At 39.7% G+C, this 247,111-nt stretch overlaps 11 protein-coding genes across 20 annotated transcripts in view; 6 read left to right on the top strand and 5 right to left on the bottom strand.

The window, feature by feature from the left end:
- Window positions 1-1,898: 1,898 nt before the first annotated feature.
- On the bottom strand, window positions 1,899-6,644 carry alg9 (ALG9 alpha-1,2-mannosyltransferase). Its single transcript, XM_033978659.2, has 15 exons — window positions 6,466-6,644; window positions 5,622-5,757; window positions 5,413-5,547; window positions 5,254-5,324; window positions 5,080-5,168; window positions 4,757-4,892; window positions 4,595-4,682; window positions 4,324-4,429; window positions 4,121-4,243; window positions 3,826-3,980; window positions 3,617-3,746; window positions 3,393-3,540; window positions 3,098-3,227; window positions 2,541-2,668; window positions 1,899-2,452 (listed from the first exon to the last, which is right to left on the bottom strand). Exons 1-15 carry the CDS (start codon window positions 6,603-6,605, stop codon window positions 2,329-2,331), a joined length of 1,839 nt encoding a protein of 612 aa, XP_033834550.1. The 5' UTR covers window positions 6,606-6,644; the 3' UTR covers window positions 1,899-2,328.
- Window positions 6,645-7,358: 714 nt separating this feature from the next.
- Window positions 7,359-10,802, bottom strand: fdxacb1 (ferredoxin-fold anticodon binding domain containing 1). Its single transcript, XM_033979009.2, has 5 exons — window positions 10,311-10,802; window positions 9,891-10,047; window positions 9,590-9,793; window positions 9,337-9,495; window positions 7,359-9,071 (listed from the first exon to the last, which is right to left on the bottom strand). The coding sequence occupies exons 1-5, from the start codon at window positions 10,486-10,488 to the stop codon at window positions 7,841-7,843; spliced, it is 1,929 nt and encodes a 642-aa protein (XP_033834900.1). The 5' UTR covers window positions 10,489-10,802; the 3' UTR covers window positions 7,359-7,840.
- A 159-nt stretch (window positions 10,803-10,961) lies between these two features.
- Window positions 10,962-13,215, top strand: si:dkey-71l1.1 (uncharacterized protein LOC569883 homolog). The gene is made up of 10 exons (XM_033978469.2): window positions 10,962-11,133; window positions 11,400-11,596; window positions 11,671-11,738; window positions 11,831-11,923; window positions 12,016-12,117; window positions 12,194-12,299; window positions 12,404-12,526; window positions 12,628-12,704; window positions 12,804-12,906; window positions 12,993-13,215. Exons 2-10 carry the CDS (start codon window positions 11,416-11,418, stop codon window positions 13,130-13,132), a joined length of 993 nt encoding a protein of 330 aa, XP_033834360.1. The 5' UTR covers window positions 10,962-11,133; window positions 11,400-11,415; the 3' UTR covers window positions 13,133-13,215.
- Window positions 13,216-13,750: 535 nt separating this feature from the next.
- bicdl2 (BICD family like cargo adaptor 2) lies at window positions 13,751-17,633 on the bottom strand. 3 transcript variants are annotated; one of them, XM_033979054.2, is made up of 10 exons: window positions 17,551-17,633; window positions 16,731-17,103; window positions 16,038-16,253; window positions 15,665-15,781; window positions 15,276-15,422; window positions 14,984-15,130; window positions 14,399-14,473; window positions 14,210-14,292; window positions 14,008-14,122; window positions 13,751-13,926 (listed from the first exon to the last, which is right to left on the bottom strand). In XM_033979054.2, exons 2-10 carry the CDS (start codon window positions 16,974-16,976, stop codon window positions 13,753-13,755), a joined length of 1,320 nt encoding a protein of 439 aa, XP_033834945.1. In that variant the 5' UTR covers window positions 16,977-17,103; window positions 17,551-17,633; the 3' UTR covers window positions 13,751-13,752. The 3 variants fall into 3 exon arrangements, with proteins under 3 accessions (XP_033834945.1, XP_055082700.1, XP_033834946.1); XM_055226725.1 differs by having other exon boundaries at window positions 17,560-17,633; XM_033979055.2 differs by lacking the exon at window positions 14,984-15,130.
- Window positions 17,634-17,898: 265 nt separating this feature from the next.
- Window positions 17,899-18,908, top strand: mia (MIA SH3 domain containing). Its single transcript, XM_033979056.2, has 4 exons — window positions 17,899-18,172; window positions 18,416-18,549; window positions 18,628-18,738; window positions 18,817-18,908. Exons 1-4 carry the CDS (start codon window positions 18,052-18,054, stop codon window positions 18,838-18,840), a joined length of 390 nt encoding a protein of 129 aa, XP_033834947.1. The 5' UTR covers window positions 17,899-18,051; the 3' UTR covers window positions 18,841-18,908.
- A 31,599-nt stretch (window positions 18,909-50,507) lies between these two features.
- On the top strand, window positions 50,508-58,571 carry LOC117381183 (dixin-like). Of its 3 annotated transcripts, none has more exons than XM_055226733.1 (21): window positions 50,508-50,755; window positions 51,475-51,604; window positions 51,731-51,856; window positions 51,934-52,165; window positions 52,377-52,475; window positions 53,418-53,506; window positions 53,576-53,676; window positions 54,073-54,156; window positions 54,370-54,423; window positions 54,807-54,857; window positions 54,938-55,042; window positions 55,118-55,171; window positions 55,379-55,450; window positions 55,515-55,586; window positions 55,671-55,730; window positions 56,047-56,196; window positions 57,147-57,174; window positions 57,247-57,343; window positions 57,408-57,516; window positions 57,600-57,676; window positions 57,758-58,571. In XM_055226733.1, exons 1-21 carry the CDS (start codon window positions 50,693-50,695, stop codon window positions 57,765-57,767), a joined length of 1,863 nt encoding a protein of 620 aa, XP_055082708.1. In that variant the 5' UTR covers window positions 50,508-50,692; the 3' UTR covers window positions 57,768-58,571. The 3 variants fall into 3 exon arrangements, with proteins under 3 accessions (XP_055082708.1, XP_055082710.1, XP_055082709.1); XM_055226735.1 differs by having other exon boundaries at window positions 51,478-51,604; window positions 57,758-58,567; XM_055226734.1 differs by having other exon boundaries at window positions 50,517-50,755; window positions 52,380-52,475.
- A 94-nt stretch (window positions 58,572-58,665) lies between these two features.
- On the top strand, window positions 58,666-65,252 carry dlat (dihydrolipoamide S-acetyltransferase (E2 component of pyruvate dehydrogenase complex)). Its single transcript, XM_033978081.2, has 14 exons — window positions 58,666-59,099; window positions 59,538-59,639; window positions 59,724-59,848; window positions 59,970-60,120; window positions 60,235-60,361; window positions 60,441-60,628; window positions 60,698-60,845; window positions 60,927-60,994; window positions 61,084-61,179; window positions 61,428-61,535; window positions 61,654-61,772; window positions 62,140-62,302; window positions 62,398-62,534; window positions 64,160-65,252. The coding sequence occupies exons 1-14, from the start codon at window positions 58,851-58,853 to the stop codon at window positions 64,287-64,289; spliced, it is 1,911 nt and encodes a 636-aa protein (XP_033833972.1). The 5' UTR covers window positions 58,666-58,850; the 3' UTR covers window positions 64,290-65,252.
- A 1,552-nt stretch (window positions 65,253-66,804) lies between these two features.
- On the top strand, window positions 66,805-71,824 carry zgc:165604 (uncharacterized protein LOC792578 homolog). The gene is made up of 7 exons (XM_033978868.2): window positions 66,805-66,863; window positions 67,598-67,752; window positions 68,034-68,100; window positions 68,279-68,410; window positions 68,827-68,982; window positions 69,538-69,660; window positions 70,729-71,824. Exons 1-7 carry the CDS (start codon window positions 66,821-66,823, stop codon window positions 70,926-70,928), a joined length of 876 nt encoding a protein of 291 aa, XP_033834759.2. The 5' UTR covers window positions 66,805-66,820; the 3' UTR covers window positions 70,929-71,824.
- On the bottom strand, window positions 71,381-92,883 carry LOC117381931 (pecanex-like protein 3). 2 transcript variants are annotated; one of them, XM_055226729.1, is made up of 36 exons: window positions 92,741-92,883; window positions 91,450-91,914; window positions 91,100-91,302; window positions 90,904-91,009; window positions 90,763-90,802; window positions 90,554-90,649; window positions 88,769-90,478; window positions 88,411-88,540; window positions 88,070-88,239; window positions 87,937-87,994; window positions 87,716-87,857; window positions 87,485-87,642; window positions 87,254-87,407; window positions 87,148-87,180; window positions 86,880-87,051; window positions 86,627-86,737; window positions 86,451-86,542; window positions 86,258-86,367; window positions 86,040-86,145; window positions 85,856-85,948; window positions 85,613-85,763; window positions 85,386-85,530; window positions 85,020-85,197; window positions 84,099-84,207; window positions 83,862-83,991; window positions 83,723-83,781; window positions 83,394-83,609; window positions 76,358-76,611; window positions 76,055-76,285; window positions 75,859-75,962; window positions 75,640-75,787; window positions 75,348-75,578; window positions 74,879-75,153; window positions 74,526-74,695; window positions 73,923-74,293; window positions 71,381-73,849 (listed from the first exon to the last, which is right to left on the bottom strand). In XM_055226729.1, the coding sequence occupies exons 2-36, from the start codon at window positions 91,600-91,602 to the stop codon at window positions 73,697-73,699; spliced, it is 6,762 nt and encodes a 2,253-aa protein (XP_055082704.1). In that variant the 5' UTR covers window positions 91,603-91,914; window positions 92,741-92,883; the 3' UTR covers window positions 71,381-73,696. The 2 variants fall into 2 exon arrangements, with proteins under 2 accessions (XP_055082704.1, XP_033834876.1); XM_033978985.2 differs by lacking the exon at window positions 92,741-92,883 and adding an exon at window positions 92,456-92,605.
- A 2,479-nt stretch (window positions 92,884-95,362) lies between these two features.
- On the bottom strand, window positions 95,363-199,854 carry nrxn2a (neurexin 2a). 5 transcript variants are annotated; one of them, XM_055226730.1, is made up of 21 exons: window positions 198,831-199,854; window positions 196,803-196,823; window positions 187,672-187,701; window positions 182,647-182,948; window positions 172,201-172,362; window positions 165,729-165,984; window positions 165,084-165,248; window positions 164,113-164,496; window positions 162,187-162,390; window positions 158,788-158,814; window positions 153,785-153,904; window positions 153,328-153,709; window positions 152,105-152,295; window positions 151,431-151,604; window positions 151,152-151,271; window positions 113,961-114,142; window positions 103,979-104,150; window positions 101,925-102,014; window positions 100,382-100,710; window positions 99,211-99,295; window positions 95,363-97,675 (listed from the first exon to the last, which is right to left on the bottom strand). In XM_055226730.1, the coding sequence occupies exons 1-21, from the start codon at window positions 199,513-199,515 to the stop codon at window positions 96,858-96,860; spliced, it is 4,899 nt and encodes a 1,632-aa protein (XP_055082705.1). In that variant the 5' UTR covers window positions 199,516-199,854; the 3' UTR covers window positions 95,363-96,857. The 5 variants fall into 5 exon arrangements, with proteins under 5 accessions (XP_055082705.1, XP_055082706.1, XP_033833900.1 ...); XM_055226731.1 differs by lacking the exon at window positions 101,925-102,014; XM_033978009.2 differs by lacking the exon at window positions 187,672-187,701.
- Window positions 199,855-244,651: 44,797 nt separating this feature from the next.
- pygma (phosphorylase, glycogen, muscle A) overlaps window positions 244,652-247,111 on the top strand; it is a 15,703-nt gene continuing 13,243 nt past the window's right edge. Inside the window, exon 1 of the mRNA XM_033978295.2 lies at window positions 244,652-246,471. Within this exon, the coding sequence (XP_033834186.1) occupies window positions 246,229-246,471 (243 nt within the window). The 5' untranslated portion in view covers window positions 244,652-246,228. The remainder of the gene's footprint in view (window positions 246,472-247,111) is intronic.

Below are 247,111 nucleotides of genomic sequence, written 5' to 3'. Positions count from 1 at the left end.
AATGTCTGACTTTCATTGGTTAAATTTCATAGATTTTTTATTTATTATTACTTTTGTCAGATTCAAGTTATTTCTGTGACCATTGTGAGTTTTTCTTTCAACAATTTTGTCCATGTGTGTAATGTTCTTTCCTCATGATGCCATCTATTTTGTGAAGTGCACTAGTTGTGCCTGAAGCAAAACAACTCCACAACATGATGCTGGCACCCATGTATTTCACATTTTGGATGGTGTTCCTCAGGCTTTCAAGCTTCCCCCTTTTTCCTCCAAACATAACAATGCTCATTATGGCCAGTTTAATTTTGTTTTTGTCAGACCACAGGACATGTCTCTAAAAATGAAGGTCTTTGTCCCTGAGCATTTGCAAACTGTAATGTGACTTTTTTGTTTCTTTTGGAGTAATGTCTTCTTCCTGCACTGTTCTTTCAGTCCATGTTGGTACAGTCCTCGTTTCACTGTGGATAATGACACACTCCTACCAGCTTCAGCAGCATCTTAAAAGGTCTTTTGTTTTTGTTCTTGGGTTGATGGGCACATTTCAGACCAAAGCACGTTCACCTCTGGGACACAGAACCCGTCTCCTTCCTGAGTGGTGTGATGGCTGAACATTTCTATGGTGTTTATACTTGTGTATAATTGTTTGAACAGATGAATGTGGCACCTTCAGGCGTCTGGAAATTGCACCAAAGGAGAAGCCAGACTTGTGCAAGTCCATCTTGGGTGATTTGTTGTTTTTTTTAACTTTTCTATGATGTAACACAAAGACGCTGTGTTTCAGGTGTGTCTTCAAATACATCCATGGGTGTGTCCCTTATTAACTCAACTGTTGCCAATAATGGTAATCAGAAGCTTCCAAAGACATGACATCATCAGCTGGGTTTTCTAAATTCTTTATAATACTCATCTTACTGTATGTATGTATATACTGTATGTAAACTTCAGACTTTGAAGAAAGTAATGAAAAAAATCCAAAAAAAAAAAAAAAAAATCCTCTCATTATTCTGGCATTTAGCAAATAGAAATAATGTTGGTAATCCTAATTGACCTAAAACAAAACATGTCAGTGAGGGGAAAAAAGCACTTTTATATACTTTTATATACTATATAAAAAGATGCATAGGTATCCCAATGTGAAATACAGTGCCTGCATCATGTGTTTTTGTTTTTTGCAGGAGGGACTGGTGCACTTCACAAAATAGATGGCATCATGAGGAAAGAACATTAGATGGAAATACTTAAGAAACATCTCAAGACATCAGACAGGAAGTTAAAGCTTGGGCACAAATGGGTCTTTCAAATGGACAATGACCCGAAGCCTTCTGCCAAACTGGTTACAAAGTGGCTTAAGGATAAAAAAGTAAATGTTTTGGATTGGCCATCACAAAGCCCTGATCTCAGTCCTATTGAAAATGTATGTGGAGACCTGAAAAGGCCTGTGTGAGCAAGATGGCCACAAACTTGCCTCAGTTACACCAGTTCTGTCAGTAGTTGGCAGGAATTTTGGCCCCGTGAGAAACTTGGGTCAAATGTTTTGGATGGCCTTCTACAAGTCATACAGTTTAAAGGCAATGGCACCAAATACTAATGAAATGTATGTAAAATTTTGACTTTGAAGAAAGTCATGAAAATTTATCTAAAAAAAAAAAGAAAAATAATTCTCTCATTATTGTGGCATTAAACAAATAGAAAGGTCATTGGTCATTCTATTTGACCTAAAACAGGAAAAGTTTAGTGTAATTTTATGTGTGACAGTGAGTAAAAAGCATGTGTCTTTTTATATAGTGTATCCAAACTTCTGGTTTCAGCTGTATGTATATATTGTCACTTTTTAGATTTTGTTCCCCTCACCTTTTCTATCATTGTAGGTTATTGCCTTTGTTGACTATAACAAAAAAAAGTTTCAGGTAAAACCAGAGTCAAGTCAGTTTTATTAACTTAAATTATTAACTTAATTATGATCTCATAGATTTGGTCACTTGCCCACTCGCGTGTAGCGTAAAGACACAATTATTTTCAGATGAGTGAAGCAACAAAAATGTTCAGAAGGTTAGAAATAAATGTACAACATCCAAGTTTGATTTCATAGTAAATTGGGTATTTGGATCAATGGTGTTTTGTTCTCTGCCTCGATAACATTCATTCACAAACTTTCAGACTGAATGAGACCACATACAATACATACAGGCAAAAGTAGACTGTACTGTATGTTCTTAAAGGGTAAACATTTATAGACATGTAGATGCCCATTCACACATACAGACATCACAGACAAATACCAGCTTTTTAAAGAGGAAGTCAATGATTTTGTTTGTCTTTTTTTTTTCAGTTTTAGCCATGGCTCCGCTTACGACTCTGCTTTTGCCGCCGCGGTTTCAAAATGACATAGCGTCTGTAGGTGGTGTGATGATCTGATATGAAAGGAATGTAAAAGGCTCTAAAGATAGGTGATGACCTAAGGGAGAAAAATGCATTGATGACAACTTTTATAGTGACATATCCCATTGACGTGTGTTGTGGTAGTCATTGTTCAGAATAAATACCTTGATGCTTGTAGGAATGGTTTATACGCAATAATATTCCACTCTTCTTTAGACGAGTAGCGTGGCTCAAGCAGTGTTTCTTCTTTTAAGTCCAAGTCAACCAAGTAGTGACACTGCTTTAAATCTACCTGCATAAACAGAAGGTAGGTGATGATGGGTGTGAACAAGCCAATACATATTTTTTTAATAGGCATACAACTAAGCAGGTGCCATATGAGGATTAAAAAGGTGGAAGATATAATGAAATTGAAAATAATATGGCAATTGTTTTTGAAATATGCAACATTTGAAGATTATATTGTCTATAATTTAAACTGTTAAAAATGACCTAGGCAGGACTAAAGATTTGAGTGAGGCTGATAAGGTTTCAGATATGACAAGAGTTTAGACTAAACATGAAGCTCTGTCTATCAAATGTTCAAAGAATCTTCAGCTAAGAACTAATAACTGGTCTAGTCCAAAAGATGTGTTTTGAGAGTACTGCTAAATATTAGGTTGTCATAACAGGATGATAAATATTGAGTTGTATCATGTAACAAATTAAAAGAAACACATACATATCTGGATGGCTCTTCCAGATTCTGGTCATTCATATTTGCAGGAATCATTTGCGTTGCTAAAGGACCAGGTGAGTATGGCTGAGGTAACTGCCCCTTAAACTCTGACTGAATGAAGTGTAGCTGCCAACTGAAAATAAGGGAAAAAAGTTAATCATAGCAAAGTATCATTTTGAAGCAAGTAACTCCACAAAATCAGCGAAATGTTATGGTTATTAGTTATTTTCAAGTGAGAAATTGAAAATGTCTCAAAAAACTCATTAGTTAGCTGATAGTTGCAACACTGGATACTCACTTGTGCGGTAGAAGGAAGCTACTGGGAAAGCGGTACCACTCTTTGCCCACACACACGCTAACAGGCCGGCCTTCAGGTACTGAGTGCAGAGTGGGGTCTTTGGCGATGCGATGAAACTCTGGATACAAGTCTAGAGGAGCATGGTAAGCTGTAAACCAAAAAAAAACCCAGCTTGGTCATGATCAATAGTTACTAAAAGGAAATAAATTAAATGGGATGCACACCTCTAAAGAGAGCCACAGATCTAGACAGAGAGAGCACCGCAAAGACCATAACTGCACTTAAGGCCAGCCAGTTTGAAGAGACAGTGTAATGCTCTAATCGATATCTCTGAAACAGGAAGTGGTAGCATTTCTGTGGCAAAAACATATTGTTATTGACATCTACATTCAAACACAGAAAACATATTATTTTAATCTGAAAAGAAAAACACTTGGAGAGATGACAGGGCAACAGCTCCACAGAGGCAGATCAGTGGGTAGATGGGGAAGAGAAAGCGCTCTTCTTTGTGAGGTCTGGTGAAGAAAACCAACATCCACAAATACATTGGAGACAGAGTCAGCCAATATGGACGGCCCAGGTTTTGTACTGCATGTCAAACAAATTTATTTAAAACATTTGGAATTATATCTTTGCATTTTCAAATATCTCTTTAAACATAACTCAAACAATTCAGGTGCCAGGAAGTGCACAGCTGTGATATGCCTTACTAAACAGAGGGTCCTCACCATTAAATCTGTGCAACAGCGTCTCCATGAGGGCGGTGAGTGGCAGGGAAAATAGAGCCAGAGCAAAGACCAGATTAAAGTTCAGAAATCCATTTATGAAGTAGAAAGGCCAGGGTTCTGTTCCTAAAAACAAACATACCTAACATTTGTGAAAAAATATGAAACTGTAATAACCGTTATAATAATTATGATGACCATTTTACCATACAGATCAGGCCCATGTGGTGTGAAGACATTGTACAGCAAAATATTGAGGGGTGCAACCACCAGCTTCCCATAAAAGAATGAGTCTACAGCCACCAAAGGTACCTACAAACAACATAAAACACTGTAAAAAGTAGAGTATTTTATACTCAAATTACTTCAAGTTAACAATAGTTTTGTTATCATATTGGCCCATTATGTCACAGATGTGTGATATTACACTGCTGTATTCTATTTGATAAAACATTGTTTCAAAATGGACATTCTTACCAAAAACAGCAATAAAGCAATAGCTGTCCAGGTAATAAAACTCTTCCACTGTCTCCTCAACACCAGTAAGTCAAATGCAATTGGTATACTATTGAGGAAAAAAAAATATCTCTTTTTAAAATGCCCTTTAAACATTTCATAAAAATAAGACTAAAGACTTACCCAATCAGAGCAGAGAATGGCCATCCAACAATGGCACCAGCAGCCACACCCAAAACAGCCAGAGGAGTTGAATCCTGAAACCATCCAGTCATGGCCACCAGTGTAGTGTACATGCAAAAGGAGGACGGCAGGAAGGCTGAAATAATTTCAGGAAAAAAAAAAAGATAATGCAATAATGCATACTGATGCGACAACTTCTTGTTGAACCCAATTTTAAAATGTATTTAGTTGAGAAGAATCTAAAACTAATAGTCAGTAGTTAATTTAAGTAAGAAAGTAAGAAATACATGCATTTTACCTGATGTATTAAGTAGGCTACCAACCTGCAGATGAGCAGAACATGCCAGTACTCAAGACGAGGAAAGCCAACATCAGACGACCAACATGCAAACCAAATTTCTTACAAACTGCCCTGAAAAAAGTCATATATGCATTTTGCTGCATGGTTTATATTTGTTTTGATTTAGTCTGCATTTCAAAACAAACAAGTAACTCACTTGTAAAAATAGAGCTCACAGACACAGCATGAGAAAGCTAAGACACATCGTACGAAGTAGAAGACCAATACCTGGAAAAAGGAGCAATAGACTATTTTACACACACAATATTGCAGTTTGTAGTCAATACACTGAAAATTATTCAACAGTACAACTCACCTTATTTGTCTGTAGTACATGAGCATGCAAACAAGCCGGAAGAGCATGTAACCATAAATAAGCATATGATCTGATGGCATACAATGGAGAATACTCCCAAGTCTGCATCCCAGTGCCATAGAGCAAGAAGTGCATCTGTCAAAGACACAGGTTAAAGATTAACAATTGTAGTGCACAATAAATATAGTATTTGTCTAATAGTAACTCACAGGCTCCCAATAATTAAATGTTTCATCACAGTCAGAGATGTTGCTTAGCAAAGCTGCACAGAATCGTGCAGAGAGCAGACATTTAAATGCTGTAGAGCCTTCTGGAGCCCAAACTTGTCCTCCCCGACTCACTGAACTACAAAAGGAAACAAAATTCCTGTGTCAATCAACATTCTTTGTTTAAATGTATTGATTTGTTTCTGAACATTTTATATGTTGAATAATTGTATGACATAGTTACACAGATGAACACAAATTAATATCCAATTCAAACCACCTACTGATAAAACCTATAAAAGTTCAATGTTGCCTATCTATCTATCTATCTATCTATCTATCTATCTATCTATCTATCTATCTATCTATCTATCTATCTATATATATATATATATATATATATATATATATATATATATATATATCATCTCCTCTAGGGAGCATGTATGCATACAGGTCCATCTTCAGATTAGTTAGATTAGTGTCGGATCAGCAACAGCTCAGCAGTGATCCACATACTACAGTTTCTTTTCACATTTTCTCATTAAAGGAAGTATTAAAGGGACTATACCCCTTATTGCACCAAGTCATAGACAGGTAATATATGATGAATGAATGGGCTCAACCTCTCGTAAGTGCACGCCGAAACGCTGATCAAATTGATAGAGTTGATTCATATTTATATGCTAAGAGTAGTGCACAACATGAAAGCACAATATAAATTATTTGTAGCTTTTACTGAGTATGGTGCTTTTATGTTGACATGTCAAAACAAACGTGCACACTAGCTAGCGTTAGCTTTGCCCATCAGGGGTTTGCATTCAGTCTACTGGCCTTTTATACTTACTCTTGCCGGGTCGCCTCTGTGATTTTACTCTCCTCGCCTCCTTTTTCCTCTTTATGTTGCCGATCAGCTTGGGTATTGACATTGTTTGCATCTTGCCTGCTTCCTCTCCTGGTGCGCTGCCGAAGCCCCTTGGCCGCCATGTTTCTCGGCGCAGCGCCGAGTCACACTTCGGCAGTTTCCGTCTTCTCCGATGATTGACAGAACCAGCACGTCTGTGATTATTATGATGCAGGTAGATTTACATCTACAGGTATATATCGAGGAATATATGGTCTCTCTCTCTTTTTATTTATTTATTTATATATATATATACGTGTGTATATACATACATATATACACACACACACATATATATATAAATATATACATATATACACATACATACATACATACACCCCCCCCACACACACACATATATATATAGTATATATATATATATAGTATATATATATATATATATATATATATATATATATAGAGTGTATATATATATTATATATATATATATATATATTATATTATATATATATATATATATATATATTATATAATATATATTATATAATATATATAATATATATATTATATAATATATATAATATATATATATAATATATATATATATATAATATATATTATATAATATATATTATATATATATATATATATATATATATATATATATATATATGCATTTTAGGCAAAATTGAAGTTGGACAGGCTGCCATTGGGGTTTATTTTTTAAGTTGCCGTGGTGGACACTTAAATGCGTAAAAAGAGGTGGTGGCTGCTGCATTGCACTCTATAGTCTGTCGATTGTAGTACTCTACTTGTACTTCCCATCACCATTTCAAAGGCTCAGGAGAACTGTAAAACGTACAAAAGTGCAATATGGCGAGAGAATTAAAAGCTGTTTTATTGCAAAGTTAAACCGTGTGTATTACAATGGAATGCATAAAACTTCAACAAATCAGGGTCCAAAACTTGCACCTGAGAGCTACTGTTCCATTTCAAGTTTCCAAGACAAAGGGTTTAAAACTCTACAGAGGAAAGGCTAAATTTTTGAGCTTTACTTCATCAAATGCCCATACCATTATTAGATCAAATAATTTACATTCCTTTCTTAAGTTTAACCCATTTTCAATCATTTAATCAAAAATAAAAGCTACAGTCACTTACTGCCGCTAACAGAAGTAACCTATTGTTTCATACAAGTAGCTCTCAGAAGGAAAGTTTAGAAACCCCATCATGCCGGATGATTCAATTGTAATGGACGGCAAGAAAACAAATTTGGTTACACCATTAATATAGATGTATTTTCTATTAGTTAAATATTTATGGGTATTGACATTTTGTCTAACTAGATATAACAACTCTACCTAACAGTAACTTGTAGCCATGTTGAGAGCATAGTTTCCAGTTGTTTGTGAAAAAGGAGGGCCTGTGTATGTGAAAGTGCATGTGTGTGTGAATGATAGACCAATCTGTAGCAGTAACTGGTCTGGCTGAGGTCTGGGTGTGAAAATGTATCAATAAGTTTGACTTGTTGAACAGTACCACAGCTTGCCTCTCTGACCACAGAGTAAAACTTCCTTTCATCCCAACAGGGCCCTGTCCAGAAGCTAATATCAAACCTGAAGTGCTCTGGGAACAAAGAGAAAGGACAGAAAGGCGCTCCTGGTGAAGGCTGTACAAAGAACTGCTTATAAAAACGTGGATCATGTGACCACAAAAGTCTCCAGTCTGGAAGTGCAAATAGGAGCACAGCAAGTAAATCCAGATTTAAGCTAATGCATAAATTAATAAAACTGTGGCATTCGCCCTCTTTAACTGGAAAAATTTTACCAACTAAACCCATTGGTTGAGCCATTATACAGAAGTCACCTTGTTCTGTCGACACCGAGACTCCATATGGACCAAGCAACTTTTCAAGATGTTCACAAAACATTTTGAGTGGATCAGGCTCTGATGGGAAAACAGCCTTAAGGAGGAGTTCATGAAACACAGGGAGGGCCCAAGTGTTTATAGGCACGTTCCTAAACACCAAATCACTAATGCCCCACAGTGAACACATCTTGCCATTAATAACAGAATGAGCAACCAAAGTTTCTGAACTTTCACTTTTTGCCTCTTCATCACAATCTGCAGTTAAAGCTTTATGTTTAGCAATCCAATCTTCCAGTGCAGGCATCAGTGATGGCCGCAGAACATAATATTCAGCTTCTATTTCAGGATCAACATCAAGCGATCGCACAGGTTTCAGCACCTCTGTTCCCTTATTCCTGGGTTTGTCCACCTTTTCTGAACTGACAGCAGAAGACAGGCTATCTTCATCATTTTTTTTTGTCCAACTGTTGGATCGCAAAATTGTGCACTTGTTTTTGTCACCCGAGGAATGACTTTCAGAATCGTTGTCCCTTTGAAGCAACTGGATCAAGTAGCACTGTGTCCTGTCTATTTTATGGCATTTCTGCACATGCTTCCCACTGAGAAAAAAAGGGATGGTCTCATTTATCATGGAGACACACCAACTCTCTGCCAGTCCCTCGAGAACGAAGTCTTGCACAAGCTTAACAGGGTGAACTGAGCCTGATTTGAGGAACTCTCTAGAAGAAAGTAAAGAGAATATAAAGGTAGAGGAATAAATGTAGTAACACAAGTGGTTTAAGTTGTCCTTTCAATTCACTTCAGATTTAACCTCTTAATACAGACACTTATTTTACTTTATTGAATGCTATTCTGAAAATAATAGAATATGCTAACATATAGAAACTGGTTAATCAAATATTAAATTGATATTTTTTATATAGGTATAGATAATTGTATATTAATTCATAGCCTAAACATCTATAATGGTTTTACAACATGTACCTGAACATGTAATCACTGAGCTCTGCTGGTATTTGGTATTGGACCTTCTCCTCCTCAACAGTCTCCTCCACTGTCAGCCTCTGAGGAGGAATGTATGGCAGGCTGCGGGTGAACACATGTAGCAGAGCCTTTTCTACATGGAAGCCCTTATCTTGACTCCTGCAGAACAATAAAGTCACCAGGACTGTAAATGCAAATTCATGGAACCAAATAACTCCTCTCTCACACTGGCACACTCACCTTCACTTCTTACCTGTATCCAGTGCACTTGTAGCTCTGATATTTCTCAGTTTCAAATGGCCGGACATCACTGAGAATGAGGTGAGCTTCTGCGGCCATGGCTGCTACTTGCCAACTGTTGTGCCACTCGCGCTTGGGCTGGTCAGCCGGAGTACCTCCCTGCCCATTACACAAGGAGACATGAATCTCCCCATCTTCAGACAACACCTGAACACAACTGAAATGAGCGAATACAAAGATACATGAAGAGCTCATCAGTGATAACACAGAAAAATCCTTAAACAAATATTATTAAACCGATATAATTTTGATACCTGAGGAAAAAGTTTTTCAGAAGTTCTCTATTCTTTTTAACTCCACTCTTTTTGCCACAGTGAGGAAAGTTAAATATGACCAGGTGAAACAGAAGGCCTTTGAGAGGCATGCATTCTCCCAGCTTCGTACAGTCAATATCAAATAGCACTGTTCCACCTGAAAAAACAAACCCAAAAAAAAAAACCCATAATAGTCAATTCATTTAAAATACAAGTTATATATATATATATATATATATATATATATATATATATATATATATATATATATATATATATATATATATATATATATATATATATATATATATATATATATATATATATATATATATATATATATATATATATATAATACGTATGCCACCGTAGGATGGCTCATGTAACCCAAGTACATTAGTCTTGAGTGAATGAACCTACCTGCCTCCCGGATGATGTGGATGTTGTCGGCTGAGCCCTCGTGCCGCAGTGCCTCATTCTCCTGCTGCAGGCAAGTGGCTGTAACCACAGTGTCAGACCCACTCAAGGACTGGCACAGTGAAGCCGAGAAAGAGAAGTTACCTTCTCCTACCAACAGTATACACCGTAGAGGCGACATATTTAGATCTTGTGCAAACAGTCTTCAGGGTATAAAAATCGAAATATTCCAGTAAAAAACCGTAAAAACACCAAGAGCAAGGCTTCAATGGATGAAAGAGAGGAGGTGCGTGGGTGCATATGACCGCCACTATCTTCATTCATAATAATGCAGTCAAATTTGCTGCATATTCAACCGGAACACTTTGCCACACTGTGCGAGTGTGGCAAAATGAAAACCATAACGAAATGAAGGGTGACCTTTTCTTCCCTTTGAAGAGGCACCTGTAACAGCCGCCGCTTGCTAGACGTGGTGTCACTAGTACAGTATTCCGACTGGAAACATAGCGGAGCCCATGACTGGTAATTTAGGTTCCTATGTAAAGTGTCAAAAAAATTAACATGTGGATATTCCATCGTCGATGTGCATTATTTTAGACAGTATATTTATTTTGAAAAAAAAAATGTTTGCGAATGCTTCATTATTATGACGTGGGGATGAAGCAGCAGTGTAACACATCACTGATGAACGGCTAACCGCAACATCCCGGCATCCCATCATCCTAAAATGTCATGTTCTTCTATTTATTTCAAAGATAAACTGACAACCTATCTAATGTGCACTCCGTAATTCCGTGTGGGATTTTAAGTGTTTTGCTCAAGGAGGGTATGTCATTCAAATACAGCCTGTCTATTTTGTTGATGCTAAGGTCAAGTTAGCTCACATAACCTGCACCTGCTGCTACTGAGATTACAGCGTCAATATAGGCCTAAATGAATGCCATATTTTGCAGAAACATATGTTTTTTGTTTTTACCTATGCATTTGAATGTATGTATATGTTTGTATATATGTATGTTTGTATGTATGATAATTTGCACCTGAAACAGAGAAATTACATTCTTGTCATCAGTCATGTCTTGTGTTTCCCAGGAAAGACTTGGCCCACATGGGCAGTGTTCTAGCTCTGTCCTCCAACCCAGGTCAGAACTGGCCGTTCTCCACAGAGCCTGCTCCTTCTCGCTGGGATGCACATCCTGCACACTGGGACAACCCTCCGCGCTGGGAGAGAAGAGATGGGCGCTTACCTAACCCTGGCAGCTTTCACTCTTTGCACAGAAGCTGCAAAGGTACACCATTGTTAATTATCATGTAACTTCATGTTTACTGTCAATAACCATTTTTTGAAATCTTTTCCTTTTAGAGGTATTTCCTCAACAGATTGAGGGAGTTAAGATGATTCTTGATAAAACCTTGAGTAGTTTCTTTAAGGTATGAATCATGTCTTATATATTCCAATGATAATTATTATGGGTAACAGTTGTTGCATGTAGTAGCATATGTAAGTGTATAATGTGTTGTAGGTAAGTCACACTCTTCATCTTAGTGCTGTTAGTCCTTCTTATTACCGATTCCATGTTGAGCATTTGCAAACAGATGATAACAGCAAAGACAAGGTGAGACTTAATTTGAATATTTAGATAATTTTATTGTAAGTATTTTTGTAATTTGACATTTAAATTATCCTGAACTGGTCTCATGCATGCAGGATGCCCCAGCATTAATTGGTGAGATGGATTCTTCTGGGAGTCTCAATGCTCATGCTTTGTTGCATCTAACTGAACGTGTGAGAGCAAGGACAGTCTTTCAGGTGGGGAGAAACTCAAACTAATAATTCTCCAAAGTACCCGTTATGGGTTATTTATATTTTTGTTGTTGCATTGTAGACTCAACAATCCCAGTTTGTAACATGGCAATTTGAAACAGAGTACAGGGGAAATGACTTTACAGCTGCAGTGACTGTAGCTAATCCAGACATCCTTCATGAGTCAGGTAAGGAAATTATAATTTAATTGCAATGATTTGTATCCTCAAGTCTACCACATGACAAAATAATTACAAATCAAACCTAAGTATTTTTATAACTTTGTTCACAGTCATCCTTGTAGCACACTTTTTGCAGAGTGTTTCGTCAGGTCTTGTTTTAGGAGGTGAGCTTGTCTACCATCGTGGCCGAGCAGAGGAAGGAGGAATTGTGACTTTGGCTGGACAATATTCGAGTGGGTTTTTTCTTTGTGATCTCTCTGTCTTTGCGGCAGATCTTGTCCTGATCTTATAATTGGTCTCAGTTTGTCACATTCATGCAGTATTAACTTCTCAGGGCCGAACTGGGTGGTGACACTTAATGCTGGCAAAGGAGGAGCCCATGCAAGCTACTATCACAGAGCAAACAAACAAGTACAATGAGGATTTACTCAAGTTGAACATTGTTTTTATATATTTAGTTTACTTCTTCTGCCGTAAAGTACAGTATTGACTTGCTAATGTTGGCTGTAGATTCAAGTCGGGGTGGAGTTTGAAGCGAGCACAAGGACTCAAGAGACAACAACCTCATTTGGATACAAGATGGAGCTCCCAGAGGCCAACATGGTCTTTCGTGGTGAATACTGCTGTTAAAGCCTTAAAATCTTTAAGTAAAAATAAAGCATTAGCTGAGCATTATAATTATTATGTTTCTCGTTCCAGGAATGGTGAACAGTCGGTGCATCATAGGAGGAGTGTTGGAGAAGCGTCTGACCCCACTTCCTGCCACACTCATTATGGGTGCCTTTGTGAATCATAGGGGAGACAAGCTTCAAGTGGGCCTTGGTGTCAATGTAGGATGATTTCACAATTTGCAGGAACACTTTTATAAATTAATTTACTGGAGAACTATGTGACTTTTCTGTGGACATCAGGGATGGTTAATCTCCCAAATGTATTTCGGGTTCAGATTTGCATCAAGTTTACTTCTGAAACTGAGTATATATTTGTGGAAAATTTGACTTTTTTTTCATTGCAGGTGGTATTATAATGATTTAATTTGAATTAAACTGCAGTTATAATCCAGTAATAACTGTTAACATTTTCTGACACAGCTGATTATTTTAAAGAGTTATTTATTTTTCTTTTAAAAAAAAAATGGGATTATCTTACATGCAGAAACCAGTTTAGTGTTGCAGAATTTGTACATATGTACAGAATATATAATTTCCATCAAAGGTGCTAAAATGTAAAAACATCTAAAATAGTTAATAAAACTATATGTGCAATTAAAATATATATTCTAAATATCTTTATCAATACTGATGGCTCTGTACATTCATATACAAAAATACATTAAATAGTATTCAAAATGAGGTCTGTTAGCATTAATTTAGTAGTATATGTAGTATGTGAAGCTTAATATGTGGATCATCTGGCATTCAGGGCTCACAGCGTTTACTGGCAGGGACTATGTCAAGTGTCATTTGTCTCTGAATAATGATGAGAAAAATCCTTTCCCACCTTCTCCTCTGAGTCTTAGAGATTTACTTCTTTGCAGTCCAGCTGCAGCAGGTGACGCAAGTTTCTCCTGCTCTTTTTGCCTTTCCTCTTCTCTCTGCTGCACTTGTTGATTGATCACTAACCGCATGTCCTCCTGTAAAAATACAAAGTACAAAGCTACAATTATGTTATGTTTATTTTATATGTTCAAGTCAAGCCAATATTATCTAAGCACCTGCCATGCTTCAAGCTCTTGCGACAGCACCACCTTGTGTTTAATGGTGTCAAGAAGCTGGTTGGTGAGTGATTCCTTCTCCTGCCGCACTGTTGCCAGTTCACTCTCTAAGGAGCTACACAGATATGACAAAACATACATGGATACATGGTTCAGACAGAGAACACTGGAAAACTATTAGATCAATGTTTTCTAGAAATACCTATAGCTTGGCTTTCCAGGACTGCTTCTAAATTGCTCGATTTCTTGTTGTAATGAATCGAGCTCTTCTTGTTTAGCTTTAAGCTGTAAAATACACAATAGCATTACATCAGTTCATAGATTTGTACCCACAATAACCATCAACACTATTAATTAGTATTTGTTTACTTGTTTTTATAGACCAACATACCTCTTCTTTTAGTGTTTGTATTTCTTGATCTCTTGTTTGTAAAACTTCTGAGTGAGCTAAAAGGACTTCTTTAGCCTAGACAAAAAGCACATTAGAATTTAAAATAAATATTGATTTATTTGTTTTTACTGTTTGTTGACATAGATATAAATAGTCACATGACATTCTAAAGCATAGAGGCCATTTGAAACCTAACAAATTGTTAGTACGTATAAGCTGTAGTTAGTTTGTTAAGAAGACCAGAACATGCTGCACTGTCCCCTTAATAACCTTTATTTGATGCTACTTTTCTGTTATATCCATTTTAGCATAGTGCAAAAGCTGTAAATCATATCTAATATAATTCCGCATAAGGACTCAATATGGAAATTATTGATGCACTGTTACTGTACATTAATAGACAATTTATAGGTAATTGCAATACTTTCTACTGTCAGACTCAGACATCAGATATGAGGACAAAAATATCCCATCCAACTGATGCCAGTGGGATCTGAGGGGATAACTCAGCTGTTATAGATTTTTTTTTTTTTTTTAATGAAAACATTGGACTTTTAGTGTATGTGTATGTGTCTTTGTGAATACCTGTGACTGCTGAATCTCACTAAGCAAAGACAAAGGTTGTAAGTGTGTGCTGTCCAGGACACTCTCTTCTCCCATGCCCAGAGTCTTTTGCTGCAGTGAACGATTCATGGTACGCAACTCAAAGATCATTCCCTGTTCCTGCTCTATCTACGCACACACAACAAGCACACACAGATAGAAGCAGAGGTGAGTTTGGTTAGAAGGCTGTGTTAATCTATAGATGAGCGGCCATTTTTGATTTAAACTTCAACCCATTAAGGCTTTGCTTTATCTCCTGTTCACTCGGGCTCACCTCGGCCTCTCGCTCTCTCAGTTTCACCTGCAGGTCTGACACTTGCTCCCTCAGTGCCTCTCTTTCTACCCGAAGTCTCTCTGTGTCCTCCTCTGATGCTTTGAGCTGCATCTCCATGTGTGACAGGCGCTCTGACAAAACCCTGTTCTGTAAAAGATAAGCATTAACAATTTGAGGATTACATAGCAAACCTTCTAAAACACTTATGTACTGTAAGTGCTCAAATATTTGATATTTCTAATTAAGTTTCCCCAATGTGTTAATATAAACTTAGTTATAGAAATATGAATTGCTTTAGGACAATTATTCTACTACATGAAGAGATGTATGTTTGCTGAATTTCCCAAATTATTTCCTTTAAAAGTAAAACCGTACAGTGTGTTGCATACCTCTGCTTGGATGTTTTCTAACTGTGAGAAACTTATATTTCGACTAAAGGAGGATTCTTCCATCTCCTCTCTCAGAGATCGCAGTTCAGTCCTCAAGGAGTGCTCCAGTGTCACAGCCTAAGGGTGGGAGAGGCAAGATGAGAAGAGCTATTGTTTGATTTGTGACTAAAACATAACTATAACAGGACACCCCAAACCTGCTGGTCCACATTGCTGGTGTCTGTGTGAGAGTGTGACATCATCCATGACAGTAACAAGCACACAAACAAATCCCATGTACCAACACATACACGCAATGTTTTCCCAACATGCTTGGGATGTAAGTATCTTCGTCATTATGTTTGTATCTGCTTGTAAGAAAACAAAAGCTTACCTCTGCTAATTGCTCCACCAGGCGCTGGTTGTGATTGGCCAATTGAGTTAGCTGTTCGCTTTCATCTCGACGTCGGTCACGCCCACTGCTCTGATAACGCTCCAGTTCGGCTTTTAAAGAAGCCAAATCTGCTGTCAGTTCTGCCTCTTTCTGGCTCGAGGTTAGTTCATTCATCTCCAGTTTTCTTTGGAGGATGTGCTTTTCTTGCTGCAAAGCCTAAAAGAAACGAAGAAAAGTTTTGCACACATTTGCTTTTGTGTATTGCTCTCTGTTCAGATAACAAAGACTTTGATTCAATTTTCCAAAAATATTACGAATATATATTTTTTTATTGTCTTAAAGCCAAATTCAACATAATTTATTATCTCTATTAATTTTAATTAAACCTACTCTATTAATTGGGAATTAGTGAAGGTAACATACTGTTTACTGTTAATAAAGCATAACTCAATATAAACATATATTTTTAAATTAAATAATTTATTATTATTCCAATCAGTATGTTACCATTTTAAAATATACTTTATTACTTATTTTTTTAAATTATTTTTTAGCGATTCATATTCATGACAATGTCATTAAAAAGTTTTCTCTGTTTTGTGTTTGTTATAGTGTTATAGATTAGCAGGTCACAGTTCTAGCAAAGTAGTAACTATATTGTTCTTTTTGCTTTATTTGAAAGGTCACACTCACCTCAAATTCTTTCTCCCTCTGCTCCAGAGCAGCTGACAACTCTTCGTTCTTCTCCAGAAGGGCCTGTCCCAACTCTGCCGCCAGTATCAGGTCAGTCTCTATCCCTGCCCCACTGTCCACACTGCCATTGGGGGATGAGGAAGAAGGGAGAGCAAAGGATAGAGAGATGGAAGAGGACGCAGATAGAGGGAAGAAGGAGTCCTCCAAACTGGGAGAGGGAAGGCTGTTTTTTCTGGATGTAAACATCTTGTGGATTTAGGTTGGTACGATGAGTCACTTTAAACAGAAATCATCCTTCAAAATCCTTTGATTCAATAGTGGTTGAGTTTGTTAGCATCTGTCTGGTTCATCCAAATCTCATTCGTAGGTGATCCTGTTTGGAACAAAAACATTCATAGTTTTACATAGGAAATGCCAGTGCGTCATAGTACTTGTTTGCTAGTAATCTAATCCACATGAACCCTTTAAGAAGTGCTTTTGTTAGATAGCAGCTTTTGTTGCTCTGACCGAAATACCAACTCCACTGTTCACTGCGTCCTACCCCCTCCTAAAAAATTCCAACAGCCATTGTGCTCTCCAGCTTTCTCTATTAATACCATCAAAACCCCCTAATTGCCACATTGTACGTAATTAAAAAGACAAAACAACAATCTATCCAGTCGGTCCAAGTTTTTGCTCTGTATTTCCTAAAGTTCACAACAACTTTACATAAACAAATATATGGACATCTATTGGCAACTAATAGAATGTATTGTAATCAGTATTTGACTTGTCACACCAAAGATTTAACAAATTTTCAGAATGAAAAATATAGCCCTACCTTACACACCAGTCAAGTGATTCGTAACAGGTCGTTGCTTCCTGTTTGGTCACCTCATGCGTATATGTGTGTCTGTGGGTGTGTTTGCTCAAGGGAGGCTTAGCTAGTTTCCTTGACAGTGGAAATATACACAACCAATAACTCCACCCTCACAGACCAAAAGGTGTGGAATACAGGAGTTACAGTAACAAGGAAGATATTATGTGGTGCAATGATGTAGAGCTGGGACATCTAGTGACTGGATAAGCAAAATTAATTTGGAGAGAATGTTTTGGATGAGGCAATAGGCTGCATTAAGTAGCAAGTTAGTCCCTCCTCTTTATCCCATGTCACTGTTTACCTGCTTGGGTTGAAAGAGGGTCTGTATAAAGAGTAGGGGGTAGGGAGTCTAAAAACAGGGGCTACTCTCTCTAACTAGGCAAACAGACCAGGGGATACAAGAAGGACTTAACTACAAGATTACTATCATATTTAAATCTGGGGCTGCTTTTACATGCAAAAATGTACCACCATCTCCTGTTTGGGCTATCGCTTTGGCTCCTGCTGATACTCCCATCTGAAGCTGGAAAAGAAATGCCCAAACTTTCAGACAAAAAACTATGTGCTGATGCAGAATGCAGTCGTGAGTAGCATGGCTTCAATTTTTCACTTCATGTGAATGACAAATTTATAATATCTAATTTGAATTTGAGTCCAGGTCTGGGTAAAACATGCAATGACCTGTACCTTGTCATTGCATCTCTCCATGTGCTGTTAGTCATCTTAGTATTATTATTATTTATGCACTGCCATATTGTAAAAGACTTTTGCGCAATGCGGTATATGGTAAAATTGTTATTACATTTTTATTTTAATGTTTCTGTAGATCCTATTCTGATAGCCCGTGCACTACAGGACTACTACCCTGGAGACTGCAGATTCATCCCAATCAGACAAGGCCAGCTTGTGTATGTCTATGCCATGCTAAAAGACAGAGGGAACCTTTTCTGGGCTGGCAGTGTGGGTGTTCTTTTTTATATCAATCTCATAGTTCAAGTCTCTTAAACAGCACTAAATATTTACTAATACTTTTTGTAGGTGCAAGATTCCTATTATGGCCAGCAGGAGGCACGTATTGGGCATTTTCCTAGCAGTGTGGTGGAGGAGACGCATGCCTTGATGCCCGCCAACACTGAGGTCAAGACTACAGTAAGTTATCATGCAGAACACTGTATGTTTGTGATGTTGCTGAAACATGTCTTGCATAACATTTCTTTATCCATCCAGAAATGGGACTTCTACTGTTACTGAACTGAATAAAGTGGACACAAGGAAGTGTACAACACATTATATTTGTAATAAAATATTTCAACCATTATAACAACCATTATAACTTCACCCTTTAGTGCACTATATTATTTTGTATCTACAAAATTACAGTCATAAGTAGGAATATGTGTAAGATTGTCATTTCTACTTTATGGTAAATTTATTGTGGATACATATATAGCCTACTGTAGGTTTTAATAAAATAAACTGCTTGCAATTATCATTGTAATGCCTTCTGCCTCTCTTTATTCTCATCACATGAATAATAACATCATAAACGGACATTCTTTTGTCCAGCATTTCCTATACATCATCATTGTTCTCATGCCTCTTTTTCTGATGGAAACTAATTCAATCTCGTCTTTTGAAATACACATAAAAACAATTTAGGTTCATCAACATATTCTCTTTTGACAGTATTCTATTAAATAAGCCATGCTGTTGAAACTGGCTTTAGTTTAATGCTTGTGGTTTCAGACAAATGTCTGTACAGATCAAGTATATTTCTTGTTGAATTTTAATAAACATTACAACTTAGGGTTATTTAAAAGCAACAGAACAGTCTCATATTATATCCAAACAAGCAGCTTTTCATATGTAGTTGTAGTATAATTAAGTTTTAGACTAGTTTTTGAGTTTTTCTGTCTTCTCATCAAAGGAAACAGGAATGGAGGACAAACTGGAGATGATCTTAGCTCTACCCATTCCTGCGGGTTGCCTGTACTTTCTGAGATATTCCTTGGCCATAAAACTATGGTCGTTCTAGAGACATAAATTACACCATCAGTACTTTGTCATCATATCAAATATATTACAAATGTTTTAGTAACACTTTTTAGACATATCTGTTTAGAAAGACACAAGAGGTTCACTGTTTTCTCATTGTCTTAATATATAAGATCTTTAAAATCTGTATTTTAATTTGTAAGTCATCAATGAGAAAATTATTAATCACCAAAGATTGACTGAAAGGAGTAGATGCAATGTGCAATATTCTGAATATGCGGTGTGTCTGTGCAGATGTGCATGTGTCTATGAGTCTGCTGGAGCTTTAGCCTGCCAGCCTGTCACCAGTGCCAGGAGCTTTAGACAGAGAGGGCTGTGTACATGAACCTGAATGGGAACTGATGAGTCTGTGTGGAGCAGAATTAGACACGTTTTGTGAGCTCATACAGGAAAGGGTTGTTTTGACAGAGAAATATTTAAAACAGCGCTTCTTAACCTGGGTTCGATCGAACCCTAGGGGTTCGGTGAGTCAGTCCCAGGGGTTCGGCGGAGGTCAAGACACGCACCAGACTCATATGATTCGCGGACTGCGAGCGTCTCCAGACTCTGGCCGTGTCCTAATTCGACTAATGCACCTTTGCTGTGCCTATCGAACACTGCTCCCTCTAAGCTGCGCGCGTGCGCAGTTGCGCACTGCTGACACGGTCTCCGCGCACAGAAAATCTGTGCTGCGCACAAAAAAATCAAACCGGAGTTGAAAAGAAAATAAACACACAACAATTCATTCTGCGCTATTTTTCAGTGTGAGTCAGTGAGTGTGACCGGTGACGAGCTGCTCCAGCCAATTATGTGATTCACGTTCGTATTTGCGCAGCTTATCAACGCCATTGACAGGCTCCTCATGTCCCGCTATCAGTGTTTTAGCCGATGTGGCCGATGTGGAGTGAAAACTCGCTGAAGATTCTAAGTGCTGTTTAACCCCTTAATGTTCCGACGGCCCGCCCTCGGGTAAAGATCTGCGCGTAAAATTACACGCGCGTAATTGCGTTTTACGCACTGTTTTGCAGCAGTTTTGCGTTTTAAACATGACGAAACGGACAAAACAAAGGAAGTACGCGACCGAGGACACTGTGGATGTTTGTACAAGTTAAACTAGAGGCATCTCGGACCCGGAGCGGTTCGTGGAACCGAGTGAAGATCTCATGATGGACTGAGGAACAGAGGACCTTATGATTTGATGGACTGGATGCTGTTCCTGATCGGTAAGCGTGGTTTATTCTGCTATTGACTTAATTGTGGGTCAAATGTGTATTATGTGTAATCATTAGCATTAGCTAATGCCAATCTGCAGTAATAGAGCAGCTGGGTGTGCAGATACAGATTCCTCTCAGTGTGTATTGGTCATTGAATACTGTCACTTTGAACGGCATAAAAACGAAGAAAAGGAACAGACTTTGCTGTGAAAATGACATGAGAGTGGCCAAGGTGAAGCCGTGCATTTCTGACCTGGTCTCTCAAAGGCAACAAAAGTCACACTGATTTGCAGTAAATATTCATTATTGTAGCCTGATGGAAATTAGATGATGGGTGTGTGTTAAAATGTTAAAAATAATAAAAAGCATAAATACAGTAAGTTCATTATTGGAATACATAATACAATACAAAATTTAAATAATTTCAGTGTGGTAGTATTAAAAAAGGTCATGTCTTTGTTAAAAGGTATGTATGTAATTTGTTGTGAGTTCATGCATTGTATTGGTTTTATTCTTTGAACACAGTGATGTTAATGCACAGTTCATTTTGTGCACCAGTAAAACACACATATGTCTTGAATTTGAAAAATAAAATATATATATTTTTCAATAAAGAAGGGTTCGGTGAATGTGCATATGGAACCGGTGGGGTTCAGTACCTCCAACAAGGTTAAGAACCACTGCTTTATATATTGCTGTTTTTAAAACATCATATTTCACTCGCTAATAGTGAACCTGGTTGGAGACTAAAAAGCTCAAATTCTTGCTTAATGTACTTTCATTAAATCAGTTCTGTTGATATCTTGATAATCGAATTTGCACACGCCAGATTTGGGCAACCAATTTTGAAAATTTTGCATAGTGCCAGCTGCTTTAAAAGTACTATGCATGGGTTTCAGAATGTGTGCATGTAATTTTTATTTTTTTAATCAAATACAATTCAATTTCACCTTTTTAAAATCGGAAATTATAAAAATGTGTCAAAGCAATTTGATTAAAAAGTCATTCATGAGACTTTTTACTGTAGTTTGTTTTTTCTTCCAAGTTGGTTCTTGCCAGGAGCTGGGGAAAAAAACAATACATAATTTTAGCCAAAATATCCTTGACTTTTATAAGCGATTTTAAATATGAATATGAACATATTTTAAATATGTTGAGAATAACCAGCAGGGGGACTCCCACCTCCTAGATCTGCCTGCTGCTGCTTCTTCAGGGCAGGCTGGCTCTTCTGCTGCACCCACAGGTGTTTAAAGGCATTAAGTTGTAGTCAGGCTTTCATAACACTGTATGAGATTGTTGTGAATTTGAATGTGCAACTTCAGTCTTCAATTTTCCATTAAGTGCACATATGTATTGTTTGTTTTTCAACTTATATCCATTAACTTGTGTTTAATTTGTCATTCTCATAACACTTTCTGTTTTGTAGACCCACCGAAGAGGAGAGTGAAGAAGAGGTCCCTGGTGTTGTCACCCTCCAGCTTCAAGAGGGAGCTGCTGGTGGCACTCCAGAACCGACCTCCTCCTCCTCCTCACGCTCAGTCTGAGGATGAGCACTTTTTGTTGTCTCTGCTTCCTCTCCTGCAAAAGGCGCCCCCTCAAGGATTTTGTAAAATTTACCATTCACTAATTATTATATAAAAACACAATTTCCTTTAAATTTGGAACCTTTGGAGCCTACTGTGTAGGCTGCAGGGGGGAAAACAGACCCTCCTTTCTCCTCTACTTCATATGTTCCCTCACTTTCCACACCCCTCCTCCAGGCAAGGTCTTTTCTAAATATTGGTAAATACTTCATAAAATTACCTTTTTTTGTTAATATTTGTTGTTACAAAATTTTGATGCTGTTGAAAAATAAAATGTGTAAATTTTATTATGAAACGTTTACTACTTCATACATCATACACCATTTTTCTACTACTGTGTAGTTTGTAAGGGGTAATATCAATTGTTAATACAATGTATACCATATTTACATATCTAAAAGCTTACTTAATTTACCAATTCAAGACCATACATAAAACATCAAAAAAGCATAGACATGAGTTAAATTAATCTGTATTTTTAATAATTTCCCTGTGTAACCTGGTAGTTAGGGCCAGTCTTGAATGTACATTTCATGATGAACCTGAAGCTACAGTCAGCAGCCCAGTCCTGACAGACGTTACCTGCAAACAAGAAACAACGAACAGCACAAAAATATACAGTCTTAAAATTTAGGTAGTATACTATTTCCTAAGTAAATAAACATAATGAATCATAACCATAGATTCTAAAATGTTAAGCTCTTTATAGTTCACTTCGTGGCTCTTAAAAGAACCGTTGTGGGTCTGTCCTGTGGTGGACATGAGTACTCCGCGGGCTGCCATGGTACTGTAAACTCTCCTCAGTGTTCCCTCTGGAGTGTTTGTTGGCTCTAGTCAGGTTCTGAATGGAGAAGGTGAAATGGTGGAGTGACGCATAGAGATTCTTCCTGTCTATCTGCCACTCCACAACAATCAGACCCTTCTCCATGTTTTTGGAGGAGGGTCTGGTTGTTGCTTCTCATCCAACTGGCTGGAACCTTTAAAAGTCGAACACATCCTCTGCCATCATGATGAATATCTGGAAAAGAGAATAACAAAACTCAGTTGATGCATACTCTGCGTTCATTCAGACGGTACTACTTCTGCCCAGGCTACAGCTACTGTTAGTGAAATTACCAGGCATCCTCTGCTGGTGATACCGAGAATTGCTTTTAAAACGCACCATCAACAATATGATCCAAATAGATGTAAACAATAGTTATATTTTATGTTTTCATGCCTAGCTAGAATAGATAAAATTTATGGGAGGGTAACCATTTTAGAGTTCATCAGAAATCGCATAGTGCCCCACTTGCATCAACTTGATTTGAAATATTGCTATAACATATAATATTGTAAATAATAATATTGTAACAACTTACAGTAACTTGTAAATGGTCATAGTTGTATTCATTTCTGCTCTTCATCCCAGAACATTATCTGTTAAAGGAAAAAAAGAAAAACAGTATAAATCGTTACCCTACATTAGACAATACAGATAACGTGGTGATGTATTACTTTGACACGTTTTCATAGTAACTTCAGACAGTCTTCGGGTGGTGTGATGCGACTTAACAACTGTTCTTCCTAGACGTGGTCAGCAAGACACATCTGTTATCTATATTGGTTGATATATATCAACAACCGAATTATATGTTAATACTGAGAAAACACGATGAATATTCCTCATCTTAAAACAGCATCTATTCAATTACACATTACTGCATAAATGTAAAAGAAAATGTAGCTTTGATTATTTTTTTAAAAGCTACTAAACCAAAAGGACATTTTTGGGCACAGTCACTAAACTTACCAGACATCTGACAGTTCCAGCATTTGCATGATGATGACAACAGTTAGGATCCATCCAGGATCTTCATCTTCATTCAAGGGCATCTCCAGCAGGTAGGAGTACAGTCCACTTGTATACTGCATTAAACAATTAAGGATCAAATTAAATCACTGTAGGAGGCATATATGGTGAATAGTTAAACTGTTGTTTTTTTTTCCTGTGGGACTTGCTTATACCTGAGGCACAGAGGAGGAAAGAGGCAGGGTTGTGACATCTCTATGTTGTCAATAAATACATCCTAGAGCTTCACCAATCCATGAGACAGGACCCAGTGTAGTCCCAAAAGGTCATTGGATCCAGTGTACCAGAAACAGGTATTTGGACCATCACACTGAGTGTTGCACAATTCAAGAATGTTCTCTTCCTGCTGTGTTACAAACCTTAAACTCAAAATGGCATTATCAAGTAAAAAGACAGTACTACTCACATGAGAACTTGTGACAATACCTACCTGTACCTGTCACTATAAAACAACAAGTAAATGGTTAAACCCCTCAGCACAGGGACTCACAGTTCGTTGCCGTGGGGCCAGGGGCTGAAGTCCCGGGACTCCAGGGTCTCCTCAACCTCACGGATAGTGGAGGCAGGCGTCCAGGGGGTAGTCACCAGCACGGAGTCTGAGCCAGAGACGTAGATCCAAACCTCCTGGTCCATGAGGTGCAGGTTGGGAAGCAGAGTCCCCAAGAGCTGAAAGAGAGCACAGTCACTTTAGAGTATTGTGTCCGTTTTACCTGTGACCAACAGTATTCTCGTATAGGATTCTGTATACCTCAAGGAACAGGGACTCGTCCCACACATGGACCCAGAGAGGGAACAGCTGCAGAACTCCAGGCTGCTCAAACAACATACAGACATATGTCAAACACAATGCAACAAGGGCACAATGTCTCATTCAGAGAAACATTAGACTTACCTGAGCACCAGGGTCAGGGGGCACAGAGGAGTCCGAGGGGGAGGAGCCGGAGGGGGAGAGCCCAGGGCTGCGGCTCTCAACAGGCTGGGAATCAAGAAAAAGAGCATGAGCCATTTGATATTTCATGCAGTTAAGTGTCACTGAATATTTAAGGCAGGTCAAACTCACCTGCACACGAGCAGAACGGCCAGTCTGCCGAGGCAGAGGGCTTCTGCTGCTGGCAGCCTGCAAAAGTTTAAGTTTGGTTTAAAAGAGGTAAAAATGGAAAAGGGATAAAAACATGTTAAAGTTCCCACAAACAATCTAAACCACCAAGAGACAGATTTTAGTTGAGTTAAGTGTGTGAGGTTTACCTGCTGAGGAGCTGCGGGCATCCCACTGGTGGAGGGCCCTGGGCTGTCCGGTCTCTGGAGCTGGAACATCAGAACACACAGGTGAATATTAATGTCTTTATAACGACATTATAAAAAGAGCAAAGGGCAAATGTGACCAGGCCTACCGGAGCAGAAGAGGAGGGTCGAGAGCTGCCCCTTGCTGAAGAATCACCGCGGCGGGCACGAGTGGTCCGAGGGGCAGGCGCCGGAGACCTCTTCCTCTTCCTGCCGCCCTGTTGGACAGAAGATAATCAACATTAAATGTATGCTAAAAGACAGTATCTAAATGACAAACTAATTAAGGTCTTCTTTCAAAACCTCACTACAGGAGTTTGCGGCTGGAAGGTGGACACACAGCAATCAAACAAATAATATAGCGCATCTCCAAGTTTTCAAAGACATGGGCAATCGGGGTTAGTTTTCAAAAAACAAATGTAGTGCAACAGGATGCTTATTTTAATATCTGTGTGCATTGCCTATGTTTTATTTGGTTAGTGTTGTAAATGTATTGTAGTTTATAAAGTTGATTAATGTTACTACAATCAATACTCAAATCAAACATTTTTGTTCAACAAGCATAAATGTGAGCCATTTGGCCACTTTGTGTTGATCCACTCCAAATTCAATAAAATTCAGTAAAACATAACACTTATTTTCAGTAAGCAACATTAAATAAAATACTCTGGGTTGTTGTAAGTTCACCAATTACTGAGCAGGTTTAGTAGAAGAAACTCGCAACTGTACCTTCGGAGATTTTGCCTTCTAATGATATATTTACAAAGCAAATCCTTATATTTATTAAAAACATACATATACATTGAGGATTCATTCTTTTTGTACAAATATAGTACTTAAAGTAACTTTAGTACAAAATCTGTGTTTTGGCCAAATACGGCCATATAGAACAATATATTTAAATGTGAACATGTTGCTAAACTATATTAAACCCTGTTCAAAGTTTGGCCTTTTAATATTTAACCATGGAGCCTATAGAACCTATAGAAGTATACATTTATATTTTCCATTTCTATTTCTATTTTCAGTGTGTTAGCTAGTTAATGCTACTTTCTCAATGTTACTGATGCCAAGTAGAAGTAGTAAATACTGAAAGTAGCCTTATAGCTAACGTTGTTATTTATACTAATAATCAACGCAAATGCTTATTAAAAAGACAAATTTGCTTTACCATGCTGCAGTTGAATGTGAAGGCTGGTGGCGTTCAAGTGCTGCTGAACTTGAAGGCTGATGAAGTTCAACTGCTGTAGGAACAAAAACAAAGCTGCGTGAGGCTGCGGTGGAGCTAGTTTAGCTGCTATTAGCCGTTAGCTTAGTCTGCGGAGAACGAGTGCGTGGCTTCTCTCTCAAGGACAAGAGCGAAATGGCGGATAATTCGAATGTTGTCCATAACAACAACATTATGTTGTTATTGTTTGAATGTTGTGTAGCCATTGGCAACCATGGAATGGGTGGTAAGATGTGCGTGTTACCTGTTGATGCTTTCATGGGAAGAGCCACAGACATCAATCTTTCCAAATCCAATGAGCTAGACCAGTACGGGCCAAAAACCTCTCTACTGTCCAAATGTTAGTTTTTGCTGCAGTCAGCAGTTAAAAGTATTGGAATTATCATAAACTCATAATGGCTCCATCAGCGTGTATGCACATACACCACTACATTCTATAACCTTACTGTCTAAACCAACCCAAAAAGTAAGATTTTATTCACTTTATATCAGTGCTTCTTAACCTGGGTTCGATCGAACCCTAGGGGTTCGGCGGAGGTCAAGACACGCACCAGACTCATATGATTCGCGGACTGCGAGCGTCTCCAGACTCTGGCCGTGTCCTAATTCGACTAATGCACCTTTGCTGTGCCTATCGAACACTGCTCCCTCTAAGCTGCGCGCGTGCGCAGTTGCGCACTGCTGACACGGTCTCCGCGCACAGAAAATCTGTGCTGCGCACAAAAAAATCAAACCGGAGTTGAAAAGAAAATAAACACACAACAATTCATTCTGCGCTATTTTTCAGTGTGAGTCAGTGAGTGTGACCGGTGACGAGCTGCTCCAGCCAATTATGTGATTCACGTTCGTATTTGCGCAGCTTATCAACGCCATTGACAGGCTCCTCATGTCCCGCTATCAGTGTTTTAGCCGATGTGGCCGATGTGGAGTGAAAACTCGCTGAAGATTCTAAGTGCTGTTTAACCCCTTAATGTTCCGACGGCCCGCCCTCGGGTAAAGATCTGCGCGTAAAATTACACGCGCGTAATTGCGTTTTACGCACTGTTTTGCAGCAGTTTTGCGTTTTAAACATGACGAAACGGACAAAACAAAGGAAGTACGCGACCGAGGACACTGTGGATGTTTGTACAAGTTAAACTAGAGGCATCTCGGACCCGGAGCGGTTCGTGGAACCGAGTGAAGATCTCATGATGGACTGAGGAACAGAGGACCTTATGATTTGATGGACTGGATGCTGTTCCTGATCGGTAAGCGTGGTTTATTCTGCTATTGACTTAATTGTGGGTCAAATGTGTATTATGTGTAATCATTAGCATTAGCTAATGCCAATCTGCAGTAATAGAGCAGCTGGGTGTGCAGATACAGATTCCTCTCAGTGTGTATTGGTCATTGAATACTGTCACTTTGAACGGCATAAAAACGAAGAAAAGGAACAGACTTTGCTGTGAAAATGACATGAGAGTGGCCAAGGTGAAGCCGTGCATTTCTGACCTGGTCTCTCAAAGGCAACAAAAGTCACACTGATTTGCAGTAAATATTCATTATTGTAGCCTGATGGAAATTAGATGATGGGTGTGTGTTAAAATGTTAAAAATAATAAAAAGCATAAATACAGTAAGTTCATTATTGGAATACATAATACAATACAAAATTTAAATAATTTCAGTGTGGTAGTATTAAAAAAGGTCATGTCTTTGTTAAAAGGTATGTATGTAATTTGTTGTGAGTTCATGCATTGTATTGGTTTTATTCTTTGAACACAGTGATGTTAATGCACAGTTCATTTTGTGCACCAGTAAAACACACATATGTCTTGAATTTGAAAAAAAAAATATATTTTATTTTTCAATAAAGAAGGGTTCGGTGAATGTGCATATGGAACCGGTGGGGTTCAGTACCTCCAACAAGGTTAAGAACCACTGCTTTATATATTGCTGTTTTTAAAACATCATATTTCACTCGCTAATAGTGAACCTGGTTGGAGACTAAAAAGCTCAAATTCTTGCTTAATGTACTTTCATTAAATCAGTTCTGTTGATATCTTGATAATCGAATTTGCACACGCCAGATTTGGGCAACCAATTTTGAAAATTTTGCATAGTGCCAGCTGCTTTAAAAGTACTATGCATGGGTTTCAGAATGTGTGCATGTAATTTTTATTTTTTTAATCAAATACAATTCAATTTCACCTTTTTAAAATCGGAAATTATAAAAATGTGTCAAAGCAATTTGATTAAAAAGTCATTCATGAGACTTTTTACTGTAGTTTGTTTTTTCTTCCAAGTTGGTTCTTGCCAGGAGCTGGGGAAAAAAACAATACATAATTTTAGCCAAAATATCCTTGACTTTTATAAGCGATTTTAAATATGAATATGAACATATTTTAAATATGTTGAGAATAACCAGCAGGGGGACTCCCACCTCCTAGATCTGCCTGCTGCTGCTTCTTCAGGGCAGGCTGGCTCTTCTGCTGCACCCACAGGTGTTTAAAGGCATTAAGTTGTAGTCAGGCTTTCATAACACTGTATGAGATTGTTGTGAATTTGAATGTGCAACTTCAGTCTTCAATTTTCCATTAAGTGCACATATGTATTGTTTGTTTTTCAACTTATATCCATTAACTTGTGTTTAATTTGTCATTCTCATAACACTTTCTGTTTTGTAGACCCACCGAAGAGGAGAGTGAAGAAGAGGTCCCTGGTGTTGTCACCCTCCAGCTTCAAGAGGGAGCTGCTGGTGGCACTCCAGAACCGACCTCCTCCTCCTCACGCTCAGTCTGAGGATGAGCACTTTTTGTTGTCTCTGCTTCCTCTCCTGCAAAAGGCGCCCCCTCAAGGATTTTGTAAAATTTACCATTCACTAATTATTATATAAAAACACAATTTCCTTTAAATTTGGAACCTTTGGAGCCTACTGTGTAGGCTGCAGGGGGGAAAACAGACCCTCCTTTCTCCTCTACTTCATATGTTCCCTCACTTTCCACACCCCTCCTCCAGGCAAGGTCTTTTCTAAATATTGGTAAATACTTCATAAAATTACCTTTTTTTGTTAATATTTGTTGTTACAAAATTTTGATGCTGTTGAAAAATAAAATGTGTAAATTTTATTATGAAACGTTTACTACTTCATACATCATACACCATTTTTCTACTACTGTGTAGTTTGTAAGGGGTAATATCAATTGTTAATACAATGTATACCATATTTACATATCTAAAAGCTTACTTAATTTACCAATTCAAGACCATACATAAAACATCAAAAAAGCATAGACATGAGTTAAATTAATCTGTATTTTTAATAATTTCCCTGTGTAACCTGGTAGTTAGGGCCAGTCTTGAATGTACATTTCATGATGAACCTGAAGCTACAGTCAGCAGCCCAGTCCTGACAGACGTTACCTGCAAACAAGAAACAACGAACAGCACAAAAATATACAGTCTTAAAATTTAGGTAGTATACTATTTCCTAAGTAAATAAACATAATGAATCATAACCATAGATTCTAAAATGTTAAGCTCTTTATAGTTCACTTCGTGGCTCTTAAAAGAACCGTTGTGGGTCTGTCCTGTGGTGGACATGAGTACTCCGCGGGCTGCCATGGTACTGTAAACTCTCCTCAGTGTTCCCTCTGGAGTGTTTGTTGGCTCTAGTCAGGTTCTGAATGGAGAAGGTGAAATGGTGGAGTGACGCATAGAGATTCTTCCTGTCTATCTGCCACTCCACAACAATCAGACCCTTCTCCATGTTTTTGGAGGAGGGTCTGGTTGTTGCTTCTCATCCAACTGGCTGGAACCTTTAAAAGTCGAACACATCCTCTGCCATCATGATGAATATCTGGAAAAGAGAATAACAAAACTCAGTTGATGCATACTCTGCGTTCATTCAGACGGTACTACTTCTGCCCAGGCTACAGCTACTGTTAGTGAAATTACCAGGCATCCTCTGCTGGTGATACCGAGAATTGCTTTTAAAACGCACCATCAACAATATGATCCAAATAGATGTAAACAATAGTTATATTTTATGTTTTCATGCCTAGCTAGAATAGATAAAATTTATGGGAGGGTAACCATTTTAGAGTTCATCAGAAATCGCATAGTGCCCCACTTGCATCAACTTGATTTGAAATATTGCTATAACATATAATATTGTAAATAATAATATTGTAACAACTTACAGTAACTTGTAAATGGTCATAGTTGTATTCATTTCTGCTCTTCATCCCAGAACATTATCTGTTAAAGGAAAAAAAGAAAAACAGTATAAATCGTTACCCTACATTAGACAATACAGATAACGTGGTGATGTATTACTTTGACACGTTTTCATAGTAACTTCAGACAGTCTTCGGGTGGTGTGATGCGACTTAACAACTGTTCTTCCTAGACGTGGTCAGCAAGACACATCTGTTATCTATATTGGTTGATATATATCAACAACCGAATTATATGTTAATACTGAGAAAACACGATGAATATTCCTCATCTTAAAACAGCATCTATTCAATTACACATTACTGCATAAATGTAAAAGAAAATGTAGCTTTGATTATTTTTTTAAAAGCTACTAAACCAAAAGGACATTTTTGGGCACAGTCACTAAACTTACCAGACATCTGACAGTTCCAGCATTTGCATGATGATGACAACAGTTAGGATCCATCCAGGATCTTCATCTTCATTCAAGGGCATCTCCAGCAGGTAGGAGTACAGTCCACTTGTATACTGCATTAAACAATTAAGGATCAAATTAAATCACTGTAGGAGGCATATATGGTGAATAGTTAAACTGTTGTTTTTTTTTCCTGTGGGACTTGCTTATACCTGAGGCACAGAGGAGGAAAGAGGCAGGGTTGTGACATCTCTATGTTGTCAATAAATACATCCTAGAGCTTCACCAATCCATGAGACAGGACCCAGTGTAGTCCCAAAAGGTCATTGGATCCAGTGTACCAGAAACAGGTATTTGGACCATCACACTGAGTGTTGCACAATTCAAGAATGTTCTCTTCCTGCTGTGTTACAAACCTTAAACTCAAAATGGCATTATCAAGTAAAAAGACAGTACTACTCACATGAGAACTTGTGACAATACCTACCTGTACCTGTCACTATAAAACAACAAGTAAATGGTTAAACCCCTCAGCACAGGGACTCACAGTTCGTTGCCGTGGGGCCAGGGGCTGAAGTCCCGGGACTCCAGGGTCTCCTCAACCTCACGGATAGTGGAGGCAGGCGTCCAGGGGGTAGTCACCAGCACGGAGTCTGAGCCAGAGACGTAGATCCAAACCTCCTGGTCCATGAGGTGCAGGTTGGGAAGCAGAGTCCCCAAGAGCTGAAAGAGAGCACAGTCACTTTAGAGTATTGTGTCCGTTTTACCTGTGACCAACAGTATTCTCGTATAGGATTCTGTATACCTCAAGGAACAGGGACTCGTCCCACACATGGACCCAGAGAGGGAACAGCTGCAGAACTCCAGGCTGCTCAAACAACATACAGACATATGTCAAACACAATGCAACAAGGGCACAATGTCTCATTCAGAGAAACATTAGACTTACCTGAGCACCAGGGTCAGGGGGCACAGAGGAGTCCGAGGGGGAGGAGCCGGAGGGGGAGAGCCCAGGGCTGCGGCTCTCAACAGGCTGGGAATCAAGAAAAAGAGCATGAGCCATTTGATATTTCATGCAGTTAAGTGTCACTGAATATTTAAGGCAGGTCAAACTCACCTGCACACGAGCAGAACGGCCAGTCTGCCGAGGCAGAGGGCTTCTGCTGCTGGCAGCCTGCAAAAGTTTAAGTTTGGTTTAAAAGAGGTAAAAATGGAAAAGGGATAAAAACATGTTAAAGTTCCCACAAACAATCTAAACCACCAAGAGACAGATTTTAGTTGAGTTAAGTGTGTGAGGTTTACCTGCTGAGGAGCTGCGGGCATCCCACTGGTGGAGGGCCCTGGGCTGTCCGGTCTCTGGAGCTGGAACATCAGAACACACAGGTGAATATTAATGTCTTTATAACGACATTATAAAAAGAGCAAAGGGCAAATGTGACCAGGCCTACCGGAGCAGAAGAGGAGGGTCGAGAGCTGCCCCTTGCTGAAGAATCACCGCGGCGGGCACGAGTGGTCCGAGGGGCAGGCGCCGGAGACCTCTTCCTCTTCCTGCCGCCCTGTTGGACAGAAGATAATCAACATTAAATGTATGCTAAAAGACAGTATCTAAATGACAAACTAATTAAGGTCTTCTTTCAAAACCTCACTACAGGAGTTTGCGGCTGGAAGGTGGACACACAGCAATCAAACAAATAATATAGCGCATCTCCAAGTTTTCAAAGACATGGGCAATCGGGGTTAGTTTTCAAAAAACAAATGTAGTGCAACAGGATGCTTATTTTAATATCTGTGTGCATTGCCTATGTTTTATTTGGTTAGTGTTGTAAATGTATTGTAGTTTATAAAGTTGATTAATGTTACTACAATCAATACTCAAATCAAACATTTTTGTTCAACAAGCATAAATGTGAGCCATTTGGCCACTTTGTGTTGATCCACTCCAAATTCAATAAAATTCAGTAAAACATAACACTTATTTTCAGTAAGCAACATTAAATAAAATACTCTGGGTTGTTGTAAGTTCACCAATTACTGAGCAGGTTTAGTAGAAGAAACTCGCAACTGTACCTTCGGAGATTTTGCCTTCTAATGATATATTTACAAAGCAAATCCTTATATTTATTAAAAACATACATATACATTGAGGATTCATTCTTTTTGTACAAATATAGTACTTAAAGTAACTTTAGTACAAAATCTGTGTTTTGGCCAAATACGGCCATATAGAACAATATATTTAAATGTGAACATGTTGCTAAACTATATTAAACCCTGTTCAAAGTTTGGCCTTTTAATATTTAACCATGGAGCCTATAGAACCTATAGAAGTATACATTTATATTTTCCATTTCTATTTCTATTTTCAGTGTGTTAGCTAGTTAATGCTACTTTCTCAATGTTACTGATGCCAAGTAGAAGTAGTAAATACTGAAAGTAGCCTTATAGCTAACGTTGTTATTTATACTAATAATCAACGCAAATGCTTATTAAAAAGACAAATTTGCTTTACCATGCTGCAGTTGAATGTGAAGGCTGGTGGCGTTCAAGTGCTGCTGAACTTGAAGGCTGATGAAGTTCAACTGCTGTAGGAACAAAAACAAAGCTGCGTGAGGCTGCGGTGGAGCTAGTTTAGCTGCTATTAGCCGTTAGCTTAGTCTGCGGAGAACGAGTGCGTGGCTTCTCTCTCAAGGACAAGAGCGAAATGGCGGATAATTCGAATGTTGTCCATAACAACAACATTATGTTGTTATTGTTTGAATGTTGTGTAGCCATTGGCAACCATGGAATGGGTGGTAAGATGTGCGTGTTACCTGTTGATGCTTTCATGGGAAGAGCCACAGACATCAATCTTTCCAAATCCAATGAGCTAGACCAGTATGGGCCAAAAACCTCTCTACTGTCCAAATGTTAGTTTTTGCTGCAGTCAGCAGTTAAAAGTATTGGAATTATCATAAACTCATAATGGCTCCATCAGCGTGTATGCACATACACCACTACATTCTATAACCTTACTGTCTAAACCAACCCAAAAAGTAAGATTTTATTCACTTTATATCAGTGCTTCTTAACCTGGGTTCGATCGAACCCTAGGGGTTCGGCGGAGGTCAAGACACGCACCAGACTCATATGATTCGCGGACTGCGAGCGTCTCCAGACTCTGGCCGTGTCCTAATTCGACTAATGCACCTTTGCTGTGCCTATCGAACACTGCTCCCTCTAAGCTGCGCGCGTGCGCAGTTGCGCACTGCTGACACGGTCTCCGCGCACAGAAAATCTGTGCTGCGCACAAAAAAATCAAACCGGAGTTGAAAATAAAATAAACACACAACAATTCATTCTGCGCTATTTTTCAGTGTGAGTCAGTGAGTGTGACCGGTGACGAGCTGCTCCAGCCAATTATGTGATTCACGTTCGTATTTGCGCAGCTTATCAACGCCATTGACAGGCTCCTCATGTCCCGCTATCAGTGTTTTAGCCGATGTGGCCGATGTGGAGTGAAAACTCGCTGAAGATTCTAAGTGCTGTTTAACCCCTTAATGTTCCGACGGCCCGCCCTCGGGTAAAGATCTGCGCGTAAAATTACACGCGCGTAATTGCGTTTTACGCACTGTTTTGCAGCAGTTTTGCGTTTTAAACATGACGAAACGGACAAAACAAAGGAAGTACGCGACCGAGGACACTGTGGATGTTTGTACAAGTTAAACTAGAGGCATCTCGGACCCGGAGCGGTTCGTGGAACCGAGTGAAGATCTCATGATGGACTGAGGAACAGAGGACCTTATGATTTGATGGACTGGATGCTGTTCCTGATCGGTAAGCGTGGTTTATTCTGCTATTGACTTAATTGTGGGTCAAATGTGTATTATGTGTAATCATTAGCATTAGCTAATGCCAATCTGCAGTAATAGAGCAGCTGGGTGTGCAGATACAGATTCCTCTCAGTGTGTATTGGTCATTGAATACTGTCACTTCGAATGGCATAAAAACGAAGAAAAGGAACAGACTTTGCTGTGAAAATGACATGAGAGTGGCCAAGGTGAAGCCGTGCATTTCTGACCTGGTCTCTCAAAGGCAACACAAGTCACACTGATTTGCAGTAAATATTCATTATTGTAGCCTAGTGGAAATTAGATGATGGGTGTGTGTTAAAATGTTAAAAATAATAAAAAGCATAAATACAGTAAGTTCATTATTGGAATACATAATACAATACAAAATTTAAATAATTTCACTGTGGTAGTATTAAAAAAGGTCATGTCTTTGTTAAAAGGTATGTATGTAATTTGTTGTGAGTTCATGCATTGTATTGGTTTTATTCTTTGAACACAGTGATGTTAATGCACAGTTCATTTTGTGCACCAGTAAAACACACATATGTCTTGAATTTGAAAAAAATATATATATTTTATTTTCAATAAAGAAGGGTTCGGTGAATGTGCATATGGAACCGGTGGGGTTCAGTACCTCCAACAAGGTTAAGAACCACTGATTTAAAACAACAACAACAACAACAATAATAATAACAATAATAATAATAATAATAATAATAATAATAATAATAATAATAATAATAATAAATAAATAAGTTACTTGGACCAGCATAGCAATCCAGAGTTAAGCTGCCTTGGGAGCAATAATGTTGAGGAACATTGAGCCGTGCTGTCAATTATGCATTTTTAAATATTCGTTGGATCATATTAGTGCTTCATCTTCATCAGTCCTCAATTTCACAAACCAAAGCCTATTCAGGCTAAAATTTACAACTGTTATGAAATCTATAAAATTCTTTAATAGGCTATTTTAAGTATAACTTAAAAACAACGTTGGTCCAAAATTAATTCCTTTAATGGCCCATGAGCTTGTCATGATGTCAGTTTCCCTGTCCTCCCGTGCTCTCTCCCCCTCCCCTACCTGTGTGTCTGGAGCTGGGTGGAGTGCCTGACTCCTCCCGTGCACACCTGGGGTGCATCAGCCTAATCACCACCACCTGCTGCTGAGTACAAGAAGGCTTGGCAGTCTACACTCGGTGCCAGACCGTCCGCGTGTAAAACGTGAATGTTTCTTGCTAAGCTTTGTTATATGGTACTTTCCGGCAAATGCTCATTTGGATTTATGCACCCTCCAGATTCCTGCCTCTACTCGCCCAGCTCCTGCCGCCACGTTCCAGTCCCGGTATCGCTTCCAGCTCGTCTTGTCTCCTGCTCGTCTCGTCTCCTGCTCGTCTCGTCTCCTGCTCGTCTCGTCTCCTGCTCGTCTCGTCTCCTGTCCGGTCCTGGTCTCTGGTTTGTCACCCGCTCCCCGCTCTGGTCTTCGTCTGATCCGCCTGCCCTGGTACCGCACCTGCTTCTATCCCCGTCCTGGTCCTGTCCTGCCCGCCTCTACCTGCACCGCACCCGCCTGACCCGTCTCCCGCTCCCCGGTTCCTGTACCTGCTCTTGTGACCTGTTTAAAGACTGCATTTTCACCGCTGTAAATAAACACTGTTAAAACTGCTCTGGTCTGCATCCTTTGGTCCTATCCGCACCGTTACGACAGAACGGTCTGGCCACTATGGACCAAGCAGGCTCAGATCCGGACCAGATGCGCCGCCTCACGCACTCTCACCCCGAGGCGGTGCTGGGTCAGCACGAACAATCCATTCGAACTCTATTGGAGCTAAATCAGACATTGTCCCAGCAGGTGGCACAGCTTAACCACCAGGTGGCCGCGCTCCTCGTCACCCCGCCTGCTGCAGCTGGAGCGCCACCATGCCTCCCGGAGCCGAGAGGCACGGATCCGGAGCCGTATGCTGGACAACCTCACCTCTGTCGCGGATTCCTGTTCCAGTGCGAGTTCATGTTCCAGCAATGCCCTTCTCGTTTCAGCTCGGGGGCCACCAAGATCCGATATATATGTGGATTACTCCGGGGCAGAGCTCTCCAGTGGGCAGAGGCGCGCCTAATGAAGACGTCTGTGGATAGCCTGGATTTTAATGAATTTGTGTCCACGTTTAAGCTGGTGTTTGACCACCCGCACTACCAGGACAATGCTGCCTCCCGGTTATTGACTCTCAGCCAGGGCTCCAGGACGGTAGCGGATTATTCCATTGAATTCTGGACACATGCGGCGGAGCTGGACTGGACGGACAGCGCGCTGCGGGCTGTGTTTGTGCGGGGCCTGAACGAGACTTTGAAAGATGAATTGGTTTCCCGGGACGAACCCCCCGACCTGCGGACCCTCATCTCCCTCACTCACCGTATAGACAACCGCCTACGGGCTCGTCGCCGAGAGAGACGCCGGTCACCGGTCCCGCCGGAGCCACGCGCTGCCCCGCCCCCGCCGGATGAGCCCATGCAACTCGACAGGACCCTTGTGTCGACCGAGGAGCGTCAACGGAGGCGTCGTCTGGCCGGGGCTTGCCTCTACTGCGGTGAGCGCGGACATTATGTGGTCACTTGCCCAGTTCGGCCAAAAGGGGGGGCCCACCAGTAGCACTGGGAGTACTGGTGGGCGAGCAACACATCCTGGACTCTTCTAATAGACTGCGGCTCAGCGCCACCCTGTGCGTTCGCACAGAGACCTTATGCGTTTCCGCCCTTATCGACTCCGGGGCTGAGAGGGACTTTATTGATGCCCAAGTCGCGGAGCAGCTCGGGGTCTACCTGGAGCCCCTCGAACGCCCCTTAAATGCCCAGGGGCTCAATGGACGTTTTCTGGGGCACATCACTCACATCACAGAACCTGTCACCGTGATTCTGTCCGGCAACCACCAAGAGAACCGTCAGTTTCATGTCCTGTCCTCCTCCGCTTCTCCTCTGGTCCTTGGTTACCCCTGGCTACGCGCCCACAACCCTGTTTTCGATTGGGCCAGGGGCGGAGTTTCGGGCTGGAGTCCCGATTGCCACGCCAAGTGCCTTCGGTCCGCCCTCCCTCCGGCCGGGAGGTCCGTTCCTGTCGCTGATCCGTCCCCAGACACCCCCAATCTGTCCTCGGTGCCTGCTGAATATCACGACCTGGGGGAGGTTTTTAGCAAGAGCAAGGCCCTCTCTTTACCGCCCCACCGTCCATATGACTGCGCCATTGACCTCCTGCCGGGTGCCCCACTACCATCTAGCAGGCTATATAACCTGTCTAAACCTGAACGCGAGTCAATGGAGGACTATATCCGTGGGTCCCTGGCTGCCGGAATCATCCGCCCGTCCACTTCACCCGTGGGAGCGGGGTTCTTCTTTGTGGCTAAGAAGGACAAATCCCTGCGGCCTTGCATTGATTACCGGGGTCTGAACAATATAACCGTAAAGAATAAATACCCGCTTCCCTTACTGGACTCGGCATTTACGCCCCTCCACGGTGCGACCATCTTCTCAAAGTTGGATTTGCGGAATGCGTACCACCTGGTGCGCATCAGGGAGGGAGACGAATGGAAGACGGCCTTCAAGACACCCCTGGGACATTTCGAATACTTGGTTATGCCCTTCGGTCTCACCAACGCCCCTGCCGTATTCCAAGCCCTCATCAACGATGTGCTCCGTGATTTCCTTAACCGATTCGTCTTTGTTTACTTGGATGACATCTTGATTTTCTCGCGGTCCCCCCAGGAGCATCATCAGCACGTTCGCCAGGTTCTCCAGCGCCTCCTCGAGAATAAACTGTTCGTGAAAGCTGAGAAATGCGAGTTTCACGCAGAGGAGGTCAGCTTTTTGGGCTTCATTGTGGGGCGGGGCCAAGTAAGAGCTGACCCTGAAAAGATCCAGGCTGTCACTGAGTGGCCCGTTCCTACCAGCCGGAGACAGCTCCAGAGATTTATCGGCTTTGCCAATTTTTATAGACGTTTCATCCGGGATTTTAGTAGGGTTATCTCGCCCTTAACTAAACTCACCTCTCCTGCTTTGCCGTTTGCCTGGTCTCCTGAGGCGCAGACAGCCTTCGAGAAGCTTAAGAGACTATTTACCTCCGCTCCCATCCTGCACCAGCCCGACCCTTCACGGCAATTCATCGTGGAGGTCGACGCCTCCGACTCGGGAGTGGGGGCCGTGCTTTCGCAGAGGTTCGACCCCCACAACCGCCTCTGTCCCTGCGCCTTCTTTTCCCGGCGATTGTCCTCGGCCGAGGTCAATTATGATGTGGGGGATCGGGAGCTCCTTGCCGTAAAGCTGGCCTTGGAGGAGTGGCGCCACTGGCTCGAAGGGGCGGAGCAACCATTCATCGTCTGGACCGACCATAAAAACTTGGAGTACATCCAGTCCGCCAGGCGCCTCAATCCCCGTCAAGCTCGTTGGTCCCTCTTCTTCAGCCGCTTCAACTTTCTCCTCACCTACCGCCCCGGATCTCGGAACGTCAAACCAGATGCCCTCTCCCGCCAGTTCGCCCTGGAGGATAGCCCGGTCACCGCAGAAACAATTATCCCCTCCTCGTGTGTGGTGGCCGCGGTCCATTGGGATATCGAGGACACCGTCCGAGAGGCCCAGACCAACGACCCCGACCCAGGTAACGGCCCTCCAGATAAACTGTTTGTTCCCGATTCTGTCCGGTCTCAGGTGCTCCAGTGGGTCCATGCCTCCCGTTTCGCCTGCCATCCTGGTGCCGGTCGCTCTCTCTCCCTCCTCAGGAGACGCTTCTGGTGGCCCACGATGGACACAGACACCCGGGCTTATGTCGCCGCCTGCCAGGTATGTGCTCGGGCCAAGGCCTCCCACTCACCCCCTTCTGGTCTCTTGCATCCTCTCCCAGTTCCTCGTCGCCCTTGGTCCCACATCGCCTTGGACTTCGTGACGGGCCTTCCCCCTTCCCAGGGGAACACGGTGGTTCTCACCATTGTGGACCGCTTCTCCAAGGCCGCCCATTTCGTTGCCCTGCCTAAGCTCCCCACAGCCAAAGAAACTGCCGACCAGCTGACCAGTCATGTCTTCCGACTCCACGGCATCCCGGTGGACATCGTGTCCGACAGAGGGACCCAATTCACCTCTCAGGTATGGCGGTCTTTCTGCGACAGTTTGGGGGCCACGGTTAGCCTCACGTCCGGGTTCCATCCACAATCTAATGGGCAGACGGAGCGGGCCAACCAAGACCTGGAGTCGGCCCTACGGTGCACAGCCTCCGCCAACCCCGCGACCTGGAGTACTCACCTACCCTGGATAGAGTACGCTCACAACTCCCTCGTGAGTTCCGCCACTGGTATGTCCCCCTTCGAGGCATCGCTGGGATATCAACCCCCTCTCTTTCCCACGGAGGAGAGGGACCTCGCCGTCCCGTCTGTTCAGCGCCATCTCCAGCGCTGTCGCCGGATCTGGAAGAAGGCCAGGGCGGCCCTTCTTCGGGCTGGAGCGCGCACTAAGGCGACGGCCGATCGCCACCGTGTCCCGGCGCCCGTATACCAACCTGGCCAGATGGTTTGGCTCTCCGCCAAGACGGTCCCGCTGAAGACGGACTCCCGTAAGCTGTCCCCCCGATTCCTGGGACCGTTTAAGATCATGAGGATCATAAATCCATCGGCGGTGCGCCTCCAGTTACCCCCGTCTCTCCGGATTCACCCGACCTTTCACGTCTCCCAGGTTAAACCAGTCCGGACCAGCGACCTGTGCCCTCCGGCCGATCCCCCACCGCCCGCCCGAGTCATTGACGGCCACCCGGCGTTCACCGTCCGCCGCCTGATTGACGTTCGTCGCCGTGGTAGGGGCCTCCAGTACCTCGTCGATTGGGAGGGTTACGGTCCGGAGGAGCGATCCTGGGTGCCCAGGGCACGCATTCTGGACCCCGACATGGTGAGAGACTTCCACCGCGCTCATCCTGACAAGCCTGGGGGTCCACCAGGAGGTGGACCTTAGGGGGGGGGTACTGTCATGATGTCAGTTTCCCTGTCCTCCCGTGCTCTCTCCCCCTCCCCTACCTGTGTGTCTGGAGCTGGGTGGAGTGCCTGACTCCTCCCGTGCACACCTGGGGTGCATCAGCCTAATCACCACCACCTGCTGCTGAGTACAAGAAGGCTTGGCAGTCTACACTCGGTGCCAGACCGTCCGCGTGTAAAACGTGAATGTTTCTTGCTAAGCTTTGTTATATGGTACTTTCCGGCAAATGCTCATTTGGATTTATGCACCCTCCAGATTCCTGCCTCTACTCGCCCAGCTCCTGCCGCCACGTTCCAGTCCCGGTATCGCTTCCAGCTCGTCTTGTCTCCTGCTCGTCTCGTCTCCTGCTCGTCTCGTCTCCTGCTCGTCTCGTCTCCTGCTCGTCTCGTCTCCTGTCCGGTCCTGGTCTCTGGTTTGTCACCCGCTCCCCGCTCTGGTCTTCGTCTGATCCGCCTGCCCTGGTACCGCACCTGCTTCTATCCCCGTCCTGGTCCTGTCCTGCCCGCCTCTACCTGCACCGCACCCGCCTGACCCGTCTCCCGCTCCCCGGTTCCTGTACCTGCTCTTGTGACCTGTTTAAAGACTGCATTTTCACCGCTGTAAATAAACACTGTTAAAACTGCTCTGGTCTGCATCCTTTGGTCCTATCCGCACCGTTACGACAGAGCTAAATCTTGGCACTATTCAATCAGTTTGTATTAAGAAGAATAAACATGTTACATAAAAATACAGCCAGGTGCTCATATTCATTATTATTCACATTATAGATCCATGTTTTACCTGCATGGAACTTTGCTTAAATTTGATCTTTACTTCCAGCATGGTGAGGATGACACGTTACCATGGTGATACACCTTAGCAATGACGCTTGTGCACAGTGAGCAGTCAGATTTCACTGGACTTCACTCGTTCATAGCGGTTATGAAGAAAATCGATTGTTCGTCCAGACAAGAGGACAATACTGCTTCTATTAATGGGAAACGGCACAAGACTGATCCCATGATAAGCTACCTTGAATCAAAGGTAACTAATTAAACATTATATTTATTATTGTATTTTATATAGGTCTGTCAGTGAATTAGCTAGAACTTGAACCATTTCTCACCACTTGTCCTTTGTGCAGTTTTATGCCATGGCCTTGTGGGATGACTACAAGCCACATTTGCAGCTATTCATATCAGTGGATATTCTTGACTGTGAAGACACAGGCCACTTTAAAGCTTCTCTTTGCCCTAAACTCAGACCAAGACCCACTTCTCATGAAGATAAAGTTGGCCTTGTGTTGAACTCTTATATAATAATACACGTTGAGATAACTTTGCTTGCCTGCACAGATACAGGTGCTGCATGGCTGTGCCGTGCATTTAAACTCTGCTCTGCACCGGATCTCATTTGAATCTTTTAGCAGGTTTTTCAGCATTATGACCCCCTGTATTGGCAAATGTATAATGGTATGAATTATTTTAAGTACATGGTGTATATGTTTATATGAGATCTCAGATCACCTGTTCTGCAGGTTCTCATCTGCCTGTACCCGCTGACAAACAACTACAGTGCACAGGTCTTAAGGCTTACCAAGTGGTAATAAAATCAAAATTGTATTTATTTCATTGTATGTTTCAGTCTTGCCCACACTTATCGCTACAATGTATATTAAAGACACCACTTAAAAGAAGAGCAGAAGGAAGAAAAATCTCTTCTCTGTTCAGGCACTACCTCTTGTGGGTGAGTGTCAGTATAGAGCTGTGTGTCCCAATGATGACAAGTAAAAATGTGCCACGGCTTGTCACACTGTACTGTGCTGTATGTGTTATTATGATAGATAATAACACTATATACACTATATATAACATATTATATATAGTGTTATTTAAACATTGAATGTATAATTGCACTAATATCTTGTAAATAGTTAAAACTTAAAGAGTTGTAATGTATTTTTGAAAGGAAACAAAAACAGTGCTTGCCAGTCACCAGCTCTGTGCAGTCACGTCATCATTTTCACTGCTAGATTTAGCTATTGCAGGCTTGTCCTACTCACTCTCATTTAAATTCTCCTAATTTATTATGACATGTGATATGTTCTGTTTGGGTTCAATTCTATGCATGTCACCAAGATATGTTTTGTTTGGGTTCAATTCTATGCATGTCACCAAGATGAATTAAGGTATGCTTTGAGGCTGCTGCGGAGTTCATTAAAATATTGTATTACAACAGGCAGTCAGAGGCGTTTTCTGAATACTCTAGAGAAATGGTTCAGCTTATGTGAATAAGCGATGTGTATTATAAATTTGCTTCTAATGTATTGACCACATTGTATATTTGATCAACTCTGTCTTGGTTTAGTGTTTGGAAGGCCTGTCATCACAACTAGCAGAGCTGGGGTTTGCTTTTCTTGATTATTACAGCTGTGTCCAAAAAGGTATGGTGCTTTACATTGGAAAAGTTCTATTACTTAAATACTTGTATCTCCAACAGAAGACAGCATTGGTTGCAAGTGAGGATTTCAATGAAAGGGTCAAAACAGTGCACAAGTATGTTGGTGGCTCTATAAGTAATATGCCATTACTGTAATCTAACATGTTAGATTATAAGAAGGAAACAGTGAAGATAACTGCCCAAATGTGGAGAGCTCTGAACACATTTAGAGCAGAGATGACTTCCTGCTGGTTGTAGATCTTCACACAGCATTTCTTGGTTTGATCCATGGTGATGCAGGTCAGGTAACACATTCTGAATTAAACAAGAGTTTTGTTTAAAAATCACATTGTAGATGAGAGTAACAGATTTTTTTTTCTTTTCCTTTTTTCTGCACAGTCCAAGATGCTTCTAGGTATCTAAAGCAGTTTTTCTAATGGAGAAGGCTTTTGATGCAGACGGCATTGATCCAGTGTGCATCAACATCAAGAATCAACTACAGGTTGTTCAAAAACCTAGTATGTTTATTTACTTCTATACTGTATATGCTGTGCTATGACTGTGTGGCTTCACTAAGAGTTTGCTGAACTGATAAGGAGAGCAGGATTAGAAAAGAGAAAGTTTTGTATCTACAATTACACCCAATCAATCTGCATAATCAGCCAAAAACAGAGGCATTGAGGATGCTCTCCACCTCCGCCTTGGTCCTGCTGCTGAGGATACAAATAACACCAAAGTCTTACTTGAAGGCTGCGGTTTGGCTTTAACAGGCAGTTTGGTATATTCTAATGCAAATGCGTGTGTTTGTGCATAGAATAATCTTTTTTTCAGATGTCTGCTCCTTCTGGCAGATGTGTACTGAAGATTGAGAGCTTAGACCCAAACCATTAATATGTCTTTGCTGTAGCAGCCTACAACAGCCAAGATGACCTAGTGAGTCACAAGAGGACTGTTTATCTGGGAACAGGTAACAATTGCAAATATTCTCTTGTCACTACCAGGTGGTGTACTATAATGCATTTCTGTGTGCAGCTAGCCAGACTAGAAGAGTATGAATGAATGCTGGTGGCTATAGACTTATCATGGTTAACTGACCACAGTAATGCCTCACAAGCTGTTGGAGTTTGTTTTGCTCTTGTGAAACATTCATCCACCATCAGATCCCATTTGACCCTGTGATACAGGTGGGGAATTATCTTTTCTATACTCTGAGAGTTTTAAGTAAGTGGTTTAATTGTGTCATATTGCTTATGGCTTAGGTTTTAATTAAATGCCTGAATGTGAGAAAAACCTTCCTCAGCTCAAACACAAATGGTCTGGGATTACCTCAGAAGCACTTGTGCGCGAGATTGCCTTTGTCACTTACTATCTCTACAAGGTTTGTATGACATGTGTGTGTTATTTCTTCTGTCTACTGCTAATACAACAATAGACTAAACAAATCTCACTAAATATTTTTTGATCAAGCAAATTAGGCAGTGTGAAAAAGCGAGGGTGATAATGGACTGTGGTGTTAATCTAATTCAGAAAATCTATGATGCATGAAATAATTGTATCAACAAACTAGTTGTGTCAGTAAATAAAGTTTATGAAATTATTTCGTGGCTTGAGTTAATAGTAAACATGATGTCTGTAGGTAAAACAAGACTCTGTACTGAAGAGTGAGATAAAAAAAAATAAGACCCCAGTTAAAGCTCTACTTGGAAAGAAAAAGATCATTAATGTATATTTTTATGGGCCCACTTATTCACAATTTTGTCCTTTAAAAGAATGTAACTACAATTACTTTCAGTGAAGAGCACTACAAAATATATGTTTTATCTCCCATAAGACATGCCTTTCAAGAAGGTAAGGTCTTATACACTGTAATAGTAAATGTGTGATATAAATGTGTGATTTAAATATAAATATGTAAGTGACACCTATAAGCATCACATATAATGTTTCTTTTTGACAAAAAATGGGCAACAACATGTCATAGTAAAACCAAAGGAACAGCTCATATAAATGAGCAACAGGTGAAAAGACATATTTGGTATTTTAATGTGTATGATGTTATTTTGTTCAGGATGATGCAAAAAGAAAAGAACTTCAAGGTATATTATGTTTTATGGTGAATTACAGTATATTACAGATGCATGTTAGCATTTATTATTGTGTGCAGTGAGAAGTGGATTGGGAAGAACATGAGTCGCTTTAAGGTGTGTGGAGGACCAATCTCTATGATGTAGCTCAGGTACATCTAGCTCTGTTTTTGCAGGCACTGGACCAGCTCCAGAAACAACATCTTCTACACAGGTTTTCCAACAATACTGTACCTGCTGTTATAGGCTAATTTGAACAAATCCATCCCTTCAGTTGTTACACACTCTTTATATTTTATGCAGATACAGTCAGTTAGATCCTTTGAATTTCTCCATGGCATACACTGGCATCTCTGAGGATGACGAGAAACCCACAGCAACAGCATCTAGATCTGACACTATTTTAGACAGAGACAGAACAACAGAGACATACACAAGGTATGTTATGTTTTATATTACTGGCCGTTCCGCATAGTATTTAATGTTATTTATTTGATTTTCCAGCACAGAAATTTGATGATTCCTACAGTTACACAGTGATCAATGAGAAAGAAAATGGATGCACTCTAAACATTGAAGAGCTTTCTGAAATGCAAAGGCAAACTGCTATTATCATGTTGGTTTAACTCACCAGTACTGCACTGCATCTTCATCAAGCCATAGTGCTTTAGACTTTACAGGTTGTTAATGTTGATTCTTCTCACATTTAAATAATATTTGAATACATTCCCTGTTCCAGGTGTTGGCACATTGTAACAGTCACTGGGCCATACTGCAAACTGTGGCTTAAACGAGGGACCAATACTGCAGAACTGCTTGTATTGTACAGAGGCCTTCATCTTGAACTGCCCCTGTTTATTACATGTGAACAACAATCCAACATTTTCAACCCATTGCCTGTATTGGCAACTCAACTGCTCATGGACATGTTAAACTACCTAGGTTCTCCTTATTGTGGCACATCTGCTTGTGTCTAGTACATTCTAATCCACAGTCTCCAGTGTTCTGGGTGATGTAGCTGTGGAGTGTTTATGAAAAGGACATGTCACAAGAAGAAACACATTCAGGTCTTAAATTCTCTGGATGAAACAACCAACCAAAATTAACATGTCTTGGGTTAATACACAAGTGGTTCACATGCTGGAGCAACTTCATGACACTGGTAAATGGGAAACATTAGCTCATTTATCTTTACAGTTCAATACATATACACATGCATATATTCAATACACAGCAAGAGAATAAAGTGAATTAGCCATCTTAAAATGGAAATGATTTGCTGATAAATTTTCTGTTTGTGCCTTTGAGAGATTGTCATGCATTAACAGTTTCACCTCCATGCAGACTGCACAATCCCAGAGTACAAGAAAAACAAAAAAAATAAATCAAGTAAAATATATACCACATATTGAACATTTTACTTTGGCATTTTCATCTGAAAACTTAGGAAACTGGAGATTTCCTCTGCCTTATCCAGTTGTAATTTACGGTGGCGTAAATAAATAAATACTTAAAAGTATTATCATGCGGCGCTCTGAGAATCAAGTCAGAACATTACAACATTACAGTCGTAATTTAATGAGAATAAAGTCGAAGCCAGAAAAAGTCATCATTTTACGAGAATAAAGTCATAATTTTACGAGAATAAAGTTGTAGCCAAAAAAGTTGACATTTAATGATCGTCCCCGAATCCAAATGAATACAGAGTGCAGAAGACAGGCGCTTGGATGAGTTAAAGCTTACATAAATGCCCCTTAAGGATATCAAACTTTGAAGTACTGACATATTAGACAGATCTGCACCGCAATTTAGCTGCCACTGCTCCACTTGTGCGCATCAATCACAAACTGTATGAAGTAGGCTACATTTTCTCCCCGTGGAGTGACCAGACTCCTCTTGGAAATAGCCCGCAGAGCGTGGCGCTCCTCGGTGCGCACTGGGCAGGACACAGGCTGAGCCCCAGAGCCACAAACTCGGAGGAGTATGGGTATGGGCTGGAGAAGGCTCAGCTCATACCCATACTTCTCTCTACTTAGCTTCTCTGCTGTTTTAAACATGGCTACTTTGCGCACCAGTCACCGTTCAATAACTTCAGCCTCTCATTATGGGCGTGTGGAGCCGTGTGCACTGGGCAGCCCTGGTTTTATGCACCGATTATAATGTAGCCTAATGTTAATGTTTAATGTTTAAAAGGCCAGCAATATAAACTTCTACTATCGTACATAGTTTTTAATATAATGTTTTAACTCAAATAAGGGCCATTCTCTTGCACTCTGGTCATGGTGGCGAATTGCTCTTGGCCCTGAATTTGGAAAAAAATTACATTTTTACATTGACTACGACTTTATTCTTGTAAAATTATAACTTTGTTCTCACAAAATTGTGAATTTATTCTCGTATAATAATGACTTTAATGTTAAAATATTACAATTTTATTCTCATTTATTTATTTATTTTAACTGACCCTTATACTCCGTCGTATTATACTCCGTCATAGTAATTCACCTACCTTAGAATAAACTTCTCCTCTAAAAACTGATAATACCCGTGTGAGATGCAACTATGTCACCATTTGAATTCTTAATTGCACTGATTTGGCGCAGCTTGGTGTGCTTTCAGTTGGCTGGTGAGGAATTTACTTTTTCACCAGATTTATACCACTTTTGTTTTAGTCAAACAAGAAAATATTCAACATTTTTGACAAAATTGTATTTGAATCATACTTAACTTTCAGCAAGCAGGTGCAGAAGAGTTATAGTTTCACCTCAGCTAATTAATGGTCAGAGAAAGCTCTTGGAGAGGATTGAGTCATTCAAGGGACCACCTCAGCCTCACCAAGTCAAGAGAAAAGAAGTGACTGTTTAATTAATGTCATATACTTTGGTTCAATTTTAACTTACCTAACCTAAAAAAGTTGGTGATCCTGCTGTAGAATATTGCACACATTACCTTATAATTGATATAAAATGTATATTAATTTCCATCCTTGTCCTAGATGGCATACTAATGCTATGTAAACATTCAGCTTCTCAGTATTTTGTTTGTTTAAAATATAATTTTGTGAGGCTTTGGAAGATGCTGAGGTTAAAAGGTCAATGGTGCTTGTGTGAGTTCTTCTCTCAAACAGAAAACACTCTGTTCCACCTTGTGATATAATGTGGTAATACAGGAAGTTCTCCACTGTGTTTTTATGCAGCACAGGTTGTCTGGAGCAGAGAGCCCAGTAGGTCAGCCAGCCAGGCTGAGTTAAATCCTGTGGTCACAACTGTTCCAAGTGTCATCTGATGAGAAGGACAGCACTATAGAATCTCTGTACAGTCTTCCCCTTAGGCCTAAGCAAGCATCTACCATTACTACAGCATACACCACAGCTGTCAGTAATGAATGGATTACTAAAATAAAAGCATCTGAGGGGTTTTACATGAATGCATACTTTGTTTAGACTATTTCCATGAAAACAAGTGCGACTCGCTAACTGTTGTGGCAATGCAACTGGGAACTCTCCATTGTTATAATGGCAACACAAAGTTATTAAGAATATAACTTCTCTGTTATGTCAAAAATATGAATATTGTACCCTTGCAGATACTGTACTTTCTTTTATTCCCAGGACACCACTTTCATGTTGGACAAACGCAGTCAATACGCTTTAAAGAGCCCTGATGCTTTAGAAAAAAGGAGTAGTGTGACTTATGGAGACTGTTCCCTACAACATAGACCTGAGCTGTGTGGCTCACTACTAAAATTGCCCAATAGGTTTTCCATAGAAATGCATGTTTTGTCTCTATGCTGTAAACTGAAATGGTGTGTTTGAGATGGTATTGAAGCCTGTAAAAGATGGGAAAATCATGAATGTCAAGCTTTGCTGATGCTAGATGATGCACAGTGAAATAAAAACATTACACAAAAACAACAAACAAAAAAAAACATACACAGTGCAGATAAATCAACTCAGATCAAAGTCCTGCATAACCACAGACTTGAGTGAAGATTTTGAGTGTTTTAGAAAATGATTTGTGCAGCTCTGTGTCCAGTCAATAGTAAGCTTGCTTTCAGGATGACTGAGCTTGCCACCTCATTCAGCCATTACTTCAGCTCACACAGCTGTTACTGGATGAGATGACAACACCAGAAAGTGTCCCTTTTTTAAAACTTTTACAGAAGCTGTTACAGAATCAGGCAATACACACATATCCACATACTACTGAGATAACAACATTATAATAGTATCACTGAACAATGGAATGTTTATGCAGCTGAATGGTTTCACCTGAATGGTATCGTTTTGGATGCTGGAGGCTCATGTTTACCATGTCCCAGTAACTCCTCCCTCTTCTCCACCTCTTACACCACTTCCTGCATAGGTAATATCCTAGGTTTACATTCAACCATATTCATGTATGTTGTATATGTTGTTGTATTGGCACAATTTCACCCTTGAACATCATTTGTAAATGTGGATGGTTAAATGTCACTTTATTACACAGTAATAAGCTGTTTGATAGACTATAACTATAATGATTTATTTTTGTTTCCAAAGGACAAATTATTGACTCCTAACACTATGTTGCACCTGAGAGGAATTCTGAAGAGAAAAATCATCTTTAATTCATCTTTTTTTTTAATGTAAAACAGCGTATCATTAAACAATGCATCGTCTCTTTTGTCAGATACATGGTTACAACAGCTTATATGCCTACATAATAGTGGTGTTTCCGGAGTAAAAGTGCAGTCATGGATGTATAATTCTTCATGCTTTTAATTCTTAGCAGTAAACAGGAAGTGTAGCGCTCCTGTGGAAGTGTGTGAAGTGTGTGCCACTGCGCTCTGCGGCCGGTCCTCTGCTCAACTGGATCTGATGGGACACGTTTATCACCTAATTCATAGACTGGAGATCTATAAGGCTGTGCCTCATCTGTGAATGGCTCTAGTCAGCTAGTTTTCTAGCCCAGCGGGGTTTCAGATGGAAAGATGATCGCCTCTCTTTCTAGAGGAAGTTTGCTGGATGATGTTCTTCATGGGGGCTTCAACGAGGTAACGTTCTCTTACTGATGTTTACAAAGTGTTAGCTTTTGGATGATCCCGACTCTATTTATTACACATAACTTGTTTAAATAATTTTAACAATGGGGTAATTCTTGCTCTAGACTCTCACAGAAACTAACTATTTGACATGTTGTGACTGTTATACGCGTTTGAAGCGCTGTGTTTGGCGCTGTTTCCTCTCGTGCTCCAAACTGCGCTGTGCAGTAATTATTACTGTGGACTTGACATGTATGCGGGGTTTGGACATGTCTGCAGTCCTTTGACATGTCTGCAGTCCTTGGACATGTTTGCAGTGTTTGTTTGAGCTCGGCTGCTTCTTTCTTTGTGGCGTTTCCCGGACGACGCGCCTGTCACGTGACCTGCCGGTGTTGGTAAATGCCTTGGCCCATCACATCCTGTGCCCCTGTGATATGTTCATGTTCTTATTCAGTTTATGTAACATTTTTGAATGCCAAATTTCAACTATTCAACTTGTCTTGATTAGTACTACACCGACAGCGCTGCTTGTCTCGACTAATACATAACATAAACAATTAGGTCTATGAAAATGAGTTTAGTTATGTAGACTTGTTGTTTGTTAAAAATGTATTAAGGAGAAGTATGTACCTATACATCAGCCTGTTTTCTAACAAACATAAGCTTTTCTTCTGTTTTAGTGTATTAGTAGCACATGATGAAATCTCATGTACTGTATATTTCCTGTATAGCAGCAGCTGGTGACATATGTGTCCTGGGTGAACACTCAGCTGAAGAGGAAACCAGGACTGAGCACCATTTCTGATCTGAGGCATGACCTGCAGGATGGAGTAGTGCTCACGCAACTTATCGAAATAGTTGGTAAATACACATCACTTCATCTACATATTTTTGCATTTTGCTATAATTATAAATAAACTGTTGAACTAGTTGTTCCTACAGACTTTGTAAAATGTCTGTCTTGTGTCCTGTCTTTCTTGTGAGCAGCTGGGGAAGTATTGGAGGGTGTGCATCCAGTGCCTCAAAACAAAGATGAAAGCAGAAAGAACGTTGAAAAAGTGTTGCAGTTCATTTCCTCTAGACACATACGGATGCCACACATCTCTGCAAAAGGTACATTAAATAAGCAATAAGTGTTTTTCAAATAATGACTTTGTTTTTTTGTTTTTAATGCCAAAATATCTTTACAGATATTGTTGAGGGCAATCTGAAATCTATCATGAGGATAATACTTGCGTTGGCTGCTCACTTCAAGCCTTCAGCCTATCACAGAGCAACTTCAATAAGTGGAAGAAGTGTAAACAGGGCCTCAACCAATCACAACCCTCTGTCGACTGTGGCTCTGGCCCAAAGAGCAGCTGCAGCTCTTGCTTCAGCACGCATCGATGCCTCCCAGCCACCGCGCACCACACGTCTCCACAGGTCCACCAGTGTAGATCTTATTCTCAATAAACATTTATTACTTGTTATGCACATAATGTTGGCAAGCACACACAAGTACATCCTTTCTGCCCTCTGCTGGATACATGAATAGGCTCCAGTAACAGCAAGCTCAAGTGGTGGATTAATAGATATAACAGGGGCAGCATGAATGTACACTTGAAAATATGTGATATGTTTGTTTTTTTTTCAGTAGTTGGGATTCTGAGGAAAAGAGTGTGTCTGTACGTGCATTGGTTAAACAATATGAGAGAAAAAACCCAAATGAGCCGGACGATGACACCTCCAACAGGTAAACACTTTTTACATAAATACTATATCATCATATTCACATAGTTATTGTACTTAATCAAATGTTAAAACTCCTCTGGTCATTATGAATACTCATTGTTCAGATAAACACAAATACTAAACATATTTTGAGTGTCTTTTGCCTGCAGTTGATTTCATTTTTGTCTTTGACATCTTCCCAACACTGAGCCTCTTTTTGTGTGTCAGTGTTGTGTTTGAGCACATGACTCTGGTTTGAATATGCAGGCAACCAAGTAGAAGCAATTAACAGACATCTCATTGTGTTCACATGTGACTCCCAAGCATATTAAATATATTATTTAAAAAACAAAACAAAAACAACTATATTTAATATTTACAATATTTACAATGTAAAAACAGCAATGACATGAGGTGCTCATTTGTACATATTTAAATGTAATTTTATTACATTTACACAGTACTGACTTTTTATCTACCCTAACTGTATTCTGGTACAGTTACTCTTTCATTTGGTGGTATTCAGAGTACAGTTACTTTCCTAAATTAAAATGAATATATATTATCAATGTAACATTTACTAATGATGCTGAAATAAACTTTGGTGATAATTGGTCTAAGCAGCACCATGTGCAGCACCAGTAGCTGGAGGCAGCGGGGTGGGAAGAGTTCTGATACTTCTAAAAGAAGTATCAGAACTTTGAGCTGATGTAAAATTTAGACCTTTTTGGGATTATGTTTATATCTCAGCCACTATGGGAGGGATGCAAATTAAATGGTAAGAACAGAATGTATTTCATGTATTTATGTAATATATTTTTGGTCATTAGCTTAAGTCTATAGAACCAGTATCCCTTGAATATCCCTTGACTGACAGCCAATCCAATGGAATAAGCATAGGATTGTTAAATTAGATTATTGACCATTTTTTCATTTATTTCCTGTTTGTTTAACCTTTTTAAAGCCTGGGCTCTACCAGTCCTCTTTCCTCTCCGAGAACTGGGCCAAGCATCCAGTTTGAGAGGATTCAAAATGAGCAGCAGCAGCAGACCAGTAAGTTTCAACACAAACTATATATGAACAGCTACACAATAAACCTTTAACAAACCTTCCTGTCTGTAGGTGAATCTACTGTTGCCATGGTAACATCATGGGAAGACTCTATCAGCGACGACTTGGAGAAGGAGGTGCTGGAGACTCGCAAGATGGTGTCCGCCTTACAGGTAACCTGAGCTCCATATGTGTCTCTGCACGGGGTTATTCTAATGGGGAATAAAAAACTCAAATGGTCTTTAAGTTTGCTCTCATTCATATCTATAATTGTGTGCAGCTTAGTTAAGATTTCAATATTCTTCACAGCTATGTTGTTTCTATTAAATTATCATCACAACAGTTTATGTACGTTTTTGTTCAAAAGTGCATAAGAGAGCTGCTTAACTATCCAATATATGTATGTACACATACATATATTGGAGATACATATATATATATATATATATATATATATATATATATATATATATATATGTGTGTGTGTGTGTGTATATATATATATATATATATATATATTTCCCCTTTCCAGAGTTCAGTCTTGTGTCACATGATGTCCTGTGTTGTAGAACTTGTTGCTTCACGGTTCACTGCCTGAGGACGACCAGGATATGTCTCTAAAACTGGATCAATGCAACGATGAACAACAACTGGTACTGATACTGTCTCTTGTATTTATTTTTTTTACCCTAAATTATCTTAGCTTTTATGTCCTCTGCTTTTTCATCCCCCTTTCTGTCTTTTGTGGGTTGGGGCAGATTGTGTTTCAGTCTCCTACCTATGCGTGTGTGTGTGCGTGTGTGTGTATAGGAGCCTATCACTTTACCTGAGTGGGACGAGGTTCTCACACTTTGTTTGTCTCTCAGACTGTACTTCGCAGTCGCTTGGACCAGAGTATGGAGGAGGCAAAGGAACTCAAGGTAGTGCTTTCATTAATATTCGAGCATGTTTATGCTACTATGCAAAAAGTTTAGGACTGTGTATCAAAATAGCTTCAACAAATACAAAATTATAGGGTGGTTTATTGATTGACTTTGGGTGTGTCTGTCTATCTAACTGTTTAATCCTGAAGTTGTTAATGATTGTTGCATCATTTTAAGAAAAAGGCCAAATAAACTAGGAGCTAGTTAAACTTGTTTCTATATTTTTTGTGTTTATCATTAAACATTTGACAATTTACATTTTGGCAATTGTGTGAATAGATTCAAATTAATACACCTTTTTCTTTTTATTGAGGCTCATGTCTAGTCACAGTAATAATGTTGATACATCCTTAGTTGAAGTGTATTGTCTTTTACAACAGAGGGAAGTGCTGCGCTGCAAGCAAGAAATTAGAAACTTACAAGGGGTAAAGGTAAGACCAAAACTAACCTCAAATGGCCTGTGTGTCTAAGGTCAAAGGTAGTAACCATTTTCTGTGTGCTAAATAATCAGGAGGCCCAGCAGCAGAGACTGTGCTCTCAAGAGACATCCATCCTGCAAATGAAACAGGAATTACTGAGGGCCAGCATGACACGGGATGAACTCAACAACCAAAACGTATGTGTCCTCAATATAATGTTTATTTTTATTTTATTAAATCGTATAGATTATAGTTTGTGTTCTGGACTTTAGAGAGAGCTGCAGTGGAAAGTAGAAGAATCAAACAGATTATGGGGAGAATGCAAGGTAAGGTAATGGTTATGTTTTAATAAATTCTTGTAAATAATTTGTTAAAAAGTCATTTTCTTTAACAATTTTTGATGAGACATGAGATATTATTTATTTATTTATGTTTAATTATGTATGTATTAATAACTTTAATTATTAGTAGTGCCACCTGCAAATGAAATGAAAATATCCTAAATGTATTTCCTTCTGATCAACTGGCTACAGAAAGAGATAGTACAGAAGGATCGACTCCTGCAACAACTGAAGCACAAACTAGAAGAAAGTCAAAAGCACCAGGTTTGTTTATTTGTTATAATCAGAACATTTTACAGATTTTATAATATTTGTAATTTCTTGTCAGTGTGAACTGCAAAGAGAGTTGGAGCATAAGAACGCAATGCTACAGGAGCTAAGGAATAGAGATTTGCAACAGGTAAAAACAGTATTTGTACATCTAACTGTGTAATTATTTCTTCTTTTTATTTTACGTTTTTCTTACTTTATTTTATTTTATTAGATTACCACAGATAACAATGGATTTTTCAACCCAGGAAGTCCAACATCGCCTGTGACATATGTGGGTTGAATTTTTCATATTAAGTTATTTTTTAGCTTTAACAGTGTTTGTATAATAATAATAATAAAAAAAATGTTATTATATATTACAGCCCTTTACATTGCTGGTTTATAAAATGTGCCATATAAGTTTGGATTTGAACTATTGTTAAAAACTAAGGATAAGGCTCAGATGGCTAAAGTACTCTAAAAATACTGAGGGAAAAGAGTAAAATAAATGTTACAATCAGCAACTAGACAGCATATTAACTTGTTGCCCCGCATGCTCTTGTTTTGTCTACCGGTAAATAATATTTGTTTGTTGGATGGTTTTTCAGCCAACGGAAGAGGTGCAACTGCTCAGAGACTCTCTGAGGAGTTTAAGAAACAACTTTCATGATCACGACCCACAGCAGCACACACTGGACACTCTGGAGCAGGGAATCGTGTCACTGATGGACAGACTGCATGTGCTGCACCCACACAGGGTTAGCTTTGTTACCTGTTCATTATAAAACTATATATCTGATTGGCAAGAATAACTTAAAGACAAATATACATCAAAATCAATTATAAGGCCAAAATGAAGACCAAACTTTTTTGCCAGGAAATAACAGCAGACTGTAACAAACAATGGAGTCTTGAGCTCAGTGCGGTGCTAGTGTACATGTTTTAGCCATAGATTTATAATAAGAACTTCCATAGTTTTAGCTCAGTCCAGGACTTGATCTAGGGATGGGACGAGATTTTGTGATCTCACGAGATCTAATTGTTATGAAACTGTGTGCACATGGGAAAAACAATCTTGCAAGATCCGTCTTTACATTTGGCACTGACATGAAAGGGTTATGCCTCGGTCAGACTCTAGAAAACTGCCTATCTTTGAGCTGAGCTTGAACTGTAGCTGAAAGACTCCTCCACACAGAGACTGTAGCTCACATATTCAGACAGAGAACACTTTACTTTTACTTCATAGTGATAGGACCAATATTGACTCAAATGATCAGTGCTAAATTTGGTTTAAAAAAAAAAAAGATCATTTAAATAATATGATCAAATATAACCACATCTATTTTACCTTCAGACAGCGCAGAACATGCCGTGTTTTCCACTCTTAAACATTCAAAAATATTCACAAAGATATTTAGGCCTTCTTTACCAATAACTTAGTTTAAAGTAAGAAAGGAGAGAGAAGCACTCCTTCTTTGTCTTTGTCCCTCTACACCAAGAGCAGTGGCAGTGGGGGAGAGGAGGGAGGTGCTGAAGTGACAGAGAGAACAGAGGAGCAGGTCCAGTTTTAGTCTAATCATGTAAATAATACAGATCTGTATTAGACATATTGTACAAATGTGTAAATCATGCACACTTTATTTTTTATTTTTTTCTATTAATACAAGTTTATTTAATCCTTAAGCTCAAACAATGTAATATTTTCCAGGGACGAGGGAAATCCCCAAGGCGAAAAGGTCAGTTTTATGAGTATTTATAAATATCTCATATATTCAATAATTTTCACTATTCACTATTGTTAATCACAGAGATCAATCAGCCCCAAGTCTCTTCATCTGCCTCAACAAAATTTCTGTATTTTGCTGGAAAATCTCCTACGCCTTCAATGATCCACATACCAAAGAGGTACTCCCATTTACATTTTATCTTAACATAAGCAGGCAAAATTCAATTGTTTTTTAAATCCCAGACTCGGTGAAGTGACTCTTAAAGACGTTAAGGCAGCTGTGGATCGGGAGGGGAACTACAGGTACCACTTCAAAGCACTGGACCCTGAGTTTGGCACTGTGAAAGAGGAGGTAAGGCCATCAGAAAACTCATACAGATATTATCATCTGACCTGAAATTACATCTGAAATTGGCTTATATTCACTTTGTTTAGGTTTTCCTGGATGGAGCAATTGTTCCGGGCTGGGAAGGGAAAATTGTGGCTTGGTTAGAAGAAGATGGCCAAGAAAGGTAATGTATTTTTTGTGTATTGTGTCTATATGTATTGTTTTCAAGATTGTATGATTGAACTTATGCCATTTCTTCTTGTAGGCCTGTGTAACCACAATGGGAACACTTGTATTGTATAATTGATCAACTGTCCCTAGAGGCACATAGACACAATCTTTTATTATTTATAGTTTACTAGAAACACTGTATATTTGAGTTGATGAGCATTTGCCATCTGGTAGTGTAAGATACCTTTGTGCCTTCACATATAACTGCATTTTTACAAAAGGACATATGTATGTAGAAATGTGGAATAATAATTGAATTACTTCTGCAGTGTTAGACAGTACTGTATCACATTTTTTATCATTCAGACTGTGGAGCAGCAAAGTATTTATTTTTCGTAAAACTATGAATTATTGTAAAGCAGTGTTTTTTGAATGGTATTTTACTATGTAGGCCCTGTGTTACTGTAATGATGTAATGACCATCCTTAACAGTATTTACAGTTATTTAATAGGCACCACATTCACAGGTAATACTGTAAATTTGACTGTAGTATAGTATAGTGTTTCCCTTTTGGATTTATGGTCTGTTGTCATTGTAGTCACTTACTTTCTCTTGGAGCAGTGATTCTGGTGAAGTGTTTGGGTGTTGGTAAAATAGGTAAAACAGTACCATCTGCAATACATGTAAGCCTACTAAACTACAGAATGAGTGTTTACTAAGCTTTATAAGCTTAGACGTGAATTTGCCAACAGTTTACCTTATTCTTTACCTGTTCATTCACAAACAAGCCAGAAAATGTAAGATTTGCCAACTATAGTTTGAAAAAGTATGTTAGAACAACTGGATTTAATTTATTTTTATGTAAAGAATTTCAATTTTAAAATAAACTGATTTTAGTAATATAACATCCTTTTGTTTTTGTGTGCATTCATCTTAAACTCAAAACCCTTTCTACTACATAATGATACGAATCATTACGACACTTTACGACAATTCTTACTGACTTACGTGTGAAAGAGAAGTAAGCCGTAAGTGGTGGTGTTTTGGGAAGGGGGAGGTCATTGGAAAGTGAGCTGCCGCTAAGGACCGGTGTTTTGGGCACTGAAACTAAAGATTAGGTTGTTTTATTCGATGTCGGTGTAGATCTATTGCAGCACCTCCGTGTAGTCTTTGAACAGCTTTGAAAATGCTCCGTCTCGTTCTGCGGCTGAGGCCGTCCGTCAGGCTGTCATGTCCCCGTGTCCTCCCCGGGCCTTCTGCTGCTTCGGGGTCTCGTCCCATGCCCCGAACCAGCTGCCTAAGACGGTTTCATGGCGGAGCGGCTGCCCGGACAGTGAGCTGGGGCCATAGTGTGAGTCACAGGGGGGTTCTGCGGAGTATAGGAGCTCCAGGCTGCGGGCAGAGCCGCTGCTACAGTCTGCCGCCTCATCAGAAGGTACGTCCCGGACCGGGCAGATCCATAGAGAGCTGGGCCATTAGCCTGACCAGGCTAAACTTCATGAGCATCACAGTACAGCACACACCAACATATTTTGTCCAACTAAATTAATGTCCTTATCCACGTCGTGTCATTGGTGTCACGTTGTCATTGAAGCTGCTTCAAAACACGTCCTTGTCCCGCATCAGCTCTTCTGTCCAGTATACTTGGGAAATATGGATTTATGTTTATTTTGCGTAAAATATGCAGGTGTGGCCCATGCTTTATTCGTTATCTATTTGTCAAATGTGCATGTTTTAATCAAATAATGACACAAGATCAGCCTTGGGACATGGCTTCAGTTAATAATGCTGTTCATAAAATACCATATGGTGAAACAAAACAAAGCAAGTCAATGTTAGTTTTTTATGGCATAATTTCTTCTCTTCTCCACAGGTAGAGCTCCCTGCACTGTCCCCCACCATGCAGACAGGAACCATTGCCCGTTGGGAGAAAAAGGAAGGAGATAAGATAAGTGAAGGTGACCTCATTGCTGAGGTAAGGGGGGGGGGGGACTCAGTGTGTCTAACGATGTTGTTGTAATTAAGATCTTGAGTGAGAAGGATGGGCTCCTGTTTGCAGGTAGAGACTGATAAAGCTACAGTTGGTTTTGAGATGCTCGAGGAGTGTTACTTGGCGAAAATTCTTATACCTGAAGGAACAAGAGATGTCACTGTTGGAGCAGTTATATGTATTACAGTTGACAAGTAAGTTAATAATTTTATCATTAATCTGGACTCAGCCGTGACATAAATTCAACACGCAATGCTTAACATAACTTCCCAAGAGTTAAAACGGGAAAAATGTGGAAATTGTGTACCTTCACAGACCTGAGCTTGTGGAAGCCTTTAAAGATGTAACACTGGACTCCATCACTGCAGCTGGTGCACCTCCTCCTCCTGCAGCGTCTGCTCCTCCTCCACCCCCTGCTGCAGCTCCACCCTCGGTTCCAGGCAGCTCCTATCCCTCTCACATGAAGGTACATAAATACCCGCGTTAGGTGTACAGCTGCAAATGTGGCTAGTTGTACTTAATTTATGTAAGAAATTGTTCATTTTGCCTTCACCCTATTAAAGATAATGTCTCGTTGCAGATTACACTTCCGGCTCTGTCTCCTACAATGACAATGGGAACTGTGCAGCGGTGGGAGAAAAAGGTTGGAGAGAAGCTGAGTGAGGGAGATCTGCTTGCTGAGATTGAGACTGACAAGGCGACCATTGGTAAATCCACACAGTCCACACAGGCCTGCAATGAAGCACAAATAAAATATAATTATTACACAGTTGTGTTTATATATAGGTTTTGAGGTTCAGGAAGAGGGCTATTTGGCAAAAATCATGGTCCAAGAAGGAACTAGGGATGTCCCACTGGGAACACCGCTCTGCATTATTGTGGAAAAAGAGAGTGACATTGCGGCCTTCAAAGACTATGTTGAGACTGGGGTAGCAGAGGTTTCCACCCCTCCTCCAGCCCCAGCACCTGCTCCTGTAAGTTGGACTTCCACAAAACCAAAATACACCTTATTTTAAACCTGTGAATTAATTCATTTCTTGTAGGCTGCAGCTCCAGTGGCCCCCGCATCAGCCCCCACACCAACAGCTGCAGCAGCAGCCCCGGTTGCTCCCAGGAAGGGTCGTGTATTTGTGAGCCCGCTTGCCAAAAAAATGGCTGCAGAGAAAGGAATTGACCTTGCACAGGTTTCAGGTGAATTCTTACACAATGAAAATGTTCACTAATGTACATATATGTTAAGAATATATTATAACTGAACTGTTGATTGTACAGGATCTGGACCAGATGGACGAATTACCCGGAAAGACATTGAGAGCTTTGTTCCTCCAAAAGCTGTACCTGTAAGTCAGAGTTTCTTGAATTGAGTGGTTGAAATAATTTTGTCTGTTTATTATTATTATTGATGGTGGTGATTGACTCTTGTAAACAGGCTGTAGCTGCTGCTCCTGCCCCAGCCCCTGCTGCTCCTGCTGCTGTACCTCCAACTGGAACCTTCACTGATATTCCCATCAGCAACATTCGCAAAGTAACTTACACCTAATCTTATATCCTCTTGCTTTCACTATATTCACTATGATCACTAATATAGCCCAGTGCCCTGTTTATTAGGAGGCAAACTTATTTCAAGAGTGTGTCTCTGGTGCTTTGACCTGAGCTCCATGTCTTAACCTTCAGACAGAACTATCGTTTATCAACACACTGACTGACACATCATGTTTCTATGTGATGAATTATGGATCAGAACTGAGGGGCATAAATCCATCTTTCCCACAGGTCATTGCTCAGAGGTTGATGCAGTCCAAGCAAACCATCCCTCACTATTATCTGTCAGTCGACGTCAACATGGACCAAGTACTGGAGCTTCGCAAAGAGCTCAATGCTGTGAGTGTTTACTTGGAGCTTGTAACAGAAATCAAAATGTTTGCTTTCATGTCACACCATTGCAAAGTAAATCTTAAGTTATTTATGTCCTGTGGATCTAAAATGCTTCTCACTGCAGGAGGTGAAAGCACAGAATATCAAGCTAAGTGTGAATGACTTCATCATCAAAGCCAGTGCTCTGGCCTGCCTCAAAGTCCCTGAGTGCAACTCCTCCTGGATGGAAACAGTAATTCGCCAGTGAGTATGCTAATACTCACATGTTATTTATTATTAATTATATAGGTAAACTCTCCTATACTATAATGTGAATGCTACTCTGTGCCCTGAAACATTAGACTCACTATAGTGGGGTGTTATTTCTTCTATAAATCTTTTACTAGCTCAAACTCCTTTTTTTGTTTTTATTGTTAAATGTTAATGCTATATGTAATGTAATGGCATATGCCTGCCAGTAAGGGGCGCTCAAAGCCCACTATGTTTTATCTGTTGCAATAATCATTTTCAGGCTTCTGCCAATATCAGAGCCAATATTATTATTTTTTATTTAATTTTTTTTTATGTGTTTTTGGCATTGTAACAACATTGATGATCTTCCTTTTTTCAGAAATCATGTGGTGGACGTGAGTGTAGCTGTAAGCACACCCAATGGTCTCATCACTCCCATAGTGTTTAATTCCCATGTCAAAGGACTGGCTGCTATTAGCTCTGATGTAGCTGCTTTAGCCGCTAAAGCCAGAGAAGGCAAACTGCAGCCTCATGAGTTTCAGGTAAAATACATGAGTGCTGTTTTCTGTGAGTTATTTTGCTATTATTATTTTTTGTAGAATAAAAACATGTCAATTTGGGGTTTTTTGTTCATCAGGGAGGCACCTTCACAATTTCTAATTTGGGAATGTTTGGCATCAAGAATTTCTCAGCGATAATCAACCCTCCTCAGGCCTGTATCCTTGCCGTCGGAGGTTCCGAAAAGAGACTTCTTCCTGCAGATAATGAAAAAGGGTTTGTGATAATTGTAATAACACATAGACACAACAATCAAGTGTTACACAAGTTAAATACACAAATGACCTTTTCATCATTGCACATGTGAGTGAGTGGGATTTTAAATGTGGGAGGCAGATGAAAGAGAGATATTTTAAACAGGATAATAAAGAGACTATAAGGCTATTATCTATACAATGGGGGCCTGTTATTGAAATCCTAAATTTTTTGTTAAGTCAATTTAATTATGTTTTCATCAGCCTACTTATTTATTTTGCTCTTGTATAACATAAACAATTAAAATATTTAATATTAGATTAAAAAGTAGGTGCAGAAAGAGGCAAAAAACCCAGAAGTTCTTATATAGCCGTATGAATACATAAAATTAAATATTATAGCTGTCCATTACTTAAATATTACATTTATGCACTATAAAAAATGTCATTAAATTCAAACATGGATTAAAATTCAATGAAACATTCAACAATTGAATGATTCTCAAACGTTACCCTGAAAAATCAAACATTTCCTTAAATTATGATATGCATCACAAGTCAGATGTGAAAATTGACTCCACACTTTACAGCTTCTGTATCTCAGGCAAAACTGAGCTCTTAATGTCACACAGCTTGGAACATGAAAATTGTGAATTTGATGAGTTTTGTATCTATGAATCTCTGCATTAGTTTTTAAAGTAAAATGTGAAATGTCCAGGGATGTTGGTTCTATTATAAAGAACTGTGTACAAAAAATACAAATTTGATAACACTCTTAAATATTAATATTAATTTAGGCGAGGCAAGGCAAGTTTGTGTACGTATTGTGATATACAAATAAAGTAAAGTGCCTTACAGAATAAGAAAGACATTAAAGTCACAATACAACAAATCAAAACATTAATAATTTTATGATTTTATATTACATTATAAGAGAAGAGTGCAGAATAAACCCCTTTCACACACATGCACAACTAAACAGAACCATTTGGAGCCTGGATTTAAACATTGTCAAAGTAGAGGCCTGTCTCATATTTTCAGGAAGACTGTTCCAGGTGTTATGTTAGATATATATATATATATATATATGCGTATATATATATATGCATATATATATATATATATATGCGTGTATATATATATATATATATGCGTGTATATATATATATATATATATATATATATATATATATATATATATATGCGTATATATATATATATGCGTATATATATGCGTATATATATATATATATATAACATAATTTGTTCATTTTGGAGTATTTGTAAAAATCATTTGTCATAAGCAGATAATCGTACTCGCTCCGATTCTATTGAGTAACGCCATCTCATTTTGCCTTGATTGTACAAAAAATAAACATGGATCATTTTGTGGGCAGAGGTTTTTATTTTGTGTTGATCCATGGGTTTCAGAATGATTAAAGTATTTATACCATCATATTGTTTTGAATGGGAAAAAGTCCTCAAAATGTTGATGAATAGGGCCAATAATGCAGTATTCAATATATATACATAAAAATATTATAAGGACAGTTCCTTCATAGAATGACATGACCTGGATCCAGGTGTTCATAGTGTTGTTTTAAAGGGTGTACAATGATTTAGGTTTAGTAATTGTCTTCTTTGCAGGTTTGATGTTGCCAGTATGATGTCGGTGACGCTGAGCTGTGACCATCGTGTGGTGGATGGGGCGGTTGGCGCTCAGTGGCTTGCAGAATTTAGGAAGTTCTTGGAGAAGCCTGTCACCATGTTGTTGTGATTGGACTGAAACCGCACTCCAAACTGCAGCAAAGGGCCACGCCTTTCACTGAAGCGATCTGATTGGTCTAAACCAGTCTGGACTCTCCTGTGATTGGTTGCTCTATAACAGGTCACTCCCACTCACCCTAAAGGAGGAGAGGCAGACTTCACTCCGATAAATGTCTGTCTCCTTGTATATCTCTGTCCTTTTTCTCCAACTCGTACCTATTTATTAAGGGCCCAACCCAAATCAGAACAGAAGTAAGTCATTTGAAGATTGTACGAACATGAAATAAAGGGACAGGTTACACTTTTAGGCAATGATCATATTTATTTCAAAGTAGATTGGATTTTTGTAAAGTTTTATCTTGTTCCTAGGGATGTTCATGTCCAAAGGTGCACCTGTGGAGACGTATGTGACGTACAAGATGGAGCAATAACAAAATTACAAGCACTTAAGTTATATTTATATATTCTGAGCTGTTCTGAGCAACTCCTCAATGAAATACATCACCAAAGTATTTTAAAATGATTGCCCCTTTCACACACAGTATACTGTATTTTTAGCTGAAACGCACAAACCTGGTTCTGGATCTTGTCTCTATTAAATAAAATGGGAGAAGTCAACTTGGTGCCAATTTTATCGTTTGGGAATAACTAAATATAAAGACCGAATAGCAGTTGGATGTGTAAAACTACATCTTACTTGTAAATGTTATATATACATTAAAGGGGAGAGTGTGTATGTCATCTGGACTCTGTTGTTCAGTGTAATTTAAACACATTCAGATAAAGGTTATATTGGCTTAATAGTGTTTCTGTCTTTACTATAGATTTAATCATTTAATGTTACTCATGACTTCCATGAACGTCTCAATGCTTGATTTTCCAATGGTCAGGGTTATTTGATTTTCTATTAACATGTCATTTCATTGCCACGCTGAGAAACTTAATGGAATAAATACAGTACCTCATAGCATACCATACCTGCAATCAATGTTTGTTCTTAGCCGTGATTACTGATTTGTACGTGCATGGGCCAATGCTTTTGAGCTGCAGCTGTTAAGATCATGATTGTATGATGCAGGAATAGAGACGTTACAGTATAATATTTTAGTGTTAAGATTATTGAAAGAAGAAAGTTCACAATTTGATGATTATTCACAATTATGATGCCATGACTATCTTCAAAACCACCTCTCTTTGCCACATTAGTTTGCTCATTTTTTCTGTTATCCTTGTCAAAACCTCCACAGCTGAATCAACTAAATCAGATTACTGACATCAAATCTAACTGTTAAGGTGTCATTTTAATAATCTGATGATCATTACTCCAGAAATCATATAGTGATCTGATTTTTGGTGTGCCTGTAAATATAGCCAGTAGAATATGAGACCAGCTTTATGAAATCAAACTTTCTGAATGGTCAAATAAAGTTAATGTTACATAAACAAGATAAAACGGCAGTTTATAGATTTAAATTACTAAAGCTTTTTCTGCTTCCAAAATTGTCTTAATTATCTTTTGGAAGGTAATTCCAATGATATTGTGACCTAAATTATTTTAATAAATGCAACAAATAATGTTGATATCTCTCTGCAGGAGTAAAGTGTAAGCCTGGACATAATTCACTGATGACTTTATCACGCTCACTGGACGGCTTACTGCACAAGTCAGATCCACTTTCTGGAGATGAACCTGCGAGCCATAACAATGAGCGAGGGAGATTTGGAGTGTGTAAAATCCCTGTGCAGTCATTCACAGTATTTTGACACTTGCCAAGAGCCTCACGAGGAAGCTAAATCTGACAGAATGTGATCTTCTGTGCAGTGGTTGGCGCTCTATAAACCATTTTAAAAACACAACTTAGAATAATAGGTAGTAACTTTTAAAATAAATATCAGGGATAAAATATATCAAAATAGTACATAAAAAGCCATGTTTCAAAGGCCAAAGCAGAAGAATTGATTGCCCGCTTAAAAGGGCTGTGCAATTAATCAAATTTGAATCAAGATCAAGGTTATGAAATGGCATTTCCAATTGTCAAAAATCAGGTTTTTAGTCAGGATTTCAACAGCCAAATCCTCAGACTTTGGATGAAGAAATTTAACTATTTTCTGTGTGAATCATTAAATGTTTGTAGTTTGTGTTCAAAAAAGTAACTGAAAGACAATTTTCTTTATTTATAATTAGACTAAATAAAATTGAAAGTCATCAGTGTGATTAATGATTTTTCTCATATCCGCCAGTCTGTTACTTAATCAAGGAGAGGATAAGGACAGCCCAGATCACTGGTTTCACTACTGCTATTACCTCTAACAGCCTGACATTAGGAAACTATTCCCTGAACTAGGCCAACCTTAATGAAATATACTTAGTGACCCTCTTGTGTTTTCCAGTGGCATCTGAGTGAATGGAGCAAAATGAGTGAGCAAATTGGGTGGGTAGGGTGTTGGATTAATCATGCATGCCTAGTTTTTGGGGGAGCAGTTTGCAGTCTGGGTGGAGGCGGTGTAGTTGGTGCCATGGGTGACACAGGAACAAGATGGATGCTGTGGACACTCGCTGTGCATCTTTACTCACTGCAGAGTGGTAAGCTGAACTTTTACATTTAGGTAAAAGATTTAGGTCAATGGATTTAAGGTGCAACTAACAACAACCATAACCTGGTACAGTGTAGTGACATAGAAAGAACCTATTTTATTCATTAGTTAAAAAAGGCTAGTTCAGCTGCTGATGTTCTTAATCAATTTCCCCATTGTGGGACAAAGTTCAAGTTCTCTCTTTAACCTTAGAGTTACAGGTCTTATAGAGAGGAACCCCTCTCTTTATTTGTAAATTTCCTCCCAAATGTAAAACATGCCATTCTTAAGCCATTGTCTATTTGCAGGTGGATGTGTGTTTTTGGTTTATTTAACTAATCTGATTTCTTTATCCTGGAAAATGTAATCCTTTTTTTCTTAACGATATAGTACCAGATTTGTGTTCAGTAAAGGCATTAGTGTAGCTGACCTAATCCCAACAGGACTTGATTGTTCTTGTGCGATTGGTTTGGCTTACCCCCAGAGCTGCCAGGAGTAATTATCACATAATATGCACAGTGCATTCCCACACACAACAAAAGCCTGTGGTGACAGGAGGAGGGGAGGGCTGTCTCTGTTTCAACTTCAAATGGAGACTGTATTATTCTTAGCAAGTGTTAAGTGTACACTATACAGAATCAAAAACCGATACTTATACTAAGTTATCTGAAGATTATAATGTACAAGTACAAGTCATTTTCCACACCAGTGGTTATAATTTTTTGGCTAACTGGTGCATTACAGGTGCTCTTACAGTGACCATGAGGGAGTCCAATTTGGAGGTCCTCAGAGGTGATGCAGTCACCCTCCCCTGTTCCTTTTTCACCTCCAGCCCTCTAACCAAACTTAATGTTATTTGGACCCTGGCTCCATTCTCCAGCCCAGAAAACCCGATACAGGTAAGAGACAGTCATATGAACATACTATGTGAAGTATGGTTCAGCAGTAAGTACTGTATGTATTGTACACAGAACAGACCCAACAGGGTCTGAACAATGATGAAAATGTCATGGCACAGATGTGTTGTTTTATAACTGTTTTTTTGGTAATATATGCACATAATATTTCTGTTATCATACTATATTCTTCAAATTGCACTTTGCACCAGTGTTAATACTGCAAATTGATTCTTTTATATGATATTTTTGTGATATTTGACCCATGGTATGTAAACTTGCAGGTCATTGTTTATGACCACGGACAGATGATGGAAGACCCCTCGTTCATTGGCAGAGTAGGCTTCACAGGTATTAAAGAAATGGAGTTAATATTATATAAACAAGATGTTTCATTTGAAACTAAACATTTGATTTTCTACATCCTTCTTTGTATTTAATATATTTGCTAAAATTGCCAAGAGCGAAGTTCATATGTAGGTAGGTGAAATGTTTGGTTTACTCGTGTTTAGTTCCCTGACCCTCGCAGGTGTTCCGTGGAGTGCAGACATCATCCTGAATGACACAAGGGAGGCTGATGCTGGAGTGTACCGCTGCATGGTCAACAATCCTCCAGAAACCGCAGACCTGGGTATCGGAGAGCTCACTCTCACTGTTCTGTGTGAGTGAGACAGACTATCACTCTCATTGTTCTGTGTGAGTGAGACAGAGTATCACTCACTGTTGTGTGTGAGTGAGACAGACAGTCACTCTCACTGTTCTGTGTGAGTGAGACAGTCACTCTCACTTCTCTGTGTGAGTGAGACAGTCACTCTCACTGTTCTGTGTGAGTGAGACAGTCACTCTCACTGTTCTGTGTGAGTGAGACAGTGACTCTCACTGTTCTGTGTGAGTGAGACAGACTATCACTCTCACTGTTCTGTGTGTGGGACAGACTCTCACTCTCACTGTTCTGTGTGAGTGAGACAGAGTATCACTCACTGTTGTGTGTGAGTGAGACAGACTATCATCATCATCTTCTTTTCTGTCCGTGGTTCAAAACATTATGTCAAATATTGTCTTCATGTCCCACTGCAGCTCGTCCCTCGCTGCCTGTGTGTCAGTGGGAGGGGGACATTGCAGAGGGTGGGAGTGTGACCCTGTCCTGCTCTGTGGAGGAGGGAATCCCAACCCCAGAGATTGAGTGGGACAAGCTCAGCCCAGAAGAAATACCACTACCAGTCAACATGGATGGTGAGCACCTCTGAACATGGCTGGGCTTAAGCAAGATCATGGGTTAGGGGCTGCAGTGGGAATGTGTTATGCAAAAAGAAGAAACTTAACAGACAAACAAATGTGTAAAGTGCAACGTATAGTGAAACATCGAAGTGTGAAGAATCAAAAGTAGAGTCTGAATGGGAGGTGTATTTTTTACTGCACACAAATTGGATAGCTCTACTTCCAGACTGACCTCACATTTTTAAACTATATATTTTTCGAAAAACACAATAACAACAACATAACATACAAATAAAAAAAACATTGAGGGGCAATTGTAGAAATACAAACTAAAAGTTCAGCCTCTGTTCCAGCCACACCATGTCTTCCCAACAACTTCTCACTCACACTTTGAACCATCCTCTCCTTCCACAATGTCTGATGAGCCAGGTACATGTCACCAGTCCAGTATTATCACTCTAAAAACTGTTTCGCTCAAATAAGGTTCTTCCTGTCTGACCTCTTGATCTGCTTATGAACTTTGTCTTTTGGGGGTTTGGATTGTTCATGTAAACTTCTTTCTGCTCACAGGGGACCCGTCGGGCTCTGTACAAATCGTCAATGTGTCGTCTGAGACCTCAGGCTTGTATCGCTGCTCTGCCTCCAATGCTTTAGGGACTGAACACTGCTATGTCAACCTGTCCATCTACAGCAGTAAGCACCACTGTTCAACTCAGTCTATTATGTATATGTTTTGGGTTTTTTTTTCTGAATATATACTTGCACTATAACTTAATGATATTGGTTTGCCACCGTATGCCCTCTATCTTGCATTTATTCAATTATCCTGCAGGTGCCAAATACAATGAAAAACATGCACTCATGAGGAGGCCCACATCTCCACAGACCTGACCTCACTGGCAACCCGGTGGTCACCTGCTTGTCTCATAGAGATGAATATGTTTAAAACCATATTGTGGGACATTCCAGGCAAGCAATAACATCTTTATGGAGGCAAGCACGCTTTTACAGAAAGGTTACATAGTGCACCTTTAAAATGTTCCATTGGCTTATATTATACACTGACTGGCCAAAAAAAGTCACCACCTGGATTTAACTAAAGTAAAGTAAATAGGTCTTCTCCTCCTGCAGTTGTTCAGGTCTAGGTTCAGCAACAGTCTGTGCTCAAAGAATGAGGTCAGCTGACACCTGAATATACTGAATGACCTGGTTATTCCATCAGTGGATTTTTTCTTCCCTGATGGCACAGCATATTCCAAGATGACAATGCCAGGATTCATCGGGCTCAAATTGTGACAGAGTGGATCAGGAGCATGAGACATCATTTTCACACATGGATTGTCCACCACAGAGTCCAGACCTTAACCCCATTGAGAATCTTTGGGATGTGCTGGAGAAGCTTTGTGCAGCGTCAGACTCCACCAGCATCAATGCAAGAGGTGAAAAATTAATGCAACACTGAATGGAAATCTTATGACATTGCAGAAGCAAAATCGAAACAATGCCACAGTGAATGTGTGCCATAATCAACGCTAAAGGTGGAACAACCAAATATGAGTGTGTGCCCTTTTTTTTTGGTGGTGACTTTTTTTTTGTCCAGACAGTGTGTTAATATGGTTAGTCTTTCTATTAAGGGGACATGTTCTGCAAGAAAACATGAAGACAAGAATTTGTTTAACTTCGTTTTTATTGGGCATGTGTGCTGCTTGGTTTTCTTAGTCTTAAGTTTTTTTAGTCACCCTGATGGTTGTGTCTGAACAGCTCCAGACTCCCCCTCAGGTATCCTGCAGGGGGTGATGTTGACGTTATCGATGAGCCTGGTCCTGCTGGCCATGATACTGCTAGTCACGTGGCTTCACCGCACGGGGCAGGACGGCCGCTGGAGGGAACGCAAAGAGGACGAGGAGAGTTACAACGAAATCCGGTACACGCCCTCGCTGATCAAGCGCTCCTTTGTGTGACGTCCATAAAGGCCAACATTTTAGTTATTCATGGACTTTAGCTTCCTGTTACAGGCAACATTTTGAGGAGTTTTCTTCATGGTTAATTGCTATGGCAACGTTCCCAATTTTGCATCATTTTCAAACTCAGGATGCAAAGTTGACAAATTGTCTTTCTTGTGAGTTACTTTTCCAAAAGCCCACTGTAGGCCCAAGTGTCTTTGTTCCTGTTCACTGTAGATTATTGAGAGTGTGAATTTGTGAGAAGGACCAAGAACTATGAAATTGCTGCATAAAAAAAAAAAAGAGGAAAATGGACCTAAATCAATTAAATCTGAAAAATAAATGGTGTCTAGACAATTTACTTATCCCCCTTAAATTACACCTGTCTAATTAGGTTAACCTCTTCAATTTAGGCTACTAGTTGACACATTTAATGATGTAGTCGAATGTCCAACATGATAAAGAATGAAAATAAAAAAAGACGCGCTTTATTTGCAAACAAAGACACAGAAACCTTTAATTTAAAACAGGAGGGGGAACCACATATAAAACTGTACATTAAACATTAACATCTTAAATAAAAGTCCCCTCCCAACAAAGTAAATAAAATGATAACGTGGGATGGTGTATGATACATTTGTGCAAAAGAAGTGTTCATCATTTCTTCCTAAACAGCACATTTAGATGAGTGCCTCTCCACACAGCTCTCCAGTTATGGGCCGATCCCCACATAGTGTCTTTAATGAAAAACAACCCCAAATCCAATAATAAAATAGATCTGTATTTTTTAAATATATATTTATATACCAAACATGCTGTACATCATTTAGGAGATTAAGAAATCCCTTTTTACTGACACCCATGTCTGTCCATTTTCTTGTGCTTTCCTCACAATCAGCAAATAAAAAACAAAACAAAATGCCTCCCTGTTGCTTTGGATACAAGAGAAAAATATAAAATAAAAAACAGCACTGATTTTCAATGTGTTTTCCTGAGTTTAAGGACTTGACACAGGATACTGATGCACCTTTTACCAGACTAGGGAAAAGACCAATTGTTCCTCAATCAAATGTAAAATCTAATGTTTGCGGTCAAATGGAGTTTTTAGGTAGCACAATGTCAGATTCAAAGACAAGACACTTCTATAGCAAGTAGCAGGATTCAACTTCTTGACTCATTTCACTGGTTTATAGCTTCAGCTTTTTGTTTTCTCCCTTTGGACAAAATCTCATCCCGCAGAAGACGACAAGTCAATTTCTTTCCCGCTACAGACCCTGAGAACGCTGGCCTCTTTTCAAGATTCCTACAGAGGGAACTTGACGTTTTAAAAGATTAGGTGGTGAAGAAAAAACAGTAACACAGTTCGCCTTGTGGCCAAAATGATTTACACTATGGCACCAAGTTATTTGAAAACTGTTCAGCCACCTCAGGCGAACTGCTGCGTGAATCTATGAAATTTAAAAGCCAGCTGCAGCACTAATTAGACACAGTTTGGCCAGCTTTTTAACACTACTTTGACCTAATAAAACTATGGATTTTCACAGTGGCAACAAGAGTGCAACAAGTGGGAAAGAAGCAAATTTTAAAGTAACTCCTCAGGATTACTTATTGTTACATTACATTAAAAAGGGCAGCCATTTTGTGAGATGTCAAAACTCAAAATAAGTCAACAAAGGTTAAGATGAGTTACAGTCGACAGGAGGCAAATTTTTTGATATAACAACAGAGACAAAAAACCTCCTTTGAAAATATTTGTAAGACCATGTCAAGCAAATAAATATTCCACCTTTATTTTCAGAAATTATTTAACTTCATCCAACTAAAACGCTGGATTGGACTGTTGACTAAAAACAGCAGTAGTGGGTAGTTTAGTAGGAGATGCAAAAGCAGTAGTATAGTATTAACAGGGGCCAGGCAAAGAAACAGCGCCCCCTACAGCAGCCTGGGCCCCAACAAGTCCCACTCTGATCACGAGTCGTCCATCACTTCTTTCAAGAGAAATCATTAGCTGTAGACACCGATTAGTGTTTCTTCAAGTAAAACCAAAATCAAAATGGCTTCCCAACACCCAGTCTGTTCGTGAGCATTATATTGAGCATTTAGTTGTCCATTAGGTCCTGATCACTGGGCTCCAGCTCTTAAGTCCAAGTCCTGATTCAGGTCTGTGTCCGGTCCAGCCCAAATCGACTGTAAACTGGTGATAACAGCACCACTTATTGACTGAGATTTGAAGGGATTTTTTTCCCTGAAAATTGCTTGAACACAAAATCTGCAGGCAAGAGGAGAGGACTCTTGAGCTTGTATATAGTGCGTCTAAAATGCAAAGTGAAGAGTGAACAGCTGAATGTGTTAAACGTCTGACCTCAGTGAAGACCCAACGAGATTTGTGAACGGGCTAAACAAGGCTTAATGCGGTTTCCATGGATCCTTCACCTCAAAAAAAAAACAAAAAAACACCAATAAACATCTGTTTAACTATGAAAATGCTGCAGAGAGGGAAGGCCTGAGGCTCAAAACTCCACTTAGAAAAATATCCCTTTAAATTGCACTGGCCTATGCGGCCTGTCACTAATGTTTCAACAGAAAAATTGCCTAAAGAGACAAAAAGGGACCTTATAAAAGAAAATTTAAAAGATGTTTTGGGTCTACATTTGAGCTAACTTTGGAATAATTGCCATTTAGCTCAGCAGTTGTTTTGGCTGAGACAGTAACAAGCCCAGTACAGAACTGGAAGTGCAGAGATCTGGACGCCGTGGGACTACAGTGTGCTTTATTCTGGGGCTGCCTCAGCGTAGGTGCTCCAGTAAAGGCAGCTCTGTGGATTCTTCTCGGGGCAGGGAAGGGGCTCCTACATTTAAGATGGAGGGGTCTAGGGTCTGAGTGGCTCCAAGAGGGTCTTGGATAGGACTAGACTCTTGCCGGGCTGCAGGAACGCTGGGCTATAAAAACAAAATGTAAATGAATTAAACCAATTGGAAAACAGTAGACCAGCAGCAGCAGAGGTGAACTTACCTGGGTGCGATTAGTCTGAACAGTGGTGGTGTCCCCCTCAACCGCAGCTGAGCCATTAAAGCCCTTTCGGCCTGAAAAACTCCATTTGCCAAAGTGGCTCTCAAAGTGCAGTGTGCTGCCAGCCCGCTGGCCTGCTCTGTGTCCAGAGTTCTCCAGGAAGCCCAGAGGGAGAGGGGGAGGGGCCACAGAGGTGCTGAAAGACAGCTGAGAGGTTGACAGCTGCTGTCCCAGTAGACCCTGTATCGACGAGGTCCGCTGTAGAGAGGACAGGAGCCCCGCCTCCATCCTGCCCTCTGATTGGCTGAGCAAAGCTAGCGGCAGCTGTTGGGCGTTATGTGGCCAGTTTTGGGGTCCAACAGGATTGTCTGTACCTGTAACAACATTCAGTTCATAATCATGTTTTAGTTCTCTCCCATACAATCACTCAAGCTAGTCAGAGAGCTGAAGTTACAAAGGTAACCTGACATTTTTGTAAACATATACTTCTTTTCAAGTTGTATAGGTAGATGTAATATTAATTACGTTTTTGAAGCAATTTAGCAATAGCTTTTGCTATTTATCAGAAAGATGTCCATCTACATTCAAAAGGAACTTTGTGCTCACCCAAAGATGGCTGCAGTGAGGTGATGTGTGTGTGGGGCAGGCCTGAGGCTGGAGTGCTCTGTGTGGTGTGAACAGCAGGGTTCGTGGAGATGGAGGCCGAGCCGCCTCCACAGTCTGAGTCCTCAATGTTTCCTCCACTGTTACAGCCAGCTCCACAGCCTTTCTGCAACCTGCATAAGGAGTAAGAGCATTTTATCCATGTCCAGTTGACAGAATTAGATTTTCTTTTGCCATGTCTCCTTCAACATTACCAAGAGTACTATGTAAATACTGTGTACTATGTAAATACTGTGTACTGTGTACTGCAGAGACTGTCACAAATCTTAGAAAAACAGGATTGTGTTGTTCAGTACCTGTCCCAGCTGCTGATGAGCCATGTGTAGATGTTATGTGGGCTGACAGGACCCCCCCACACAGTGCGCAGCTGAGCATGGCCTCCGGCATATGATGTAGTGAGTGGTGAGACGTAGATGGGATATCCAATGGGCTGATCACATGATGAATTGATCATGTTCCTCAAGGCTTGTTTGGCATTTTGAATGCTGCCTCGCTCAGGATTTCGATTTCGCAGGAAAACCAGCTCCTGCTGTTGTCCAGCCCATAACCCACGCACACACTCTCGATTCACCTGAATGGGCAAAAGAAATGGGGTAAAATAGATGTGCGAGACAACTGTATCCAAGAGTCAACAAATTATAATGTACTGTGTGTACATTCTAGAAAGGTTCAGTTTGATTTATTGAAAATGAAAAAGCAGGAATTTAGATTAAATTAAAGTAGGGTAATTTAAATACTATGAACTGAACAAGTAAAGAAGAGAACCTTGATGACTCTGAAGCTGAGGAACCTCTTGTTCAACATGATGATCTTATACTCGTCACTGCCGTCATCCATGATGTGCCTCAGTGCCAGCAGTGAGGGCATGTTGGCCAAGATTGCGCTTCGCCACACGGGGTCGCCCTCGTGTGATATAAGCATCTTCTCCTCATTGGCAGTAATGGCATCATACAAAATCATAGGGTCCTCATACTCATCAGGAGAGGTAAAATGGTCCTAAAGGAAACATTTAGTTCATAATAGGGCTATTATCACCAGAGATTTTTTTAAGCAGTACCTGATGCAGTTTCAGAGACATGCGTACTCCTGGGGCTACTACACGATTTAACAAGTCCATGTCAGCAAAGACCCACTCATCTCTGGGTGATGTGATGCGAAAGTCACCCTTAAAAAGTGCGTGAAGACCATAGAGAAATGGTTCCAAGCTGTCATCAAAACACAACATTAGACACCCAGAATAACGATAATAGACTTGAGAGTTTGCAGGTCGTAATACCTGGCAGACATGCTATGGGAGGCTGTGCCCAGTGCTCGCCGTCCCAAAATGCACAGTCCAAAACAGAGGTTGACAAGAGGAGAATCTCTTTCACTTGTTACTGGCTAAAACAATACACACAAATAGTTAATGACCACTCAATGGTTTTATTACTGAAACACATGCATTTTGACCATGACAGGTCAAAGTATGCTACCGTTTGGCGCCTGCTGTTGCAATACTGAATCCAGTCCAGATATACCATACAGAAAGAGGGCAGTGTGATGCCGGATGCTCTGTGGTCATAGTCCTCGTCAATATTCAGGTTGAAGGTGGGGTCACTGTCTACGTAGTTGGCCCCTAGACAAGGTCGCAGAGCCTCCTGAACTGTCTCATTACTCAACCACTCCTCCAGCTTAGCAGACCGACTGACATAATAGATAATACTCTGTAAAGTGAAGAATGAAAAAGTGAAGTTGTCCATGTAATAACTACAAACACATTATATGTAATGACATACCTTGACATAATATGTGATGAGAATCTTGCGGAGATCAAATACTTGTAACATGGAAGCAGCATTATTGTCACTGATGCTGTAGCCCTCAAGGACGTATTTAGTAGCAGCCACCTCCCAGGCGAGCCAGCGCTGGCCAAAGGCAGCATTGAATGACAACATGTGTGGCAGGTGGCCAGGTTCACAGCAGCAGCATCCCTCATCCTCCTCCACCCCCTCCGTGATGGCCTCCACCTCTCTCTGCTGGCAATAGGTGCCTACACACAACAGGATGTGCTGCTTCATGATAAAAGTTTAATGCATTCTTTTATGGGGTCACTACAGGATAAATCATTTGCCTCATACTGTGCAGTGTTCCAAATGTTGCCTTGTCTAAAAACAGGCTTGGTACTAGCAAGTGGATAATGCTTCACCAAAAAAATGCATATAATGTATCTCTTATATCTATAGTTATATCCACCTATTATATTATATATTTTTATATATATATATATATATATATATATATATATATATATATATATATATATATATATATATATATATATATATATATATATATATATATATATATATATATATATATATATATATCTCCAATACACTTTATTTCTATAGCACATTTCACAAACAAATGCAGTTTCCAAAGTGCTGCACATATAAATAAAAACAACAAATTAAGTAAATCAACATTTAGACTAGAATAAAATAGCAAAATTAAAATAATAAATATGTATATAAAAGCAATAAAACAATTACCAATAAAACAATAAAATCAAATAAAACAAGCAAATAAAATCTAAAGGAACAAATCCATAAAAGACAACAGAGGACCATACAACTCACACAGAGTTAAAAGCCAGAGAGTAAAAGTGGGTCTTAAGACGAGACTTAAAACACTCCACAGTGGGAGCTGTTTTGACGTGAGGAGGCAGAGCATTCCAGAGCTTTGGACCAGCCACAGAAAAGGCTCTGTCTCCTCTGGTTTTAAGTCTCGTTTTAGGCACCACGAGCTGGAGCTGGCCCTTGGACCTCAGTGCGCACGCCGGAGTATAAATTTGGATGAGGTCCGAGATGTAATCTGGGGCCAGTCCATTCAAAGCTTTAAAAACAAACAATAAAATCTTAATCAGTTCTAAAATGAACAGGGAGCCAATGCAAAGACGCAAGAATTGGAGTGATGTGTTCATGTTTTTTATTTCCTGTTAAAAGTCGGGCAGCAGCGTTTTGGACTAACTGCAAGCAATGAAGTGCATTTTGGTTAATTCCTACATAAAGTGCATTGCAGTAGTCCAAATGAGAGGAAATAAAAGCATGCATCACATGCTCAAAATCCGAAGAAGATAAAATAGACTTAATTTTAGCTAAAAGACGAAGATGATAAAAACTGGATTTCACAACGGCGTTGACCTGTTTATCAAGTTTAAATTCAGAGTCCATAATGACGCCAAGGTTGGTGGCTGTGGGCTTAGTGTACTGACTCAGGGGTCCCAGGTCTAAAGAGGAGCTCGCACCGACACTGGGCCCAAACACCATCACCTCAGTTTTATTTTCATTGAGATTTAAGAAATTTTGAGCCAACCAAACCTTGGCGTCATTAAGGCACTCTAGTAGAGGTGTCAGGGGGCTGCTGCTGTTCCTTTATATTGGCATGTAAACTTGGGTGTCATCTGCGTACAGGTGGTAAGACATGCCATGTTTTTTAAGCAGCTGCCCCAGAGGTAAAAGGTACAGCGTGAATAGAACTGGCCCAAGAATTAAACCCTGGGGAACTCCACAGTGCAGCGGGCCAAAAGAAGAGGTGGAGTCCCCCAGCCTGACACTGAAGGAACACCCAGACAAGTAGGATTTAAACCAGTCTAGGGCCATCCCCCTGACACCCACACAATTTTCCAATCGATCTAAAAGAGTTGCATGGTCAACTGTGTCAAAAGCAGCAGTCAAGTCTAAAAGCACTAAAATGGCTGAATCACCAGAATCATTCATTAAAAACATGTAATTAAAAATCTTTTCATAGCACAGAGTCTGCACTTTTAAAGATTTATATCCTGACTGCAAGCTGTCTAAAATGCTGTTTATATCCAGAAATGTTTGTAGCTGAGACAAGACCGTTTTCTCTAAGATTTTTGACATAAAAGGAAGCTTAGATATAGGCCTATAATTTGAGAGAACCGAACTATCAAGATGTGCCTTTTTAATAAGAGGCTCAACTACAGCCTGTTTGCAAAACATAGGAACCGTTCCTGAGACCAGACTACTATTCACAATCATAGTTACATCAGGACCGATTGATTGCCAGACCTCTTTAAAGAGCCGTGAGGGGACACTGTCACAGGGACAAAATGAAGGTTTTAAATTCTTCACTATAGTAGTGAAAAATGAAAGAGACACAGGTGTAAATTGGTCAAAAACAGCTATGCACTTATGTGCTATTGCTGGAATAAAGGATGTGACAGTGATACTGGCCCTAATGGTGGCAACTTTATCACAGAAGAACTTTAAGAAATTGTTACAAACAGCTGCTGTAGCCTGCAGAATGGAGGATTTGGTAGGATTTAAAATAGACCCAATTGTTTTAAAAAGAACTCATGGTTTGTCACAATGATTTGAAAAATATTTAGTTTTTCCCCTTCAGTAATTTTTTGATAATGACGCCACCTATTTTTAAAATTTGATGTGACGCCTCCAGTCCATCTTTCTTCCACCTGCGCTCTGCTCTTCTGCACTCACGCCTAGCCTCTCTAGTTATTTCATTAAGCCAGGGCTCTTGTTTAGCTTTAGGGTGCACAATTTTGAGTGGCGCAATAGTGTTCATAACGCTATTGCAAGTTGATAAAAAGGTAGATACAAGTTGCTCTGTGCCCTGTGCAACAGTCAGTGAATTGCAAGTGAAAGAATCACAAAAACTTGCCGCAGATATCGGCTTTAGCTGGCGCCGATAGAGCACAGAAGGGCTATGTTTGCATGGGTCACTCAACATAAAATCAAATAAAACAGGGCAGTGATCAGAAAACACAGCATCACCAATCTGAACATTATTAATATCCAGACCGCGCGAGAAAACCAAATCCAAAGTATGACCATGTTCATGAGTGGCGCCAGTAACATGTTGTGTGAAATTAAAAGCATCAATCAAATCTAAAAACTCCGTGGCCAAAGGATTGGAGGGACAACAAACATGTATATTCCAGTCACCCAAAATTAAAAGACGGTCATACTGTGTCACAACAGTAGATAAAGATTCAGAGAACTCTTTCAGAAAGTCTTTGTTGTGCTTAGGTGGCCGATAGATAAGAGCGTACAGCACCGGATCAGATTGCCCCAGTTCAAAGCAGCACAATTCGAATGATGCGTAAGACAGTGGCACGGTGCCTTTAAACTTTAAACTGTCTTTAAAAATCGCAGCTATGCCACCACCACAACCTGTCTTTCTTGACACATTAACAAAGCTGCAGTTCGGTGGTACCAGCTCTGAGAAAGTGGAAGACTCACCTATGCGTGTCCATGTTTCAGTCACAAACAATACATCAATACAAGAAGTCCCGCAAAATAAAAGTCTTGTTCATCACTGACCGTGCATTCACAAGCGCACAGTTAATAGGAATCTGGATGTTGTTCACCGTCGTATCTGCCCTGGTTAGCTGTCGGAGATTAGCACAGTTCACAGCGACTAATGCATCGGGTTGAGGGCGGCGACAGTAGCGCAGACCTGCCGGCTCCTCAGCGTGCGTCACAGGGACCAAAGCGCTGAAAGTGGTTCCGATATTCACCTGGAACATCAGCAGGGGAAGATCCAGAAGAATGAGCCAGCCAAAACTTAAGCTTGATGAGCAAGCCACCGCGAATCCCGCGGCGTCTTCTCCTTTTTCGGGAAGGTAAGTTGCCGGTGCGCACCAGGAACGCTGGAACAGTAGCCAGATGAGGAGGGCCAGTGCCAGGGCCATTGTAGCAGAATTCCTCTAGCAAGTCCACTATATGTTTTATGTGTATCAACTCCTGACGATTATAACTCAGCAAAGAGTCAATGGTCCTCGTCATCAATAGCATAATCAACACAAAATAAACAATAGTTGAGAGCGCAAGACGGCGTGCCAGGCACACCGGCACCATCTTGCCATCTTGTCACTCTTGTTTTTCTTCTTCTGTTAAATATTAAATAAATACATATACATAAATACACACACACACGGTTGAACCAGTCCAATGGATCATAAGCAGTACTTTTAACAGCAAATTAAACTATTTCTACCACTATAACCTCAAACATCACATTGCATTGTGATACAGACCTAAAATTAATTTGTTTCAAGTCTTTTTAATATACAGCAACTCTGTCAAAGCTGTGTAAAAAGCACTGCACTGCATTGATCACTGGTCTGTGGCCCTCTGCTTGAAATATGCTTTGCCATATGGCCCTCAATAAAAAAAGTTTGGGCACTCCTTTCCTAAGGAGTCAGCTCAACGGCAAGAACAAGACCCAGGCAATAAACACTACATCCTGCCAGTAATCTGATTCCCAGCAGGAATTATAAGATGGTCAAAGGAGGAGATACAGACCACAGATGTTAAGACCCAAAAGCTCCTGACCATGCATGAAGGGTTCCATCCCAAATCCAGCACCCTGAGACTGTATGTGAGCCGTAAGGAAGGAAGCCGAAGACTAGTGAGTGTGAGAGCCACAGTCCAGGATGAAACATCCAAGATCCATAAGTACATCAAGGACAAGGCTCCAACAGATGTGCTCAGCGAATGTCTCAGACAGTGGAGTTCAGAGGAAGAGGTGCTGGAGGAACCATCATGGAAGGACAAGCCCCTGCACAGGATGTACCACCGGAACATAACTGAAGTGGCTGGTATCAAGAAACCCTACCAGTGGTTTTAGAAAGCTGGTCTGAAGGACAGAGGCACTCATCCTGGAGCACAGGAGCAGGCCTTGGACACTAGAGCAATAGAGGCCCAGACAAGACCCAAGGTGTAGGCTGTGCAAAGAGGCCCCCCGAGACAATCCAGCACATAACTGCAGGGTGTAAGATGCTGCAGAGAAAGCACACATGGAGCAGCATAACCAAGTGGCAGGCATAGTGTACAGAAACATCTGTACAGAGTACGGACTGGAGACTCAAGGTCAAGGTGGAAAACACCTCCAAAGGTAGTGGAGAATGATCGAGTCAAGATCCTGTTCTGTCAGGAGGAAGGGAGCCAAAATTCCTGCCAAGTTTGTAGGCCGCCTTGCTCACACATGCCTTTTCAGGTCTGTTCATACATTTTCAATAGGATTGAGATCAGGACTTTGTGAAGGCCACTCCAAAACATTGAGAAGAAAAAGTTTTTGATTTCATGTCAGACAGTGATAAAAAAGTGTATATGTGGTTTTTTTTTCTGGCTTCAGCTGCACACACCCCCACACATACACACACAAACTTCCTTGTCTGGAAGATTACACATGTCTATGTCTTTCTGAAGTCATTTTTAGCATAAAAATGAATTGAAGCACTGCTCTATGACAGACAGGAAGTCGGCTATATTGAATCGAAAATTCGCCAAATTTTTCGCTGCGTGTTTTCAAAACGCTACTAGTCTCAGGTTTTTGGTCCAAATGAGCTCAGATTTCACATGCCACATCCAGACACATAGGTTTTCAGAAGTTATCCACGTTTTCTCCGAATTCCACACGGTTCGCCCGTACGTCGCCACCGAAATACACCTTCGTTTTCTGTTTTTTCGATGTCCTCTCACAACCACAGGCATTGCCCTACAGAGCTCACATTCACATCACATATGCGAGATTGGGGCATGAATGGAATGCAATATTAATTTTAATCAAAATGAACACTATAGCGCCCCCTACCATAGGGGTGAAATGCCAACATTATCCACTTCCTATGAAATTTGGGGAATCAATTGGTGGCATCAGGAGAACCAAAAAATTACATTATGGCCATGGGTTATTTTCCACTGTTGGCCACCAGGGGCGCAATGAATTGAAAAGACATTGCCACTTGGCACTTTGACTTGCATGTCTATGAATCATATCTACTCCTAGGTTTTTCATCCGAATTACAACAAACTCCACATACAGTATGCACACATGTCGATTGTCAATAATCATCCACGTTTTGGGGATATTCTTTATGGTTCATGAGTAGGATGCCCTCAAAATATGACTTCGTCATTGGATTTAAATTCCTACACGACTTTTCCTTAAGTGCAAATGAAACCTGTCTAGTCCTAGGTTTTTCATCCAAATTACCTCAAACTCCACATACAGCATGTACACATGATTATTGTCAATAATCATCCATGTTTTGGGGATATTCTTTCTGGTTTATGCACAGCACACTGTCAAAATATGACTGCTTTCCTGCATATTTGATTCCCTCTCACAGACACGTGGATCAGACTAAAAAGCTCAAATTCTAATCACTGATGCAGATTAAAACTGTGAATAGAGAACCATTATAAACATGTGGCCAGTGACCTCCATAGCGCCCCCTACTGTACAGGTAAAAAACTCAAGTTTGTCCGATTGGCATGAAAGTTGGTGATATCATTGTGGACCTCAAAAGAGGCAAAAAAGTCCATTACCCCATACCTGTATTGTGCACGAGGTTGCCGGTTCAACACCCTGGACCTCCATTATAATGTGTTGGTCACACATATTTATATAGAAACTGTGTGAAGGGGGGCAGATTGCGGCCGTGGGGTGGCCAGGCGGGGAAAATGGTGCGTGGGGGCGGTGGCCGGCCCCGGGCGGTCGCATGGGGGGGCGGTCGCGCGGGGGGCGAGGGCCATCATCACCGCTTGCGGCTTTAATTTTTATTAGTTACAGTTAAATGTCATTTATACTTAGCACTCTAAGACAACAATTGCCATTTTTTACACTTTACAACATACTTCCCACCTCTATGGCCAAATTGACTTTATGTTGATTCAAAACACCTTAGATATAGATAAGACTATCGACTGTACATCCTCTAACTATGAGAAAAAAGATGCATAATGTAGCTATCAGGGTATATAGTACATTAGCTTTACTCACCTCTGAACTCCAGTCCCCTGAGCTGAAAAGTAACTAGACCATTGCCAATCTCAATGATGTGCACCAAAGCGTTGAGGTAGTCGGAGGCCAGAATGAAACAGTCGCCTGTGCTGTAGTTGCCCCAACGACCAAGCAGCAGGTCTCCACACAGACTGTGCTGCAGGGAGCGGGTCAGGTGCTCATAGAAAATGGAGTTCAGATTATTGTCATCAGCACCTAGTATAAATGTACATAAACATATCTTCAGAGAGATACAAACCACTACAACTAGATTACATGGCAAGTTGAGTAACTGATATAGTTGGATATGAGGCAGTATGGTATTGTACCTGGGTTTCTGTCCAACTGTGTGGCAAGTCTAGTGTTGGAATGATCAACTCTTTTAGTGCTGCAAATAAAACAAACCATAAGTAATCAGCAAACATTTTAAGCACGTACGAGGAGTGATAAATAAGAAACCCAACTCACTTATAGTCTCTTTCCCAGAATTTGACGGGTCTCGTGTATGATGTCACAAAGACTGCACTTCCTAAAACAGGATTCAAAGGAGTGGAAAAGAAGGCAGAAAAAATGGCCTGAACAAAGAGCACTGCAGAGTCTGATAAATGCATTGTTAAGGACAACTATACTGCAAACCATCAATAATCATTTATAACATTTAACTTAAAAATTATTTGTTTCTCATCATCTTCAACAGAAGGATACGGGGCACAGCAAATGGCTGGGCAAAGGCATGAAAAGCTGAACCCCAGGTTATCTGCCATGGGGCGATGTAGGTCAAAACGAAACGCAGTTTGTATAGAAGATCCCACATCTAGAAATAAAAGAAAACAACATGCCACTGAACAATTAACCAATATTAGAGCAAGAAAGAGATAAGATGAAAGGTTTAACTAAAGAGACTTTGGGCCAACTTAAAGATGCCCCATGTAACACTGGGGTGCAGCACCTACTTGTCTCCATAAAAAAGAAATTGCACTGTAATTGCAATGTAATTGCACTGCCCGTCCATTAAAATGGACAGACAGTGTTTTCTCTGATTTTTCCTGTTGTTTGATTTTCCTGTTTGCTTTTGTGTGTAGGCAGCACGGTGGCTGAGTGGCAACACTCATGCCTCACAGCAAGAAGATTTGGTTTGATCCCCGGGTCGCCCAGGCCTTTCTGTGTGGAGTTTTGCATGTTTCTCCCCATGTCTGGATGGGTTTCCTCTGGGTACTCCGGTTTCCCCCATCAACCAAAACATGAACGCCCTTCGAGATAACTGTTGTTGTGATTTTGGGAGTTACAAAAATAAAATGAATTGAATTGAAAATTATCTCCATATAGACAAGCAGACGACTAGTCAGATCTGTAGTGAGGACACCCTGTTCACAGTAAGAATGTCTGCTGAAAGTTATTCAGTTTTTTTTTGTTTTGTTTTTTTGTAATGCCATATTGTGGAACGCTCCAGGTAAAGCAAGTCATATTCAGACACAAGTACATAGTGGACCTTTAAATGTGTATATACATTTTTAAACATACTCTAATTCTGATTTTGTACACAATATACAGTAATATAAAACATTATTAAATAGGATTTCACTTTATAGTTTACTACATTGTGTTAAAACGTGGCTCTAGTCTCACCTTGCTGAAGAGTATTGACATGAAGTAGTAGTCTATAAGAAATGTCTCAGAGAAGTGTGGATAGTCAAAGTGAAAGAACAGTGTGGTGAAGCAGAGGGTGACATATTGCTGGGAGGGGGTACAAAAGGACGAACGCAGGAGTTTCATTCCAGCCACAGAAATGAAGAGAGCTCGGCTACTGCAAAAAAAGAAGAAAAAAGGAGTTGAATGTATATTAGTATTACATTGCATTCCTAAATTGTGTACTTTTAAACATATACTAAGCCATATCACAATGAAGCCAAATTACTTGCTATGTTCATTTAAACTGTAGCCCTTAGTAATTAAATTTTGAACAACCCAAAGTGACTGCATGGAAGGACTTACTAAATGTCAAGTTCTTTGTGGTTTTGGCCGACACTCCGAGCCTCTGTCGTTAGTGAGTTCAGCACCACAGCTGGGTAAATTAAGTATTTCTCCACACATTGGAGCCATGCATAAAGTTTCTCAAACCACATTAGCTGGGCAGCATCTAAAAAAACAGACCATTATTGGCTCTCTTAAAAAAATCAAATCAAATTGTTGTTGATTTTTTTGTGGTTTTCAAAACTCACCTCGAACTTCAAACTGACTGTACTCCTTTGAGCGAAGCACAGGGTGAGCCAAGCAGAACCATGGGAGCTGTTTGCGGAGCTGAGGCAGGAGATAGTGTGTAATGAAGCCTACCACTCCTGCAAGGATGTACAGCACAAAGCTGAGAGCGGGCTGTGAAGAGAGAAAGGACGTTTATGACTCCATCAAGGACTTCTACACAAGAACTGCTTGTACAAACATCACTACAGGGTGTTTGGACTAACCTGAAGAGCAATGAACACTGTGCTGGCGCTAATGGCAAAGGTAATGACAGCCATCAGAGGACACATGACAAGATCCGAATGAAGAATTTCCCTCTACAAAAACAAGGCACATTGGTAATGTTTTGCAGAGTGTTTAATGATTAATAAAATGCATATTGTACAGGCAAGCAGAGTAAAAATTTACCACAGAGTTACGCAGCTTCTCAGGAAGAGGGTCCTTGATCTCCACAGGGGGCTCCTCTGGCGTCCGATTCTCAAGTTCTGGGAATAATTTTGACCGGACCAGAGACCTAAAAGTAAAAATACACATTTTCATGAAAAAAAATGAAAGAGTGACATGTATAACGCACTGTATCTATGACTACATCCATCTATATTAAAAAGAAAAAGTAAAACACTAACCATAGAATGCTGGGGTTACTGCTCTGGCGACTAAGATGGTAAGATAAAGCCAGAAGTAGTCCACAAAAAACTGAAAATAATACTGGCACATGAGCATCCCCCCAAGGTGCCTAAAATAAAACAAAAAAATTATTTAGTATAGTGCTGATATGGCCTTCATTTATAACAGCTGTAATTACTCTTTTCCACCTACATTGATGGCACCAAGGCAAAAGCCATACAGCAGTGCAGCCACCAACATACTGCGCATGAGGCTGAAAAGAGACGACAGGGGGCTTGTGGTGGCTGTGAGAAAGTCAGCAGAAAAAACATGTAAAAAATAATTTCCTTATATTTAGAATATGACTTGGAAGTTATTTATATTCTTACCAGACCCCCCAAAAATATGCATGTCGATTTGCTCAAGTAGACACATTACAAAAGTGTTGACCTGAGGCAGCAACCCAAACAGGAAAATGACAGGGAAACACAAGGCAAACACTGTGGAATGAAAACAAAGCATTTTAGACAGCAAAATCACATAGAGTAATGGGTTTATGCACAAAAGATGACGATCTGTACGGGTTGCACTACAATAATTATATCGTAGCATATACTAGGGTTACTGGGTTACTGAACTCACCGATGAGCACATCCCTGACACAGGCCAGAAATTGTGTGGAAAAAAAAGTGACCCCATAAAGTGAGAAGGGCTGCAGAGCGCCAGAGTGACAGGTTAAGTCAAAGATCCAGATGAGCACACAGCACAAGCAGAAGTACACTGGACGACTGTAAACGATTATCCAGTTATGACCCTGGTGAAGAGGCAAGTCACATCTCATATCAGTATATACTGCAACAAAGTATGGTATAGTTTTTTTTTCCAGTCAACATCCATAATCTTTACTTACATGCATGGGAGAAGCTGCATCTGGTTGCACACTCTGAAAAACAAAATATACATTATTTTTATATACAGAAGGCACACCAAGATCTAATTTAAAGTAAAAATGTTACCTTTAGTAAAGAATATTGACAACTAGCAATGACCAAGCAGAACTGGAAGACCCAGATGTCCCTGAAAAAGTTTTGTAAGAGAAGGAGAAATCCCAGAAAGGCCACCAGACTAGCCAGCACAACAGCAAAGACATTCTCTCCCACTTGTCGATTTCTGAACAGAAGAAAAAGGCATGTGAGAAACAAATAAATTATACTAAACCATACACTTTTCATAGACATTTTAAATACCTGTCCAGTAAAGCCAGAAGAGCCAACCGGTCATATCGAACCCTTAACCATTTTCCAGGTAGTACCCAGAAGCGATAGTATTGTTTGGGTTTCGCCTTCTCTTCAATCATTAGCGTATTTTCCTGGGATTCTTGTAAAGACTCGTGATCCAGATCAAACTGAAATCAAATCAAAATGTCACCTTAATAAAATGGTTTGTTTCTACCATTACTTTTTGTTAAGTATGCTGACCTCTGGCATTTCCAGGGGTACCCTGCGCACCTGCATGCCCTGTAAGACCACAGGTCTGGGCTGCAGGATAGACAGGACCGGGGCCCCCTCCTGCACCTCTGTAGATGTGAAACTGGATGATTGAGACTGTCTTTCTCTTTCCCTGTAACAGGAACAGGATAAAGCCATATGTATTACTATTGCCGCCCGTTTAATTAGTCTTGATAATGCTTTACACTTACTGTACTGGGTCTTCATATCCGCCACCAGCTGGTCCAAAAGTGTAAGATCTCTTAACGCCTATGGGCAATACAAAATACACTTTCATAGAGCCATAGCAGGTATTTGGATGACAGTCTGGGATTAGATGCTTACCACTCTCATCATAGAAGTAATGAACTGCTCCCTCTGATGTGTCATCAAATGTGGAGGCCTCATGGATCCCACTGCGGGGAAGCAGCAGCGAGGAGGCGAACTGTAAGGCCGAAGGAAGTGTCCGTGCACGTGAATGTGAGGAGGTCCGAGCCCTCTGGAGGTCCTGGAGGCTATGGACACCAACCAGTGTATTTAAGAAGGATTTATTAAGCAAGGGTACAATACCAATTTAGTTGAACACAGAGTGTGAGGATAACTGCGTTAGCCTTATGAGTGCAACTAAGCCAGCTTTAACCATCTGGCTTCCTGACATCGCTCTAACAATTGCGAAGACAACTTACCTGGGAGGTGATCCCATTGTTGATGGGGGAGGTGTAGGATTGCTTCCAGCATTGTGTCTTCTCCGAATGGCCTGGGTTCTCTTGACACTGCTAACTGAGTCATGTTTGCCCCCATCCTCTGAAGCCAACGCTGGAGAAGGGTTATCGGTTACATCATTGACAGGAGTTACATTACAGTGTCAAAATGCATGATAGCAGCTTCCTTCAGAAAGACTAGCACTGACACGTTTAACTGTTGAGATTACAACTGGCATGCAATAAAAATAGTTTAATAGATTTGGATTTTTTTTCTTATAGAATTCTACATTAGGATTTTAATTTACAGCAGATTAGAGTACCTACTCAGAAAACATCTCACCTCCCCCCACAGCTCCCTCCTCCACCAGCTCTCCAGCTCGCCAGCCCATTTGGTTACCAGTCCAGGATCCCCCAAGTGAATCCAGCCGATGATGGGGTCCAGAGAACACATCATTGTGGACAGTACGTGCCTCCAGGTCTGACTTAGAGATAGTGAGAGCGCGAGGTGCAGGAGTTGAGGTGGAGGGCATTGTCAGCAGAGCAGGGGGCATTGCTGCTGACGTGCTCTGAGCTCCACCAGCCCCATCCATACTTAGGACCCTGGCATGAGTCTTAGCACTTGCTGTACTCGCAGAGCGCTGAGCAGCACGAGAATGTGAGGGGCCAGCGGTCTCAGGTAAATCCCCTTCCAAGGGAGTGGGCAGCTGAGCAGCAGGGGCAACAGAGGATGTAATGCCAGTGTTAGTGAGATCTGGGGAATAGCAGGAGGTAGAGGAACTGGAGTCATCGTCGTCTGAGCTGTATCTGCGCTGAGAGCCCAGACTGGAGCCCGCGCTCATGTCACTGCCATCGTCCTCATCGCTCGAATCCTCAAAAAGGCTTTCACTGTAGGCTTTGGCCCCAAGTCTGCTGCGCACCGGGATGTAATCCCTGTGCTGTCTGTGATTGTGATGTCGCTTGTACGAGCCACAGTCAAAGCTGCTGCTCCCTGCTCCTGCTCGCCGTCGAGGAGCTTTCCGTCGGCCCGGTCTGTGGCCCACACCCCCAGCCCGCAGAAGCTTTAAGTCCTTTGGCCTCACCACCTGCTGGGCCTGTAGAGCAGGCTGATCTGACAATAAGAAAGGAGTAGATATGGGCAGTGCCGGCTCAGAACACACCAGGCCCAGGGCCAGCCCTGTGGGCACTGAGGTGGTCTGCCGTGGAGGGGGGAGAGGAGGGATGGGGATAGGTCTGTCTAACTCACAAAGCTCTGAGTGTCCACTACTAGAAGGAGAGGAGTTTTGCATGGGAGGGGGGTGTGCAATCTCCGCCAGAGAAGGCAAGTCCTCCCCTTCCACAAGTGTCCTGTCGAGCCCCTGGCTGGCAGAAAAATCTCTGCATGGTGAGCGAAGCAGCACACTGTCTGAAAGGTTATCCGTGTCACTGCCTCCCTGTCCTCCTGGGTCCTCTACAGGCTCGGGGTGGTTTGAACCCAGCACCGGTGCAGGTGCGGATGGTTGTCCATTTGTGGATCGTGGATGGCTAAAAGAAGGGCTTTCTAGCTGAGTTGAATCAGTCTTTTCACTGCGGTAACTACTTACAGTGCTTAGTGTCTCCTTGTCTGTGGTGGCCCCACCAGCACTAAAACAGCTGTCTGTAGATCCAGCAGCAAGTGCCACCCCACTACGGCTGCCAGGGTGCTCGGTACCAGGAGCAAAAGCAACTGGGTCAAGTCCCAAACCTAGAAGATTCTCACTTAGTTCCTCACTCAAGCTGCTCTTAATGAGGGGACTGAGAGGTGTGTCTCCCAGACTTTCAGATTCCGCAGATGGCCCCAATGGAGAGTATGCACCAAGTCCATTGCCAGGATTTGGTTTACGCAGCCGCTCCGGTAACTCCTCAACATCCTGCTCTTTCTCTCCACCGTCTTCCTGACTGGAGGGAGATGGAGGGGTCGACAAGCACTCTCCCTGCTCTCCAAACCGAGTTGTCATGCCCGATACTGCCATCAACCCGGGGAACTCACCGCTGAAGGGAGCAGCAATGCAAGACTGCACAACACTTGGAGCTCCTGAAGGGTGACAGAATACATAGAGTTTAGTACTTAGGGAGAGATGCAATAATTTAAAACAGGGGGAAGCCTTACTAATGGTATCTTGTGAACTCTGGCGTAGGACTTCACGATGTGCTGATGTAACAATAACATTATTGCTTCCCTGTTCTTTCATTAACTCCTTAATATCTAAAGTGAAATGCACAAGCAAAATTTCAGAAAATTGATCTTATAGATTGTTTAAATCTAATCAAAGAAATAATGTTAAAGGTCACTAGAGCACATAAATATCAGATGCTTACCCTTAGTTCCACAAGGATCCTCTAGTTGTGGCAAAAACTCCTGTAAAAAAGAGAACATAAAATGCAGTTGTAAAATAAAAATATTTTACATATGGTATGTAATTATTACAGTATTAATGGAATAATAAAATCAACACTCACTGACACCTGGTTTAGCCCAAACAGTGAGTGCTGAGAGCTACATCGCACTGGGGGAGTTGAGTTGACCTTTCTAAATACTGTCATCTCTACACCGACATGACTGTCTCTGTCAAAAAATGTAAATGCATGTCTCAGAACATGATATAATAATAATTATAATCAATATTATAATAATTCTAACAAGGTTGTGAATTACCTGTGTGGATTTCCATCATTTCCTCCTGAACCTTCTTCTTCTTCTTTTGGAGCTTCAGCAGTAAGTGAGGCCTGCTTCTTCTCTACAATCTCTCCAAGATCAAACATGGCATGGAGTCGGTAGTTCACCACCTTGATGGCTGTGAAAAAGACTGCTACCACAGCTGAATAGATACCTGCTATCAACAAGCTGGGTGGCAGGGCCTGTATGGGAGACACAACAGTGAGGAGATTTACCAGATCTTCATAGGAAAAAAAAAAAAGAAAAATCACACTGACTGAATCTAACTAAAAACTGTATATGCTATTTTTGAGATACTGATCGTTTTCTTCATGATCTACTTTACTCACCATGTACAATAAAAATGGGAAGGCCAGAAGAAATATCCAAAGGTACAGGTGGAAGCAGTTGGAGAAGGTGCTTTGGTGGGGGTCCACATACCAGCCTCCAGTGAGTGAAGCCCACACACCCTGCCTCAATATCTGAAGAGCTTGGGAACCCATCCTCTCGTCCTGGTTTGGACAACCAACGCTGTAGCTCAAATACTGTGCAGCAGTTTGAGCCACAGTATCAAATTTCTACAATGGCACTTCCATTTGGTAAAGCAGAGTGGCCAACATCATCTCATCAAGCGCAGTAGCCAAGCATCTTGGATATGTTAGCTTTAGTTGTGATCAAGAGTCCTTGCATATTTTTGTGCCATCATGTACTCCAGCTCTACTTCAACATTGCCACAGTCTTGACCACACTCTTCTTTGAGAGTACCGAAGAGAGTGGCTTTTTGGCACATTTACACCCCGCCAAATGCAAGTCATCTGTAAGTAGAATTGTTTGTTAGTATGTTGTTGGAAATATCTTGACAATTAGAACAGCAAAAACACAGACAGGAACACACGAGTGAATCTAGTCTCACGCCCAAGTTCATAAACATTTGACTGCAGTATAGAAACGTACTATTATACATTTAAATGACTTATACGGGACCGCACATTGACACACTAAATGTCTTAACGTATAGGCCACAGTGCTAAATTAAGTTTGCTGGCTGACATTAGCAAAAGATAATTTAGCTTAGCTGAAAAAGAGCATTATATATTGAGCTGCCTGTATGAATGGTTAAGAATTAAAATTCTATTGAGGTCTGCGGCATTAATCACTGCATCCAGTGTAATGACCAGCAAAACAAAGCCAAATCAAAACCAAAATCTGAACTGTCAGTCAACCACATCCTTAGCTAAACATCTCTCATGCTAAAGGCTAGTCACCGGGCAATGCTAGGCCCCACATATCAACATTAAAACTACATCATTGTCTTTGCCGCTCTGTATTTAGCGACGACACACGGCCGTACAGTACCATCCATTTGTGTTGTCAATGTTATTTAATCGGCCATCAGTGCTCGCCTCCATTAGTGTCGCTGTCCAAAGTAAAACCTTTCCATATTTGGAGCCTAGTGAAGTTAGCTCACAGTTAGCATTAGCTAGCTCCCAGCCTCAGATCCGCCTTCCTTCCGCATCCAGTACTGGTTAAATCTCAGCGCTGTGCTTCGGGATGCAGAGAAGTCAGTCTTTAAACTACACCTTCGCGTTCCTTCTAACGTTAGGCGTCTAACCATAACGTTATTTGAGTACAGTCCCTCACCCTCTTTGGCATGAAAGCTTGACAGACACGCATCGATAACACAGGAGCTCCTTGCCCATCACGACAGACAGCTGTTCCTTGACATAGATGGAGCTTGGGTGAAGGTTTCAGCAAGCTAGCTCAGCTAGCCTTGGCTAACGCTAACAACCAGTTGACAAACCAGGAACAGAGAGAGATTCCCAGAGCGCTCATTGGATAATCCTAATGACGTCACAAAACGGCTAGCTCTGAGCATTGTAGAGGTTTAAAAATAACGGACGAAATCTTCTAATAAATATTATAAATGATTATATTTCCTTAACAACAGACACATATCCATTATTTATTATGCCCTCTCAATTAAACGAGACTTGATTGTTAATCAGTACAGCCAGTTACCCTGTTTCTAACACTTTTCAAGTCATACATATTTTTATTGTCTTCTCTACCTTTGTAGCTGGCAACCTTTTCTGGAGATTTTTTTTTTTTTTTCATCCCTTGGTTAAAACTAAATATTTGGCATTGGGGTGGAAGATATGCAAAAAAACATTTTTCCATTTTTCTTGGGCATAATCTCGTATCATGATAGATAACACTATTGCCTTCGAGAGGTAAATAAATTCATCTTCTTCTGAATGTTCACACTTTGTGATTGGTTAAATACACCTGTCACTCACCACAGGAGCAAGACAGAAGGAAAAGAAGACAAATGTCTCTGTTTGAGCATTTGAGTGTTTGTTTGAGTTTTGAACCAATCACAATATTTCAATTTCACCAAAACAGCATATTATCACAGAGATATTTCCACATATGCACAAGTCCACATGATGAACATGATAAACTTGTGCATGTGTATGTACTTGGGCTTCAGACTGGTTCTCTCTATGTATAGTCTGAGATCAAGTGTTTGTTACCACTATCTTGAAATTCCAATGCTGTTAGTCTACTCACACACTATTTAGTACCTACCTTGTATTGAGGACAGATGGAGTAGAGCAAAGATGGGTTCTAGAGAATCTTAAAAAACTCTTTTCTGGCTGGACACTGGACAAACTAGTGAAAAAAGAATAATTTCCATTTGATCTCACCAGGGGGTAGTCAAACTGCACAAGGTTTGCCACACATGCAAGATACACTCATGACATTATGGGATTAAAGGTTAAACCATATGATCATGCTGATGCTTAATATGTTGCTGAAAAGACTTTTGTTTCATTAATGGGTTGTCTTTCCACTTGATGTATAAAGCTGAATGCATTGCTTACACCTTGACATGAGCTCAGCAGGAGTTGGACTAGTTTAATAAGCCTATTTGGTCTAAGGTTGTCAGTCTTTCTCTGTTCAAAGGGTTATTTAATGATAACCTGACAGCAGTTATAAAAGATGCAGAAATAATTTCATTTCATAATAAATAATGGACATACAGGCATTAGTTACTCCAGGCTGACTGAGAGAGTAAGACAGGAAGCAGAAGAGAGGCTGATGAAACTTAACTGAAAGAAACATAGCACACTGTGACTTCCCATTTGTTTAACTTTATATATATATATTAGTTATGATTGCTTATGCTATGCTTTTGTTGAAAGGAGCTACAGTACTCTGTATGTAATCAGTATGCTTGGAGACAGGTTTAGTCATTGATCCAATTTGTACGATTTTGCATTTGGGAGTATACCATAGATCGACTGTAAACCACAGCCTTTAAATAGAACCCATTCTCTTATTGAATAGTATTAATCTATGGCTGCAGTATAATCAGTCCTTGCATATATAGCCACTGGTTACAGGCTATGGACGAAAGCCATTTCTGTTGCTTTAATAATAGACCAATATTGTCCTTTGATTAAATTTACATCATACATTTTCTTATGATAAAAATTGTTTCCAAAAATGTTGCTTAGTTAAGAAATTATTCTTAGTTGTTAGATGTTTATTCTGATTGCATATGTCTGACAAAAATACCTTTGATAAAGTTCATAAGGAAAATTGTGCATCAGTGCATCTACACATCTGAAGACTCAATGAGAAAAGACCCAGACCCAGATTCTCTCAGCACAATTTCTTATGTGCATCTAGTTAATTTTATATATTCCCATGGTAGACGTGATCCTGCCTACCCCAGCTTTAGTGGTACAGTGAAAATATGTGGAAATTTACCATTAACCATTTACCATTTAAGCTTGCAGCAGTCTCACATTCACATAGAACAGCTCATGATCGAGGAGGAAGTACAACCCCAAAAGGCATCTCACTTCTCCTATATTATATGGAGTGAATGTTTACATTTGGTTTTATGCAAGTTAAAAAAATAAATAAAAAGGTATTTGAGTGTGACAAACCACAGGGGATGGCTGGATGGTTATGTCAAATATTCCCAAAAATACAGCTTTTGAGGAGTTCCTGGTCTGCATGGGTCATTATTTTCCAAAAGTGGTCCAAGTAAGGAAGAGTCACCATGTGGGTTACTGTTGGTCTGACAAGGAAGTTGTTATATTACTGATAGATCACAATTTCATGTATATTATTATAAAAGTAAGCAAGGATTGGTCAAAATACATTATACCTTAAATAGACAAGATTTTAAAAGAAGCAAGCCACAACGCATGGTTTTACAAAGTATATAATCAAGTGTATTTTCATCTTTATCCACGTTCTGTACACATATCCATTTCACATGAACACTATACAATAGCAATGAGTGAGGAATGAAATTTTTCTGAGCACAGAGCCGCTCATTTCGAATGGCACTTTCATAAAAATAAGAGGAAATCACTGAGCATGAATAAGTAAAATGGTGACAAAACAAAACAGAGAAGATGGCTTTAGATTATCTGATCCGATGGTTAACAAATTCAACACATATAAAATGCAACAACACAGACATTTGTTGTTTGCCACCCTTGTGTTTTCTTTTGTAATCGGATCTTTAAATAATGCAAAAGATGTCTGCAGCTGTCGGAGGGAAGTGTGCTTATTGTCTGGACTTAAGAAAAAAGGCAATTTTAAAATGTAACATGTTTTTAAGGAGTGATAATAAGATACATTGAAATATCAGAGAAATATCAATACAATTCACAAACTTTCAATTATTCATCTCATAGAATAGTCTTTATAGTAACTGATAGGAAAAAAAAAATCATTACGTCTGGCTCCTTTACATGAAATATCTACGGTATGTCTTCCAGATAGGTTTACATTATCAGTGTGCTTTTGCATTTATCCCATGACAGACAAAGGAAAACAGTACAGTGACCCCGCCTCACAATGCCCGAGGCAGTCCTTTTTGCACCAGAAAGGAAAATCCCTTCGAAAATGATTCTGTGTTCACAAAAACTCCTGAAGTAAAAGTTCGGGCTGCGGCGGTTTGGTATTGTAAAGATGGGGAGCATCTTGGATAATATCTCCTCTTCATAGCTCTTCTCCCTTGCATTCATTTTGCCTTCTGCTATACTCTATATGTACATACAAGCAATGTTTACAGACAATTTCTTTTCACCGGAAAAGCCCATCCGCGTACAGTTACTGGCTCAGGTATATATATTTTTTATTTTTATTGAATTCTCCTTTTTCATCAATGAGCTTAAAGTCATGCTTTGTTAGTACCAGCAATATTACACCATTTTGAGTAGTGAAAGTGATTGGAGAGTTATAGGCAGCAAATACTTCAACTTATCCTTGTAAAATCTTACTTTAGCAGAAATACCCTTAGCTCATCTAATAAAATCCAATAACTATTCGGTTCTGCCTCATATATCGTAATGAAGGACGCTGGAATTTGAACGTTACAAAGAAGTACAAAGAAAACATTTAGGCAGATCTGTCCGGATGTCCTCAGCACCTTGTTTACCGAGACGTATCCATGCTATATACAAAGCCAAGAGTGGTTATGCCTCCACTTCGGACCTCATTAAAAACATAAAAAATGACACACATACAAAGAGGTGGTGAATGCTGTCCTGTTGTGACACGAAGGATGAGTCAGATCTTTTTGAACACGAACAGGAAACCGCGCAACCTTGACTTTTTAAGGAATAATACCACAGTTCAAACATTTGCTTTGCTTCGATCAGCTGTTGTGAGACTTCTCTGATGGCCACAGAAACGGAAAAAGCGTCTTGTCCACACATAACACTTTTTTTTAGACGTAATACTCTTTGTCCTTGTTCTTTTTGCCCTTTGTGATTGCCTTTGCCACTGAGCCTGTTGGCGTGGTTTTGTCCTTTATCACTGCTCCGTTCCCCTCCATGGACGAGTTATTGGCAAAACCGTGGCTGTTGTCTGCCGGGTAGGAGCCCTCATCACGGTTGCGATACTTGTACATGGCATAGAGCAGTATGAGAATGCAGAGGGCAGCAGCAGCCACGATCCCTACTACCATGCCGGTTGTGCTACTCGACTCCCTTATGACCTCCACGGCACCTGGCAGGTTCTTTTCATCCAAGGCGGTGGGATTGGCTGTGGGCACATGGGGAAAATTGGGTGGGTAGGTTAGTCCTGGTGTGTTGCGGGAGGAGGGAGGAGCGGCAGGGGGCAGAAGCACCTGGTCGCGGGTGTTCATTTTGCCTGCGGGGATGTGGAGCTGGTCAGGGTTGGTGGTTGGGACATAAGGAGGTATAGGACGGGGTGGTTTTTGTTTGTGGACCCCGCCCTCACCAGCAGGGGGCGGCGGAGGTAGGACTGTCCTGTCAGTGACCATGGGGGAGTTCTTACGGTAAAAGTCCTCGTCGTCCGATTCGGTCATCTCTCCGGAGCCAAAGGCAGACACCTCCACAGGGTCACCGCAGTCCTCCTGGTCTGGGGGGCAGGACGAGGGGTGGGGGGGTAGGATGAGGGACTCTTTGGTGGTCTCGAGCGGGGACAAGAGGGTGGGGGGAGGCGGGATCACAGGGAAACGGGTAGCGATGGAGGGGGGCTCAAGGGAATCCACTGTTATAATAGGCAACACTAATTCACCTCCTAGAAGAGAAACAGAAAAGCAGGGGTCAGAACATAATAACATACTGACTATGCTCTGTGAAATAACTGCTTTTGCACTATGTGTATATAACAGATATATACAGTATATATGGAATGACGTACACTAATCTGTAGAATATGTTGCATTATATTTGAAAGTGAAAAGTTATATTGCTATATGAAATCTTATCATCATCTTTGGTGAGTGGGTGTACAAAGAAAATGTAAACTGTCTTGATCAATACCAACAATATTAGATAAACAGGAGCATAATGAGGCAGGAAAATGATATGACCTGAAGTTAAGTGGTTTGAGTGGCAGAGAAAATGTATTATGAAAAAAATACAGTAAAGACAAGACACACATAAACATACAGAATGGCCCATGTAAAGCGTCAGCTAAATGAGAGGCAAATAATAAACAGAGCAGAATGAATCAACTTTGTTAAAGTGCAATTTGCAATTTAAATGAGCTATTATTCAAGTAAGATCTCACAAACAGTGATTTCTGTCATTAAGTGAACATTTGGTCTCAAAGCTGATGGGTTAAAGAGTGGTTTAATATGTGTATGACGGCGTTTGCAGTGCTGGCTAGACAACTGGCTCAGAGCATCTCCCAAACTACAAAAAGCCTGTGTTCCTGAACCTTAGGGCTCAGTAAAATTACTCAAGGAAAAAAGACGTTATCTTTTATGCATTTAATTAGAACTTATTATGATTTTTAATTCAGTGCAAAATAATGTTATGTAATATAATTATACAGCTGTAGAGATCAACATCGAGTCTCCTGCAATGATGATATACCTTTACTTCCCAGCCTTATTTTAGTCTGCAGACTTTTCATTAGTATTGGAGTCACAGTTTGCTGGGCCAGTCAACAACAAACAGCCCTGATAAGGTCATATAAATAATTGAGGTGCTCATAATAAGGACGCACTCTTCTTACGAGCCCCTACTTGTTCTGCCACCAGCCTGATCCACTGTCGTCCAGCCCTAATGACTGCACTCCTCTCCACACTTTCACATTAATGAGTTTCAGATATGACTTAAAAGCCAGCCACGTATTGTAAATGGTTGTGTGTATACCAGCTTTTCCAAATGGGAACAGATGTTTAGAAGAGCCAATTAAAGCCTCCTAAAGTATATGCAGCAAGTACAAAGGGAAATGGCAGATAAAGTACTGTTTATAATGTTTAAACCTAGCTAATGTTACATATATTGTGCTAGTGCTAAATAAGGTTAAGAAAATAAGTGCACAATGTAGCTTTTCTGGTGCAGGGTCCACCGCCAGCTTGTCTCCATGGAGACAGATACTGTAAAAAGGTGGAGACAGGTAGTAAGTTGTGGACTTCAGAAAAGTTACATAGTGCACCTTTAAGTACTCAAAATGCATGATAGATAAAATAAATATTGCACAATGTCACATAACTATTACAGTCATGAAGCTTATTAGTTAATATATTTATATTTACATAGGAAGAGGTTAATAGTGCTGGAGTACAGTGTAATATTAAGATATAACTACAATTGACCCACCTGTTCCTGGTTCACACTCCTCCAAGTCTTCATCGTCACTGGGGCACTCAGCTGACGCCACTAAAATATCATCAGAGTTTTGTGGCTATAATAACAAAAAGAAAGGCAATATTGTTAGCTTTATGGTAAAAGACAACATTTATAAAACTTGGTGTTTTTTATGCAGCTGTCTCTAGTGAGAGGCTGTATTCTGCTTTGAGCAACATGAGCAACGATGCACATCAGACAAGGACCAAGACGCTGCTGCCTGTACCCCAGAGGCTAACTACATTTTCAAACAAAACACTTTTTCAGATGACTGGGTTAGATGCTTTACCAAATTCACATACAATTTGAATGGTAATAATGTTGTATATTTCATTATTTGCATTACAGACAAGGAACAAAATTATAAGATGAAATGTATTAGAGGTAACTGTAGGTGCATTTGAGAGCATTTATAATACAGAAAACTCGAGGCCATCAGGTGCAAATGCAAAAATCCATTCAGTCTGACAAGTTACATGATGTGGATTTAAATTGTAGGGTTTGGAACAGTTGAAACTGTCCGTCAGGGCACAAAGTGGGGTCTACTGAAAAATCTGTCAGAAAAAAATATTCACTATGCTCCTGTGCAGATATAAAGGTACAGTCACACACCTCACACACTGAATAACAAACAGCCAAGCAGTGGACATGATCAAATTTAGAAAAAATAAAAATGCATTTGTTTTTGCAACTGACAATTCTTATAATGCAATGTGATTTCAGCAGGCTTGTTCTCTTGTATACGTTTATCATCTTTGAAATGAAACAACACAGTATTTCTCACTTTATTTCAATTGAAACTTCAGATCAATCATAATTAAAATTCAAATGTTTTGTATTTGTATTTTAGAGAAAAACAGAATGACAGGGTTCCGTACTTTCAAGCATTTGCCCTAAAACCTTCTCACACTGCATCAGGAATTTAAATGTGGTGCAATAATTTTACTGCTTTGTATATATTTCTATGGCCATAATGATGTGCAAGAACCCTCCTTTATGTTAAAAAGTAGCTTTGTTGGATCTGCATTATTTCCACTTGTTTTAGCTGTGAGTAAAAGATGCAGTCCATTTTGGCTTTATAAATTCAGGAAACAAAATAAAAAAAAAAAGTAACACTGTCTTATCTTTTTCCACACATCTGTACCTTGGAGATGCTCTCTCTCAGACTTGGCGAGCGCTGCCTCCTTGTGGTTGTGGTGGCCATTGTGGTGGTCGTCTCCATGATGGTGGTCGACATGTCGGACACGGCTAACGGGGTCGCTGAGGTCGTATCCGTGGTGACAGCTGTGAGCGAATCTCCCACTAGACGCAGGTTCCCCTCCACCTCCACACTTGGGTCATTCTCGGCGGCAAGTTTTAACACCTGTAAGCCATTGTAGTACAGGCCCGATATCTGCCCCTGGAACGGACGGCCTTTGTCACTGCCGCCGATTTTGATGGCGGCTTGGCTATTGAAGATGGTCAATTGCCTCCCTGAAAGAAGAGAAGAAGAAAAACAGGAAGTGAGGGGGAAACGTCAAGATTTGATGTTGAGTGCAAAGATGTGCACAATACAACATGATGAATCATTTATGTTTAGATGCATTATTTATTGTGTTTAATAGGGAAAGGTTTGGCCTGAGGTTGGAGCATGCAGGTTTCAAGACCCGTTAAGACATTATTTAGATGCCTATTTAATTGCTTTTTGTTGGTCAAGTCTAATAATTGTCGTTACATAAGCTGTCTGCCGGGAAAGTAGGACAGATGTTTATTCTCGGATATTTAATTATCTTATAACTCTAGGATAGACAGAGCAAGGATGCGTGTCGTATGACTTTATGAAAAAATATGTCTGCAATTGTTCAAAGCTGGATGACTGATAAATTAATTAATTCTTATGTAAGGTGAGTTTCGTTCCCATGTTTAAACCCAAGTCACCTAACCCTCACAAAGGGCTGGAGATATCAAATAGCATTGTCTGCACTTGCTCTGATAAGCTTTGTCACTTCAAAAGGAGGAGCGCGTGGCAGTAATGGGCCCCTCTTAAGAGAATACTTATTAGCAAAGTTAATGACCGCAAACCGTGATGTGCTTGAACAGTCAGACAGCAAGCTTATGTTGTAACAGGGGGCTTGGGCAAAGAGTATAAGGTGGTCGAAGCAGGTTGAGGAAATAGTACACAGACATAAGGAGAAGAAGTAAAGGAATTATGGCTTTAGGGTTAGAGTTTAGTCAAGGTTAGGTTTGTTTTAGTTATTTTTAACGAAGTAATTACAGGCTTCATCTAATTAAAACAGCGGTTAAGAGGAATGTTAGAGAGAGTTAGGCAAGGGTTATGTGTTTTTAATTTGGTTTACAGGTGCAGCCTCTACACAAGGATGACTGTGAAATATCATTCAGATCTGTACAGAACTTTACAGTACAGAGGTGACAAATCAAGTAGTTTTGCCATTCCCAAGCCCAGATAAATGGAGACGAAAGGGCAATCAGTGAAGAATTTAAGCCAAATCACTGCACATATTATAAGATTTGAACATAAAAAATCTGCTCTAAACTTCCATCTGTTAATATTAGTGGTAAGGGAATTAAATGGACTTAAAAGGCTCAGTTTAATAGAGCTGAGTACTTGTCACCCTTGTTTTCTGACACTGCACCTAGCTGAGGAAAGGTTATTTAGTGTTTATTCATTTATTAATTGATTTTATTACCTTTATCGAGTAGCCACTCGTCAACTACCCGACCAAGTCTGTATGGGATTCTTTGTCTAGCAATAGCCAGTCGCTCATTATCATAGTGTCCTTCAAAACATTTAGAGAGACAGATTAAAGGTTAAACATCACATGGTTAGAAACAGGTTTAACAAGTTGTCATTTTTAACCCAAGGCTGAGTTAAACGAAACTTGTGCTTTAAAAACTAGTTATTATCTCTATTTAGAAAACTGTTTAGGCTAATTATATGTGCTACTCTAGTTAGTGGTGTTTAGGTCATTTTATGAAAAGCATTATATCACTTACACATCATTTAACATACTGTGCAGAGAGAGAAGTTAAACATGCATCAAAGAAAGCAAAGTCATTTAACATTACAATTGTCAGAAAGAGCAATAATACACTGAAATCAGCCGGGCGCCCGAGTCACACCCCACTCATCTCCGCAGTGCACTAGACATCTGAGGACAATGTGCTTTATACAGTAGCACCCATGGGACCATTATATTTACAGCCAACAGGGGTGGAAATGTGACATATTTATAGAAAATGATGCTCAGATGAAAACACAAATGAGTAGGATAAATATTTGTCTCATAATTAACTGGGAGGTACAACTAAAATGGACAATATTAATAACATCAGAATATTTGAAAGTGCATAAGGGTTGAGTGAGGTGGGACTTAAGCTCTCAACAAACTTAATACATGCACATAAACATTACTAAGAAGGTTATGATTTAATTTTGAAAGTGTTGATTTCTACATGATATTAACATATTATGGAATTGCAAATTTCAGCACTAATGGACATAACTACTACAACTACTACTTACAGAATTACTGATTTATTACTGATTTATTATTTTTATTTTTATTACTTTTATTACTATGTGTGATGCAGGAGGCTAGCTGTGTATAGAAAGCTGTGGTGCTTCAGCTGATGTTTTAGCAAGTCTGGGCTTGGCTATTGACCAATAAAGCTCCATGATATTTTGTGACAATGGGAGGAGACATGTGTGAATAGTGTTAGGATTCATGTGGGACGCTGACATGGGCGGACAGACTCCGGACAGCACAGATGGGCTGGTCCCGCTGTGCCAGATGGTGCACCTGTTCTGTTCCCAGATAACAAGATGACTGACTCACAACAGGTTAGAGTCTGTCAGGCTTTAAGCACCTTTTAAATGTGACCAATGCCATACTCTCCTCATCGTCATCAATTTCAACTCTACAAGACTTAAGTATGGACTCTACTTCACCTTCAATTTCCAAAATCTTGATAGAATCTTGTTTTTGAAGAGAAAATCTCTGTGTCCATTTGGTGCATTATGGTGTGTCATAATCATAAAGAGAAAGAGCTTTCATAATAAATACAATGTGAAAAGCTCTCATTGGTGTTTAAACAGGTCGTGATTCAGCAGTGTGGTGTAAAGGCCATTGGTCATGACCAGTTCATACTGATGAGAGGTGATAATCTGAGGAATGACTAATGAGTAAGCAGGACACAACAGTACTTTATAACTATCATTTGCTTCCTCTTAACTGAGGCGTGTGAGACATTTGTGGAAAGTTGGAATAAGTCAGAAGAACATTTTCACTGTTTCTGTGTTTGTATTCACAGAGAGACTCGTCTGAGAAAAGTGTGATAGATGAGGAGAGTGGAGTGACGCCAAAGTCTCATGACTTTGCATTAATATGACTCCACTTCAGTAATGGGCTGCACAGTAGAGCTCAGCTTTACAACATAAATATGTATTATAAAAAATTAGGGTGTTATTATTATCAGAATGCAGAAAAGATAAATGAAGAGCTGCGGCTGAAGCACTGATACTGATAAAGGTGTGCTTATGTATAATGTGTAAACAGCAGATGTCTCACAGTGATCACACCGCTCCATGTTAAGGTGAATTAAACAGGTCACTGGGCATCAAGCCAGCCATCAGTCCTCAACATAACGGCTGTATGAAGATTTATGTGTGTGTTTGACATGTAATCCTGTCCCCTGCATCAGTGTGTGATGTATGGCTGCAGCTCGCTCTCATTCATCTTACCTGGAGGGTAGCGTTCAATGACCGGATGGTTGTCCACTTGGAGAGTGGCATTGCCACCGCTGCGTGTGAAGCGCACAACGTGGTACTTGCCATCGTTTACCACTACAGCGGGCTCATCGATGATGATGTCATCGGTCCCCACGTTGAAGATCACACCGATCTTGCCTTGATCCTGAGGGTGAAAAGCGGAGATACATGTAATAATGCTGCATGCACACAGAAGTGCAGATGGAGCAGTGCTTTAGCTGACACCGAGGAGGCCTGGTAAAGCATAGAATCTCCAGTGACACACAGTATTTTCAGGCTCAGCTCTGAGCTCAGGTTTCCTGATGTGGATCTCTCTTGACACAATCCTTGTGTTTCTCTTTTGGTTGACCACCCTTCCTCTGTCAGCCTGGCTGACATCCCACAAACCTCCCAAAGAGGTTAGTGCTTCTTCTTGTGGTGTGCGTTAGGGGGCGCTAACACGAACACTGAAAGAAACTGCTCCTGTCTGAGCTGTGCGGATGAGCCGCAGTCACTCATCACAAGGTCATAGTGCTGATGTGGCTGTAAACCAGGGACAGGCATATCGCCTCTCAAATCCCAGGCTGTATAATGTACACAGTGTGCGCGCATCTATGAGTATTAGGATATCTTAAAATCTTGAACACCTAGATAAAAAGCAGAATTTGGCTAAGCTATTTTTCTACACTAAACTGGTGTACAGAGAAGTGACTGCTGGGTGGGAGTTAATGGAGGGTCCACACTCTCAGTGTTGCATAAATAGCACTTTTCTGTCTATTTATCTCTGCTCAGACACTGCTCTTACCCAAATGAAATTAACCTGCATTATCAAAGGTCATTACTGATTTATTCAGTCTTTGTAATCCTGCAGCTTCAACCGACAGCACAGACAAGCACACTCTGAACTCATCTTAAAGTGTATTTTAGAGGAGCCTGAACCTTGCTGACACCTTGCAAATATTTACAATAAAGTCTTGTCTAACAATCCCCATGGCACGCAGCTGAGCGGGAGCTGGAGCGCACGATTTAATAAAACTCAACCTCACCTTCCCATCTCACACAGTTCAAATGTACTTTACAAACTTAAATAGACTTTTTCTGTTTATACTGTTTACCTTGTTAGGTAATGGTGCTACATAATGCCAGTTTACAAGAAATATAGGGCCAAAGATCAAAGTTAACCAGTTCAAGTGATCACAAGACTGTCCAGATTACTAATAGGGGATTTTCTTGACTGATCTTGTCTCAATAATTACATCTTAAATGTGAAGTTTGATGTTTTAAGAAAAAAATGTGCCGTGGCTCATTTCAACCCCACACCGGGATTTCTCACTTTGTCCTAGAGCCCCAAACGAATGCCCCTACTCAGCCTAATGGTGCTTTTAACAGGTCTGGCAATTAACAAGTACTTAGTACTTGGCTAAAAGGTTTTGAAAAGGTTTTGTTAAACAGTGTGTGACCCTGCACTGACACAAACAACTAACCAACCTACTGCTTCTTGAAACTATAATCTTCCATATAAACATTGCAAACTTAAATTGTAGAATTACTTCAGTTTGATTTAATGGTGGTAGCCATAAGAAATTTAGTCAGGCTGCAAAGAAATACTCACTTTCAGCAGAATGAAATAAAACAGATGATACATTTTAGGACTGTTCTGAATAATCTGTAGTGTGTAAATCTTTCTGAATGACTCATCCTACTGGGGCACAAATAACTCCCCTAATATACACTTTAAAAGTCTGTAGATAATAAAATGTTTAAAAAAAAAGAAAAAAAAAGGCTGTTTTGGCAAATAATAACCACTCAGAGACATGTAAGTGACATCAGAGCACAGTTAGAAAACATTTATAAATGCATATTATTTGTATATTTTAGGTGATTAGTATACTTGAAAAATACTACATTTTTACCCCATAATAATATTCCCATACTTTACCACAGATGCTACTGTTTTGAGTCCTTTTTTTTTTTAGAGATGCAAACTAACTGGGCTTTCTTCCCTGGAAAAGATACATTTTATCTTATTTATGTTACAAAATATAAATAAATTACCATGAATTAGATCTGATGTCAGTTAATTATTGAAAATGTATTTTAGTCCACTTCACTTGGCTTCAGCTGCCTCTATTCTGGTATTTTGCACATTCTGATGACATAGCCTTGTAAAGGGTCTATAACTGCAGACATGTGTGTTTATTGGCCCGGTCAGCTCATCGTGCCCCAGGTCAAGCTACTATGTGTCCTCTGGTCCTCTGTGCTCCTCTCTGGGGCTCACTGTGTCCCCTGTCCCTCGTCTGTCTCCTCTCACACCCTGCTTAGTCAGTAAAACAAGTGCTTATTATAAAAGAAAACAGCCCTGAGCACCTCCTGGCAGCTGCAAAGCCACTACAGCTGCATTATTTAAGCATGCACACAGTATTTAGAGTTTAAGATGGGATTCAGTGGATTTGCTTTACTTAATGATGGCAACATTCATAAAGAGTGTGTGTGTTTATTTAGCTAATAATAATAATAAAAAAGCTTCTTCTCAGTAACTACAATAAAAAGTAAGTAGAGAAAAGGTTGAGTCACTGCTCTAAAATGCTCGATAGCACCAGAGGACCAACGAGGCCTCACTTGACACCAATAAAGTCCAATTATATTCTTGATTTTTTTAAATGATTGATTTTTTATAATTGTAGCAATTAAGTTAATCACTTCATTATGTGTTTTTCAGCTTAATTTCTGAAAATATAAACAACCAGGTGTTTCTCATCATCATGTCCAAAGAGGGTTTTTGTGACAGTGTTTTGCTGCTGGTCTATACATACCTCCATAATGCCTTGTAGCACTGGGCAATATTCTGTTGACAAACATTAACATAAGAAATGTGCTAACACTATATATCTTGTTTGAGGTTTAAATGTCACACAATGAACCACAAAAGTGCTTGCAACTACACAGCAATTCTGCTTTCTTTTTCAACTCTTTCTGTTCTTTTTTTTTTTACATTTTACTATAGATGATATACTTAATAATCTAATTTTGCAATCTCCAAAACAATATTATACAAACAAACAATATTATGAATGCTTTGATATGTCTGCAGCTCTAATACACAGATTTTGAGATTATTATTTGAGAAACTGCAATGGATTAAGATGAAGCAGGAATCTGTTCTTATTTCCTGTGTTGGTAGATGTAATATTGTATCGGATCACAGTATTGGTCTTCTAACGCTTCAGTTTGTTGACAAATACACTTTTTCACTGTGTCTAAAACTGAACGAGCTCACAGCACTAATTTCTGTTCATGACACTGCCAAATGACACATCATTTATAATAGACCCTGGACACAATGAGATCTGTATCATCTCACACAAGGAGCCAACTGTCTTTTGGAAACTTTGCCACGCACCAGGTGGGAGTCTGTGTTTGGAGACGTGGCACGCTTACAGCCAAAGTAATATATAGCATCTTTCCTCTGATGAAGATGATGATCCACACGATGAAGAGATAAAAGGGAAACTTGTGTCTAACTGGAGAACTCGGATGCAAAACATAGATGGAAAAAAACAGGTCCTTATCAATAATTGATCATAATTTATATTGCTCCTTGTTCTATAATGTAAGGCAATTTCCAATTCCTTTGAACATGTAAGGGACATTTAATATTAATAGTAGAGAATTGTTAAGTATTTGAAAACTGATTGTATTTTATTGTCTTTACCGCAGACAGTTCAAATTTGTACCAAACTTATGTATCATAAATTAGAAAAGAGGAAAACCGCAAAGAGGACATGGTTTTGCTGTTTATGTCGACCTATTTGTATGGAAAATAACAATAATGGGTTGGCTAAACTTTGCAGGTTCAGTTTATTCACTTGTGGCTACAACAATGCTACTACACATTTTAATAGCAGAGGTGAGCAGTACTCATATCCATTTACTTGAGTAACATTTTAATCAAGTTGTTGCTTTTTGACACCATATTTTTAATCATACTAGAGTAATAGATTCCACAGTGTAACACTATTACTTGGTATTACTTGGTGTTATTTGGTGTTACTTGGTATATCATAGTGTTACTTGGCATTACTTGGTGTTACTCGGTGTTACTTGGTATTACTTGGTGTTGCTTGGAATTACTTGGTGTTATTTGGTGTTATTTGGTATAACTTGGCGTTACTTGGTATTACTTGGTGTTACTTGGTATTACTTGGTGTTATTTGGTATTACTTGGTATTACTTAGTATTACTTGGTATTACTTGGTGTTATTTGGTATTACTTGATGTTACTTGGTATTACTTGGTGTTATTTGGTATTACTTGGTGTTACTTGGTATTACTTGGTATTACTTGGTGTTATTTGGTATTACTTGGTATTACTTGGTATTACTTGATGTTACTTGGTATTACTTGGTGTTATTTGGTATTACTTGGTTTTACTTGGTATTACTTGGTATTACTTGGTGTTACTTGGTATTACTTGGTGTTATTTGGTATTACTTGGTGTTATATGGTATTACTTGGTGTTATTTGGTATTACTTGATGTTACTTGGTGTTGCTTGGTGTTACTTTGTATTACTTGGCATTACTTGGCTTCCCACAGTGAGTAAGTAAGCAAGTGACCAGAGCTTTATGTTGACAATTATAATGTGAACATTTGTGTTTCTTGCATCATTCCTTCATATATGATTTTGTTTTTCTACTTTTTGTGATCTACCCTTAATAACAGATTTAAAATTATCTAATGTTTTGTCTGTCCAATTATAAGATGTCAAATGATAAATCATCTATTACATCCAGAAAGTTACTCTTACTTTATCTTTGTCTTACCATGTCTTGGACCACAACTTTGTGCTTCTACTTGAGTAATATCATTTCATTTTACTTATGTAAGTATTTTTTGTTTACTCTACCTCTTTTTAATTGCACATTTTAGAGCCTCATCACAACAGAGACATTTAAATGCCATTATTGTTCTTCAGTAAGAGGGCGATGTTTTGTTATTTGAATTTTATAGTAAATATCCCTTGTAGAGCTTTACTAGCTGTCCAGCCATTACAGTTCACTCACTACTATCACTTGCTTATTTATCCCACTTCAAATGAACCTGCTTGTTGTTGCTGCTTAATACAGCCCATTAACAGGTGCTATGAAGAAGAAATGGCCCATTCACATCCCCATTGGTGTCATAATGTTTTGTATAATCTGAAATTATTGAAGAAATTGTTAATTATAAGAGGTTAGATATCTTATCTCTCTGATCTTAAGGTTCACATTTTAATAATAGTCTTGTCAAAATTGCTTCCTTCTAGCACTCTTCACTTTTTTATTAAAATCTCACAGCACTTTTGTCATTACTGCTTTTTATTTCAGAGCATCCAGACCACATTCATCCCATATCAGTGGTTAAGATTTAGTGTCAAACATGGCATCAGCATGAAAGCCTGGTAAGATGTCGCCTGGGATCCAGAATACACACTTTCTGGTCACTGGTGAATCTCTCCGAGCTCAGACGGGTGTGACTGACAGATGCATTAGCCTCTCAATCAGGGACATGCATGGCCCGTCCGGATCAAAACAAATGTGGCTGCTTATGAGAAAAAAAATATCACAAGGACTGAAAAACATCACAGATTTCAGCAACGCAAAGAACCAAACTGTTTATTTGAGGTAAGAGAAAACAGATTTAGTTTGTAAATAATGGGCGACCAATGAGCTCCTCCGTTTCACATCCGGCACTGAAAAAAAAAAAAAAAAAAGTCTGATTGCACAAACATATCCCTCTCTATAAAAATGAGAAGGCATTCTGGATTTGCAAGACAAGGTAAGAGACAAAGACCATTTGCTGAATGTCTTCCCACACTCTTCACCTTCATTTCATGCTAAATTTGTGTCAATTTAAAAAACTGCTCTTCTGCTACTGAACTCTATTGACTGGAGTCCTGCTAAAATCTTTTTCCTTTACTACTGACACTATCAGCCAAGAAGCCACATGATAAAGCTGGCCATATTATATTTCATCCAGACATTTTAAACACGCAATAACCTTTACAATGTTTTTTTTTTTTTTTTTTACTTGAAAACAGCAGGCACTCAACAAGCCAAAAAATATAGCATGATTTGCCTGTGATGATCTATAATCATGCATGAGACGTAGACATGGTAAATATACAGTTTTTATAAATAGATTTAACACTTACTTCATGCCAATCAACGAATAGGTGATGTTATGAAGCCCTGAGACACTTTAAAAAACAGCTCCGACCTGCGGCTGTGTCTAAACTTGTTCTGAATCCTCTCAGCATACATTAATAAGGTGTCAAAGTGAGCAATCTGTCATGGTGCAAGGACCTGGCAGATGGAGTAAAAAACACTTAAAAGGGTGTTGCTCAGAGGCAGCAGTCTCTGCATTTACTATAGCCAGTTGGAGGCTGCCAGGGGATCTTTAGACACTTTTAACACAGGAAACACCATTTAAAAGCATTAGAGAAGCACACCAGGGTATCATGAATTTGACTTTGTTTATGCTCTGTTGGTATTGTAATAGTAAAAAGGAGAAGTGTATTTAAAAGTATTGCTGCGATAATAAAATTTCAATATGAATATGAAACTAAGGGGAATACGTAATGCTTGATACCTACATACCTTTTCATACTACGTTATAATAGCAGTTTCTTTAAATTTATCATGTGGTATTTTATTAGCTCAGACATAGAACAAGACCATTCTAACACTCAGTGTAATTGTTTCAGTAGTAATACCTGCTTGTGTCTCGTTTTGTTTCTAGTTATATTCAGGAAATATAAGGGTTTGTGCTTTTCTTATGCAGATAGAGATATCTGTATCATAAAACAAATATAACTAACCTAACACAGGGCTTTGTCTCTTTAGTAAAAATGAAACACGTTCCCAAACTGGCACAAACCAAGGACATTAACTGCAAGCATATATTTATCTAATACAAACTGACAACATAGCATGATAATTATACTAAATGAATATGTAAAACAATTCATTGACTGCAAAACAACTTCCTCTCACAGTGATATTTGTTTAAAGTTGGTTGAATCATTCTTTTTTATTAATATGAACCATGCCTCACACAGTAAATATAAAGTGATCGTTGGGTATAATTAGGCAATGCGTACAACCTGACTCATCATTTATACTTTTACACACGCAAAAGTAAAGTCACAAAGAGGAACCATCTCTCACAGATATTGGAGCTGATTATAGGAGTAATGACTCATAGAGATATTATTAGATTGTTGACTTAAAAAAAATAAATCTAAAAAGTCATTAAATGCTTTACGTACATTTGTCACATCTCGTTTCCTGAAATAAAGAGAGGCAAATCAGAGCTGCAAAAAAGCTATTTAATATTAAATTGAAGTTTTAGCTTGTCTGTGGTCGTACAGTAGCACACAGTTATGTGTCTTGTTTGTTGTTTATGAGTAAAGACAGGGGTATCCATTTAAAGCGACACATAAAATAAAATCCACATAAAGCAATTATAAAGGTGCTGCTTTTGTCTCTCAGTACAATGGCCAAACCCAGTGCCCACAAAATATACTTCCCCTTATAGCTCATGCTGGTACTGGTAAAGAATAACAAACAAATAAGTTTACTGTTCTATTTATCAAGATGGCAATAAATAGCTATGCCCTGCCAGTAATCTGATTCCCAGCAAGAATCATAAACTGGCCAAAGGAGGAGATACAGGCCACAGACATTAAGACCCGAAAGTTTCTGACCATGCATGAAGGGTTCTATCCCAAATCCAGCACCCTGAGACTGTACGCGAGCCGTAAAGAAGGATGGCGAGGACTAGTGAGTGTGAGAGCCACAGTCCAGGATGAAACATCCAAGATCCATAAGTACATCAAGGACAAGGCCCCAACAGATGACGCAATCAGCGAATGTCTCAGACAGTGGAGTTCAGAGGAAGAGGTGCTGGAGGAACCATCATGGAAGGACAAGCCCCTGCACGGGATGTACCACAGGAACATAACTGAAATGGCTGATATCAAGAGACCCTACCACTGGTTTGAGAAAGCCATACTGAACAGAGGCACTCGCCTCTGTCCTGGCTGCACAGGAGCAGGCCTTGACCACTAGAGTGATACAGGCCCAGATCTACCAAACCAGACAAGACCCAAGGTGTCGGCTGTGCAAAGAAGCCCCTGAGACAATCCTGCACATAACTGCAGAGAGTAAGATGCTGCAGGGAAAGCACACGTGGAGCAGCATAACCAAGTGGCAGGCATAGTGTACAGAAACATCTGTACAGAGTACGGACTGGAGACCCAAGGTCAAGGTGGGAAACACCTCCAAAGTTAGTTGAAAATGAGCGAGCCAAGATCCTGTGGGACCTCCAGATATAGAAAGAATGGTGATGGACCAACCCGACATTGTGGTGGTGTATAAACAACAGAGCAAAGCCTTTGTGGTGGACATCGCAGAACCAAGTGATAAGAGCATCAGGAAAAAGGAACATGAGAAACTAGAGAAATACCAGGGGCTCAAAGAAGAGCTGGAGAAGGACTGGAAGGTGAAGGCATCAGTGCAGTGGCACCCCAGGAAAAACATCAGACATCTCAGTCCAGAATATATATATATACATATATATGTGTGGACCCTGTGCATTTCCAATCCATAAAGTGATCCGTACCACCCCAAAACTTCCAAAGGGATTTGGAATGCTTGGAACCTGGGACCGGCTTGCAGGGGGTTGGGTCATTGGAGGACCAGCAGCAACTCCAGCCAAGATGCATTTCAATGCATCTTGGCTGCATCATTTTCAAGATGCAATGAAAGTAAAACTTATAAAACCTGTTATTATGTTGTTTTCAGTGAATATAGCATTTTCAAAACAATAAAGACTAACATGGTGATCTAAATATGTCATGTGGTTAATAGAAGCCCCCTCTTTAAGATTAATAAATAAATAAAGTAAAAATATCTAGCATTTTCTACACTAAAAACCTTTTCTTCAAACAGTATCACAAAATCTTAAGGTTCAGTTCTCTTCCTTTCAGCATTTTGACTCTGGCGTATTACTGTAGGACAGGCTCTCACCACGGCCTTATGCTTTGGCAACAGGTGCACTTTAATTATTACTTTGACAGATCCTTGCTCTGTTTTTCACATCTGTCTCAGAACTGGATCCTAAGAAGCCCTTCTCCCAAAAGACGAGATGCACAGATGTCGACACTCACACTCCTTCATCCACAAAGACATGTTTATCCTTAGCTTGATTGCATCGTCTCCCTTTTGTCTGGATTAATTTTAGCTCAGAACTGGCTAGAATAATGAATTATGTATTACATCTGGGTCTATGTGTGCGTATATGGACATGGGAGACATAGCTTGAATGCTTCTCAGACTTAGCTTTTGCATGGAATACAAAGCAGCTTATTTTTACTAGGTAAAGAATTTGATCACCTTCTTGGCTCACCTTGTTTAGTGCATATGACCCACAGCAGGAGTGGCCTGGTCATTTTCTACAAATGTTTTCTGGAGCGGGATGACTTTAAATCAACAAATTTCAAAAGGAACAATGTAATGCCTAAGAAGAATTGAGACAATTTTGTATTAAACTGCAGTAAGCATGATTTTCAGGAAATTGACTGAAAAAAGTATACACCCTGGTAATTGGAACATGTGAAACTATGTGTTTATTTTTGATCAGCAGTTAATATTGATAGCAGAAAGACTGTCTTTAGTCATGGGATTAGTCTTTACATGTCTAATACATCGTTTATTATCTACTACCCTGCCTTAATAATCATATTGGTGCGTGAACACCATAAACATTTGCAAGGTGTGTGGACAAACTGAGGAAGTCTATTGTAAACACATTTTCATTGCTCCATTTAACTGCCCATTGCACAGCACTCCTGTGCTGCAGCTATAGGTGAGTTATGCATTATGTCCTGCTCATTGACAGTATCTTGACTGGGTGCCATCTGTGCCTGTACTCACTATGTGCAGCTGAAGAAAGTCTCCGAGCCCGTGGGTGCTCTCCACTCGCACCAAGATGGCATCCTTCTGCTGCGTGCTGAAGCCCACGGCCAGGCGGTCCGCTCGGGTGCTGGGGCGCTCATTTGGGGCCCAGGTGTAAGTGATGAGAGCCCCTCCTTTACCAAAGATATACGTGGTCCCAGCTGGGGATAGGGAGAGAGAGTGTGTGAGGAGGGGAGAGAAAGCAACGGAATCAACACTTAACACATCAACACATACTAAACATACTAAATAAGGTGATGCTCATTAACAGCCCATGCTAAGGCATATGGAGCAGCAACTGTGTCAAAGGTATTATGTGGTTATACCAAAATCTGCATTATTCCACTGTAAAAGTAAAACACTCATTTGAAATGATACATTTTAATGCTATTTGACAAACATGTCAACTTGGTTTCTAACCAGGTTTTGACTTTACACTTGTCAACAAAATGATGTACTTACTGACACCAAAGAGTACAAAAGATGTTAAGACATGCAAACAAAATGGGCTGTGATTTTGCTTGCACATTCTTTGATTAAATCACTTTTACTTACTGCCTATTTTAACACACTTTCTTGTGAATTTTAAAACATCTTTCTAATGGATTCTAACACACTTTTTTATGGATTTAAATCTGTTAACTGACTGAACTTCTCACTTTCAAGCATTATCCCAAGTCTCATGTCTCCTGGTGGTGAATCCACCGGTGTTAATAAGATTTACATGTCTTTAGGATCTGTGCGAACACTAGACTCACCAGGATAGTCTGCAAATGAGACACCTCTTAATGATTAAAACTGTTCAGTCCTTCAAATACATGTCAAAATGAATCTACAAACTTTTACACCTGCCAAGACTAATAAAAAAAAACAAAAAAAAAAACATTTAAAAATAAAATAATGTAGGTGAGAGAAAATGTTAAAGGTAGGACAGTGTTAATGTTCATACATAGGCAATAGCAGGAAATACTGCTTAACAGCATTCTGTATGTTTTCTTAGCATTCAAAGACCCGGTGGTATAGACTTTGGGTGCATTTATAAAGCTGCTTCCCTTCTGTAGTGTCTCTTCAAAAGTCAGTGTTTAAGCATATAGCCATGATCCAGCAGATTGAATCTTGATTAATTATTGTCAGTTTGTGGTGATGGATTTTTTACTCATTATCTTTCTATGGTAAACTAGACGCTCTACAGTAGTGAGAAACCTATTAAAATGTCACAAATGAATTGGACTGCCGCAGTTCATTATATTCTTCTATAAGTATTGCGTTGTGCTGTGTTTCAGTGTAAGCAGAAATGAGGAGAAATTTTAATGAGCCATCATAGTGTTTACGAGTGATGCTGCCTTGGCGATATCAATAGTTGCCACATTGACCACGCAAGATTTACAAACTGATTCAGTCTGAAGAACTGCTTTTGTATGTGAGTATAGATATGCATAGGAGCAATAGAATCAACAGCAGCTATATATGTGTTATTATTGAGCAGATCTATTAAACTAAATACACAATTGAGGAGAATATGATTGACACAGACTGAATTTCTTAGATTCTACAGAAACATATGCAATTACAAAGAGTGTACAAAGAGCAGCAAGAATTTGCCCTAACACTGTATAATTGGATCGTGATGTCTTGTAGCTAGTAACCTGGTCATCACTTTCTTTCCTTTGGGCTTTTCCCTGATGGGAATCATCTGCCTCATACAGCATGTAGAGGTTTACTCACCTCTAAATTAAGCCATATATTAAGTAACGTTATAATGTCTTTTAATAGATATTCTGTAAGTTGGATAATGACCAACCTTCTCCTTTTAAGAAGTTACGTGATCATTATTTTAATAATCCTGTAATTGGGATGCAATAAAACATCTACACCTTAAGCAACCTTAATAAAGAAAGAAGAAAAACTTCATTCGTAATGAAAAAATACAATGACTCAGGCTTAGCACCTACTTAAAGGTTAGGGGTTAAGGTTAGGGTCCTAATGAAGGCTTAGTAACTACTAAATGAAGGAGTTAGGGTTAGGAGGTAGAGTATGAATGAAGTATATACTAAGCCTTAGGCCTGTCACAATAATACATTTTGAAGTGCAGTATATTGATGAAGAAAATATCGATAACTGATCATATTCAATGCTGTTATGTCACTGACATGATCACCCTAAAGCAGGATTTGCCCCCAAAATATCATTCTGTATGTACAGTAGTCTTTACTGCTCAAATCTTCAGAAAAGTACAAAAAATAAGAAAAACTTCTCTGCTAGTACCAAGAAAAGTCACCATGATAAATATTGATCCCCCAAAATAATTGTTCCATCTATCATGTATTGAAGTCAATATTATAATTATCATGACAGGCCTACTAAGCCTGGATCATTATTAATGAACTATTTGTTCATGATTAATTAAGTCTAATGAAAACAACAAGCTTAATGATTACAAGCTGTAAAAAAAACAAACTCAAAACATTTCTATAAATACCCCCTCAGTCCTGTACTATGGAGCAGAGATGGAAGTATGAGCTATAGCTGTGCTGTGGTCTTTATGTTGAATAAAACATGTCCACCTGGCACACCTGCGCTCGCACATACAGACGTGTTAGTGCCTGCATAAGTCATAGCACTCTTCATTATTCCTGCCCCTCTCTGTCGCCTTGTATCACCACTCATCTGCAGCATCAAATAAAGCACATTGTAAATCAGTCCGGTTGGGATTAGTGCTATAAAGCCCTCCTTTAAAAGCAGTTATCTCTCCACAGCTCTATCGCTTCCCCTTTTCTGCCGCGTGTCTCTTGGGAGCGCTCGTCTCTTATGGCCCGGCGATACATCTGTGCTGGAGTTAACATGGCTCCCTGGGAGATTGGCACAGAAGTGGGGACTGTAAACCACACGCTTGTTACTGGGGAAGCCTTGTAATTAAATGCACAATATATTGAAGAGGCGTTTTATCACCATCACAAGTGCCATCTACGAGTGTTACAAGCACTATACCAAGCAGTAGATTTCAAATGTGAGGGTTATGGGTCGACAGAATGCCTTCATACTGCAGCCTGCCCTATTCATGGGTCACTACAGCTAATCAATGGCTTCTTAGTGAGCCTAATATTCAAGCACATTCATTACCAATTGTGATGCTCACTGTGCATTATAGAAATCCAACATAAACTAGAGACCGAACAAGAGACCAAACAAAAGACTAAACAAGAGACCAAACAAGAGGCCAAACAAGAGCTGCAATATTCATTTGCTGCCTAATAAGTCTTATCTACTTGTAACAGGCTGTTTATGCTACACATCCTTCTAGAGGCAACCCTTTTACATTTTTTCAGGCCTGGCAGTATAACAGTGCTCTGCGACTCTTGGATTCATATATAAACTAAAATTGCAAAACTACTGACCAAAGAAATGTTCTACTTCTAATAAATAATAAAATAATAAATAAAATAAATAGCAATAGAAATTGCATCTCTAAACCATAAAATAATGAAAAAGGGCTATTTTAACATGCATAAAAACAAATATATATATATATATATATATATATATATATGCGCGCGTGGGTGTATATATGTATATATATATATATATATATATATATATATATATATATATATATATATACATACACACACGCGCACACACACACCCGCGTGCGCGCGCACGCACACGCACGCACACGCACGCACACACACACACACACACACACACACACACACACACACACACACACATATATATGCACAATACATGGAAATAAAATCAAATGGCATCTCTGCATCTCTAGGCTATACAACAACAGCAAAGTGGTTCTTTGAACATTTGAGGCTTTATTCCCTAAATCGTTTTCTATAAGAATATTGAACTTGACTGTCATCTCCCTCCAGCTCTTTGTTCAACAACTGCACCAATATGGATTATCTATCTGTGCCAAAACGCTTGCTACCCACTCACGACATGCAGTCCTTTTCATTTGCGGCCCGCTGAATACACAAGATACAATGTGGCACGGTGGCTCATAGGACTTGCAAAACACAACCGGAGACACTGCTGCTAATTTGCATAATGCACAACAGTTTTAAGAGCAGCAGCGATGGCCTGTGTTAGCCTGCTGTCACCGAGGAGTATAGTGAGGCTTAAGTGATGAAGTAGATGCACCATGGCTAATATTACAGGACGCTTCATTTTGGACTAAGAACGTAGACTCAATTGTGAATCACACAAATATTGGCAAAATCTATAAGTGGTGGCAGAAAAGAGACTTGGAGGGAAAGGCAATAGGTATTTTTTCAAAGGACTGTGGGAGATTGTGATGCCTCGTTGAATCATATGCAAATGGCAGAGGGTTAAGTTAAGTTTAAATTAGCAATAATTCCTTAAAAGTATGAGAAACATTTTCATTCATGCCCTTTAAAAGGTTGTTGGTAACTGAAGCCTTGACAACTACATGCAATGTGTTAAGTGCTCAACACAGACTAGTCAGCTCAATGTAATAAACACGAGTTTGATTATATCATAGTTTCAGATGGAGGGCAGGGGCCTGTACAACTCTATATAACTATGTACAAGATTTACCTTTTTTATATAAATTTCCAAACTTATGATTCACAAATGTTGAATCCTTTCATTATTTGTTAGGGGTTGGCCCAAGCTTGTCATATCAATCTAATGGCTTAATTTCAACAACCACAACAACAACAAATAAGTCCTTGGGGCTGAATAATCAACTACTTTTTGAAGCTATGGCAAAAATGAATTTCCCTTTTGCTTATTTATGCTGATGTTGAAGGTTAAGATTGTTTTGTTGCTCCATAGGCAGAGAACACAAGCGTAGTATCTATGAAATATGACCACAAGCTGTAAGACATAGCCACATAACTGTAAATTTTACATCAACTTGTCCATGAGATATTTTGTTTTAAATGGTTAAAGTTTTTTGTGCATCGTCACCAAGTAAATACATTCAAAAACTATTTTTAATCAGTTTATCATTGAACAATATTTTTGAAATCTAAGAAACACACTTGTTACTATGTCACTGTTCCACTTTCACTAGTAGCCGTAGTTGTAGTAGCAGGAGTAGTAGCTGTAGTAGTAGTAGCCGTAGTAGTAGTAGTAATAGCAGTAGTTTGATCATTGGCTTTGAGTGTTATAAGTGCAGTAGTGACAATCTTTGTAAAATACTTTTACTTGTGACTGTGAGTAATGTGGACATATCCGATCCCTGGAGTACTGAAGTCAATTACTTCCTCTGTGTGATCTACAGCTCACAATTTGCAATGAAGGCCATTGCTGAACATAAAAAAGACATTTAGGGCAAAACAAAACTGATCGATTACACAGATAAACACATGAATTTTTTAAGGAGATGTCATTTTGTGAAAATGCTGAGTTATGCCTAAACATAAACTGAATTTGCCGTTTGACTTAAGACATTTGAAGCCGATCTCTCCCACTGACATTAAATGCATCTCAGGGAAATGATTCAAATGAATAGTGCCGCCCAGTGCCTCGACAAGACAGATATGTGGCTGTCGAGTTAAAATATGTTTCTTAAGCTCCAATCTGGCGTCATCTCCTTAGAGCGGTAAATACGGCCATAAGACATCACATCAATCACGTCAATGTGGATCAATTAAAATCCACAGAGAAGATCTAGAGTGCATCTGGGACACTCTGAGGCAGCCAGAGCAGCTGAAATGTTATTGCGTTATAGTGTGTAGTCATTCTCTATTGAAACGATGGATCCGCTGTGTCAGGTCTAAAATTGTATGCCTGCAGCCCAGTGTGCCTCGGACGACCCCCCCTTTCTTTCAACAACGTGAAGCCTTTTCTTTCTTTTTGGCATTTCAGTATTTGAATTGTGGCAAAAGAGTTCAAGTCAAAGGCAAGACTATGAAAATACTGTATTCTCCCTGGCTGTGCGGCACAAGTGACAGAGACATTGGTGGTTATTGGAATAGAATACTTTTTGACAAAGGAGGAGCGCTCTGGGCTATGTGTGTGCTGGTCTCCAACTCTGCAATGTTTCTCATGTAGAGGAAAAAATATATGTGAAGTACAGTGGGCTTAGGATCCTTCCACTGAGTCACAAAATCTCACAAAGGCACAGAATCTACTAAAACTATACTTACCTCCTTGAAAAAGAGATGGATAATTTCAAAAGGCTATTCTTAAATAAATACATAAAAATAGTGAGAATAGGTATTGCATAATCCTGGATCTTAACAAGTGACAGTAAAATTCTATCTAATCATTTTCTTGGCACATTTTTGAGGCTTCTTGATCATTTCACAAAGAGGTAGTTAAATGAAAGATGGTGCTCAAGATATTTACCAAAAAATGTTAAGAAAAGGAACACAATGTTACTTTACTACTGTACCATAACTGAACTAGAGCCTCTTTAACATTGCATGAGAACCTAATGTCTGGGTTCTTTGAGCTGGTTCACCTATTACCATGAAACCACATCCTTGAATCGCAAGTACAAAGACAAATGAACTGTACTTATGTAACAACCTTCATCATGAGATCAGGAGGATATTTACCAAATGATCAGCGCTGTAGCTTTTATAACACTTCACATCATTTTGTTTTTCACCTTGACTCAAAGCATTAAAAATCAGATCAGGCATACTATTTAGGGACGTAAAGTGGATGGTTGTGTTACTTATTTAGTGTCCCAAACAGGATCTTATTTCTATTTAGTGCGTAAATATAGAGACGGTTTCAACGATGGTCATCTGGACACAGTTTTTGTGATCAAGATGTTTCGTGTTCCATCCAGAAGCTATTTTCAGTTTGATTTATTTAGGTTTTTATGTCAGATGGCCTTTCTAACCATTTGGAGTGTCTCAGTAGCAACAACATACAACACAATAGTGTCACGTCAATAATTAAATTTCTATTAGTTCTGAAATTGAGCCAGATCTTTCATACTAAAAGACAAACATCTGATTTGAAGATGTTTGTTTCTTTGTTTGGAAAAGGATCGTAAGCATTATTGTTCTCATACAGTATTTCATTATCAGTCCATTCTTCCGTATGAAGTGATGATTATTCTGCAGATAACAAAGCATAAAAAATGGTTAATGTATTCTATTCAGCTGCAACGTTTTTTTTATGAAACTTTCCATCTCGAGACCCACAAATCAAAATGCCAAGTGACTCACGACCTTACTTCAACCTGCACACTCCAGGCTTTTTATGGTTGATTTTTGAGAAAGCTCTTGGATTTCGATGGCTGTAATTTTGCTCCAATTTGGTTCTTTTGTTCCTGAACCATACCGGGACACTTTTATGGGAGATGCTGAAGAATGGTTGAGAAAAAAACATGGTGATATTTGTAAATAAACATGTCAAGTTTACTCGTAATTTCTCAACTCTCGTGTTTTCATTAGCGGACAGTGAAGGCCAAACCGTTTTAATTACAAGTTTATCTCTGGTGTTCAATGCTAACCTTCAGAGCGTAAACACAGCAGAGCAAAAGCTGCCGTGGATTCTACAAGACCCCGAGCTCAAAATTGACAGGCAACAAATCTGTGTTTTTCACATCAGAATCTGCTCAGAACCCTGTTTTATTCAGCGAGGATTGAAGCCTGGGAACAATGATGCCTTTTTCATTTCAAGTTTACGCGCAGTGAAAGTGCAGAAGAATTAATACATATAAAACAGAGAGGAAAGTATAGACCATTGTTATATTATACAATGATGGAAATAGATGTTATAGTTCAAGGGGAAATTCTTTTTTTTATCATCTTAAAATGGTAGATGTATGTTTTATATCCATGGTTGGATTTTCCCTCTTTTACTTTTAATGTAACTTATAAACGTAACTTTTAATAGGATTTTTTTTTAGCATTGTCAGATACAGAATACTGCACTAATAGAATGAGACATACTTTAGGCAGTTTCTCCCAGGGCGTATAAAGTGAGATAAAAGATAAAAATGCTATAACAGTGTATTATTATTGTGCTTTTAGGACAGAGCTCCAGACTGGTTTACATTTCTGTATTCAAAGCAGTTTTACATTGTGCCATAAATCAAAATGTGAAATATCAGGTTCACTTTAGTAAGTAAAACTATATTTGGTGGAATGTCTCTTGCTAGTCCCTACAACTTGTTCTTCCCAGTTTTGGTGGTGTTTGTGTGCACGCCTGCTCCGCTATCATCCCTCAGGGTAATGTAATATGTGACCTGGAGAAAATAGAGCGCTCGCTGATAGACCTCACGATGGCCCTGTCAGTTTGCTTTCTCTGGCTCTTGAAAAAAAACAAAAAGAAAACAACTAGACGCTGCATTGGATGATAGTGAGCCACTAAACAAGACTGCAACATTGATCTAAGGATAAAGTTTCCTCGGTTAAAGCAAGAATGAGTGTAGAAATATCGAATTGTCCCGGAAGATACGGTCAGTGAGAGCACCATTTCCTACAATGTGTCTCCAGAAGATTTGGCCTGAACTGACAGATAAACTGCAGAACATTTTTGAATGTGTGAGAGAATGAGAACAGGAAGTGGGGCCACAACAGTGCAGGGTCTGTGGGGACTCCGGGGTACGTGGTGGTCAGGGCTCTCACACACTGCAAACTAGAGATAGTTTGAATGAGTGGTGCATAAATCATGTTTTGTAAATGAAGTGGGTGAAGTGGAGGAGCAGCAGTAGCAGTACACCCACCACCAGAACAGGACAGTTTGAGAAATCACGACACGACCGGGTTACAATGCCAACTGTGTGAGAGTGTCGCTTGGATGAAGTACTCAAAGTTTCCAATGACGGGGAAGTATTGTAACTCGAGATGATATTACGCAGATAGAAGTAAAAAAACCCAAACATTTCTATCATTTTTGTATCAACTACTATTGAGCTCTAGGACGTATCAGAATGTTACGGTACAATCTGCTGTTAAACTGTCAGACTGCTGACCTGGTTTATGGTTAATCTCTGTAATTACCGGGCCTTATGACACTGGCACAAGGTACAGCGTCTTCCCTGTTGGCACAAATGAACAAAAGTGAAATGATTTGTTCACAATCACTTCAGAACGTGACGCCATAATTCAGTTCAGAAGATGAAATTGTTGACAGTTGAAAGGACTTTGAATATTAATATGGCAAGTTTGTGGAGCCAATCTCTAACAAATAATACCAACGTTCAACATTTGTGGATTATCAACTATTGAACACAAACTATTGCTGGTACTGCACTGATACTACAACTGTGACATGCCTATTACAAGTAGTAGCCCACTAGAGTCCTTCTGATACTTCTTTCTCTATCTTCACCAATGGTGCCACTAAAACAGTTCCTACTATGTACTAACTCCCTACAGTAATTAGTGTAACACCTGTTCTGATCATAGTTACTATGCTATTACAGTATCTTTTTCTGTCTGTTCCTTCCCTTATAATACTTTTTGAATTAATTATTTAGTATCTATCTGATTTTTTACTGAAACATCAATCGCTCATGAGATTCGACCTCCTCCATAGTAAAGTTCATCTGATCTTCCGGGAGATGTTTTACGATTTTATTAAATAACCATGGCAACTCATGATATTTCTTCTGAGTTAACAGAGATGGTCCAAAAAAAAAAAAAAAAAAAAAAAAAAAAAAATGAAAACAACCCTTGTGTCACTGTCCCACTGTGAAGTGATTTTGGAACTTTGCAGCAAAAGCTATTAGTTTGAATTTGATAAGTGAGGGGCAATAAAGAGCTAGACATGCAGCCTACTGTAAAGGGCTATTAATATTATTATCAGAAGCATTCAGAAAACACAAATCATAATCACATTGTTGCCCAAGAGTAAAACATCTAGTCAAAAACAAACAAAATTATATCTAATAAAATATTATAGATTTTCTGTGCAACTTGGCTTGGTTTAATCAGAATCATTTTTATGCACAACATATGATTCAGGGGTAAATGCTTCTTCTGCTTAGGCACATATCTCAGACATATAGGAATAATAGCTTTTTAATTTACATTTCCACACAATATAAGGTAAATGTGGATGTGTTTCTCTCTGTGTGCGACCAAACCACACACATTTTTACGGCTCATTTAAAATGTAATAGCCTGGTCACAGACTCCAATGCCAACTTCCCCCTATTACAACTTTGAAGATTCATTTCATTTTTGTATTTTGCAGCTACAGCAACATTTCCCTTCCACTGTTAAATGACTTTTGAGGAAAAGTGAATCTCTAAATGGAAAAATGTAAATTGTGAGTCTTTACCAGATGTTACTAAAAATACTCATAGTAACTAGAATGAATGTTTATTTTCATGAGAGCAAGGTGATACAGGGTTAAACATACATTATTCTAATTATTTAAAATTTAATTTAATTCAGTTAATTGTTTGTACTAGATAATCTCCGTATATGAGCAACAAATTGTCAGATACAGGTGCAAACTTTTAATTAAAATGTTCACCTTGCCCTTGGGAACATTGGGTTCTAGTTCCACTGCCTTTTTTTGATAAAAATGAAACAAATGTTGCAACTGCTAAAAAGCAAAACTAAAACATTTTGTGGTGAAAATACAATGAAAATAATTAGAAAAAATTAAAACTGCAAGCAGTGAAAAGGGCCCTTGCAACCCTTGTGACCGCAGAAGGGCTCCCAGCAGTGTGAGAGTGGCATATCAACCTTAGCTTGACATGTAATTCAATATTTCCAGTGTCATGTTGGAGATAAATGTTTACAGCCCACTGTAACTTTGCAGGGGGCACTGGAGAGCCATTTTTAAAGATAGAATTTTAATCCACACATCTTTTTGTCCAGCTCATAAAAATACACAGACATATATACACACACACACACCCTTTCCCATCTGTCTCAAATCAAACCTTTCAACTCCTTTGCTGAGATTTTATTTTGATTTCTTCTTGATCCAATCCTTTCTATTTATCCAGGCTTGGGACTGGACTCTCTCCAGCCCTCCATAATGCCTACATGGCCTTGTATATGTAAATGTAAACAACAGAAGCTCCCCAAACACTGTTACCTGTACCACACGATGTACGCACTAATAGAGTGTGTGTTTAGGATGGTAGCTGTGTGCATTGCATCCGGGAAGGCGGCCTATAAATAGCCATAGCTCTGGGCTCATAGGCGTCTTTGGATAGCCTTGACGCTCAAACGCAAATCCAAGAGAGTAATGGATGTGTCTGAAAAATCATACGTTCCTATTCATCAAAGTGGCACTTGAGACTGTTTTCATAAGAACAGGGGAGATTTTGTAAACCGTTACATAACCGCCCAGTGCTGGTGATAGACAAATTACCAATTACCATTAACCATGTGTGTAACGGGCTGGTTTACTGTGGACATGACCAGAATAGCTCTATAGCAAACTCTGGACCACTACCTACAGGAGCATATCTACAATAAAGGTAATTGAAAATTTATCAGTGTGTTCTTTGAAGTGGTTTTACTGTGGGCTTGTTTGATCGCAGCCTGTGCTGCTCCTGCAAAAAGCCAGACCTGAAATGATATAGCCTATAATAGCACAGATGTAATTCATCACATTTTTGGCCCCATTACAAAAAGTGCAAAGTATGAAAGTATCAGGCCTGAGAACGTTAGTCTGAAATTTCAAAGCGAATGTGTTAAGGGGTAACGACTTCACTGTCAGCATTTTGAGAGAGCCAATTAAACTGTCATAACTATAATCCCATGTAAAGAAGACATCAATCCACTGCACTCTTTAATTGACAGTAGATTAAGAAAAAGCACTGGAGGCCTGTAAATATGAAGCCGTCCTCTATACCAGAATGTATCTCGTTTCTTATAACAGACACAATCTCATAGAAAAAAAGATAAAGATTTGCTTGGATGATTCACCATTGCCATTGATATGTGCTTTCTCTGCATCCTGGAGAGCAGCGCGGGGGACAGGCCGAGCTACAGTGATACTGATGGGCCGATAAGGGTGTGTAATGATGCACAAAGCTAGTGTAAAGGATTCATTATGCATTTGGATTTCACTAGACAGACACATCTCCCAGCAGATCCTCACATCACTAAATTTCCCATGACACGACAACACACAGTCAAACCCATTAATTATTTCTATTGTGCAAAAATAGCAGTTATGGAGTTGGCGTATAGGGGCAGCAGCGCAACAACAAAGGCCTTACCATGTCCCCCCCTGGTGAGGAAGGGCATCCGGTTTATGGCGATGGGCACCGTGCCATGTTTGTTGTGGAAGTGGTGGACATGGTGGGTGGTGCTGAGGCTGGACGACACACGTGCTGTCCCGGTTTGAATGGGGAACACTGTGAGCAGGGCGAACCACAGGAAGAGTCTAGAGCAGTACATGAGGCCCATGCCAAGGCTCAAGCCCGGCTGGCCCAATACAGGGGCGAAGGGTGCCGGCGCCATGGTGATATCAAATCCTCATGCGTGCCAGTCGGTTGCTTTTGAGTGTTGTTTGAAAACCAATTAGCATGACAGTAGTGATCAATTTCATTCCTTAGCGAATCCTTAGTTTAGTCAGAAATATATCCCAAAATGTAAAAATAAGATTAATTTTGGAAGGAACTGAAACTGCAGCTTAAGTTCTTCTACTCAACATTTTGGCTATCAAAGTACAATGAGTTTATTCCAAACAAAAAAGCATCCAAAAAAAGAGGGGTGGCAAATCCAGGTGGAGATTCAAGCAGGCTTCACCATATCTTGCAAAGAGAAGAGGCAGGACGTAGCTTCCTCATGTGACAAGAATTCTGATAAGAGGCTCCATCGCCCACAGGTACTGCTGGGGGTGAGGTGAAGACAGCAGCCCTCTGTGCAAGCACCGCAGCCGGGGGACATCCACGAGGACGCGCCACATCTCATTAGCCGAAAAAAGACTTGAACGGGCTGATAAAAATAATCATCGATGTAGTGATGCTGGCTAACACAGAAACCAGTGCTTTTGTTCCCCTCTTGCTGGAGAAGAGAAGAGAGAGAGCCAGCCGAGATAGGGAGGGGGAGAAGAGACTGCTGCAGCGCGCTAAAGAAAGAGAAAATCCACAAAATAAATAATGAATTTCAGAGCAGCTTCCCTTTTTGCTCTCAGCAGAAAAAAAAAACCTGAGTACCCCGAGCTCTGGCGCAGATGCAGCGGTGTGTGTCTGTTTCAAAAAGCGCCTCTCTCACGCTCCACCTGCTCAGTCTCATGCAGTAAAGACTAGTGCTGCATTCCCCCTCACCACCGTCACCAACATCACCGCTACCGAGGCTCCTACTCTTAGCGCTTGTTTCCTTTCCTTTTCTCCTTGTTACCTTGTCCGGGTGCTATTCGTGTCGACAGTCCAGATCTCAAAAAGAAGAATAGCGGGCAGGTGACTTTTTCCAGCCCTCACATCCCAGCGATCCCAACGCCGCCTCGGACTGCTGCAGCGAAAATTATGCTAATTAAAAGCACCGACGCCTCTTTAATAGATCCAGCAGCCCCCGTAGAAAAACACGCCTGGATTGGAGCGTCCGTCTAATGAAAGCGAGGGAAAAGCAGCTCGTTTGAAGACATACTGTATTGAGAAGCTGTGATCCAGCACAGCTCCGAGTACGTGTGTGTGTGTCTGTGTGTGTATGTGAGAGCGAACGGGAGAGGGGAGGGCGAGCAGAGGAGAGGAAGGGAGGAAGAAGAGACAGAGGATGAGAAAACAGGCACGGCGCTAACATACAAGGGAACGGTGAAGGCAGAAGAAAAGGATGTGAGTGAATAAATACATGCTATAGAGATTCAATGGCAGAGAACAGAGAGGATTTATGGTGCAGAGGAGGAGCCAGCGAGGTGAGCTGTCAGGGAGCAGACCCGAGGAGCTCATATCGATGTACAGAGATGCAACGGGATACAGCTGCAACACACTGTCCAAATGATGCACTCAGATCACACACTCATGAGGAGCTGAGGGGAGGCCGGAGATTTGGACATTTTAACTTAGGAAGAGGTACTGGCTGCATTTATATGGCCAGTAAAATTAAATAACAACACTAATCTGATAACTCGATAATTAGATCTCTAAAGCTAAAGCTCATCGGCAAAAACAACTGAAGACATGACAGTGAATCAATAGACTTTTAGAGAAGCTGCTGTATTTGGAAGTATTCAAGTATTGTACTGTATTAAAGTAAAATTAATTGTAAAATAACTTTCAATCTTTTGTGTTGCATAATTTGCCTTGTCAAACCTTGTGTACAATCAGAAATAAATCAGATTACTCACATTGGATCGAATTGTTTACTTGACATTTTAATAATTATATAAACTCCAGAAAGCAGACAGGCGTAAGTAAGTGAATGAAGTGTGTGATTTTATCTTTCCCAAGCGTGGACAAATGGAAAGTCTGTATCAAAATGGGCAAAACAATAGTGTAAAAATGCTCAATTCTAAGCTTAGAAAGTAATTTGTCTTTTAGTGAATCTGCTGGGAGATCAATGGATTGACTTTTTTGGACTGATTACACTGAGGATTTTGTCCTGGTTCAAAGGATAAATAAATAATGAGATGATAATGATGATAAATTGCACGAGGGGGTAAAACCTGATAAAAAGTTACCAATTTAAATAATCGCAAGCTCTGAGGAAAAGCAAGCCGACAATTCTGTTAAACCACTTTTTACAAGCTGCAAATGGAACACTTTGATGCCTTTCTTTTTTTATTAAAGTTGGATCCTTAATATCTAAACCTTTCACTCTTCTCACTACCCAATCAAAACATGGCTTCATAGCTGTAACTATGGGGTGCCCTCTGAACACAGTTGAATATTCCATCCTTTGTGCCACATGATTACTTCCTTGTTGTCCAGCTCTGTATGCATCAGTTTCCTGCCTGCTTTACCTCCATCTGTACACAAGTCACTCCTCTATTAGAGCGCTCACTAGCTCGCTTCTCTCATGCTGTTTAACCATGCAGAACTTATTCCCCGCCATGACTTATCCCAGTTCAGACGCTTTCTGACACTCTCTGAACTGCTGTGGATTTTTGGAGGGGTGGGGAAACGTGATTGCAAAATGAATTGGTATGTATTGACACTGGGGAGAATTACACATTATTAGAAATGGGCAGTGGGGCGTGAGGGGAGAGAGAGAAAGAATGAAGGGAGGAAAGTGTGGCGCTATCGGCTGAATCGCGGTCGATAGAGATATCAGCTGGGATTGCCTGAGCAGCTGAAAGGACACGCGTGGAAACAGGAGGACAGGGCGGGCCATGCAGCCGCCCCTCTCGCACTGACAAGGAGGCGACGCAGGCCATTACTCAGGCAGGTCGGGGGGGAGGGGGGCATCCAACACAAAGCACACGGGAGGGGCAGCGCACAACACTCGCCCAGCATAGATATTCATCTGCAGCTAACGGGCCTGCAGCTAACTGAAATGCCTCTGTACCTTCAGTCCTCTTGCATGAACTGCAGGTGAATATGGGAATAGTGGACTTAGGGTACATTTCATCTGATACTTTGTGAAGCAGAGTAACACCAGAAAAGTTACATAGTGCACCTTTAAGACCAAGTTCTCTGTATTTATCATTATATTGATATATACAAATATCACACAAATTCACAGATGCCATTTCAGTATCTGTCACAACTGGAGTGATTTAGATTATAGTACAAGTACAATGTAAAATTGTGCTTATCTTCTTCATTAAATACAGATGTATAGTGTAAAATAAGTCTCTCCAAACCCAACACTCTCCAAAAACAACTGCAGAGCTGTACCCTTCTATTCTGATTTCATAGCATAAAACATAGCCAATTTGCCACCTTGTCCTTAACATTAGTAAATGGCACTGAATTGGAAATGCGAATTTATTCCTAAAAGCAATTTTCTCTGCTTTGGTAAACATCACATCTATTTTTACAAAATGATACAGCGCTAAAAAAGAAACATTATTCAAAAGCAAATAAGGAGTCTATAAAAATCATATTCCCACCCTTACGTACAGCGTCTACAGAAAATTTAAAGTCATTTACCATAAGCAATAAACACAAATTGGTTAAAAATGAACTTAAATGATTTATAGGCAAAACATGCCAACCCCTATCAAGTCATGTCACCTGTGCACCACTTACATTAAGAATATGAATTCCCTGTCTGTCTCAGTTACTGTAAGGAAGAGCATCAAAAGTGAATGATTTATTGCACACGCGCCTCTCTCAGTGTCAGCCTCTCCACTGCACGAGTGTCTACCCAGGCAGTGATCATATCTTGGCACCGGGCTGTCGAGAATGAAAGGCCTGCATTAATCAATTTACGAGCTGGAGGTCTGCTCTATATGATGAAAGAAAGCCATGTGATCTGGACAACAAGAGGAAAGTTAGCAGCTATGCATGTAACCTTGTGCCGTCCTTGGTTACCTAATAGGACCATCCCACGCATCTTCTACCTTTAAAACAAATGTATCTACTTTACATTGGAAAATATATGGTGATGGCTGGGGTTTCTGGGCTTTATATACATATACATGCATACTAACATACATACATACATACATACTAATATATACATATTGTTTTGGGGGAAATTTGGTTGTCGTAATGGGCCAGTGGAACATAAAGACTAACTTAAAAGTGCAGTATGTAACTTTTCTGGTGGATAGTACTTGTGTCCATGGAGATATTACTGCATTGCCTGAAATGTTTAAAGGCAAGTTACACCCACAAGCCAAATTAGGTCAGATGTGTGCAGAAGAAGTGGCACAGTTCACTGTAAGAATGCATGTTTACTTTACATTTTTTTTGCAATAAAACACCTGTTATTGGACAAACGCAAGATAGATTAGTTGAATGCCATACTGTGGAACATTCCAACATAATATAGGATATCTATGGAGACAACATAATGTGACCTTTAATTGAGTAAGTTTCATTGGCAATTCTAAAATATACGGTTAAAACATTTTGAAGGTCATCCATTTTGAATACAGGGGTGCCAAATATTCCATTGTGACCATTTTAAGTTCTGCCTCCAGTTGGATAATTATGTGTATTTAAATTAAAAATCTTTCTCTTTTCATGGCCAAATCATCTGTATCATACTGTACGTGTGAATAAGAGCCATTTCTGTCATGCTGATCCAATAAAACATGGATTTGCATTTTGATATGTTCCTAGAGGCTACTTCAGTCCTCTTTTAGATACTATACACAACAAAGTGACACACAGCAACACATTTTCTGTTTTCTATATGAACACAGATTTCTTAGGAGCCTCCCATGCCAAGTGCAGACCTGGTGTGATGTGAGGAGATGTGCGTGGCGTTTTAAAGACCTAAATCTGAGCTGTTTGTTCTCGGGAGAGGAGATTTTTGCAGTCTAGCCCCAGGGGGTAAAGTAGCAGGATTAATCATAGCACTTTCAGATTAATTACTCATAATGCGAGCATCCTCTAAAAGGCATGGCCTGCAGTGGTGATGTTCGGTTGATTTCATTAGGCTCAAAGCGACAACACCTAAAATAAGCCGGAGCTTTGCATGCGGAAACAAGAAAAGTGTGGAGAATATAGTGGAATGTCAAGTATACAGCTTTCAAGTTGAATCAAATTTACATGTGAGTATGTGGGTGTGAACCAAGTATAAGGACATGCAGTTTTGTGCATTAGGAGGTAGGCTGATTTCAGTATAAAATTGTGAAAAGGCCTGGTAAAAGGGAAGCTGGTGAATGACTAATTCTTGGCCTGACCTTGAAATGGCAAAGACCTGAAGTGTTTTTTAAAAACTGTAAGAATCCACAAAGCTACATCTCACTGTAATAATTAAGAACCTAATCAATTGTTCATTTACTGTTTGTGGTATGAGCCTTAGAAAAATACAACGTGTCTAGGTGATGTTCTGTTGCTGTTCTAGGCATACGGCTGTGCCCTTGGCCCTTTGCTCACAGGAACAGGATCAAAACCCAGTTGTTAAGTGCAAGACAGTCCCCAAAACATAGTGTTAACAAATACTTAAGGAGGTCAAGCTGTCTGAAAAAGTTTAGGCATTAAAACCTCCATATTTAGAATGCTTATTTTAGCACATTTATCACATTTTGCAGAGGCACTGGTGTGTTGGCAGCCACGTGTGACAGTAGTTGCTTATTGTTGGCTGCACACTGCTCGCTTTGCAAAAATAGACTGCCTGTTTAGTTTAGCCTCCCATCCCCGACACACAAACTGGAATAGAGGAAATGCTGGTACAAAGTCCAAGAAATGTCTGAGATGAAGCAAAGAGACAAATATGAACAGTTCTAAATGTCGAACATCAAGAGAATAAGAGGTGCGGCCAAATGTTGGGCGATTATGGCTTTTCAAAGGCAGGGAGGAGAGAGAGGGAACAACAAAGTAGGCCACCGTTTTGCTTGGCTGAGGTGTCTCCCCTTCTCCAGAGACACCATTCCATCTTCCGCAGTACACAAGATTTCACCCAGGCCTCATAAAGACATGATAAATAAAACGGCATCTGCTCACTGCATGTGGTAACCCAAAAAATATCAGGAAAGATTGCTCGTTTAAAAAAAAAAAAATAACTACACTTAAAGATCACATGAAGTTAATTTGTTTAGTGATGTTAAGTATATGTGACTCCATCCTTCAAATTGAAATGTAATCATAATCTGTATGGACCACTGATGCCCTTAGGACGGTGAACATATATTTATTAATGTGTATTATTAATTACGATACATTAAGGGGCAAAGAATGTAAGACACTACAAAGGCTTCAGCTGCTGTAAAAACAAAACTGGACAAAAAATGCAGAAAAGGTCATTTGTTGATAGTGTCTTAGATGACTGTATTTTTGTAACTAATTTGTATTCCACTAATCCATATTTTGGATGATCTGTAGAACTAACACTTACATAGAGCAAACGTCATTCTCCTCACAGACAGAGGAGAATGGTTGGTTACATCAACAATTTTGTGAATCCCTGTAACTCTTTTTGTGACTTTGGGCTATACAAAAATATATAGAAATTTAATTGAAATTGAACCCACAACCTCCTTGTTGAGGGGCAGGAGCACACACTACTGCATGGCACACCTCAGACAACAATTATCAGTGGTTTGTTGTTGTGTTGACAAGCTTTAAACACACTGTACTGGTTGCCTTGGCAAGAGCCCCTATAATTACTGAATATAATAGAGTCAGAACAATAAATAGCATTTTACAGTGCAGTGCTAGGAGACCGTAAAGCCTCATTTCCACTAGCACAGTCCACCTTGGCGCGGAACAGCTGGGAGGGGGGGCAACCGGGGAGTGTTTCCATTTCAAATGGTCCTGGCCGCTTTTGGGGCATTACACAGGTCTAGCAAGACACACCCAAGGGTGTGACATAGGCCTGTGCCACCAAGAGGTGCAGGACAGCTATGAAAAGGCCGGTGCTACAGGAGCATCAACACATCAACAGTGGGTATGGGTGGCTTTATGCAGTGGAAACACTGCACCACTGTACTTATAGGGCTGTTTGTAAATGACAAGAAATCAAATGACTATTATTACCATAATAGGCTATCATATGTATAATGAATGTATTTATATGCACTAAATGCGTGTGAGTCACAGATGCTTCCAAGCAACAATGTATAAGGGACAAGGTCTTAACTCACAAAAGGGGACCGGTCTAGCACATCTCGTTTTATTATTCGTTGAGCACAAAGGAAACAGAGTGAACAATCTATCAAAATGAATTGGCTGGAAAGAAAAAAAATGAGTTTTTCTTGAGTGTGCTGAGACTAGTGCTGTGTTGTACATGGACAAAAAATCAAGACTACAGCACACAACAGCGACGGAGAGCAATAAAAAGTGAGAGTGTGTTTATGAACGCGTGAGGAGATACAGGAACAGCCAGTGCAGCAGCTATGTACACGGCGGCTTTCTGTGACCTAGAGCCACATTTGGTCCGACTTCAGACATTACTGCATGCTACACTAGAAAATAGAGCTCGGGTACAGCCAGATACAGAGAATGAGGTCAGAAGAGCTGAGAGAATAACCACGACATGACAAACAGGAACACAGAGCCCACAACTGCGGTTCTAAATAAAAAGTGACAATAGAATACAGCAGAAAAACATACATACAGCATACACAACGCTGAAAGACTTATTTCTCTAAAAGCAGCAAGATATGGACAATAACTGCTATTAAGGTATACTGCAGTATTAAAATGCCACAGTGACGGTATCAGTACCATGAGAATGGGCTTCTGACAGTACTGACAGAGCTCATGTGCTTCACTGAGTCTAAGGAAAAAGCAACCCTTTTCACTGCTTTGAGTTCATGAAAGAATTATTCTGTTCATCAGACCTTTCACGCCACAAATAATGTAAATAACCAGGAAGGAGCAGTCTGAAGTCTGTTTCACTCCATGTGTGCCTCCCCTAGAGTAGATCTAATCACTGATGCTGTTTCCAATCTCTGCACAGCAAAGAAAGGTACAACCCATGTGTTGTATATGACACTTTATATAACAAAGGAATCCCATTGTTTTCATTAAGGATTATAAGATATACATTTCCACAATATACCATCATACTAGAGGTCACTGTCATACTATAGTACTTCTGGTCACGATCGTAATACTATAGTACTTCTGGTCACGATCATCATACTATAGTACTTCTGGTCAGGGTCGTCATACTATATTGCTTTTGATCACAATCGTCATACTATAGTACTTCTGGTCAGGGTCATCATACTATAGTACTTTTGGTGATAGTCATCATACTATAGTACTTCTGGTCATGGTCATAATACTATATTACTTTTGATCACAATCATCATTCTGTAGTACTTCTGGTCACGGTCATCATACCATGGTACTTCTGGTCATTGTGAATCTTTTTCTACAAATTATAAAACCAACTGAAAGCATAAAATTGTTGGTAAAGACTTAAACTGTAAAACTAATTGTGTTATAACCGAAACAAGATCTGTGTGAAATACGTTTTATACGCTGCTGTTTTTATGACTTTGATCACTAGCTAGTCTTCTAGTGTTAATCGCAGGGACAGGCTAGTATCAGTTTCACAGTACAATGCATTCAACTGTGTAAGATGGTCTCAGTCACAGTTTGGTCTCGGTTAGTGTGGTTTGGACTACAACAGTGGTTACGAGAGCTTGAGCTGAACGTCAATTTTTAAAAGCCCTGTAAGTTTAATAGGATACAGCTGAGAAATGGAGGGAGTGAGGGATTAGCCCTTTATCAGGCCACCGACACTGCTGTAGACAGGGCTGGTCTTCGGAGACGGAGAGGAGGAAGACATGGAGAAATGGATGTGCTTTTATTGAGCATGATACAGCCACAATGCTCAGTCATGATGGCATATACACATTCTATAGGCCCTTGTGATGGGAGGAATTTGGAGATTGTGTGAAAGGAACTCGAGACCCTTAACAATAGGGCAATAATTTGGCCCTACTTCAGGACAGTATTCTTTCTTCTTTTCTTTCTTTCCAAAACACATACATAATAAATGGATCGACTGTCAGTAATCTATCAAATATTTAAAATTGAATAGGTTTGTACAGCGGTGAAAGTCTTAACAAAGTACAGGAATCGGCAAGAGTCTGATACACTGAGGACCTCTAAAACTTTAACATTTAACAGTATCCAGCGTTGGTGAGTCATAAAGATATTATCTTTGTTTTGGCTGTGTAGGCCAACTTGACACACAGCTCAACATGGTAAGACAATATCTACAGTATATGCCGTGATTAAACCACAGCCTCCACTGTAAGGACTTTAAACGACGTGTCCAAACACAAATAAACAGAGACATGGTGACTGCATTAAAAAAAAAAAAAAAAATACTGCTGTCAAAGGGCCACATGTAAAATACATGTAACTACTTTTAAAAAATTGTTAATTAACTGTTTCTGTATTCAGTACTTCTTCAAATTACACATATTACATATGCATTTGCAAAGATGTAAAATATGGCTGTTTAACTGCGTGCCTCCTGATAAAATGACATTTTAAGATCATCATACCTTTTAATTTACCCTGTCGAGGGCCACATAAAATGATACAGAGGGCCACATTTAGCCCGCGGGCCTTAAGTTTGACACATGTGGTATAGAGGTATGCAAAACACAAATGGTGATATTTTGGAAGCAAGACTTTTCATGTTTATAATCACGGTCTTATTATTTTGATGCACAAAAGTGATATTACGTACTGCCTTCTTTTGTCTTCTCTATGTCAGCTCGTTTTAAAGCTTGAAACATGTGACTCAAAGTGTAAACCTGTAATCCAAGGTGACACATCACATCCTGCACAGGCTCAAACCTGGTGCATTCAGGAAACATGTGATTACTGATGATGAAGCGTCAAATGGTGCAAACATGAGGGGCTCTCTGGCACATGAATAATCACATAATCATGTCTATGTATCTTTGATTTTATTTATTTTTTTGTCAATTTAATTACTCCAACATTTAGTTTGTTTTCTAATTGGAACAGTTTGTCATAGGAGATGCACTTGTGTAGATAAAACTAATTGGACTACAGCTCATTTGGGTGCTCGCACTCAAAAGAAAATCTGAAGGAAAGTACGAAAAAATGTGATTTGAGAGCGTCATTACACCCATGGTAAATATGATCTAGCACTTTGCCTGACAGTGCCACCCAGAATACAATAATAACATGTCATGGGAGATCGCACTATGTTTAGGATTACAACGCAATTCCTGGAAATCCATTCATATTCTTGAGTATATTTTACATATGCAAAAATAAACCACCTTTAGCACAAGGGCATAGGGGAGATAGATGCTGAATAACTTTACATCTATTTATCTCAAAACAACTAACAATTGAGGTTTAGTGCTCTGTAATTGTACCAATAAAACATGTCAAATGTATAACTGTGATTTGGCTTTGCTTGTTGGTGTAGAGATAATTTTGTTTTGGTTGCGTCTTTTTGAGTCAATTAAATCCAAGCATAAATAACTCAAGCTCTGTCTGTTTGCGTACAGATGCTAGTTTATAATTACACAGATAGAGATTAAGAGTACTTCTTTATCCACCAAACTTCAACTTCACTTCAATGTTTCCCACTGACTTTAAAGAACCCATATTACACTATTTTCTGATCTATGTTGTAATGTTTTCTCATCAAAAACACACTTGGAGCTGTTCCACCTTGTTCCACCTTGTGATGTCATCATGTGGTAATACAGGAAGTGCTCCAAACTCCACACACCTTCACTAGAATCATTTAGATGGTTTCAGCCCTGGAATTTCCAATTTCTACCGAACAAAAGGTAAAAGGAGCTGTTGACATTTTGAACTTTGCAGATGTAGACAGACTAATAATAAAGAATTACTCAAACATGTGTGAATGAAACAAAACACAAGTATGTTTTGACGAGGTAACAAAATTTATGGCTAAAAGCTCACAAGACTCAGTTTTGCCAAATATAGGATCTTTATGCTGTAACCAAGCAGGAAATATGCATTGAGTCATCCTAAAGAGACACAGAACAAAACAGCACATCTTGAATTTCCACCCAACACAAATGGCTGACACATTATATTATGGCTATGAGTAAGAAATACAAAGCTGGTTTTTGGTCAAGCTGAAGGTGAATGCGTAGATACAGTTATTGAACCTCAATGTGGCATAAACAAAATAAATATGAGGTGCAGTATAATAAATGTTTGCTCACCAGCTGCTATGCCTTTATACAGTTTGTGAATAATGTATTTAGATATGCACAAGCAGTTATGTATAAGTCTAATCAATTGTACAAAAGGAGAGGAGTGTTAAGTATTTGAGGATTTGGAAGTGCAGTATGATATATGACCCAACTCTTTAGCCAAAAGACTAAAATAAAGCATATATTTCCATTAAGGATGTTTTATTGCACTGAAATACTTGAAAAACATGCATTGTTACAGTGAGTGGGCTTGCATCTCCACAAACCTGACTGCAACATGACCTGTAAGAGGGCTTGACCTGCTTGTTGCCATGGAAATGTTACTGCTGTGGATAAATTGTGTCACCATATGGCATAAAACATATGTGTATCTATGGTGAATCTTCCAAAGTGTGGTTTGAACTTTCTGTTTGATCGAGTCATGCAGGAAATGTCGACGAGGAAAATGATTGACAATTTGATGCCTTTGATGATAAATGCAACATTTCCAATAGAAGCTGTACGGTTTTATGGCCTGCTTAGTTTGAGGCACAATTGTTTACAGACTCTAAAATGGTCGTCAGTCCAGAACAATCCAAGTGTTATAAATATTAAATCCTAATTCGATTCACTTGAGTTTTATTCTGTCATTTGTTTTTAATGAGCATCCAGCCCCAGAACACACTCGCAGCTGTTGTTGATGTTGACAGTGAAGTGACTGGATGTTATGAGTACTCCACCGTGCACAGGCTGGTGTCCAAAGTAAACGGTGGAAAACAACAATGGCGGCCCTGCTCTCTCCTCTCCTAAATACTTGATCAGAGGAGAGGAGGCATCATTTGAAGGCTGGCTAAATGTACTGACAGCTGCAGTTGGGTGAATGGAGGGTCTACTGCTCTGTGACACAAGCTGAGCCCGATCCAGCCTCTCTCTGAAGGGCTCTGTGTGCACGCCTGCCTTTTATGATGTAAACTGAATGTAACCTTTATCCTCTCTCACACAGCGCCTGCAGTGGGGAGTGGAGAGCCCCGCCCGTCCCCCGGGAGCATGCACAAACTGGGATTCATGTGGGGGCCTCAGCTGCTGCGTGGTCCGGGTGTCGATGATCAGAGCAGGGCTGTGTGAGGAGGGCCAGCGGGACCGTCCCGTGTGAGCGTGAAGGGGGAGTCTGCTCCTCGTTTTAACCAGTCCTGACACATAATAAGTGTCAATGTGATAGTGTGGACAAGCTCATTAGATTGAGTCTACATGCTCCTTCTGATTTAATCTATAAACAAAAGCATAGTAAGGCAGAGGGCTCAAACAGACAACGGTCACACATACAGCTAAAGCAACACTATGTAACTTTTCTGGTGGAGTGTCCAAAAGATTCTCTCTGATGTGATGAAAACATAAAATAAAAATCAAACTCTGAATCAAAGAGGGTTATTATCATCTTATATATGTGACTTTCAAATATGTAACAACTTACTCTTAAAAGGATTTTACAGACTATAGGATGAACTAAACCTGAACGGCAAAAGCCTCTAACCATTTAATCAAAGACATTTATAGATATGTGAGTATTTGTACAAAACTCCCTCCGTTGATTTAGTTCTAATAAATTAAACAAGGTCCCAGAATTTGACTGTAATGAACTCAGCTGTTTATATTTTTGGTCACATCCTTTGTCTAATTAGTCTAGGGTTGCAACAAACTGCTGTCAGATGGAGTATCATGATTTTCTTTGTTCTGTTTTTGCAATTTAGCATTTACTAATACAGCTGTAATAGTATTAAAATGACAGTAATGTGCAGCCCCACTCGAAGCTAACGACATTTTGAATACAATGGTAAAACTGTGCTCTTTTACAGATGTGTATTTTTGTAAGTAAAAACGCCGTGGTCTTGTTTCTGATGCAACGGCCCCTCAGTGGATTTCCTCAGTTCTGCAGTGTACAGGCCTCTGCCCATGCAGCTCTTATCTGAGTTATTATGAAGTGCCTATGGCTGTTTGAATCGGTCATCTCACCAGTGCTATTTCACCCTCTCTGTGCGTGCTCTTTAAAGAAAATCCTTCTCTTTTATTGTTTGTGGTGCTGCTTTAAAGGCTTTTGTTTCAGTATACCTCAGATATAGAGAAGGAATAATGTGTCTATGGGTTTCTTATAGTCCCTGCAATGTAAAGAGCCATTCTTTTTATATCTAGGTTTAGAAACATTTATAGATCAGAGATGTCAATCGCAGTACCACAAACATATATTTTAATGTTAAACTGTATATACTGAAATGACCAATTACAAGTTAATGAAAGATAAATGACTAGTACATGTGGAAACAAAACAAGCTCTCCACCAAGCAGGACCTCAGGAACAGCAGCACCTTTGAGGATAATGAGGTCTAAATTTGAGCACATTTTGGTTTGAGAGAAGGGTCAAGAGGCAATCTTTGTCAAAACAGATTATCTTCATTTGAATAGAAAGGAGAGCAAAAAACAAAACAGCTAGGTTAAAAACAAACAGACTGACTCCAGCTGAGGACAAGAGACACTAGACCAATAGGTCAACTCAATTAGAACTGACCGGAATATAACAGTTATAATATATGTTTTGGACAAAGGGGGAAATGTCTTTAACTTAAACTACTTCATGTTGTCATTTAGATTAGATTTTGATGTGAGACCGTAAAACAATAAACCTTTTCAAAAATTAACAACATTAGTAGATCAATCAATCATAATCAAGAACATTTGACCACTTTTATATCATCATTGATCAGATCAGCCCCAGATGAATCTAAACCTTTACATAGAATGAGCCTAATGACTCATTTCAAGGATAAAATACTATAATATTTAATGATATTTTCGGGGACAAATTTGAGTTGCTCACCTAAAATGCCTCAGTCCTATTATTAATTTTGAGTGTATGAATTTGAAAACCACTCCTGACACTTAACCCTACGCTGAGCTCTAACTCCTGCACTGGCCAGCATTGTTAATTATAGTGGCTGTTTAGTCGGGTTAATCTGTTCTGCTCTTTATGTGAGTGTTGTGACGTTCTTTGTCTGATGAGGGGGAAGTGGTTGGTCTAATTGTCACATCTGTATCATGAACATCGACTTGTCTGCTTGAGTATATTGTCAATGAATCAACACAGAGCCTGTTACAATTTAACAAAGCCTAAATATGATACAATGTGGGAGAATGACACTTAAATCACACAATGAGTTTTTTTATGAGTCCTCCCCTTTAATGCCTGTCACTGCCACGGCAATAAAACATCTGCTAGACAAAAATTAAACCTCCCCGGTGAAGTATTTAAGTTATTCAGTGTTATTGAATAAACTTATATAATACAAAACGAGGCAGTTGGGAAAAGTGATTTACCTTAACAATTATCTGCATGTCACTTCCCTTTAGTCGGCAGGAATACTGTGATGAACAATTGAAAGAACAAAAAATAGGATGGGGGTTTTCTAAGAACGGACATTTTCCGAGCGCTCAAATGCAAGACAATGCAAAATTACTCAAACATGCATGAATCACTCAAAATACAACTCTGAGTAAGCTAATGGCAAGGGCAATTTCAGCAGCTCAGAGTAGTAGATTTTGCATCATGTTTCCTTTAATATTAATGTAAATAAACTTCACAATCAGGCTGTGTACATTATGATCAGTCTCTTGTCATTAGCCAAACCATTCATTCTATTTTTGAGGAAAAAGAAGGTGCTTTATCCAGAAATTCACTTTTGATGAGATCTAAGTTTTCTGCATGGACATATAAAACTGTGCAAAAAACATTTCACTCACAAAATATTTATCATCATAAACTCTAACCTGCCCACAACCATAAATGATCAAATGCTTTCATCAATCCCAAGTATATATGCTTTATGTTATACAATTTCTAGCAGCCATTCATAGTGAAAGCACATGAATTTCCTTTGGATTTTAAAGAGGTGGGAGTCCTGGGATGTCATTAGGCTGTGCTCTTTCTAATTAGAGTTTTGCACAAGGTCAGATTAGCTATTACAGGCCTATTTACATTCATCATACATCACAGCCACTCACACATAACCACAGACCCAGACACCACATCCAAAAGCTTAAAATACAAAATGTCTGCTTGTACTTTTAAACTTGTCTGAAGTGAATGCGTGTGTGACAGTGGTTTGGATATTTCTCTTCTCGCTGCTATTAGAGTGCAACATTGGTGAAAGATTGAACACTCTACAGTCCGCTGTGTATTATAGTCGTAAGAGGCCGTGACTAATCATGAAATAACCTGTCTCGTACTGGAGAGAAACTGGCAGAATGGCTTCTATGTTTTCTTCAATCTGTTAAACATAGCTTAGCTCGATCTTGGCACAGTTGAATGCTAATAAGATATCAGTCTGCATTAAAGCGAGCGGTGACACTCGGCCCAGGTGGCACAAGGTCACGGGAGATGTGTTTCCATAATGAGAAGGTCCATTGTAGAAAAGAACACTGCTTCATTCCTCGTGTTGTGAGACTAATGAATGTGCTAAAGCAAAGCGTATCACATTCCATTTCAGCTACAAAAAAACGTAATCACCGATCGCCCTAATAAAAACAACTCATTTTCTTTCAGAATGAATGGAGATGTATAGTGCCACCGAACTGTTTAACTGCTAATTCATTATATGCAGTGTTCCTCTATTTTTATTTTTTTGTGCTGTTTGCGATAGTTTACTTTTCTAGTGGGAGGTATGCCACTAGTCTCCATGGAGATATTATTATTATTATTATTAAACATATCTATCTTGCATTAGTTCAATTACAGGTGTTCACAGTTGCTAAAAATTCACACAAAAACATGTGTACTGTTTCCCCACAGATCTGAACTGTAACTTGACCTGGTGGGGTCAGCTGCTTGTATCTATCTGCTGAGATACATTTAATGCCATATTGTGAAATGTTTCAGCTGTAACAATAATATCTCCAAGAAAAAGCAGGTGGTAGACCGTGCCTCAGAGCCCCTTTAACAGTGACAGTGCATTCAGTTATGTCTAATATTTTCTTAAATTATATTTCTAGATGTATAAAGTAATTGAGACTCTGGTGTTTAATTACATTTTGTTATCTGTCAATGACAAATGAATGAATACTTGTTTAATATGTTTAAAAATCACATTGATAATTATGCAGATGTTGTAAAGGGGTTTAAATAATGTGCCGCAAAAGTACAATTGACTTTTGAAAGTATTGTGTTTTAACAATATTGCAGTTTGATCATAATTAGAAGTTGGTTGGTGTCAAGATGTGAACTCCAGCTCAAAAAGCCCATCGTGACAACTGCATCAAAGGCTTTGTCTAAAATAATAAGGTATTCCAAACCAAACAATTCCTGCAATTTGTAGCGGACGCTTTAGAAAAAACATCTTGTGAGGTGAACAACACAAACACAAAACTATTGTTGAACCAAATGAATAAAGCTCGCACACTGATTTACAATACCAGCACAAGTGGTGACTTGCTGTTTGATGTCTCGTGGCATTTTGCCTTTATTTAATGTAGGTAGTAAAGATACGCACAGAAAAGAGAAAGCTGCTAGATTAGATGGCGAGCGGCCAGGATCAAACGGGCACTGACTGCACTTACATGAACTCACTACTCAGAGCTGAGCGTCAGAAGGCCGTACATTACACTCAAGTCTCACTCCAAACACAAAAGCAATTATGTTCATAGATACACACTAATTATGTTTGTGCGGAATCAAATGCTGTAAACACATTTGAAGCCATTATTTAAAGGTGCACAGTGAAACCTTTTCAGTAGAGCGTGTGCCACCTGTAATTGTCTCCTTGGAAATGTTATTGCTTTACCAAGAATATTCCCCAGTATGGCATTAACCTCTATAAGGACAAACAGACAGCAGTACTAGGCAAAGCTCCAATTAGCTTAAAGTGTACAAATGTGTTTTTAGGATGTTTTGAGCAATATAAACAACTTTTATTGAATAAACTAGATAGATATGTTTAATGTCTAACTGTGAAACATTTCAGACTAAGTGATAACCTCACCACCGCAACCTTCTTCCAAAAACAAGACCTCCTATTGACTTTTCACCACACTCAGTCATGCAAACTCTTAATTCATTTCAGTAAAGTACTTGTATGTTGTTAGTAGTGAAAAGACACTCCATAGACCCATATGTGATGATCAGTACACAACCCCTGTGATTTTAATATGACTTTGTACAAGGACAATGAAGCCAAAGTAAGTCAAGAAGGTTTTATCCTTCAGGAACCCAACTTTTCTTTCTTTCTGCTTAAATGTCACAAAAATTCAACTGCGGCCCAAAAGGGTAAAACACTGTTGAGCATGGAGCTTTTGTGGTCAATTCAAATGGAGCACAGACTTTCATTTCTTATCTCTTTTCCACTCTACTGAACATTTAAAATATTATATTAGAATCTTTTCTTTTCAAAGAATACAACTTACAAGTACTATAGAACAGTTTTTTTCTGTCGACTGCTGGTTAACCTCTTCAATAACCCTGCCTGAAGAAAATGGTTCCAGTGTCTCCATAATGTACACTGGGGGAGCAGCACCCATGGGCCCAGTGCATCCGGCTGACTCACACAGACCACATATTTGTCATTTAAAGGATTCACAGTGGCTCACATTTGGCAAATTTGAAGTTGCAATGTGTCAGTGATTTATTGCTGAATGAATAAATAAGCATAGGTCTAAATCACGTTATATGACATGTTAGATGTTCGTGTGAGATTATGTAATCCACAGCCCATAACACAGTCACCAGACACGAGGATGTCATGATAATATACAGTAACAATTATTCATGATTACTGCCACTGTGACCCAGGCACCCAGGCCCACTGACCACTGACACAGAGAGAGAGAGACTGAAAGACACAGAGAGAGAGAGAGACTGAAAGACAGAGAGAGAGAGACTGAAAGACAAAGAGAGAGAGAGAAAGAGAGAGAGAGAGAGAGACTGAAAGACAAATAGAGAGAGAGAGACAGAGAGAGAGAGACTGAAAGACAAATAGAGAGAGAGAGACAGAGAGAGAGAGAGACTGAAACACAGAGAAAGACAGAGAAAGACAGAGGGACAAAGGGAAACAGGGAGAGAAAGAGAGAGAGAGCCAGAGAGAGAGAGAGAGACAGGGAGAGAGAGAGAGAGAGAGAGAGAGAGAGAGAGACAGGCAGAGACAGAGAAACAGAGAGAGAGAGGGAGAGAGAGAGAGAGAGTGAGAGACTTAGAGTTATATTGTGACCTGAATCATATTCCATCTATCACAAAGATGCAAAAAGTTAATTCCAACTCAAACCACATGGGGTCAATAAAGGCACACATTTAGAATACTTTTTATATTCTTTACACAGCTTTACATAATAAATGAATTCTGGTGTTGAAAACAAATGATGTTTTGGTAAAATAGAGCTAGTGGTGGAAGATCCTTAAACACATAACTAAATGACTAAGCTTACTGCTTATATAAGGTAGTTAATTAAGATGTTGAGTGTTACACAACAGAAGGAGACAAATTGAAGGGTGTGAAGGCCCTCCCCATGTGTCCAGTGTTAATTTAATTTAAGAAAATGCATTTTCCTCATGGTTTAGCTGCAGGTGATTATAGTATTATAAGCTTGAAAATACTTAAACTTATTGTTAAAGACTTAAGAGTCTTGGTCCAAATTTACATAGTATTTTTATTTCCTGTTATTATATTTATTCTTTCATTCATGCAGGTCTCCATTAATGAGCAAATCTGTGTAGCAGAATACATTTGAGCAAAGTGGTCAGTCCTATGAAGTAAAAATCACTTGGGGAGGCCCATAGCTTTCTTCAACAATAGATTCATTTCTGAGGCAACAATTGCCAATCAAAGGGGCTGTTTTTCTTTCATTTTTTTTTTCTTTTTCTGAAAATAATTATAGGAAATCAGGCTTAAGATATGATTACACAATTATCAAATGCTGAACAGCTGTCCAATTTGGTTACTATTTATTTATGTTTTACTTAGCAAGCATGTACACATTTTAGACCTTATGTGGCACCTATTTTCACACAACAACTGTTTGGACTATACAAAATGCATACGAAATTGTATTTATATTACCCCAAACGATAAAAGGCCAATAAAGTGATTTCCTGTGGGTTTCAATGTCATAAAAAGCAATATTTTTTCTTGAGCATGGCTCCTGGGGCGAGAGATTAAGTGTGGCGGCCGATCCTGGATTATCCCGGTGGCGTTTGGGACTCATAAGTCGGAGTGACTCCACCTGTGGTGAAGGTCAAGGCAAAATGGACCATGATACAGCACAATACTGAGACCTATGGCTTAATGTATGGCATTTTAGGAGATTAACGTAAACTGTTTTACAATGTTTGCTAAAAAAGATCCATGATCATATTTGCAGTTAGGTTCCCAATTAGTTTTATTGATAAGCATTTGTCATTCAGTATTATATTCTACCAAATTATCTGACATATATATTTAATTGTTACTATTTGAGTAAGTTGAGTTGTGGGTAGAAGGCCACAATGAAGTAAAAAATACAGGAGCAGAGGTTTTCATTTGAAGCAGTAACTAGTAGTAGTAGTAGTAGTAGTAGTAGTAGTAGTAGTAGTAGTAGTAGTAGTAGTAGTAGTAGTAGTAGTAGTAGTAGTAGTAGTAGTAGTAGTAGTAGTAGTAGTAGTAGTAGTAGTAGTAGTAGTAGTAGTAGTAGTAGTAGTAGTAGAAATCATATTTACTTGATATTCATGCACTGGTTCCTGCAGAGCTTCTAGATTAATTTTGATGGAACCCACAGTTTTGTAAAGATTAACCTGAACCCAAGCGTGTTACAGGGACAATATGACAATTGTTTGGATGTTTCCTGGATATTAAACATAAACTTCACGCAGCGGCATTGTCATTTTTGACACAGTAAATAAAAATGTAGGTGCAGGGTTTATAAGCCGACATATAAAAGAGAAGAGAGCAGTGCTCCTGTCTAAGGCTGATGTACTTGACTGTGTGCCTGCAGGCTACAAACACAACAGTCTGTCTTTCTTCAACACAAATTAAACTATTCAGAGGCCATGCTGACTTTCAGAGCCAATCGGGTCCCGTCCCGGCGCCTGCTGCTGCTGTATTCTCCATGAATGTGTTACATAAAGGGTGTCAGATGCATGTAGCATGTACGTGCCTGTCAGGTGTGTGGGGGCATTTGTGATTTCAGGAGGAGTGGGGGTGGCTGCACAAGACAAGGAATCTATGGGAAATGGCTTCCAATTAAATGCCTGGTTTCTCTGAGTATCTGGTTGGTTCTGACACATCTGTCTCCATAAAGAGCAGTGAATTAAAGTGATTTTGCTGCCATACAGCACTGTGCAGAAGTCTTAGACAGGTTTGGTGAATGAACAAAGAAAGATGTATAAAACTGTAAGGAATACAGTATAACAAAGAAGAAGGGAACGAATATATACGCACTGAGACAGCACTGGCACTGCAGGTCCTGAGTCCTTACAATACTACAGTCATTAAACATGGTCATTTGTTCTTTGAGGAAAGTATCTTCAGTCCATATCTTATTTAAATGGCACAAAATCCCTCATCATTATTAATCCTATTGATCATGACTCACCACTGACCTTCGCAGAATTGTAACTTAAGAGTAAAGACATCATTATTATAAAGGTGCATGACTTTACAGTAACTTTTCTAATGAACTTTCCGACACCTGCTTGTCTCCATGGATTGTCTCTATGCTTCACAGTTTGCTGTTAAACATACCTATCTGGAATTGACTCAGTTATATGCCTCGGTAACTCTTAATAATAACTACACCTTAATTAGTCTTAATATATCATTAACAAAGACTTAATTCATAATGGTCTAATATTTTATTAAGAATGATTCATGCTACTACTTAATTTGAATCCTAACCACAACTCCTAACACATTACACAAGTAGTTAATACAAAGTGGTACCTATGTATTATACCTTGAAAAACATGAATATTTATAGTGAGTGGGTTTGCCTCTCCAAAGATGTGACCTGCAACTTGGCCTGGTGGTGTCAATTCTTCAGATAGATAAGTTTAATTCCATACTGTGGAACATTACTGGCAAAGCAAAGACATCACCATGATGGGTGGTGATGTGTTGGAAAAGTTCCACAGTGCACCTTAACAGCATTTCTCTCATCTCACTAGAAACTGCATAGTACAGTGTGTTTATTTCTCTCCGTTTGCGCTGATCACAATATGCAGTCGACATCAAATGACTGCAGATGACAAAGGCAAGTGAGACAGCCTTGGGCACTGAGGAGAAAAAATATGAGTGCTGAAAATACAGTGCAAATGGCTTTGTGTTTGAGAAATGGTGCAACAACTCAACTGGGACAATCAATATATTTTAGCATCACGTTTGAACGGCAATCTTTTTTCTCTAGCGTTATTTACCATCTGCAGTGCCCATGATGACAGGGGGTCCCTATAGGTTACTCCGCTGTCGGAATTGCACTGTGAGGATATAAAAACAAATCTACATATGTGACACACAGAGGCAGAGGAGGAATAAGACCGAATAATGAGCAGTAAAAGCTGGGGTTAAGCACTTATTACACCCTCCCTATGTTTACAGCGAGATGCTCAAAAAGTCATTATATCTAAAGGGACTAGTGATGAGAAGGGGCCTGGGAGGTAATTAGACATGTATATGATGCAAATTCCAATATGCAAGGTGAAATAGACAAAACATCTGAGGTTTATTTACATATAGAAAGGTTCACTATTTCTAATGAAGGAAGATTTTCAGTTTTGATGTATTATTGTTTTGGTGAATGGTGTATTCTTCTGGTAGGTTGCCACCTGTTTGCCTCCAAAATGTTATGGATTTGTTCAAAATGTTTCACGTTAAACTTGTCCATCTCCACAGAGACAAACAGGTGACTCCACCAGGTCAACCGCACTCACAGTATGAATGCAAAGTTTTTTATGGCAACAAGCAGAGGGGAAACCACCAGAAAAGGTACCAGAAAAGTGCACCTTTACCTTTGCTCTTTATATTATAGCAACTCAACCTCTATACCCCATTACAATAAAGATGTTTAAACAGTAATAGTCATTAGTAATAGCTAGTAAATGCACAAAGTAAATAAGATTGGCTTATTCATTTATTATTAAAATAAGAGTGAGTCGAGTGCTAAACTTGTGTGACTGTACTTTTAATGAGGACAGATGGAGAGAAATAATAAGCCTGTGAGTTTGGTGCAGTACCCATGGCCGGCCGATTGTCTAATACCTAATAACCACAGCTCACTGTTGTAATCCCATCAGTTACAAAACATGATGCATAAAAGTGTGTTGTTGGATACATGTCTCATTTTTCATTTGCGGTGATGATTTGGATGATGGCTGGATGTGAAACACGAGACTTGTTATTTCCGCCGAGCTGAGCTGATGTATTGGTTTGACCTTTGAGAGCGGCCAGCCATGCCATTACCTCCGCTATGATTGAGAGTCCCCACATACGCAGCTTGATGAAAACCAAAAAAATCTGCAGCCGAATTGCCTTTTTCTCAAAGACATACAATATCAGTTTAATAAAAATAGAAAAAAACAATATTTTACTAGAGAAATATACATCATTATTAGGCAAAGACAACATCAGCATGCAGCATCCTCTTTGAACATGCCTTGGTTTCTGACAACACAACATCAGTGCAAACACGCTTATGTCTGCAGCACTGCGCTCAAAGTTTAGCCCCGGGCAGCCATTTGACAAAAACAGTCTGAAAGTCTGTTTCACTCAGAGTAGGGCATGACTGAAGTGTGAAAACATAAGCAGGTTTAAAGTCAGCTCTTATAGTTAAATAAAGTGTGATGTGTGTTGTGGTTTATTCCAGCCAATAGATTATGACAACAGATTTGAGAGTGTCACAGAGTGTCTCTTCATCATATTTAGAAATATTTAAAAGCATAAAATGTAGGTAGGGGTGTGTTTAGGTAGACCGAGAAAGCACAGAGGTAGTGCAGTTCATTTGAGAAGCTATGAAAAATCAATTTTTCAGTTTAATTCAATTTTACAATTTTTTTTATTTTATGATATAGCACCAAAATAGATCTGATGGTATGGACATAAAAAGTTAAACATTTGTGTTGCCAAGGTCACCAGGATGAACAGTGTTGAGTCCCACTGATGCTAAAAGCCTCTTGTCAAATAACATGGGTATTCCTGGGTATTGAAAAAAATGTGGTGTGATCCAGTGAATGATATCTCTGATTAAAAGGTCCAATAATACACAAAACCTCACAGTGTTTTGCATATGGGGGATATAATAGGTGGTTGAGACACAAAATGTGCAAATAGTCCTTATGATATGCCTGATTGGCTAAAAGGCCAAGACGACTGCACGGCTCACTGATTCTCTGCTCTGTCCATTGTATTGTCCTATTGATCACAGACATCAGACAGAAGCAGCTTGAAACAGCACAATGTACAATTTATGTGTGGCTTATGGTCTTGGGACAGTAAGGGATGTAATAGATAAAGACTACAGAGGACAATGTATTGATTTTCACATAAGATCAATGCATTAGAACAGTGAGCACATTCAGCTGTGTGTCCAAGAGTGTGTTTAAGTCCTCAACACCAGAGCCACATAAAGAGAAGCCCTACAACTAATAAATAGGGAAAGCACCTTTGAACAGCCCAGGCAGATCACTGCTGAGATCCTTGTAGTATTTAACAACTCGTTAGCTCTTTAATTTGTTTGATTTAAACACATTAATCCAACAGTTGATCCTAATGTCGCTGGGATTGACTGATGAAATAAAACATGAGCAAACATGAGCACATTGTCTCACCATGCATCTTGTAGCTCTTTGTAATTGATGTCATTCCCAGAACAGCACATTTCAATAATGATTAGCACATGTTTGCAGTTCTTCTAAATGCCTATGTAGCAATGGAAGCTTAATTCTCTTTTACCACTGGACCAGTGCACTTAATGTTAATCTCTCCTATAGGAAGTATCAAAATCTGCTGGAAAAACTACTGGAAATGTACTACTAACAAGTACATTTAACATCTAATTATATCCTTAAGTCAGATATAAATTACCCAACATGGCTGCACATATTGTACTAAAATAAAGTGAAATTATAACTATTTATAATCAACATGGGGTTCAATGTTAAAATAATGTTATCTTTACAAAACATCTTCATTTTAGAATTAGAATGTGAGATAAAGTGTTTTGAGTATTTTGACCCAAATAGTGCAGGGAGAATATTTGTGAAGGTCAGGCTTTAAACTGCAATAAAACTGATAACATCAAGAGACAGAATACACACAGCTATAGCTGAGGGTACTGTGTGCTCTTGCACAACTCCCCTACCCTACTGGGACGGAAAAGATATTTCTTGTCTTTGGAAGCTAAAATAGCACTAAAATGTGCTTTGATTTGGCGCGTTTTCATAGACCATGTAGTATAACCTTTTATATTATATTGTTTATAAAGATTTTCTGTGCAAGGTTTATGTATGGTATTGACCCCAGTGTGTCCTTCCCAAAGTGTTTCTGTCCCAGAGCAGAGTCAGGCTGTACTCACGGTCACTGCAGAAGGGTCCGCCGTAGGTGGTCATGGTGCAGTCACAGGAGAAGCCCTCCCACAGCTGCAGACACACCCCTGAGTGATGGCATGAGTCCTCTGTGCAGGTAGTGCTGGGACCTGGGGACGTTAAAACTACTATTACCATTATGCATTTAACTATTCTCCAACCAGGACAAACATGTAGCATTTATCAACTTGAATTATGTCTCTTAATAAATGAGCTGTAATTAGCAGTCATTAATTGTATTCAACATTTGTGCCTGTCCCATAGCTGACCTCCACAGCCGCGCTCCACCTCGCCCACTTTGTGAAGGGCGTCCGCCAGCAGGTCGGGGAGCCTCCCGTTCAGGTCCACAGATGCCAGGCAGCCTTTGTACCCCTCTCGAGACGCTATGAGTCTGGGCAGGCTGCCGTACATGCTCTTCCCCACACCACCAATGTACAGTTCACCTGTGGAAAACACATGGATTGAATATGTACATGTACATTTAAGTTAGTTTGTTATATCCATTCTGCAGTCGATTCCAAAATAAAAAAAAATAAAAAAAATCCTGTGTTTTCCTTTTTCATAACATTAAGATTCAATGACATGAGTCTATATACAGATGCAAACAGAAATAGCTCATATAATCCAGCTGTATTGAACTAAATCTTCCTTCATAAATAATTGTGTGACATTCTAACAGCTGGTTCTTTGCTTTTCTGGGCTATTAGCTACTTCACAGCTAATGATGCACGGACAGGGATTTACCACTGTCGTAAACCTTTTCTTTCTTGGTGAAGGTTCACAAGCAAAAATCCAGCAGTAATGCAGTTTGTTAACACATGATTATTTGTTAGTCTCTTACCACTCTGTGACATGTCTAAAGTGACATATTTCACCAGTCCATGAATTATTGATGACTAATGATACATTATTTACATGTGCTTGCATCTGGTCAAGCCCTTACCTTTTAAATCCAGGTTGCGGGCTCCATTGGCATGCTGGGTGACGGTGCGCGAGTCTATTTTCAGAATGTGCACATTGTTGCTGTCTCGGGAGATCACCACATTGTGCCACTGGTTGTCATTGAGAGGCTTGTCAGAGTTCCCCTTCATTAGGGAAGGTCCATTCCCCAAATCGAAAACATAGTGGATATAGCTGTAAAAGCATTGCAAAATTCAATATAGGGAAAAAGAGCAGTTCTGTTGTATATTGCAGGAAATGTTTAAATGATTTAAGAGAGTTGTGTACAATAAGTCGGATGTTGTTTTTTCTATAGGATATGAACTGCAAGACTTTGCCTGAAAAGCAAAAGGATTGTTGCTGCTGCCAACGAGGTGCTAAACCCATTTTCTTGTATGCATAATTAACAATAATAGTTCTTTAAAAATTCTCTATGATGAGGCTAATTGGCATGTATGGTAATGTTGGGGGACTTTTCTTTGATCAGCGCAGTGCACTGTGAGAGACTAAATTTATCTGAAATTAATTTGTTTGAATCAAAGTTGCCAAGCGACAGCCATGACAGAGCGTCTCGCCTTCACGTGGCATTGAGCCTGATCAGAAGTATGTGATAAAGGGACACACAGCTGCTTTAGGCTCGGCACAGACCTCCCACTGACTGATCGCTCACTCAGAGCGGTCTGCAAGAGCCTTGGTGCAGGGAAATGACTCTTGTTACTTCCTCTCCATCATTATTTACAGGTGCTTTCTGTGATTCTCTTTGCAGCTAACACAATGTGAACTGAATAAAACATCTGAGATATTTGTGAGGAGTCACGCTGCCAAATGCTGTCACGCAGGTGACTGTGGGAGAAGGATGCTGGCTTTGGGCAGCGCTCATCTGCTGCTCCCAATCCTTTAACACAATTATTTATGATGAACAAATGATTGTGAATCTCCTTGTGTCTGTCTGCTCTGCTGCAGGCAGACTAACTGAACACATGAATCATGATTAGACAATTTCAGAGAAGGAATATAAATGTTTGGATCCAGATGCCTCCTGTTTGCAAATACAAATGCTCTTTTAATGAAACTAAATATGGGATTAACATTTCAGTGCACATATCTTCATACTGCACTGCAGCTGTCTCCCTTTGTTGCCAAGCTTCATAATACTAAATATCTACTGTGTGCAATGTATACTCCTTAATTGAATGTGTGTGCGGTCAATAGAAAGATCTGTCTCACCCTTTGACTAGCTCCACCACAATGAAGTCGCTGCCATCTCCAGAGTTGTACAGAATGAGCCCGTCAGGACTAGTGGTTTTGAACTGAAAGAACAGGTGCATGGAGGCGTAGGCCTGTAAGGTGGAGAAGGCCAGGTAACTGGCTTGGGTGAGAAAAGTGACCGGGTTGGCTACAATGTGCCTCATTCCAAAGCGGGCGTTGAGTTCGCAGTAGGAGATGTCCCCGTTCTTGCACTGGTCCAGATAGTGCATGCCGTTGAAGGACAGCGCCTGCAGGTGGCCAATGAAGTTGGATGGCATGACGGAGATGAAGCGCCTCTCGGTCATGATGCCTGTCTCTATGTTGTTAAACTCCAGACGAGTGTGGGCGCCGGTCATGTGTCCTAACAGCACACAGCCAAGATAAACATCGTATTTGAGCAGCTTTTGCCTCTACGCCTGTTAATCATCGGCATTACCTTCCACAGTGACATTATCCACAGACATCTGCAGATTTTTCCCTCGTCGCACCACCTTCACTGTGTGCCACTCATTGTCGTTGAGCTTCTCTCCCACCAGCAGAATCTCTGGTCCCTTACCTGAGAGCAGAGCGCAGCCAGTGACAATCACAGCTCATCAGCAGCACAGCCTCTGTCAATGGAGCCCTCCACACGAGAGCTCTAATCAACACATGCATTCATCCTCCACCCTGCAGAGTCACGCAGCCCTCAGCCTGAATCACCAATATACAACATCCACTGCATTTCCTACTCACACCAAATCTAACTAAGTTCTCAAGATTAATTCATATGATTATAATCTTCTTCTACTAGACTTAAGTAAAATATCGCTCTCACATGGTGCTGACAGAGGGAGGCCTCCCAACTGAGGAAACACGTTTTTATCTCATGCCTGCTCTCCAGCACACACTTTTAAGTTCTGGGATTCCTGCAGCATCCTTTTGGCTTTCCATTGGCTCAAAATAGGTCACAGAGCAGAAGCTTGCCACTGCAGCGGCGTCATCCTAAATCAGTGTGTATGCAACAGGCCGACACAGCGGTTCAAAAGAGTTCTGACATCGCTTGGGAAACTAATTGGCCATGCCTAAGCTGACTGTGCCTTCAGGGGTTTGTCTGTCTAATTGAGCTCAGGGTGCCGCAGAATTACCGGGGACATACAGAGGGCAATAAAAAGAAAACATCAACTGGTTTCCGAATACTTCACAGTTTGATCCTCGGGGAAATAAGAGTGCGACAGGAGGATTGGGCTGGGACTGCATAGCAAGTATCTATGGAGCACACCGCATGATACTCCTCCACCTGCTGGATATCGACCGGGCACAGCAGACAGATCAATCACCTCAAATCCAGCTCTCTCTACATTTGAGGGATTTAGTAAGATAATGAAGCGGTGAACAAAACGCAGGCTCTCACTGGAGTCTTGTCCAACACAAAAACTGAAATGTTTGCCTTGTAAATCTCTATCGCAGACACAAGATTTACTATAATGAAAGAGGAGATAGTGCTGTGCTTGGGAGCAGGCTATTCATCTTATCGGTGTGGCTCAGAGGGGAGCTTCTTCTATCTAATGTCATCGTGCACACAAACAGCAAAACAAAGTGAAAGACCAGACTGCAGTTGTGAATGCTAGGTTCTTTTAGTCAGTGTCAACTATACTATACAGGGGTGTGTCTGATCCTTTTTTTGTCTTTTTTTCTTCTGCCATCACAACATAAAACTATCTGCTCCCACGTAACCAGTACTTTCCATATTCATATGGCTCTGATTCTATCATAATACATAATATGCATTCTCCCAATATTCTGCCTAAACTAGACGTAAAGATGTTTGATAGATGATTTCATAGCAGATTGCATAAGTTTAACTAGCTCGTCTCTAATGTAAAAGATTCATTTTCTTCAGTTTGATCTTTGATTCCTCTCAGATTTGATTAACAAGAGTAACTTCAAAGGCATACGTAAAAGTATGCCTTTGGAACCTGGCTGGTTACCATAGTGAGCTGCTATATGGGAGTACAGGCTAAGGCATACCGCTGTAATTGTGTGATTTTGCTGAACAAATATCTTGAACAATTCCCCAGATTCAAGAGAATTAATCATTGGCACTGCATTGCAACATACATCCATTAGCCTCCCACTGTGGATTCAGTTGTAAGCTGCCAAGACGCATCATCTAATCTTAATAAACGCGTGCATAATACATATACATACAAACATCCCTGTGCCACACTACACATATCTTATCTCTATTAGTACATTTGAGCAGCCTATGCAGTCATTATTTATTCATTGTACTATTTCATAGTTCTACATTAAGCACATACTAATAGTGGCTGCGTTGTGCCTGTTACTATGGTTATATGCCCATGTAAGGCGATGGATAGCTTTGTGCCTATGTTAGGAGGGGAATATCTTCAGCTCAGAGAGTCGTCTACAGGGCACAATTTTATGATACATGATGGTATATTGCCATCTGCTGGTAGAGAGTATACCGACAGTTTCTAAGAAAGGTCTGAATTTATATAAGCCACATCAGACTAGACACAGTTAGTATTTCAAACATACTCACACACACATCGCACTTACCTTGATGGTGAGATAAAGTCAGTTATAACTCAGTGGTCTCAGTGGTGCAATTACTTACTTAATGTATACATTTGATATGTCTATTGTTAAAACAGTGTGTCCTTACATCCAGATTTATACAGTTATTAAAATATGTGGTAGAAGTGGAGGTAGCTCAAAGCCAGAAGTCGATTGAAATGATCGGTTTTATAATCACCCTGAGTGTGTGATATATATCTCCCTCCTCACCTTTTCTAGCAGTAGCCTTTATCTGAGTCTCCCTCGACTGTAGCTGGGAGCTGAAAATGTAAATGACCTGTCTGGTGCTATCAGAGGAGAGCAGTGATTTACATCCCAGATCTCAACATCAGGGTACGAGCTCCTGCAGGACCTCTGCCTGTATTTACTGCAAAATCCATTTGGTTAATATACAGGAAATGTGCCTTTGGCTTTCATCAATACAATCAAGGGCTTTTATCAGAAGAGTGTCTGTTCACTTAAAGAATAATATCTGAGCATTCAAATAGTGGATTATAATGGTGTTGGATACAAAGAGTTCATTATTGAACTAACAAATCACAATACTGCTTGCCTTAAAGATCTATTGTGTAACTTTTCTGTTGGGGGCCATCAGATGTTCTACAGTATGGCATTAAACATATCTTGCATTTAATTAAAAAACAAAACAAAACTTATAGCGAGTGGTGTCACCTCTCCATAGATCTGATCTCTAACTTAGCCATGGAGACAGATAGATCTAATTCAAATTAAAATAATGACAACTCCATGACTGCAAGCAGGTGGTGGTAGAAATGTTACAGACCTTTAAATTCATTTTTTTTTTTTAAATGGCCAAGTGACTTGAACTATGTTAAAATTGTAAACAGAATGAAGAATGAGTGAAACTGTATTTGTCATATTGTTGTATAGAAACAAAAAGGCAAAAACTAACCATCCCACAAACAGTGTTAGAAGTCAAACCTATGTAAACCATTTTAACATTAAACATGAACATTTTTAAAAATACTTAGGAACTTGCTTCAGTAAATTGGCAGTAAAAGTATGCTGCTGATGCCTTCCCTATGATGGTCATCTTTGAATTGCAGAAATATTGCACATATGAATAAATCCAAATAAAAGTTTTCAACAAGACTATGCTCCAGCTGTTACCTCGGCACTAGGATGTGTAGGTGTCCGATTACTCACATTGAGAATACATTAATAGTTATTGAGGCGTATCAAATAGTGCAGACACTCAGCTGAGGTGCTAAGGAGGTAGTATTTTTAGCTTTGGGTGTCTAACTAATGAGTATCCAAAGACAAAATCAATGCAGTTAATGGAGTGGCTCATTGAAGAGGAATAATTTATCACTAGTTTGGATCCACTGACAGGACATGCCTTAGTGGAGCAGGTTTACACCTCAGCACCACTCAGAAGACTCCTATTTGTGTTAACAAGCACTGGGCTTTGTGAGCACGTCCTAATGAGAGAAGGGATTACGAGAAAATCATGTCAGTTACGAGGCTCTTTGGAGTTTAGCTGCTCTGTAATGTTGATTCAAATACCAGATATATTCTATTCTATTCACCATCTGAGTAACTAAACAATTTGTTCATGTTGTATTTGTAATAACTCAAGTGGTTTAATGGCACTAGTAATAGTAGTACAAAGACCTAGTACAAAGAATAGCAGCAGAAAAAGTATAATTTGCAGTACAGGAAAAGAAGAGGCAATGCCATAGAGGAATATGTATTAATAGAGTTACATTGTTAGCAGCAGCTGTAGTGATAGCAGTTGTAGCAATAGTAGCACCTGTAAAATGCAGTGCAGAAATGATGATGAGCGTTATGTTTAAAGTAGTAATAGTAGCAAGATTAAAGATAGTTATAATCTATGATAACAATGGATCATCACTTTCCTTTTTTTAGAGATCTAAAATGACATAATAAGAGAAACAAGCTCACTGACTGGCTCAAAACTGCAGCAGTGGTTTCCGATGCTGCTGAATCTCGTGTGTATCACCACAAACAAGCATGTCTCCTTTAACCTTACAATATTCTATCGTATTAGATCCAGGTTTGCAGATTTCCTCCTTGAGTAACATGACTTCAGCCGTGCTAATGTAAATATAGCGTAAGTATTGTGTGTCATTCTTCAATGTCTCCCACTTATAAATATATACCCATAGTTTCCTGCTTTTGTCCTGCTATTGATCCCGTACACAACTAACCTTTAAGTGCACATTCACTCTGTCACCGCCATCCGATCTGTGTATTCCAAAATCAATGTATATGTGCGCTAATGAGGCAGTGAGAGCGGCTCCACTTCCACCACTCGTAATAACTGTTGACTTTAGCCATAAGTAATCACTTGCTATTAGCTCCAGACAAATGAATAATGGCGTAAAGGGAGAAGAACAGTAAGTCAAATCCTGTTACACTTTATTGCAGCATCATTATTTAAAGTCTAATTATACTCAGGAATTGTCATTTTAATTTATGACTTACAGCATTATTTGTGTCAGTTGCATTGCCAAGCTTTCTGCAAGTAGTTAAAGTTGTACTCACAAAAATACTTTACACCATTTCCATTTCAAGTTATATCTACAGTCTACAGCAAATGAGTTGGTGAGCAGTAGTATAATGTTTTGGATATTGCCAAATCTAATCATTTTTATGAAAGCTTGGAAGTGTAAGGAACACAAGTTGGGTTAAAGGCCTTAATTTTAATACACTATTGTTTCATATTGTTGTAACTCACAAAAATATAAGTCTTTCTTTCTAAATAATGGTTCTAAAATTGTGTAATGATTTAAGTTTGTCTATGTAATGTGTGTTGAAATAGACATAAAGCCAAAGTATGCTGGTATACAGTGAGTAATCAGAGGAGACACTTACTGAGGTTACAGTCTATCCTGATACAATCTGGTGAGAGAGAGAGTGAGATGGTGAGATTAAAAGAAAAAAAGAAATAAAAAACAGCACAAAAAAGAGAAAATTTCACATCCTTCAAGCTACATTCTGCAGACAGTTTAGAACATCTTAGTGCCCACCAATCCGGGGACAGCCTCGGGAGACCAAAGCGCCTCTTTCCTCCCGCTGAGTGCTCCCAAAAAAACAACAATAAAAAAACAGGGGACCAGCCTGGTTTTAAAAAGGCAAAACTCAGTGTGGGTCTGCCCCCTGCTGGACACACAGATCAAAGCGCTGATCGATGGAGCCTTATCGACCAGCCAAGAGGTAGACATGCACCGACTTTTATTTTTAGCTTTACAGTGTCTGGGGGGATGCGAGGGCTAAACTCAGTGCTGCTAAATTAATTTGATTGTTTAAGATAGCAGAACAGGCTTTGAGCTTATGAAACAGTCTCTGAAGTCTCTGAAGCAGATAACGAACCTTCTGAAGAAAAGTTTGTGGCTCAGGTGGAAGATAACAATCAAGATTTGAAAGAGAAAACAGCTTATTCCAAAATGTATTTGCTATTTATTTGAACTCAAAGTCATGTTTTTTCTCTTCTTTCTAACTTTCATCATTATTGGCTAATTTGATTTTTAAACCAGAAATATCCCAGACTTTTATCCAGGCTTGAGATTGCCACAAAGAGTCAACTGCTTTAGTTTGAGTTTTTTCTCTCTGAGAATTACCCTCTAATGATGTTTTAAAACTACTCACTTTTGCTGTCTTTCCTGCAGACATCCTGTCCAAATTTTGGCTTAGAAACAGAACATAGTAAAAAATGTTTGTGATCATTGTGCCTGGATAAGAAATCTCAAACAAATGTTTAAAGTAAAAAATATGGCTGTCATCGTGACCATGTTAAATATTATATTGTAATTTAAAATATCTTTACAAAATGCACTTGCATAAATACTGATGTGTAGGTACAAAATAAAACAAACCATAGGTTATATGTTACATGTTCAGATAAAATGTCTTCATGTCTCGTTTCGCCTACAGCTGGTTTTCACTTGTTGCATGTGTTCTTCCTGCACAAACAACTGTACTTTATTCTTAAAACAACGATCTAACAAGCTCATTTTAACACTGCAGCAGCTGTTACACTGTGTACAAGTTGTGAGAAAAAGTTGGCACATGGCTACTCCAAACTTTGATCTGTGGTTCATCTTCTGTAAACTGCTTCTGGTGCATCCTGCTGGTTTGGCAGACCTGATGCTAATAAGTCACTTAAATGCGCAGGAAAGAGGCGATTTGCACATCTCCCAGCCACAGTGAACCTTATACATAGGCAAAGCAAGAATGAGAAGGCATTTAAATGTGTTCCCACATGAAGCTGAGCTAATATCCTGTGTGACTCAAAATGGATTCTCACACTAATCATATATACTCTATGTGGTGACTGAATGTATGACATGTCTCCCTGACTGCTTGAATACACTTGTATAAGTCATGTGGCTGGGGAGCGCTCTCAAGGCGTCAACCATCACAGAGCAGTGGATGTAGGCAGCCAGGGACCAGTTCTGTGAGTTATATGTGTGTATGTAAGGCCTATAAAACAAGTGTAAACTAGGACTGCACAAGATGACATGTTATATTTATTTATTTTTAAGTAATATTTTGCTACAGAAAACATGGACCATTCTGCCTTAGGAAAATTTAACTGTCCAGTCGATCCCGAAAGTCTTGTTTTTGGTCATCACCCGATTAATCGACTAAGCAACTATGGACTACAGCCCTAAACATAACATATTTGCATATTCTTATCTGTGCTGTGTTTGCAAAGTCACACAAATGCACAAATCTAAAGAGCAGTTTATTATTGTCAAAGTATAACTTTGGGATATGCAGCATTTTGATGATAGTCCCACTCTAATTCGATAATCTTTTGCGATGATAGATCAAATGTTTAAGCTACGATCCCACAAAGCTGATTGCATATGGCTCTTTCATGTGACGTTGTGCAGCTCTGGTTTCAACAGGAGAGACACGTGGATCTCTCAGTGGAAATAGGTTTTGTATGTGATGATAGTCTGGTCTGTGACTGCCTCCTCCTTGAACTGCAGACAAGCCGTTGAAGGGCTGAAAGAAAGAGCCCAGTGGTCAGAGGGGGCCTGACCACAGGATGAACCCAGACAGAGGAGAAAAAGAGAAAAAGAAAGAGAGAGAGGGAGAAAGAGGGAGAAAGAGGGAGAAAGAGGGAGAAAGAAGGAGAAAGAGGGAGTGGCAGGAAGACATACACAAAACCAGTTGCCTAAAAAAGCCGTACGAGACGAATTCGCTTTTTGATATTTGGAATGATAATTTTTTTCTAATATTTTATGCTGATATGATGGTGCAATATGTAATAATAAGAAGTCACATTTTACCCTTTGTTCACATTTCAAACAAAGATGACTGGGGGGACACTTGGGGACTATAGTTTTGCTAATAATCTGTCAAATTAAAATGCACTTTGATAACAAAAGTTTATATATGATACCTTACATGACATTTCACCTCGTGTAGCCACTCACAGTGCACATTGTTAAACCTGTATATTATCCAGGGGCAGGTGGGAACACACAAATTGCATTCTTAGCTGCAGTACAAACAAACAGTGAGCGGTCTGCAGTTTCTGATAAAGAACACAGGTATGAGTCACTTTCTATTGAATTCAAAATGATTACTTAGCCATTCTCAGCAGGTGGTTGGCTCTCACACAGACAAAAAGTCACAATTATTCTTCATACATTTTAAGGGTTATTATTGCAACTATTTAATACGGCATATAAATAAAGTGCTAATACACTCTTCAAAAAAAAAAATAAGACAATAGGACTGTCACAAAAGCCTAGCATTAACTTGTCAAGATCATGATCTGTGGGACAAATTGGGAATTCGTAGGCTGAATAAAAACATGTTATTTGGGGTATAAAGCAACACAAAGCAGATATTGGCATAATTAAATCACATATGTAGATTTTACATTAAAGTTACTGTTGTCTGTTTCATTTAAACCCTGTTGATACTATCTATCGTCAGATTTTTTTTAAAGTTGACCTTATTTAACAAGGAAAAAAATGTCTCATTTACAGACATGACTTAACTTAGGTTCCAAGGGTTTTCATGACATATGTATTAAGAATTTATTATTATTATTATTTTTTTATCTAATACATCACTGGACTATTGTGGAGTCCTATAAAATTGTGCTTTAATAGGCAACTTGTCTGTTGTGTATGGTGATGGATATGAGAGGGATCTGACACAAAACCAATAAACCATGAAAGCTCTACGTGACAGGTCCTAAAAGGTCAAAAAAGCAACTAATCATGTCACGCTATGGCTGTGCAGCATTACCCAGGTTGACAGTGAGTTTGACCCTCCCTCCGTCCAGCTCCAGTCGCATGGTGTCGGCCGACTGCTGTGAGGTGGTGGCGAGGAGGAGCCCAAAAGCCCTCTGGGACATGAACCGGAGGGACACGTCTTCTGCCTCTGTGTGCAGCGTCCTGGGCAGCAGCACCTTCAAATACATACTGCCGTCGTAGCTCACTGTGGTAGCCTCTGTAAAAATCAATTCATCAAACAAAATTACAAAGGAGGTTAGAGACAATAACAGGATTTAGGAGGGTGTTTGTGTTCCACTTAAAATCAAAAGAAATTGTCTGCACTTGTTCAGTTTGATATACTACCTTCTCTTCTGTTTCATTACATTCAAAAATCGCCCCTTTGGCCTTCTTCATCCAGGATTCAATACCAGCTCAAAGCTCACCAATCTTTCCAGTTTCATATTAGTACTAGGATCCAAACTCTCCTAATATGGCGTCTAACAAGAGCTGTCCTGCTCACAGACATTCACAATTTAACAACTTAACTGGTCAAACCACCATGTAAATCTGCTTAACTATGTGCCCGATATAACATTACTAAGTCACTGTTTCACATCCATTTACTCACAAAACTGATATTATTTTACACTGCAGTTTCCATTTGTCGCAGCAGATGGCAGAAAAGACCCAGAAGATAAAGCCATAGTGGAGAGATGGCAGTCGAATTCTAAAGGATTTATTCCCATTACAAACCAGCACAAGAGGGATTTTTTTGATCTGTCCCTCATACTGTTAGCTGCCAATGGCAAATTTGGCTTGTGTGAGAGAAAGCCATCTGCAAACTAAATGCAGCGTGATTCAGCTTAATGAAGCAGCTCTATACTTGTGCGGAGTAATGGCATTCGTATGATAGTGACGTGTATAAATGAACGCATACACGGTAGGTACAGATGCAGTAACGAGCTGTGGGAACCACTCTAATGGGAACAACATGTTGTATTGTCATTACTAATCTCCCACGCTGTAGCTCATTAACCAGATCTGTCATTTGAACATACACACATAATGTATTACTGCATATGGGTTACAGTATGCCCAATACAGTGACTGGGAAATAACTGCTGTTTCTTGATGTGATTATTGGCGGGAGTCGGCACAGTGGAAGTACTTGTAAATTTTGAGCAGTAATTGAAAACATAACACTCCTTTCAAAGGGTGCAGTCTGCCATTTTGGAGATAGGAAAAGAGAAGTATTTTTTTTCTATTAAACCTTAGATGACTTCCAAGTCTTTAGTGCCACTTTGATCCTGAAATAACCTAAAATTATCTCATACAAAAAGTGAGTGATATGGTTGATGGAACATTTTTCTTTTGCAAAAGTTCAAGTTTGGGAACAAAATATGTTTAAAATTAAAAAGTGTGAAATGAAATAAGGAAAAGGCAGACTAATAAGCACATTTAAACATGTTTTCACTGTCAAAGCAGCCTATAGTGGAACGATTATCCATAGACCGTGACTTATCAATCACCATTAATTTCACTATTGAATCCCTCTTTAAATTGCAATCTTTGTGTAACAGTTGTTATGTAATTTAATGTGTACATAGAAATCATTTCAGAACTATTGCTTATACGATAGTGCATAAAGCATAATAAATGTATTGTATTGTTATGGTAAATATTAAACACTTGCACCACTGTATTTATTTGATTTGATGTAAGAATGATTTCTTTGCAATATATGGGCAAAACAACAACCTACACAGTTCCCCAAAAATCGAAATAGTATGTAGCATGTATTCAGATTAGAAGCGTCTTAAAAATGATTAAATGATTAAATGTTTAAATCTGCCACCTGTGCAGATCTTAAGGGTATTTGAGCAGTCCAGGTGCAGGTGCAGACATGACACAAGCCAGTACATGACAGACTAAATATCCCAGAGCTTTACCGCCTCACCTGTCTCACAGTTGGGGCCTGTGTAGCCGGTGCCATTGCAGACACAGATGTGCCGGTTCCAGCCTTCTCGACAGTGCCCCCCGTTAGCACATGTGTCTCGGTGACACCTCACGTGAGTCTCCCTGGTGCAGAGGCTGCTCACACCTGGAGCGCTCTGCACCTCGGCCAGGCGCCACAAATTACGGCTCTGTCCATCAATAAAGAGGTCCCGCACACAGCCCACGTAGCCCAAGCCCAGAGTGGCTGTCCACACCTCCGGGGGGAGCATGATGCTGTGGCGGTCTTCAGGCAGACCTCCCAGGTACATGTCTCCGTCCAAGTCCAAGATCTCGCTTCCTTCATTGGCAGAGAAGGGCACGCTCTGGCTGTTGACCGAGATAAACCCTGTGGGAGAACCATGAGTCAATACAGTGTTTCATAGAGCAGCACTGAGGCAGGTGTGAGTGGGATGTGCTAAGAGAGGAGAGGAGCGAACAAACTGTGAGAATGAGGAAGTAGGCTCTGCTCCTCCTAAAACACAGCACTGCCAGGAATCACATGTGTGAAAAGTAACAATCTTTCAGCTCAGTTTTGAATCTATAATTCTTCTGTTCAGTTTGTGAGGAAGCGGATGCACTTTTGAAAAGGTGAAGCAGCACTTTAGGATAATGCCAAAAAGCCAGCCTGATTCCCATTAGGGTGAGCAAACGTATAATTGGTCACTTGTGAAAGCATTTAACAGGTTCATAAATGTCATGCACAGATTACTGCCACCAAAAATATGGCTGTAATTAAAAGCTGATATGAGTGTTTCACCGCAATGACTAAAAAGCACGAACATGCCAGTGTGACTATATCAGCGATAGCATATGGCAATTTCACAGCTTGGAACCCTTTTTACGCAGCAGATCATAACTAGCACAACACAGTGACAGAAGAATGAGACTGAAGGCTTCCTGTTGCTACGTACTTTTTATACAAATATGTCTCACCGTTTCGTCCGTTCCTCTGGAAGTCCACATGGTGCCACTCGCCATCGTCTAGCCTCTTTTCACTGGCTTTCATTTTGACGCTGCCCGAGCCCATGTCCATCACCATGTAGAGGAGGCCATTCAACAACTCCAGGGCAAAGAAGTCTGCACGGGGCGTCTGGTTACCTTTAAAGATGGTATATGTAGGATATTTCTTAAATATTACATGACCTAGCTCAGATGTCCCGCCAAACATAATTCCATTTTGCCTTTATTGTCCCCATAGGAACATTTGTTCTCTGCATTTAACCCATTCTTCAACACCGCTGGGGAAACATGTCAGTTGCAGAGGGCCCCATCTCCAGATCTTGAGCTACATGATTGTATTTATTGTGCATGTTATAGGCTGATGTGACATGCACTAGTTCAAATAAAAAATAAAAATGATTTTACTAATAACAAATGTATGGTTGATTTATTCATATTTCAAAACCACATCAAACATAGCCAATTTGAATGTAGAGCCAATTTAAGTTTTAAATGTGTTTTTTGGACTGACAACAACTGCATTATGGACAATTTTTCCAAAAGTCTATGGGAAAAAATGACTGGGAATATTGGACCTGCAGCAGGATTTGAAGAGGGCTGGGCTGTTATAACCATTACCTTTAAGACTGCCGTGTCCGAAGAGGAGGAGCCCGCTGGACTCGCTGGTGCGGAAGTCCAAGGAGATGGCTCCAGTCCTCTTGGTGTTCCACTTGGGCAGCATCAGGTACGAGTTGGGTCTGTCAAAGGTGACTGGTTCAAGGGCCTCAACACTCTCACAGCTGAACTTCAGATCACCATGGATACTGATCCTTGGGTCCTGCAGCTCGGCCAGGCGTGACAGCTCCAGCCTAAACTCATTATTCTTGTAGACCACCTAATAAAACCAGAGAGATATGGTGGTGAGATGACAGCTATTTCAGTTTGAATATTACTTATCAATAAATCAGAGAAAGCAGGCAGAGGGGAGAGGGGAGGGAAAAAATGTCAAATCATGCGCAAGCTGAGATTAGAAATGCCCAGATGACTTTAATGCAATTTCAGCAAAGGAGTCGGGCTAAACAAGATGATATCTTTAATTATGCGAGTTAAGAAGCAAATGATGAAAAAATAAGCACGTTTTTATTGGAAGGAGATTGCAGCTGGCTCAAACTGTGTTTCGACAGTGACAGAGGAAACATGCAGGAAACCCACTGAGACACTATTATTCATAATATCCATCTCTTAACACAATGATGTTAGATTTACATGGAATCTGTTTTCATTATTAGTTCTGGACCGGTCCAGACAAGAAGACAAACACAGAGGTAAGGATAAGGCGGGGTGTTTTGATCAAGATGTACATTTAAATATTTACATTTTAAATGTTTTGCTGACTCACCTAAGAGTACTCAGCTGTGATGCTAAAATCGCTTTAAATTTGAAGGAGGAATTTGTACACAGCACCCACACAGGTACAAATTATTGTGTGCATATGAAATACAAAACAGTCCATTTCAGTCCAGCCAGAGGTAGTGGGCGGAGGAGAGGTGGAATTGATTATTTACCAATGCTGTATTCAAAAGTAATGAAAATTGCCTTTGATTTTTCTCACTGATGCATGCTCACTGATGAACTTCACTATTTAACATGTTGAGGGACACATAATCTCCATTAATACAATTTATAAATTTTCACCACAGTTCACCTCTGTCCAGTGGCTTGAATAAATCAGATCATTTTAACCCTAGTAAGCACTCGTGTTAAGTGTTATTTTTATAGGTAGATGTAAAAGTTGAAGTTTTTTGATCGACTAGGGGAAAAAATTATTATTATTTTTTTTAAGTCAGCAGATGATGGACTAACCTCATTTGAGCCCTTGTTTCTCACAGCGTGTCTCTCACATATTTAATTGCAACTCTTAAATTAACTATGGTTCTGAATTTGTCAGACCTTTCAGTGGGCAAATACAAAACCTCAAGTAACTGAAGTTAAGTGAGAGTTTTCTAGCTCCACATGCACTGTTTTGTCTGTAAATGACATCACTTGCACTCGGCAGTAGTGCAAACAGTGCGTCATAAACACTTGGTAGTGGGTTGATATCACATTCTATTCATGTTATTATATTTGTGGAGAATTTGAAAAGCTGTTAAAGTCAAGTATAGTGAGTTCCTTCTCCATTAAAGTCATTAAAATGCATGACGACCACCTGCATCCTTGTCTCGTTTTGCATCAGTTGTAAGTCACCCACAGTGCAGTGTTATCTGGCACATCACACTATGGCCCGTCACCGCCTGAGGTGACACGCCGCGCTACGCTAAAGCTAAGCGCTAACAGCAGAACTGCAAAGCAATTTGAGCCAATATCACACATCACACTGCCTCACTGTGACTAATTAAGCCTCCGAATCAGATGGTGAAACTGACCATTGAGAAATGAGAGTAACAGGCTTTTTTTTTTTTACAACAGGAGGAAAGACACCCAGTGTCGTCAGTTGGATTTGAAGCTTGAAATGGCGGCTTTGTCAGCAATTAGAGATGTCACACATTGATATATATAAGGTGTCAAAGACTGCTGCACAATGCCATTTTATTATTTCTGATTGGGAACTTCAATCTTAATGCAACTCAAAACACGGGACAAAATAAAACCAGCTACACCATGAATCCAAAAGTCACACTCAGAGACCCTCATCTAAATATATGACACTAATATAAATCATCTACACACTGTAAAGTTGAGTTGAACAGCATAGAAGTTGAGTACTATCTTCCAGTTATAGTGAGTAGGACTAGCTCCAAACACCAACTGAAGAAACCGGCTCTCACACCTGTCAATCTGCCATAGTAGGACTATATATATGTTGTCATTCTGTGTATGGGCTGTTAAAATGTGCCCATTATGTAGGCTCTGTCATTATGGTCCTGTTGAGCCCTGGTTGACAGTGCAACCATTTTCTGTCCAACTAAATAATATATTACAACCCACTAAGTTCCACACAAGCTTAGCAGAATATATTATGAATACCTGCTGTGGAATATACAAGTCTATTCTTATGTATTTGTTTGTTTATGTTTGTTCAAGGTCACAGAGGTCTAACAGTAAGCATAAAACTCCAGTTGTATAAACAAACATATTGGACTTGCCTACAAACTCTGCAGCAGCGGTGTGGCCAGTAGCTGAGGTGCGGACACACAAACACTGCTTACCAATAAACAGAGCAGTACTTCAAAGACAAATTGGTCCCTTCCGTGTTTGTTGTTAGCTGTGGCGCTGACATTCTCCTAAAGCGGGATATTTCTGCTGTACCTGATGAACCTGATGGCCCCGGCCCATGGAGCTCACATCTATTATCATCACAGATTAGTCATGCTCCAGACTCCACACACTCAGCTAGCACAGCAGACGCAAGAAGACATATACCGTATAGAGGCAAAAATAATACAATAATAAAGGGTCTATTAGGTCTATTAGAGTAAACAAAAGACGCTTATTGTTGACATCTTTAGAATAGTGGATCTGCGTGACCAGAAACTACAAAAATAAGTTGGTTCCATCATCAGCTTATGTCGTGATCCCGGTTTGCTGTCCTCCCGTGCTGTGTTTTCCCTCCCTCACCTGCCTGTCTCCGGAGCTGGGCGGAGTCCTGCTCCTCCTGCGCACACCTGCAATCAATCAACACCACCTGCGGTGGATAAGAGGAGCGAGGACCAGACACTCGGCGCCGGAACGTCCGCGTGTCACACGTGAATACTTCTGCCTGGCTTTGTATCTTGGTTTTTGTGAACTTCTTGCCTCATTGGGATTTTTTCGCTTTCCCCAGATCTCCGCCCGAGTACCAGCTCTGGATACCCTGCTCCTGCACCTTCTCGTCATCCCTGGTATGGTCTCCAGTTATCCTCACCCTGCACTCGTGACCCTTCCTGGTCACGGATTCGCACCCACGCTCCCCAGCACCCTTGGATTCATGGACTATGTTATCCAGTGCACAAACCCTTGAACTATCCTTGCTTTCCGGTCTTGTGGATTTATGAACTCGAACTCTGAACATTTTTGTGAATAAAATTCTGTTAAACCTTCGTGAGTCGCGCAATTTTGGTCCCTCCATCTTACTGGTTACGACAGTTTAACTGACCATAGCCCTAACTATAACCCCGTCCCCTCTACCCTTCACTCTGTACACTCTGTGTAAAAGGTGCACCATATAACTTTTTTGGTGGAGGATACATCACTTTCTTGCCTATATGCAGATGTTATTTTCACTAGAATTGTCCACAAGATGGCATTGAACTCGCCTATCTCCAAGGAGGCCATCAGGTGATGCTACCAGGCCAAGTTATAGGTCAGATTTGAAGAGGTTTACAGTTAGAATGCATTTGTTTTTTTCAGTCAGGTAGATATGTAGGTTTAGTGCCATACTGTGGAACATTCCCTGTAAATGTACTGGAATTTCCCCACTGTGGGACTAATAAAGGCATATCTTATAAAGCAATAACATCTCCATAGAGAAGAGCAGGTGATGGACCCCACACCAGAAAAGTTGCACCTTTGATCCTGTAGATCTTCCATTAAATAAAGCGTGAGCGTCACCTGAATCTTAAAGACTAAATAAATGCATCATATTAATAAGGTTAAATATTGTGTCTAAATAGTCTTCATCTCATACTAAGGTAAATTAATTCTCCATGCAAAGTGCAGTGTCCTTCTTTGGTTACATTTCAAGCATTGTAACAAACCAAAATCTGGACTGTGTGACACATGTTTGAAGCAGGCTGGAGGATTTCCTGGCTCCTGCTGCCTTTTGATCACTGGCCTCACTGTCTTGTGTGTGACTCGCCGGTCTGTCATGAGAGTGTGAACAGGGCACAGCTCACAGTCGCCCACGGAGCGGAGGTTGCAGCTTTGGCAGTCGTGCCACGACAATAACCTGTCCAGAAATAACTCGAACCACGCACAATCATTATGCAGAATAATTCCAAAAACCCGGAGAGCTTTCAAATGTTAATGTTGAATATTTTGTTAACAAACACTATTACAGTGAGACTATTTTAACAAGCTTGTTTAAGTCTGACTTTTGCATAAAACAACATAATTTGGGGGAATAGTGTTGAATATCTTCATATCCCACATTTCTGCTTCTTTCCTCGCAGCCATTTTATGTACCTCTTTTGATCCAGTGTATACATTAAACGTTTTTTCTGAGTAAAAGTGTACGTGTTAAATGAATGCAGTAAAATGGCTCACTGGTTTGTCAGATTTAATGTCACATATTCAAAACAAGTAAAAAAATGTTAATTAATCCTTTGTATGTATACTTGTTCGCCACTTGAGATGCAATAGCTCATTTTCAAGAGGAACCTATTGACAACAGTAGCAAACAGGGCTGTCAGTCATTTATTTTAGAAAGTATTCCATTTGCAATAAAACCTAATAGCAAAAAGTGTCAAGGCTGAAAGTGGCCTGGTGGAGAGCTGTTAAAGCAAAGGCCCTATCTCACATTAGACTACTTTAGAGCACCCCTTAAAATTTGTTGCTCTAGTTGGAGTTAGAATATATTACGTATCCTACTAATGTGCACATTACACCATGTTTAAAAATAAATAAAGGCACAGCACACTTCATTTTCTCCATTATTCTGAATACAGTATAAAACCTTAACGGTTAATATTATCTGCTACACTGTGGAGAGATTCACCACCAAACCTAACCTCCCTGGTAAAGATAATGATCCCCGTGTGTCACAAATGGAAGGCAAGAGTGCAGTAGTGAGATCTGAAGTACATCAACCATAAATCTAATCTCTCGAGCTCAGCTTTAGTTAAACGAGCAGAACAACGTATTATTATAAAATATGTTAATAGGTCTAGTGCATGTCTGTGTAAATTCTTTGGTGAAACTGCCACATTAAAACAATAGATCACTTTGTATGGTTCAATTTTTGAGGTTTTACATGACTTACAGTCGACACAAATGCACCACCAGCTGTGTGAACGTTTCTGCCCTCCGTCTTAGCCACGCGGTAAAGTGGGAGCGCTGACAGTCGAACAGTATAATCAGAAGTGTTGCTGCTGGTTTCCTGAGCTGATTCCCGACACTTGAAAACAAAGCTCTCGTGGTAATGAAGTCTTTTACACTCCTGACTGTGCGGAGTGGGGTCTATCAACAAACATCATAGAAATCAGTGGGGTTTAACAGCACAGCTCAGAGGCCAGTGCAATGTGGCTAGTTTCCATAATGCAGCGGCTGGAGCTATACTGATATTCCTCATACCTGCTGCGGCTGCTACTAGCTTACTCAGGCTTTTTCCCTCCATTTGCTTAGTACATTTTGGATCGCCTTTATATCTGCGGGCTCCAGTACTGCCCTTCCTGTCCACAAGTCCCCTCTGAATGCACCGGATTCACAAGGGGTAAATGGCACCTAATGAAACATCTATTTATGTATGCAATAGTGGCTGTATAGCTTTTTATAGAGCCTTTGTTTAAGGAGATGACCCAAAGAAAGGATGTAACCGCCCCTGTGCTGCTGTGACATTCATGTTAATGGACTTTTTATTATAAAATACAGCATGATTGACTCACTCCTCCTTCGAGTATGACATTTTCCCTGACTTTGAATCCACATTGCATAATTTCCTTTTTAAATCAGCCTCCAACTCATTAAAAATTTGTTAGACTGGGCTCAAATTGGGCATTAAGCATTAATTTGCTGCTTAGCCTGTACTTAAGTGTAATCATGAGTACATCTCCTCGACTTGCATGCTGGAAATAATCTCTGTGACAGGTACAACAGCCATAAAAATACCTCAACAAACCACAGAGGTAGCATTTGTATAGGAATTTTGTGCTTGTGTTGCTTATTATTAGTGCTCCATTCTCAGAGGAATTCCCAGAGGTATCCATAAATGCATGTATGTGCCGTGTGCATCGCAGCGGCAAATGTTTCTCCTTCAAACACCCTACAAGGGGAAGATCGATCTGCGAATGTGAGCGGAGATTTTCTATACGCTGTAGTTATTGGGAGAGGGAGGGGCGGGTGAGGGAGGGTGTAGGGCGGGATAGTGTTTCCAGTGGTGAGATGGGGGTGGTGAAATCATGTGTCTTGTCGTGCTTACATCTTTCAGGCAGCCCATGAAGTTGTTGCTGACAGGAGACCCAGGCAGGTCGGCTGTGTTTAGACTGCCCCCGATGTAGAAGAGGTCGTCTGAGCCCAGCATGGTGTAGTCCTCCTGGGTGTAGCCTGTGGTGGTGAGGATCCCATCCACCAGGATAGTCACCTTAGGACAAAGCCACACATTAGTAATAATAATCATAACTGTATTCATCATTTTATTTATCAAGGTCGTAATGCTCAAGGACAAAGGATTTAAAGACAAACAAATACAACCACTAACACATAAAAGCAACAACACAAAAATGAACAGGGAAATCAGAGAGAAAAAAAAAAATCTGGATATGATTTCAGCATTAAATCCTTCAAATGGTACCGGTGCCAGTGTCCTCTCAACTGGCAGTATTTGAGTTTATTTTATATGTTGCGTTGTTGTCTGGCTGCAGAGGACACCTGTAGCTCTGCCTCGTAAAGTGTTTCTTATGCATGAGCTGATTAGAGGTGTGAACGCTCGGCTAAACTCCACGCAAAATGATTTCATCGAAACCTAAGCTCTGTCCAGCAGACAGTGACATTTAGCTTTAGATGTGTTTATTGGGTTGTTGCTCAACTATGTGATAATGAGTTTTTTAGAAGATAATCACACACCAAAAATGCAAGTTGCCCTGATAAACACAAGTACGAGAGTGTCACGAGAGCAATGGTGCATCAGACATAATTCCCAAATAACCTAGAAATAGTTTAGCGGTTTATTTGAAGCAGGCTGCAATAGACTTCTTTAGATGTGACTCTTTTCAAAGCAGTTGTTTTTGTATTTTTTATCTTACATTTTAAAGATTTAAGTCCTCTATGTTTAACCCATTCTTCAAGTGTCAAACCCCATCTCTTAAGCTGATAATTCATCCATGTATCTTAAAATAACATACTCAGGTCAGGTATGCTGTGCTGTGTTTAAAGTTAAATTTGATACAGGCTTTAACATGTTAAGCAAGTTATTTTGGTCATCATTACCTCTTTACTTTATTAATTAGCAACTCACAAGTCCATGCCTCCGATAACAATTATCAATGTACAAATATAGCTGTGCTGAATACACTGGCTATGAGGGGAGCTGGCGTTTAAGACTAAATTCTGCAACAACCAGCAGCAATAAGTCATACACAGGAATACATATTATAGTTTACTCTAAATACATTAATCTTTAGTCAAACATGACACACAAATTCATTTAAAGATGCACTTGCTTGTAAGCTGCTTGTAACAATGCTGTTGCTTTGCCTACAACGTTCAGCAGTATGGCATTAAGCTTATTTATCTCCATGGCGACAAGCAGGTTGTCCAAACTGACCAAGGCACAGGTCAGATCTATGGAGAAGTGACACTGTTAACAGTAAGAATGCATGATTTAAGATATTTTTGAGCAATAATAACATGTATGTATGAGTAAATGCTAAATAAATGTAATATCTTATGACTGAACAATACAGGCAAAGCAATAACACCCCACATATCAAACCCACAAACACAAACACTAGTTTATTAACATCATATATTCTCCTAAAGCTCTTTGAACTTTTACAAACATTTTTGTTAGGCTTCTGAGGTACGCAGGTTTGCAGCATAAGTCCGACAGAAGGAACTGGCCTAATTATTTCACACTTGATTTCTTGAAGTCAATCTCTTCTTAATTTAGGATCTTCAAGGCAATTAGAAGAGCTGCAGCTCAAGGGTTCACTAATCTCAGCTGATCCCTGCTTCAGATATATTAGCACCGCTGGAGTGCAAGTCAATACACCATAAATATTTCTCAGACTATTCTAGCACCAAAGTGATAGGAATGCTTTTACAGACAATTAATTTGAGATGAAAGATATCACAGTGGCGAGATACATTTCTGGCACAACAAAACAAACAGCTTCTCCTATCACCAGCCTCATCAGAGCTGCAGTCGGCGCGCGTGAATGACTGAATAAGGCTACAATAAGGAAAACACAGATATGCCAGTTTCCATGACGATGAGCCTACAGTTGACATGGCATCACCACGGCCCAGCTTCACAATAATAAGGCCAAACATTTCCCTTTGTGTGAGAGAGGAGCGCTGAAACAGTGGAACTCTGTTGAAAAGTTAATAGCCGTTTTTCAGATGTCATTGTCATGTACCTATGAAGCCCTGCATTCACATTTGGAGATTGGCAGCTCAAACAAAAGAGGAACAAATGTGAGAAAAGTAGTCAAAAATGATTCACGCAAAAGTAGGCCAATTTCTTCTTAAAAATAAAGTTACTAATATGGTAGTAAAATGTTTGTGAATAATATATTACTTTAAAATTATGTCACGAATATTTTACATAATGATTCATGTTTTGATTCAGGGAGAACAAAATCATAAAAAATGTGAAATTTCCCAACAATATACAAGGGTAAATCTACTATATGAGCTAATGTTAACAGTTACAATATTGTAGTAGAAAAACTGCACTCAGATGACAGAGCATATTGCTACTAAAGTATGTTACGCTAAAATAGCAAAGCTGTCATGTTCTGTTGAAATTATGGAACGTTTTGCATTTCAAAGACAGATTCAGAAAATGATAAATATTTTCCTTTAGATGAGAAGAGAGAGAACACTGCTGTGGACCAATGACATCAGACAACACCTCGGCTGACCTGCCACATCTCAGTGTGTGTCAGTCGCGTCTATAAAAATCTTCTTCTAGTCTATTCCAAGCTCCGCCACATGGCTTCTATAGGCAAAATGATACATTGTCAGACTGCTATAGGGAAACAAGTCAGTCGCACATTTTCTACAACATGCACTCCTCACACCCTTTATAGACTTGCATCCAGATACTTTAGTTTACCTTTTAACTCCATTCGGCAGATGCATGACCAACTGTACCTCCTATACCAGTGTGGTCACGACACTAACATTTCAAACTCAATTTCAATACTAAGGAATATATAACTCAATACTCAATGCCGAATCCAAAACCACGATGAAAAGATGAGTTTTACTTTACAAACATGCTGTCCACCATAATTAGCAATCACAGGATCTGGTCTAAGCAGAATATAAGATTTCCATTTCTAACATATCTTGTCAAATTTGTCCATTTAAAGTCTGTTGTACATTGTAATCTGTTCCATGACAAAGATTGAGTACACCAGGTTATGCCAGTCATCCAGGGTGGGGACATCCGCCTTTAACCATTTTTTTGTTATTGACTTCCGTGCTGCTAAACTCAACATCCCAAACCAACGTCCCATCTCAGGGCTTACATCCATAAAATATAAAAGTCCAAACAATAATTCGTCCCAATTTAAAGGCACTTGTAAATTAAATATTACTCTCAACTCTGATAGAAGATAATTCCAAAAATTTCAAATTCCAAAACAAATGAAAATGATTTGCTCCCTGAACACCACAGTTCCTCCAACAACAGGATGAGCCCTGTTATTTAATGTTGAAAATATACTTTAGTACTTTATTTTCTATTCCCATGTGGCCTATGTCTGTGTAATCCCTCAGTCGTCCAGGTACGTTCCATAACGGCCCATGGGTCTGTAGTTTAAGTCTATGTGGGCTTACACTCTGGTCTGGTACAGCTCCCAAAGTTATTCAAGAAAGGGTCATTTAGTAGTATCGATACTTGCTTAAATGAGTGACTAGTTTCGATACTAGTGTCAATATCAATTAGTATCTGATTTTCCATACTTTTGACAACCCGATACTCTACATGAACATTATGAAAAACGTCAGATGCATTAAAACGAATATGTTATATAGATAATTTAGAGACTTAATGGAGTTATCCAGGTGAAAATTGCATTGTACACTCAAATTAGCCAAGCCACAGGAGTCAGCATAGTCTCTGAGCCATCGTTATATCTCATTATATTATCCCAAATCTATGTGTGAATCGCTGGTTACGAGGAGGATTAGGTGACGGGAAAAGTCAGTTTAGAAGGTAGACGTCTACAGTGTAATACATGGTTTGAACATAGTATGCTCTTAAAATGTTAAAATTACACCACTATAAAGGGGATAAAAAGGTGGCAAATTAGCTTCCTAAGTCACAGTCAACCTGTTCATGTTTTCACAATTTTCAAACTCCATTTTTATAATGAGGAAAAGGCTTGATACTGATTTCAATAGCATAATGAGGATAAAAGGCACTTCACAGTCTTACCATATGGACATGAAGTTAGTTAGTCTTTAGTTAGTTACTTTATTGTCCCCGAGGGGAAATTTGTCTTCACAGTCAAAAACACAGAGAAAAACGCCATACATACATACAATACAAGTAGTTTTAATAAGATTTAATAAATAACAAAACCATTACAAAACTACTCAGAAAAGGTTAAATGTTCTTCTAGCTGTAAATCTAGACACTAATTTAGGTATTGATTTTTAAAGTTTTATTGCTGATTAATATCAATTTTGTGACAACCCTATGATCGGTATCCTGCACACTTGTCTTTAACAGATTGTCTTCTCTGTTTTATTCTGCGACAGCCCATCAGATCTGTAGGGGCCCAGACAAAAGAATGACCTGTGTAGAACATCAGCTTTGGCTTCTCTATTCAGCCGCTGTCAGACATCGATTTGTGTCTTGTGGAGAAACACTGGGTATCAGTGGCTCCGACCATGGACATGGCAGGGGCCGAAATGTACATCCAACAAACTCCAACAAACAAATAGCCTTTATATCAGAGCATTGATTGACGCCTCTGGTCTTTGTGAGACTTCCTAAGCTCTGGTCTCTAGTGGGTTGTCTTTCTCGCCTCACACAGCAGGCGCGCCTCCGACTTGGTCCTGAGGTAACGGTTTTGATTTAGACAGCTTTTATCACATTTTTCTTTGGGATTTCTACAGACACATTTCTATTTAGCTAGTTAAAGCTTGAGGAGGTAATTGTAATGCATTGCACGTTTGGTCAAATATTATCTCCTCGCAATTGCTCTACCTTCTGTCTCTTCAGCAAATAATGCGTTCTTGTAATGAAATAAAAGCTATGCAACACATGGCCATCTAAATAGGTAAACAAATTATGCTTTTAGCGTGCTGTACCTCTACATAATTGTATTTTATTTTTTATTCTATTGTAGCGGCCAGTGTGTGTTTGTCTTGTAAGCAGTGTCTGGCATTTGTTTTGTTTGTAAAGTTAGATATAAAAGATATTTAGGCAAAGATAGTTAAGCAGATATTGAACATGTACCCAACTACCCAACAACCACTACTACTACTACTACTACTACAAGTATTACTTCTACTACTATTACAAGCCAAGCATCCTAACAACATTGCTTCAAAGATAATCAGTTGTCTTACTTGTTTACTCTATAAAAAATCAGTTTACATGCCCACACTGTCAGTAACATTTAGATAATTGCTCAACCCCAAACAACCCTAAATACCAAGAAGTCCAAAGGTATTGATTATCTATACTGTACACTGGCACTAGGGGGCGAGCGACCTTTATCCAGTCTTTGTTTAATCTCCAATTCTCAATCTCACTGTTATATCTCAGAACACTGCGCCCTTCATGACCCCTGACAAACCACAATACTTAACACTAACTATAATTAGGTAATCTTCCTGGTCTGGCTTCCTCCCCCCGTGAACCAGTGCTGTATTGATGGTAGTGGATGAGACGGAGCAAACATGGGTCAACAGTGAGTAACGTGAGTGCACGCGCCAGCCTCACCACCGCCCAGTCCCATAAGTAAGAGTATGCATCATTGATAGGGGTCAAGGAAGGAGACAGTCTGACGAGACCCAATCAGTGCGCCATGGACAGTCAAAGAAAACACAGATGCTAAAGGGGGTAGCGCCGCGGGAAATTGAACCCTGCAAAAGCACCACTGGATCTAATAAAACGTTTCCAGCAGCAGTCTCTTGGGAGTTCCGATTCCCCATATCTACATGTCAGCGAGGTAACTTATCTGTGGGGAAAAGCAATTTACACAGGGATCAAATGCATGGTTGAAAGCATAAGTGACGTTGTGAGCATTGGATTGCCACTCTCCTGCAGGCTGCCAAGAGGGGGATGTGTGAGAGCAGGTGAATGTGTCAGCGTTTGAATCTAAAGCTGATGATAAATGAATGTAACATGTAAATGCAGGAGATGTGGCAAGACCCATTTCACACAAAAAGTGTTCAAACATTGATTTTAGACTAAGATTAAATAAGAAGCGAAAGAGCTTCCTTTTTAACATTTGCCTACTGAAACATTTACTAAAGCACAGTCATAACTGGTTTACAGTAGTTACAGAATGACATGTGAAGTAATTTTTTAACAAGTTAGGTTTTTCTCCTCAATAATTTGGCAGTGGCATTGTGGTTACTGTTCTTGCCTCTAAGGAGAACATCTGTTTGATTCCCAGATTGACTGACTAAAATCTGTCTGGAATATGCATGTTTGTGGGTACCAGATGAAATAGCTACTGTCTTAACTCTTTTTTTTTTTTTCTTTTACTACATGAAATTAATTAATGTTATCACCTTCACAGAGATGATTATAAGTGGACAGATTTTGAGTTTAATTGAAAACGGTTAAAAACAAAGCCAGACCAGTGTTGAAAATATATACATTTGTTTTCAATTTATTGTTATCAAATCTTACTCTTTACTATCTTACAATTGTGTTTTCTTCATAATTACATTGGATTACGTGGAGTTTAAAGCAAAATAATTATCTTTATTCACAAGCATCTTCATTGCCATAGTGGTAAGAATTTGGACTCATATTAATGACTAAAACTCTCCTGAGAACCTTGTCAGATTTTTAAGTCAGTAGTGTCTGACAGTGCACAAGTCCCTGTGGGATTAAACAGACAAAAATCTGTTTGTTCTTGGTCCAGTCGTCGTTAATGAGGAGTGAACCTTGGGGCCTTGTAGTGTTTGGACTGAGAACAGTGGATCACAATGTCACACACTGGCTCCACTCATTATATAAGGCACTCTTCTTCTTTCTCCACCACGACGCTGAATCACTGTCTGACACCAGCGCCAATTCTCCGCTTGTTTAGGCTATTTAGTGCAAAATCTAAAAATCGATGTTACCATTATAGTTGTATAAATGTGCTGAAAGTCTGTGACAGCCACTGTAAAAGGCTCCTCTGCTCTCCACCAATGAGGAGTGTTTAAATCATGATAGTGCAGAAAGTCTAAGTGGTCATTAGGTGGCCTCTATGCGACAAGACAGAGGTCAGAGTCAGTAATAAGTGCAAGGACAATAGAAAGGAGATAGGTCCAATAGATGAGAAATATTCAACAGAAGCTAACACGGCTAACAGCGAGAGTCACATGGGACCGCGGCTACCTTGACCCCTACAAGAATAATCCCTTTACATGGATAATGAGCAATGTTAGTGGAGAAGACACCATCGAAGCAAATAATCACAGCTGAGAATCATATTTCTTTCTCCGAGCCAGCTGAGAATGTAAGAAAAGAGACAACTAAAAGCTACCGTCATCAGATTTGGGGTTTCAGCTGTAGCATAAGGCCCGGACGGTTAGCACACACAGCAAGAAGGTACCACCACTGATTTATGAACAAGTAGTGTACCGTATTTTTCGGACTATACGTCGCTCTGGAGTACAAGTTGCACAAGCAAAAAAAAAGCATAATAATGAAGAAAAAGAAAAACCCCAAAAAACCAAATATAAGTCGCACTGGACTATAAGTCGCATTCTTGGGGGAAATTTATTTACAAAATCCGAGACCAAGAACAGACATTTTATATTTAAAGGCAAGTTAGAATAATAACAACAAAATAGAGAAAAAAACAGGCTGAATAGCAGCACAGCACGCTAACGTAACACATCGACAACAAACTGTCTGGTATGTTTATGTATGATAATAAACAGTTAATAATATACGCTATGCTAACGTAAGATATGCCGGCTTGTCCACAAACACGAGAAATACGAGCATTCTTTTCACCGATGTTTACAGTGGTCTTACTTCTTAATCACAGTTCACATCGTAGAACTATCAAACACATCAAATGTAAGATAAGCTCTGGCTCATCTCACATATACACACAAAACTGCACATCAACGCATTTTCAACTGTTTCTTAAATAGTGCTCTGTCAACTAAGACTTCACATTAGCGTGAAAGCCTGTATCGGAAAACAGTAAGTAGTAGTTTTCATGACCTTAAGCTAGACTTATGATAAACTAAAGATTCACAATATTGTTCTAAATGAAAAATGATCACCTTTATGGCCTTATTAAGGGAAATTGAAGGGGAAATAAATAAGGGGAAATTAAATATGAAACGTATAAAAGAAAACGAGTCAATTTTCTTACAGGTATTGCAAACACACCAGCGCCATCTAGTGGTCAAACAAGTGAACTGTAACATCTATAATAAACCGTTACATAATACATATGTAAACACGTAAATGAAACATAGACAGAGCTGAATACGTGTCTGTTATGTTAACGTAAGATAGTAACACTTAATCAGACTAATGGCTAACTAAAGCATAAAAAACAAGCTAACAAGTTAACAAGCTAACAACTCTGGATCTCACTCCAAATCACTAAATCCATTGACTTCTTCATCCTCGATGTTGCTTCTGAACAACTCCGCCTGCTCCAGAACTAGATGAAGCGTCGCTTCTGTGTGGCTGTCATACCGGCTGTCTAGAGTGCCCTCACACAGTTATCAGTGTGACAATAACAAAGATGTGAAATTATATATTTTCATCATTTCACATATAAGTGGCATCTGAGTATAAGTCACACCCCTGGACAAACTACGAAAAAAGTGCGACTTATAGTCCAGAAAATACAGCAAGTTATTTCCATTTCATTGTTTTCATTTAAATTCATAATATTACTTACTTTTAGTGGATTAGGTTACTATCCGACTCTCAAACCTTCTAAAACATCTCAGAGAGTTACAATTATCCATTTTTCATTCACTCTTTGTGGTAAGATACATTAGGAGTCACAGTTGCCCTGGGACAGACTGATGTGACCACAGTTCCATGCTCGACCTCTCTAACCATCGGTCGTGTCGGCCCAAAAGCACAAGAGTGCAAAGCTATGAACTAACGTGAACTTTTAAACTGTAGTAATTATGACAACTTTAATTCAAATTCATCCATGTGCAAGACTACTCATTTATTTATTTATTAACCTTTATTTAACCAGGAAAATTCAGCTGAGATTAAGAATTTCTTTTTCAGGGGAGTCCTGGCCCCAGAGGGGACCATATTGTACATGTTTTTAGTAGTCGGGGAGGGAAACCGGAGCAGGCATGGTGAGGACATGCAAACTCAAACCCATCAACTTCTTGCTGTGAGGTAGGGGACTTATCATTGCGGCGCCGTGCCACACTAATATCAAAATGCTTTCTGCTTTATAATTTACATGTATTGTGTTTAAAGTTAAATGTAGGCGTTACAAGACTTATCAGTCTCAGCAGGCTCACAATAATGTAAATTCTAAGAAAAACATATTTGACTATTTAATGGACTCCTACTCAAAATGGATGCGTAAAAAAAGTCCTTTATTTCTGACCCGGTAACATAATCTTCCACATAATGACAGGTTGTGCATTAAATTTTTAAATGGCGTGACGCTCCCCTAAGAGCCAGTGTTTTTACAGACAGAGTACTCTTCATGACGAGAGACTCTCATGTGTAAAATTGGCAGAGTGCACCTTCATGGCTTTTTCATTCTGACGAGCTAAAAGCCTTGACACATGTGCTCTGTCCACACAGGCAGGTATCTGTAGAGAGGCTGAGGTTTCCGTTTGTTCACACACAAATGATTGTTCAGGTCAAAGAAAGACCTCCAGATTCTGTCTTTGTGTAGATATAGAAAACTGGCCTTTTGCAGAGCCACCGTAGGAGGCCTGAGCAGATTTATAATAACTACACCAACCTCTATCAGGGAAGCAGTTCTAATGTCTCGCAATGCAGTAGAAATGTTCAAGGTTCCACGAAAACAAAAACAAGTTTATTTCAGAATGATGGAAATAGCTGTGCTAAAACTAACCATTTTTTCCATTATTAATTTCCTCCCTGGTCCATTACAGACCTTCCCTGGACATAATGAGTTCTCTGTCTGATGTAACAGACCGATAGACAATATTAAGTTTTATAACAACTTAATAACACACAATTTAATGTCAAGAGATCTAAACATCTATGAATTGCAATTAGAAACTTTTATTATGAGAATGTAGCTCCAGATGCAGTTTAATTAATCTTATCACAAATAAACACACACACAAACACAAATTGTTATTCAATAGCATTGTGTTATCAAAATCTGATATGACCAATCCAGCCAATGGAGCTTAGCAGAGTGTGATCTGTGTCAGTCCAAAATGAGGTGGGACATACAATACAAAACACTATTCACTGCACTTCAGAAAGGACAAGATGTGCTTTAGTGCATCCATATTGCAAAAGTGCTCTCACCTGTCTGAGATTCCTTGTGACTCTTACGTCATGCCATACATTGTCGTTGAACTTGCCGCTGGTGGGTTCGACCAGCGCCTCGAAAGCCCCAGAGCCCAGGTTTATGACCAGCCACAGCGCTCCGTTCCTCAGGGAGAGGTTGACGTAGTCGGCTGATTTCCCCGTGTGGAGCAGGAGACCATTCCTCTGCAGCGTGCGAAAAGACAGCGTGATCTCGTCCAGGCTACTCTGAATGGGCGTCTGAGAGAGATTGTAGCTGAAGAACTCATTGCCTTTAAAGGTGGCGATAGACTCCTCCTGACCTGAAGTCCAAAGAGAAAAATGTTAGGATGTACAGCATAACATATCATATCAATGTGTGTACTACAACTATTACACTATAACCAATTACGACTACAACTAATGGAACTAATGCTACTATAGTACTATACTACTGCTCTATTTGCTACTAATATCAGATCAGATTATAACAGTGATTCGTAAACATTAACACTGCACCATGAACAAAATTATTGCCAATTTGCCACACACTATATGCTAAAAACTACATTACATGACATGAATGCATGACTTTGCCTGTAGAAATCAACAGGATCTAAATAAATGAAACAAAATCATCCCTAAACATAGAAAAACAAGGAAAAGGAACAGTTTACTCTATTTGAGTCATACTCTAAAGAGGGCTAAGCACTTGACTCCCAGTTTACTGGTAGAGAGTAATAATATATGGTCAGTTGTATTTTACTCATGTAGAAAATAGTGGCCATTAATCTAACGTGTCATTTTGAAGCATCAACATAAAAGTGTCGGGCTTGGCTGCACAGTTAATTTACTACAGAGGCACTGGTCCAACTTGTTCTGACTGATATGGATTCAAGTTATTCAACCTGAACATATGTGAAAGCATAAGCAGTACTAGTGTTTTCAGAAGCACCTTATGTAGAGGATATTGTGCAATAAAGCAAGATGACATGTAAATCTAGATAAGACAACAATAGAAACATATATAGATATTTATGGACACAGCAATAACGTTGTATAGTGTCAGACATAAGATGATAACCGCCTGCCAAAGATGGGTGGTTACTGCACTGTTTGTCCTACACAGTAACAGGTGCTATGAAGAAGAGGTTATCTAAGTTAAATGGGTTATATTCACTTCACTTCTGTAGATGGTAGCAGGTTCAAGCTCAACAAAATTAGACTTTGTTGTTTGTACAGTAAAATGTTGACTAACCCAAGTGATGTAAACCACCCATAGAAGGGTCCCATTAGTCCTTATTGTTTGAAGAACAAATTCACTTCTGTAAATGCTAGTAGGTTCAAGCTATACAACATTAGGCTGATTTGTTTGTACAATAAAATGTTTACTTGCCCAAACAATTTAAACCACCCATAGAAGTGGTCTCATTAATCCCTATTGTTCGAAGAATGCATTCACTTCTCTCTTGAGGAGACTTGACTTATTCAGCCTCAGCGAGTGAGTGGCTGCTTGTTTGCCTGGTCAATAAAAAAAATCTACATAGCTTGATTTTGTGAGGCCGAGGAAATTGCTAAGTGCCTGTATGCATTTTCCTGAGTATAATTTTGCAAAACAAACCTACCCTATTGTTCCAAAGATTAATATTTATCCTTCATTTATAAGATATGCACAAATTCTCTCCAAGTCTGGCTGTGTGGTTTTCATTCATTGTGATCTGGTATTGCCAAAGATGTTTGTGGATGACTCTTGGAATGCAGTGGAAGTCTAAGAGGGATCAATCAACCTGTCTGAGAGAGCAGTAAGCCACAATGGCCCTGTCTTTGTAGCCCTGAAGACACAGTGGACAGACTATTATCAGCACTGGGATTGTTTACTTTGCTGCTGGCTACTTACAACAGCTGTTATTGCTCCTATAGTGTCTTTTAACAACACAGGTAAAGCCCAAAGACATTGTGCTTATTACCTAAAAGGGCTTCGAGGTGAAGAAGGAATCACCTATTGGGCTTTCATACCAGCCCTAATCTTGTACAGTACTGCTGCAGTGACACTACACTGCAGAGGCTGCACCAGAGTGTTGCTAATATTATACTTTTCATTATGCAGTTACATCCACAGTGCCCCATATGTCCAGAGCACAGATGGTATTTAAGGATTGACACTTTTGTTCCAGAGGGAGAGGGCAGTGGATTCAGACGTTGCAGCATGAACGGTGACCACGAGGTCGTGAGATAATAGTGCCAATGTGACAATGGGCTAAACCACTCGTATTCAATCTTGTATACGACTAGTAGTACTTAATACTCACCAGCCAGGCAAATGCAAACCAGCTGTTGTCGTTTTTGCCTTATATTTATCCATTATGTGTTGTCCTGTCATCGCTGTTTAATCTTTACTAAATTTAATTACTGTGATTATCCACTCAGAGAAATGTTAAATCACGTATAGTATTACCCATTCTGCTCTAATGTAAGAACTCTACACCTGTGACTCTATAACATTGTGTAAAATTCTCTCCATTGCCAGGATTACACTTCATATCATTTTGTATTACAGTAGAGAGTCTGTATAGGCGTCTGGTTATCATCTAGTTAATGTTGTTATAAAACAATTACAACCTGCTCTCCTGTCTGAATGAAGCTTTCCTCTCCTGCTGCATCATTAAATCAATCTCTTATGTCTGTTTGGTTTTGTTTATTTCCGGGAAACCAATCGAGGTTACTGTTGTGATACAGGCTTAAACAAATCAAACTAAATAATTCAAATACAAAGTTTGCTGTAGCACAAATGTTATCCAAATCAACATGCAGTTTCAGATTTACCTACTGCCTGAATACTGCCTTCCTGAAAAGCAAAAACTGTGTTGCATTTGTGATAAGGATTGAATTGCATTACTAAAAAAAGACTCCTGCCTCGGGCCATAGCAGAAATCAGGTCGAAAGTTAATCACAGATATTCGTCATATAGTTAAAGTGTAAATGCTGCCGTGAATATTGCATAAAACTGACTACGCACTTGGCTACTAATCGTTGCCATGGTCCAGGCTATGGCAACAGCTCCAAGGTTTATTGAAGTGAATATTTATTCCCGCAATCAATTACAGACTTGTACTTCTTATTTACTGGTGCATGAAATGGAGCAATTACATCTAGACTTCATCTTATGACAAATCACGTAGTGGGGGGCCTTTGGGACACACTTACTGTATGTAATAAAACAGCATTTCAACCGTACACATGCGTTTGGGTGGTGAACGTTTCAATTAGACTGGCCGATATTATTGTCTCATCATGACGTGAATTAAGTGACAGAAGTAGAAAGCGTAATCTATTTTCTCGATGTTAGCGCTAAACTAATTTACATAGACATTCCCTTGTTATTCTGCATAATTCCACACTCAAATATTTTTCATTATTATTGTTGCTGCTTGCAATTTACAATGATCCGAGCAATAGCATACAAAATCTTAATGAGGCGGAAAGTGTTGCAAGAATCCTCTAATGTATTCCCATTGGCTCATTTATACATCATTGTGAACCATTGCTATTGCACGGTTTGGTGTTTTCAGTCAAACAGACAGTGAGTTGATTTTTTTTTTTTTTTTTTTTTTTTAAATGGCCAAAGTAACATTAGGTGCAGTGTGTTATTGTGGTCTTTGGAGATAGACCACTGATCACCATGGAGACTGAATAAGGACTTTCTCTGTGACTGGCACTGGACTAATTGGTTACATTAAAGAGACAAATAAACATGTGGTAAGCAACACAAAGGACAGAATAGGCTCAGCTTCAGTCTGCAACGCTTTGTCTGATTCTTTCCCAGTCATTAATAACAACTTCAAAGGTGTAAGGTATCTGCGCTACTACAGTGAGTGTACTGTCTGGTGCAAGAATAGCTATTAACGCACTAGTGGAGCCAATTAAACATGAGGACATTTTATACGAGTCTGGCTTGCTTACGTTGAAAAAAATGATTGCAATACATCTTAAGAAGCGAACAGTAATTATAATTTAATAGCAGGTTTGTGAACGATTAATGCCCTGACATGTAACTGATGCAATTATAAAAGAGAGACATATGTTTTCATTTGTCATATAATGTAGAATATACCTTTTTTCTCCTTAATAAAACTATTTAGCCTGCGTGGTAAAGTTTGTAATACTGGGTTTAAGTTACATGATACATGATATTCCAAATAGTGGTGAGATTATATACCCCATGATATAAGTATATAGATAGTATAAAGTGTAAACTGGCTCAATAACACAAAATACAGAGATACATGCACAGGGTTTGGTGAAATGCAGCTTGTAGTCAAAGTATCTGAACTCAATTATGTACAACTGTCATTGTATATTAATAAATTCAAAGTCAATGTCCTTTTGTGGGCCCTGGGTCTCTCTACACCTCCACTGTCAATGAGAAAGTCCTTGTGGAGTGATATTGTTAGTGTGTGGGCATGTGATAAGAGCTCACATTCAAAATACCATTGCAATTCCAGCACTCATAAAACATTTCTATGAATATTCATCACCTATTGAAAACAAAGGAGTCGGCTGCAATTCAGAAAAGAATTTGAATGTCATTTGAATGTCACAGAACCTGCAATGAATACAAAACAACACACGGGTATGTTTTGAAGTCGGAGATGTTCAGAAATCCTATTTGGTTTGGGTTATAAAAACAGAAAGTGAAAAAGGTATTCCCAGTGCAAACCTGACACACATCTTCAGCTTAAGACACTTTATATTGCCCCTTTTAAACCAAGCTGGAGAGATGCAGTGATGGATTACCTTGGCGAAAAACTGCGGCGGTCAAAGGTGATGTTCCAGTAGATCAGTCAGTGGTCAGGACAAGGGTTTGACGGACACAAATTGAGTGAGTAGTGAGCATAACATGACAGGAAGCAAAAGGAATAGGCAAGTATGAGAAAACAGGAGAGGATTATTAGTGCAGCACAGTTAACTCAAATGATTACAGGGAAGGGGCAGAGGGATGTGTGATTAGGTGGCTGGTAGGGAGAAGCAAACCAACAAACCCCATACCTTGGCTTTTTAACATCAGGTGCGCCAGACCTTGAGGGAAAGAACAGAAAAAAGGATACGAAAACAGGAAGTTCATAAAGAAGTTTGGGAAAAACGAAAGCATTGTCACAATGTTGGACTGCAGTTTGTGACAGACATCCTTGGGGAAGGTACGGATGTCAAAGTCTGAACTTAAAGAGAAAGGGGAGGGTTCCAACTGAAAACACACAAACATCTCAAGGGAGAAGGAGAGGGGAGGCAAGGAGAGAAAAAAACATCTGGATAGGTGCAACTCTACAGGTAGTTGCTCTCACAGATGCTTTTTCCAAATGGAACACATACTGTATGTAGACAGCGTTTGAGATGTACCAGATATGCGTTAAACCTGCTAACACTACACATGCTTATCCCATATGCCTGAACATTTAATCCCGTACTTGTGATATCGTAATAGGTAATATCTCCACCATACCACACCATGTGCTGACATTTACATGTGCTCAGTCATACAAGGCCACCCTACTTAACCTCAGATACAGGGTCACGCCTCTTCTCATTTCACTCAATAGGCCGTGTGCAGTGGGTGGAGCCAGCTGTAGGGCATCAGACATAATCATCATGTACAGTAACAGGTCACCAAGCAGCAAGACACCAAAGCAAAACCTTTCTGTCTAAAAATACAAGCATAACAACAGCAGCGAGTTAGAGCTCCACTGACTCCAAACCATCCCAAAACAGGTCAGCCAAGACAAAAAACTGCCACATCCCGCCTCTCCTCTGACAGGGAGCACAGAAGAGGAGAGAAAGGGGCGCAGCGCTGAGCTAAACACAGATGCAATGCTGGAGTCGGCATAAAGAATTTAATAGTGTCACCATCGTACATACAGAAAGACAGACTTAACATTTCTAAAATAGAAGCAGGCTGGGTGCATTCACAGACATTATTCTAAGCCTTTTCAAAGCAGATGCAAGTGCCAATATATCTGAGCCTCACACCAAGCACGCAGACATCTCCATAGGTCAACCGGAAATGACAAGGCAACACTTTGTGCAGAGGTTTACGCGGATGACACAATACAAGACTGGAGCTGACCACATGAGCCCTGTTAGCCAGCCAACACAAACAGCTCATCAGAAACACCATGAAAAGAACAGGACTGCAACAAGGCCAAATACTGGATCAACTAGAGACACACAGCACTGTTGTGATTGGATGTCAGCTTATGTGACTCATACAAGGTAAAGGTAGTGTGATGGCTGTACAAATTGTATTCTTGTATCTACTCAAAACAATTACAGGCGTACAGTGTGAACAATAACTGCGAGGCTAGCTCAGAAAAATTGTCACTTTTTGTTATAATTAAACATCCAACCAAAAAAAGTATCCTGAAAAGCCCTATGGTGGGACAATGACACACAACTAGGAGCAGTAGACACAAGGAGGACACATTAAGTGACTGAGCGGAGGAGTTGTTAGTACGTTGTCCATTCTCCTTACAGAGAGGTAGGTGAGATAACCACTGTACCACACTGACCATAACACCTAAAGTACAGGGCTACGCAACTCATGGCAATAACATCATCATCCGCAGACCATTACAAAACACTGCAGCCCAACACTGCCCCACTAACACCAGTTCAGTACAAGGTCTTGTAGGGTAAAATGAACTTTATGTTTTCTGCATCTCATTCCTCAAAACGTGACAGTGGTTGTTGGGTTGTGCTTTCATATTACCCCTGAGATGCCCCTCGTCTGCCAAAAACACAAGCTTTAGCTCCAATGTCACTGCAGTGAGGCTGGCTTTTGGGCACGACTCCCCCACTGCTCTGTCCACATCAGCGACTCCAAGCTGCTCCAAGGCGTCACATGACAAGCCAACTTATGCACAATGGAAAACCCAGCCATCGCCCTCCTCTTGTCGCCCTGCTCTCATCGCCACCAAACTTATTTTTTTTCTTTCTGATCGGCGTTGCTAAGATCTGACTAGACTGGGACTCAAGCTGCATCTCCTCTCTCTCTTTGCCTATGAAAAATACACACAGCACTCAGACAGCTCATTCATCATTAACAGCGACACGGCCGAGTTGGGTAATAGGGAACCGCTGACTGAGAAGGGAGGGAAATATTGGGTAAAGCCCCAGACCACAGCAGAGAAGCATCGGAAACATCACCTTAAATTCAACTTCCTGTATAACTGCTGTCGGGTTAGAGAGAAACAATGCCTTTATCCTCTTCAAGTATATCAGCGAAATCGTAGAGACGGAAAATACTGAGAGTACATCGACAGGTAGTACATTATTAAAAAGCAAGAATGGATTTATATTTCATTTTGTATTGAGGTCCTCTGATTGGGACCTCCTCTAAGGAATGTAAAACGTGATTATAGCCATAGAAAGCAGATCGAGTTTAGGTGTAAATTAGGGTAATATCGAAGCACTTCCCAGATATCAGTATCGGTTCTGATATTTGGCAACAATATTTTTTCTGAGCTGCCCTGTCCTGTTTTTTTGAGCAGACTAATGAGCAAAAATGGAAGTACAAGAAAAATAAATAAATGCAAAAAGTACAAAATGCACAGGTAATGAACAAAAACATTCTTCCCAGATTTCGTATTTATGCAATTATTCAAAAAAGAAAGATATGCGAACAAAATGCTTAGTTCACTTTGCACATTTAGTCCAATAATTTTTCAAAACCCGGCCCTGAAGAGTCATAGCTGGAATTCTTGCAAAGGTCGTTCGAAGTTTTTATAAATAGACAACTGAAATAGGAAGGCCATCTGGCATAACTAGTTAGAAAAATAGATAATCACGTATCTAGTAAAAGAAATACAACCATTACTTTTGGAGTTACACACAAACATATCTGCCATAGTAATAATAGCTGGGTGTAATACAGATTTAAAAGGATGTATTTACATTAGCAATTTAATATGTTTGATTAAATAGCCGTGTTATTACTTAATTGTATATCCATAGCCATATTATTATTCCAGTGTGATAAACTTGACCATGGCTTTTTAATAAACTGCTTCTCTTTCCTGTGAGGTCTCCCATTACACCACTGTTGTAATTAGCAGGCGCAGGCACAAAGCTCTAGGCCTTCATCATGTACCGAGACTTACTTTTGGCTCAAGTCTGTGAAAGTGCAGATAAGAGCTATGGCCACACACACACGCAAACACACACCCACATACACGCACACACGCACTGAGCTTTTTGCATTGGATTTAGTGCACGCTGATACTATGGACAAGGGCAGGCAGGAGGGCGAGAGTGCGTAGAGGAGGGCGGTGTCGGATTTATCTGGACGATGTAGTGGCCAGTGCAAGGGTCAGACTAGAGCAGCTGAAGTAACTACGACAATGCTACCTATGGCACACAGGGCAAAGCACTCTTTAAATATGCTTATCCCGTAGGCTAAGCTGCGCGCGGGAGAGAAGAGATATTTGGCTCAAACCTGTAGTGTCCTGTAGGGAGAAAGGAAAGCCTAACCATCGCTTCCTATATTTCTCTTTTGTTCTATTTTTATGGGGAAAAAAACAAGCAGCTTTCTGAATCCTTTTGATGCTGTTTGCAATTTGAAAACATTTTAATAAGAACAGTCTTTCAGCTTGTGCACTGATGTCAGAACTGCTTATATCTGTATATAACGGTAAACAAAAAAGTGACGGTTTTATTTGCAGCGTGCATGGCTTTGAACAGTTACCTGAGGCGCACGCACTATTAGAGGCTGCTCTATAGCCTTTTATAGAATACATATTGATCTTACAGTATCAGACAGGCTTTCTTGTACGTTAGCATTACAGCTGTGTACTATTTAAATTATAAACATAGCCGTTAATTATAGAGGGAGTGTGAAGAAATGTTTGCTGATCTTTTCCAATAAATAAAACATTGGTCACACAGCTGCTGAAAATGGTAGAAGTGATCTTGATTGATCTCTTAATGTGGTATAACTATTTCATTAAACAAATTGAGGGGAGATAAAAAATGAATGCAGATGTTCAAGGACCTCTCGCTGTCATTATGGTGACATTAATTAGTGAAAACTCAGGATTAGGGTACTGCCAAATTTGGTGTAGTTGTGTTAATGTCGTAATGAGGGATAAGGCCAAGGACAAGGAAGAGGGAGAACTACTGACAATTTGTGCTTGTGTTTTTTAAACAGTCAATAACTAAAAGTACAAATGACTCACAATTTGACTTTGACATAATAAAAATGTAAATAAACTGATTTCAAGACCAGAATAAATGTGCTCTGACATCAGGGAATATTAAATCTACAAATCAGCATTAATCATTACAAGTGCACTGTGATTTTTTTGTGAAGGGTCTGCCATCTTCTATCTCCATTAAAGATATTCCTGTTTTGCCTGAATGTCTCACAGTTTTGTAATAAATGTATTGATCTCCATGGAGACAAAAAGTGACGTCACCTCACCAAGTTACCGGTTTATGGAGAGTTGAACTCACTCACAGTAAAAAAAAAAAAAGCTTTCAAGACATTTTCAGCAATCCAACCTGGAAACTGGCTATAACTGAATAAAATGGTTGATATAGTGCCATTTTGTAAGAACATACCAGGCAAAACAATAACATTAATGAAACAAGCAGATGGTGGACTCTCCAGAAAAAAGTGCACCTTTAATTTAATCCCTAGTAATATTAAATTGTACCAAAATGATTTAAAACCATTTGTACTTTTTTGTTTGAACATCCAGCTGTGGTGTTGAAAGATTCCGGTGATGTGATTTGATAAGCAGTTTATTTCATTCATTTCATTATTTACGATGTGGGTCACTGGTTTTGGTCTTGACTCTAAACCTGAGTTAAGTGAAAAGTAGAAAACAAAGTGTAGAGTTTTGGTGCACGTCCGGGTGCTTTCCTCTCTCAGTATCTGCCTCATGTGCTCTGGCCACTCTTATCTCTCCTCCACAGACCTGCTTTTGCTTTTTACAAAACATCAGAGGACGCTGCGCTCCTCCGGCACTAGAGCGTGGCCCTTGTCCGCACACATCAGCTGGAGCTCAATAAATATATGAACAACTGCAAGGTCTCACCCACGGAGCACACACCTCTCATTGACTAATGCCAACAAACAGGACTCTGATGCCGATTCAAACCAGGCCTGTGCAATATTGGACTTTTTAGAAATCGAAATATAGTCAAGACAATAGGCGTAGTGAACAATGGAATGTATTGTTATAAAACCGTTGTCGCTAGTTTAGATTTTGTGTCACTAAAGAGAAAATAGTTGCTTATTATTTTCCACACTAGCGACGGTGCACATCACATTGCGTCAAATCCAATCCTTTAACCCTTCAATGACATTATTTTTGAACCAAATATATTTTTAATCTTAACTTATCATGATTTTGTCACAATTCAAAAACACCAACTCCAACACCTCAACCTGCTACAACTCAAGTTTTGGTTCAGTCCTTTCTTTCATTTTCTGATGAATAAAAATGAATTTGAACTTGTTTCTTAATCCTCATATGAAATGATAATTTAGGCCTGCACAATTTTGGGGAAAACATTTCTGTTTTGTGTTGCTATTAGATTTTAAATATATGTTTAAAAAGTAGGACTTCAGAGTGCACACTGTAAACTCCAGGTGGAAGAGAAGACTGATATATGAAGTGATAAACTACAAAAGCCCCACACATTTCATCATGTGTTTGCAGAGGTCTACACTACAGGTACAACACCATTTACAAAGGACATTCTATTATCTAAATCAGGGTTGCCCAAAGTTTTTTCCTCAGTGGGCCAAAATAAATGCACATTAGCAGGTCGCGGGGCAAATGACAGTAATAATGACAGTTTACACACAAAAAGTACTTCAAGGAAATGTGAAACTGTGATTTTGTGATTTGATTTAAATATAAGAAATATTTAATTGCATATTTTCATCCTAGTCAACCAACAACATGCCTACTGAGCCCAAAACGCAAACCCCAGTCTCTGATACAGAAAGTGGCGATATTGCATCTCTAGGGGCCACTAAAGCATAGAAATGACAACTTCCATCAACCCAAGGACGTCGCAGAGCCACCGCCGAACAGCACATAAAGTTGTATGAAGGGCGTGGAAAGGGGCTGCTGTGGGGAGTGAGATTGTGCTCTTGTCATTGTTGTTGTGGAGAATCCTGCGCTGGGGATTGTCTCCATGTCAAGCTCTAATCCAATAAACACAGCGCAGCCCTCTCACAGCGGTGTGCCAATCTCAACACTGAGGCCCAGAAACGGCTAAACTACAGACTGATTATGGCACAGCTTTGGACCAGAGGTACTCACATGAACCCTGCTAACTCAAGAAAAAGTACAACTGCATCATTATGGATAAGAAAAAACGTGACTACATAAATTTGTAAAAAGAATCCATAGCCTTACTCAAGCATATAACTTTACTATCTTCAACATTGCACTTTGGACTGAATGTATTAAAGAGCCCACAAATGCTTTTCCCACATATTCTATTTGGAAATCTTATTTCAGAAAAAAATATGAAAACATCTATTTGTAAAAAAGATAGAATTTCTTTCAATATAAAAATATATTCCCTGAAAAAACATTCTCAGACACAAAAATACAATATTTTTGACAATCCTAGTTTCTATATTTAGTTACACAGCCAAGACACAATCAGGATTTCTTTTTGGAAACGATATACCAGAGAAGTAGCCCCACTGGCTCTCAGATAAGAGTAAAAGTATGTTCAAAACGCACAATGCAATCAGAAAACCAGGAGAGCGGGCACACAGGACAATTGTTACATTTCAGTGATCTATAGCAATTCAAATATCCAACCTCAATTTGCAAAGCACATTCGAGCCAAATAAGCAGTTATTATTGAATTATTTACTGAAATGGCAAAATCTTCATCATTACAAAACACCAAACCAACTCTAACATTTGCATTTATATCCAAATACAAATGATTTAGAAATCCAAAGCCTAAACCAGCCAGAGATTTATCAAGTAGCTTCAGTCGCAGTGTTTTTTAAGTGCAGATGCCTTATTCTCCTCCAGTATTTATATTTAATAACGCAGCCATATACTAAAGACACTGCACAGGCATCTATTTTCGCCCAAAGTGTCACAGCCCAATTTGAAAAAGCAGGTGTGCGTTAGGCCATTGTGATTTATCGTGTGTGCTGCTATTGCCCTCTCACAACACACTGCAGCCCTTCACACAGAGATGGATGTCTTCCTTTGACAGGGCTAAACAAATGTTCCTCATCAATCTTTGTTTCCACTTTCCGAACTCATTACAAACCAGTCTATTTCAATTACAGTTGGTTAAAGGTTGCAGATAATCAGACGTATGTCTTTTCTCTCATTAAACTTAGGCTAAATGTTGTCTTAAAGGTTTAGAAGAGCCCGAGGGTGCTGGTTAGGGGTGTCATGATCCTCCAAATGTAACTACAAAGATGCAGTCTATCAAATGAATGCATAGTGAGTAAATGTATAAAGCAGCGTTTTGTTTCAAATGAGCTGTACAATACATTGCACTTAAACACTTGGAATAAATTCATCCCAATTCTCTGACTTGGTCTTCAGTTTAACCCTGGAGTTGATCTCATTCAGTTGTCATTAACATACACATTTTTATTCTAATTCTAAATAACCCAAGCCCGTTACTTCACTGTGCCAGTCTAAAGTCTCTGCCCATTAACAGCCAGAGAACTTGCGATTTTCATTTTGCTGTTATGCTGACATTTACCATTATTATTGCATATAATCTAAGTTGTAATATCATGCAACCCTAGTTCCAAAATGTTACTTCCCTAATGCTAAACCCTGTTTCCCCATCAATAATAAGGCCACAGGTATGCTGCAAAACAAAGATTTTCTTGTGCAGAGCGGAGTCTCAGAGGATAACGCAAAGAGCCTGTGTCAGTGTTTGTTCACCTGATTCTGTCAAAAAGCTAATGGTTTGCCCCTTTTGGGTTACTCCATATAAACAGTACACGCTGGTTATTTTTGCACAGAAAGGCTCAATACTGCACCGCTACTACGCGCTGATGGAAGCACAATCACTGGCCAATTTATTAGGTACACCAGTTTTAATCTCTCTAGATGCATTCATTCCACAACCCACTGAAGGTCAACTGTCCTACAGGAGGAGGAAAAGACATTTGGTGCACTATGTTAACTTTGCTGCATGTTTGTCTCTATGGAGATGCTTTTGCTTTGGCCAGAATATTCCACGGTATAGGGTTAGATTGATCTATTCCCATAAAAACAAGCAGGTACTACGCCTAGTTACAAATGAAAACCCCTTCGCTCCTTCAGCACCTTGCATTTTCTCAAGGTACTTTTTAGCAACACCTGTAATTGAAGTTTATAATGCCATACAGAGGAACATTCCAGACAAAGCAGTAACATGGAGACAAGCAGATGGCAGACCCACACTATAAAGGTTACATAGTGCACCATAATGCTACTTGTGACTGGTCTGAACATTTCAAAATTACAATTGTACAACCATTTCTGTGATGTACTGTAAGAACTGTCCATAAAGAGAAAATATCCAGTGAATGGCAGTTTAGTGATGCAATAGCAATACAGAATCGCAGATATTTCTGAACACACAGCCACCTAGAAGCAAATACTAGGGCCACTTTGTTGAGTACATGATATACTTAATAAAATGACCAGTCGGGCCATTCCAGTGTCCCTGTATTCAGTGATCGCAGCCTTAGATCTGTCACGCAAACAGTGGAGGTCATGACACCCCAAATAACTCTGACACGTAAAAACTATAAAAAAAGTGGCTTAGCGTTATTGTCTTCGTGATGCGCAGTATGAATGTTCTCCATAATGCGCACCACCCACTCACTCACTCTGCAGACCTCTCCAGTCACCTTGAGCTCTCTGATTAGCTACACAAAGAGAGAATCCAGCACATTAAGCGCTTTTCGTTGACCCCCTTGACCAGTGATAGACTTTTTTTTTTTTCTTTTTCTGCTTTTAATTTATTGGATGTCAGAACTGCAGTCCAAACCGACAATCAAAAAACCCTCAGATCCTCAACACGCACAAAGCATCGCACATTGGATGCTGTGGTGTTAGCCTTTATGTAAAAAAAAAAAAAAGAAATACATATTGTCTTATAGTACTCATTATGATGCATTGTCTTACCTTCCACTTCCTTCTGGATACCTGTGGGGGGAGGGTAGAGAAACAAAGAGACATTAAATAAGGCTCAATACATATTCATCACATGTTTGCCATATAAATCCCATATCTGCATGCTTCACCATATACTGTGACAGGGGTAGGTAAAATATGAATACATGGTGAGACAAAATAAGAACTGGTGTCAGTAACATATTTATATAAAACCACAGTTTGGCAGTGGTAACAGTGGGATGGGCTTTATTTAGAACATTAACGTTAACACGTCTGTACTGTTTGTTACACGCATGTTTCAGAGTATGGTCCAATGCATATGTTCATTTTGGATGGCAGTAAAAAGGCATCCATCTTCATATGTGTGGGTTATTTATAGCACAAGCGTCTCCAGTGACTGCACTGGTGGGAAATAAGAAATACAATGCAATCCAGTGTTATCTTTTATATGTTGCAGGTAGTGTGGTCTGGCATTGGAGGATTGCTTCACACAGTGGATGTGAAACTTTGGAGCTGATGAAATTGCAGTGCTGACATTAAAGACGCCATGTGGAGACAACATCCAATACTAAATATCTAACACTCGTCTTTCTTCTTTGAATTATGGATTAACAGTATCTATAGCAAACATCAGTTTTGCTAAGAAATTGCCCTTTTGACCTTGATCGATAATTATTTTATTTTATTATTATGTTGCAATGTTGCAAACACATCGGCAGGCCACAACTTTATATGGTTTCAGTTTAATTAATAATTCAAATAATATAATTGTTGTCTTTTGTAGCTAATCAAAGTAGGGTGTAACAAAATTATACATTGCTAAACAATAAGCTTTATAATAAAAAAATAAAATAAAATAAAAAACAATAACAACAACAACAACAACAACAAAAACAAAAACATTAAATTACTAGGTGGACTTGCAATGTGAGTCACATATAATTACTGCACAAAAGCATAAAGATAACATACATATTTAGGAGACCAGTGCATTTCTTTGCACAGTTTGTGGTGAGTTTTGTTGCATACATTTTTGGGAAAAATCATAGTGAGATAATCTTGAATATAAAGAGTGTGAAGGAGATGTCTCCTGTCACTCAAAGCTCTGCTGTAAGTACTGCCACATCCAGCTCTGACCTGGATCGCTTTAAATGGGTTTCATTGATTTTTCAGTGAAGCGCAGTGCAGTGGCAGCTAATATACGAAGAAACACATATTTACAGTTATATGTTACTTGGACATTAAACTGTGGGGAAAAGTGCCTATACCAAAACATGACATGAATAACAAAGGACATAAACTATTACTGGGTACATTCAAATGTTGTTTTTATATCTAGTATAAATTTGGATCAAGACATCTTACAGTTATTAAGGACAGCATCATTAGCAATCAAAGGGCCTTTATGCTCTGTTAAGATGCACTCTCTGCTCAAAACCTGACCTCATCAGACCTCAGAAGCAAAGCAAGAGGGACTGGTTGGTACTTGGATGGGAGACTGCTAGGAATTCCAGGTGCCATTGTGTCCTTAGGCAAGACCCTTCATCCACATTGCGTTGTATAAGAGTGATTTGTGCATGATATGTGGTTGGTGGCGGTCGGAGCAGCCGATGGCGCAGACTGGCAGCCTCACTTGCATCAGTCTGCCCCAGGGCAGCTGTGGCCACAAAAGTAACTCATCACCACTGAGTATGTAGTGAATGAATAAAGCACAAAATTGTAAAATGACTTCTGCGTCTGGAAAAGCACTATATAAGACTAATGCATCATCATTATCATCAGGATTATTATTATTATTATTACATAGGTACCCAGGTGCTGCTAAACATGTGAGCACACCATACCCTGGCCTACGCAGTATTTTTCTGTCTGTATTCTTTTAAACAAACAGCTTTATTAACACCACTTGGCAGATGCCGGTATAGATGATACCTCAGACTCATATTTGTTGTGTTAGTCTGAGCGGCATTGACAAAGTCATTATTTAAGACAACTGACAGACACACAAACATGCAGCTCTGGGCCATATGCTCTTACCTTCTTGGCAGTACCTCCCCTTGTAGCTGGTGTTGATGCAGTCACACAGCACCTCTCCCTGGCTCACGGAGCATTGTCCCATGTGAAAACAGGGCGAGTCTTCTTCGCAGATGTACTCCAGGTCACTGTGCACCCCCTGGCCATCCAGCAGCACCGGCAGCGCCTCCCCAAGCTTCAGATTTGCAATGAATCCCTGGAAACTGGGCTCATATTTGACCGTGCTGGACGTGAGCGCAGAGAGACGAACGTCTGGAGAGATACCACCCACGTACAGGTCACTTTCCACCACCATCTCCTTCCTCTTGGACTTGACCTCCGCAGTCTTCAGCTCGTTGTCCACCTGTAGCCGGGTCTCCCTGTGGTCCCGGGTCAGCAGTACACGGTGCCAGCGCTGGTCACTGACATGTGTTTCTGTGTGGAGGGAGGCAGGCTCGGCACAGTGAATGGTGAAGCGCAACTGGAGCCTACCATCTGCAATAAGGAGCTCCAAGAAGTCGCAGTTACCACCGTCATCCAGATACAAGACCAGTGCTTTGCTAGTATTAGTTTTGAGGATGAAACTCAACTCTCCTGTTGTTTTAGCATCCCACTGGGCATAGCGTGTCCACTGTCCGGGACCCCCTTCGTATTTTAGCGCTAATCCTGTGAGCACCAAACCCGCTAGCAACACTAACTGGAAAGCCATTGTTTTCGCTATAATTCAACTGTTAAATATAGTCCACAATCAAAACACCTCACAGTATTTTGTAAATAAGTCTATATGTTCCACAAATATGTTTATCTTCAGCCTTGAACCACTATCTGGATCCTTTTTGCCATTGTGGAGCAGGATTTGAGTAAGAGCAGAGCAGGCACATTGCAGAAATGTTACTTTTCTATGTGAGGAAACAAACCGCACAAGTGATCGGCGATACAATGCGCTTCCTCGCCTTCGCTGTCCAAAGTCTTGGCCTCCATCCAGCGTAGCTCTCGTCAGTTCTCCATGGGTTATCTAGGCACACAGCCTCGGCAGGGCCCACATTCTTCTCCTCAGCCTCCCAACATCCTGAGACATAAAAGAAGAGGGCGTAATGAATAGATGGAAAGAACTAGCAACAATCTATTGTACAAAAGATGATAAATAATGAGGAGTGAGAGGCATGTCAAATGGATTACAAAACAGTGCGAATAATTAAAACAAAGATAATACAGAGATCATATAGTAGTGAAGATGACAGTAATTCCCCTTTTGAAATTAGAGCAAATAGCATCCAGGTTTGTGCTTTCTTTGTGGTGTGAATCCTATAAGATCCTGCTCAAACCGAAGCGGATCTCCATCTTGGCGCCGCTATAGGAGAGAAGTGCAATCCTGGCCAGGCTGATGTTGAGCCCCCTAAGCCCCCCGCTCTCCCCTGGGCGTGCACTGAGAGGCTCCAGCACAACAACACATGCAGCAGGCCAGAGGCGACCGGCGATGAAAGGAAAAGGGTTGCATCGGAGAAAAGGAAACAAGGAGAGGGAGATGGGAGAACAAAAAGGGGATGCCTTGCAGAGCAGCACCGCACAGCTGAGTTTTACACTGGTAATGATCAAATATGGCTCTGCATAAAATTATACACAAGAACAATTACTGAATTCCCTTTGGGCATGAAATGATTAGGAGACAATATTTACATTGGGTCTACGCTGCCTTATTGGTGATGATACACTGTATATTGATGAAAACCCTGCATCTCTGGCACACGTAGCACTATAACTTATACCGTAGTAGCAGCTGTCAAATACTTCATGCATAATACACACTAATGGAGGATTTTCAATAAATGATGCAGCCCTAAGCAGAAAAGATAACATCCAACTATGGATCTATTAAAATAACAAGCTCTACTGTATTTCCAAAATCACAGAATTAATACAGTGCCAGATAATACTGCGCTGTCCAGTCTATAAAAAACACAAAAGAGTCGAGCAGGTGAGTGACCAAAACATTAGCAAATATCGCATTGGATTTGAAGCTTAAGTGCTAATAATGAAAAGGATATTGCCATGATTCAATCATCAATTTGGGTGTGAAAGCAACATAACTGAGAAATGTTTCTCCTTTAGTCCCTAAAGTGCTCTAAAGTCTAAAAGCCTCCACAGAGAATACAAAATAGTGAGAATAATTTTCGCTCTCAAAGCTCCATGAAGCACAATGTAGTTAGCCCAGTCTTAAAAATAAACTTTCAGTTCAAGTAGCAAACTAAACTGTGCTGTGGTGTTCACAGACCTCATACATTTCATGCATGTCTGGCCCAGTTTCTTGTGTGCCACACTTAGAAGTATAATATGTGTTTAGATCTAAAGGGAATACATTCTCCTCTGGGCTCCCTGCTGATGAGGGGTTGCCTCAGTCGGGGTTATATTCACCAAAGTCTGATGTCACCAGAAGTGTACATCACAGCAGATAAATCAAAGTTTCTGCTCAAAGTAAGCAAGAGCTGCCAGCTCGGGGAAAGCGTCTGATGGAAAAGTTTGTCATGGGAATAGCTGTACCCTGGAAGGTCAAACCCACTGACACTGGATGAGTTGCAATTTGTCAAGTGAGAATCAGGGCTGTAGACAGTGAATATTCAGCACAGTGTGGCCCAGCATAGACTCTGCTATAAGAGACACAATAAGGAACGCAGCATGTAGCCGCTGTATTTATAGAACAGACATGCACCTCCACCTAGTCTAACACTGCGGTAACACAATAAATAGGTGATAAACCAGCCCTGATTCTCACTATTTATGTTAAAGCTCCTCTGTATTCAAATGTTTATGGTCCAACATAAAGTGCATCATTGTGATGATCAGACAGAGCAGGCAGCAGCTGTACTTGTGCCAGCACAGCAGCAGCAGCAGTTTACTGCCCTGTCGGTCCACACTCGTAAATTACAGCCAGTTAAGGCCTAATGAATGGAGCCCTGGTGTTGGGCTGCTCACGTGGGTCTCTTGTGGTGAAGTGCTGGGTTTTATGTTTCATCACCAGCAGCATCCTTCTGCTTCCAGCATAAAGACAGGTCCAGGCTCCTCTAAGAGCCCCATTTGTGTAAGTAGCATAAGATGCACTGACCAAATGCACAGGTAATGTGTTATTAATGACCTTGTCCTCAATTAAGGCCAAGAAATCATTGACAGAGAGTGAGGAATTACCTCACAATAAAAAATGAGCCTCTTTTGTGTTAGTAACATCATCCATCAATTTCAAAATGTAATGTTGTAGTCTTTATAATGGAAAATGTTCTTGAAAGGGTTTCGGGCCTTTGCAAATTAATATTTAGGTTGTTTTTTTAAATACCAGATGTCGAAACAGGCTTCCTGTGCAGATTTTAAAAGAAATGTGAAGAGCACATTCACCACAGTGGTGCAAGGACACACATTATAAACAGCTGTCTCCACAACAGCCCAAATCTAATAAAACATCTGCCTCACAACCATTAAATGAAATGTAAATGATTTTTGTTCTCGGAGGGACAATTGTGCTGAGTTTGGCTTTTCGATGAGCCTCATTTAATTAAAAAATGATATTTGTAAACATCAGAGAGTTTGTTGGGAATTGTGGGGGCTGGGAATGATCACAGGAGTAGATGTTGTAATGAGAGATGGCGCCTTAAAAAGATGTAACAATTGAAGCTAGAAATTCAAAGTGCCGCAGGCGTAGGAAGTTTACATTTGCTCACAGCATCTGTAAAATGGGCAGCAATCTCTAAAGAAAACAAGTATTCAGGCAAACACACATATTTTAAAATGGGATTCAAATGAAGCTTTAAGGAAGACAGAAAAAAAACAGGGGACACCAAAGCATAAAATTGGGGCCTTTAGCGGCAGTGCAAGCTTCAAGGCTTTAAACAGCTGTGAATGAAGCTCTATTCCATATTGCACTTCTAAGGGCATCTGCAGATTGCTATTATTTTTAATGCTATGGGATATAAAATATTGTTTGTTGTTGCATCATTGTCATGGACACATCTGTAATAGTTTTTGAAGAAATGCAACACAAAAGCTTCCACATACAGTACATACACGTAGCTCTTAGTCCTGCTGTCTTCTTCTGTCTCATGTGACCCATTTAGTGATTACCTTCATTTGGCTTATTGACTTTTAACTAGCATTTCTCTTTTACAGCTTAACAACAGCTTGGTAACAGTTGGGTATTAGGATGTCATGAGTCATTTGTACGTAAAGTAAGTCTCACATCTCTATCCATTAATCTCTTTACAGTGCTGCACTGTGATTTCAAGGGGGTTGTAAACATTAAATGACAGTTTTCTAGGGTAGCACCAATACCAAAATAATTAAAATATCAAGTTGATATTAAGTTACGATGGTGGTTGGGTTCTGGGAGTTTTCTTTTATAAGTTTTTTAGAGATCAATATAGGAATAGCTGGTATTGTTGTATATCAAAAAACAAGATTTGAGGTACATTGAAAACATGTGCAGTCCATTGTAATAGACCCTAAATCTAACACATTCACCTCATTAACTTAAGGTGGTGCTCAGGTCTTATTCTGTAATGCACAAAAATAAACGTTTCCAACACAATTGAGAAATTTAGTCCTGAAAAACAAACCTAAACATGTTTCACATCAGACTAATTTGCATGGAAACATGAACGACAGAAGGTGCCTAATAAGAGCAAGTAAAAAAGAAAAACAAATAGTGACTGAGATAATGTTGAGGATGACACTAAACAAGTGTCATGGTAACAGCAGTATTTTTTATATCTGTAATTGCTTCTCAGGAAAGCATATGATTATGTCTCCTGAGCCCAGAATCCCATTGACTTTCTACAGACACTAATTACAATCAAACAAGTCACAGGTGTGAGCGGGCGCCATTAAAACCTCCGGCTTCGGCTTCCTCTGTGAATGAATCAGGACACATCAGATGAGCCTCGCTAACTCATGTGGTCATGCATATTCATAAGGTCATCTTTCAGATAAATACTAGGAGCAAAATAGGTGATTTACTAAGCACAGACCCTCCCTAAAGTTGAGAGCTCCTGTCTGTGTGATCTGATTGAACTATCAAAGAAAATAATAATACTACAACACAAATAAATACCATAGCTTTCTACTATGTGATAATGTTGTTCCCTCATTAAAAACATGCCTGAAGATGGTGTAGATGTCATTGATGCACATTTCAGTCATTTGTCCCAGGCCCTGTTTGAACCCTCCTCACATTTAGCTGCAAGATTCTGTCCAATGCTCAGCCCACAAGCCTTCGTCACCCATACTCCCACATTACAATTCTCCATAAATATACAAAAACATGATACAAAACTGTACACAACAACATGACAAATCTGAAGTGATGTGCAGTAGTTTCATTAGTGGGATGTGTGCTGATTGTGTTGTGATAGTGCTCTGAAGGGGGAGCAAATGAAGCGAAGACTCAGAGCATCAAAAACAAAAGTGAAACTTCAAATATACATAATAAAGCGAATAAAGAATTTGTAAAACAATAAAAGGTAAAGTGGTGATCTAAATATGTTAAGTGTCAGCACTTACCCCATAGAAGTAAAACACCCCCTCTTTAAAAACTAGAGGCAGCTCTGTCTGTTTGGGGGACAAGGGTTAAGTGCCTTATCTGAGCAAACCTATTTTCAGAGTACAAGTACTGGACTGGTGACATGTGCTCAGTTCATTTTGAAAATGTGGAAGGAAGTGAAAACTTCTCCAATGAAAAAGTGGAGGGAATGATGGGCAGTAGTGCTTATGAAGGCTGTTGGGGCTGGTGAATGTGGATTAGCCGTGGGATGGATTTTTTGGTTTGTTTGAATCTAGAACTAAAATGTTTATATGCGTTTTTATATGTTCAAACAATGTTGTTGTTGTTTTTTTTTCTTTTCTTTTTGTCCAGCTCATTTTAAATATGTAAGAAAACCATAAACTAGATGTAGAGCAGATCTGTGCAGAGGCAGAATGTATTGCAGTATGTAATGCTATATTAAACTAGCATACTTGAATACATTTTCAACATCCAATCTTATAGTAGTCTAGTGAATCCATATAAACAAATATACATGAATAAGCAGTAGAATTGAGCTGAGGAGAAGAGGGTGGGTTGCTCTTCCCTCTCATGAGGCAGACCATGGGGTGAGTCAGCTGACTGTGGCACTAACAGTATGTGATGCCTGTGTGCCCGTGGAGCCGAGGGCCTCATACAAGAACACTCAGCATTGTGGGGAACACATGTGGTTTGGCTTGAGTTTGTACAGTGTGCCGTAAACAACACAGTCATTGTGATACTCGACACGATTTCAATAAAACGCTGGGTGATCTCGAAGCACATCTTAAATTGAATCCACTGACAATGTCTCTGGTGAAACAGTTAAACGCCTTGATACACAAGACTTCCCCTTTTGTTGCTCTACGCCTCAGTGAAGCATCTTTCCTTTCCTCTGTAGCTACGGTTTACCCAAGCAAATCAGATTTCTGCATTTTTACCCAATAGCCCACAGGGTTATTGTTCTCCAGCTGTTTAACTCAAATCTTTTCAGCCATCAATTTTCCTATTAGAGGACCACTGGAGGTTGGCCACCCTCCATTCCTCTAAATGGAGCCTGTGAGACGATGAAAGCAATTCCAAAAGCCTGTAGGAGCAAATATACAGCAAACTGCACTCAATATGCACGACCGATCTGGCAGAGGCGCGGGGCTGCTCGGGGCCGCAGCGCTAGGCTAAATTTGTGCTGCAGGTAATGACTTTTACACTACACAGTACTCAGAGATGCTCAGGACAAATACTACACCACGCCAAGGGACAGGGTAAGTACAATATGTTTAACAAGATAGAAATAGGCCTGTCACATCAAAACAAATTAAAAGTAAATAAAGAAGGTAATATTATAATTAACTTAATATATAATACCACATTATGCCACTGACACAATAACATTAAAGCAGGTTCACCCCTCCCCTAAAAAATATTCTAAAAGTACAAAAGAGTTAAAATGCAAAATAAAACACAGTGCTTAGTTCAAACCTTATCATCTTAACATTCCCCATTAGTAAGAAGTAAAAGTAGCCATGATTAATATTAAAAGTACTGTTCCACCTATAGTTATATAATTATCTACCTATTATCACCTACTAATTATGACAGGCCTAGACAGAGATTCTCTCACAAAAGCAAATCCAAGAATGACATACCCTGATTCTCTGTCAGTTTCACTTATTATGTACAATGAGACTCACCACATTGGGAACAGACAGAGACCTTATCAACCAGAAGCCTGGGGCAGACCCAACATCCTGGACAATAATCAGTAAGACGGACAGCAGACAAACACTGACAAAAAAGCATTGACTACTGACTACCGTGTTAATTAAACATGTGCTATTTATACTGAGCAATTCTCTTAAACATGCATACTTAAACATGGAAACACTGGAGGGAAGGTCACGAACCCAGAGACGACATAAAGAATCTACTGTAGTCCTCCAGAGCGCACACTCATACTCAACTAGAATATCTATAAAAGCATTCACTATGGAGCACTTTCAGGGATTATATAAACAGATTTAATCCAACTGAATCCAGTTAAAAAAAATGATATTTCCCAACTAAACTAGAGAAAACTGGTTATCATCCTTCATTTTTTTTGCATAAACAAATATTTTGTTTAGGCCAGGCTCTTACAGGTTTGTTGCATGCTATTGTATAGACAGCAAATGAGTTTATAATAATTTAATAAAATAATATTATACTGGGAAAATTGGTCCAGTATATCAGCCTCAAATTATTGACAGAATTTAAGAGACTAAAGAAATCAGCAATGAATTAAACAAAATACAAAGTTCAGTCTCTAGCTCTTTTGTTTCATTTTGGCAAACACTTAATTATGTACTATAGATGGTCTCAGTATCACCTAATTAAAACATTTTGTACTTTGGTAACATAGTCTGCACAGAGATTTTTTTAGTATTTAAGCTCTGATGAAATGTTCTGGAAACACTAGTTCTTTTCAGGCACTCTGCAAGAAAATGACACAGCCTGTTCAATCAGTGTTTTATCTCAAAATGACAAGATTTGGGCAGAATTATTCATCAGAGAAGGAGACAATAAGTGAAATACCATTATCCATTTTAATTAACTCATCTTGGACTTGAGTCTGAACAAAAATGAGCTTGACCTGTTCATATGGACTGGGACTGAAACTGGGACTTCACAGGAGCACTGCATCTGACCACAGAGCTACAAAGTCAGATGTTACATATCACTACACAGTAATATCATTACTGTGGGAAATCAATGCTGTACAAGGCAGTTGTAAGAGCAGTTAAGTTATAAGATGAAAAACAGAGATCCATGACTGTAATAAACTTGTATATGAGCTGGTTCGAGTGATTAGAACACAGAGGATGGAGATGGTACTTCACTCGTCCTCACTGTATCATAAAGTGATGTATAACTTGTCTTGTAGAATTGTTTGTTTTGTGTTTTTTATGTACGTACATTTCTGACAGCTTAAACTGTGTCATACTGACCTTACAAAAGCCTCCTTCACGAAGCGTTTTGTTGACTGGTCTGCAGTTCAGGCTGCATTTTGGCTGCTGCTCTCCTCCTGAGGGATTGTCTAGCTCAGCACACTGGGACATACCCAACCATAGCAGACAAAAAGAGTGACCAGGAGATTTTCAATGCTCCACCACACCTTTAGTCTGGAGCGTGTCAGCGTTTTGCCTCCCAACGGAAAACTGTCAACTTTATCATATACCTGCATAGTGAGGCAGAATGCAGACTGGACTGCAGAAAACATCAAGCCACCAAAAGCTACGCAGTCATTAATATGACGTACAATACATGCAAAAGAGATAATCCTGTAATACATACACGTGTTAACAATTCACAAGCAAAGTTGTTATTGAAATGGGTTTATTCAAAACTGGCTCATACAATGCTGCTTATTTATCATTACCAGTTTGGACTAGGGTCCTAAGTAGAGGTTGATAGATTAGCTGGCCGATATATCTGGCCGATATTTGAACTATCGGGCTATTGGCCTTAACTCTCCAGCATAGGCTAGTACTTTGTTTTTGTCAATTTGCTGCCTAAAAAATGCACACAAAGCTTTATATTAAGAGTTTAACGCAAAGAGCTAGCTGCACAAAACGTGACTACACAGCTCTCTTATAGGTTTATGGGGGCAGTTTGTAGCTAATTTAAATTACATAATTTACAAATTACAAAATCGGCCAAACATATAGGACCAAAAATATCCGCAGAGCTTATCAGCCATCGGTTGCTCTGGGTATTGGCATCACCCATGAAAAAACCCATATGGGTCAATCTCTAGCTGTTGAGTTTATGTATATGGACCACAGCAGAAAAGCAGAAAGCATGGAGCTAGCTGGAGGCATTGTGAGTTATCCTGCTCTTTTAAGAACAAAACAATTGACTAAACTCTTCTTGGTGAACTCTTCTTGGTGCACTTTTCTTATTGCACTCTATGTAGCTGTATCTGAGACGCCTCGACTAACTGATGCACAGGGAATCTAACACTATTTGCTTTTTAGCACACAGCACATTGAGGTAGATGTGGTCATCCAAAAAGCAGAGTCATTTGTGCCGCAGAGAGAGAGAAGTGGAGTATAAATAGGATGTGCATGCAAATATGAGCGAGGGAGCCACAGCAGGGGGCTGTCACTCAGGGCCTGATGGAGCCGGGGGAACGGTGAGCGGTTACAAGGACAGCACCCGCCCTCCACCCTGCAGCATCAGGACACGCACGCACAACCACACACACAAAATACACACAGACACACACACAGAAGGCTGCTCAGCTGTGAGGCAGTGCTCCCACAAGCTGCTCCCCAGTCTGGACTGCTCCAGCCCAACACACGGGGCATGGGACGATAACAGTGTTGACCCAGTGGGCTGTTGCCGGCTGGAAATGACTCACATGGAATCAGTAATAAGTTGGAGAAGTGGAATAGTTGAAATCATCCATTTTTAAGCCTGGTTTTGGGTTAAGCGGCAGGTGCCTTGGAAGGAGAACAATGGCAAGAGACACCCACCTCTCACTGCCATAATTATACCCTCAGCAGTTCCAGTCTATACATCTGGCTTTTCACAATTAAACAAATACAGAAGAAATACAGGCACTATGCAGCATAACAAGACCACAAGGCACACAACCTATTCAAACAAAACTCTGACCAGCAGTGCCAAGCTCAAAGTCCCAATTAAAATGTAGCCATAAAAATCAACCTGCAATAAATAATTGACTACCATAGAACAGCTTCCATGGGACATTGGTTATATTCACGAAATTGTACAATTCAGTGTCATAATTTCAGAGGGAGGGTAGCCTCATATAATCCAATAGGCTAATTATTATTTTTGACGCAATTAACCACACATAAAATCTACATTATTTGTCAGGGATTTGGTCTGCAAATTTCTGTCAAGCCTTTTCAACCAAATACAATCGCGTTTTTACTATAATGAGCATTGTATTCCACCAGCTTGTTTGCACTAATGCCATTTTTCCTGTGGATAGGCCTGGGGAATACAGAGATTTGAACCAGAAACCAGGTCAGAAACATCTGACCAGTTCTGACCTGCCTGCAAGCTCAGTTGTAAAGTATGGGCTCTTTAGAACGATGTGACGTCGTTCATCATGTACTACATTATGTACAACCCCATTCAATTTCAGACAAAACATCTTTGACAACATACTGACCCAACTTTCACTAAAATAAAAAAATAAAAAACAAGAAAATATAACCTCGTTTGTACACAGTTTGTAGCTAACGTGTGATGGCGTTGTTGTTTGCTCCATTTCAGTGATTACGTATGTCATATGTCATGTGACCTTTTATCTGGAAGTCTATGACAAAGAGGTAATTTCCTGGATACTTAATTAGTTCAACCTGCTTCCTTTGTTATAGAGCCAATCTAGACAAGAACAAATCATTAGCTCTGAGCATGTTGTAGCCAGTTGCAGCAGGTGAGCAGTCAATGTTCTTCATATTTTAAATGAGATCCAACAAGGAACCAGAAAAACACTGATAATACAAGTGACAATTATAAATTCCATTTGCTATTCCTGCAGGTTTCCCGTGTGAGGGCTGCATGCTAATTACATGCTGTTGCCTTGAAAACGGCAGAGTGTGGGTGGACAAACATGAAATCCTCGACTTCATATTTGTGAGCTCATGGATACAACAATAATTAATGTGTTGTGTGATGTCAATTCAACTTCAAACAGCCGGTTTCAATATACAACCAAATGGACAAAGAGACAGCGCACACGGAGTACATACAGCTCTCCTCAAATCACCGCTAATATGCAGCTCCTGCCTCGAGGACACAGGGGCAAAAAAGGCAACAAAAGCCCGGAGAGGCATTTAGATACAGCGTGTTTGTTTGTCTATCATCAAACACGAGATTGTGCACAGATGAAAAACAGCCAGTTACCAGTGAAACAGCAGATAGACCATACCATTTGAAGATGTTATGCTCAGCCGCTACATTAAAGGAATCAATCATAGCATTAGGCTGTGTCCCTCTGTAACCTCCAAGTAAAACACAGGGAAACTATTCAGAGACGCTAACAATGTCTGGCATAAACAGGGCTGCTCATTATTTACTCTTAGAGGCAACGCGTTTTGTGTATCCATGGGTTTCAAAGTGAGGAAAAATGAGCATCGTTGCCATAGCAGTTAAGTAAATATTAAATCTTCTTAATGGTCAAAAGTCCTCAAAATGTCACCTATTAAACAGGAAGATGAAAACCCTGTATATAAACAATTAAGTGTCATCTAAAAAGACAAAGAGGTCGCACAATGGTTCATTCTGTACGCTTGGGTACGGGGATAAGTGCTGCCATATTTCAGAAAAGAATAATCCAAGTTCAAGTGTTTAATACAAAAATCACAAAGGTTGCAATTATTTAAGTAACTTTTCAATGTTTTTTTTTCACAATTGTACAGCCCTTAAGCCTCTGGAGATACTATCTGCAAATAAAAGCCAGTTAATTTCATGCAGTTCCCGGGTTTCAGATGACATCATAACATTTAGCAAGAATAGAGTATTAACCTGAGATGCGGCATTGGCAAATCAAACTACTTTTGTTAATATTCAAATCGTTTTATTCCAATATGACCAGATCAAATGAAGGGCCGGGTATCACTAAGAAGTTGTCGATACGATTGTTAACACATCTCGATACATAGGCCACAATATGATACGTATCTCCATACAGTGCACTGTTGATTCAATAAAATATGATATATTTCAAATCAATTTGACATGATTCAGTGAAAAATAAAGGCTTTTGGGACAGTTAATGGTCAACCCCATTTTCACAAAAATAAATAGTAATTGTATTTCTTTTTATTTTGCCTCTATTTAATGAAGATGAATGAACATACCAGTGCAATTTGTTTTGTGCATTTGAGAAACTATAAAAACACATCAGACTGTTCCATTGGCCAGTATTCCTCATCCACAGCTTATATGAGCTCCACATTTACACGTAACAGGGACATGTGCAGTTTAACGGCTCTGAACAATCACAACATATTAATTAAATCACAACTGTGATACTAAAAGTCTTTGTTAAACCAAAGTTAAATTGAAATAAACCTATTTTAATCATCAAAACAGTGGATCAAATTTCAAATGTTCTGCATAAACGAGTTTCTTTCCTCTAAACAAGTCACACAAATGTAACACTGTGACAGAATAATTTGGTCAAATATACAAAAAAAATACTCTTGGCGATATATCGATACAGCAGTCCACGATATCGATATTGTATCATTAAATAAAACAATATTTTTGCACGCCCCTATTTACGACAAATTTCTACTCAAAACAACATTGTGGATAAACATCCATCAGCAGAACTGACACAGTTTTAGACCAATGAGGTTTTGGAAAAAATGTTTTTACAAACTGCCCAAAAATCAAGTTTTCTGTGATCAGTGAAAAGTCTGAAAGAATTCTTAATTAAATTATTTTCCATTTCCTCAAATAATCCAATGAAGCTTTACTGGCAGACACAAAACACCAAAGAAACAACAACTTCCAAACTGCGTCCGTTTGTTTCCCTTTAGTTACTCCTGTCCAGCTGCTGTGTGTGAACCTGCTCCTGCACCGACACTGAGCCTCTGCATCACAAATGCAGCTAATGTCAACAAAAGCACAAATTCACTCTCGAACTTTACTAAATCAACCTAACTGGATCCTCGTTTTGGCTGATTTCAGCACTTTCCTTGTATTTAATATACTGGTCTTTGTTTTTCTGACTTGACTGGAACGGGCCGACGTTGAACTCTGAGATTACATCATTCTGAGATCTGAGTTCTGACCTGTGAGGTTTACGGGTTGTGACGGTGAAGGTTCTTAAAATAAAAGCTATTAAAGACTGAATTAAATATGTATTACTGTAGTATCTGAGCAGACGTATGTGTAAAGTAGTTCACTGTGTAATGACACTCAAAATATGAGAAGTAAGCTCATCTCCAAAATCTATTCTTATATTCATATTTTTATCACATTTATGACTCATTTCTACTCAGCTCGACATTGTGGATAAAACATCCAGCATAAACTTAAGATGATTCCCAAACTTTTAAGGCCTGGACTCCCAAAATCCCTGTGTGAACTCTGGACCCCTGCTGCAAAATGAAAATGACTCCAATTATACTTTAAAAACTGGTTTTGTGACATTTATGTGTTTATACAGTTTATTGTTTTATTAATGACCTAATGTTACAGAAAATATAGGATTTTCAATTTCAAATTAAAATAGAGATTCAGTTCATTACCATTAGTGTAAAAATGACAGACAAACCATTGTGAGAAAACCTGATCTCTATTTGTGTCTATGTAACCATAGCAACTGTCATGTGGATACTTTCCAGCTGACGCCCTCAACATGACCTGGGAGGTGAAGCTAACTGAAGCACTGCTCTGTCTGAAGATCTGTTACTCAAGTTAGACTTTAATCTGAGTTTTGTTTTAACACAATCTGACCATAAATGTGTGCTGTCCCACTTAAATAATATTACAGTCACGAGCTAGCTAGCATTAGCCAACAATTTTTCAGTTAGTCAGGAGAAAAAAGCCCTTCAGAAGAAAGTTGAGGAGATCCAGAAACAGCTGAATGAAGCTGGAGAGGAGAACAAAACAATCATGGAGTTTGGGAAAAATCTCCTCAAACAGAAAGATGAGGAGAGAGAACAAATGATAGAGCAGGATAGACAGATGGTAAATGAATATGTGCATAACCTCTACCAGGAGAACAATAATCTCAAGAGGTTCTCCCAAGAGCAGCAGACTCTTGCCCTGAGGTACCAAGCCAAGGTGAAGGAGCTCGAAGAACAACTGAAGACGCAGAAGGCGAACAACCACTACTATAGCGCTGATGTCTTTGAGGAGCTGGAGTGTACCCGTGACACCACAGAGAAACCACCATGATGAAAATGTCCCAGAAACTAGAGCTGTATAAGGAAGAGAAAAGGGCTCTGGAGTCCACACTACATGAGACCACTGAGGTGGCAGAGAGCAAGGACAAGCTTCTGGTCAGCACCCAACAGGAGCTCCAGAAGGAACAGGAGGAGAAGCAGGTTCTGCAGAGGAAGATCACCGTCCTGGAGTCTGCCCTCACTGAGCAGAGGCGAACAGCTGAAGAAGCCCAGAACAACATTGAACGCTGCAGAGTTCAAATACTCCAAAAGGACTTGGACTCACAGAAGATGACTTTTACAGTTGTGCTGGAACAATGTCACTCCACCCAAAAGGCCATGGTGGAGGAGAACTCACTCCACCAGAAGACCATCAAGGAGCTGAGCTTTGAACCACAGCGAGGAGGAGAGGACATCTGCCCTCCTCAGATGTGAGGAGCTGCAGATGTCCCTGAAGGAGTCAGGTGATCAGCTGCAGCAGACCAAGGTCATAGTGGAGGAGCTCCAAGCCACGGTGGACAAGAAGAACAAGAAGAAGAGGAGGAGGAGGTTTATCTGCTGGCAATAAATCACCCTCCAGGCTGAACCCAACCCCTTCTTAACCTGTGTCTGTGTATCTTGACTTGTTTCAGAGGTCACAGGTCCTGCATTCTAAATAAATAAGCAAATTAGCAAATTCAAACATCTAAATGGATGTTTCTGTAACAGTTAAACATTTCCTACTTATGCCCTTTACCATGGCAGTGGTGAAGAGGTGCTTCTCACAGTTTCATAGGTCAATCTGGAATACTACACTCTGTACACACTGAAAATATGAGCAGCACACTTAATCTCACAAATCTATTATTGTCGCCATATTTTGAAATAATTTATGACTAGGGCTGGGTATCATTAAGAAGTTGCTGATATGATACAAACCTCGATACACAGGACACGATACAATACTCATCTCGATACAGTGATATATGAGCTCCACATTTACATGTAACAGGGACATGTGCAGTTTAACGGCTCTGAACAATCACAACATATTTACTAAATCACAACTGTGATACTAAAAGTCTTTGTTAAACCAAAGTTAATATGAAATAAACCTACTTTAATCATCAAAACAGTGAATCAAATGTCAAATGTTCTGCATAAACGAGTTTCTTTCCGATATCGATACAGCAGCCCACTATATCGATACTGTATCATTAAATGAAATGTTACGATATATCAATATTTAAATACTTTTGCACACCCCTAATCAAGAGCCTAGTCACAGATTATTCAGGTTGAATGGGTTATGGATTTTGTTTTGCATATTTCTTATGAAAATACTGTATAAATCTACCCAACATCTGTGAATAAGACTTACCAAAAGCCACTAGTATTAACTAATTACGGCAACATTAAAGCAAGGCACGGTTAATTTGTGTCATTGCACCAAACATTTCATAATGCTCTTGTAGCATAAATATAGATGGTTACGCAGAAGAATTAGTGAACTCTATACTGCAGGCTGTGTTATTATTTAGCTGGTAATTAAAGTTTGAGCCATTGGTAATGCATGGTTGGATCCCAGTGTTTACTAGCATTCATGTTCCCCCAAAGTGAAAATGACAAGTGAGTCTAATACAAAGAGACGTTTGATAAAGTGAAAAAAACATGGATGGAAATGTCTTCAGTTATTTATACAAATGATGCCTAACTTTGCTGATTTAACCTATTATGAAGTGCTGAGAATTACAATGTTTTTCACTTTGAGGTATTTTGACAGGATTGTAAATCAGGAATACATCATAAGTAGTGACAGTTACTTTATCGTAGCATCCAGTACACATTTCATCAATTTGGATGCCAAAAGAAATCTTATATGATTTGAGTAAATGTTTCAAATGCAATGGCAACATGAGCTGATGAGAGGATCTTAAAACCTGCATCTCTTTTTGAAGTTATTATGCTATTCATTTACTTAAAGAGGCACAATGCACATTAATAAACATTTTAGTGAACATACCAGTATTATAAATCACATTTCCAACTGTATTTCTATTCTTATCATTGTTTTATTTGGTCAGGACAGTGCATTTTAATGAACATATACATAGGCCTGTCACAATAACACATTTTGAAGTAAGTAGTAGGAAGCATTTTGAAGAAAATATAGATGACAAATGATAATACCGAAACAAATTTTTGCCACTGACACAATAACCCTTAAGTAATATTATGAACAAAAAGACTACTCTAAATGTACAATTTGATTACAACATGAACTGCAATAAATAAACCGCAGAACGAAACTCTTAGTATTAAGATTGGATCTATAATTAGCTATTTATTCAACCCTCTAAGCCTCAGATCTTTTTGTGTAACAGAAAAATTACAAAATGTTCCCCTCTGGTACAAAGGAAAAGTCCCCACATAAATAATGACCCTCAAAAATGATTGTTCCTGCTGTCATGTATTGAATGATAACTCCATGTAGTAATTATTGTGACAGGTCTACATATACCATTGAAACCAGAAGATTACATACACTATATAAAAAAAACATTCACTTTCTTTCTCACAGTTTGACAGAAAAATCAGACACATTTTTTCCTGTTTTAGGTCAATTTGCTAAATGCCAGAATAATAAGAGAAAGCTTTTTTAACACAACTTTTCTTCAAATTCAGTAATTTACACACAGTAACATTACTATGACTTTAAACAGTTTGGGAAAATGTCTTTGGAAGCTTCTGGTGGTTTATTGACGTTGGATGTATTTGAGACACACCTGAAACACTGCTTCTTTATGTAACACCATGGGAAAGTCAAAAGAAATTAGCCAAGACATTTTGAAGAGAACTGTGGACACAAGTCTGGTTCATCCTTGGTGCAATTTCCAGACGCCTGAAGGTGCCACGTTCATCTGTTCAAACAATTAGACACAAGTATAAAGACCATGAGAATATCCATGATCAGCCATCAGACCGCTCAGGAAGGAGACGGGTTCTGTGGCCCAGAGGTGAACGTGCTTTGGTCTGAAATGTGCAGATCAACCCAAGAACAAAAGCAAAAGACCTTGTGAAGATGCTGCTGAAGCTGGTAAGAGTGTGTCATTATCCACAGTGACACGAGGACTGTACCAACTTGTTGTGGGGTTGTTTTGCTGCAGGAGGGACTGGTGCACTTCACAAAATAAATGGCATCATGAGGAAAGAACATTATGTGGAAATACTGACGCAACATCTCAAGACATCAGACAGGAAGTTAAAGCTTGGGCACAAATGGGTCTTCCAAATGGACAATGACCCAAAGCATTCTGCCAAACTGGTTACAAAGTGGCTTAAGGATAAAAAAAATAAATAAATACAAAAAAGTCAATGTTTTGGAGTGGCCTTCACAAACCCCTGATCTCAATCCTATTGAAAATGTATGAACAGACCTGAAAAAGCATGTGTGGCCTACAAACTTGGCAGGAATTTTGGCCCATTCCTCCTGACAGAACTGGTGTAAATGAGCCAGCTATTGTGAGAAGCACGAGGACGGATATCCAAAACATTTGATCCAAGTCATACATTTTAAAGGCAATGGTACCACATACTAATGAAATGTATGTAAACATTTGACTTTGAAGAAAGTCATGAAAGATTACCTAAAAAAAATACTTCTCTCATTATTCTGGCATTTAGCAGAAATAATGTTGGTACTCCTAATTGAAAAAGATTAGTCTGATTTCATGTCAGACAGCATGTGCGTGTCTTTTTCTCTAGTGTTTGTAAACTTCTGGCTCTGAACATGCAGGCTCACAGATAAGGGCTGATTTCTATCCATTGGTTGCAATAAATGAAGCTAAAGTTAAGCATTATAAAAGCTAGTAGCTACAAAAACAGATGTTCTAGTGTGAAACAAGCAATGTTTATCTACAATTTAATGACAGTTAAGAGGCAAAGTTATGATGGAAAAATAATGGTTAGAATGCTATGCCTAATCAGCATCATTATAAGCTTTGCAATTGCAGTTTCATTTCACTTTACTGTATTCTGCAAAGGTCATTTAAAAATTCATTACTGAAAACTAAATCATATTTGATTTAAACCACGAATTGAATATAGTTTGCAGACGCTTTCGCTTTTCTGACATTTGCAAAGCTCCATAGAGACGTTTAAATGTTTTTTTTGAAAGTCTTGTTCTGTATTGAAGTGTCTTTAGCATTATTTGGACACTCGGGTGAAGCGCACAACACATTTCCAAAATATTTTAGAAAGGTGGCATTGAGAGAAATGGGCCTGACAGCTCTGGTGCAGTTAAACATGTAGAGGAGAGGCAGCTGAATGTGTTGTGGCATTTTAAAGGGACTTAGATAACAACAATGTGACATCTACTGTTTCAAATATAGGCCCCTGTATTCAGTTTGGACATTTGCTTAGATTTATGCTCTTTCCACAGTTTCAATATAGAGCCCTGAATATTGTTCTCCACATACGCACTTACTCTTAAAATATCGCTTTAAGCTCATGCTAAAAGAAGAAAAGGCTGTAATAATTAACAGATATTCTGGCACTATATATAACAATGACTATTTTTAAAGGTTAAAACTACTTTAAAACTACACATATGCACAACATCATTTTACTGTTGTGTGCACACAAGTCATGTTTTTCCTTCTTGTTTCTGCAGAAATGCAAATTAAACATACTCTTTTAGAGCTGGAGCTTAAACCAATTAGTAAATGTAACTTAAAGGTGCACTATGCAACTTTTCTGGTGAAGGGTTTGCCACCTGCTTTGATGTTATTGCCATCAGGCCAAGTTACATGTCAGATCATATATATCCATTATAAAAGTTACAGTTATAGAAGGTATTTTGGTGCATTAACCTGCAATTGAATAAATGCAAGATTGACAAGTTTAATGCCATACAGTGGAACATCCCAGTCTTCGATCATTAAGAGTATCTTTTGACAGCATGGGTTAGGGCACATATGTCAAACTCAAGGCCCTGGGGCCAAATGTGGCCCTCCACATCATGTCATGTGGCCCTCGACAGGGTAAACTAAAAGGTATGATGGTCTTAAAATATAATTATATCAGGAGATAAGCAGTTACACAGCCACATTTTTACATCTAGGCCAATGCATATGCAATATTTTTAACTTGAACAAGTAATAAAAACAGAAACAGTTAGTTTAAAAAGTAGTTAGATTTATTTTACATTATTTTGCTTTATGTGGCCCCCGGTGAAAAAATGTTTGACACCCCTGGGTTAGGGGGTACTATTCTTGCACATGCTGACGACTTATTTTTGTAGAATTTTCTTTTCCAAGTGACATTTTCTGGGAGTGTCACGTAAACTGGGCGTTTCCTCGGAAATAGAAAACTAAAACCATACTCCAGAACATTCTCTATGAAGATAAATACATTGTGTCTTCCCTGCAGTAAGATTTAAAATGCAGTAAAACATAAAAAAAAACAAAAAAAAAACATAATTGTATTTTTAGTCTATTTTTTCAAAGTAAAAAGTTACACAATGGGGCTTTCAGTTATTTTTGTGTTGCTTTTCTCCTGCTGCTTCATGCCTATAATGTTATAAGAACTTTAAACTCCTCTTTCTTCTCCTTGTGCTGGTGCCTCTTGACCAGGATGTTGTTGAAAATGAGCGTGGGTTCTCAATCGACCTCCCTGGATAAATCAAGGTTAAATAAACAAAATTAACTTAACTAAAAAAACTGCACGTTGAATTCCAAACAGAAACGTGCAGGTCGAAGTCTACCACTGCCATCACTTACAGAAACCAGTGTTTGACCCAAACTTTCTAAAATATTCCACTGCAAGACACGAAAGAAAAGTGTTTCTTCTCTTTCCATTCTCAACGTAAGGTCCAACACAAACGGCACGATACTTCCACATTAACTCGGCAGCATTTTAGCTCCAGTAAAAAATTCATGCTTATCCTAAGGCGGTATCCATTTTGTTCATAATGCACAGTGCACTGACAGAGACCGCAGACGACAAAAACAAGAAGACAAAACAGAAAAAAACTCAGAAGAGGAGGAGTTAGGCTGACATTTAACAGTCATAATTAGGCTCGCTAACATCTGTATCGTATACGCTACAGGCTAATTAACAGGTCCACCTTGTACAAACAGCGCGACAATGGAAAGAGCTGTGAACTCGTTGAAAAGACATAATAGGTTAGCATAATGACCGCCCCAGTGCTCAAGAGGAGAACATATGGCAGCAACTTTTCAATAAAACACACACAAAATGACAGTGATGGTTGTAGGCTACAGGTTCAACCAAGCTGGCCTTTCTTTCCAGTGTATTCCACATCAGCGTGTAATTAGGTACTATCCAATTATGAAGATATGTTTTTGTTTTTTTTATTCATTAGCTTTATATCCTGCCACAATCACCTTACCTTGCCCTGTAGAGGTCGGATACATGGGCTTTTTAATCCAGAAAAATGTACTCGAATAGACTCTCATCGTTCAGTAACACCACCAACAAGACTGTATAAATCATGATCAAGTACTGTCAGGCCACACCAAGTACACAGACCCGTTACACACTGAACTTCATCAGTACGAACAGCACAGCCCGCGAGAGGTTAAGATCACTGCCCATAATTCACCTTTACGCTGCACCGTCTAATGGGATCCTTACCTAGAAAAGGACTAGAGTTTACCAGAACGAAGGGACACTTTGTAACTTGGATTGACTATAGTCCAAAGAGCAGTCAAATCTTATGCTTGGATGGAAAATGCTTGTCCTAGAGTATAACATTACCAGTCATCCCGTAGCAGTGCCACCCGCCTCACTCCAGCTGACCACCAAACGAAATTTAATCGTCCAGACAAGTATTGGACCTCAAGACCCCAAACACAGTAGTTTTCGAGCATTTCAGGGATAAGGATTCCTCACTGATTCAGCATGGCAATAGTCCACCGTTATAATAGCAATAACCGAAAGCAAATGAAAAAAATATCTGGTTTAAATGTAGAAATCAAGAACTAAATCATTTGCCTCAAACAATGAAAACCCTTTGTCCTTGTGTTGTCCCAGAATTGAACCACCAACCAATGAAGTGACATTTTTTGCCTCAGCTGTCAAAAAACGACAACCCACAAGATTAAAATAACCTATACAGAGGTAGTACTTTTATTAGACTGGTGCTACTGCTACTGTGATCCCCATTTTGACGTTGCTGCAAATACAATATGCCATGTTTTTTTTTTGGTTTTTTTTCCCCTCACATCTCAGTTTTGTCACATTTTCTATATATTTTTGGAGACGTCTTCATTGGAATGGCTCAATCTTTCATGATGTAAAAAGCACTAGTCTATAGCGGCTGGTGTGAGGTAGAGACTTCAATTATACAAAGATGGCATTTATTTATTTTTCAGCCTGAAATAGGAGCTCTTTGGTGGGGATGCTGCGTGTCAGAGGTGTGAAGGTAAGTTGCCTCAAGTGTATTTTTTTTATGCAATACATACACAGAATACATTTTTATCCAAGTCCAGCCTTCGCTACCTCGACCAAGTTTACAAAGAAACAAAATACTGTGAAAAAGTCCTACATTTTTCCAGTATTATACAAAATATGAGAACTAATTAAAATATATTCAAGTAAAATCAGTTTTGTACAAATTAAACGTGGCCAGTGAATGGGCACAAACATCTAACCCAAATGCCATCGGTGATTTAAGAATGTGAAATATGAAAACTGAAATTTGGATACAAGATGATTCAATTATGGTACAAAATTCACATTAAAATTCACAGCAATCCTTCATATCTCAGAGTGAAGAGTCTTTGTTTGAGTATTTGTCCATATCCATAAATCATAATAGGGGCCATCTCTGTTTCATGTTACGCACACCTCCGAACAACTTAAAAGCAGTTATTTTAGGTAAACACAACAATGATAGCTTTGAAAAGCACAAAGTAAAAAGTACCCGGCTATATAAACATTTATGGATAATCTGTGTTTATTTCACAGCTGTTAAGTGTGTTTGGCTCTGTACTTTTACGTCGGGCTGCAGCTTATGTGCTATAATCATCGCACTCATCAACATCTGCCTGAAAAGCTGCTTCTTCACCCTCGGAGTTGTCATTATCCTCCTCTCCCTCAACATCCACTTGATCCTTTGCTTGACCGCTATGGCACATCTCTGCATTAAGTTATACTAGAAAAGGCATAATCTACACAGACTCCTGCAAAATGAAGATGAGCTGTTCTGTCATCACAAACAGTGTTAAAGGGAAGCTGTCAAGTGGAAGTATGACAGTAAGATTTAAGTAGTCAATGTTGTCAGCCAATTATAAACAGAACAATGGAATTTACTGAGAGATTTGTGGTGCGACACATGATGGAACACAGCGGAACTGACAAATGCATTACAAACTTTGATCACAATAGTTTGGCCATAAGATGCATAATTATGTGTATTTATTTAATTCTGTTGACATTTCTGTAGTCAACTGACAGCCACTTTTTGTTGGCAGTCAAAAGTGTGTTCTGATGAGGGTTGTCAAAGAATCTATACACAGATTCTAATCAATAACACTAGTATTGAAACTGGGGAAAAATCCACTGGGCCTTGAACAGTTTCAGAATGCTCATTTCTATATCTGAACTAGTATAAGACTTCTGCAATATTAAAATACTATTATTTTGTGTTGAAAATGTATTTGTCTGTCATTGTGGTCCTGAAATCAAGATTTTAGTATTTTTCTTTTCAAAAAAATTTAAAAGGTTTGTATTTTGACACTAGTTCTAATACATTTGCATAACAAAATCAAAATTACTATGCAACTGCAACTCATTCTGATAGCAAAACCAGAAGCGACCACAAGTTTAGTATTTATTTTTTTATGCGTATTAAACCATTACAATGTGTTGATATATGACAGATTTATTTCAGCGCAGGTGTGCATATGCAGTTATCTGAGTGATGAAAATCTAGCGTTAGCAATGAACATTTACAAGAATCAGTCTTTTGAAAGGTCAAAAGTTCTCATCATGGCACCTAACAGGAAACAAAAACCCATGAAATATACACTATAAAGTATATGATAAGGTGTACTTTATTGATCCCTCATGAGGGAAATTGATTCTCAGCATTTGACCCATCCTTCAACCAGTCCTGCGAACGACCTGTCAGAACAAGTGAGCTACTGCTGTACAGCACTCGAGGATCCACCTCCACCATCCTGAGCTAGGCTCAGGCAGGATGACCTCAGCTGGAGGATTTTACCTGTGCATGTTTTGGGATGATGGAGGAAAACCAGACACAGGGAGAACATCCAAACTCCACAAAGAAAGGCCCAGCCCAAAATAGAGTGAGTGGTAGCCCCTCAGCACCATGCCCCCACAGTATTATTTATACAGTATAAATAACATAACCATACACTGCACAACTATAGCAAAGAGGCTTTTTAATATGATGCTAATATTTTGGTGCCACTGTAAATTTGAACAGTGAATTGCTCACACTTGTAACTTTACATTGAAACATTTGTGTTCACAGACACGCATCACATTTTCCTACTCCAAACCAGCCATTAGCACAGCGACTAGGGCTCTCAGTTACAATGGGCCGTGATGGTGCTCCACTCAGTCCCAACAGCCAGTGTAAGTATCTGCACACAATATGTAGGCCATAGAGAGGTGGGGAAAGGGGGGTTTTCTCTCACAAGAACAGCTGACATTTTCACAAACCAGCAAACCAGGTAATTAGCTAGCAAATAACATAACCTCAGCTACAAGCATAAACATGGTACTGTGCACAACAAGCTCATTAAGGAAAATGTACATCAACTATAGGCATGCACATCTGCCGACTGCACCGCCACGTCCAAGAGCATTTTTAATGCTGTATTGCGTTAAACTGGTAGATAATAGACGTTTTCAATCACTTTGTCACCGCCCAGGGTCACACCCTAGACCTCATTATGCAAAGGTGGAGGTGGAGGTGGTGGAGTCCTAACATCATTACAGAGAGTGTACCCCAGTGTACTGACTGTCAACACTGCAGGTCATTCAAGATGATGTGAGAATATAAATTATAATGTTTATGCTTAGCTTGAAGCAGATTACATAAAAATACTGTGAATTCTGTTGTGTTAATTTTGAAAAGAACTTTTGGGGCTATGCTGTTTAGAAAATAAGAAAAATGTTGGAAAATGTGTTCTGACTATTGTTACTGAATATGAAAAAACGAGGCATTCATTTTTGCCAATATTACTCACTCCTTCCCCTAGAATGTTAGTAATGTGGGTTCCATGTGGGACATGTCGCCGCTTACAGTTATGTTGCATTTTTTGAGTCACTTTAAATAGATTGATGCCATAACCCATAAAGCACATGCTGATGCCTGACAACAGTCCTTATTTGTCTGAAATGTATTTTTTAGCGGCTGACACAGTGCAGCCGCCCCCTCCTCTTGGCCCAGCTCCATAAAGACATGAGTGATGTGAGCCAGGACGGACACACAAAGTGCCATTCAGTCACGCGTCACTCACACAGGTACCAGAAGAAATGGAGGGAAAAATCCTCTACTTTCACCAATATCGCTTATTTTTAAGAGTATCTTCTTAATGCATTTGTTAACCATGGTCTAAAAGGTTTGCTGACCATTTGCTATGAAAATTTATTGACATAGTAATGAGAGTGTAAATCTCTGAAATGGTCATTATCCACCAGGGAGGGGTGATGAATGGAGAAGGCTCTACACAGTCACTGACAAAATACTAGTTGTTATTTAATGCTCAGGAAGAAATTTGAAATAGTCTTTACAATCACTCCCAGAATGAAGTAGTAATAAAGAATACATATTAACTATAAAACAGGTTATAAAATGGACTAACTCATGATGATTTAGATGCACTTATAATTGGTACAAGAAAAATTTTCATCTGTCAACTGGACCACTGAAGAAGCGGCTTGGATGAACAGCGAAATGTCTTCATTCCTACAACATTTTGTCCAGCTGATAGATTTGAATTTTGGATCACACCTGGATGGCTGAGGGATTACACAGACATCACTTATAATGCAATAATAGCTTAAAATTTCAGCGTAGTTGCTATTACACATCAAAACAAGCCACAGCAGTAACAAGCTCGTGCCCTTTCTGTTCTGGCTGGTGTTATATTAATATCCAAATAACTGTCTATGCAAAAATGTCATTATTTTTGTTTAAAATTTTTGTTTTGTTTTTTTAAAAAGGCCTAGGACACATGACACATGTATATCGCTCTACAAAAGCGTAAAAACAGCACATTTAAGATGCATATTTTTTACAATTTCTTCATTTATTAAAGTGTATGTGGAGGGCCACACTGCCTGCGCACACATGGACCACCACGTCCTCTGCACATAGATTTAAAAACATTTTTCCAACCTTTTTTTATATATATATATATATATATATATTTTTTTTATTTATTTATTTTTTTTTCCACAAGCACAACATGTTCCTGGGGCAGTTGTGTCTCATCTGAAGGAGCCCAGGTTCAGAAAGAAAGAGTGTTCATTTGTGCTTTGAAATTTCCTTTTGGAAACCTCGTGTTTGTCGTGGGCAGCCTGCACACATAGTAAACACAACCCTATTCAGCGAGTTACTTTCACTGTAGACCTGTTACAAGTGGCTAAACATCCCCCTTCAAGTTTGGATGGCTTTTCCATTGAGAAGCACAGAGCCAGTGCCGTGTGTATATGTCCTGCTTGGTTTAGGGCCTAAGCAGGCGAATGTGCCCAAAAACTGGGATCTCTGATGTTTTACACAGAGATAGCGTGCTAGACAGCCTTTGATGCACAAGTGTGAGATTCCCTAATTCCAAAATTTGATATCACATTTCTCTTTCTTCTTATATAAGCAAATCCATGATTGATTCTGTGAAATGATGCTGTTGGTAGCAGTCTTCCTAGCTAACATTTCTAATATGCAAATTGGAAAACAGCAGCATCAGGAAAGTTGTGGTGAGTGATTTTGACATTACATGACAGCTCCCCCTCTCAGCTCTAAATAAGACCCAAGCTGCAGCTGAGCTCTCTGTCCGCGGGTGAAAGGCTATCAATGCATGTTCTTTAAATTAGATCCTGATAAAGACACTTTGTCCGAAAAAATAAGATGGGTCCCTCCTGTGGCTCAGAGTTACAACCAGGAGCGATCAGTCACAAGTCCCTCCCATTAATACACTGCAGTAGAGCTATAATGATGAAATGTTTGCCCTTGAAATCTCTGTTAATAAGCAGCTATGCCATGACACTAGTGATTAGATCATCGAGCGCTGTCACGTCTCATACTGGGGACAGTGGCACCAGACAAAGGCAGCAGACAGGGCGTCTCAGGGTACACAAACGCACACATGTACACACAACACAATGGGTACTGCACAATATTAGAAAAACGAGTAATATATAAACTTTAGTGTGCAGAATATTGTCATGGCAATTTATTTTGTAGAGGCCAATATCAAAGCAATGGTTTCCTCAGACATGTTACGTGTACAGGCATGTACAGTATCTGCATGTGCTGAACCAGAACGACACCAAAGGACAACTCAGACCATCACACTAAACCCTGCTCTTAGTTTTTTATGTGATAGTGTAGAAATCAAATCTATTTTATATGATTTAATTGTTCTCATAATCATCATTATTATGTTATAATTCCATGATTTATTTACTTCTTATATATTCATTTTGTCCACAGTTTTATCATGTTCTTTGATTTAAGACGAGCTTGAGAAAGGTAACAAAAATATATCGCATTTATTTTCAAATGTAATAAACTTTTATAGACTGAGATTGTATCATTTGTAATTATTAAGGCAGACCTATTATGCTTTTAACTGTGTTATAGTCGTCTCCCCTCAACATTTACTCACCTCAAGTTGTATTTGAGTGATCTGTGCATGTTTGAGCAATCTTTAATCACTTATTTTCAAAGCGCCATATTGCCAATCAATCCTCGTTTTCACAACCGCTGACATAATGCTCTCTATTTACTTTGTTCTCTAATTTCCAGTGCTCTGTAGTCATTTTCGTAAAAATTAGATTGCTGCAGATCACGCTAGTGTTGTTGTGATGATGTTTACAGTGACCTCAGCTCCCATTGGGTCAGCGGATTTGTTTCTTTTATTAAGTCGTTTTAGATGAATATTGTGATTTGAAAGATTTAAAATGTTAGAACATAATGATCCACGGGTGTCATAGATTGTAACTATATAGCAGACGCAAGCACAATAAGTTTTCTTTCATGCTTGGGTGTCCTCAGCCGATAAAAGTATATGGATTGATGAGGAGTTCAGACTATGGAGGAATTAAATATTGACTTTTTTAAAATTTTAAACAGCAATTATTAAACGTCTGTATGGTTTATGCCGAGGAAATTAATACCGAATGCCATTTTTATTTGTTTATGATGAAGCAACATAAAACTGAATTGTGATTAGGGCACAGACTTAAGCAATGACAATAAATTGGCGATATATTGTGCCAGCCACTCCACAGATGCACAGCCCTATTCACTGAGAGGCCTGGGTTAATCTGGCCAGCAGGTTCTTGGCTTGGATCTGAGGGCTCTGCTAAAACCCATGTATGCTGACATTGATACAGGATTTCCCCACACGCAGGTATAGGACACACAAACAAAGACCTGCTTTTTAGACCAGCCACCCGAGGCAAAGATAGCATTGATCTCGCGACATAGATGAGATTTCTGAAGCACGCTTTAACAAATTAGCATAGATGTGTTCTCCACGAGACACAGGGACAATGGAAATAGATGATCCAGGCGTTTGACACACCATCACCCAGAAGCTGCACTCTGCTGGGCAACTAAGTGTGACATAACCTGGCAAAAGCCTGATTGATATGTAGCAGGCTGCTCCAGTTCTACCATCATTGGGTTCAGACAATCACTGCAGCACCAAATCATTTTTCATATACAGAGATATGAATCTGGGAAAATGTAACAGACACTTTTTTTTTTTTTTGGATGAAAGAAAAATGTTTGTACTAAATTTCTGTTGGCTGGAGGATTATAATAATATTGTGAGTTAAACTTTGTCTGAGCCATGAAGTGCATAGGCGCATAAACACACAGCACACCAAATGTAATGCACTAAAAGTTATCCTTAAAAATATTATTATATAAGATTATTCAAAATGTTAAATATTATACTCAAATGTAATTGTTTATTTTAAACAAATAGTCAGCAAGCCTCAAACATGCACAACAGAAATCCCACACACAATCCCACATAATGGATCAAATGAAGACAAGCACATTTTAAGTACACACATGAGACACATTTTTGTTAGTTACCTCCAAATATCATAAGAAATAAGTTTGCAACACTGGGTTTAACTGCATCTCACTCGATAATCAAGAAACATCTGTTGTTATGTGATGGAAAAACAACAAAAATATATGGATTATTGCTATTGCCGTTCGCAAATCAATGGCCTCTACATAAATGTGCTGCCACGTATCATTGTGCAGAAGCCAGAGCCACATACCTGTGTCCCCTTGACCCAAAGTCTTATTACAACAATGCAATTTCCAGAGGCTGCCCACTGTTGCAGCTCACCTCTCTCCTGGCACATATTACCACAGAAAGATGAATGCTTTTTTTGCCTGGGAGTGTAATACGAACAATGAAAGGGAAAGATTCATACAGCGATCAGCCACTAAGATTCTGCAAGACCTCTGCAGCCCTGTCAGAAGTCTCCGGTAACACATCTGATGTAAGTTCAATCAAAAATGTTTCAGCCAGCCAAAATGTGCGCAGTGTTTTTTTAGAGTCTTTTTTCTTATAGCTTTGGGTCTGCTGAGTGCGGCACATTGTGTCAGGATAACATAGATAAAGTATCTTATAGGCTGACAGATAAGATGAATTCTTGACCTTCGCCGTGTCAGTGGTGTTTTAGGAGAAGAGGGCCACTTGAAAAAGCATTTATTTAAAACAGACTGTGTAAAAATGTATACTGTAGCATACAGATTACATGGCTTGACTTATAAAGACCAACTAACACTTCTTTTGTAGAGGCAGACATGACTGATACACACATACACACAACGCACATGTACAACTGTTCTGCAGAAAGAGAGTTTTAGCAAGCTGCATTATAGAAAGCAAAAATATATTAATAAGAAGAGATACAGTAGCACTCAACAACCAAATATACAATGTCTCTAACCAAACTAGGTCTCTAAACCAGAAGTCCAGAGTTATTATGTCCCACAACAGAGAAACAAACAACTGCAGTGATTTGCCTCATTTTGTAGTCAGCCCTGTCTCAGTCATATCTCTGGTCCACTACTCACCACTGAATATCTCCTCAAAATCCACATATTACAACAAAACTAGAACTAAACAGGAGCTACATTGCTGTTACAGAAAGAGTGTCTGCCTTGAGCTACTTACACGGGAGCCATTTTCTTTCTTCCTTTGTTACACTAAAAGCTAACTACTTTTTATAACAAACATACAACTTTTTCTTTGAACACAAAATCACTTCAACCAGACTACTTATAATTTCAAGAATGTTACGAACCTTTAAAAGCCAATTAAATGCCATAATTTTCTGTAAATGTTAGCGCAGTGCTGGAGGCGTGTTAGCGGGTGCTTGGCTGAATACAAAATAAAAATAGTATATGATAATATTCCCGTTAAGCTCCTGCATATAGGTCAGCATATTGTGGGGAAGGTACACATAGTTTACGTGATAGGGTCTAAATATAGTGGGATAAAGCTCTAATGTGAGAAGTAGAGCGGTAGTTGTTATTCGAGGAGCGGTTTAGAGCCGTTGTTGCCATCTCTAGCTCACTGTAACTGCATAACGTATACCCTGACAGGCCAATATTGTGCTTTATATCTCTGAGGGCACTGATTATGCTGCCTGGGCACATTTTTGTTAACCATGCACTTTTCCTCATGCTGTCACGCTGTAACGACAACGGATGGGCAGAAATACTTACATTTTCAGTGTAATGCAACACTCCTGGACAAACGGAAGACGACTGAATGAAAAACGAAAGAGGAGACGAGGCCCTGTGTTGCACGTATCACATGTTTTAATGAGGAATACTGATTATAATAGCATCTACAGAGACTTATTCGTGCTCCAAGAATTCATTATTCTGCTTCTATTTCAGAATGGTGTAGCTCACAGCGGTGCACAGTAAAACTTTTCCTCGCTCTTACAGTAGTGCCTTCAAGGAAATCAAGCCTGTAATATATCGTGTTACTGATAAAATCATACTTAAAAGTTGTGTTGCTTTCTCTATACTGCTACGGTGGACAGTAATAAAGCTTTATGACACAGCCTCTGCCAAAATATCTTACTGGCCTCTTACTGTTTGGTTTGTAGGAATTTTAGTAACAGCACATATAAGGAAAGTTCAATCTGGACTAGATTTTAAGATAGCCCAAGACCAATGATGGACCATTTATGTGTTCAGTTTTGATGAGTTAAAGGTGCTGTATCTGTATCTAGATCCAAACATGAAAAACAGAACTGGTTCATTTTCAACTGTCTGCAAAAAACTTCACTATTTCACTACACTATTTTAACACATTCCTTGTTCCTTGTAATTATTTGCCTTATTGAGTTTATAAGCATGTTTCACAACTTTTAGAGGCCAGAGCGTAGTTTGGGCAGCATGCCACTGATAAAAACACTTTATAATTAGATGCACACATTGGTCTTATTTTACATTATATCTGTACTGGAGCAAAACACATTTTAATTAGGTGAAAAAATAAATAAATAAAACCTACCATTGAAAGCAAGATCTGAGAAACCAGTGTTGTTGTGTCTATTGCTACGAACTTTCAGCAAATTACTGTATTTACCCTGAACTAGAATCTTGGATCTTGGTTGAACTGAAGTGAGAGCTACAGCGGTACCAGATTGGGCCAACATCCTCTGTGTCTTGAGTGCTACACAAAAAGGTTCACTCTCAGCCATATTTATATTCATCCATCACATGTCTCTAGTCCCTGGTATTTTGGGGTATTGATGTAATATTTCTATAATAATGAAAAAGATACTGATAAAAGTATTTTGGAAATAAAAATATCCTAACAGTATTTTGCTCATACACTGCTCAACCCCAATTAGGACCTTATCAGAAGCAAAAATTGGATGTCAGTTTGAAAAGCTGTTTCAAAGACTAAAAAATTGCTAGTTCCTGCTGGTTCTACTGCTGTTTTGACGGCACATAACGCTGTCAATCACACAGCACAAAAAGTCCCAGTATTGCAAAAAGAAAAGCGCCTGAAATGCATCACTTCTGCACTTGATGACTCATGAGATCAGATTGAAGTTTGTCTCCTGAATCAAGTGATTGAAACAGGAGAGTGAATCCAACCATCCACCGGCTTTATATTATGTAGCAAACACACAGTCAAAAAATATATGCAAAGTAAACATATTGAGATTATAGCAATATCCCAAACCAGCTCATTTTGTCCTGTGCGTATAAAGTGAACTACAGCTGTGCCTTTTATAGACAAAAATGGAAAAACAAATATATAGTCATCACCGTGTTTGCTGGTTTGACAGGCCTAATGTATGAGCCAGCACCACGTCCTGGGGAGCTTTCATGCTTTCAGAAAATTACAGCCCACCGTCACTTCTCTTCCACCTACTGTACCACCTGATGGGAAAATAACTGGCAATTTCGCCTGCTATTATTTCACCAATGTATAACAATATCAATCAACCATTCCAATCAGCTGCCACTGTAGTGCGGTGTCCAGGACTACTACATGTCGGGCGCAGTTTTACTTCAGAATTACTCGCTCCACGAGTGGCACAATGACCCATTTCAGAAGTTAACTATCAGGACAAGTGGCACCTCGACCCATTAAAGAACACACAAGCACTGCCCGCTGTCTGCCATGTGCGCACATGAGGATGATTGTTTTATGCATTATATTAAATTATTATTAATCATTTTATTGCAGGAAGTAATTGAAAATGCTTTTCCAATGCATTTTGCATTTTATTTTGATTAAAATTAAAAAGATTTAAAAGATAAGAAGATGTTCTTTTGTAAAATGAGCACACAGAAGAATCTATATGCTCTTTTGTGTGTGAGGTTAAGTAAACAATAGGCTATGCATGTGTATATGATGAACTACAGAAAGCATTACTACATATATTTGGCCATGGTGTAGTCTTTCCAAGAGACAGATATTTCAAACATGGATCACTATCCAGTATTTTTAAGATTTGTCACTGCTTAGTATTTTCCTCAACCATAAATGTTAGAGCAAATAATGTGGATATTAACCCTTTTTTATTATTTGTCATTTGTTACTATAGAGCCACTTGCATGACCCTTCTGTATCCCATAGTACGCATATTATTAACCATCTCATTTCCTCTGCAAAGTGCCTGGGAGATAACTCACAAATAATTAAATAACCCAATGTGCCTGGAGGTGCTCTGAAACAATGATCTCTACAATGACCTTTTTTCCTTTCTTCTTTGACCATCCAGGGACAATATAATCCTGGTTTTGGCGGTACAGCTGGCATGCTACTGAGTCACGCGTCAGGCCTGATTACAAGCAGCAGTCGACCACGGGCTTGTCCTCCCTCCACCGCACAGAGCCGCCAGTGGAAAAGGCCAGGGCCACTACTTTGCGTCTGCCCATGTGACCTTGATGGGCGATGATAGAGAGGAAGAGACACGATTTGCCATGCCACACAATATCTGTAACCTTCCCCTGCCTCGGAATGTATGCACGAGCTATTGAGCCGTGGCACGCGCACACACACAGACGCACACACCCATGCACACACGCACACACACGCACAATGTCAACCCTCGCCTGTTATTTCAGCCTCCACCTTCACGTCAACCCATCAAACCACCATCCATTTGCATACTGTAATTTAAAAGTCATAAACGCATCCATAAGAAACAATATGTCATTAAATAGGAGAAATGACTGCAGTACGGCACATTGTTAGCACGAGATTAGTACTTCATTGTCTAACCTCATTTAGCTATCGTACATTCATCATCTGCCACTTACTGCTATGTGGGGTCACAGATGTTGAGTAGTAACTATGGGCCTTTGGTGGGATACAGCAAGGGAAATGACAGTGCCTCAACAGGGGTGAATTAGAGCTGCCTGAGCATTGTCATTGGACAGTAGGTGGAAGCATCCTTATGGATAGCATTTGTTGAAATTTAAATTTTTATAGTTTTGACTTTCAGAAGAAAATGTAATTAATTCACTGTCAAATATTCACAACCATAATAATGTACACTGTGTAGTATCTGACTAGGAGTTTAAACTAGAAAAGAAACATCGAGCACATCCTGACAGAGCTCTCTCTAACAGCCTATACCATATATTTACATGCAATAACACTCACTGTATGTGTGCATTTCAAGTAGTCTCTTGGTATACATAATGCATGCACTGATCTGTGTGAGGATATGATGGTCTTCCTGGTGGAGAAACAGTGTCTAGACCCCTCGATTTGATCATACAGAAAGTCTGTGTCCACACACGTTTGTGCACTCTGACAGTCTCCTCATTATCATCATTTTCAGTCATTATTGGTGTTATACTTGTAGCAGCACTAGTTTGATTCCCCATGTTACATGTCTAACACAATTCAGAACAGAACATTCCCACAGGAAGCCACGGTGAAGACAGATGTCTAGTGAGTCAGATCATAGCTACATGAGCGTTGGTATGGATGGCTCTGAAGGCACCAAAAATACTGCCTGGTGAGTACAATCTTGGCAATAGCTCATCTCGTGTCAAAATAGACGCGTCGGGGACAGAAATAAATGTGTGATCTGCCATGAGATGGAAATACAAATCAAGCATGACCAGGGGAAAATATAAAATACACACAAACAGAGGACTGTGGCACGCCCTGTTGTTTTTGCTCTTGAGAAATCACTAAAGTCATGATGGTCCCTGTGTCACTGTGTCTTTCATTAAGATGCCTGAGGATTGATGAAGACTAAAGCTCCTTTTAAGTGATTGTGTCCTGTCAAACAGCAGGGACTTAAGCACACAAACAACTAATTGGCATAATTTAAGACACGTCCATAAATGAGGGGCACACTGATACAACAATAGCCCTGCTGATGTTAAGGACTAATTCATCTAAACAGGAAATCACTGCTCATTAGGCCCTCACCTGAGCGCCACACATTCACCTCTCCTAGCTCTTGGGAAACTAAAGCACTTGTGTTACTGTCCAAGAGGAAAGCTATTTGAATTGCAAATGGTGGAACAGGAGGTGCGTGGAGGGCAGGACCACATATGGGTGATGAGCAGGGTGTTGCTCAGGGTTTGGCACCGCCCCATCCTAAATTAACAAAATAACTGGTTGGGGATACACCAGAGACAGAGGCTTACGAGGGGGTGGACTATGGGTTTTCACATGGAAACTGTATGGTAGTGGTGATAGTGCTATTAATAAAACAGTAGACTTAGCCATCTGGGTTGGTACTGTAGTCATGGAATTCATATGAACACATCCTGTTCTTCTTTCTATTTATGTCTTTGAAGGGTCTCTATCCACACCTAAGTAAAAGTCTAAAACTAGAGGATCCAGTGTTTGTAATGGCAGGTGTCTGTCAGTTTGTTCTTCAGCATCACTCCAGCTGTTAACTATAGCATGAGCAAATATGGCCTTAACCTCCAGCATCTTGAGCCGGTGCCACGAGTGAGCGGTGTGGAGGCAGCACAGCAGCAGCTCTTCTGGGGGTGGGAGGTTTAGATTCCTGGTTTGTGTTTCCATCATTTCAGCTTTTTTAAACCTTAGGCCATAAAAAGACACAAATATCTGGCAGTGAGCAGCTCCTCAGACCAACTGCTGTTTCTCTGTCTCCACTTCCATTTATCTCACAACTGGCCACAGCTTTGGCACACAACATGAAACGCCTCTCAATAATACATAGACCACCTCCAGCTTCTCTCAGACAAGGGCCCTTAAACACTGCTGGTTCACCTGACTTTCACTTGTATAAGGGATGAGCAACCCAGTGTGTGGCATGTGCTCACATCAAACAATAGGACACAGAGCTCGTTTCCATAATGCTGCAAAAGCCACTAGTGTAGCCTCAGTAAAGGGCATGTCTTCCGGCTCGCAATTAAGGGACCCCATCCGCAAACATAGGGTTTGGGAAAATCTACCCCTCTCCTCCACCCACCTTCACTCAAAACACACAACAAAGACTCTCGTCTCCCACAGCAGCGCCAAGTGGATGCTCCTCAAGACACCTCCGTGGAAGTGTCAATAATTGGTGCGCATAAGCCAACATCTCCCCAGTAGGAATCCAAACATTTCCGGATGGCTGACATTGAAAACGCACATATCCAGACACAGCTTATCTCGTACCTTTGTGTAGCGAGGAGCGTTAAAAGCCTATCTGCCGCGGTCTTAATAGGATGGAGGTGTGCAGTGCCATTTACCTGAGCATCATCCGGCGATCCGACACATGGGGAGCTCCGACCGCGAAAGGGGGGGCTATTATTCCAAGCAGAAAAGACAAACAGGGCTCCTTACGGTTAAGAATGCGGCAGACGAGTGCCAGCCGTGTCCTCAGAAGCGCACTGCTGTTCCGTGTGGATGTGTCGATGGAGCGGATGCTCCCGCTGCACCGCGCTCAGACAAAGATGCTCTCTCTCCTGCGCCGCACCGAGAGCACAGGCAGCAGCACAGCCGTCATTCCCTCGACACTTGATGCTAATAGTTTGGTAGGTAGCTCATACGGGTTGAGGGCGCGGTCAGCCGCTGTTGACCAATCGTGCTTTCCCTCCAAACTCTCATCTCCGTTGCCATGGAGGAAATACGCGGCATGAGAGCGCGAGGAGAGCCCACAAATGGACTGGGGAAATGAGAAGTTGAGGTTTGTTAGCTATAGGTGTGGCTTTGTTGATAACTAGCACAGTGACCCAAAGGGCTGATGAGAGCTCAAGGTGGCCAAGGTGTAATGACAGTCACGCCCCCTCGCGCCATCCTGCACACATGTCTTTACGCAGTGACAGCTCACATCCTGGAAGTACTTTGGCAATGCCTCATTTACCTAAACCGACAGCAGACTATGTCGTAAATAAAGTTTATGCTTGCATATTTCTTTTTTTTCATTCCAGTCACAGGGCCACACATTAGAGTAGGCTCAATGCTGTTTGTCAGTCCCAAGCCCACATAAACAGAGGCTTTCATTAGACACACGGGATGGATACAGGGATTTACCAGGGCCAATTTATGAGAAAGAAAAACGACTTGTCATGAATGCCTCTTTGAACCAAGTGTTTTGGCAGTCCTTCCTGCACATTCTGGTCACAAACTGTGGCGTCGTCATTAAATGCAGAATAACTAACCCTTAATACTTCCTACATCTACGGTCACATAGCCTATATCCAGTCATCCTTTGTGCTTTTGGATCTGGCCTGTCTGAGAGTTTGGTGGTGTGTGCCATGTTCCTTGTATAATGCAACATAACACAAAATGCTGAGAACCCAAAAGCCAGTGTAAAATCTGTGGAAATCCAATTCAGATGCACCATAAAATGTAAGCATGTATCTTTGAAAGGTTAACAAAGATTCAAGATCTGATCGTTCAAAGTGTAAAGAGGAAGTTAAAGGTTAATGACATTTACAAGAGATTTCCCACTCAAAATGGGTCCTTTAGCTGTGACGAAACCCTCTGAGGACTTGCTGGTAAAGGGATTTTGACTGTAGCGTGTGAAGTCAGACTAAAACATGTTTGACTTCTCTGTGACAGCTGACTCATACAAACCTATGAAAGCTGGTTAAGGTGAGCCGGTCCGAGCCAAGCTTTCTTGCTTTCAAGACAGATAAAAATCAAAGCAATTTTCTGTCCGTAGATGAAATATGAATAATGAATACTCCAAAATGTTTTTGCCTGTGAAACAATTCAGCCTCACTGTGTAAAGAGGTTGAATGTATTTGGCATGCAATTCAGAGAAATCAACACTATAGAAGCTTTTGTATATATAATTTAGCGGCTATTACAGTATGATACGGCGACTCTACAAGAACACAGGGTTCTGTGATGTTGGCTACCAAAACAGCCCGTGTTGGTCACAAATTAACACAAAATAACAACACAAATTGAAGCCAAAGGGGGTTTCAAAATCAAAATGAATAGATCAAATAGATTGCAAAAGAAACCCAAAAAACAAAGGAATCTGATCTGAAAGCAAAAAAGGCCCCTCAAGGGAAAATGAACAGTATTACCTCGAAGACTTCTGTTCTACAGTAAGAAAAGGCTCAAATTAACAGTAGCTCACATGTTCTATAGGCCTACGGAGTAGTCAGAGGCAGCAGTGACTAGACAGTTAAGAAGATGCTGCATGACTCTGTACTTGTTTATATGCAGCTGCACCAGACATAAGTGCCAGGTGTGGGTCGTTACCAGGCTCGGAAAGGGGCGTGGCTTTATCCTCAAACAGCACATGATTAGCATGTTACAAATGCTGTTCCTAATAAAATACTAACTTGCTGTATGGTAGAGATATTATATTTTTAACTTAGAATGACTTTGATGTCATTACAATAGGTCTCAATGACACACAGCAAGAATGCAACCAAAATCCTCCTGGCATCTGCTGAAGTTACTCTGTTTGCTTCAGGCATGAGGTCGGGGGCACGTTTCATTCACTCAAAAGGTTAACATACAGTTTTATGGATGTATAGATACGACATCTTACTCTCTTCAGATATGAATTACTGGGCTGTATTACAGATGTGCTGTATTGTTTGTGGACACATAACAGCTTTGACAGAGGTTCAGACGAAAGCACAGAGACACTTAACTGCGTAATAATAATACGTTTGATGTGACAATAAGGCAGGTCATAAGACACAAAGCACTCAATAAGATGTATACCATTAGCAGATGTAAGTCTAAAACAACTTCATTATTGTTTACAGTGACCTATATTATTATAATTTATGGAAACCCGGTTCAGACTACAGCTGCTCAACTCTCAGTGGACATAGTATCTGATGACTACACTACAGAGAAGCTCCAAACCAAACAATGTGCTCATCAGCGCCTGATTGCTTTCGCCCAAAGTTCACTCATATTTTAGAGGTTAAATGTCTGCGGATGGTTCAATAATGCTCCTTGATTCAGAGGTCGAGTGCATATGGATTCAGCGTCTTGTCATCTTCTTATCTTTCTGCTATTTGCAAAACAAAACCACACCAGTAAAGATATCCAGGGCTGACTCATTTTTGCTTGTTAAATGTTTGAACTTTACTAATTATTTTGCAGAGATAAACTGCAGAACACCCAGCGCTTCATTTAGGCACTTCAAAACAGCTCTAAGATGTCTGACCTTTTTGCAAGTAGATTACGGTAATCACGCATACAGTTGTTGCTTTGGATACAAGCTCTCAGAAGAAACATATTTGACTCATCACAGACTACACACAGTTCTGAGCTGAACAATGTAGTCAGAATTCTTTTTTTGTTTTGTTTCACCAGTATTGCAGTTGTGATTTCTTCCATTTTGTGTATATCAAGATTCCATTCACTGTGCACATTTTAAGCCCATCAGGAGGCTTAGCAGGTGAGAGAATACTGATAAATATGAAGTGCTAAATGACTAAAATAATGACATATTTCAGAACATGCAGAGATCTAGACGTCTAAACTACAGGTTAGCGAGTTTTATAATAAGACTCCATAGAGACATAAGGACATTTAGTCCTGTGCAGAGAAACTATATTAAACATCCTATATTATATAAAATGGACTCTTGTGAGCTCTAAGCTTATGTTTTAATGCCGTTACTTCCTCAAAAACAGACCTGTATTTGCGTTTTGTTTCATTCACACATGTTTGAGTCACACTTTATTATTAGTCTGTCTACATCTCAAAAGTTCAGAATGCTCTGTTCCACCTTGTGATGTCATGAAGTGGTGGTTTTTAAGTTCACAGCTCCTTTTACCTTTAGTTCAGTAGAGCCAATTCCAGACTGAAATGATCCAAATGATTCTAGTGAAGGTGTATGGAGTTTAAAAACACAGTGGAGCACTTCCTGTATTATCACATGACATCACAAGGTGGAACAGGAGTGGAGTGTTTTCTGTTTGAGAGAAGAACTCAGCCTAGGTATGCAGGGTTTGTGTATGAAACATGTGTGAATGAAACAAAACACAACTCCAGCTGTGTTTTTGTGGGGAAACAACATTAGAACAGATCAGTATATACTATAATATCAGCCCTTTAAGGTAATTTGTGTTCAACCATTTTAAGTGCAAATTTTATTCAGTTGCTATAATATTAATAGGTTTTACACTTAACAGGCTTGACAAAGCTTGTTTGCGTTACACTGTTGTCAGTAGTAGTCCATTCACTCCTGTTGTAGCCTCAGCTGCCCTGAGGCAGACTGACTGAAGCAAGGTTGCCAATTTGTGCCTCAGGCCACTCTAACTATCACCAATACTTCACACACAAAGGCAAACTGGGTGAAGTGCTTTGCCTAAGGAAACAGTGCTAGATCTGAGCAGGATTCGCTCTTCCTACTTGGTCAAAGCCAAAAGTATTTTGACATATAAATATAGAGATAATCCAAGAATAAATAAGTAGAATAGAACAAGTTTTCATTTCTTCCTGTTTATCTGTGTGTTTAGCTGCCCATAAGTGTTTGTTGAATGAAGAGGCCAAGGTAACTGCCTATGCAGTGTTGTGAGAGCTCACTGAACAGGCTGTGAAGAATGTGTGAGGTCATAAAAACATATGGATTATGATATAAATAGTGTATACTTAAATGCACTCACACATTATTACTGTATGTTCTCCAGATGTGCCCCTTCCCCTATGTGTTATGTGGATCCTCTGGGACACTGGTAGCCTGATGGATACAGGACTTTATGAACATCCTTCGACATGTCTGCCCTAAAATCACCTGATCAAACAGCTGAGTGTACCTCCCTGTGTTTTAGTGACCTGTCTAAGGCAATTATTGATTTTTGGTTTGGCCTAAGCCAAGGAAAGGCAGCACTGCCTCACTGAGGAAATGGAGGTGCTCATCTGTTCTGCTTGCAGATACATATCTACAATTGCAATAAAATATTGAGCAAGATCCGTATTATGAGAAAGCCCCCAGGACTTAAGTAAAGCGTGCATGTTATTGGATACACTTTGTGAGCTATAGCGGCAAACGGCACTTCTGTTTGCATCCAGTGAACACTCATCCAGCAAATATTTCCCTGCTTTTTCTGAATCCTTTGTGATGCTTTGTTGATTGAAATAGACTGGCTCCGTTTGTGGTGTAAGAGGTCATTCAAGGAAACAAAGCGTTGTGAGCAGAAATAGAGAAAGATTGTCATGAAAAATAAACAATGCTAATTTGACCTAACTAAAAATATATAACTTATTGGATAAACAATATGAATATAAGTACCAAAATGTGTTAGGGTTTTGGTGGTGGTATATTTATGTCGTATGGTATATATGTGCAGCATAGCTTCAAACTTGTGAGTGCTCTGTGATTGTCCCAAAATGAGTGCATTTTACTTCGTATACTGGAGCAAATGTGGCCTTAATTTGTTCCCTCCTTGTCATTGTGCTTCCACCAACTCATAAGGGACATATTTTCAATTTTCGCTTCCAGACTCAAAACCACATTTACCAATTACAATGTGACTTTTTTTTCTAACAAAAAAAATTTCTGTGGAAAATTACTGCCTCTTAGGTCTATTTATTTTGTGCCTAGACTGAACAAAACATTAATTTAGCTTTCTTTTTAGGACAAAAAGTGAGCAATGTTGTATACAGTGTTTTACACCTTGTTGAATGTATGACTATAGTACTGAAATGATATGTAAGGGAAAAAAACAACAAGACATAACATAACAAGGCTTGATGCAATCTATTTTATACACAGTGGGAGGTATTGTATAGACAGACATTGTAGTTGAACATCATTATGAGGCCACTTAATGCTTTGCCTGACTTACCTTGCTTATGCTGGTGCTTCTGAAGGGCTCACCACACACAAGTGTTGTCAGGATTTATTAAACCTTTGCAGTAGAACATGGTTAGAGCTTTGCTAGCAATCACAGAAGGTCAATGCACAGAGCAAGAGCAAGTTGTACATTCAGGGAAACGCAGGAACATGTAACTGAGGCTGTTGTCAATGAATTGCAGTCGGTACGAGCCCACTCAGTTCACAGCAGAGGTCAGCAGTCAGCACCGCTATAAATCTGTACGTGGAATAGGACTTCTGATGAACACTCATGCCTCACAGCGAGAAGATTCCAGGTTCGACCCCTCATGTCTGGGTGGGTTTGCTCCAAGTGCTCCGGTTTCTACCATCAGCCTAAAACATGCACCATAGGGAAAAAATCTTCCAGTTAAGGTAGCCTAGCTCAAGATCGTAACACTGTAATGTTTTAATTACTTCATTTCAAATGTTAAATGTTATATGTTTTTTGTTAATGTTGCTGTTATTCCTGTTGTTCCTGTTATTTAAAGTGATCAAAGTTACCACGTACCTGTTATCCCTAAATAATAATTAGTCTGTTTTGAAGTGGAGTGAATATTAATACTACATACACAACTGCATTAAATTGTAAATTGAAATTTTGGGAGTACACGCAGAATTTCACTTCAGGACCCGTGCATATAAATGAGGGAAACAAAGCCTTGCACAGCTGCTTTAATTGGTCCTATAGGAATTAATGTCAGTGCAAATAATGCTAACTGTAAAGCCCTCTAGTCCCACTTCGCCAAGAAATAAATGGGTCTGGCTGCACAGGCTCTGGTAAAAATCAATTGCCCGGCGATGATTGAAAGAGTCATTCACACATGGGTTTTCTCTCTCTTCCTCTGGTGTGCTTTCTGCAGAGAGTTGTGACATTTCCAGAGGCACCAGCAGGTGACAGTGTTCCTCCTGTATGGCCTGGGGTCCACACATTCATACTCACAGACAAAAGCAGCAGTTGACCTGGGAACAACGTGGCAGCGCTGTCAAAATCCCCCTGAAAACGCTTTGGTCTGCTCCATTAAGCAGAGGACCTCATTGCTGCTTTCGCTCCATTTTTGTCTTTTGCTTTTTTTCTAAGAAGACATATTTCTCCCGGCTACATGAATCATAGTACAAATCTTCTCTATAAAATGCACATTGTCTGATTAAATCGCTTGAATAAATTTACAGTAACCCGTGCAATTCCAGCCGCACTGAGCTGGTTTGATTGTGCGACCAAAATGAAATCATTTTGGTAAGTAAATGGAGCAAGACGTGATTCTTGGGACCATATTAATAAGCACAAGAGCAGGATATGAATTAATACAGAAAGATTTGATAAGGAATGGTTAAATCTTTCCATTTCTAATACACATTATTTACCAGTGGACAAGTAGGTCTCCGGTTTGACTATATTTTACAATCCTATATGACCCTATGCTGTTTCTGTTATCATTTATGGGAAATATTTAATAAAGTCAGTTTGGCAATTGCCTGTAACATAGTTTCTAAAGAATGACTGGCTCTAACCCGCTACAAAAAAAAAGCATTTGCTATAACTTTGTATAACAGAGAAACAATATTCACCTTACAAGTGTAAAATTAAATCAGTTACATAAATTTTATGTGAGTCAGCTGAATGGCAGCTGAATCATGTGGACTGCGTGCCAAGTGGTAGGTGTTTTACCTTAAGTTGTAGCGAGATGTAAACACAGATGCTTCTCTCCTTCCAAACAATAAAGCCACCATCAACAGACGCATGTGTAAAAGCTTCATCCTCGCTGTGAAAGTGACAGGAAAGAAAGTCGCAGTCAGCTTGAGACTATAATTATTGCCCACACAGAGATTGTCTTCTTCTCACTGACAATTCATTTGACAAGATCATCAAGACAATGTATCTGGTGTGATGCACGTACTGTCAGTTAGATGGTTGGTGAGACAGTCGCCTTGATGTTTTTTAATTCCATTGACTGAACATCTGGGTGTAGGAAGCGTTCAAGCTAACTAGGCCTGTTCTGTGTATCTATGCATACATGCACAAGTGTGTAAGGGACAGTGCAGTTCATCTGGAGAAGCACATCAAGCTGCAGTTTCCAGAGGCAGCCCCTGCGGACCACTTTAGACCAGCAGCAATGTCAAAGGCAACCCTCTGCCCTTGTAAACTCCAATCATTGTTCCTATAGTCAAACACTACAACTGCATGCAGCTTTTGAACAGCAGGGTAGGAAGAAATAATGCAAAAATAATGTGTTACATAATATTACGAAGAATATGGTCATATCTGTATAAAACATGAATTATTAATGAGCTGACATTTTTTTTGGAACATGAGGTATTATAATTCTTAGCATTCACATTCACTCCATATAATACTATTTTAATACAACTGCATTTCTGTGGTGGCATAGCTCTAAAAATAGCAAATCAACAAACAAGTCCAATGATGGATTTCTGTCTACATATAAAAATCCTAATCTACATATCAAATACAATGTATAATAAAAGACCATGGCATCCATTTTACATTTGATTTGTGAGCACATTCGCTCTCATTTGTTCTCAGTGGTTGGCTCGATGCATAAATCCACTGGAGAGGACTCCACAGCACAGGCCCTTAGACACAGACAGGCTTGTAGCTCAGGGCATTTGCCTAGAACATACAGAGGTGAGAGACATGGATGACACCTGCAGATGTGACACACTACTTTGTGTCATTCTGTGATATTCTTTGAATGGAGGAGATGATCTGCTTTACTGTACATGCTAGGACTGCACAACATATCACAATTAAATCAAAATCACTATTTGAGTTGGTGTGATTATTAATTCACAGATGGTGCAGCTAATAGAATGTGTTCTGCAAAAATGAAAAACAAAAAAAATCCTGTATTTTACAGACAAATCTGATAGTTTAGACCTCTACAAATGTTATGAAATCCATGGCCTTCTTATATTAGTTTAGCAGCTCATATTTCTGTCTTCTCTCAAGTATTAATCTCCCGGGAGTTGTGTACAATGTGCACCCTGAACAAATTCTTATTTTTTATATGTAACATGTATTACAAATCTAATCAGCATTGCAATACTTTTTTTTCAAAATGGTGCAGTCCTAGTTCAATGTCTTGACTACAGTGTAGCGCAATAGTTTAGTTCTTAGACTACACTTGACTCTCAATAGTGAAAAAATCCTGAATTACAATAAGGAACATAGCAGAAAAGGTACCGTTTTTAGCATTCATATTAGTACTTTTTTTTAGCATTCTCTATTCAGAATAAAAGCTGATAATTATTGGTTTGAACATGCAGGAATTGTCACCTAAATCCCAGCTGGCACCGTCCCTAAAGTTTGGCTGATATGACTGTGAGGCAGGAAGAACTGCTCGGTAATAACTCCCGGCCAATCACAGCCCCCATTAACATCAGAGTTAATTGACTTAATCTTCTCTAGGGATTAAAACTAAAAATTCTATTAATTAAACTTCCACAGTGTCTTCTTTTTGATTACACGATAGCAGCGTGGTAAACCGCTTGGCTTACTTGAAGGCCTGACAAAACCTTTAAAACAGTGTCCAAAATACCCCCAAATCTTTGCTGTAATTGTGAAAGTTGTTGCATGTTTCCCATTCTAATCTATGGGGGTGAGTGCTTAGTGTGATCTGGAAATGCTTGATGTACCATTTGACAGAACAGCCAGTAGACATGTAAGAACATAATTTGCTCATCATAATGGACAAATCAGGGGCACGCCAGCTCCAATCTGCGTCATGCGGCGTGAGATGGTCCCTCTCTGTCTAGGGGTCATCCCTCACGCGGAGGATTTTAAAAGCATACATGAAAAGGAAACAACATCCTTTGCATTTTATTCTCAGCATTGAATGTATGGATGATTCAAATGCAGCCAAAATGGCCGTTGCTCTAGTGCTGCCAAGACTTCTACTAAATCTTGATTCTTATTTAGTCCTGTCCAGATTTGACAACCACTTCTTTTGTTGTTCCTTTTTGTATTATCTGCAACAGTATAGCATATAGAGCATGGACTGACAGCATAATTCCACCCCTAATGTTTTCCCAAGAGAACACTTATTGAAGAAAGCATTTTCTCTTGACACTAACAAGCACTGTTTCCTGCAGTTTTTAAACAATTTAAGTCCAAAAGGCTCAGACCTCTCTTTAACAACATAATGATAACGTTGCAGTACTGAGAAAAAACACACAAGTCGTCTCTCGCGACTTAAGCTACACTTGTCCTGTAGTAGTATACTGTTGTCTGCAGGCTGTTGGTGACATTAACGAGATAGCCTTTCAAATATCATGGCCTTTGGGGCTGGGTCAGAGTGGCTATATATAGGAGGCCAGGACTTGGTGATAGTTTGGCTTGCTGGAGTGATAACTGAAAATAGAGCGGGTTTGGTGGCGGCTGTGTGTGCTTCAGTTTGTGTCGGTCATTGCCCCCAGTCCAATGCACAGATGTGCTCCTCTCTCGTGCCCTGGATAGCTGGTTTATAAGCGTTTTGCAGTTACAACATGACTAGCTATGCGGCTCCAATCTGGTAGGGTCAATGTTTTTACAGCTGCACAGTAGATACAGAGAAGAGGGTAACCTGGTCTTTAAATGTAATGGGAAAGTGTTATTAGAAGATATTATACTGGTATATTATTTTAATATTTAGATGTCTTTATATGCACAATGCATACTGACAGCTTATTCTGCCATATATCTAGTCAACATGTAAACCTGCAGCAGCAATGTAGTCAATTCACCTTGTCAAAGCCCAATTTTCTAATCGTAGAAGCAAAGCAGTGTTGGGTCAGGTCAGTACTTGCACTGAAAGCTGCTGGGAACATCAGGTGGCACAGTGGGGCAGCAGTGGCTCCAGTGCAAAGCTGTTGTCCTTTGGAAAAACACGTCATTTACCTTAACTGGTATGAATCTATTGTGTGAGTGAGTGATGGACGGATTGGCATCTTTGCCTTCTTCAGTCTATCCCAGGGCAGCTGTGACTATGATAGTGTCAGCATCGAGTATTGAGTGAATGAATACAGGAAATTGTAAAGCCACTTTGAGCATCTGGGGAAGTGCTGTAAAATACTAATGCATTATAATGTATAGAGTGATACATGGATTTTTAAAACAGTATATTACAGGAAAGAAGCCAATCTGGACGTTAAGTTTAGCTTCCAAAAAGTGTGACTAGGAAGTATAATTAGTTGACTTTGCTGCGTGTTGCTTTTAAGGAGAGACTAAATCTATTTTTCTTATCATTTCATGAACCATTACCATCTGCCACCCAAGCATTGCTGCCAGCAACGAGGCAAAATAAGTTAGCGTTATAGCTGCCAGATATTGTCAGCATGTTTCCCCTGTATCAGAGTACACTTCAGGAGCACGGAAATAAGAAACGCACTGTAACTGATTACAATCTTGTTCCTACTACTGGTGTAATGTGGGTTTTTAAAAAAAGATTTTCAGTTATATATCATTTTCAAAGTAAAATGCAATATGTCTAAAGTGTGTCTATGATATGAGAAGCCATTTCTCAAGAATTAGAGGTGTTATGGGTGAATAAAAATAGATTTTACGACTGTATTAGAGGAAAATTACAGGTCTTGGCACTGTATTGACTGTCGCTGCCCATTGTAAGATTGGACCAGTGCCTTTGCAATGGTATTTGTTCCTCAAATGCTTCCAGGTTGCTATTTGCATTGTAGTGTGCAGTGTTTTGTGAGCTGTTTTTTCATAACATGTCTAAAACCCTATCTGAGACATAAGTTTGATGTTGTATTTTCATAAAAAATATACATATGTTTAATTAATGCTTTAACAATCCAGCTTGAGTGTCTTAGCCTTCCCCAGATTGCCCCCACCTTCTGCTTAATATTCATAGTGGTGCCTTTAAAGTGTGGAACCCGAGCCTGAGCTCTGGGTGCTGCCTCTGTGTCCCTGCTCTCCGTGTCACCCGTTCACCTTGAGCCTTTAGCCAGTCCAATCATGTCCAAACCGCTGTCCGACCACGAGCGGAGGAAGCAGATTTCGGTGCGCGGGTTGGCTGGTGTGGAAAATGTGGCAGATCTCAAAACCAACTTCAACAGGCACCTCCATTTCACCCTGGTCAAGGACAGAAATGTGGCCACAAAGAGGGATTACTACTTTGCTCTGGCCCACACAGTCAGGGACCACTTGGTTGGCAGATGGATCCGGACCCAGCAGCACTACTATGAGAAAGACCCCAAAGTGAGTTACAAGCATGCATTCATAACAAGCACGAGTAAATATAGCTGTGGGGATGAGGGCTGTGAGTACAAGTATTTCAATTTAATTATTTGATCATAAATTATAAGGAGCATCTTGTACTGGATGCCTTTCCTGATACATTCCTTTCCATTATTATGACCTGGAGCCTCTAGCGGCTGATGCTATTAAAAATGGGGCAACATTGGGTCAAAAATATCTTTGTTACATACACTTTGTTTATTTTTCCCAGCCATAATGTCCAATCAAGACGTTAAGAGAGGAATACCATACAAATTTTAGTAAATGAATTGAAAAGCTTTAAGTATTTCTAAATAGAGAATATTAACAGATCCACATATTTCATTCTCCAACTGAGATAATTTAAATTCATACATTTTATGCGTTGATGTTTGGTCTATAGCCTCATGAGCATTTGTTGGCAGGAACATCACAATATTTAGTTCTACATCGAGCTACTCTTCAGTGTTTGGCAAAATTCCCCTTGTTGTTTGCGATGCCTTCAGTGGGTCTACATATAGATCCTAAACAATGCCACTGTATGTAACTGCAAACTGAAAGGCCAAAAGTCAGCATAATGCCATGTCACGGCATTTAAACTTCAGGAAGACGCCTTAGCACT

Source organism: Periophthalmus magnuspinnatus, chromosome 14 (assembly GCF_009829125.3).
Source record: "Periophthalmus magnuspinnatus isolate fPerMag1 chromosome 14, fPerMag1.2.pri, whole genome shotgun sequence".
Taxonomy (NCBI): domain Eukaryota; kingdom Metazoa; phylum Chordata; class Actinopteri; order Gobiiformes; family Gobiidae; genus Periophthalmus; species Periophthalmus magnuspinnatus.
This window is presented reverse-complemented; position numbering and strand designations above follow the sequence as displayed.

Bases quoted from the DNA above. Each gene is read 5' to 3' on its own strand.
- alg9 (XM_033978659.2), bottom strand. From the start codon at position 6,605: ATGGCGGCCAAGGGGCTTCGGCAGCGCACCAGGAGAGGAAGCAGGCAA. The intron at 5,758-6,465 runs GTAAGTATAAAA...TTCCTTTTGTAG, and splicing joins ACAGAGGCGACCCGGCAAGA to TTCAGTGAGTCGGGGAGGAC. The intron at 4,683-4,756 runs GTAAGTCTTTAG...TTTCCTCAATAG, and splicing joins CCATTCTCTGCTCTGATTGG to TATACCAATTGCATTTGACT.
- fdxacb1 (XM_033979009.2), bottom strand. From the start codon at position 10,488: ATGTCGCCTCTACGGTGTATACTGTTGGTAGGAGAAGGTAACTTCTCT. The intron at 10,048-10,310 runs GTAGGTTCATTC...TTGTTTTTTCAG, and splicing joins CCACATCATCCGGGAGGCAG to GTGGAACAGTGCTATTTGAT. The intron at 9,496-9,589 runs GTAAGAAGTGAA...ATTGTTCTGCAG, and splicing joins TACAAGTGCACTGGATACAG to GAGTCAAGATAAGGGCTTCC.
- si:dkey-71l1.1 (XM_033978469.2), top strand. From the start codon at position 11,416: ATGGGCAGTGTTCTAGCTCTGTCCTCCAACCCAGGTCAGAACTGGCCG. The intron at 11,597-11,670 runs GTACACCATTGT...TTTTCCTTTTAG, and splicing joins TTTGCACAGAAGCTGCAAAG to AGGTATTTCCTCAACAGATT. The intron at 12,118-12,193 runs GTGGGGAGAAAC...GTTGCATTGTAG, and splicing joins GAGCAAGGACAGTCTTTCAG to ACTCAACAATCCCAGTTTGT.
- bicdl2 (XM_033979054.2), bottom strand. From the start codon at position 16,976: ATGTTTACATCCAGAAAAAACAGCCTTCCCTCTCCCAGTTTGGAGGAC. The intron at 16,254-16,730 runs GTGAGTGTGACC...CGTTTCTTTTAG, and splicing joins AGAGGGAGAAAGAATTTGAG to GCTTTGCAGCAAGAAAAGCA. The intron at 14,293-14,398 runs GTATGTTGGTCT...TGTATTTTACAG, and splicing joins TACAAACACTAAAAGAAGAG to CTTAAAGCTAAACAAGAAGA.
- mia (XM_033979056.2), top strand. From the start codon at position 18,052: ATGTACCACCATCTCCTGTTTGGGCTATCGCTTTGGCTCCTGCTGATA. The intron at 18,173-18,415 runs GTGAGTAGCATG...ATGTTTCTGTAG, and splicing joins TGCTGATGCAGAATGCAGTC to ATCCTATTCTGATAGCCCGT. The intron at 18,550-18,627 runs GTGGGTGTTCTT...TACTTTTTGTAG, and splicing joins ACCTTTTCTGGGCTGGCAGT to GTGCAAGATTCCTATTATGG.
- LOC117381183 (XM_055226733.1), top strand. From the start codon at position 50,693: ATGATCGCCTCTCTTTCTAGAGGAAGTTTGCTGGATGATGTTCTTCAT. The intron at 55,587-55,670 runs GTAAAAACAGTA...TTATTTTATTAG, and splicing joins GGAATAGAGATTTGCAACAG to ATTACCACAGATAACAATGG. The intron at 57,175-57,246 runs GTCAGTTTTATG...TGTTAATCACAG, and splicing joins GAAATCCCCAAGGCGAAAAG to AGATCAATCAGCCCCAAGTC.
- dlat (XM_033978081.2), top strand. From the start codon at position 58,851: ATGCTCCGTCTCGTTCTGCGGCTGAGGCCGTCCGTCAGGCTGTCATGT. The intron at 62,303-62,397 runs GTAAAATACATG...TTTGTTCATCAG, and splicing joins TGCAGCCTCATGAGTTTCAG to GGAGGCACCTTCACAATTTC. The intron at 62,535-64,159 runs GTTTGTGATAAT...TCTTCTTTGCAG, and splicing joins CCTGCAGATAATGAAAAAGG to GTTTGATGTTGCCAGTATGA.
- zgc:165604 (XM_033978868.2), top strand. From the start codon at position 66,821: ATGCTGTGGACACTCGCTGTGCATCTTTACTCACTGCAGAGTG. The intron at 66,864-67,597 runs GTAAGCTGAACT...GGTGCATTACAG, and splicing joins TCTTTACTCACTGCAGAGTG to GTGCTCTTACAGTGACCATG. The intron at 69,661-70,728 runs GTAAGCACCACT...GTGTCTGAACAG, and splicing joins CAACCTGTCCATCTACAGCA to CTCCAGACTCCCCCTCAGGT.
- LOC117381931 (XM_055226729.1), bottom strand. From the start codon at position 91,602: ATGGGTTCCCAAGCTCTTCAGATATTGAGGCAGGGTGTGTGGGCTTCA. The intron at 75,154-75,347 runs GTTCTCTTCTTT...TTGCCCATTCAG, and splicing joins TCAGCTTCAGAGTCATCAAG to GTGAATCGAGAGTGTGTGCG. The intron at 74,294-74,525 runs GTGAGCACAAAG...ATGTTGTTACAG, and splicing joins CTCACTGCAGCCATCTTTGG to GTACAGACAATCCTGTTGGA.
- nrxn2a (XM_055226730.1), bottom strand. From the start codon at position 199,515: ATGGCTTTCCAGTTAGTGTTGCTAGCGGGTTTGGTGCTCACAGGATTA. The intron at 196,824-198,830 runs GTAAGAGCATAT...CTCCCCCCACAG, and splicing joins GGGGAGGTACTGCCAAGAAG to GTATCCAGAAGGAAGTGGAA. The intron at 100,711-101,924 runs GTAATAAAATCA...CTCTTCTTTCAG, and splicing joins CGAGTGGCTACTCGATAAAG to GGAGGCAATTGACCATCTTC.